The sequence below is a fragment of the Amyelois transitella genome, chromosome 10 (assembly GCF_032362555.1).
Source record: "Amyelois transitella isolate CPQ chromosome 10, ilAmyTran1.1, whole genome shotgun sequence".
Lineage (NCBI taxonomy): Eukaryota > Metazoa > Arthropoda > Insecta > Lepidoptera > Pyralidae > Amyelois > Amyelois transitella.
The window spans coordinates 856,885-1,139,312 of record NC_083513.1 but is presented as its reverse complement, the minus strand read 5'-3'; the positions used below and the strand labels follow the sequence as shown (position 1 = coordinate 1,139,312).

Here is a 282,428-nt window from a genome sequence, read left to right as displayed (position 1 = left end):
AGCGGCCCCCGTGGTATGAAACGCGCGAAGCGTTTTTTATCGCGCGAAAATCTCTCGCTGGCCCGTTTTGCGCTGGTTGACAAATAAAAAAGGGAATTGGGAATGGTAATGCAAGAGTGCGACCTGAACGGACGTACCTTGATCAAATCGAAGACTTTCTGGAGAAAGGTCATGTTAAGAGTAGGAAGGAGAAAGTGGTTTCAGCGAAAGAAGTATACAGGGATCGTGGTAAATTGAAACATGTGGTCTCTGCTTACTCCTCTAGGAAAGAGGCGTGATTTTATGTATGTATGTACATACATACATACATACATATGGTCACGTCTATATCCCTTGCGGGGTAGACAGAGCCAAAGTCTTGAAAAGATGTATGTAGGTAACATCACTTTTTCCAGAATGAAATGTACTCAATAAAGTTATTTATTCAAATTTAATTTTTATAATATTCTTAGTTTAGGCAGCTCACATCGGGCATTGGAAATTAAAACAAAAGTATATCTGTTAAAAAAAATATTTATTTCTAAATTATTTTAAAATGTATAAAATGGTTTTACTAATACTAAAACAGTAACTAATGACCTACATAACTGTAGAATTCCCGAAGAGTTATTATGTACAAATATTCTTTCTTATAAAGGATCCCATACCAGGAAAATTAAACAAATACGCATGCGCGAACACGATAATTCATCTCGACTGCGCGCAGGCACCGTAAGGTATCACTTCTGAGAATCGATCGATTATATTATAACTAGCCAAAAAAATATATTTTTGGTTGCCAGGCGCCACGAGAAATATGTAAAGGAGTGTGCACACTGGATTTGAACTTAATTATATTTGTTAGGAGTTGGACAAGTCGAAAAAAATCTCTGACATTTCAGTGATTCGAGTAGCTTCTATGCTGGTTTGGTAACGCAAAAAAAAACGGCTGCTTCATTTTCCGTGCGAATTGTAAAAGTCAATCAAGGGAAAAGCTTTTTATCTCGGGATTCTTTTGGGCGATGGGCTAGCAACCTGTCACTATTTGAATCTCAATTCTATCATTATGCCAAACAGCTGAACGTGGCCTATCAGCCTTTTCAAGACTGTTGGCTTTAACTACCCCGCAAGGGATACAGGCGTGATTATTTGTAAGTATGTATTTTTGAATTTCGAATTAGAATTTCTGCCGTATAATGATGATGGCAGCTTATAAAGGCTAAAGCTTCGAAACAGTGTACAGGGAGCTTAATCCGGCGAAAGTTACGATAATAAATCGCTGACATGCGAATGGCTTGCATATTTGGGTTTATAATATGATTGGAAGACGTTATTATCAGGTTAATACTGATTCGTTAAATTAATGAACAAAAAAATAAAAATAAAATAAATATATACCTACGGGACAAATTGCACTGATTGAGTTAGCCTCGAAGTAAGTTCGAGACTTGTGTTACGTACCTACGAGATACTAACTCAACGATACTATATTTTATAATAAATACTCATATAGTTAAACATCCAAGGCCTGGGGCCAATCAGAAAAAGTTCTTTTCTCATCATGCCCTGGCCGGGATTCTAAGCCGGGACCTCCGGTGTCACAGACAAGCGGATCCACGTGGCGGCGCGAATAGGGATGATGACGAGGTCTTAAAACAATATTAATGACGTTACGTGAATTGTTAGTTTTAATTTTGACACCCTATACGTTTTATATTCTTTCAAAGTACGATGGGAAAGTCCATTTAAAAAATTCAAAATTATTGAAAAATATCTATGTCAGGAGTGAATAAATAAAATTTGGAATAACTTTTATTAAGACATCATATCCATAAACGGAATAAATAAGGTAGCTGCCATACAAATGAAGTTCATGACGCGAACAAGTTACTCTAGTGTGACGTCACACTTGAGTAGCGTTTTGTAAGGGGCGTTTTGGACTAGTCCAAATAGGTAATGTGTTATGTTACTTCGTATATCACAGGTAGTTTCTTGTTTATTGATGGCGTTATTTGACCAATGTTTTAGTTGTTGTGAAACTAAATTAAGCCGAAAACAAAAAAAAAAATGTCATCATGCCTATTTAAACGACAAATCGACAGCGAGGCAGTGCTGGCTGTCAGCCGTGTTGACGTGAGAGGACGGTGTGCCAAACATTCTGATACTTTGTGCACATACATACATATGGTCACGTCTATATCCCTTGTGGGGTAGACAGAGCCAACAGTCTTGAAAAAACTGATCGGCCACGTTCAGCTATTTGGCTTAATGATAGAATTGAGATTCAAATAGTGACAGGTTGCTAGCCCATCGCCTAAAAAAAGAATCTTGAAAGTTTGTAAGCCTATCCCTTTGTCGCCTTTTACGACATCCATGGAAAAGAGATGGAGTGGTCCTATTCTTTTTGTATTGGTGCCGGGAACCACACGGCACTTTGTGCACACAAAGTATAATTAGTATATTTTATATTTTACAGTTACCTGAGTGTGTTCATAATTTACTATTATATCCCAAAATACATATTTAACGTGATTTGTACCAGACACCCTGTATAAGTCTAGGGTACATTTTTTTTGTAACTAGTGAACATGATGTAGAATAATGATGTACTCCTCCACATATACGAATTCGCAGGTTTCAGCTAGTTTAATTATAAAGTTTACATACATACATATGGTCACGTCTATATCCCTTGCGGGGTAGACAGAGCCAACAGCCTTGAAAAGACTGAATGGCCACGTTCAGCTATTTGTCTTAATGATAAAATTTAGATTCAAATAGTGACAGGTTGCTAGCCCATCGCCTAAAAAAAGAATCTTGAAAGTTTGTAAGCCTATCCCTTTGTCGCCTTTTACGACATCCATGGGAAAGAGATGGAGTGGTCCTATTCTTTTTGTATTGGTGCTGGGAACCACACGGCAAATAAAGTTTAATAAACAAAACACCTTGCCTGTAACTTCGATCAACGATTACAAGACTTCAAAAGGTTATTGCTCTTTAGCCACGTGAGGCGTGTGTGTAACAAAACAAGTGTAAGTTCGTTTGTGGGCGCGGACCGCAAATAACGCGAATTGGTTTGCTCTTACTTTTGTTTTTGCGAATGTACCCAATGGTACAGGTACAGTCGATAGCAAAAGTCGTTTCGAATTAAAATATTTCAACAAAGCAATTTTTATTATTTGATGAAACGTGTTGTGGCTTTTTTTTATTGTTATTTTCTGACAGTGTTGTCGCTGAAAACCTTCTGTAACGTTTGGCAAAAAAATATGCTTAAATAGGGGTTTTTCAAATCAGTTGACGAATAATTTTGTTGGTAAAGGGATTTAAAAGACAAATTTATTTAATCAGTAGATACATAAAACAATATTTACAAAAAAAAAAATAAATAAAAATAAACATTTATAAAATTTAAAAAAGGGTTTGTTTTATTAAGAATCAAAATGTTTACTTTCCAGAATATGGTATAAATATAATTAAATTTTTGATAACAAATTAACAGATAACCATTATATTAATATACAATCCATATTCTTTTCTTGACAATCAAGTCTTAAATTATATGTAACAAAGAAATATAACATCCCTTCCGTACTCGATTGTACACATTTTCAAAGAAGGCGCGCCTTGCACGTTACTTCGATAGATGATTTACGACGCGCCTGTACTTTTGTGTGCGCAGTGCGATAACACTTTTGTATGTAACCATACATTCTGTGGTACATTACAAGCATACATGCATATATCACGTTTTTATCCCTTTCGGGGCAGATAGAGTCTTACAAGAGAGGGTACTTGAAGGCTGATCGTGTCAGCTGGACGGATTCATGACTAAATTGCGATTCAGATAGAAAAATCCAAAATGTATTCCTTTGATCGACTAATACATTCTGGAGGAGGAGAAAAACAGCTGGCATACTATGTTTTTTCTTCACAAGCAGTCCTAGATGGAAGCTCATTCAATTTGAATGTGCCTTATCCTTAGTCGCTTTTTACGATATCCATAGGAATGAGACAGAATGGTCCTATTCTTTTTTAATATTGGTGCAGGGAACCACACGGCGCTAGTCCTAATAAAGATTGTCGATATTCTATGATTTTTTAAATTATCTTTCATCACACTTACCTGCGACGTTTTACCTTAACTTCGCAATATGTATAAAGAATTGTTAAGTATATGCTTTATCTTTCTTACTGGCACTCGTCCTAAAGTCAGTAATTAAGTGACCCACAGCATAACCTGCATTTTACGACATCCACGAGAAAATAAAATGGAATAGTCCCACGCCAAATGTCGAAAACAAAATGGCGTGTCTAATTTATTTGTTATTTTTCTCTTCCTCCTGGCGTAAGACTGGGTTACATCCTCACCTCTTTGGAGAGGATCCCTGATCTCTCTCTCAACTTTTTTTCCCTCAGCAATAGTAGGTACTTCGAGGCCTAGGTGTTTACTACACTCAGAAGAAGTTTATAAAAATTTAACAGATTTTAAAAGGGGGTTATCGATTAGAGGCGATTGCCTTTTCACAAAAGCTAGCATATAAAATATAAATACATATAATCACGTCTATATCCCTTGCAGGGTAGACAGAGCCAACAGTGTTGAAAAGACTGATAGGCCACGTTCAGCTATTTGGCTTTAAGATAGGATTGAGATTCATATAGTGACAGGTTGCTAGCCCATCGCGTAAAAGAATAATCTCAAGATTATAAGCCTATCCCTTAGTCGCCTTTTACGACAACCATGGAAAAGAGATAGAGTGGTCCTATTCTTTTTTATTATTGGTGCCGGGAACCACACGCCACTGCCGGGAACCACACGGCACTAAAATAAATAAAGATAATGGGATTAACTTTCAGAAGCGCTATCCGTAAAATCACTAATGCGATCAATTTTACAACAACCGTAGTCTTTCATTCTTAATTAATAAGATCTAATTAGGTTTAGCGGTAGTCAATTAGATAAATTTTCCGGTTAAAAAGTTACTTCCGTGGCCAGATGACCTGGAAATTGTTTGTATGTCAAGTTGTTTATGGTTTTAGCATAGCTGCTGCAGTAGTATTGGTTTGCCGAAGATCAGATAAATATAAATAAATATATACGGGTCAAATTAAACAGGTAAAGTAAGCCTCGAAGTAAGTTCGAAACTTGTGTTACGAGATACTAACTCAACGTGTTCAGTCTGTGTAATTTGTCCCGTATATATTTAGTCTCTGCCTACCCCTCCGGGAAAGAGGCGTGATTTTATGTATATAATGTAAGTATGTATGTATATATTTATTTAATTTTACTTATATTGTTAGAGAGCGCTTTGTCCTTTATTCGCCTTGTACTTGTAAAATTATTTCGCAGGCAACTAAGGAAACGGCTTAGGAAATAAACTTGGGATTCATCTTGTAGGCGATGGGCTCCAGTTGAAGGTATCCATTGATTAGCCGAGCAGTAATTACGATATTATAAGCCATTGTATTCTTCTTGGACATTCTTGGTTCTTCTTTTATTGCAGGTTGCTATTTGAATCTCAATTCTGTCATATTAAGTCTTACAGCTGAACGTGGCCTTTCAGTCTTTTCGAGACTGTTGGCTTTGCCTACCCCGCAAGGGATATACCGCGACTATAAATGCATGTATGTATGTTATATTTTTCACACGAATCAAATTTATTTAACAAATATTTTGCTTATAACAATCTAACCAAAATACACATTAGGCATAATGTTATGATTTGGATTCATCAGTAATTATTATGTCTGCATGTACCAAAACAGCCATTGTGGCCAGATCACATTGACTAACTATGACGAATTTAGGCGTATGCGCAATGACACTGAATTAGGCTTTTGTGTTTCTTTTTCATCAGTCTGAATATAGAAATAGGTACTAGCTGTGCCCGCAACTTCGTCCTCGTGGAATAGTTATTTTGATCATTATATATATCATTATACATGTCATTGAAGCAATGATGCCCAAAATAACTATTCCACAATTGCTCAAGGATGAAGAATTTTACCCGTTTTTTTTCACATTTTCCATTATTTCTTTGCTCCTTATAGTTGCAGCGTGATGTTATACAGTCTAAAGCCTTCCACGATAAATGGTCTATTCAATGCAAAAATATTTTTTCAGTTCGAACCAGTACTTCCTGAGATTAGCGCGTTCAAACAAACAAACAATCAAACAAATTCTTTAGCTTTATAATATTAGTATAGATAAAGGATTACTTTAATTTCTGGGGCTCTTAAGTATTTTATTATTTGCTAAGGCTTTGCTTCAGTGGGATTTTTTGGATAAAAGTGCTTTATTCTTGTGTTATTACACGTTTCATCTTTCCAGTAAATTTTGAATTTATTGGAACACACGCCGAGGACCGCACTTCACAATTTTTTAGGTATTTATACTTTTGTTTTCAAATCTTTTGCACTTGCTACGATGGAACCGTCATTTCATTTTATACTTCTTTTGCGTCATCGGCATTATAAGTCATGCAATCTCGTCGATTTAGGGAACTGTTGACTATTGTTATTTTTATTAAATGTGTATTTTTTTTCTCCAATCATAATACATGTTAAACGTTATTTATGCACACGCCATACCGCTCCAAAATTCGTCTTTCCTCTCATGGGTCTACTAGAAGAGATTTCTTTTGAAATAAGTAGCACCTTTGTACTAGAATTAATGTAATAAATGCTCCTGTATATAATTTTGTTACATAAATAAATAAATACATCATAAAATCAATATACATCGTTAATTCCTCTGAGAATGGGGGTGAGAAATACTAATCTGAGTGGACACTTATAAGATTTTGTAGGGAGTCAAGAAAGGGTGGGCTGTTAGAGAGCCACAATGAGAGCAGCGCACTCAGAACATGATTCAGCGACGATGATCGGAAGGTTGGTGGAGCCATGGGTGGTGGTGGTGAAGATCTACTTATCATATACTTTCTGTGTCGTGTGGTTCCCGGCATCAGTACAAAAAAGAATACGACCACTCTATCTCTTTCCCATGGATGTCGTAAAAGGCGACTTAGGGATAGGCGTAAAAACTCGGGATTCTTTTTTTAGGCGATGGGCTACGACCTGTCACCATTTGAATCTCAATTCAATCATTAAGCCAAATAGCTGAGCGTAGCCTATCAGTCTTTTCAAGACTGTTGGCTCTGTCTACCCCTCAAGGGATATAGACGTGACCATATGTATGTACGTATGTACTTTTACCTCCTGGTTTTATTCCCGGTTGCATCCTCACCACTATGTAGATGAATGGGGTAAGTATGCCTTTGACCATGGATCCTAAATTGGGTGAGTCAGGTTTTTGTGCGAAGCGATTTCCGTCTGACCTCCGCAACCTTTGCAGGTAAACCTAACCCATATTGGATCCATGGTTACACATCCAGTTGCCTGAATGTGCAGTTTTCCTCACGATGTTTTCCCTTACCGTAAGAGCATCGGTTAGTGTTCAAACTAATGTACATAGCTTTGAAAAGAGTAATTGGTACGTGGCCGAGGTGGGTTTTGAACCTATGCCCTTCTGCGCGTCACGTATTTCAACCGGGCACATTACCGATTCAACCACCTACGCTCTAAGATCTATCATATACAAACATATAGGTAATGTCTTTATCACTTACAGGGTACATAGAGGCAATAATCCAAAAATAATAGAAGGCCCAATTCAGCTGGATGGTTTAATAATGAAACCGAAAATCAGATGGTGACTTCAAATGACAGTTGTTGACCTATCGCCTAAAAGAAGGTGTTTGTTTTGTTAGCGTTTAAAAAAAAGTTTATTTTTAAGAGATGACAGTCAATTGTTTTTGTTTCACATTACCTACACAAAAGTTAACACAAGTTAGAATTCACGTTTTATTTTATGACTTACAATACTTATATGTATCAACTTTACAAATTTAAGTGAGTGTTTATTAACCAGAAGGGTTCAATTCGTATAAGGAAAAGCGTAAAATCTTACAAGCAATTTGCAAAGGTGAACTTAATAAGAGAACAAGTTATATGCAACAGAAAATGTAGTTATAATGTGCTGTTTAGAAGGAAGTGAAAGCTGAACGGTTAGCTTAGACTGTGATTAATCGCTCTTGGATATAATGTTGATAGGCTTTCTAGAAATTTTATATCCTGTGGCAGATTTGAAGCGTCAGTGTATCGGATTTTATTTTTAAATATATTCGGTACCAATCATACAGATTGAGTTAGCCCCAAAGTAAGTTGCAGACCTGTGTTATGTGAAATCAACTTAACGATACTATTTAAAAAAACATTCAAGACTGAAGGTTAATCAGAAAAAGTTATTTTTCCATCATGCCTGACCGGGAATAGAACCCGGGACCTTATGGTGTAGAAGCGAGAATCTGACAACTGTGCTAATCAAGCTGTTAAAAATTAGCTGTATTTATTATATTAAGAGTATGAATTGGGACTTATATAATTTGTTCAGGACTGCATCTGCGCGTACGCAGCGTAGAAATGGTGATAAAAAATTATATCACAATAATTTTTACAACTCTTTTATGTGCATATTAAACATTTAGATGTTAGATTTAACAAAAAAGAGGTTAGAAATGTTATAAATGGAACTTTTTTGATAAATTGAGAATTGAGTTGAAGTTGAAATTATGTACTGGCACCAATTTTATTGTATTATTTTTGTTACGGTTAAATCGCTGAATCGATTTGAATGAAATATTGTATGAATGTAGGTGATTATACAATGCTAATTTTTATCAAAAAATATTTTACGGTTTCAGGACTATGGGAATTCTAGTTAAACGCGGGCAGAGCCAGGAGCAAAACCTACAAAAAATAACTAGCATTGCATGAAATAAACCAAAACCACTTCTATATTTTTTATCAACGCATTACCGTTGCCTGTTTGCCATTTCTATACGCGTTTAGCTCTACTGTTGACAATGCCATGGTCGAAGCGGCCAGTGCGGTGCCGACCACCCGCGCGGTCACTCCAGCGCCTATCGATTTAAAATTGGAACGTAAGAAATTTCGACTTCGGAACACCAATGGTGCGGAGAAAAGTTTTGTAAACTGTGCCATAGATTTGTAAACATGGTTTGTAAAGTTTCGCCTAGGTTCGGTAGCCGTAAGTAGTTTTTTTTTTTTTTTATTAGATACCAGTTTGGATTTATGAACTGAAATTTGTGAAAAGGAAACCTTTCCCCGATAAGTGGTGGCTGTTTATTTAATATGTGCCGACTTTTATGCCCATACATTAATTAGATACATTTTTTTTAATTAAAAAATTAAAAGTGTCCGTCGCGAACTAAGACATTGTGAACATTTAAAATTTTTACAAAATTGTTAACATCTCAAAAACTGCTCAACCGATTCCGATGCCACACAGTGTCAAATTTAATCAAAAATGAGACCAACAGTTCGATAATTATCGCGTTACAAACTTACATACAATAAATGTTTTTCGCCCCAAGTTGATTGGTAAACCTCACAGCTTTACTTGTTTCGTTGCCTTCGTATCTTTTTCTGTTCTTTAAAGGGATTCTGTGTTCGTGTTGAAGAGCATTCAATTCAGTTCCTTGAAATGGATGCTAGCCTCAGGGGGATTAAGTTCTTAGGTAGTCTGTAGTTTGTAGCTTTTAGAAAAATACTAATATATAAAATATAACTTTTCATTCATTCATTCATTCATATTATCACGTCTATATTTCTTGCGGGGCTGACAGAGGCAGCAGTCCTGAAAAAACTGACAGGCCATTTTCAGCTGTTAGGCTTAATGATAGTATTGAGATTCAAATAGTGACATGTTGCTAGCCCATCGAATAAAAGAAGAATCCCAAGTTTATAAGCATATCCCTTAGTCGCCTTTTACGACATCCATGGGAAAGAGATGGAGTGGTCCTATTCTTTTTTCTTTTGGTGCCGGGAACCACACGATATAACTTTAATTTGATTGAAATGTAAAATGACGCCTGCGAAGGCCAATTAAATATTGATTTTGATTTTGTTGCATTTTGTAGGAGTACTGAACTGAATTTAATAAATTTAAGTACACAAATACACTAGACCTTTACTAATAACAAAGGCTATTTTTCTGGAAATTCCCACGGGAGTGGAGCCCCGTGCAAAAGCTAGTTATTTGATAAACCTAAGAAAAATTGCAAATTAAATTGTTGCTAATCTCATGTTACAAACATGTGTTTTTAGAAACCGCTTGACTGACTAATTGCCACCCACCTAATTGCAACATTAATGAGATTTCTACTGTTTGTCTCAACAAATGACAATGTTGCATTTTGATGATTTATAAAATAACATACATACCTACATATAATCACGTCTATATCCCTTGCGCGGCAGACAGAGCCAACAATCTTGAATAACCTGTAAGGTCTGTCCTATTTAAAAGAATTTTAATTATATAATGCCGTGTGGTTCCCGGCAACAATATACCAAAAAATCTGACCACTCTATGTCTTTCTTAAGGATGTCGTAAAATGCGAATAACGGATAGGCTTGTAAACTTGCAATTGTTGTTGTTATAAACTTGTCACTATTTGAATCCCAATTCTACCATTAAGCCAAACAGCTGAAGGTGGCCTGTCAGTCTTTCAAGACTGCTGGCCCTGTCTTCCCCGCAAGGGATATTAGACGTGACCATATGTATGTATGTAATTATATATATTCGATACAAGCTATTGCGCGCGATTTCGTTCGCCATAAAAGTTCATTAAAAAAACTAACCTCACGTATTGCCCCTCAGAGGGATGGAAATATTTTTTTTTGTATACCATTTTCTTAATTGGCTCAAGCCAAACATATCTGAGAAAACCGCATTCAAATCGGAGCAATTGTTTTTGAGTTTTGCGAGTACAAACATACAGACGACAGACAAAAATTTATTAGGCTATTCCTTAACCGCCTTTTACCCTTAATCCCCTTTCACGACATCTATGGGAATGAAAGGGAGTGCTCTTATTCTAAGGTGCTGGAATCCACAAGGCACCCGGGAACCAAACGGCGTTATAAGAACGATAACATCTAATAATATGATGATTATCCTACTAATATTATAAATGCGAAAGTTTGTGAGTATGTCAGGATGTCTGTGTTTGTTACTCTTTCACGCAAAAACTATTGAACTGATTACGATGAAATTTGGTATGTAGGCAGCTGAAGATCCAGATTAACATATAGGCTACTTTTTATCCTGGAGTTCCCGCGGGATTGATTCCTCGCGGACGAAGTCGCGGGCGGCCTCTATTATTTAAATATTTTATTTATAATTGTATATGTTTGTCTGCAGCTACACGTCGCCCGAACAATGAGTCTCAGGATACACAGGAGATGGCCGACTATGAGACTGCGCTGGATTCCGCCGGTATGTTGACCTTGTTTTACGGCCTTGACAGAGCCTACATACATACATTATAACATTTATTTTTACCTTTTGGTGTAGACAGAGCCTACAGTTTCTAATAGACTAATAGGTCACGTTCAGTTGTATGGCTGAATTGGTTGCAAATCAACATACATACATATCGTCACGTCTATATCCCTTGCGGGGTAGACAGAGCCAACAGTCTTGGAAGACTGAATGGCCACGTTCAGCTGTTTGACTTAATGATAGAATTGAGATTCAAATAGTGACAGGTTGCTAGCCCATCGCCTAAAAAAGAATCCCAAGTTTGTAAGCCTATCCCTAAGTTTCACTCATAGTTGCAAATCAACTATGAGTGAAAATACATTTTTGTATGTATGTTTGTAACGCGATAACTTTCGAACTGCTGGTTCGATTTTGATGTAATTTAAATGTTATGAAGGATCAGTCAACAGTTTTTTTAAGTTCATATGGCAAAATAATCGGTTCATTTGGTTTGGAGATAGATATTCACAATTTTGTATAAAATAAAAGTGCTCGTGAGGTCTCGCAATTACTAATGAAATATAGAATTGAGATTATTTTTTAACTATCTTGTGTAATTGGTTACATCTTTGATAATTCATCTGTCATTTGTGAATAACTGTCTGTCGATAAAAATAATCACATATTAATGATAAAAAAATTAAGCAATAATAGTTAACGGTCAAATTCTTAAAGACTGAATTTTTCAATTAGAATTGTTTGGGTTAAGAAAGAATTCATATGTCAATTAAGTAAAACCGCAACAAAATTTGATCGTTAATAAATCACACACAACGGAACACCACGTCTTGTTCCTGGCGGGGTAGGCAGAGATTACATTCCGTTGAATGGTTTGAGTGGCTTAGGTCTGGTATTAACTGCCTACGTCTATATTCTTCGTCAAGTTCTGTCAGCGAACATTTCAAGGTAGATTTAATGGATGTATCTTGGACAGGCATGTTACATTTTCGTCTTCATTTCACTCTCCCTTAGTCTTAGATGTCGTTAAGGGCGGCTAAGGGATAGGCAAGTTTACAATTTGAGAATTTTTCAGGCGATGGGCTAGCAACCTGTCACTATTTGAATCTCACTAACGCGGCCTGTCGGTCTTCCAAGACTGCTGGCTCTGTCTGCACCGCAAGGGATATAGACGTGATTATATGAATGAATGAATATAACGTAATCTATTAAAGGAAAATTCTAACAATCATAGTTAGGTATATATCCACACATACATATATGACACAGCTAGTGACGTCATACATCTGCTGTGTAAGCAATTTTTTCAACAACTCTCACGTGGGTTATACGCTACAAAGCTAATTATCACGCATCGAACAACAAATTTATAATATCACGTATTTTATTTGCATAGATAAGTGCAATTGTCATCAACATAGAATTATGAATAACTAGAGGCCGCCCGCGACATCGTCCGCGTGGAATAAATCCCGCGGGAACTCCGGGACAAAAAGTAGCCTATATGTTATTCTGGGTTTTCAGCTATCTACACACCAAATTTCATCTTAATCGGTTCAGTAGTTTTTGCGTGAAAGAGTAACAAACATCCATACTGACATTCTGACATACAAACTTTCGCATTTATAATATTAGTAGACTGCAGAATAGGAACTATTTACCCCTCAAGGAAATAGAAGTGATTTTATATATTTATAGCGACCCGCCCCGGATTCTCATGGGTAGCGTTTATATATAAATGTATAACCCTTCCTCTTGAATCAATCTATTTATTAAAAAAACTGCATCTTAGTAGTTTTAAAGATTTAAGCATATAGACATGGGGAGAGACGCGGGAAGCGACTTTGCTTTATACAATGTAGTGATAAAAAGCATAGGACTACATCTTCAATCAGGATGTGTTCTCTGTCTACCCCGCAAGGGATACAGACGTGATTATATGTATGTATGAATGACCAATCCGTCTCTTTTCCTTCGATATATTAAAGGCGATTAAGGGAATGGCTTCCATGCTGATCCGGTAGCGAGGAAAAAGCAAAAAAAAATAATCTTGTATAATCAGTTCTGAAGTTTATTTAAGAATTATTATTTGTGGCGCAGCGGTAGTGCGCTTTTCTGTGGCACCGGAGGTCCCGGATTTGAATCCCAGTCAGGGCATGATGAAATTGGGATGGGATTTCTTCCAGTCAACGAATTGAACCAAATTTGATTTGTTTTGAATTTTGAGTGCACATAATAAGCATGGAGGCTTTGTTTTAATCATTTGTTATGCAAAATGACGACACATCATTCCTAAAGTTATAATTGCTGAAAAAAGTATGCAGTGATCGTGACAAGTGGTAAGATTTAGTCTCTGCCTACGCCTCTGGGAAAGAAGCGTGGTTTACGTTTGTATATAATTTATGGCATTTCTATTTTCTTTTACTATGCTGATCTCTATAGTAATCATGCTTTAATGAATATAGGTAACCATTTAACCTGCAATTAATAAGATGGGTGTTATAAATAGGAAGTGTTGTTTTACCTTATGTGCCGTGTGGTTTCCGGCAATTCAGGATAAAACCATTCCAACCATTCGTTTCTCTCTCATAATATTATATTGTGCGATAATTTTTATTTATACAATAAGTTAATATGCAGCATATTGTTATAGAATAACAGGTGTGCTGGGAAGGGTATTGTGTGTTAGATTTGTACATACATACATACATATGGTCACGTCTATATCCCTTGCGGGTAAGACAGAGCCAACAATCTTGAAAAGACTGAATGGCCGCGTTCAGCTATTTAATGGCTTAATGATAGAATTCAGATTCAAATAGTGACAGGTTGCTAGCCCACCGCCTAAAAGGAATTCCAAGTTAAGCCTATCCCTTAGTCGCCTTTTACGACATCCGTGGGAAAGTTATGGAGTGGTCCTATTCTTTTTTTTACCTGTGAAAGAGTGAGGTGACTGACGCGACGCATGAATTTGTATACACATATTCACTACCCTACTAAGTAATATAATTAATGCATATCTATCCAGTGGATATCGTAAAAGGCGACTAAGAGACAGGCTCATAAACTTGGGATTCTTCTTACAAGGGATGGGCTAGCAACCTGTCTCTATTTGAATCTCAATAACGTCATTAAGCAATACAAGTAACTTTAGTCTTTTGTAGACTGCTGGCTCTGACTACCGCGCAAGGGATACATACACATACATATCATCACGTCTATATCCCTTACGGGGTAGACAGCCAAAGTCTACAAAATACTGATAGGCCACGTTCGGCTATTTGGCTTAATGTTAGAAAAAGGGAGAATATAGACATGATTATATGTATGTATGTGTAGGTAGGTAAGTAAAAAGTATGTATGTAATTTTTGTTATCGCTCATTCTTCAACATCATTAATCCTAGTTAACTTAATAAATGTCAATAAATTGACTGAGTAACATAGCGATCGGATAAATTGATGATATTTTATTACATAGTTAAATGTTTTACGAGTATGGGTGAGCAAATTGACCAAGGCCGACTGACTGACTAGGGTTATAACCCTTCAAAACGAACAAGGGTCTTCCTCCTAGTGTTTGTAGTGGTTGCGTCTTGCGGGACTTAGCCGTGTGGTTCCCGGCACCAATATAAAAAAAGAAAAGGACCACTCCATCTCTTTCACATGGATGTCGTGAAAGGCGACTAAGGGATAGGCCTATAGACTTGTGATTTCTCTTTTAAGCGATCGGCTGGTAACCTTTCACTATTTGAATCTCAATTCTAGCATTAAGCCGAGCAGCTGTACGTGGCCTTTCAGTATTTACAAAACTTTTGGCTCTGTCTACCCCGCAGTGATAAAGACGTGATTATATGTACCTATGTGTGTATGACTGAAATTTTTTTTGAATGGACGCACGACATGTTACAAGGTTTTTTTACGAAAAATAAAATACAAGTACGTTCTTATGATAAACTAGCGGTGCCCACGACTTCGTCTGCGTGGAATAGTTAACACTTCAACAATAGTACACTTTAATTATATTTTAATTGAAGCCCTCAAGTTGCAGCATGATGTTATTATAGCCTAAAGCCTTCCTCAATAAATGGTCTATTCAACACAAAAATAATTTTTCAATTCGAACCAGTAATTCCTGAGTTTAGCGCGTTCAAACAAACAAACAAACAAACTCATCAGCTTTATAATATAAGTATAGATTTGACATTAATGCATACCGCGACTTTGTCTACGCATTATACTCGTATTTGTAAGGAATAAAATCACAATATATGTACTAAGGTATGTAAATGTTGCTTATATAACCCTCTCAAAAAAAAAAAGATGATTCACAGTTTGACCTGTATGTGTGTTTGTGCGCGATTATCTCGCGTTTCGCTGAACCGATTTTGATGCTGTTCTCGGGAAAGTATTTTTTACAATTAGGAAAAGGTTTTGGAAATTTAACCGACTTCAAAAAAGGAGGTTCTCCTTTCACAAAAGTTATATTTTCACTGAAAACGTGTTTGAGCAATATCGATTCACATAGAAATGTAGGTAGGTACCTCCTACCTACATTTCTAATCTGAACCTTGTTTGGCTAACGATGTAACTTGTTACCGAAAATAGGTTATTGCAATGGAAATATATTTTTACACGATAATTCTAGTAAGAACTTCCTAGTTAGTAAGAACTTCCTAGTTCTTACTAGAATTATCGTTTCAAATATATAAAAGTAATGACTATATCTGTCACAATTTGAATCTCAATTCCAGTATAAAGCCATCAGCTTAACATGGACTTTCGGTCTTTTGGCTTTTTAGGACTTTTTGCTCTGTCTACCCCGCAAGATGTGATTATATTTATGCAATGTCTATTGATTCTAGACTATGTTGTCATATGAGTGTCACAGGCGCTGCTGCACGCCTACCGCTTCATCCCTTTATCGCCTTTTACGATACCCACGGGAAGATATGGGATGGTAGTATGCCGGCCATCACACGGCCAATATGATATGAATATGGCAATATGTATATATGTATGTGGGTAAGGCCGTAAATTTTGCCACTATTTGAAAAAAAAATATGTCCCACATTTTGACTGCATATATAAAAGACTAATGCTAGTAATTTGTTACTAAGGTACTCATAATATATTTTGTAGCTCTTATCTCTACATAATTTAATTTCAAAAGTTCAAACACTTCAATACTTTAACTTCTAGAGTGTGTTCAACTTGGCCAGTCCTCCAAATTTTGCAAAAATCGCGTTGTCTTTTTTATCATCCAAATACTAGAGAACTACAAAACTCGTAGTATATTTATTGAATGTCAAGTTTACAAGAACTTAACCTACAGAACGCAAAACTAAGCAGCCAATTAATAATATGAGATTATTTAAAATAAGTAGATTTAATTTTTTTATCGCAATTTAAAGGTTTGTCCCCGTATTTTTGCTTATATGTTACAATTTTGTATGTTACCACAATTTCACCTCTAATTAAGGTAAAACATTTTGGTAATATTTTGTATCGATACTGGCAACACTTAAGTGTCCATGGACAAAAAGAAAAAAAAAACCATTTTGTTTACTGTGGTGGGTTTGACAAAAAGTGAGTGCAGGTGTGTGTCGTCATTCGGGATTTATTCGATTTCAAAGGTAAAGAATTGGTTTATTACTCCTATTTTCATGTGAAAGTATTATTTAGTGAATAAGTTATGCAGGAGCCGTGTTTTGTTTTAAATTTAGCTCGAATGATCGAGTTATGGTAAATTATAACCAAAAAAATCTTGCTTCTGCGTTACTTCTAGGTTACTGCTATGTTATCGGTAACATTGATTGTATGTTACGTAACGTTTAAGTGTTGTAAGGATTCGTACATAGACTCGTGCAATAGGCTACGACTCATTTAATTTCATATATTAAATAAGTATTTCCTGTAGTTAATGGCTTAGGAAAACAAAATATTATTATTATTTTAATCATTAAAAGTGCAAGATGAATTTTGAAATCCAATTTATAAAATGTGTTTTTTATAGAAGGAAGCGAGCAGAACGATGAAGAACTTGGCAGCACGGTTAGAGAGAATAATGAAAATGAAGGGAATTATTTAAGTTTCAACATAAAAGATTCGTTATGGTTAGATAATTTGAAAGAAAAACGTGGAAGTATTATATTGGATTTGTTGAGATCATAGAATTTAAAAATGACGAAACATATTACAAAATAATTTTTTTTTTTAAATGTTAAGATTTCAAATAATTCTGTAAAATTCTTAGTGCAAAGAAAGTTAGATCTTGATTCTGTGACCACAATTTCTATAGTAAAAAAGATAAATTTGATTCAGTTAGAGACAGATTCAAAAGAATATTATCTGCAAAATGATGAAGATACTGTATTTTTTATTTAAATATTTTAAATCATTTGTTAGTTGACATAAGTAAAAGTGGTTACCTAGTTCCTTTTTTGTGATTTTATTGATTAATTAGTACACATTGTGTTTTAAGTACCTATTTAATGAATAGACATTTTAGAAGATTTCATTGTTTTTTATTTGCTTCTTCTTTTTCTTAGTCGTATTCCTCATGGCTGAGAAGTCGTGATCATTATATGGATTTCAATGAAACACACACAACGACTTTCTTGGCAATATTAATAGAGTGGTTTGCCATTGCCTTCTCCATTTCACACACTAACTGATAAATAATCGACTAATGTGACTTCCTCACGATGTTTTCCTTCACCGGAAGCAAGTGGTGGTCATGAAAAGTACTAAACGTAAGTCAGATTAGCATACAAACTCATGTGGCTCGAGTAGGATTCGAACCCGGGACATTTCGATCACCAGGCGGACGTCTTAACCACTAGACCACCACCGCTTCATTTCATTTATATGCTTAGTTCTTACATAAGGTTAATAGATACCCTGGCCCGTACGCCCGTACATACATTTTGTTTTGGAACATTGCATTAACTTCGTTTGTGTTTCTCAGAATACATTTGCTTCTCCAATTCCTATGGAATTGTGCTTGCCATTACAATCGTACGTTAGTATAATTTTCAGTACTTTACGAAAATATTATGAAATTTGAAAAAAAAAATTAATAAAAAAAAGAGGCAGTACTTCTGAACTCGACCTTACACTCTTTACTCGCTACTTTCGTGTTACTTATACGTTACCATAACATAGAAGTATCTATGTTACTCTATGTTACTAAGTGGCAAAATCTACGGCCTTACCCATGTATTTCATTGTGCCGGTTGGTCCCGGCACCAATACAAAAAAGAATAGGACCACTACATCTTTTTCCCATGGATGTCGCAAAGGCGACTAAGGGATAGGCTTACAAACTTGGGATTTATTTTTTAGGCGATAGGCTAGCAAGCTGTCTCTATTTGAATCTCAATTCTATCATTAAGCCAAATAGCTGAACGAGGCCTATTAGTCTTTTCAAGACTGTTGGCTCTGTCTTTCCCACAAGGGATATACACGTGACTATATGTATGTATGTATTTCAATTGCTATTGCCATTATTTTTACAACTTGAAAAAAATATTAACAAGGCGTTTTTTTTAAGGCATAATTTTTTTTATTTTTTCACCAGGATACGGCCGCTTCAGCCGCAGCGCGCTTGGTGCGTGCGCGTGCGCATTCTTCCAAACTGGCGTGCAGAACTGCATGATGTCATATGTATTGCCGGCGGCCAAGTGCGAGTTGCAATTAACCACTTACCAGGCGGGACTCATCAATATGGCTTTTATGAGCGGTAAGTGTTTTTGAACATTTGGAGTGACGGTGGTCGACCTACATACATAATATCCCTTGCGGGGTAGACAGAGCCAACAGCCTTGAAAATACTGATAGGACACGAGCAGCTGTTTGGCTTACTTATTCATAGAATGGGACAGGTGTCTAGCCCTAAAAGACGAATCACAAGTTTATAAGCCTATACCTTAGTCGCCTTTTACGACATCCATGGGGTGGTCCTATTCTTTTTTCTGTTGGCGCCGGGAACCACACGGCGCTTCATATGAATAGGTATTGTAGAATGTCGCTCAATATCGCGTCACGAGTTTACTATATTAACAGAAAAACTAAATACCTATACTAGTCAGATTGACAACCTTCATCTTTCACGTCAGATAAAATTATTTAATTTCAATAAAGAGAAATTTCACTCGCCGTTACCCCTGAGTATTCCAGTTTCGAACCGGGATACCTGTATAAACGGGTCCTACAGAATCTTGTTTGACATGATGCAACGTGCAATTATTATGAGCAATTTCTCGGTAGGAACTTTCGAGAATATCTCTTTGTAATCATCGAGACCCATACATACATACCTACATATAATCATGTCTATACCCATACTAATTTATACTAATATTATAAAGCTGAAGAGTTTGTTTGTTTGTTTGAACGCGCTAATCTCAGGAACTTCTGGTTCGGTTCTGTCCACCCCGCAAGGGATATAGACGTGACCATATGTATGTATGTCGTTCAGGTGATTTTAAAAACAAGAGAGAAGTATATTAAATGAATATAAATTAGTCTCATATTGATCCAATTTCTGTGGTTCAATGTTACCATCATATTTTTATGTAAAATTTCCTAAATTCAGCAGAAATCGATTCGGCTTAACTAGCGGAATTTCGATAGCGTCACAAGGAAGCGCTATATAAGTAGCACTTAGCACAAAATCACATAAGCGTTTATTGATAAAAACAATATCAAATAAAAACCAGAACAAGTGCTAATTACACGGTTAGAACATAGGCAGTTTAAGATGATCAAGTAATTTCAATCATATGTATTGAATTCTCGAACTATTTAGTTGCCGAGTAAGTAATTTCAGAATAATACGGTTGTTAACCCATTGCATACATAAGATTGATGATTGACTTTTGCAATAAGGATGGAAAGAGTTGGTGGTAGGCATAGACTAGCATAGAAGAAAGTTCTCTAAGTTGAATACCTCATTAGATTAAAAGCGCGGGATTTCCTTACTAAGACGTCATTTCAAGGCGAGAGTTAAAATCCAATCGATGTTTTATTTTCACTGCTCAGTTTATACTTTCTAGGGATAGGTTTATAACCATGGTATTCTTCTTGAAGGCGATGGGCTAGCAACCTGTCACTATTTGAATCTCAATTCTCTCATTAAGCCAAACACTGAACGTGGTTTTTTCAAGGCTGTTAGCTCTGTTTACCCCGCAAGGGATATAGACGTGATTATCTATATATATAAAAGAAAGTCGTGTTAGTAACACCACTTATAACTCAAGAACGGCAGAACAGATTTGGCTGTAAAATGGTAGGGAGGTAGCTTAGAGCCAGGAGACGGACATAGGATACTTTTTATCCCGTTCGACAGCGTTCCCGTGTGACTTGACATGTAACGTCAGTCACTATAAAACGTGGTATAACAAAAAAGAATCAGACTTGGAATAACAAAACGCAAATGACAGCTATGTAATTGACGTAAATTCAAATAAATCCTACTAATATTATAGATGCGAAAGTTAGTGGGTATGTCAGTATGGATGTTTGTTACTCTTTCACGCAAAAACTACTGAACCGATTATGATGAAATTTGATATGTAGGTAGCTGAAGACTACGGAGTTCCCGCGGGATTGATAGGGTTTCCATGCGGACGAAGTCGCGGGCGGCCTCTAGTTATGTATGTATGAATGTGTGATATGATAAAACTACGCACATTTCCTTTTAAAGTAAGTTCTAACATTTTAAGTACATTTATCGTGAAAAAAATTGTTTATTGATTATATAGTCCTAATACATTGTATAGGTACCTACTAATATATTTTAGTAACACTTCTGAAATAGAAAAATCATTAGAGAATCGGTTTCCCAAACCTTTCATTGAAGTTGCAAACTTTAGTCGCGGCTTTGCCGTCGCGGGCAGGTATCATTTACTAAAGGTTAATGTACATTTTATCCCGGCTTTTCTTCTTCTTGGATTTCTACATACATACATACATATGGTCACGTCTATATCCCTTGCGGGGTAGACAGAGCCAACAGTCTTGAAAAGACTGAATGGCCACGTTCAGCTATTTGGCTTAATGATAGAATTGAGATTTAAATAGTGACAGGATGCTAGCCCATCGCCTAAAAATAATCCCAAATTTGTAAGCCTATCCCTTAGTCGCCTTTTACGACATCCATGGGAAAGAGATGGAGTGGTCCCATTCTTTTTTGTATTGGTGCCGGGAACCACACGACACTTGGATTTCTTTTTCTCAATATTAAATTAAGAATAAGAAACATTTACTGTACCAGGTGTTTCTTTATTGTACCAGGTGGAGTGGCCAGCGCATTTTTCTGGGGTATCGTGGGCGACGTGTTCGGTAGACGCAACGTACTCAGCACCACTTTGTTGCTGGATGCCGTCATCACGCTAGCACAGAGCATAGTACCGGACTACAGACTGCTGTTGGCCGCGAGGTCTATCAATGGATTCCTCATTGGTAAGCTTTAATTATTTATATGCCATCTAAATAAAACGATATACGATATAAGCACCATTTACAAAAATCAATATATTAACGCTACCCACAAAAAGCAAACGAATTTGGCGCCATCTTCAAAAGGTTTAAAGGTTTTACGCGAATCGCATGAGAACTATAATTTTCACCAGGGTGAAAAGTATCTTATATCCTATTTTTAGAGTCTTACTTGTATATAAGCGAAATGACGTAACTACTATCACAGTGCCGTGTGGTTCTCAGCACTTAAGAACCGATATTTATGCACATGCTATACCGCTCCAAAATTCATCTCTCCTCTCATGGGTCTTGTGGAAGAGATTTTTGAAATAAGTAACACCTTTATACTAGAATTACTGTATTAAATCCTACATACATACATATGGTCACGTCTATATCCTTACCGGGGTAGACAGAGCCACCAGTCTTGAAAAGACTGAATGGCACGTTCAGCTATTTGGCCTAATGATAGAATTGAGATTCAAATAGTGACAGGTTGCTAACCCATCGCCTAAAAAAGAATCCCAAGTTTGTAAGCCTATCCCTTAGTCGCCTTTTACGACATCCATGTGAAAGAGATGGAGTGGTCCTATTCTTTTCATGGATATCTTTCCCATGGATTTCGTAAAAGGCGTTTCGTCTCTAGTCTAAAACACAGTGTGTATGTTTTAGGTGGTCCATCGACGTTAGTATTTACTTACATATCAGACCTGGTTGGAGCCAAGAAGAGGCAGTTCTATCTCAACATCATCGGAATGAGCTTCGTTGCAGCCTGGCTTATTTTACCAGGTACGCCTTTTTTAGTCTTCTTCCTCCTAGCTTTAAGTCCCGGGTGCATCCTCACCACTCTGGAGAGGAGCCCGGGGTATGCCTTTGATCATGGACCCTGAATTAGGTAAATCAGGTTCTTACATGAAGCGACTCCGCAACCCGTATTAGATCGATCATGTATACACATTCAGTTTCCTGAATATGCAGGCTTGCTCACGATATTTTACCTCATCATACGCCTTTTTAGTGAGAGGGTTAAAAGGTATGCCGCACGAAGTTTGCCATACCTGCTAAAGGTGACTTATTTTAGGTTCTGTTTTTAAGGCAAATGTACCTACATATCCATGCACGTCTATATCCCTTGCGGGGTAGACAGAGCCAACAGACTTGAAAAGACTGATAGGCCACGTTCAGCTATTTGGCTTTAAGATAGAATTGAGATTCAAATAGTGACAGGTTGCTAGTCCATCGCCTAAAGGAAGAATCCCAAGTTTATAAGCCAATCCCTAAGTCGCCTTTTACGACATCCATGGGAAAGAGATGAAATGGTCCTATTCTTTTTTCTATTGGTGGCGGGAACCACAAGGCATGGTAATATGCATCTAAATTTATTTATAGGATTTAAATCTGACCCAAAATGTCGAGTTTCTCCTTACTCTTTAGGTGTACGTAAACTTGTTTGCATGTAGTCTTAGACATTCTAGGATTCCGTACCTAAAAGGCAGAAACGGGACTCCATTACAAAGCCTCCGCTATCTGTCTGTCACCCAGGCTGTATCTCAGAAAGCGTGTTAGCTAGAAAACTGATATTTTACAATATAACAACAAATCCAAAAAAAAATTAGTATTGACGAAGGTCCTCATACAATAAACGTGTTTTATTCGTATTTTATATGCTCAATTTAATAAATGTAACATTAAAACTTTCAAAGACTTAATCGCTTGTTTATTACCTTTCAAAATAAATAATTAAATAACAATAAAGTAATTCTTAAGGGGCGGCGCCTCTCATACAACAAAGTTTTAATTTTTAATCAGATTTTTGGTCGATTTTAATTAACAGTTAAAAGGGTGAATATAATAAATAAATATTCAAGTAACAAACGTGATGACGGTACGGAACCCTTCTTGCGCGAGTTCGACTCGCACTTGGCCGGTTTTTTTTTACAACATCAATCAATCAAACTAAGCTTTGCAATGTCAAGGATATGGATCTCAATCCTAATTTGTTTAACGGTTCATGTTATTGTACTTTCATAACTGGTTTGTAAGATAATCGGCACAATGAACTAAAATTAAAAGTAATAATTTCGGCACAGTACATTTAATTTAAATACATGAATGAATGACTGAATAAAAATTTATTAAAAAACCAGGCATTATTATCTGTGTGACGTGGTAAGTACCCGGCACCATTACAAAAATAATAGGACCACTCCATCTCTTAACCATGGAAGTCGTAAAAGGTGACTAAGAGATAGGCTTATAAACTTGGGATTAATCGATGGTCTAGCAACCTTTGAATCTCAATTCTATCATTAAGCCTAACAGCTGAACGTGGCCTCTCCAGTCTTTCAAGACTATTTGCTCTGTCTACCCCGCTAAGAATATAGACGTGACTGATGTATGTATGTATATGAATCAAGCTTTTCATGCATGATGTGGGCCGTTGAGTTTTGTCTTAAAAAATGCTGTCATTTGATAAAGCAATGGTTAAATTAATTGCATATTGTTAGTGAGCGACGTAATTTGCCGTTGGCAGCGGAACCAAGTTTTTGCAAAGATTTCGCATGAAAAAGAAATAATTATCTTATTATCTTTTTCTGAAGATGAATACACACGTGACTATCTATTTTTGGACAATAATGGACCATTTCAGGTAAGGGAATTTTCCATTTTGGCCTGAGAATGGCGTTATGTGACGACACATGGTATCATACACCCAAAGATATCATGTTGTATTAATACATACAAACATGTAGTCACGTCTGTGTTCCTTGCGGGGTAGACAGAGCTACATATACATATACACATCCACATACACATACTCATACACATCTACATATACAACTCAGCACCTCAATAAAGTAAATATATATATTGTATTTTAATGTTTTATTAAAGTAATAATTATTTTTAAACAGCTTGCGCGTGGCTAGTCATACCTTTCAAAGCCGTTAACCACGTCACCATCATGCCCATATACTCTTGGAGACTGTTCCTGGCCCTGGGCAGCATACCAGGGTTCATAGCCGGTGTGTGGATCCTCAACTTGCCGGAGAGTCCACGTCTGCTGTCAGACACCAATAGGAGTGATAAAGCCTTGAAGTTGTTGCAGGAGATTCATCGAGCTAATCGTGGGAAGAGGTCTGAATTTAAGGTATCCTTATTCAAATTCAATATTTAATTAATTAATATGGAAAATTTCAACATCACTTAATAAATAATGCGCAAATACACACATCACGTCTATCTTCCTTGCGGGGTAGATAGGGCCAACAGTCTTAAAAAGACTGATAGGCCACGTTCAGCTGTTCGGCTTTATGATAGAATTGAGATTCAAATAGTGACAGGTTGCTTGCCCATCGCTTTAAAGAAGAATCCCAAGTTTATAAGCCTATCCCTTAGTCGCCTTTTACGATATCCACAGGAAAGAGATGAAGTGGTTCTAGTCTTTTTTGTATTAGTGCCGGGAACCACACGGCACTGTAATACATACATACATACTTTCGCATTTTCAACAGTTTTTTTTTTCACACACTTTGTTGCAGATAAAGAAACTTATTCAGGACAATGTGCTGGCAATGAAGACTTCAAACGGTGAACAGAACAGAACTAAAGCCTTGTTCATTGGAGTCCTTAAGGATTTAAAAATGTTTGTCTCCAGGACCTATGCCTTCAAGTCTAGTCTGATATTGTTTGTTTTCTTCGCAAATATGGCCGCGTAAGTATATTGATCTTCCTACTAATATTATAAATGCGAAAGTTTGTGAGTATGATAGGACGTCAGTATGGATGTTTGTTACTCTTTCACGCAAAAACTACTGGACCGATTACGATGAAATTTGGTATGTAGGTAGCTGAAGACCCAGAATAACATATAGGCTACTTTTTATCCCGGAGTTCCCGCGGGATTGATAGAGTTTCCATGCGGACGAAGTCGCGGGCGGCCTCTAGTAGTCTATAAAAGTGTCACTGACCAACTATCACTGTATAACCCAAATCGCTGGGTAGGTTAGTAGGTTCCATATGTTACGAGTATCTATACTAATATTATAAAGCTGAAGAGTTTGTTTATTTGTTTGTTTGAACGCGCTAATCTCAGGAACTACTGGTTCGAATTGAAAAATTCTTTTTGTGTTGAATAGAGACCATTTATCGAGGAAAGCTTTAGGCTATATAACATCACGCTGCAACTATAACGAGTAAAGAAATAATGGAAAATGTGAAAAAAAAACGGAGAAAATTATTCATCCTTGAGGGCTTCAATGATGCCCAAAATAACTATTCCACGCGGACGAATTCGCGGGCATAGCTAATTTATTATAAAACTGTGTCACATTGATTGATTTTGTACACAATTCAAAACTGAATAACTTCAAAGTGTCAAAAGGAAAGTTAAGTTGTTGATACTGGTTTTCTAGAAAGAGACATGAGTCTATCACTTCAATATAAGTCGGCCATTAGAACAGATCTATATCTGTTTTCAACTTGAATGTTTAAAGAAGATTAGTTTAACGATAAGTCAACTAGGATTGAGTACCGCTATGTTATAGTTGACTGTAATTCAATAGAATAGAATAGGTTTATTTTCAAAATTGGATACAAAGTATCACTTATTGACGTCACATCACTTAAATCTAATTATAACTACTACCGCTTCCAAAGCGTATGTGTAGAAGAAGCTTCGGATCAAACTACACTGCAGCGTAATACTTAAAACTGCAACACTCCTGACATACATGCATACATACATATGGTCACGTCTATAACTCTTGCGGGGAAGACAGAGCGAACAGTCTTGAAAAGACTGAATGGCCACGTTCAGCTGTTTGGCTGAATGATAGAATTGAGATTTAAAAGTGACAGGTTGCTAGCTCATCGCCTAAAAAGGAATCCCAAGTTTGTTAGCCTATCCCTTAGTCGCCTTTTACGGCATCCATGGGAAAGAGATGAAGTGGTCCTATTCTTTTTGTACTGGTTCCGGGAATCACATGGCAGTACTATTGACGTTACTAAAATAGTATCAAAGTGTAAAATGCATAGACGGTAATCATCTTGCTTATACTCGTATAATGTATAAATCACGACTCTTTCCAGGAGGGGTAGGCAGAGACTACATCTTTCCATTTGCCACGATCCCTCCATACTTTTTTCGCTTCATCAACATTTATAACTCTCTTCATGCAAGTTTGTCGGTTTCCGGTACTCTTGACCTGACCTTGAGCCAATTCTTGAAATCAAATACCTGAATGTTATTAAAATAAACTTGAGAACACCTTCGGCTCTAGCCGCATAAAACGAAAATCCCGTTACTTCATTTCCGCGGGAATTTTCTAAAAAAAATAATGTGTTCATACAAGTAACTAGTACTAACAAATTAACTGTCTTTCAGGGGATTCGGCCTAAACCTTTGGATTCCCGAGTTACTTTTGCGAATGCAAGGAACGTCATGCAAGAACCTAGGTCTTCCTCAAAACGCGAGACTTCAGAACACCACAATTCTAAAGGGAACTACGTTGTTCGAAGCATCTGGTGTGGAATTTGTACCGGGACACAATGATAGCACATTTGATGTACACGACAGTCGGAGTTTTGGCTGTGGCGATGGTATGGATGACGATGTAAGTTACATACATACATATACAAACACGTGTATATCCCTTGCGGGGTTGACAGAGCCAACAATCTTGAAAAGACTGATAGGACACGGTCAGCTGTTTACCATTGAGATACTTAAGGTTGCTAGCCCGTCGCCTATACAAAGAATCACAAGTTTATAAGCCTATCCCGAAGTCGCCTTTTACGATATCCATGGAAACGAGTTGTCACAACACACACGGCACAAATAAAGTTTATTAATATCATTTTATACATATTTTCTAATGCAAGTATATACTCTTATTAATTTTGTATCTTTGTTGTTACCTTTTCCCACTTTCTACGCGGACTCAGCGCAGAATGTTAGTTTTTTCCAATTACTTCTATCAATTGCCATCTCACTGGTCACTCCCTTCATCCTCATACTATCTTTTACGCCGTCCGTCCATCTCTTTTTCGGTCTTTCCCTATTTCTTGAACCTTTCACTTCCATATTTAAGGCTCTTTTAGGACCGTGACCTTCCTCTCTTAATTTTGTATATTTACTGATTTTTATCTAAGTAAATTAGTTATATACTTTTCATATGGACATCGTATATGATTTTCTAAATGGTGAAAGTGAGAATCAAGCGAATTAATCAGTACTAAGCCTTGTTAGTCTCGAGTCTCGAATAGATCGATGTTAGCGATAAACCCGTCTATTGTACATACTTTCTTGTTTTTCTAGTACTTTCCATTATTAGAAGCATTTAGATTTTCGATACTAGATTTTTTATAGTGTTTTTGCCATTGTACCTAGCTGAAGCTACTATACCTTAACATGATATGTTTTTTTGAGTTACCTAGTTGACTGGAAGAAATCACTCACAGGGATAAGTCAGCCCTTGTGCATTGTTTATTTTTAATGTCTTTTTATGTACTACTAAAAATTTGTTATGTACAATAAACTATTTACAAACAAACAAACTAGTATGTTAAAATCAACTGCTCTATAAGATTGTTTGGCGACTTTCGGCATAATAATAAATATATTTATTTAGTTTGACCCCATTTAAAGTTCTCGGTCAGACCCAATGGTTGACTGGTAGATAATATTTCTACGAGTAGCATTAAGTCCGCCAATTGTGCTATATATTTGTATTTTGTACTATAAAGTTTACATAAATATATAAATAATACACACATAGACTAACTGACTGACTGTCTTTTTTTTCTGAGTCTTTTTTTCTCTAGAGTCTTTTTCAGATCTAAACTCTCCAGATTCCCGTCGCAACTCGTTCCCATGCACGTCGTAAAAGGCAAATTAGGAATAGGCTTATAAACTTGTGATTCTTCTTTTATGCGAGCAACCTGTCACTATTTAAATTTCAATCCTATCATTAAGACTATCAGCAGAACGTGGCCTATTCAAGACGTCTAGCTCTGTCTACCACGCAAGGGAATTAACGTGATTATAGGAATGAATGAACAACGGCGCTTTGACGAACGACACTTACTAAGTATCTACTAAAGAAGAATGTAACTTTGTGTCAAAACAACAACATCAAGATTCATCTTTCCTCTCATAGGTCTACTGGAAGAGATTTCTTTTGAAATAAGTAGCACCTTTGTACTAGAATTACTGTAATAAATGCTCCTGTATATAATTTTGTGTACATAAATAAATAAATCAATTTCCTATTGACTTTTCAGGTATTCACATCAGGCTTAATAGTAGGCGCATGTTGCGTGCTAGGAAACGCCGCGTGCGCGTTTCTATGCGCGCGAGGCGGCGCCCGCGGCGTTAGGCGGGCCGCAGCGGCGTGCGCGCTGGCTTGCGCCTGCGCATGCGCATGTCTCGCTGCGTGCGCGTGTTCCTGCGCATCGTCCAATAAGATTGCGGTAGCAGCGGCCGCGGTACTGAATGCTGCGTCTTTGAATGGAAATGTTCTGTTGATAAGGCTGCTGTTGCATGCGTTGCCGGCTAAGTTGAGGTTAGTAAGGATTGGAGTGTTTATTACTAACGCAGTAGCGTGCCGTGTGGTTCCCTGAAAACCTGACCCTGCCGTTGATATCACCATTTTTTTATCATGAAAGCCTCAATAGACAAGAAGAAACCTTATACTGTTATAGGTAACGTTGAATTTTTCTTTCCTTAATTTCTTTCCATCATCGTCTGTCGTCTTCAAGTTGCTACCTATATAACTTAACATACGTACAGACAGAGCCAACAGTAATTAAAAGACTGATAGGCCACGTTCAGCTGTGTGGCTTAATGATTGAATTGAGATTCAAATAGTGACAGGTTGCTAGCCCATCGCCTAAAAAAAAGAATCCCAAGTTTATAAGCCTAACCTTTAGTCGCCTTTTACGACTTCCACGAGAGAGAGATGGAGTGGTCCTATTCTTTTTTCCATTAGTGCCAGGAAGCACACGGCAAAATATATATAAAAAATTGTGGATATTTTCTTTTTTCAGCGGCCTGGGCGTCTGTTGGGGCGCGTGGTGGGGTCGAGCTGGTGGCGTCGCCACGAACCTAGCTGTGGGAGTGCTCCTGGACTTCTCTTGTCCAGCGCCTTTCATCTCCGTGGCGGCGCTGTTAGCCAGTAAGTTGGTTTATTCACAAATGTTTAAAATCGATAGAGAAAATATAAATATATAGGTACGAGACAAATTACACAGATCGAGTTAGCCTAGAAGTTAGTTCGAAACTTGTGTTACGAGATACTAACTCAACGATACAATATTATATAATTAATACTTATATAGATAAACATCCATGGCCTAGACCAATCAGAAAAAGTTCTTTCTCATCGTGCCCTGGCCAGGATTCGAACCTAGGACCTCCGGTGTCACAGACAAGCGTAATACCACTGCGCCACAGAGGCCGTTCAAGTCAAGAAAAGATTTGTAGTTTTCTTTGTAATGGCTAAATTGAATAATTTCAGTACCTACCGATTTTGATAATTATATACATTTATGTGCTGTGTGGTTCCCGGAACCAATAGAAAAAGAATAGGAACACTCCATCTCTTTCCCATGGGTGTCGTTAAAGGCAACTAAGTAAAAGGCTTGTGAACTTAGGATTCGCGCTAGCAACCTTTCACTATTCGAATCTCAATTCTATCACTAAGCCTATCAGCTGACCGTGGCCTGTCTATCTAAACTGCTCGCTTTGTCAACCCCGTAAGGGATATAGACGTGATCATGAATGAATGAATGAAACTGTCATGCCCCATAGTAATATCCTCATGCTTGTATCAAAGTCACAAGGTCAATGACCATGTCCATTCATGAACAAACCCACCCCATATTGTATCAACTAATTTTCTTGAGTAGTTTATGATTAATGTTGCAAAATTGTGCCATTATTACATACATACTGGAATTAAATTGGTTCAATAACCTACGTCGAGTAAATTTAAGAGATACACATACATACACACATATCGTCTATATCCCTTGCGGGGTAGACAGAGCCGACAGGCTTGAAAAGACTGATCGGCCACGTTCAGCTTTTTGCCTTGACAATAGAATTGAGATTCAAATAGTTGCTAGCCCATCGCCTGAACGGAGAACCCCATGTTTAAAAGTCTATCCCTTAGTCGCCTTTTACTACATCCTTGGAAGAGAGAAGGAGTGGTCCTATTATCTTTTTTAAATTGGTGCCGGGTTGTGTGATTGATCCCACGAAAATGCAGCCATCTTAGATCACCATCTAGTACATCACGTCAGTTCACCAACTGAAATGATACAATGTTGTTGATGATTTAATTGTAAAACTACCATAATCAATTCATCAACTAAAATGGATGATTGTCATTTGACTCGTCTCGATTTTCCTCTATTTGATCTTTTTAAACTTTGTATTGTGAATACTATGACGCACTTTGTTATTTAATAACAATTACCATTAAACTAATTGTACCTAGCAAATTCAAATTTAAAACTTTAATTCATTACTAGGGAGCGGCCCGCGACTTCGTACGCGTGGAATCAATCCCGCGGGAACTCCGGGATAAAAAGTAGCCTATAGTAGGATTATGGGACATTACAATATCACTCAATAATTGTCATATCTTTTGGTTTCACAACATTGTTCCCGGCACCATTAGAAAAAAGAATAGGACCACTCCATCTCCTTCCCACGGATGTCGTAAACGGCGACTAAGGGATAGGCTTATATACTTGGGATTCTTCTTTTAGGCGATGGGCTAGCAACCTGTTTGAATCTCAATTCTATCATTAAGCCAAGCAGCTGAGCGTGGCCTATCAGTCTTTTCAAGACTGGTGGCTCTGTCTACCATGCAAGGGATATAGCTATGTAACTTCGAAAATAGTCATTGGTACATGGCCGCGGTGGGATTCGAACCGGTGACTTTACGCGCAACCGCTTTATAACCGGGCATCTTACCGATTAGACCACCGACGTTCTCAAGTTACTTCTGTTTTTTTCTTTCAGTATCAATCGGCGCCATCATGATCATCAAGTTGGAACAGCAAGAATCATCACAACCAGAAGAAAATGAGCAGGATAATGAGAAGAACAGAGGGCTAGACAGATACATATCCACACATATGTAGTTAGAAAAATTTATAGTTTTACAAGAATTTATATGTTGAGTGCCTTTAATTACGAACGAATGAATCTCTTTCCCATGGATGTCATAAAAGGCGACTAAAGGACAGGCTTATAAACTCGGGGATTCTTTTGGGCGATCAGCTATTACTTTTTGAATCTCAATTCTATCATAAAGCCTATTTGAACATGGCCTATCAGTCTTTCAAGACTGCTGCTCTGCCTTCTCCGCAAGGGATGTAGACGTTTTTATACGAATGAATAAATGAAAGAATGGTGTATTTTATACTATCCCGCCAACATTACCAGTTCCAGATATAGGAAATGAATCATCAAAGGCACGTCGGGGCTGTAATACCACACGCGATGCCGTTTTGATCGCGCGATAAACTATAGCTGACCCGTTCCACTTCATAATAATAAGCGAAACAGCGATAGTGTGCTAGCACCATTCTCTCTGTATAATATGTGTCTATAATAACAGCGGTTCTTCTATAATTAAGAGGTTTCAGGAAGGTCATTCGGGAGTCACTGCGCGTACACACGGCTCAGGGTTTACCAGGCCATCTTTAATGCACCAATTAAAGTGAGATGGCATAGCTATATCCTCAGCCCACCGTACTAGGGAATAAACGCAGAGACTCCCGTCTGTTCCTCCTGAAACCAAACAGGACTTGGACTTAACAAAAAACAAAACAAACAAAACAAATGATGACAGAAAAAAATAAACAAATGGATTTAAACCCGGGATTCCTTGAAAAATCATCACATTTTATTGTATATTTTTAAATGAAATATGATTGGTGCACAAGCGTAGAATAGTTTTTTAGTTATTGGTATACAAACAGGTAAAAAAATAAATCATTTTAGTACTAATATTATAAAGCTGATGAGTTTGTTTGTTTAAACGCGCTTATCTCAGGAACTAAAGGTTCGAATTGAAAAAATGTTTTTCAATTCGAACCATTCGTTTTTTTGTTTTGTATAGACAATTTATCGAGGAAGGCTTTAGGCTATATAACATCACGCTGCAACTTTGAGGAGCAAAGAAATAATGGAAAATGTGAAAAAAAACGGGGAAAATTATTTATCCTTGAGGGTTTCAATGATGCCCAAAATAAATATTCCACGCGGACGAAGTCGCGGGCACAACTAGTTTTAATATTTAATCTTAATTTAAGTTTGGTAGTAGGTTACTGTAGTAAAAATCATTAGTAATCATTAGCAGGAGTGTAGTAGAGTTATCAGTTGTGTAAGGATTTTTGGATAAATATATAAATATTTCTACTCTGCCGTGTGATTCCCGGCACCAATAGAAAAAAGAATAGGACGACTCCATCTCTTTCCCACGGATGTCGTAAAAGACTACTAAGGGATAAGTTTAAGCCAAACAACTGAACGAGGCCTTTCGGTCTTTTAATGACTGTTTGCTCTGTCTAAGGAATTGGCTTATACACTTGGGATTCTTCTTTTAGGCGATGGGCCAGCAACCTGTCATTATTTGAATCTCAATTTGAATATTGTGGTATATATTTATGTATATAATAAAAAAAATAGTGCCTTACAATTAAATTCTGGAAAATATATATTCACAACAGATTTTCAACAAACACATAGTTTTTTTAATAATTGGTATACCGGAATGTGATTAAAAGTGCTTTTTGTTTATTTAAAATTAATTTAATTTCGCTCCAAATATTATGTTATTTTTTTTCTATGAGATTAATTTTGACGAGATGAAGAAATGGAGAATCCTACATTTTATAATTTAAAGTTAAATTAGTTTTTATGAAATTAAAAATACAAAGATCACTTTTAATGCTGAAATAGTTTTTTTAAATAGTTATATAACATGCTGGGCGTGATATTAGCAATGAATGTGTGAAAAACTTTCTAAGTTAGTTAGAAATAATAGAATATTAAGAATTGAAAACATTTTATTTATATATTGCATTGTTGTCATAAAGGTACTTTTTTGTGTATAAATACATTGAGGATATTTGGAATGTAAAAGTTACATTCAAATTACAAATTCTTATATTTAACACAGGTAACAAAACGTATATATAAATATGTAAAGTCAGTATGTGTATAATATTTTGCTCTGTTATATATATTTTTTATCATATGTTGAAAAAAGGTTTACTTATCCAATTAGTTAAACAAAACGTTTTCCATAACAACAAGTGAAGGATGCATTCTCATTTTTTGGCTTTCATGCTCAAGGCCTATAAATATAGCATGTAAATTATCGTACACTGCTGCTGTTTTACATTGTAAATCTACAATTTTTCTTTTACATGATAAGATCTCATATTATAGTTTAATTTGTGAATATAAAAATTTCCGTCACAATATTGATTTATATATATTTTGTAATATTTAGTTTATTAGAATAAATGTTACAAATAAATATTTAAGAACTGTTTTTGATATCAATTAAAGATAACAAATATTTTTGTGAATGAAGAAAAATTTTATAAAAAAATAGGTATATCATTGCCTCTTTATTTTTTTATTTGTAATTATCCTATTAAATTTAAGTATTATTCTATTCACCTACGCTATAATCACAGGATTATTAAATACACAATTGTTTCTTTTGCTAACTGCCACGAAACCCAGAAAAAGAAATATCAGCTGATTAAATGTTGGCAACACCAGATTATAACTTTTTATCCTTCCAGCGTAGCGAAAAAATTGCAAGTCTGTGCCAGAATTATGTCTACTGTCACACACTGTAAATGTCATTCAAGGTAAAGGCTTATAAATTTGGCGTTTTTATTTTAGGCGATAGGCTTACTACTATGGTAGTAACCTGTCACTATCAGTAATCAGTCATAATTAATTAGCAAATGTGACATACAAATATGAAATTGAAAATAAAATGCCGTTTTTTGCCTTGTGGTTCCCGGCACCAATACAAAAAAGAATAGGACCACTCCATCCCTTTCCCATGGATGTCGTTAAAGGCGACTAAGGGAAAGGCTTACAGACTTGGCATTCTTTTTTTAGTTAAAGTATATCAATTTTATAAGCCCCTTAGTCGCCTTTTACGACATCCATGGGAACGAGATGGAGTGGCTCATTTTTTTTCTATGGTGCCGGAAACCACATGGCACTTATTGAACTATTTGAATTACACTTTAACATTTTAAGTAAAAATTTTTTTTAACATATGCTAGAGCTACCTAAACATTGGTTGGTATTATCTTGGTTTTGTCTGGAGGTAGATACCACGCTGCTATCACGCTTGCTGAAAATGAAAAAATAGATTTGAACATCTAAAGAAGTACTGACAAAGTCTTAATTTTCATATCATCTGTCACGGTGTCAATATTTAGGTTAGCAGTAGGAACTTTATATATATACATATATATATATATATTTTGTAATATTTACTTTATTAGAATTTAATGTCATAGATACATATTTAAGAATTGTTTTTGATATCAATTAATAAGATAAGAAATGTTTTGTGGATGAAGAAAAATTTTTATGAAAAAAAAACTAGCTGTGCCCGCGACTTCGTCCGCGTGGAATATTTATTTTGGGCATCATTGAAGCCCTCAAGGATTAATAATTTCCCCATATTTTTTTTTCATATTTTCCATTATTTCTTCGCTTCTAATAGTTGCAGCGTGATGATAAATAGCCTAAAGCTTTTCTCGATAAATGGTCTATTAAACACAAAAATAATTTTTCAATTCGAACCAGTACTTCCTGAGATAAGCGCGTTCAAACAAACAAATAAACTCTTCAGCTTTATAATATTAGTATAGATGAGTACTTACTGAAAACAAGCACAGACCACAAGTAGAAGGTGACGTAGCAGTGGTTGAAAATGAGATTTCCAGCCACATTGATGCCCACAAAGGTGCTCGTGCGACCGACCAGGATGCTGAGACAGGACGCCATGCCCCTGAAAAAAAAAATTCAATGAATATACCTACTACAAAACAAAAATATGCCGGGATGACACGGCACTCTATGTAGAATAGGATCACTCTATATCCCATGGATTTCGTAAAAGGCGACTAAGGTATAGGCTTATAAACTTGGAATACCTCTTGTAGGCGATTAGCTTGCAAATAGTGACAGGTTGCTAGTCTACCGCCTAAAGGAAGAATTCCAAGTTTATAAGCCAATCTCTTAGTCGCCTTTTACGAAATTCATTTTTTAAGAACCCATTCGCTTTTGCCCGCTTTCATATTTCAGAAAGTTTAGATAGGGAGAGATCTAGAAATCTAGAAAAAAAAATCTGTAAAAAACACATAAAAACATACCTATAAGATGTTGGGTAGAGATCCACAAACAACGAAGCCATGATACCCATGCACAGGCAGGTGCATCCAAAGATCAGATACAACACTACACTGGAAATTGGCTCAGGAGTCAAATTCATAGCGACGCCACTGACAGAGGACAGGCAAAGCATGGAGATCAAGATGGTCTTCCGGTGCTTCGGGAGACAGGAGATGATGAAGTTGAGGAAGGAGTAGATGCCTTGCGTGATGATAATTGTCAGCGCTGTCTTCTCTTCAACGTGGCCGAGACATATCACTGGCGCCTGGAAAACGAGGTAAATAATTCGTTGAAGTATTAGTACTTCAACGAACCCTTAAGGGTATACAATAGAATAGATTAATTTTCAAAATTGGATACAAGGTACCACTTATTGACGTCACATCACTTAAATCTAATTATAACTACTACCGCTTCCAAAGCGCATGTGTAGAAGAAGCGGCGGAACAAACATACTCTGTAGCATCTTACCAGGCGTCAATTTACAAATGTAGATCTCTTAAATCTAAATCGTGGACGAATGCACATTGTCTACATTAAAAAACGAAATGAATGAATGTAAAACTAATCATTTCAATACGGTATTGAAGATATACTTTTACAGATAATATTTTATCGGAAAATACGCAAGGAGGCATTGGCACAGGCATTTCCTTTGCAAGATCGCAGAGGTCTGACTGGAGTCGCTTCGCAATCCTGACTTCAAATCCTGACTTGCACAACCCAAGATCTTAGACATGGACGTACAGACCCTGGCTCTTTCACAGACAGGACAAAACCAGGACCAGGACTAATCCTTTGAGGATGAGGGCTATATAACTTACTTCAGCTGAGTGCTCCACCGTCGCATTGACGGCACTGGTACTATGTGTCGTGATCATGGCGCAAACATTCCCTGATGACACTTCATTCTCCAACGCCACTTTGATCAGATCCAATATGTGAGGAAGCCATACCACACAAGTATTATTACTGAAAAGACACAATTTAACTTCTAAGTCAGCGTATTGAAGGTAAATAATTGTTTTATTGTAATCGTTAGCAACTTTAAAAACCAATACCGAAAGGGAGTAACATACCTATATACATACATATGATCACGTCTATATCCCTAGCGGGGTAGACAGTCTTGAAAAGACTGATAGGCCACGCTCAGCTGTTTGGCTTAGTGATAGAATTGAGATTCAAATAGTGACAGGTTGCTAGCCCATCGCCTAAAAGAATAATCACAAGTTAATAAGCCTATCCTTAGTCGCATTCTACGCCATCCATGGGAACGAGATGGAGTGGTCCTATTCATTTTAACATTGGTGCCGGAAACCGCACGGCACTACAAAGTCGACACAAAAAATAAGAGGCAATAGGAAATGTCACTAAATAATGAAGAATGAGTAGAACAAATCCTGACAGAAACGACATTCTCAAAGACAAAGTCACAGACGAAAGCCGGTTGTGCTATAAAACCTTCTCACGTGATGTAGACGATGGCCACTATGTAGAACAGCTGGAGAGTCTGCCCCAGCAGGGGACGGCGGAACAAGGGCGCGCTTTGCTCATAGATGGCCCGCGTCAGCGACATTTTGTTCTTTTTCTGTACATCTTCCAGTCTTATTTGCTTTATCTGAAATATGGGAATTGATTAATTGCCGTGTGGTTCCTAAAAAAATAGGACCACTCCATCTTTTCCCCATGGATGTCGTAAAAGGCGACCAAGGGATAGGCTTACAAATTGGGGATTATTTTCTAGACCTGTCACTATTTAAATCTCAATTCTATCATTAAGCCAAAAAAATACCTGAACGTCGCCATTCAGTCTTTTCAAGACTGTTGGCTCTGTCTACCCCGCAAGGGATATAGACGTGACCATATGTATGTATGAATTGCTGGAGGTATAGGTACGCTGGGTGTAAAATACCCGTGATCGAATGTCATTTCTCCTGCAAAGGTTGCGGAGGTCGTTCTGTCCAGAGCGGATTCTTCAGTTCTCTAGGAGATACACTAAATAAGTCAGCTGGACGATAATTATGATGATACGCTGGGTAACAAACATACATAAAATCACGCCTTTTTCCCGGAGGGGCAGGCAGGAACTACCTCTTTCCACTTGCCACGATCTCTGCATACGCTGGGTTATAATGGGAAAAAACTGCTTTTACGAGTAAATCAAAATACCTAGCTTAAAAGAACACGCCTTCTTGTAAGTTTCCAAAAAAAGAAATGACAAACAAATTAGGCCATATGATTTCCATGTATAAGAAAGACAGGATTGATGAAATGGAGAAACCTAACATAACATATAATGACGTCTATGCCCCTTGCGGGGTAAACATAGTCAACAGTCTTCAAAAGATTGAGAAGCCACGTTCAGCTATTCGGCTTAATGATTGAATTTCGATTCAAATAAGAGACAGGTTGCTAGCCCATCGCCTAAAAGAAGAATCCCAAGTATATAATAAGCCTATCGTATAGTTGCCTTTTACGACATCCGTGGGAAAGAAGTGGTCCTATTCTTTTTCTATTGGTGCTGGGAAACACACGACACATCTAGAGAAACCTAATGAAAGCTAATGAACTTGTCATATATTTGGCCTACATCCAATTGAATTCCTCAACGAATGAATGAAATCCTGAACAGACAAATTAATGACCAGCAACTTCGATATGAAATACGGAAATTTTTGGACAATCTGGTTACATCCGCCTCTACCAATGATGAAGCAATATCATATATGTAGGTACCTATCTAAGTTTTCGTGAATTATATCTGTTTGTTATCTATTGTGAAGCCTAATTGGACACTAAATAGTTGATCACGAACATTATTGTATAGAATGGACAACTGATAAATGAATTGTATAAAAAAATTTCATACGATTATATAATCAGCTAGTGTTAACTACTTATAGTTGACAAAGATTTCCTGGCTACAAGTGATTATATATATGATTTTATTTTAAATGCATTATCTTCTTGATAAATTCTTTTTTAGTTCGATATTATAAGAAGAATATCGTTTATCATATTCTTTGTATGGTCACCCACTGCAATAATTTTAACTTAATATCATTATGCTGTAAGTTTACGGTATTCTAGGCCCTTACAAAAAGTCCTAAGAAAAGGCAACATTACAACAAACTTGCTAAACAGTTACGTTCATTCAATCATTCATTCATATAATCACGTCTTTATCCCTTCCTGAGAAGACAAAGCCAGCAGTCTTGAAAGTCTGTTAGGCTTATTGATAAATTTGAGATACAAATAGTGACAGGTTGCTAGCCTATCGCTTTAAAGAAGAATCCCAAATTAAAAGCTTATCCCTTAATAGCCTTTTACGACATCAATGAGAATCAGTTAAATATATAAATTTTTAATTCACCTGAAATTCGTCCAACGACCCTTTATGGTTGATCCTGTAAATCGACTCCAAAACCTTCAGAGCTTCATCATTCCTGTCCCAATTGGCGAGGAACTTGGGAGATTCGTGGAAGAAGTGGATAAAGACGCCACCCAGCCCTATAGGTATAGACATTATGATGATGAGAAGCCGCCAAGGTGTGAAGTTGATTCCCAATGCTGGTATTGGTAGTGAGAATGACAATAGAGTGGTCAGGTATGCAACAACTGGAACAGAAAAAGAAATCTTGTAAGTACTTCAATAAAGTCTTTTATTCAACGACATGGCAAACTCTTATTTTTCAATTTCAAAAATCAAACTTTATCTTTCGTCAAACAAAAGCAACAATATCGTTCGTCCCAAAAAAAAAGGTCATATCCCATGGGATTTGTGATAAAATCTATACTAATATTATAAAGCTGAAGAGTTTGTTTGTTTGTTTGAACGCGCTAATCTCAGGAACTACTGGTTCGAATTGATAAATTCTTTTTGCGTTGAATAGACCATTTATCACGCTGCAACTATAAGGAGCAAATAAATAATGGAATATGTGAAAAAAACGGGGAAAATTATTTATTCTTGAGGGCTTCAATGATGCCCAAATAACTATTCCGCGCGGACGAAGTCGCGGGCACAGCTAGGTATGTATATATAAAAGAATGAAAGAGAGGAAAATAGCTATTCTACCAACGTCTCAAGATCTTACCAGCACCAGCAGCAGGGCCCAACAGCAAAAGGCAGCTCATCAGAAGCATGTACTTGCTGCGCAGGCGCTGAATACAGGACTCTCCGACTAACGTGTACGTGACAGAGTTTGCTGCGCATGAACTGAAAACAGAAACAACAATAAATGTTAAAGAAGAAAAAGAAGCTTGAAATCATCAAGAAGAAGAAGAAGTTTTTCACTTTCAATAGACTATTGTAGTATCTACAAACAGATTGCCAAAAAAAACAAATCTTAAAGTAATAAAGACGCTTCTTGTTAATACAATCTCGAAAAATGTGCAAGCTAATGAATTATTTACTCAAATCCCTAAAAGCGGACATGATTCTTTACTTAAATTACCAAAAGCGGATTGATGCTAAAAACAACAATTTCAATTTTAATTTAATGTATATGCTTTTTAACACCTATAATTGTACCGCATTTATAGCAAATAAAGAATTTGTACATACATACATACATACATATTGTCACGTCTATATCCCTTGCGGGGTAGACAGAGCCAACAGTCTTGAAAAGACTGAATGGCCACGTTCAGCTATTTGGCTTTATGATAGAATTGAGATTCAAATAGTGACAGGTTGCTAGCCCATCGCCTAAAAAAAAAAAGAATCCCAATTGTGTAAGCCTATCCCTTAGTCGCCTTTTACGACATCCATGGGAAAGAGATGGAGTGGTCCTATTCTTTTTTCATTGGTGCCGGGAACCACACGGCGTATTTGTATTTGTAACAAATGAACATACAAACAAACAGACAGGAACTTCAGGACTCCCAGCACAATCCAGTTCGGAGACAGACTGCACAAACACGAGAGGACGAACGCTGTTGGCAGCGACACCACGAGGGTGAACTTACGGCCTTTAGTGTCCGATATGTAACCCCACGCAAAAGATACAACGATGATGCCTGCAATAATATCAGTAAATGAGTTTGAAATGCATTATTGTTCACTAAAGGAATACATTACAAATATAAAACAGTACAGTACAAAGGGCTGGACTTATCCCTAAGTGGGATCTCTTCCAGCCAACCTGACAATAAGAGGATCGCCTACAAAATTGAGGCAAGTCGTCAAGTTTATCTAGTGCAAGATACTGGTAGTGAAGAGAAATCATTATATGTGCCAGGTGCCACGAATATCGTTAAATTTAATCAAGGAGAAGATTTAAAACTTGCGATTCTTCTTATAAGTGATTATTGATGATGTAAATCAAATCAAGATTGATGATGTAAAGCAATCTCTCACTATTAGAACTTCTATTCGAGTCTAAATAGATAAAGACGTAGGTAATAATACTCGATGTGTATAAAAGTACTAGCTGTGCCCGCGACTTCGTCCGCGTGGAATAGTTATTTTGGGCATCATATTTATTTATTTTTGCAAACATCCTCCTCAGGCGGTCAGGCGGTCACGCGTATTAGAAAGAACGCTGGTTCGCCGTATTAAATGTTTCGCTGCAAATTGCTTATAACGACTATATCTCAAAACCTATTCGTCTGATTTATATACTGTAAATGGCAATTTTAGTCTACATGAAAAGCCGAAAGTAATAAACATATTTATTTGGATAAGGATTAATACTGAATTAAAGAAAATTGGTTTCAAAATAACTTATGTTTATAATGAAAAAATAATCTTAAAAAATGAACATAAAAGTGGTTATTGTAAGTAAACCTTAAGAGATAGATATATGCTCTCGCGGACTTTTTTGTGGCAAAAAATGAGTACTTCACATCTTTAGTACATTGTTTTTCTATATCTTTGTTGGTTTGCGCAGCGTTCGCGTGGAAAGCTCGCAGATGGCCGACTCATTCAACTTTCACCTGCATTGTTGACGTTTCCCGTAGGAAATCCGGGATAAAATGTAGCCTATAGCCTTCCTCGATAAATAGACTATCTAACAGTGAAAGAATTATTCAAATCGGTTCAGTAGTTTCTGAGATTAGCGCGTTTAAACAAACAAACAAACAAAGCAAACAAACAAAACAAACTCTTCAGCTTTATAATATTAGTATAGATTTAATAAATTCATGGGCTCTGCAGTTATGTTCTTGTTTTTGACTGGAGGCTTCTGAGAGCTGTGTCGTAAATATCTTTTTGGAAACGGAAACTTTTAAACAATTAAGAAAGTCTTTGCTTCACCTGTAGTTTTAGACTAAATGCCAAGTCAGGGAAGAACAAAAAATATGTATATTATTACATACCTATACATACATATGGTCACGTCTATATCCCTTGCGGGGCAGACAGAGCCAACAGTCTTGAAAAGACTGAATGGCCACGTTCAGCTACTTGGCGTAATGATAGAATTGAGATTCAAATAGTGACAGGTTGCTAGCCCATTGCGTAAAATAAGAATCCCAAGTTTGTAAGCCTATCCCTTAGTCGCCTTTTACGCCTAAGATCACAAGCCACGTTCACCATGAGATCCAAATCAAACAGATTTATGCTGATGGTCAAGTAGGAAGAATACAAAGAGCGCACCTTCTAATAAAACTAACTTTTTTTTAAGCGAAATAAAACTGTTCTTACTTATAAAGGGAAAAGAAGAGAGAATGGCCTTCTGAGCTATGGTGAGTCTCAGGTCACAGGCCACGTTGACGATGAGAGTGAACCCGAAGAGGTCCATAATGATGGCCAGGAGTATGAGCGAGTTGGCCGCCACCAGGAGGATGTTGTAGAGGCCATTACCTGAAAACAAAAATAAGTAAGTAAGTAAATGCTTTATTGTTTACTAAAGGAGTACATTACAAATAAAAACAGTACAGTACAAAGGCGGGCTTATCCCTAAGTGGGATCTCTTCCAGCCAACCTGACAATAAGAGGATCATAAACAAAATTGAGGCAAGGGTGAACAACAGTTCTTTTACTAGAATTATCCTTAAGACACAACAATTATATACGTAAAATACAAATAAATAAATAAAGTAAATATATAAACATGTATATATTCTAAATTAACTTCAAAACCAATTCAAGACTCGAGAAAGAATTTATTAAGCTTATTTTTGAAGGAATTAGAAGAAGGTTAAGTTCCCATTCCATTATCTTTTTCATGGATGTCGTAAAAGGTGAGTAAGGGATATGCTATAAACTTAGGATTCCTCTTGTAGGCGGTGAGACAGCAACAGAATAGAATACCACTATTTGAATCTCAATCATAACCGCCGAGCTTGCATGAAGAGAGTTATGAATGTGGATGAAGCGAAGGAAATATGCAGAGATCGTGGCAAGTGGAAAGAGGTAGTCTCTGCCTACCCCTCCGGGAAAGAGGCGTGATTTTATGTATGTATGTATCATAAAGCCATATAGCCGAAAGTGGCCTTTCAGTCTTTTCAAGACTGTTGGATCTGTCTGCCCCGCAAGAGTTATAGACGTGACTTTATGAATATATTTAAGTCTACAAAAATCCAATTCTATCATTAAGCCAACGGCTATCAGCTGAACGTGGCCTTTCAGTCTTCTGATGACTATTGGCTTCGTTTACCCCGCAAGGGGTATATCCCTTAGTCGCTTTTTACGACATTCATGAGAACGAGATGGAGTGGTCCTATTCTTTTTTTTATTAGCGCCGGGAACCACACGGCACAGTAGAATTGCAAAGAAACCAAACTCTTCTTAATATAACTAATTAAAATCGTTCATACATCAATCAATTGAAACGGCATCATTTTGTATCGTTTACAGTAAGTATATCTACATCATTGCAGTCAATTAATGTGAATAAATGGAAATTTCCTCGTCGCACAGATGTGGACGCGCACGCCGACATTAAAACACAGAGCAGTGTACGTAAGGAGGTCTTTGGTAAAGCAAATTAATAATCTAACCGCTGGGTCGTTCATTTAGTACTAGAGGCCGCCCGCGACTTCGTCCGCGTGGAAATCCTGTCATAATTTAACAATCAATCCCGCGGGAACTCAGGGATAAAAAGTAGCCTATATGTTAGTCTGGGTCTTCAGCTACCTACATACCAAATTTCATCGTAATCGGTTCAGTAGCTTTTGCGTGTAGTAAATTACTATTTAAATCACAATTCCATCTTCCAGCCATACATCTGGTACAACGTAGGCCAATCAGTCTTTGCGAGACTGTTGGCTCTGTCTACCCCGCAAGGGATATAGACGTGATTATGTATGTATGTGTAAAAAAAAGCGTTCGTAAACAGTATTTTTATGAAACCTTCGCAGCTAAATCGTTCCTTATACACGAGGAAGGATACCCTGGAACCTGGGACCTGGGAGTGCGAGATACAATGGTATAAATAAATAAATAAAATATATATATTATTTATATGATACACTTCCATAACATTTGTAAAAACAGAACCGTCTCCAATCAAAATCCTTGTTTTTTGAAGTCGGCAAATTTTTAAAACCTAATGTAACAAACACTTTCCGGAAAACCGCATCAAAATCGGTTCATCGACACGCGAGATAATCGCGAATAAACATACACAAGTACAGTTCAAACTGAGAACCACCTTTTTTTGAAGGCGGTTATAAATATAATCTTTCGAAACGCAATAATAGTAAACCTTCATAAGATTGGTTCCGGTCAATCCTTAGAGTAGGTAACGGAGGTCAAATCCGGTAATTAATAACTAGAAGGAAAACTATATCACTAAGCAGGTTTGACAAGTTTATGACTAACTAGCTACTGGCACTGCCTTGTGGTTCCCGGCACCAATACAAAAAGAAAAGGACCACTCCATCTCTTTCCCATGGATGACGTAAAAGGCGACTAAGGGATAGGCTTACACACTTGGCATTCTTTTTTAGGCGATAGGTTGGCAACCTGTCACTATTTGAATCTCAATGCTAACATTAAGCCAAATAGCTGAACGTGGCCTTTGAGTCTTATCAAGACTGTTGGCTCTGTCTACCCCGCAAGGCATATAGACGTGACCATATGTATGTATGTAAATAAAAAGCTTAATTATGAAGATGTTAATAAATCAATTAGGACAAACGACAATTAGGTCAAACAGCAATTTTAGGCCAATATATTTCGGCGAAGTGAAATTAGGAACAGAAATATAAATTAATTGGCATTGGCATCTGGATTTACTTGGAGAATGACCTTAAATGGACAAGTTCAACTTTTCGCAAAGACAGTTCATTATAGATTGACGTCCTCATTACACATACAATATCTCAGACCAATAAAATTTATATCGGTCTCATATTTACCTGTACGTCCCACTTTTTCATCTTAATAAAATATTTGGTAAACTATAATATTTCAGTTTTATTTACTCAGGTCAGACGACTTTCTTTTTCTACCTCCTGGCTATATTTATTTACTAGAGGCCGCCCCCGACTTCGTCCGCATGGAAACTCTATTAATCCCGTGGGAACTCCGGGATAAAAAGTAGCCTATATGTTATTCTGGGTCTTCAGCTACCTTCATACCAAATTTCATTGTAATCGGTTCAGTAGTTTTTGCGTGAAAGAGTAACAAACATCCATACTGACATCCTGACACACTCACAAACTTTCGCATTTATAATATTAGTAGGATTTATTTAAACTTTATGCTTTTAAAATGTACAACAGGTGGACTTAATGCCACAAGGCAGTCTCTGCCAGTCGAACCTTTGGACAAAACTGAGATGGATACAGACTGTGCCATGTGGTTCCTGACACCAATTTAACAAAGAATAGGACTACACAATCTCTTTCCCATGCATGTTGTGAAAGGCGTTTAAGGCTAAAAATAGGCTTCTAACCCGCAAGGGAAAAAATAAATACAGATTCAAAATAATAATATTATTACTTAAAGAGAAAAGATTTGTGTTTTTTTTTATAACGAATAGTCATAAACTACCTACTGAACCTTTAGCATAGACGTATACAAAACCTTAAGAACTAATAAGGAAACAGGTTATTTTCCGTTTTGGAATTTTCACAGAAGCATCAGTCAAATATTTAACAATGCGAACGTTATTTTTTCAGTAAGTATGTAACGGCGAATGAAAAGATTTTGGAGAAATTTTTAATTCATTCATTCATATAGTCACATCTATATCCATTACGGGGTAGACAGAGCCAACAGTCTCGGAGATATCATCTGAGTAAAATTTCACTACAAATTGATCTTGTGAATAAAGTCACGGGCAAGAGCTAGTATTGTAAATTAATTAGTTGAATAATATTGTTCATTTATTTACCACCTCGGTTTTGGTTCAAAAATAAAACATTAACTTGCCTTTAATTATTTTATCAAATGTGAACCAGATTTCGTGTTGTAAAAAATTAACTATTCCATGCCCAAAAAAAGTAAATAACATTATCAAGATCGCTACACAAAAAATGTATTAATTAAATTTCGCAAAACAGACCGCCGCCGTAACGACTTTTATTTTATAGAAATAAATTAATTTTTCATATATGGAATGGAAAATCAACAGCGCAATACAAAAACACACTACACGCACATTACAAAATTTGTAACATCGATCAATAATACAATAGTAATTTGTATAAACAACGAACCGGTTTTTGTCAAAGCGTCCTCGAACGGTGTCACTTTGGTCTCATCCAGCGGCGTGGTCTCCATCGTGGGCACTATGGCACTACACAGCACAGACTAAATTGTACTAAACTATAGTGTAGTGAATAACAGAGATATTTAATACGCGACGCTCATTGGGAGGGTAAAACGTCCTTTATAAGTAGACTATGGCAATTTTCATACATACATACATACATATGGTAACGCGTATATCCCTTGCGGGATAGGCAGAGAAAACAGGCTTGGAATAACTGATAGGCCACGTTCAGCTATTTGGCTTTTAAGATAGAATTGAGATTCAAATAGTGATAGGTTGCTAGCCCATCGCCTAAAAGATGAATCCCAAGTTTATAAGTCTATCCCTTAGTCGCCTTTAACGACATCCATGGGAAAGGGATGGAGTGATATAATTCTTTTTCTATTGGTTATTTAGTCGCCTTTTACGACATCCATGGGATAGGGTCGTTTTCTTTTTTATATTTGTTAATTCAAATTCAAAATTGTTTATTTCTCCAAGCAAAGTATACAAAAAGGATGTGATTGGAGTCTCCTTTTAAGCGTGCAAGTCCGTACCAGAAGACTCAGCTCTGTCATTTTCATTGACAATTATCTAAGGGTTTCACATAGAATAGATTGTGAGAGAAAATGGTTGTATCATCATAAAAAAATATGCAATACGATACAATACAATAACTATTTATTGCAACACAATAAATTACAGCAAATTTACAATCATTTATTAAAAAACATAGCAGCAACAAGCGACCTTATCACTAAACATAGGTACATGATCATGCTTTTTCCCTAAAGGGATAGGCAGAGACTACATTTAAATCAAAAAATTAAAAAAATTTAGGGAACTGATGCATTATGTAAACAAAAATAATTAAGGCAAAAATTCAGGTCAAGAGTACACGAAATGTAGTAAAAGGCGACTCATCTCGGATCTCATTTTATTATCAAGCCATACAGCTAAACGTGGCCTTCCAGTATTTTTGATATTGTGGGCTCTGCCTTCCCCGTAAGAGATAAAGACGTGACTATTTATACAAAAAGCTGAAGAATCAAAATTTTCAAATACTTCTTTTTTTTGAAGGAAATAGGTACAAAGAAAAAAGAAAATTCTTTTTCTTACAATGAAGGCACTATATGGACAAAAAACCTTGTAGTAAAAACCATATAATATATATACATATTATATAATCAACGGGTGATATTAATCATCTATCTTATCTTGAAATATTGTATGCACATCACATGCGTTTGTTTGTAAATTGGATAACACTGTACTAATCAATCTTTATGACATTCTCTCAATAGTAAAATCTCTTGACTCTTTTACGGAAGATGTGAAGACGACAGGTAAATAATTTCCAACAAATATCTCCTTAAAATAATAATAAATATATTTTTACGAGAAAAATTATTCAGATTGTATAGGTACGCTTCGAAGTAAGTTCGAGACTTGTGTTACGAGATAATAACTCAACAATACTATATATATTAAAAAAATATATTTATGTAGATAAACATCCAAGACCCAGACAAATTAGAAAAAGTTAGTGCCTCATCATGTCCTGGCCGGGATTCGAACCCGGGACCTCCAATTCTAATGGAGTTTTGCACATTCTTTCTCACATATATATAAAAACTTCTATTCTTACGAGGTAGACAGAGCCTAGAAAAAAAAAAACAGAACGGCCACGTTCAGCTGTGTGAATGTGATGGAAAAGAAATTCGAATAGTGCCAGGTTGCTAGCCCTTCACCTAAACGAAGAACCCCAATTATATAAACCTATCCCTGAGTCGCCTTTTACGACATCCATGGGAAAGAGGTGGAGTGGTCCTATATTTTTTTCTATTGGTGCCGAGAACCACACGGCACCAAAAATAATAATTAATTATCCTTAATCAAACATAGACTATTTTTAGGGATTTCCACGAGAGCGCCCTAGGCAAAAGTAAGTATACTATGTAGGTATAAATTGACCATAGAGTAACCTAGTAAATTATATTCGAAACAATTGAGAACACAACCTTTGTTTCAGTTTTTTTTTCTAAAAACTAGTAATCACTGTCTGTGGGCAATTACTCTTTGGTTTACCCTACCTATAAAAATAATTGAAAACACTGGCTGAAAAAAAAAAAACTCCAATGTCGATTGCCGTTGGGCGCGGCCATTTTGTTTCACTACGCGTCGACCTTTACAATATTAACGAATGTCTTCGATGACGTCACACGACTGAAATCCCTTTCAGCGTTGAACGGTATAATTTGGATCGCATACATTGCATCATTCGTACCCACGTTTTAAGACGCACATAACAAAGTAGCGAGCGTTGGACGCGTAGTTTATAAATACAGTATTATTACGCAATTTTGGCGTAATGCCAAACGGGTGCTAATTGTAAGGCCAAGGAGACGGAGACTTTTTTTATGGTAGAACTACATACATATAATCACGTGTATAACCCTTGTGGGGTATACAGAGCCAACAGTCATAAAGACTGGCCGCGATCAGTTGTATAGCTTAATCATGTAATTGAGATACAGATAGGATGCTAACCCGTCGCCTTCAAGAAGAATCCTATGCTTTAGCCCCTCCCTTAGTCGCCTTTTGCGACATTCATGGGATATGTAGTGATCCTATTTTAAAAGGCGCGGCGCGGTCTACGTTGTGCGTATGAAGCGTAAATTTTTTGTACGACACTGTGTTAATAAGGATTCTTAATTAGCACCGTTGCTAAAAAAGATGCAAGTATGAATGAAGTGTTCATTACGTAAATAACCTTATTTGTATTTTTGCGTTAGTCGAAGTTGGCGTTACTTATAAAAAAATTACAACATACATACCTACATGTCATCACGTCTATATCCCTTGCGCGGTAGACAGAGCCAATTAATAAATTATGATATCAGTGCTTTAGTAGTACAAAACGCACTGAAAATAAGTAAGAAAAATAATAGGACTACTCCATCTCTTTCACATGGATGTCGTATAAAGCGACTAAGGGATTGGCTTATAAACATTGGATTCCTCTTGTAGGCGATGGGCTAGCAACCTGTCACTGTTTGAATCTCAATTCTATCATAAAGCCATACAGCTGAACGTGGCCTTTCAGTCTTATCGAGACTGTTGGCTCTGTCTATCAAAAATATGTAATTACATCTATACTAATATTATAAAGCTGAAGAGTTTGTTTGTTTGAACGCGCTAATATCATGAATTACTGATTCGAATTGAAAAATTCTTTTTGTGTTGAACAGACCATTTATCGAGGAAGGCTTTAGTTTATACTAATATTATAAAGCTGAAGAGTTTGTTTGTTTGAACGCACTAATCTCATTAACTACTGGTTCGAATTGAAAAATTATTTTTGCGTTGAAAAAACGATATATCGAGGAAGGTTTAAGGCTATATACTCATAAGATCACGCTGCAACTATAAGGAGCGAAGAAATAATGGAAAATGTGAAAAAAAACGGGGAAAATTATTCATCCTTGAGGGCTTCAATGATGCCCAAAATAACTATTCTACGCGGACGAAGTCGCGGGCACAGCTTGTGTATTATATGTGCGTGACCTTGAGAGCTCGGGGTCCGATCGATAAAATATACAAACATATATATATATATATTATGTTATACTTCGAAGTTGTGAATTGACTTTGGAATAGCTTTAATGGACATCGAACTAATAGTTAGCACGCACGCACAGACATTAACATCGCTTCATTTTTTACGGGGAAGTCAGAGCCACTACTGACTTACATACATACATACATATGGTCACGTCTATATTCCTTGCGGGGAAGATAGAGCCAACAGTCTTGAAAAGATTGAATGGCCACATTCAGCTATTTGTCTTAATGATAGAATTGAGATTCAAATAGCGACAGGTTGCTAGCCCAAGAAAAATAATCCCCAGTTTGTAAGCCAATCCCTTAGTCGCCTTTTACGACATCCATGGGAAGGAGATGGAGTGGTCCTATTCTTTTTTGTATTGGTGCCGGGAACCACACGGCAAACTGACTTCAAGGCCGCAATCTCACGCAAATAAATATAATATTTATATTTCCTTACATACTATAAGGTATAACTAATGGTTAATTAATCGATTTTATTGAAACAAAGCAGTTATTTTTATAATAATAGCAGCTATATTTATGATAATGCAATAAAATTACAATACACGCACGAATTGAAATATCAATATTGATCTAACTAATATTATAATGTCAGGATGTCAGTATGGATGTTTGTTACTCTTTCACGCAAAAACTATCTACTAAACCGATTACGATGAAATTTGGTATGTAGGTAGCTGAAGACCCAGAATAACAAAATTCAAATAGGAATGGTTCTCGGCATTTTATAATGTAGGACCACTCCATCTCTTTCCCATGGATGTTGTATAAGGCGACTAAGGGATAGCTGAACGTGGCCAATCAGTCTTTTCAGGACTGTTGGCTCTGTGTACCCCGCAAAGGATATAGACGTGACCATATGTATGTATGTACTTTGGGTGCATACATTTCAAAGCAAATCTTTGATCAATGAATTCATTATACTCGTATATGTAAACTTTGTATTCTTCCGTTTGTAATTTACGATATAATGTGGACAACGTCGTGATTCTTCACATAATTACGTTGGTAATGATATGTGCTCAGAATGATTTTATTCATTTTGTTATCGATCATGGATAACAAGGAACTTTTTCTTTTGAAATTTGTCTATATATATATATATATATATGTGTATATATATATATATATATATATATATATATATATATATATATATATATATATATATATATATATATATATATATACATATATATATATCCATTGAAAAGAGATGGAGTGGTTCTATTTTTAATTGGTGCCGGAAACTACACGTCAGAGACGGGCACGGGGTAGACAAAACTGATAATCTCGAAAAGTTGCTATAGCCATGCCGAGTTTATTCAGACACTTAATAACTTAATGCATGTGCACTTTAACGCACCAGCAACTTAAAGTTTGGTCAGCTGGTTGACTGGTAGAGAATGCCAAACGGCATAAAGTCCGCCTTTTGTACATTTTTTTGTGCAATAAAGTTTTAAATAAATAAATTAATGGTAAGTAACTAACAAATATTTCAAGCAAACTTACTTTTAATACCATTTCAAGAGTATAATTACGATTAGAGTCGTCTTTATTAGTAGCCGAAGCCATGCTGTTCCATATCAGATCGCACCAACTTTGGATCCGGCCATAGACACATCAGCAGAACTGATGCTGAAATCATTAATATCTATACTATAATATTATAAAGCTGAAGAGTTAGTTTGTTCAGGAACTACTGGTTCGAATTGAAAAATTCTTTTTGTGTTGAATAGACCATTTATCTAGGATGTGACAAAAACGGGGAAATTTATTATACCAGTTAATGTAAGTTATAAGTTAATATAATATTAGTTATGTTTGTAGGAAGTATAATATATTAAAAGTTATTTATTCCTACAGAAGAAAGAAGGAGAAAAGAGGAGAAAATAATCAGTTTAAAATAATTATATTATGAACATAATAATTGAGAAGCTTTTACAATAAAAATTATTTTTTGACATATCTCTGACTAACAAAACCATAGCAACCGTTGCTAAGGGCGTCTAGCAAGATGGTTGCCTACATGTTATATGGTATTCGACAGGCACTTTACAAAATATTGCAGTTGCCGTGTGGTTCCCGGCACCAATAAAATTAAGACGAATAGATTCACTCATCTCGTTCTCATGGATGTCGTAAAAGGCGACTAAACGATAGGCTTACATACAAACATACATAAAATCACACCTCTTTCCCGGAGGGGTAGGCAGAGACTACCTCTTACCACTTGCCACGATCTCTGCATACTGCCTTCGCTTCATCCACATTCATAACTCTCTTCATACAAGCTCGGCGGTATACGATAGGCTTATTAACTTGGAATTCTTATTTTAGATAATGGGCTAGCAACCTGTCACTATTTGAATCTCAATTCTATCATTAAGCCAAACAGCTAAACGTGGCTCAATCAGTCATTTCAAGACTGTTGCCTTTGTCTTCCCCGCAAGGGACAAGACATAGACGTGATTATATGCATGTATGTATGTACCTACATACATACATGCATATACAGATATTGTTCGGACAACTTACCAGCTGTTCCTAAGGTCATAGTGAGAAATAACACTTGGCAGTGTTGGTGAACAGCCACACCAATCAAATTTGAACCCACAGCGGCGCCGAGACGTCCGAACATATACAACGTGCATAAAGCCAGTGCCCTGAAAAACGAAAACTTACAAACAAACAAACAAAACTTACAATGAAATCCCTGAGGCAAATAATTGACAGGCAGGAGACGACACCTTTTCAATACACGTAAAGCAACAAAAATGCCGTGTGGTTCCCGGCACCAATATAAAAAAGGACCACTCCATCTCCTTACCATGGATGTTGTAAAAGGCGACTAAGGGATAAGTTTATAAACTTGGGATTCTTCATATAGGCGATGGGCTAGCATGCCGTCACAATTTGAATCTTATTTCTATCATTAGGTTAAACAACTGAACGTAGCCTTTCAAAACTGCTGGCTCTGTCTATCCCGCAAGGGATACAGACGTGATTATATGGATGAATAGAAAAAAAAACACTCTACCCCGCACCAAAATCTCTCTCGCGAAATGCTCTTGTCCGCCTTTTTTTCTTTAACTCATCATAAGTTTAGGTCAAATTTTTTATTACAAATTTACGTGCAATATAGGGGTTTCGTTCCAACTAACAATCGAAGCAATTACCTGACATTTGTAGGGAACACCTCCACAGATATTGCCGAAAGCAAGGACGCCGTGGCGCCTGAGCATACCCCTGTTATGAACATCATCACGGCCAACCACGGTATGGTTATCACGGCTGATATAGCCAGAATTATGCTGCAAGACGCTAGCATGACACCTGGACAAGATATATTAGTCAAAATCATAATATTGTTAGTGAAATTCATCGCTTTTGCTAACCGTGTGATTCCCGTCTATTTAGAATTGGACCACTCCATCTTTTTCCCATGGGTGTCGTTAAAGGCGACTAAGGGATAGGCTTACAAACTTGGGCTTCTTCTTGTAGGCGATGGGTAATCAACCTGTCACTTTTTGAATCTCAATTCTATCATTAAGCCAAATAGCTGAACGTGGCCGTTCAGTCTTTTCAAGAATGTTGGCTCTGTCTACCCCGCAAGGGATATAGACGTGACATATATATGTATGAATGTATGTCTTTATTCTTTTTTGTATTGGTGCCCGGGAACCACACGGCACTAGGTACACACAAACAAAATAACTTACAATAAAACTTGATTTTGCTGTATTTCCTCACAATTTGCCCGATAGCTACGTAGCAAACGGCGCACATTATACCCATGATCATAGACGTGGGGTACACCATGAAGTGGACCAGCTTCTCATCACAACTCTTGGATTCCGAGAGGGGAAATGTCAAGCTGGTGGTTTTCTGAAATATACATACATGTATACATAAAATCACGCCTCTTTCCCGGAGGGGTGGGCAGAGACTACCTCTTTCCATTTGCCACAATCTCTGCATACTTCCTTCGCTTCATCCAGAATCATAACTCTCGTCATGCAAGCTCGGCGGTTTCGGGTACTTTTGACCTGACCCTTTACCAGGACGTCCTTAATTTGATCAAGATACGTTCGTCTAGGTCTTCCCACCCCGACCTTTCCCTCCACACTCTCCCTGTATATCTGCTTAGTCAACCTGCTTTCATTCATCCTCTCCACATGACCATCTCTGAAATATGACCGATACTAAACTTTCTCGTTGGATTAGATATTATAATATAAAATTCTCGTGTCACAATGTTCGTTCCCGTACTCCTCCGAAACGGCTTGACCGATTCTCATGAAATTTTGTGAGCATATTGAGTAGGTCTGAGAATTTGCCAATTTATTTTTCATACCCCTTAGTGATAGGGGTTGTTAAATTAGAAAATACTTAAAAAATATTAATATGGCAAAACAACGTTTTCCGTGACAGTGCTATTTAAAAATATAATTGTAACGTTCTTCGAAACGTCCGAGATAAAATAAAGGTACTCGTACGTTACGTGCGCGTTTTATATCCTGACATACATATGACTAAGGAGCTGTAATTTACATGTCATATTTATAAAGAAACAGTTATAATTCTTACGTCTCTTTTCCATGGATGTCGTAAAAAGCGACAAAGGGTTAGGGCTTATCAACTTGGGATTCTTCTTTAAGGCGACGGGCTAGCAATCTGATACAGTTAAAATCTTAATTCTGACAATAAGCCAAAAAACTGATCGTGGCCTATCAGTATTTTCAAGACTGTTGGTTCTGTCTAACCCGCAAGGGATATAGACGTCACTAAATATATGTCCTCCATTGAGAACCACACGGCAGATACTTTACTTACATCTTTACTGGCATAATTATCCATCATGACCTCACACATGCTGACTTCCGAGTCGAAATTCATGAATACCACATGAAGAATGTCAGGCATCCACGTGTAAAGGCCGCTATTTCTAGAAATAATTTTTAATTCAATTATTATCTTATCTAATGTATAATTTGTGTAAATAAATTGTGCCGTGTGGTTCCCGGCACCAATAAAAAAAAGAATAGGACCACTCCATCTCTTTCCCATGGATGTCGTAAAAGGCGACTAAGGGATAGGCTTACAAACTTGCGATTCTTTTTTGGGCGATGGGCTAGCAACCTGTCACTATTTGAATCTCAATTATATCATTAAGCCAAATAGCTGAACGTGGCCATTCAGTCTTTTCAAGACTGTTGGCTCTGTCTACCCCGCAAGGGATATAGACGTGACCATATGTATGTATGTATGTCTAATGTATAACTGAGTATTAGCTTAGCGCCACTTACATGCATTCATTTAGCGTCACCAACAAAAGAATACAGGTTTTTTTCGCAAATTCCTCGGGAACCATAGTCTTATGTCCGCGATTATCTCGCGTTGCGTTGAACCGATTTTGATGAGTAAAGTGTTTTGATAATTTAAATAATTTAACGACTTCGAAGAAGGAAGATATCGATTGGACGCGGTTTTCTTTAACAAAAGATTTTTTTAAGGTTATTTTTAGGAATTAGGATTATATTGGTTTTTACGATGTGGTCATCGTTTAGGTAATCGTGATTATCAGCCAAGTAAATGGTAGTATAAATTTTGGAAAATGAAAACATACATACATACATAGGTACATAAAATCACGCCTCTGTCCCGGAGGGGTAGGCAGAGACTACATCTTTCCACTTGCCACGATCACTGCATACTTCCTTCGCTTCATCCACATTCATAACTCTTTTCATGCAAGCTCGGCGGTTTCGGGTAATCTTGACCTGACCCTTTGCCAGGACGTCCTTAATATGATCAAGATACGTTCGTCTAGGCCTTCCCACTCCTACCAAAATTAAAAAGATCTCATAAACAACCCGTCGATCCATAACTCACTTGATTATAAAGGAGGTACTCACAACATGAAAATCATGAACATGCTGGTATGTGACAATAGAACGCAGCGGCGTAGTGGTGGTTTGGACAGGTGGGCCAGATTCGTGAACGCGACTTTGAACCCGTGTTTTGTGGCAACTTTTGCAGCGTCAGATATTGTTTTTACCTGGAACAATTTATTAAGTAGTAGCTGTGCCCGCGACTTCGACCGCGTGGGATAGTTATTTTGGGCATCATTCAAGCCCTCAAGTTCATCATACAGATTTCACATATTCCATTATTTCTTTGCTTCTTATGGTTGCAGCGTGATGTTTTATAGCCTAAAGCCTTCCTCGATAAATGGTATATCGTATCTATTTTTCAATTCGAACCAGTAGTTCCTGAGATTAGTGCTTTCTAATAAACAAACAAACTCTTCAGCTTTATAATACCTATAAGTATAGATAGTATAGATCTAGGAGTAGACTAGGGACAATCAGACATCGTAGGAGACAACTAAAACAGAGAGTGAACAATACTATCACCACGGATTCACATTTTAATCTAAAATTTACTTATTTACGATTTAAAACTTTCACGTTGCATTATACTCTTTATAAATATTTTTTTATTTATTACTATTTATTTATTGGTGCCGGGAACCACAAGGCACATTAAGGAGATCACATAAAAATTATCAGAAAAAGAAGAAACTTCATTATCCAACACTCACAGGATATTCCTCTTTCTTCTTCTTCAAATTCTTCGCGTACATCTGCGCCAGGACATCCCTCGCCTCCTCCGGCCCTTTATTGGCCAGGAGGAACCTTGGACTCTCAGGTAGGAACACCAGAATGAGGGCTGCTAGCAGACCAGGGAATAACCAGGTCCACATGAACACCCTCCAAGGTGTGACCGTGATTATGCCAAGGTTGTATGACCAGGTATCGCTGAGGATTATCCAGCCCAGGACTGTAAATGAGTTTAATTAGATACATACATACATACATGTAATCACGTCTGTATCCCTTGCGGGGTAGACAGAGCCAACAGTCTTGTAAAGACTGAAAGGCCACGTTCAGCTATTTGGCTTTAAGATAGAATTGAGATTCAAATAGTGACAGGTTGCTAGCCAATTGCCCTAAAAGAGGAATCCCAAGTTTATAAGCCTATCCCTTAGTCGCCTTTTACGATATCCGTGGGAAAGAGATGGAGTGGTCCTATTCTTTTTTGTAATGGTGTCGGGAACCACACGGTACTTTAATAAGATCTGTTTGTGAGTTCAACAATAGACAAGACACGTTTTCCACGCAATCGCTTTCCCGTGGATGTGGTAAGAGGCGATTAAGGGATCATGATTTTCCCTGCAAATGAGTTCAAACGACAGTAGCTTCGTGTGACAACTTGACTTATCTAATCCAGGATTCTGGTTCAAAGACCTGGGGGGGGTTGGTGCCAGTTTTATTAGATCAAACGTCAGCTGCCGTGTGGTTCCCGGCACCAATACAAAAAAGAATAGGTCCACTCCATCTCTTTCCCATGGATGTCGTAAAAGACGACTAAGAAATAGGCTTACAAACTTGGGATTCTTTTTTAGACGATGGGTTAGCGACCTGTCACTATTTGAATCTCAATTCTATCATTAAGCCAAATAGCTGAACGTGGCCATTCATTCTTTTCAAGACTGTTGGCTCTGTCTACCCCGCAAGGCATATAGACGTGACCATAAGTATGTATGTATATGTCGAGCAAGTAAACGCGAATTTGTATGTGATTTGATCAGCGCCATCTGGTGGTAACGCGATGGCACTAATGCAACTCCATACAAACTCGCGTTAAACGTTTACTTGCTCGACGCGTTTGAGCGAGTAGAACTCGCACTAACCCCTCTGTACCGTACGGGTGAGGTTGTAACCAGGATTATTCTTATACTACCTACGTTAAATAGCTAGGATTAGGATTTCCTTCCTATATATATATTAAGCCTATCCCTAAGTCGCCTTTTACGACATCCATGCAAAAAAGAAGGAATGGTCCTTTTTTTTTTTATTATTGGAATCACACGGCACAGACACATTGCCCATCTACTAATAGTAGGAAAACCAGTTGAACCCACTTGGCAATATGATGAATGTGACAGCAATAGCAGTAGAAGAATACATGATGGCCGTAGACCTTCTGGTGTTGTCGTGCATTTCTCCAACGTAAGCGAATACTGTTGCACTGGACGCTGACACTCTGAAATTATAACTTTTGTCATAAATTAAGTTTACAATATTGTAAAGACAAAAGTATTTTAAATTGTTAAGTGTTGTTGGTTTGGTTTTCAGCACTTTAGAATAGAACCACTCCATATCTTTCACATGGGTGTCGTAAAAGGCGACTAAGGGATTGGCTTATATATTTAGGATTCCTCATGTGAGCAATGGACTAACCTATCGTTTTTTGAATATCAATCCAACAGTCTCTGAAGACCACATTCAGTTGTATGGCTTTATAACAGAATTAAAAGAATCCCAGTTTTATAAGCATATCCCTTAGTTGCCTTTTATGTTATCCTTGGGAAAGAGATGGGGTGGTCCCGTTCTTTATTCTATTAGTACGGGGACGTATTCTAAGTATTTAATAAACCGAGAAGGTACACTACGGCTTAAGCGCCTGTCAAAATAAAATAGCAAAAATCGATATACGTGTTTAACTATAAATAAATAACAAGGCGTTTGTCTCAACAACTTACAAACATCCAGTGAGAAGCCGAAGCAAGAACATAGAAATGAAGTTAGTGGAGAATGTAGAAGAGAAAGAGATGACACAAGATGTGAGGAGTGCAGGCAACATGACCCTCTTTCTACCGTACTGATCACTCAGGTAGCCCCACCATATGCCGGTTGAAAGGATACCTGAAAACAAGATCACGGGTTCGAATCTAGACCAGGGCATGACTAGAAACGAACTATTTCACCTCGGGTCTTGGATCTTCATCTATTTTATAATACAACACACAAAAGAATACAGCAATCGATGCTTGTATCGTATCCAAACGGCCATTTATGTCAGAACATTTGAAATATTTTCAGGTGAAGAAGCTCACTCTATTATATAAGTATGGCTTTGATTCACAGCTTTTCGCCTGCGCGAACCTTTAATTTTTAATTGTGATTTTGAATTTTAATTTAGGGTTTCGCTACCTAATAGTAGTTTACATACATACACATATATATCCCTTGCGGGGAAGACAGTGCCAACGGTCTTGATAAGACTGATAGGCCACGTTCAGCTGTTTGGCTTAATGATTTTTTATCCTTGTATCCTATATAATAGAATTTAGCTCCCAAGTTTACAAGCCGAGTAATTTAAATTACGAGTGGTCCTATTCTTCTTCTATTGGTGCCGAGAACTTTATAGAAGTTTCCTTTATAACTAAATAATTGACTGACCGATAAAAGCCGCTGAATTGATCAACCCTTTCTGCATGACCGTAAGGTTCAGGTCACACTCAGCCACCGTCATGATGTATCCTATGCCCAGGGACTCCTCCATGGTGTAAAGGAGTACCAGTCCTGATGTAAAGGTCACTAAGTGATTGAACCATCCATAACCTGGAAGATTATTCCGGACTAGATTCAGCACTATGTTATTCCTAAAGGTCTATTCTATTTGTGTAACAAATTTAAACGAAATCGGTTTAGCGTATTTTTAAGTTTATTCGTTACGTCAAATCGATCGGACCTCTGGTGTAACAGACAAGCGTACTACCGCTGCGCCACAGAGGCCGTCGGATAGATTGTTTATAATTATTCTATATGTATGTACTGTTTAACAGAATAATTCTATAAAAGTTTCGGACACCACACGGCACTGTTAGATACTAGTACTATAACTAACTATAAATAATTTAAGAGCACTTACACTTAAAATATTTATATGCACTGTTACTGAGACTACTCCATCACTTACCCATGGATGTCGTACGAGGCGACTAAGGAATGGACTTATAAACTTGGGATTCTCGTTTTAGGCGATGGGCTAGCAACCTGTCACTATTTGAATCTCAATTCTATCATAAAGCCAAACAGCTGAACGTGGCCTACCAGTCTCTTCAAGACTTTTGGCTCTGTCTACCCCGCAAGGGATATAGACGTGACTATATGAATGAATGAATGAATTTGTAAATAAAAGCTTAAACTTACCAGTTAATTCAAACGCGTCCTCGAATTTTGACATACAAGAATTTTGATGTTACCGATGATGAAAGGAGAATCTGTTATATATCATAGAGTAAATAGAAGAGTTTCATAGATATATTAAAAATCAGAAACTCTTTTGTTAAGAGGGGCGCACGTCTTCTTTATTGTTCATCTTACGATAACAACGCAAGGTTCCCCCTTTTCTGCCAACATTAGGTTCAATAACCTTACTATAAAACATTTTTACATACATACATACATATGGTCACGTCTATATCCCTTGCGGGGTAGACAGAGCCAACAGTCTTGAAAAGACTGATCGGCCACTTTCAGCTATTTGGCTTAATGATGAATTGAGATCCAAATAGTGACAGGTTGCTAGCCCATCGCCTAAAAAAAAGAATCCCAAGTTTATAAGCCTATCCCTTAGTCGCCTTTTACGACATCCATGGGAAAGAGATGGAGTGGTCCTATTCTTTTTTGTATTGGTGCCGGGAACCACACGAATTCATTAGCATTATTAGATTACTAGCTTAGATTATTAGCTTAGATTTTTAATAGTAAATACGTGCATAATAGTGCCGTGTGGTTCCCGACACCAACACAAAAAAGAATAGATCCACTCCATCTCTTCCCCGTGGATGTCGTAAAAGGCGACTAAAGGATAGGCTTGCAAACTTGGGATTCTTTTTTAGGCGATGGGCTAGCAATCTGTCGCTATTTGAATCTCAATTCTATCATTAAGCCAAATAGCTGAACGTGGCCATTCAGACTTTTCAATACTGTTGGCTCTGTCTACCCCGCAAGGGATATAGACGTGACCATATGTATGTATGTAAGTACAAGTACCTATGGGCCATGTTCAGCCGTTTGACTTAATGATAGAATTGAGATTCAAATAGTGACAGGTTTCTTGCGCATCGCCTAAACGAATAATTCCAAGTTTACAAGCCTATCTATTAGTCGCGTGGTCCCATTCTTTGTTCTATTGGTGCCAGGAACCACACGACACTTTTTTTAGCGCCTGTTATGCTATGGAGGCTGTACCTAACATTATTTTATGGTGATTATAAAACCTATAGACATTAAATATACGAAATTTCTACCCTTTACAGATACGATGATACTATAGGTATGTGGGAGGTCTAGTCACCCACGATGATGTTCAAAATTTACGAGGCATGGACGTCAGTATTCAAATTGGAGACGGGAAGGAATAATTCGGGAACAAATTACCGAATTAAAGAATTTAATGTTCGTTCATCATAAATTGGTGACATGTGGTTTCCGGCACCAATACAAAAAAGAATAGGACCACTCCATCTCTTTCCCATGGATGTCGTAATAGGCGACTAAGGGATAGGCTTACAAACTTGGGACTCTTTTTAGGCGATGAGTTAGCAACCTGTCACTATTTCAATCTCATTCTATCATTGAGCCAAATAGCTGAACGTGGCCATTCAGTCTTTTCAAGACTGTTGGCTCTGTCTACCCCGCAAGGGATATAGACGTGACCATATGTATGTATGTATGTTCATCATAAATTGGTTTGCTTTGTAGGAAGCTGGTTACTATTGGCTAGGCGTAAGAGACTGTGAGAATTTAAATTATAAGGACAATTAACATTTTATTTCTCAGAAAGCAAAAGGCGGAATGATTCATCATCTCTTACTTATGTGAATAATATTTATATGTATGTACCTATAGTACATACATACAGGCCAAAGTATTTTGTTTGTAACTAAATTATTCTAGGGTTTATCTATTTTAAGAATCGATATCCCTCTTTTTCGTCCAGGCTTCAGTCCCAGTTGCATCCTCACCGCTCTGGAGAGGAGCCTGGAGGATTGGGTGAGTCAGTTTTTTACACGAAGCGACTCCCGTCTGACCTCCGCTACCTTTGCAGGGGAACCTAACCCGTATAGAATGTTAAACGTTACACATCCAGTTGCCTGAATGTGCAGGTTTCCTCACGATGTTTTCCCTCACCGTAAGAGCATTGGTGGGTATTCAAACTTATATAAATAACTTCCTATATAGTCATTGGTTTAGGCCGAGTTGGGATTCGAACCGGTGTAACAAGCGTTTTAACCGGGCATCTTAACGATTCGTCCACCGTCACTCTAGCTCTCTAGAAAAATACATACATACATAAAATCACGCCTCTTTCCCGGAGGGGTAGGCAGAGACTACCTCTTTCCACTTGCCACGATCTCTGCATACTTCCTTCGCTTCATCCACATTCATAACCACTGTTCACATGATTCATTTCCTCTAGAAAAATCAATAACTGTTTTTTTATCTAAATGGGAAATATTGTTTTCTTATAGTCGAGGACTATGACTGACTATTGACCTGCTTATCACGGATTTAATTTGTTTGTTTTTTCTTTTCACTTTCTTACCAAGGGTGAAAGAGATTATAAAAAAAATTACCACGTGGTTCCTCGTATTCTAAATTCAAAGCGTTACATTGACATCCTTGAATAAAAACTTATTTCTTTCAACTATCTTCACAGTCTACAAAATAAATACATGGCCGGGGTGGGATTCGAACCGGCACCTTACCGATTCAACCACCATTCTGGTAAAAAGGTCAGGTCAAGAAATCGATGCGACTGTACAAAAAGAAAGATAAATATGGATATAGTCACTACCTTCCCTCCGGAAAAGAGGCATGATAAATGTATGTAAGTTCATGTTACTTACATACATATGGTCACATCTATATCCCTTGCGGGGTAGACAGAGCCAACACTCCTGATAAGACTGATGGGCCCCATTCAGCTTTTTGGCTTGATGATAGAATGTCGTTAAAGGCGTGTAAGGGTTAACAATACAAATAGGCTTACAAAATTGCGATCCTTTTTTAGGCGATGGGCTGGATGGCTCAATTCCATCATAAAGCCGAGCAGCTGAAAGTGGCTATTCAGTCTTTTCGGCACTATCGGCTCTGTCTATCCCGTAAGATATAGACGTGACTATATGTATGTATGTATAATTAAAATAATATTTTTTCCCCGCGATGTTATTTATAATTTTGTAACCAGCGGTTTTCAGTTAAACTAATATTTTTACAAAAACATCTTCTAATGAAACTAATTCGGTTAAGTTGAACACCAAACAACAATTTTTATTTAAAGTTTAAGAGTAAAGTGTTTATCTTGAGTGGACGATAACCCTTAGTTGCGGTGCAAGGCCGTATATCGGCCATGTTTATTGACCTTTGCTTCAAATAATGGTAAATAGACCTAGATCTAGATTTTATCTAGGTCTGTGATTTCACGAACCACGGTCAGAGCCACGTGTGGTAGAAACGTGGTTATATAATTAACTAGCTGTGCCTGCGACTCCGTCCGCGTCAAATAGTTATTTTGGGCATCATTGAAGCCCTCAAGGGTGAATAATTTTCCCCGTTTTTTTTCACATTTTCCAATATTTCTTTGATCTTAATAGTTGCAGCGTGATGTTATATAGCCTAAAGTCTTCCTCGATAAATGGTATATTCAACACAATAAGAAATTTTTAATTCGAACCAGTACCTAATACCTGAGATTAGCGCGTTTAAACAAACAAACACTTTAGCTTTACAATATAAAAGTATAGATTTTATAATAGCAACATACAAACATACATTCACACACAGTCACGTCTATATCTCTTGCGGGGTAGACAGAGCTAACGGTCTGATGAAAAGACTGATAGGCATCGTAGAGCTTTTTGTCCTGATGGTAGAATTAAGATTTAATTTGTGACAGGTTGCTAGCCCATCGCCTTACAGAAGAATTCCAAGTTTATAAGCCCTAACCCTTACTTGCCTTTTACGACTTTCATGTCCTATTCTTTTTTTTATTGGTGCCTGGAAACAAATTGGAAAAAAAAAACGATCAAAAATATTTTTTAAATATTACTTAAGTACCTACCCACTTTTTTTATAAATTATATATGCATATGCATACTGTTTTTTTTGTTACTACTCATAATGTCGATATGTCAGAAAGATATGATAAAATATTACATTGTCCGCGTATTTCTTTGATAAGATAAACATAATATTACGTTAAATCCGTTCACATTACATGATGGTCAAGCAACAGTTAGGCATTGGTTACAATATCCAATTTTAAGAGAGAGAGTTAGAAAACAAATTGTGATTAAAAAAAACTGATCTGAAAAAGGATTAGGATTTTGTTAAGGATTTGATCACAGATATTTTTATTTGCCCTGATTTAAAAAAATAAGTCTTGATTCTGAAATTCGGATAGCCAAAATTAGTTCTTGATAACAGTTCGTCATAAGTACGTGTAATTGGTCCCGCCAAAATGGTATCTAGGATCCAATTTTTATTTCGCCTTACAATAAATAAATATATACGGGACAAATAACACAGATTGAGTTAGCCTCAAAGTAAGTTCGAGACTTGTGTTACGAGATACTAACTCAACGATACTATATTTTATTATAAATACATAGATAGATAAACATCCAAGACCCAGGCCAATCAGAGAAAGTTCGTTTCTCATCAAGCCCTGGCCGGGATTCGAAGCCAGGAGCTCCGGTGACACAAACAAACGCACTACAAAAAGGTCCTTAAAACAAGCAGTTGAAATGATAAAAAATACATACATATAATCACGTCTTTATCCATTGCTGGGTAGAAAGAGCCAACAATTTTGAAAAGTCTGATAGGCCATATACAGCTGAACTAGAATTTCACTTCAAAAATCGTCTCCCTGAAATTGGATGGTGTAAAGCTGTTCATTATGTCATAATCGTAAACACCGTACCACGTTTATATTTAGTCAGTGCATTCTGAACCGCCGTGGTAGACGCGCGTGTAAGAAATTCAAGTTATATTATTGAACACGTGTTAAAATGAGCATCACCGTATGATTTTAATTGTGATTCTATAATGGAGGTTTCGAGTGATAAAATAGCCAGTGGAAGGAGTGAGAAGACAAATGAAGCATTCTTTGAAGATGCCTTTGAAGTTGTTGGTGAGTTAGAAATTGTTATGGTTTAGGAAAGTAGGTACGCTGTAATAAAGAGGAATTATTTGTAATTTTGTATATTTGTGTGCCGTGTAGTTCCCGGCACCACTATAAAAAAGAATAGGACCACTCCATCTCTTTACTATGGATGTCGTAAAAGGCGACTAAGGCATAGGCTTACAAATTTGGGATTCTTTTTTTTAGGCGATGGGCTAGCAACCTGTCACTATTTGAATCTCAATTCTATCATTAAGCCAAATAGCTGAGCGTGGCCTATAAGTCTTTTCAAGACTGTTGGCTCTGTCTACCCCGCAAGGGATATAGACGTGACCATATGTATATATGTACATATGTTGTATGTTTGTAAGGAATATATTATATCATATTGGACTGATTTTAACGAACTTGATACAGATTAAAAAAAAGATCTACGGTAATAACATAGACGTTTTTCTGGAATTTCTCACGTGAACGAAGGCTCGCGAAGAAATAAGTTATTTAGGTACAATGATGTACCTATGTCGGAAGACAAGTTTGATAAACAAAAACACGTCAAAGCTGTAGGTATTGATACACCATAAATTATTCTGAATACCGAATTAGTTTACACTAAAGATATTATTGTATTGTCGTTCATTGAAAAATCGCTATGAAGGTAGGAATATCATTTATCAATTTTTCTTGGTGTGATTCTAAAATTATTTACACAGATGTAGTGAAAGAAAGTCATGAGTTAATAATCTTTGCAGATATCATGGATTAGTGATGTTCCTTATTTATTTCATCATCAGTCCCATTATCCGTGTGGTTCCCGGCACCAATAGAAAAAAGAATAGCAACATCTCATCTCTTCCCCACGGATGTAGTAAAAGGTGACCAGGGGATATGCTAATAAACTTGGGGTCTTTAGGCGATGGGCTAGCAACCTGGCACTATTTGAATCTCAATTCTATTATCGACCCTTATAATATCTTTGGAAACGATAGTCAAATTGATTCCCATGATATTTTTGTGGCGAATTCCCCTGCCATCACAACCTTTTTATAAATTTCTCACAATACAGCCCCTGACATTCTTAACAATAAAGATTATACCGCGTGTTACGCGACCGGTGCATATAATAAAATGAAAGAGAATTTTGTGCATTGAGACGCCATGTTAAAGGTGCGATCACTTGAATGTAGCATTCTCGTTTAATAAATAAATATATACGGGACTTACACAGTTTGAGTTAGCCTCGAAGTAAGTTTGAGACTTGTGTTACGAGTGTTAGCAATAATTTATTTAATAGTTTTCTATGTTATTTAGTAAAAAGGTTTAATAAGAATGTATTCCAATATCGATGATTAATAGATAATGTATATGACAGCCGGTCTTTTTGAATTGACAATGGAATCATTCTGCTGCTTACGTTTGACTCGTGAGAATCTCTGTCGGTCTGCTGATAAGAAAATAAATGTAATCACATAAATATTTGGTATTATTCCTGCTTACTTCTGAATTAAGCCAATACGAGATACTAACTCAAAGATACTATATTTTATAATAAATACTTATACTCGTATAGATGAACATCCAAGACCCAGACCAATCAGAAAAAGTTCTCTTCTCATCATGCCCTGGTCAGGATTCGAATCCGGGACCTCCGGTGTCACAGACAAGCGTACTACCGCTACGCCAAAGAGGCCGTTTTTTTGTTTGTTTGCGATATCAACGAATGAACACAAAAATACAGTAAAGTAAGCCAAAATACAACAAACGCGGTCTTATCTCATCAAGGGATCGCTTTCAGACAACCTTCTTAATCTTAATTTTTTTGTTAATTATCACACGGTGAAATTTTATATACACTTTGATGTTTCTGCTAACTAAGTATTAATATTATCACTTATAACAACTTTCATTTTTAATAATATCAGAATAATTTTTCAGTTACTTTACTTCAATACGTACAAACTCGTAGTGATGTTATTTATGAAAGTAAAAAAAAAACATCATGATGTGCCATTATTCTTATTTTAGGCGATGGGCTAGCAATTCTATAATCAATCCTAACAGCTAAATGTGGCCTTATGTCATGTACGTCTTTCAAAATCGCTGGCTTTGTCTACCCTACAAGGGATATAGACGTGATTTTATGAATGAATGTTAAAAATAGTTGCACGTAATGAACGAACACCATTATCTGCATTTTTTGTTATCGTTCCGAGCCCAGTGTGTCAATGACACCAGCTGTCCTGTTATTTTTAAACTAAATGCGCCCGCGACTTTGTCCGCTTTATATTATAGTCTAACTACTTCAATAATTATTTAAGTTTCATCTATACATACAAATATATAAGGCTGAAGAGTTTGTTTGTTTGAACGCGCTTATCTCAGAAACTACTGGTTCGGCAAAAATATTTTTGCGTTGAGTAGACCATTTATCGAGGAAGGCTTTAGGCTATATAACATCACGCTGCAACTATAAGGAGCAAAGAAATAATGGAAAATGTGAAAAAAAAAAACGGGGAAAATGATTCATCCTTGAGGTCTTCAATGTTGCCCAAAATAACTTCCACGCGGACGAAGTAGCGGGCACAGCTAGTAATACAATAAGCGAGGTTTGGTGGTCACGTGAAAAATATAGTACCACGCCGTTTCTCCCAATTTTTCGCCTTACATAATGGCTCCTTTTCAAGACTGTTGACTCTGTCTACCCCGAAAAGGATATAGACGTGACTATTTGTATGTATGTTTAATGGTTCCCGGTTACATCTTCACTTCAAAGCAAACCTGATTCACCCAAATCAAAGGCACTCAGCCTGACTTCAAAAACATAATAAGGGTAGTTTTCATAACAAAAAAATACTTGTCAAAAATTGGAATACTAGATGGATCTCCGCTTTTTCTACACATGCGCTTTGGAAGCGGTAGTAGATATATGTAATTAGATTTCAGTGTTGCGTAGTCAATAAGTGAAACGTTGTGTCCACTTTTGAAAATACATACATACATACATACATAAAATCACGCCTCTTTTCCGGAGGGGTAGGCAGAGACTACCTCTTTCCACTTGCGACGATCTCTGCATACTTCCTTCGCTTCATCCACATTCATAACTCTCTTCATGCAAGCTCGGCGGTTTCGGAAATAATTTTGAAATAAATCTATTATATTCTATTCTATCTCTGTTTTAGATCCAAACATAAACGATCATGTCGCCAAGCTTATAAATCAGGTATATGTTGATCAAGTAGCGACTGTTAAGGAAAAAACAAAACAAGACGTTGATAGATTTAATAACATACGCGCAGTTTCCAACCGGTCTGGCCATAACCACAGTACCGAACCGCGTGTTATTAAAGGTTTAGTAGGCCTTCACCGACTTAAACAGTCATTACACTTAGTTTTATCAGATTGTAGATACCTTAGGTATAGGATTACTAAGTATACCTACTTACAAGCAGAAGAATTATTCACAGTTGCAATTTTTTTTTAATTTTCAAAATGCATCTAAACTTCATACATACAATCACGTCTTTATCCCTTACGGGGTAGACAAAGCTGACAGTCTTACAAAGACTGAAAAGCCGCGTTCATCTGTTAAAGATGCAACTGTAATTCAGATAGTGGCAGGTTGCTTGCCCATCGCCTAAAAGAAGAATCCCAAGTTTATTAGACTATCCTTTAGTCGCTGTTTACGACATTCATGGGAAATAGATGGAGTGGTCCTATTCTAAAGTTCCGGGAACCACACGGCGCTAATGGAGCATTTAATGTCACAAATCAAAATTATGGTTCACTTCAGCCAATTCGGCCATTCTGGTATATACGCCCAAATGAGGTTGAAATCGTGATAGTTAATAAGAACCAGGTGAAAATAAGATTATTTTAATACGTGGCATATTCTCCCTGGAACCGTAAAACATGGTTTGGAACCCGGCCGCCAAATTATTATAATAGGTAGCAAATCGTCCCTGGAACCAGTCACCAAGGGCGAGTAAGCCACCTGTCCGAATAAAAATACATGAACAAAAGTGTTAATAGTTTTGAAATAACAGGACTTGTCACATTCTACTTAGATTTTAGTTTGGATATTTGTCAAGTTGACGTTTTTGAAGAAAATGCTGCAGTGCATTTTGTTACCGCTTCTTCTGCACTGACGCCTTGGAAGCGGCAGTAAACTAAGTTTTTAAGTAATTCATTTGACATCAACCAATGTTGTGAAACTAAAAGTTTTGACAATTATTATTATTAAGCGATATGAAGTATCTTATAATAATAAAAAAAAATTTGAATTTGAATTTAGTCCCTATGAGAGAGAAGTAGGACAGTAGTGAAAGGTTCAAGAAATAGGGGAAGACCGAAAAAGAGATGGATGGACGGCGTAAAGGATAGTATGAGGAGAAAGGGAGTGACCAGTGAGATGGCAATTGACAGAAGTAATTGGAAAAAACTAACATACTGTGCCGAGCCCGCGTAGAAAGTGCAGTTGGTAAAGTGTACTGTACTTAGAGTACTTTGGTCTGTGTTAGAGAAAGTACCGCGTACACTATCGATCGGCGCTAAAGTCGGTCAACTCAGTTCTTATCATGTTTACTTTCTAAGCAAGTGTGCATTATCAGCCATTTCTACGAGAATTGGCATTTCACAAATTATCAATGATATAGTAGTTATTGTTTGTGAAATCATTGGTTTGGGTCACCATATCTTTGACGTCTTCATTGATCTTAAAAGTATTAGCCATTCCGTTGCGAATTGGCATTTCACAAACTATATCATTGATATGTGCCGTGTGGTTGCCGGCACCAATACAAAAAAGAATAGGACCACTCCATCTCTTTCCCATGAATGTCGTAAAAGGAAACTAAGGGATAGGCTTACAAACTTGGGATTCTTTTTTAGGCGATTGGCTAGCAACCTGTCACTATTTGAATCTCAATTCTATCATTAAGCCAAACAGCTGAACGTGGCCTATCAGTCTTTTCAAGACTGTTGGCTCTGTCTACCCCGCAAGGCATATAGACGTGACCATATGTATGTATGTAGTTGCTTTTATTTGTCAAATCATTCGTTTGGGTCATCATATTTGTGACATCTTAATTTATTTTAAAAGTATCAGCCAGCGAATTAATATTTCATAAATTATCAATGATATAGTAGTTATTGTTTGTCAAATCACAAGTTTGGATCATCATAATTTGTTGTCTTAATCACAATATCATATCTTTGACGTCTTTATTACACTCTTCATCTTAGAAGTTGATCATTGTTGGATAGTAAAGAAATTTCGTCAGATTTGCTAAAATCTTTTAATCTGTATCAACTTGACCACTGGTTCAGAGTTCGAATATAAAAAATAATTGAGTGCTCAATTTTCTTGAATTAAACCATGATTTATTTCAGTGATGGTCGTAAGAGGCGATAAAAGTGTCCACTTAATATGTCAAAATTTGAATAAGTTTTAGGCAGACTTACTTACAGTTTAGTAGGTAATCCTTGAGACAAATGGTTGTCAAGTGGGTCAGCTTTAAATTTTCTAAAAAAGCCTTTGACGTTGTTTCCTGAAATGTCACCAACATGGTTTCTCTATTTCAATCTTGAGGTTTGACCTCGTGCCGCTACGGTCTGCCTGGCGCTCCTCTTCACAGCCCGGGAGACCTATAGTGGTCCTATTCTTAAGTGCCGAGAACTACACGGCACCAAGGCCTACCAAATTCCAAATTCAAATTCCAAAAAAAAAATATTTATTCAGTATTTCCCTTTACAGGTCATGGCCGTTTCAACTACATAGTACTACTTACATGCGGCCTCATTATGCTGAACGTGTCCATGGAGTCTGTCGGCATGAGCTACGCTATCACCGCTGCTGAATGTGAACTCAACCTCACCAGTGAACACAAGGGATTGGTCAATGCAGCTGCTTTTATTGGTTCGTAGTTACTTCTTTAGATGACCTTATAGTAGACGGACAATTCTGTCTGGTGTTTCAGACAGGGAAGTACCTAACTAATGTTTATGCCTGTCGTATTTCAAGCTGCTTCTGCTTTCAACCGATGCTGTCAGACAAGGAAAAACTTCGTGGGAAAACCTACACATTTATGTGACAGGATGCGTAATCATGAGCCTATATCGGTAAGGTTTCCCTGAAAAAGCTGCGAAGGTCAGACGGGAGTCGCTTCATTTAAGAACGTGAGCAACCCAACTCATGATCGTGTAGTCACCGGCGGATCCCAGCTTCGAAGAAGTGAGGACGGGATTAAAGTGAGAAGGAAGAAGAAAAAGGCAAAATATGACAAATGATACAACCTGTAGCTCTATGGAAGTGTAAACCAGACATATTAAACTGCGTAGACGTTTTCAGCCAATGGATCACTTAATTTTAATCCACTAGCGTTTGAAGCTACATAGTTTTGCAAGCCTATGTACCATCTCTGTCTGTTTTGTGCTGTTTTGTATGTTTTACTCTTATGGTAAAATAAAGTTTTATCTATCTATCTACCTTACCAATGACCTTATTTTGCTGAAACTCTCCATGGAGTCTGTCCGAATGAGCTATGCTATCACCGCTGCTAAATATGAACTCAACCTTACCAGTGAATATAAGAGATTGCTCAATGCTGCTGCTTTTATTGGGTTGTATTTAGACATATACTGGAGGAAGGATGTATGCACAATTATCAGAAAAGGCGACTAAAGCTGCTCCATTGAATCGCATTCTTAAAGAGCGTTAGAATCGGGCCGGTTTTAAAAATACAGCCATATCGTTCGGAAAGTAAAAAGTATTAATAATGATCAAGATATACAAACAGATAGACTCTTAATTGCACCATAAGAAAAAATAAAATAAAATTAAGGTACAAAGGCAATGAGGCTAAAAAAGGCAATGAGGTTAAAAAAGGTAATGAGGTACAAAGGCGGAATTATCGCTAAAGCAATCTCTTTCAGTCCACCTTAGGGTGGAAGGAAATTAAAATGGAAAGGTGATTTGCGCAAAGAGAACCATGAAGAACTGAAGACTACTTCTTTTTCAGGTATAATAAGCACGTCGTTCCTATGGGGTTACTTCGGAGACAGGGTGGGCAGAAGAGCAGTAATGCTGCCAGCTTTGTTGGCATCAGCTGTCTTCTCAGTGGCATCCTCCTTCGCCGTTGATGTGTGGATGCTAATGTTCCTTCGAATGCTGACTGGATGTCTGTAAGTATTTCAAATCTTCTTTCTTTCTTTAAATTCATTGTTTGAGTAACATCAGATCAAATAAAGATTATTGGATTCTGGTCATTGTTTTTAGAAAGCTGCAAAATGTTGCCCTCAAATAAATTGTTCTATTATGTTTATTTCAAAGATATAAACACTCGTTTAGTCTTCATGACAGTTAATACTTTCCCAATATTGAAATCTCGTGGACTTTCAGCCTTTTTAAGACTGTTGGCTCTGTTTGCTGTCAGGGATAAAAACGTGATTGTGTGTCTATGTATCTACATGTTTATTATTTACGAGTATATTATCTGCCGTGCATTTTAATTTGTGTCTACGTCCAAACATGATCACAATATTTTTCCGAAAAATTGGTTTCAGCGTGTCAGCTTCCAGTGCTACAGTATACGCGTATTTAGGAGAAATGCACATGAATTCAAGAAGAGCGTCCGCCATAGCCTGGGGTTCGGTCTTCATTTCGTTCTCCTTCATCACATTACCAGGTAACCTTCAGAATGTTATGATCATTCGTACAGTTCTGATAGTAACAGAAAAAAATATTTATAAAGATGAGCAGGAAAATATAGGACTAATATATAGGATTTTTAACATAAGTGCGACTTTGTCCGCGTGGAATAATTATTTTGGTTATCAATGAAGCCCTCAAGGATGAATAATTTTTCCCGTTTTTTTTTTCACATTTTCCATTATTTCTTTGCTCCCTATAGTTGTAGGGTGATGTTATATAGCCTAAAGCCTTGCTCGATAAATGGTCTGCCGAATGGTTTACCGAAAAAAGATTTTTTTAATTCGAACCAGTCGTTCCTGAGATAAGCGCGTTCAAACAAACAAACAAACTCTTCAGCTTTATAATATTAGTATACATTTATTACGTAGATTTAGATAAGTATAATCATCAGATTCTTCTTCTTCGTCGTTACCTACCTTTTCCCACTTTCTACGTGGGGTCGGCACAGTATCAGATTATCCACTAGAAATGTTTATATCGGAATCAATTGATCTTGGCGGTCAATATCGTTGCTCGCCTTCTGTCGAGTTTAGATGAGAGAATTAAGATGATTTAGACAAAAAAATCCAAATATTAATACGAATCCAAATATTAATATTAATCCAGGATATGAAGTGTCAATCCTGAAATTAACGTAAAAATGGTTACGTTAATTTCAGGATTCAATTATGGTGGTAGCTTATGGTGACACACATATCATTGAGAATTGTTCATTACACAAATATCATGAATCGCGCATATGATACTCAAAATAAAATAAATTGTATAATGTTACCCTAATTAATATACTTCAATGGACCCCAGGGTCCAAAGCGCAGGAGCTGAGAGTATAAAGAATACTAGAACATATTGCTCTCTATCAATCTCTTTCCCATGGATGTCGTAAAAGGCGACTAAGGGATATGCTAATTAACTTGAGATTCTTCTTTTAGGCGACAGGCTAGCAACCTGTCACTATTTGAATCTCAATTCTATCATTAAGCCAAACAGCTGAACGTGGCCTCTCAATCTTTTCAAGACTGTTGGCTCTGTCTACCCCGCAAGAGATATAGACGTGATTATATGTATGTAGTATGCAGAGATCGTGGCAAGTGGAAAGAGGTAGTCTCTGCCTACCCCTCCGGGAAAGAGGCGTGATTTTATGTATGTATGTAAAACATATTGGTTATCTATTTCCATTATTTTGTTACAGGTCTCGCCTGGCTGATAATTCCTGGCAAGTGGTCTTTCGCACTGTTCAGCTTCACAGTGGTACCGTGGAGGGCATTCGTCTGGTCTTGGTGTGCCCCTGGACTGGTGGCGGCTCTTCTTCTGCTGTTCCTACCTGAAAGTCCTCGGTATCTGCTGTCAGCGAAAGGGCCTGATGCAGCCCTGCCTGTTTTGGCCAAGATGTATTCGTGGAACCATAGAGCTTCGGCTGATCAGTTTCCTGTAAGTTTCTTATGTTGGTATAGTATTTTGAATAAACAAACATATCTCTTTATCTCTTGCGCCGAAATAGCTGAACGTGGCCATTCAGTCTTTTCATGACTATTGGCTGTCTACCCCGCAAGGGATATAGACGTGACCATATGTATGTACGTATGTTTGTTATCTCTTGCGTGGCAGACAGAGCCAATAGTCTCGTAAGGCCATGTTTAGCTGTGAATGGCTTAATGATGGTGTGGTTCCCGCCGATTAAGATAATGGGTCACTCCAACTCTTTTCCATGGACGTCTTAACAGGCGACTAAGGGATAGGCGCACATAAAACTACAAGAAGCTTCCATGACGGTTTGGTTCTGAAGAAAAAACATAGTGAAGACCCAGAATAACATATAGGCTACTTTTTATCCCGCAGTTCCCGCGGTATTGATAGGGTTTCCATGCGGACGAAGTCGCGGGCGGCCTCTAGTGGAACATATACATAAGTCTGCAATGTTTTGTATTGTTCATGTAAAGACGAGAGTTGAGGTTTCATTGATCTTATAAATTAAGTGTTATTGAAAGTGTGATCACATGCTATAGAATTAGATTTAACATTGTTCATATCATAGAAGTTCCCATGATTTGAGCAATGACATTTTTTTGCTTTCATCAAAGCAAAAAATGTTTTTATAGAGTTTTCTTTAGATGGCTAAATATTGAATAACTATTTGACACCTTGTTTTAGTTATTCCTGATTTTACCCTTCAGGCATTAGTTCGAGCTTTGTAAATCTAAATATTGTAGGCCATGTTACTCTGATGTCCAAAGTTCAAGTCATAAAGCCTTTAAAGTTGTGAATATATATCAATTGTTGCAACAACTTTGTCAATAAATTACGTTTTTTTTCAAAGTAGTTAAATACTTTCATACATACATACAGTCACATAATTATATGTACCTTGCGAGGTAGACAGCAGTCTTGAAAAGACAAAGATGCCACATTCAGCTGTTTGGCTTGATGATAGAATTATGATTGAAATAGTGACAGGTTGCTAGCCCATCGCCTTAAAGTATTCCAAGTTTGTAACCCTATCCGTTAGTCGCCTTTTACGACATCCATACTATATCCCTTGCGGGATAGACAGAGCCAACAGTCTTGAAAAGACTGATAGGCCACGTTCAGCTGTTTGGCTTAATAATAGAATTGAGATTTAAGTAGTGACAGGTTGCTAGCCCATCGCCTTAAAGAATCCCAAGTTTGTAACCCTTAGTCGCCTTTTACGACATCCATGTAACTATACTTTCACAAATATATGTACGTATGTAAATACTTTCAGGTAGACAAAATTATCTTAACCAATATGGACAGCGAGAAACCAGCTGGGTTCGCGGGAGCCATCAAGAACATAGGGTTGATGTTCAGACCACCTCTTCTGAGATGTGTGTTCATCTCTCATATATCCATGTTCTCTGTGTTTATGCTGTGAGTAATTTATATTTCATATTATTATCACAATCATTAATTATCACATTATTATCATAAGGATTCATACATATATCATTAAGTACTACTACTTTGTCAAGGAGTGCCGTGTGGTTCCCGGCACCAGTACAAAAAACAATAGGACCACTCCATCTCGTTCCTATGGATGTCGTAAAAGGCGACAAAGGGAAAGGCTTACAAACTTGGAATTCATTTTTAGGCGATGGGTTAGCATCCTGTCACTATAATTACACATAATTACACTGTTATTATAATTACACATAATTTTAATTTTGCAAATTATACGAAACCATCTGAAGTTGCAGCTAAAAACGTAAATAATTGAAAACTAAATGACTTAATTGTATTATCCATATCCTGCATAGTATTAATTATCCTATCAATATTATTTTTAATCTTAAATCTTTGCAATGTTTTTAAAAAAAGTTGTTGTTGATATTTCAGATCTAGCGGATTGTACGTGTGGGTACCGGAACTTCTAAACAATATTTTGAAGAATACCAGCGAGAAAAGCATAACTATTTGTGAAATCATTATGGAGAAATTAAAAAAGGTGAATAATGTTAACTCGTTTGACATCGCACAAGGCGCAATTACGAGAAAAAAAGTTAAAAACAGGAAAATTAGTCTAACCTTGGCAGAAGGGGCAAGTCGAAGAAATCCTGGATAAACATCGCGGAAAGGGATTTACGAGTCCTGATTAAGTTAAGACTGAGGACAGTCTTTACTCCATTGACTCGTAAATCTAGGACTAGGACTAGTTATCTAGGATGCTTGAAACCGGGAAAGTGAGCAGAGGAATTTTAAACAGCGTACCATAGGCCAAAGCACGCGATGAAAGGTCCAACCGGTAACTTGCAAAGATGAGAGCTAAAGACTAGCAACTATTGACAAAAAAGTACCATATGTCCTTGAGTTTGAGTTTAATATTGAAAACCAAAATTTTCTTAAGGTCTTGCGTGATCTGTATGATTTATCGTTCAAAAACAATTGTTTAATTCCAGACTGAAGTTTCGTCTTGTACAGTAGAAGTTTCAATTGGTGTGTTCCCCATCTCCATGGCTATGGGAGCGGTGTTCGCTCTTACTTACCTGGCTATTGGCATGTTCATCAACAAGATTGGAAAGAAGAGATTATACTGTAAGTATGCTGTTGTGGTATTTAGATGATTGCTTCTTTTGCTCTTACATCCAACTTGAAAGTTACTAGCTGAAAATCCACTGCTTATTGTAAGGTATCAGAAATACCTAGGTATATGTAGTTAAATCTAAGAATTAAGCGTGTGATGCATGATTTTTAATCGACACATAAATAATAAATACATATATACGGGACAAATAACACTGATTGAGTCAGCCTCGAAGTAAGTTCGAGACTTGTGTTACGAGATACTAACTCAACGATACTATATTTTATAATAAATACTTATATAGATAAACATCCAAGACCCAGGCCAATCGGAGAAAGTTCGTTTCTCATCATGCCCTGGCCGGGATTCGAACCCGGGACCCCTGGTGTCACAGACACTACTACCGCTACGCCACAGAGTCCGTCGATTGCTTATAAGATTACCTTTTTCAATTTCAGGTGGTATAATGATAATATGTGGTGTAGCAACGATGGGTGCCGCGTTTGTCCCACAAGGGGGAGCTGCTACAGCTCTGCTCATTTTAGCGCTGTGTTCAGGATGCGCTGCTTCTATTTTAGCTGCTATTGCAGTCGATGTATTTCCAACTTGTCTAAGGTTAGCATCTATATCATTTATACATATAGATAGTTTTTCATTATCTTTACTTAGGTATTTATTTAGGGGTAGAACAACTTATCTCATTATAGCGCTGTGTTCAGGATGCGCTGCTTCTATTTTAGCTGCTATTGCAGTCGATGTATTTCCAACTTGTTTAAGGTAATCATCTTTATCATTTATACATATAGATAGATTTTCTTAATCTTTACTTAGGTATTTATTTAGGGGTAGAACAACTTATCTCATTTTAGCGCTCTGTTCAGGATGCGCTGCTTCTATTGTAGCTGCTATTGCAGTCGATGTATTTCCTACTTGCCTAAGGTTAGCATCTTTATCATTTATACATATAGATAGTTTTTCATTATCTTTACTTAGGAGAAGATCGACTTATCTCATTTTAGCGCTGTGTTCAGGATGCGCTGCTTCTATTTTGGCTGCTATTGCAGTCGATGTATTTCCAAATTGTTTAAGGTAATCATCTTTAGCATTTATACATAAAGATAGTTTTTCATTTTCTTTACTTAGGAGAAGATCGACTTATCTCATTTAAGCGCTGTGTTCAGGATGCGCTGCTTCTATTTTAGCTGCTATTGCAGTCGATGTATTTCCAACTTGTCTAAGGTTAGCATCTTAATCGTTTATACATATAGATAGATTTTCTTAATCTTTACTTAGATATTTATTTAGGAGAAAAACGATTTATCTCATTTAAGCGCTGTGTTCAGGATGCGCTGCGTCCTCTTTAGCTGATATTGCAGTGTCGATAAGTCCCGTTCTAGTCTAGGATTAATATATCATTATATTTATCCTTATAGGTACAGTTAAAGGTATTTTCCTGTCTAACTCTTTAGGTGAAGTAGAAATCTTTTTGCAACCACCTCCACCCGTAAACACCTCAGGGTGAGCAAGGCAGGTGACTAATTCACTAATAGCATAAGTACGTATCTTTATGTATACCTGTTCTATATAATTATTATTTAGATTTTTACTGTTCTTTCTGCTCTAGTAAATTAAAATATTTATTACATTCGCACTTATTTGTTTCTTTTTTGCTGAGCTATTAACAAACTTTATAGGACACTCGCCCTATAACTAGTACATTTATCTCCTCTTCGTGTGGCTTCGCTGAGCTCATCTACGGTTCTGGCAGAATCATCAGCGCCGCGGTGTCTACACCTGCGATATTATGCTGAGTTAGGACCTTTTCACTGTCCATCATTGTTTGTGGTACATACATGCACATTGCACATTCACATTTTTTATTACCGTTAATTATGTATGTGTCCAACAAATGTATTGTGATAGTTATTATTATATACTTTAAACACACTAGCGGCTCATTAAGCTGATGCGTGTGAATTTTGATGCTTGGAGATTTTGAAAAGTTTGTCTAGCCGATTCTTAAAACAATTGACTGAAGGAGCAGTTATGACACTCGTAGGATGCTTGTTCCAGTCTGTAACAACACGATTAGGGAGAAAATTTTGTAGTGGATTCTTAACTTTAACGAGTGAAACAGATAGTGAATAAAGCTTTTTTCTATCTATCTATCTGTTTGTCTCCAGAGCTATGGCGATGTGTTTGATGTACATGGTGGGGCGGACGGGCGCCGCGGTGGGGTCCTACCTCCTCGGAGCCACCATGAACACCCACTGTTTGGCAGCCTTCATCGTATTCGGATCCATTACTATGGGTAAGTACTCTTCCTTAATTGCCTTATAGATTCTGAAGTCAAACGGATTGAGAACTAACTCATTTTCTGAAGGCGGTTAATAAGGAATGATGACTCATTAATTAATGAGGAAGAAAATGCTGCAGTGCAGTTTGTTACCGCTTCTTCTGCACTGACGCCTTGGAAGCGGCAGTAAACTTAGTTTTAAGTAATTTATTTGACACAACCAATGTTGTTAAACCATACGTTTTGACAATTATTAAGCGATATGAAGTATCCTATAATAATGAATAAAAATTTTGAATTTGAATTTTGAGGATGAAAAAAACATATTTTGTACGAATGCAGCTACAATTTGATACATTAGTTTGAGTGCTAACCGATGCTCTTCCGGCAAAAACATGATATGGAAATTTGCATGTTTTAAGAAACTGCGTGTGTTATCATAATCGGATTAGTTTCTTCCTTTTCCGGTGTCTTCCTTTTCCAGTTATATTCTGACTTCTCTGGAGAAAGGAACAGGAATCCTGGGTGCAGAAATCAGGAACCCTGGGTGCCTTTTAACTATATTCCTGGATTGGTAAGTCGGGATTTTACACGAAGTGACTCCCGTCTGACCTCCGTAACCTTTGCAGGGAACCTAACCCATATCGGCTCATGGTGAGGAGTAGAAGTTTGAATATAAAAGGTGGAATGTGGAAGACAGTATGCTAATGAATGTCTTTATATAAAGAATAGGACCACTCCATCTCTTTCCTATGGATGTCGTAAAAGGCGATTAAGGGATAGGCTTACAAACTTGGGATTCTTTTTAGGCGATGGTCTAGCAACCTATCACTATTTGAATCTCAATTATATCATTAAACCAAATAGCTAAGCGTGACCTATCAGTCTTTTCAAGACTGTTGGCTCTATCTACCTCACAAGGGATATAAACGTGACCATAATATATGTATGCATGTATTTTACAGGTTCAACAATATTGATGCTGTTCTGGCCAAAGCCTGAAGAAGTCAGAGACAAGTTGGAGCAGAGAGGGTTAACTTATTAACAAGCGATTTGTTAGAGTATAGAACCAAACATTGCAATTTGAAGTTTATTAATTTACCTTCATTTAAGCAACGGGCCAGCAACCTGTCACTATTTGAATCTCAATTCTATCATAAAGCCAAACAGCTGAACGTGGCCTTTTAGTTTTTCAAGACTGTTTGGCTATGTCTACCCCGCAAGGGATATAGACGTGATTATGTATGTATGTATGTATGAAATTTATTCATGTTCTTGAGGTTACTATTTAGTTCAATAGTACACTCATTCTAAAAGATTTGATGTAGACTTGAGTGTACAAAAATGTGTTGTTTTGTATGATAGATATTTAGAAAAGTTAAGTTTAAAAATTGCATTAAAAGTAATTTATTATTATTGAATAAAAATATATATATATACTTAATGAAGAGAATGTTCAATGTTCATTTAGGATTTATGAAATTGAAAAATAGAAAAAAAATCAACAGCTTTCAACTTACATGACAATAATTAGGTAAATTATTAATAAATGAAGACTGTTAAAATTCAGTTTCAATATTATATTAGTCTCTGAAAATAAAAAATAATTAAGGGTTGCACAGATTGTCTGTCAAAATGTTGGTCGAATATATTGTAATTAATTTAAATTAATCTTTTAATGTTATGTAAGTACTCTAATTGATAAATAACTAAGTATAAGAAACTCCCAAGTGCCTTAAAGTTAATTATGCATAAGGCCCTTATGCATAAAAAGCGGAATACTTTATTATATTATTCCAATTTATGCCCCTTTCGTTGTAACGTATGCGATAAATGGCGTAAAATTAAATCACAAATTTAGCGGGAATCACAGATATAGATCTAGAAAGATACTGCCAATTTACTCAATACGGAAACAGAGCGTGTCTTTTTTTCTTTTTCTACTTATCTGTAAAAATAACCAAAAACTTATGGTCGAAATAACATCGTTTTTGACAAAATTAAATAAAAAATATGTAAAAATATGTCGTCAGTGGTCATTGTGCAGATAGCGAAATAACTGTTATTATATTTTATTTTTGAAAAAAAAAATTAGTTGGGCGCTGATTTTGGCAAATCATCCTCGAATTAATTTGCGGTGTCTATATAGATCTATGTCTGTCAAAATATCCTTGTAAGTAAGTCAAGACTGACCTAATAATTTATACACTCGAATGTATTGTGATTAATTTTATATTATGAATAATTTATGTTATGCAGTTAGCGTTGAACTGCTAGTTTAATAATAAAATATAATTTTAAATACCGTTATGTGCTTATTACCAGTCATTTTTATTAAGAAAAATTATAGAATTTATATATACACCAGGTTTACAGATAGCGACGCAATTTACCGCAATCTTCAAAAAGCGGCGAATTTAGCGCCACCTACAAAAGAATACAGGTTTTTTTTATTGAAAAATTGTGGATTTAGTTTTTACCGGGATGAAAGGTACTTATTAGTCTGATGATCTTCATCAGACTTTTAATTTATATATAAGTACGTGATATTTAAAGATGATTTCAGTAGGTAACCCGTGAAGAGGTAACAAACAAGCAAACAAACATTATAAACTTACTTCCGCATTTAAATTATTAGTGGGGATTAGATTGTAGCAGGGGGCTTAGCTTCCGTGGGTATTTTCAATTAAAAATCTATTAAATATTGTGTTTGTCTTTACGTCAAATATGATCATAATCGGCTCAAAATATCTTAAGTTTATTCGTAACGAACAAAAAAGCGAATTACCTTATCCTCTACCGAATAGATTTTTTAATACAGCTCCATCTATGAAACTGACATGGAACTACTACGTACGATCGTATTGAAACGGGTAACGTTGAGCATATTCTTTTTGTACTTTTTAATCATTAAAACATCTAAGAGATGGCGCTACCAGATTTTTAGTATATATATATATATTTTCTTTCTTCGTTTTAGCAATCGAACTTCTTCATGCGCTTATTTTTGCCAGTGTCGTTATTTAGACAGTTCTAGTCATATAATTATACTTTATATTGGGCGAGTTATACAAAGTATAATTATATGCAAAGAGAAAATAAAATTCAGCCTAGAGATGCACTTCAGAGAGGATTTTTCATTTCACGCATATTTATTTTCCAGAACATTTTAGTATTTCTTTTGTTATAATTCCGTTTAAACCATAGAATTCTTAACTAGTTGTTCAGATTTTTTTTAGACCTCACCTGATCATAACCACATGAATTAGGTAATTCCCGAAGTCCCGTTGTCACCCAGTAGGTGTTAAAATCAGGGCACCCTTGTTGAAGGGTGTCAAAGGGTTGACAAATGTTCCTGTCATTATTTAGCGATCAACATAATGCGGTCTTGATCGTCAACCGTTAGGTGTCACTGGCACCTTGTTAGGAGTTAAAATGGTCAAGCGCGAGTCGGGCCATGTGCAATTATTTAAGACATACATATTTGAGCAAAATTTTTATTTTCTAAGTAAATTAAATTCGAGAATCGTGAATTTCTTGATCTTGCCTTCTTGTAAATATTTATTATTTTATCATAGTCAATCAAAAGGTACTAACAATTTTAATGTTACCTAGTAATCAAGAGAAAGTCTGTCTAAATTGGAAGTCTTCTTCTAAACAATCTAGTAACCTTCACATACCTACTTAAATTTTTTAAATAAGTTTAAAAAAAAATGAAAATAAGTATGTTTTGTTGATCAGAAATGGATGTTTCCATTTTTGTATTGTTTTTCCACTAGGTAGGTATTTTCGAATCTTATTAGGACTGTTGGTTCTGTCTACCCCGTAAAAAAATTATAAATAAAATATAAGCGATCATTTACACAGATTGAGTTAGCCTAGAAGTAAGTTCGAAACTTGTGTCACGAGATAAGTACTAAACCAACGGGATAATAATAATGACGTGGTAAATCTACATAATATGAAGAATTTTTTTTTTAATTTTATTTTATTTTTAAATTCTTTCTTAATAAATCTTAAACTTGGGATTCTCCTTTTAAGCGATGAGCTTGCAATCGTCACTATTTGAATCTCGTTTCTATCACTAAGCCAAACAGCTGAACGTGGCCTATCAGTCTTTTAAGGCTGTTGTCTCTACCTACCCCGCAAGGGATATACTAGACGTGATCATATGTATGTAAATTATTTCTTTAAGTACTTATGTAGTCGTCAAAGATTAGACAATCCAGACAGACAGACAGACAAAAAAGCTAGAGCTAAAAATTTTAAGTAGATATAAAATAATTAGAACAGGAACTTATGACCCAGAGGCAAGAACTTAACCACTAAGCCAATGCGGCCATTATTTCACGGTAGACAAAAACAATGGTCAAAATCACCAATCGTGAGATTAGGTACTGTAGAAATTCCCTGATAAATATTTTATGACAAAATAATAGCGGTTAGCGCTAAAAAAACTTTATAAAAAAATGGATAGCCAGGTAGAGACTGTTTGATATTATGTTACTGGATTGAGAAATCTTTTTAGGATGTTGTGTATTCTTTCGCTCGATAAGGGGTTGTAGTGAAAACACGACAGAGTATATTAAATAAATAAACTTAATCAGTGTAATTTGACCCATATAACTATACCTATGGCACAAATTACACTGATTTAGTAAGAGTCTAAGTTAGTTCGAATCTTGTGTTACGAGATACTAAGTCAACAATACTATATTTATGTTATAATATTTTTTTATATATATGAACATCCAATACCCAGCCCAATTAGAAATAGCTCGTTTTTCATCATGCCCTGGCTGGGATTCGAACCTGAGACCTCCGGTGTCACAGATAAGAGCACTCTCTTTCAGGGGAATCTTACTCATATTGAATAATGGTTACATATTCAGATGTGTTGCTCACAGTAAGAGCATTGGTTAGCACTCAAACTAAAGTACATATTAGAAAATAGTCATTAGTACTTAGATGCCTGAGGTGGGATTAGAACCTGTGCCTTTCTGCGCATCACGCATTTTAACCGGGCACCTTACCGATTAGACCACATATGCTCTTAATGTTAGACCCCTAGCGTAAATCCCTGTATCATCCTCTTCTCTCTCGAGAGAAGACCTTGGGAGCACCTTTTGACTCGAAAGGAGTCAAAAGGTATATACCAACAAGCTGAACAAGAAACAAGAGATACTTATATGTTCCTATGTCAAAATATGCAAATAAAATGGAGCCATGTTGGTCTATTAATCTTCCTTTTAGGCAAACATTATCTTGGAAACCGTTACTACCATTATATTTAACTAGCTGTGCCCGTGACTTCGTCCGCGTGGAATAGTTGTTTTGGGCATCATTGAGGCCCTCAAGGATGAATAATTTTCCCCGTATTTTTTCTCACATTTTCCATTATTTCTTCGCTCCTAATAGTTGCAGCGTGATGTTATATAGCCTAAAGCCTTCCTCGATAAATGCTCTATTCAACACAAATAGAATTTCAATTCGAACCAGTAGTTCCTGAGATTAGCGAGTTCAAACAAACAAACAAACTCTTCAGCTTTATAATATTACTTAGTATAGATGTCAAAATATACAATGTACATTATGTAGGTCTATTAATCTTCCTTTTAGGCAAACAGTATCTCGGAAACCGTTATTACCATTATATCTAATTAAAATGCCGGTACGGAACCCTACGTAGTTGTGTTGCGTGAGGTTCACCCCTCAGAGTTCAGGTGGCTATTTTAAAGTCATGCGATATTTGTCGAACGAACGTGTGAATGTACATAGTGAACGAGAAGGATTCGCAATACTGAAGTACTCGAAACATTATTGTTCAAGAATGACTTTAAAAATAGGACCACTGTTGGTATTTCCAATTTAATAATCTAAGTATATTACGTAGTGGTAAGAGGTAAACAAAGAAATAATACTTTAACAGGTGAGACCGAAAAGGTGAGCGTAATGAAACGCTTATTTCGTTTAATTAATGAGGATTAATTAAACGAAATAAGCGAATTCGTAAAACTTTAATTATGACAAATTTTATAATAAAAACTTTAATTATGACGAAATTTACAAGTCGTTTTATACGTACCTATACGTAAATTACAGATGGTAAGAAAATAAGTCCCCTAACAACCCAGCACCCTATTTTATTGGCCATTCGATATTATCAGGGGGCAATATGGTTGACCTTGATGACTTGTTGACTCCATGACCGGCGATTCATTACTTCAATCATTTGAAGGGTTTGTGTAATGTATCGCCCTTCGGATATGTTGATTAATGAATTTAATTCCATTATATGTATTTTTAGTTTCATTCCATGACTTATAGATTATATGTAATTTCCAAAAAAAAATCATCTACGGATGTATAATGTCATGTCATAATGGGCTATCTCTCCCTTCACTGGAGGAATAGAAAATTCATTTTTTTTATTTTGAATGTGAAATTGTCTTCGCAATGACAATTTGTTAGCAAAAATTTTTTCAGCTTTATGCACTAGTTTCAACCGTAATATACAACAAACAACATATGTACATTCACTTTGAATATCAGTGCCGTGTGGTTCCCAGCACCAGTACAAAAAAGAATAGGACCACTCCGTCTCTTTTCCATGGATGTCGTAAAAGGCGACTAAGGGATAGGCTTATAAACTTGGGATTCTTCTTTTAGGCGACAGGCTAGTAACCTGTCACTATTTGAATATCAATTCTATCATTAAGCCAAACAGCTAAACGTGGCTTATCAGTCTTTTTAAGACTGTTGGCTCTGTCTACCCCGCAAGGGATATAGATGTGATTATATTACATACATACATACATACATATCACGTCTATATCCCTTACGGGGTAGACAGAGCCAATAGTCCCGAAAAGACTGAATGGCCACGTTTAGCTGCTCGGCTTAATGATGGAAATGAGATCCAAATAGTGACAGGTTGCTAGCCCATCGCCCTAAAAAAAGGATCGCAATTTTATAAGCATATCCCTTAGTCGCCTTTTACGACATCCATGGCAAAGAGATGGAGAAGTCCAATTCTTTTTTGTATTGGTGCCGGGAACCACACGGCACATGTGATTATATATTTGATTTATATGTATGCCTATCGCCCTACAAGAACCTTCTAAATCATATCAATGCATCTAATTTTCTAAAATTTAAAAGCTAATGTCATTATGAAACATTGCGAATCATTACCCCGGCATCGAACCCGGGCCCGTGGCATATGGCGGTTCCGTTACCACGCGTCACGACACCTGATCGTGCACGTGCGTCAGTTTTTTGTTTCCGACATATACAGGAGCAGACAGATTAACAGAATCATATTTAGAACTTAATTTTATAAATTAGTAGATAAGGTTTTGTATAAAAAATCATAACATAACATATAGTCACGTCTATGCAGGTTTTTACCCTTGCGGGGTAGACAGAGCCGACATTCATCAAAAGATTAAAAGGCCACGCTCAACTTCTTAGCTTAATGATAGAATTAAGATTTAAATAGTGAGAGATTGCTAGCCCATCGCCTAAAATAAGAATCCCGTTTATAAGCATATCCCTTAGTCGCCTTTTACGACATCATTTTATTGGCCGGAAACCTAAATTGGCTTATAAACTTAGGATTCTACTTTTAGGCGATGGGCTAGCAACCTGTCACTATTTGAATTTCAATTCTATTATTAAGCTGAATGTGTGAAAAATTATCAGTCTTTCGAGACTGCTGACTCTGTCTGCCCCGCAAGGGATATAGACCTGTTTATATGGATGGACGGATGGAAAGAACATTTACTCCTCTTACTACACAACCAGCTGAATCTATGTGAGTCCACCATAAAGATAATCTATACTATTGTAATATTATACAGCTGAAGAGTTTGTTTGTTTGTTTGAACGCGCTAATCTCAGGAACTACTGGTTCGAATTGAGAAATACTTTTTGCGTCGAATAAACCATTTATCGAGGACGGCTTTAGACTAATAACATCACGCTGCAACTTTTAGAAGCAAAGTAATAATGGAAAATGTGGAAAAAAAAAACGGGCAAAATTATTCATCCTCGATGATAAAATAACTATTCCACGCGGTCGTAGTCGCGGGCAACAGCAAGTCCATGATAAATACCCATCTGCCAGAGATCCTATCACATCACATAACGTACTGTGCTCCAGAGCATGACCTGACCATTTGCATAACGGTATAGCACTATGGTGTTATGGGCACTCGCCCGAAACTGGGGTGGAAGGTATTCCTAATAAGGATGTAATATGGTGCCGTGTGGTTCCCGGCACCAATACAAAAAGAATGGGACCACTCCATCTCGCTCACATGGATGTCGTAAAAGGCGACTAAGGGATATGCTTATAAACATGGGTTTCCTCTTATAAGCTATGATGGGCTAGCAACCTATCACTATTCTAATCTTAATGCCATTATAAAGCCATACAGCTGAACGTGGCCTGTCAGTGTTCAAGACTGCTGGCTCTGTCTACCCCGCAAGGGATGTAGACGTGAAAATATATATATATATATTTATATATATAGCAAAGCTCGGTCAACCGGGTACTATATATAGTACCCGGTTGACCGAGCTTTGCTCGGTCTACCAGAGATGGCGCTGATATAGTTTCTTAAAACACTTATATATCTTGGGAACCGAGCTTTTCTCGAACCTAGGACCTTGATAAATCGATTCCTTGAGCCGAAAAGCCCCTAATCTGTAACTTTCATGAAAATCGTTGGAGCCGTTTCCGAGATCCTGATTAATATATATACAAGAATTGCTCGTTTTAATATATGAGATGTACGTATGCACGCACTTATAAGGTCAAGTGCACAAGTGCGATGGCTGTAGGTAATTGGCCAGATCGTGGGAATAACACCACCTGTCTGTCTGTCTGTGTGTCTTGATCGCCGTTCCCATAAGCCACGGTCACACACCGTGGACTTGCCCTTATTAACATTGTTCCGTCATCTGGAGGTATGTGAAGTTTTCATGTGACTTATATATAGTGGTCATTATTAAGGTAACTAACTATATACCTACAACATGATATGGTAATATATCTAAGGAAAATTTTAAAAATTTCAAAGATTTACAAATTATATTTACCTTGAAACTTTTAAGCCAGAATAAGGCCACTCCATATGTTTCCCATGGATGTCGTTGAAGGATACTAAAGGAAGCCTAATAAGCTTGAGATACATCTTTTAGGCGATGGGCTAGCAACCTGTCACTATTTGAATCTCAATTCTATCTTAAAGCCAAATAGCTGAACGTGACCTATTATCCTATTATCAGTCTTTTAAAGGCTGTTGGCTCTATCTACTCCGTAAGGGATATAGTGCATACATACATACATACATGCATATGGTCACCATATGCATGTATTTATGTATGGATGTACTATCTTCATAACAGCGATTCCCAAATTCCCTAGTGTTTATCATAATTTAATTCTTACTTTGCAGGATATGGCAAAAAGTATAAAATCAACAATGTGATGACGGGCTAAAAGTGGGTTGGCGATATAGCACCGATCAGGAGATGAGTTCGATTCAGACTCAGGCAAAGACTATTGATTTGGAATGGGAATAGAATGGACTGTACCTACTTTAAGTTATAAATATTTTTTTTAGGATAGAAATAAGAACCTAATATCTTGCATACACGTAAATTGAAATGTTGATAAGGGAATGTCTACGAATATTAAAAATATATTTTATCAAGTATGTAGATATATATATGTTTTTTGAAGTCTATCTTGCACGCAACGACATACCTACATTTGTATATTCTAAGCCTAGATTCTAAGTTCTCATGTAAGTGAATATTTTTCTTATGAGAATAAAGATTTCTTTAACCCGAAGTCGGTTAAATTTCTAAGTGCAACAAACACTACCTATCCAGAAAACCGCATCGTAATCGGTTCAGCAAAACGCGAGATAATCGCGGACAAACATACATTGCATTCAATACAATAGGTCAAACTGAGAATTTTGTTAATTAGGTTAATAAATAAAATAAATCAATATATACGGGACAAATTGCACTGATTAAGTCAGCCTCGAAGTAAGTTCGAGACTTGTGTTACGAGATACTAACTCAACGATACTATATTTTATAACAAATACTTACCTATATAGATAAACATCCAAGACTAGGCCAATCAGAAAAGGTTCTTTTCTTTTTTCTCATCATGCCCAACCGGGATTCGAACCCGGGACCCTCCGGTGTCACAGACAAGCGTACTACCGCTGCGCCACAGAGGCCGTCGAAATACTACTCTGTCAAGAAAGTAGCAGGAAAAGATCAATAATACACAAACTGTTTGTTATTCATCCAAATTTATTTTATCACCTTCAAAATATGCTCCTTTAGAAACGATACACTTACGCCAACGAATAATCCAATCATCAAAACATTTTTTAAACGCTGTTTCCGGAATTGAGGTCAGTTCTCGCCGCGAATTCTCTTTTATGTCTTCTACCGATTGAAAACGGGTGCCACGAAGTGGTAATTTGAGTTTAGGAAAAAGAAAAAAGTCGGCTGGAGCCATATCTGGTGAATATGGTGGTTGCTCGATGGTATTTGTTGAGTGTTTGGTTAAAAATTCGTTCACAATGATGGCCTTGTGCGAAGGTGCATTATCATGGTGCAAAATCCAAGAATTTTCTTTCCACTAATCTGGCCTTTTTCGTCGGATTTGCTCTCTTAAACGCCGCATAACACTCAAATAATATTCCTTATTTACCGTTTGACCTTCCGGCAAGAATTCCGAGTGCACAACACCGCGATAGTCAAAGAAAACAGTCAACATGACTTTGACTTTTGAACGACTTTGGCGTGGTTTTGATGGCCTACCAGACCGAGGCAAATCTTCCATCACATCTCGACCGCTTTTGAACGCTTTGTACCACTCATAAGCACGAGTTTTTGATAAAGTCGATTCACCGTAAGCCTTCTGTAACATTTTCAGTGACTCCGAACACGATATTCCATTGGCAATGCAAAATTTAAGACAAACTCTTTGTTCGATGTTTTTATCCATTATGAAATTAGCAATACACACTAGATATGATATAACTAAAAATAGCACTGTATTTAATGTAAACAACAGATGCAACTCAAACTCCGCGCCAAAATGGAAAACAGTTGTGCCAATCTAACAACAACAAAAAAAAAAACAAAAATTTGAATTTGGAACCATAAATAAATAATCCATTCCCGATACTTTTCTGACTGAATGTAGGCCGTAGGTACCTATCATTCGGTCAAAAAAAAAGTCTGTCCATTCTGTTCAAATATTCTCTGACCATCGAACCAATCGCGATGATTTACGTTCAGCGGATGTTTGTTTAATCGATTACAGCTTTATGACGGTAGTCCTACAGTGTGCCTACCGCCTTATTATACACTGATTGGTAGGCTTGGCGAGGCTATAGTGTGAAATTGCCTTACCGTTTCAGTTTGGAGAACTTTGTTGGTTTTGTTTGTGCACTTTTGACCTTACTTACTTCGAGGTTAACTAAATCTGTGTTATTTGGTCTCGTTGTTATTTTTTTTTATTTATTTTGTCAAAACGCATTATGTTGCATTATCAGTTTTTGGCGTCAAAGCTTTCGAATAAAAGGTAAAATATGACCTAAATACATTAATTAATTCATCATTCATCATAGGTATGAGACAGTGAATACTTAACCACCTTTTGTAATTTTTTTTTGTGTAATTAAATTTATTTATGATACAGTTATTTATTTAAAATAAATAAATTTTCCGTGTGGTTCCTAGCACTAATAGAAAAAAGACTAGGATTTTTCATATCATCATCATTGATTTTACAATCACATTTTTGTTAATGAAAACAATGTGCATTCGTCTCTGATTTAAATTTAAGAGTTCTGTGTTTGTAAATTGACGTCCGGTGAAATGCTGCAGTGTAGTTTATTCCGCCGCTACTTTTACACATTTTTTTACGCGTTTTGGAAGCGTTAGATAGTTAGATATAATTTTAGTGAATAAGTAATACCTACCACGTATCCAATTTTGAAAATATATCTATTCTATTCTATTATGTATGTAGTTAAAATTTTGTTACATTTTGACTCTCACGGGATGAAATGGTTTCTGATTTCATAATGGATATGGAAGTCGCTTTTATTTTTTTCGAAGAATATTTTAAACAATAAAATTTCATAGCATAAATTTCAGTTGTTTAGGTACTTTGAGTCACAAAATAATTTCGTAAATTGATAGGTTTTTTTTAACAATCAAATACATCTAAATTTTTATCCTTTTTTTTTTAAATAATAATTCACTATAATGTCATAACATACATATTAAAATAAACGACTTGCTTTGTTTACTCCGCAAGGGTAGGTATATAAAAATAAACTGAAAATAAATATTTTAACCTACAATTTCTTCTTAATTATATAAAGCCAATTGAAAAAAAAAATTAATTCATAAAACTTTCATAGGGCCCGTTTATAAATTTACGAAACAAATCTAATTTCGCTCGTTAGTATATTATCAAGTCGACCCCCCGATGACCCATAATAACTTAATCACGTTAAGCTCAAAGCTTCAAGGCGCCAACACAGCTTTTTTTCCTAAAAAAAAAAAAACAAAACTAAAACATTATGACGCCCACTGTTGATTTTACAATATTACTTAATCCTCCCTCTTCGGATGGTAACTTGAAACAGATTCATTAAACAAAATGTGGTTCCGTATATACATATTTTTAGCATTAGTACATACATATGGTCACGTCTATATCCCTTGCGGGGTAGACAGAGCCAACAGTGAATGGCCACGTTCAGCTATTTGGCTTAATGATAGAATTGAGATTCAAATAGTGACAGGTTGCTAGCCCATCGCCTAAAAGAAGAAACCCAAGTTTTTAAGCCTATCCCTTAGTCGCCTTTTACGACATCCATGGGAAAGAGATGGACTGGTCCTTTTCTCTTTTTGTATTGGTGCCGGGAACCACACGGCAAGCAGTAGATATGATTTTTTTTCGTATGAGGGTGAAGACACGTAAGTTGAACAGAAATTCCACTCTGTCACTGATGCGCAGAAGGATTTTTTATGTGAAAAATTGGTACAGCGCATCCCGTATGTGTCAAATTCTGGGGTCAACGCGATAGCTCGCGGCTCCATTCGCGTAAAATGAAAAAAAAATAAAGAAAATAGATTGGAACATCTCAAGTGCTGTTTGGTTCCCGGCACTAATAGAAAAAAGAATAGGGGCACTGCATATCTTTTCTATGGATGTCGTAAAAGCAGACTAAGGGTAAAGTTTGGGATTGGAACTTGGGATTCTTCTTTATCATGATCATTAAGCCAAACAGCTGAACATGGCCTATTGTTCTTTCGAGACTGTTGGCTCTGTCTACCCTGCAAGGGACATAGACGTGCTTATATGTATGTATATCTCAAGTTTTACATATTTTACTCCAGAACTCTAAAATGGGCGCAATAATCGGCATTTTACCAAAAACTTTTTGCCCGATTTTCGTCCGGGAACTATATTGTTTTATTGCCAACAAAACCTTCCCTTAATCATAGATCTTCTAAGAACAACACCGTAAGAATTGTTCAAACAACCATTTTACTACCACAACACCAATTAAGCGGCCTTCCGTATCAAAAATATATAGTGATTATGAGAAAATAGTAGCAAATATAACAATATTTTTTTTTTAAACACGCCGATTTTTTTACGTTTCTTTTATTCGTAATTTTTTTTTTACTTCCTATTAGTATCGCCTTATTTTTATAACGATAAAACTAACAAGCTGTCTATTGTCGGCGTAATTTTCACTGATAATGTTAAATTACGATTACTACGAGCTTGCATGAAGAGTTTTGAATGTGGATGAAGCGAATGAAGTATGCAGAGATCGTGGAAGTGGTAATAAATTCAACAAACACAATATTCTGTTTATTTTGGAGCAGTTTAAATAATACATCCACGTTAAGGACGTGAATGTATTATATTAAAGGGATAGACAGAGCCAAAAAACGAATCGACCACATATTTACGTGACTAAACAAGTAAAATTATAACAAAATCTTTAAAATCATCATTCCTAACTAACGACTAAAAAAAAAATACCCACAGTATTACAATTATTACACAATTTGCTACCGACAACTAAAAAATACTGCACCTTCAAAACAGATAAACAAACAAATCGCCGACTATAATTCATTATACACGGGTATATTGGTTCCCGCCAAAATGCAACAAATGTCTATAATCGAGAATCGAACCTGCGCCCGCGCCGGTCGCACCCAGTAATCAAGCTATCGTCTTGTTTGCTCAAATAGTTAAATTTTTGAAAAAAATAGCCGATACCTTTTGGACTCTATCATAAAGCCAAATAGCTGAACGTGCCTTATTTGTCTCTTTACGACTGTTGGCTCTGTCTACTACGTAAGGGACATAGACTAGTGATTGTATGTACTATGTATTTTGTGATTAAAAATATATATTAAAGGAGGTATTTTTATCTGTGACGAATCGTAATTGGAGAGTTTAACAAATATAATTTTAATTATGCCAAAAATAAAGATAATAACTTACAATTTAAATCGAATATTAATTAATATTTACTTACACTTTAAATAACAACATAAGAACAATAATAAACTAACAAATAAGCTAAATATGACATATGCGTAAAAATTAAAAATCTTCGTAATTTTTAAAGTTTTTGAGGACAAAACTATCATCAAAACCTTAAAATAAATATTTTTTAATTTATCAAGGATAAAGCGATTTCTCATTTATTATTATTTCTATATAAGTATATGGTATCATTATAGCACAAGACATTTTATATTTATTATACTAAAATAGGTATGCATTTCGGAAAATAGTTTTAGTTCAAGATTAAAAAACAAATATGCACATTGTCGGCTACTCAAAATAAAACAGGTATCATTATGAATTTGACCGAAAACTGTCAGTCGAGCAAATATTAGTTATAATAACCAATATTTGTTATAATTACTATGGTTCCGCAGTTCCTTTAATTTTTTCTGAACTATGACAAAACAGAATTTGCCAAATGAAGTGTGCTGTTATTGCGAAACCGAAACCAACATAAAAATAACTCACCAAAATAAAATGTCACCTGTAACAAACACAAAATAGAGTTCAAATTCTTTAGATTTCCAGCAGAAAAAATTTGCGCTGCATTTTGCAAAAACTTTAAAATTTTTGTGCAAATAATTAAAGTGAACCTTAGAATGAAGACAGTAAGATTGCAAATGTTTTTCGGGGTAGCTTATCCTAGCTTCCTATTGCGGTTAGCGACAAAGATGTTTTTGTTTTCTTTTTTTTTCGTCAGTCTCGTGCGGTGGCCAGCACTGACTTGCAAATCCTCATTGTTTGTTCGTCTATTTGTCAAATTAGTCTGCGGTCACTTTGACGTTTTTTTTTTTAATACGAGGATCATGATTATCTTTCGGCGCGAGAATTTTTTGCAACTTGTAATTATTGACTAAAGATTTTTGACGAATCCTATACTGTGGTAGTTGTTAGGTAAATTGGAAGAAAGTTCTATTACTTGCTTTTATGATTTTGGTAATTTTTTATAGATTCTATTTTTAGTTATTGCTACAGAAAATGATCTAACATCTAAATTGACCAATATATGTATGTGCTTTAAAAAATCAAAAATACCTACAATATTTCTAAACTGTATCAGAAATAAAATGCATAAAACCTTACGTTATAATACAAAGGATGTCATTACATCGACGTCAATACTTAATATTGGCCTTGAATGCAAAAAATCATTCGTACAAAATATTTTTTTCAAAAGCTTCTTTATCTCGACATCGCGTGATCTTTATATCCTTGAGAGAAAATTCAATAAGTGGCATCTTTTCATTAAGCTGTGTTTAATATCGGCCTGTGGCAAGGGCAAAAGCGGCTTTTATTGTATAATTTTTAAGGTCAGCCCTTTTTTTTACTTTCATGAAACTGTGCCCCTTTTTTGTGGAATTGCGTACGTTTACCGGAAAGATATTATTTTTTCTATTTTTTTTTACGTAAACGCTATTTTATTTGTTTGGTTTGCATGTTACCATTTAGATTCCCACAAACAGATACAGGAAGAGATGGGAGAGTCAGGACAAGATGGATGTATGATTTGAGAGCATTCGTTGAGAAATGTATTGAAATTAAGAAGGCGAACAAGAGATTGGGATGTCTGGAATGAGGAATGGGTAACTGTTTAGCGGTGAGATACGAAGGTAATAAAAATATATAACAGATTTTGGTATGCCCCACAAGAAGCTGGTATATTTTTTGGCTTGTTTTGTATGTAGATGTGAAGAATATATCGGAAATAATTAACTGATAATCTAAAACTAACTAGCAGATCTTGGCTCCCGTGAACAAAATTGATCCGATGTTTATATCATAATTTTTAGCAACTGTTCGACAACTTAGTTTAAGAGAATCTTATCCACGTGATAAGTTTTTAGGGTTCTGTCGTCAAGAGTAAAATGTTATTTTATGTTCTTTTAAAGTATCGAAATTAATTAGGTCAGGTCAAGAGTACCCGACGTCGATAAGTTTACATGAAGAGAGTTATGAATACGGATGAAGCGAAAGAAGTATGCAGGGATCGTGGCAAGTAGAAAGATGTAGTCTCTGCCTACTTCTCCGGGAAATAGGCATGATTTAATGCATGTATGATATTTCTCCTTTTTTTAGGTTCCAATAAACCTCTGTCAGTTGTTCGTCTTATAGTCTCACTCACTAACTGTGTTCATTTGTTGGTAGCTGCGCGAGCGCATCTTGTACAGGCATATAACAGTTCCCTAGGGAATTTTGGCCATTCTTCTCTTATCTTCCGTGCTCTCCACTCGTCTCTTACATGCTCTTAGTAAGAGAGAATTTTGGTTATTATACAAGAGCGTCGATGGTCGAATTGGTAAGGTGCCCGGTTGAAATGCGTGTAGCGCAAAAAGGGCACAGGTTCGAATCCTACCTCGGCCAATGTACCAATGACTAATTTCGAAGTTATGTAGGTACGTTAGTTTGAATACTAACCGATGCTCTTGCGGTGAGGGAAAACATCGAGAACCTGCACATTCAGGCAACTGTATGTGTAACCATGATCGATCCAATACGGGCTAGGTTCCCCTACAAAGGTTGTGAAGGTAGTTTTTAAAGTCTCGTAGCTTTCTACTCGTTTCGCCTCTGTCTACCGTTAGTGAAGACATAATTTTATGTGATATATACATACATACATATAATCACGTCTATATCCCTTGCAGGGTAGACAGAGCCTACAGTCTTGTAAAGACTGATAGGCCACGTTCAGCTATTTTGCTTTAAGATAGGATTGAGATTCAAATAGTGACAGGTTGCTAGCCCATCGCCTAAAAGAAGAATCCCAAGTTTATAGGCCTACCACTTAATCGCCTTTTACGACATCCATGGGAAATAGATGGAGTGGTCCTATTCTTTTTTGTATTGGTGCCGGGAATCACACGGCACATTTTTATGTGATTGTGATTTGTATAGAGCTATCGAATTATTTGCTACTCGGCTCACCCTTGGCTAATGTTTTGCAGGTCATTACGATTCTAACGTTAACTTCTACAGTTTCGGGTGAAGGTGTGAATTATGCCCTCAAGCTTCTATCATCACTTTCGTTCTCATCACAAAAACTATAATCAAATCGTTATTGCTATTAAAATAATAGTTCAATTTGTTGAACATCGTTGGTTTTCGGATGGGGTAAATCATGCCTAGAAGCGAGAAGGGTTATTGATTTTTTTTAAATCACTTTTTCTAGGCGTCATAGGGTTGATTTGGTCTTATTTTTATTTTAAATTTGAATCTTGCTCGAGGATATTCTCATACATACATGTACGTCACGTCTATATCCCTTGCGGGGTACACGGAGCAAGCAGTCTTGAAACGACTGATAGGCCACGTTCAGCTTTTATTAATGCTGCTAGCTGTTTTTGTTCGCTTATTCTCGTGTGAAGATTCTAAAAATCCTTTTTTAGCGAAACCTTACATTACTTAGATTATAAACAACCCACCCTAAATCTACGAGCTTGCATAAAAAAGATATATTTTGTCACGTCTTTATCCCTAGCTGGGTAGACAGCGCCAACAGTCATGCAAAGACTGAAAGGCCACGTACAGCTGTATGGTTTCATAATGGAATTGAGATTCAAAAAGTGATTGATTGCTAGCCCATTGCCTAAGAGAAGAAACCTAAATTATAATCCCTTAGTCACCTCTTATCTGTGTGAAAGATATGGAGTAATTCTATCATAAAATGGCCACCAGCGTACCAGAAATCACACGGCACATAAAAAATATTGATGAATAATGATGAATCAAAACAGATTAATTCAGTTTGACACCACATAAAGTTTTCTGCCAGACCCAATGGTTGACTGGTAGATAATACTTCTAGCATTAAGTCCGCCAATTGTGCTATACATTTGTATTTTGTGCAATGAAGTTTAAATAAATCAATACATACGGGACAAATTACACAGATTGAGTTAGCCTCGAAGTAAGTTTCGAAAACTTGTGTTACGAGATACTAACTCAACGATACTATATTTAAAATAAATACTTATATAGATAAACATCCAAGACCTAGGGCCAATCAGAGAAAGTTTGTTTTCTCATCATGCCCTTGGCCGAGATTCGAACCCGGGACCTCCGGTGACACGGACAAGCGCACTACCGCTGCGCCACAGAGGCCGTCCGTTTAAGTTTAAATAAATAAGTATGTAGCTATCGTGGCAAATATTAGAAAGATGTATTCTTCTTACCGCTCAGGAAAAGAAGCGTGATCATTGTTTTTTTACAATTTTACCTTAAATTTGCCGGTCATAGGCAGTAACTACTTTTCACCAACAAGGCCATTTAATAATAAAAACGAAAATAATAAAAAAACAACGAACCTTGTTGCCAAAATGACTTACCATTAACGCAAAGTAGGTACCTACCTACTTCCATACAATTTTTACGCAAATTTGGTTGATTCTTTACAAATCTCTGACCATTCAGCTTTTGTGTTTATGCACAAAAGTTAAAAAAAAAACGGGAGCACTCATTACGTCAGGATAATGTAAGTGTGTCATGGTTTTGAGCTTTTGAGGCTTTTAAGGTGAATTTGAAAGAGATGTTAAGGGGAAACGGCATTATTTCAATTCATACATACTTACATATATTCATGTCTATAACACTTGCGAGACAGAGACAACAGTCTTGTAAAGACTGGTAGACCGCGTTCAGCTGTTTGGCTTTATGATAGGATTGAGATTCAAATAGTGACAGGTTGCTAGCCCATCGCCTTAAAGAAGAATCCCAAGTTTATTAGCCTATCCCTGACGACATCCATGTGAACTAATTGGAGTATTCCTATTCTTTTTCTATTGGTGCCGGGAACCACACGGCACCAATAAATAAAAAAGTTTATAGCAATCCTTGGCGTGGAAATAGAATCCCGTTACGGTCATGGTCAGTTAGTGTTGTCACAATCGTATCATACATTGGACAATTTGCCGAGAATGTGGCCGGTGTGACAAATTGGAATGAACGGCACGCAATCGAGTCATGCAATTTTTTCAATTGTCTAACTGTTCTTGGGTGTCTTACACCTTTTGCTCAAAATGCTCAACTCAATTTTGGTTTAGAAATGTGGAGAAAATGAATGAAAGCAGGTGTAGTAAGCATATATACCTATTTATACAAGGAAAGTGTGTATGGATGGAAACGTTGGTATAACGTTAGTGAACAAATCAGGGATGTCCTGGCGATAGTGATGCCGATCGATACTTTACTATCGATAGGCCTATCGTTAATGTAGATTCGACAACGCTAATAGGTACTACGCCAAGCTTGCGTGAAAAAAAATATAAATGCATATGTAAGTAAGTAAGTGTCTACATGAAGCTATCGAAGAATGTAGAATCGTGATAAGTGGAAAGATGTAGTCTCTGTAAAGAGGAATCGTATTATTGTAACTATACCTTCTCCTATTACATAAGTGCTCTCAATTAGAACCTTAGAACCGAAGAGATAATGTCTTATCAAAGCTTATGAATAATCTAACGTTTTTGAAATAGGAACATTGCAAGATATTAAAGGTGGCTCCATCTCTTCTTATTTTGATAGTGCCAATAATAATAGCAGTAATTTTACATACATACATACATCGTCTATATCCCTTGTGGGGTAGACAGAGCCAACAGTCTTGAAAAGACTGATCGGCCACGTTCAGCTACTTCACTTAGTAAAAGAATTGAGATCCAAATAGAGACAGGTTGCTAGCCCATCGCCTAAAAAAAGAAACCCAAGTTTGTAAGCCTATCCCTCAGTCGCCTTTTACGACATCCATGGAAAAGAGATGGAGTGGTCCTATTCTTTTTGTATTGGTGCCGGGAACCACACGGCACTGCCGGGAACCACAGTAATTTTAGAATACAAAAAAGAAGAATAATCAAGCTACTTAATCCGTATACCCCACAAGATGATACGACTTTTTAAACGTTTAAAAAAATCACAAAAGCCGTCAAATATAACAGCTTCTCCTGCCGCCCTGTAATTTCACTAAACTGTTTGTCTATTTGTGACTATTATTTGCTACGTATTTCCGTTTTGTGATGGTTTCAACTTGTGTGGTATGAGAAACTTAGGGCATATTTGCTACTTTATTCCTTCATTTTTTTTTATTTGACTGCCTCCCGAAGGACCGGAGGTTCCGGGTTCGAATCCCGGCCAGGGCATGATGAAAAAATAACTTTTTCTAATTCGCCTGGGTCTTGGATGTTTATCTCTATAAGTATTTATTATAAAATGTAGTATCGTTAAGTTAGTATCTCGTAACACAAGTTTCGAACATACGTCGCGGCTAACTCAATAAGTATGTGTAATTTTACTCGTATATATGTATATTGATTTAGTATTATAAAAGAAAAACAATTTAGGTTATATATAACCAAGTAAGTTTAGAATACTGTTAGACTTACTCTGGACACTTCCTTTTATTACATAATTAAAAAGTAAAAAAAGTAAACTATAGTCACTCATTCCCATGATTACAGGTAATCTTGTTATTAGTAACATCATGTAACTCTGTCCATCCCGCTAAAGATGAAGATGTAAAACCAACAACAAGTAGCCAACCTAATCTGATAAATGGTAATCCATTTATGTTGATGTGATCATTAACTCATAACATAAAAATATGGAAAGTATAGAAGTGTAAGGCTGTATCTTATTTATTTTGGATGTATATTATAAAGTGGTCAATGAACCACTTTTATCAGTAATATAAAAAAAATTATATTATATGCTGTAATTTAAATTGCTGTGTGACTTTTTCTTTGTGGTAAAAAAAGAAATATGTTATTTATTTTTATCCTCACTACTCTAGAGAGGAGCCCGGGGTATACATAGTCAATTTATGTTTTGTATCAATTAAACAAAGCACACATAAAAATCACGCCTCTTTCCCGGAGAGAGGCAGAGAGAGCAGAGATATTTCCACTTGCCACGATCTCTCAAACATCTTTCAAAAATAAGGAAATGACCGACATGTGAACTATGTAATTAAAGTAATATTGCGCTTGTTCCTATTCTGTAATCTCTTTATTTTTTAAACCAGAACGCTGATGGATTACAAGATCCAGGGCAATAAATAAAGTCTGGATACTGAGGAGGATAAATGAATCGATTTCGTCGATTCTTAACGTCATCAAAAATTATGTTAATTTTTATTGGACATGGCCGGCATTGTTTTCGGGCCACACACTGCGATTGTTACGGATTTTGGTCATTTTTCTTCTCTTACACGCACCATATCATAGTAACATTTCAGAACTTAAAAATTACAATAGCTTTTGCAATTTTTCTAATTCAAATTCAAAAGGCCTACCAAGGGATATAATCCCGGCAAAGGAATACCTATAGACGTGACTAAATGTATGTACATTTGGTATATCCCTTGCGGGGTAGACAGAGCCAACAGTCTTGAAAAAACTGAATGGCCACGTTCGGCTATTTGGCTTAATGATAGAATTGAGATTCAAATAGTGACAGGTTGGTAACACATCGCCTAAAAAGAATCCCAAGTTTATAAGCCTATCCCATAGTCGCCCTTTACGACATCCATGGGAAAGAGATGGAGTGGTCCTATTTTTTTTCTATTGGTGCCGGAAACCACACGGCACCAATGAAACAACTGGAAACAAATATGACTAATTGTAAATATAATTAAATTAAAATATTATAATTATAAATAAAGATAGATCGTTTGACATGTTCGTAAACATAATGTCTACGATCAAGCGATCATAAAAATCTGATATTTTATTATGAAAAAAAAAAACAATATGTCATTCGGATCCCTAAATCTGTTTCCCAACTTGTCGGAAGTCCCGGAACGAACCCGATTCCCGACTAACGGCATAACCCTTGTAGGATACAGTTACGTGGATATTTTTTTTTATTTTTTTTTTGGTAAACAGAATTTTTCACACTCAACTTAATCCGGTGTTCCGTTACGTATCGTTTCTAGTTTTAAGAAAAAAAAGGGGGAAAAAATTACGAGTATTATCGTAATAGTGTACGAAATAGTAAAGTTTTATAGAAAAAAATTGGTCTAAGAGAAAACTTTAAATTGTGGAAAGCGTTAGTTTTCATACATACATAGGTACATATAATCACGTCTATATACCTTGCGGGGTAGACAGAGCCGATAGTCTTGAAAACACTGATGAACGTGGCATGTTCAGCTGTTTGGCACAATGATAGAATTGAGATTCAAATAGTGTCGCCTAAAAGAAGAATCTCAAGTTTATAGCCTATCACTGAGTCGCCTTTTATGACATCCATGGGAACGAGTGATCTTATTCTTTTTTTTTATTGCCGGGAACCACACGGCACAGTTTACAGGCGGTAAGTTATATAACATAGTTTCAGATTTTTTTCCAAATACTTACATTAGCTATACAATTTTGCTAATAAGTTTTTTTTTAAATGCAGTTTTCCAATTTATGATAATTGTACGAATCCTTGATATTATATTAGAAGTTGATAATTTTTATTCTTCAACACACTATAACTTTAATAAATTCTCTATAACTTTAATAAAAATCTAAAAACTCCTTTACAGATCTCGAAATACCTACATACAATCATTTCACAATCTTACTCTGTTTGTTGCTTCATAATATGTAAAATAATAACTTATAGTTATAAGTTTGTATGTATATTCATATAAGATTGCGGAGAATAATAAACAAATTTCTATTTTTTAATTGTAACTTAATAAGTTTAATGAGTACTTAATTATTTTATTTTGTATTGCACTAAATACTATTAAGCATAATTTGTGGACATAATATTGCAACTTAAAAATTATAATCATCAATAATAAGTTGACATTAAACTATACATATACCTACCTCAATCCATTGACTTTTTTCAACAAGTAACTTGATCAAGAATGAAGCTAATGACGCGTGAAGCAGCGGTCAAATACTATGCTTGTGACAGATTAATCTGAACACCAATGTTGTTTACTAGTTGCCCGCGACTTCGTACGCGTGGAAGAGTCTATCAAGGTAACATCAGCTGATCTCGATACCTAAATTTATGGTAGACTAGAGGCCGCCCGCGACTTCGTCCGCATGGAAACCCTATCAATCCCGCGGGAACTCTGGGATAAAAAGTAGCCTATGTGTTATTCTGGGTCTTCAGCTACCTACATACCAAATTTCATGGTAATCGGTTCAGTAGTTTTTGCGTGAAAGAGTAACAAACATCCATACATCCATACAAACTTTCGCCTTTATAATAGTAGTAGGACTATGTTAATCTAAGTTTAAACTGAAACAATTGTATATTTGAATGAAAACAGAATATGCAGTTTAAAAAGTTAAGTAATTTTTTTAAATGTTTAGCTTTAGTTTAGTTTAGCCTTAATATTAAAAAAAAATCTTTAAAATCTAGTTCCGCCTATAAAAATAGGCCTGATTTAATATTTCAAATATTATTCTAATTTATTACTGTAAATCGTTATAATATAAAATTAACTGTGAAGAGTTATCTAACAAAACTTGCTGTCGTATTTGGGATTGTGAATTTTAAATACTTGTTTTTTTTTTTAAATATTGATATTCAAATTCCATATGACCTGCTCATGACCCGAATAAAAAGTCCACAAAATCATAAAGTGTTGTTAATTTTTATATCCTAACAGTAATTTTGCGTTGGGGTAGTGAAAAGTGATTGGACCACCGGGTTACTTCGATGTGAGGACATTAAGCCTAGAAAACAAATATGGATATGCTACAATGCGACGTATTAAGATAATGCCGGAATACGTAAAATTACGAGCTGTCAACTAAGCCATATAGTCACATTTCTTTCACTTGGTAACTAGGAACTTAGACGTTTATTATGTTTCATTAAGATTTCGTCAACGATAGAAAAAATATTCTGCAAACACGTAAATAAATTTGAAATACATTGAAATGTGCCAGATGCTAATGCGACTATTACTGAGTCGTTAGTTTATAAGTAAGTATATTAATTACTACCAAATATGTTTTAAGAAAAAGTAGTTAATTAGATATCAGTAAATTAAAAACTGTGTAAAGTAAATATGTAAAGGAAATATTAAAAAGAAATTTGAAAAAAAAAACTGGTGTATTTGTCACTACAGATACATGATATATTATATTTTGTGCAATAAAGTTTTAACTAAATGAATAAGTACCTAAAAAAAAAAATTTCAATATTAAAAATTTTGTCTCATCGACTTTTCGTATGTTCACGGTACAATGGGCCACCTACATCAGTCTGTCTTGAGTTTCACCTCGGGTTGGTGAAAACTATATGGAGCAGGCTCGCCGGGTTCGAATCCCGGTGTCGTGTTGAGACAGGTTCCGAGGGAAAATGAAGATGGCACAATAAAATCAGTTTAAAAGTTAATGTGCCGTGTGGTTTCCGGCACCAATACAAAAAAGAATAGGACCACTCCATCTCTTTCCCATGGATGTCATAAAAGGCTACTAAGGGATAGGCTTACAAACTTGGGATTCTTTTTAGGCGATGGGCTAGCAACCTGTCACTATTTGAATCTCAATTCTATCATTAAGCCAAATAGCTGAACGTGGCCATTCAGTCCTTTCAAGACTGTTGGCTCTGTCTACCCCGCAAGGGATATAGACGTGAACATAATGTATGTATGTATGTAAAAGTTAATGAGTTACAGGTCATCTTAACATTAGTGAACGTGCCTTAGAAATGCTGACTTTACCTTCTCCAATAATGGACAATGCTGTTTGCATGCATTGCAATGCATTTTGGCATGATTTTGGCTGATTTAGGTAAAAGATTGTTTGACGAATAGAAAATAATGTCTTACTCTGTTTAATTATTTTAAGATAGTTTTTGTTTAGTGTTAAATATAGTGTTAATTTTGTAAAGTGATTAAAATAAGTAATTCAATTTACAAAATTATCGGTTCTTACCTAAAAGAAATACCTATTTGTAAATTAGTTACCTACTTGCAAAAACAACAATATACTTACCTTTTACTGAATATCGAAGTACATATGTGATTTAAAGTTTAAAATAACTGTTAATGTTTAATCCTAAATGCAAATATAATTTTTGTTGCCATTAAAAATGATAAAAAAAAATTTATTATGTTAATTTTATATTATTTACTTCTAGATATTAAGCAGAGTTTTTATCCATAAATGGGTATATTTATGAGAAAAAAATCTCACCACTGTTGACATCCAAACAATATAACAAGAATTGTATTGTTGATCCGAAATGCAACTATGTAGGCAGCAATAGGCCCGGAATCAAACGAATTCTATCAGACAATGCTCTATATCGACACGCACGGGGGGAGAAAAATTAATGATGATTGGCCCCAAATTACCCTCTCGTAGCCACGCTATCCTTTTCCAACGCATCATTCCAGGTTCGTCCCTGCTTGTCCCTCAAAACGAGAGGCTATAAAAAGAGGGGCAGGTAAGCGCCAAAGATAGACCCCTGTGGGAACCCGCAGTGAACACACCTGTGCTCCGTTAAGTCTTAATATCGCGATGGCAGCCGAAACGTACGGTCACCGACTGATCTACTCAGAAAAAGACATGTTTACCAATGAAGTCATGATGGAATATTCGACTGAAGACTGCTATTTATCCTGGCCGAGGTCTCCTGACTCTGGAAGGTCAAGTTTGGAGCCAACTCCGTCACTAGATGGAAGTATTCACCAAGATTCTTCACACATCGCGTACAGAGGATTGTCGCAGGATATGCTAGAGGATAATATAGAAGATGAAGGACTAGACGGTTCTGGAAAGAGGAGAGGACGGGCTACCAGTGCGGCCGTGTTGAGAAGAAGAAGATTAGCGGCTAACGCTCGTGAGAGGAGAAGGATGCAGAATTTAAATAAAGCCTTCGACAGACTCCGCGGTCACCTACCTTCGCTTGGGGCAGATCGCCAGCTTTCGAAGTACGAGACTCTTCAAATGGCCCAAACCTACATCGCAGCTCTTTATGAACTATTACAGTAGTCATAGTCAGGTATAGTGGAATAGTTTGCAAATTTTTGAATTATACCGTGCACAAGTAAGAATGTGTTTAGTAAAGATCTGACGACTTAGTTGTTACAGGTAGATTTTGGTTTTAAGTAGATATATTTTTTGCTTTTTCCGTTGAAATGTATTAAATACACTAATCTTTACAATTAAATATTTTTAAATTCTATAACATTTAAAACGTGCATAGACATTAAACAATGTTACGTACGAAATTGCGCGCTTAAATCCAATTTTAAAATTCTTCTCTTTCAATTATTTTTTCTTAGTGGCCAGTCTCAGCGAGTTTTTGTTCAGGCTACATAGAAATTTAATACAGGGATATTTATTTTTAGTACGAGATAATACTCATCGTTACCAAGTAGGTATTAATTGCCCTTTTTGCGGTTTCATATTTCGGTGTCGTGTGTCGAATTTTACGCTTATTAATGGTAGTTTTTTTAAATTGTAAATTTAGTTTTAAGACCGCCAGTGTAATCCGTCCTACCGATAATGTATTTTTATTTTTTATTTTTAATTACCCGTCATCTTGCCAACGATAGTATTATACAGTAAATAGTGTAATTATTATATTGTTTTAGTGAATTAGGACATTGAGCCAGTATTATTGTTAAAACTATTAGATAGTAGAATGTTTGTGAATACTCGATTTTAGATGCAATGTTTTGTAAATAAATGAATTATGTTTGACATGTGTTTTTCTATTTTTATAAAATAACAAAATAATTTATTTACACAATTATTATAATTATTTTTCACACTAAAATCATAATAACCGAAAGCCATCTACAAAATACATTATAACAAAACGTTATAAAAGATATGTAACGTTTTCATTAAAAAAATATATGAAAAAAAAAATTTATACGTAATAAAATTGGGACTTATAAATTTTGTATTAAATATAATTATTCCATTTTTTTTTTGATCGAAAGAAATTAGTTAAACTTTTACGCCTGATTATAAAATGCCTAGTTTGCGTACAGTAATGGTTCAGTAATGGAACAATCCACTACCTACATCTTTTGCTAAAACGAGTAAAACAATGAAATCTTTGTAAAGTTATTTCACGAAGATGTTTTTCCACAAAGCGACTCCCGTCTCACTTTGCAATCTTTGAAAGAAAAACTAACCTATATTAGATCACCTTACAATAAGAAGAATTTGCATAAGCATATTTCTGAAACCCAAGTTGCTCTTATAATTTTGAATATTTACTCTTTAGATTTTTTTTACTTGGGTATGTTCTTTTATGGGCTAGCAACCTGTCACCATTTGAATCTCAATTCTATCATTAAGCCTAACAGCTGAACGTGGCCTATCAGTCTTTCCAGGCTGCTGGCTATCCCGCAAGAGATAAAGACGTGATTATTTGAATTAATGATGAATGAATAGGAGAAAAAGGGAGTATTCTCATAATATTGAAGACATTTTCATGCTTATATACTTACTTCAATTCTCTCTTAGATAGAAATTTAAACTAAAATAAAACGTTACAAATAAATTTTAAGTATAGCGAAATTAATTAAATAAGTATTACCTATTAGAATCAAGTTGTTCCAATCGCAAGTACTATCTACTTAATTAAAATTAAAATAATAATAAGTAGTATTAAAATAATTTAATTGTAATACTACTTATTTATGCCGTGCCGTGTGGTTCCCGGAATCAATATAAAAAAAAAATGATACGAATAAGTATTCCATTTATTACCCATTGATGTCGTAAAAGGTGACTGAGGAATAGGCTTATATTTTTGGGATTCTTCTTTTAGGCGATGGGCTAGCAACCTGTCACTATTTGAATATAAATTCCATCATAAAGCCGTACAGATGAATGTGGCCTTTTAGACTTTCCAAAAGTGTAGGCTCTGTCTACCCCGCTAGGGATATAGACGTGATTATGTGTTTGTTTGTAGATGTAGTACCTACTTATTTATTCATGCAATCGATAGTTGTATCTACAATATCGGTTCTATCAGTACCTAATATAGGCAAAGATATGAGGCGTCGAACTGAAGGGCTCATCCTGGAGTGACAGGACAATCAGTCAGGAATATGCAAATATACCAGCTGTAGACTCAACAAATTTATATTTACAGCTTAAAAAAGTATTTTTCAAGGATTTTCGATCTTATTCTGTTGATATAAAAGTGTGCGTTTTAGGGTTAAATGTGGGTTAATTTTGTACTGACACTATATCCGGTAGGTCGGTAAATAGGGCAGTAAGGATTTTGTTATTCATTGAAGGGAGTTATTTAATTCAAATGTTGCAAGAATTTGCATTGTTCTGCTTATCTACCGCTGATCTCAAGTTTAATACGTTAATAAAACGTTACGGATTAACGTATTATGTTGTGAAACTGAGGCTAATCTATTTTGCATTAAAAATAGTCATTTTTTTAAGAGCTTTAATATTTTTATTTTTTAATTTCCCTACCCGTTGGCTTCTTCATTAATTTTCGAAATGTTTGTTAATTCATTAATACAACATTATGACGAAAAATGAAGTATAAGTGACGAAAAACAAAGTAAGAATGTTGTATTAATGACGAGAAATGAAGTAGGTAACGATTAAAGCTTAATTTATGAAACATTATTTTAACAACGAAAATAAGTAGAAATCAAAAGTGTTAATATCGTTTTTTCTAAGGAATTTTAATCATCACCTTAATTAGGTAGACATCTAAATTTCGTTAAAACAAGAAAATACAAAAATTTCAACCATACAATTTTGACCTCAAAGGTGTCACTGTTAAAAAACTCCTTAAAATATTTTATGCAATTAAAAATGCTTATAATAACAACTTATATTCTAACCGGTCTATTATTAACACGTAACGCGTTATAATAATACAGTTGTCAAATTTTCTGACAGTCATAAAACGCGGTAACGTCTTACTTTTGGCGCGAACTGTCAAACTTGACGGATCTGTCAAGTCATGAGCTCTGGAGATCTCATTGGATCGTTGATAACTTATCATTATAGGTGTCATTTACATTATTAATTGTATCCTTTCGCAGTTTTTTGCATGACTCTTAGTTTCACACACGTTAAATATTCGTACATCAGTTGGCCCTTTGTAGTTACGAGAATAAAAAATGCACTTCCGTTTTGTAACGAAATAATGATGACTCGATAGTGAAATATTTAATCTGCTTATCAGTTTTTTATATCTAAATTTATAACGATGAAGTTACAATTCAATTGACAGGAATTTAAATACGGAATTTAAATTTTACAATTTTTTTTAAATTTATACATTATCTACACAATAAATTAAATACCTATTTGATTTCTAGCATAGCTGACGAATGGCGTAACATTAGTACCTAAATTTATTTGTTATTTAATTGTCGTGTGTCAAAACCTAAACATTTTAAGCTTCAGAGTAGAAATTACAAGGTAGGCATTAAAGATTAAGAAAAAAACACAACGAAATACAAAACATAGATACTATGATCTATTCATAATAGAGGCGTAACGACATTCTTTTTCTTATTGTATCTATGTACAGATTCGACAATTGAACCGGGCGTGCGCTATGGAACGACGGCTATTGGACACCCGTCAGCCAATCAGAAGGCTGTTTCACATTTCATAGATTCAATGCGCATGCGCGGGTCATACAGAGAAGGGTTAAGTTTTATTTTTGTTTTTGTGGTAAGGACTGGAAATATCGTACTTTTTGTTTTGTAGGTAGTACTTATTATGTTTTAATCGTGTGGAAAATTTAATTACTTATTTCTTCAGTTTCTTCCATAATTTGTTATTAAATATAGTATTACAAGAATTGGTAAAGAGCAAATTATAAAAATTATTGTCAAATACTTCAGTAGTTAAGTAATTAATTATGTAGCGACCTGTTTACATTGTGAATTGTGAAATATTTACATCCTAAATTTATGAGTACTTATACTCAAAATATTATTTAAATACCTACTTTTTAATTTATCTCTTAGTTAACTAATTTTAACGAGTATTCAAATTTTCTGCGCAATATCCACGAAGCACGAAGCGAAAATTACTACGTCGAATTTAAAATTTAAAGTACGAATCGGCGATTATCGAACAATTACGATCAAAATTAAAGTTAATCTTAATCGGTTCGCGGGGTTACTGCACACAGACATACTTACAGGATGTGTTGCAATTACCCTGTCGGCTAAACTTGAGCACAAGTGAAATTTGCAAATTAGATCGACGATTGTTTGGCTAAAAATATATTTTTTTACAAAAAAAAAATACTTCTATGAAATGGATATATACCTATTTTTTTTTAATAAAGTACTTAAATTTATACATACATACATATGGTCACGTCTATAGAGGGATAGACAGAGCCAACAGTCTTGTAAAGACTGAATGGCCACGTTCAGCTATTTGGCTTTAAGATAGAATTGAGATTCAAATAGTGACAGGTTGCTAGCCCATCGCCTAAAAGAAGAATCCCAAGTTTGTAAGCCAATCCCTTAGTCGCCTTTTACGACATCCATGGGAAAGTGATGGAGTGGTCCTATTTTTTTTTTGTATTGGTGCCGGGAACCACACCAAATCTGTAAATGTTAATTACATCTTTTAAATATTAACTCTACATTATCCTCCTGACATAAGTCCCACTGAAAGACCACGTTCAGGTGCAACTATGGCTTCATGATGGAATTGAGTTTTCAGTCTTTTCAAGACTGTCTACCCCGCAACGACATAGACGTGACTACTGCCATATACTTTCTAAATAGATCTAGTGTCACTAAAATGTTTATAGGCAAATTGACAAATGTGGTCCTATTATATATAAAATTATTAATATTAAGTATAAACATTATAAAATCCCGGGTGCAACCTTCTTCTACCTCCTGGCTTTAGTCCCAGCAGATTCCCATTTCTTTTCTGTATTAAAAGACGTCTCTGTCAGACCCAACGGTTGACTGGTAGACAATGCTTCTAGCATTAAGTCCGCCACTTGTGCTATACATTTGTATCTTGTGCAATGAAGTTTTACATGTGTTATTAATACTCGTACCTATATGCCAAAAAGAAATTTTTTTTTCAACGTTCAAAATTTTTTTAAGTGGAGAATTTAAAAAAATAAATTTCAACATCCTTTTTTTTAAGTTCAAATTAAAAGAACTGTTTTTTTAACTACTTACATTTAATTTAAGTTAAAACAATTAGAAGGCTGAATAATGACGTCAAACCGACACCCACTAGTAGCGTTATGAGTTATAACAACATTATTTCAGAATTAAATTAATTTATTAATGCGAACGGAAGACGAGGCGTGGCGGGAAGCATTCTACTAACTATTTCGTAAAAAATATTTAACCTGTAAAAAACATAACCTTTAAAGTCGGATAAAAAAGTAAGGAGGTTATGATTAAAACCTCTTCATTAAGAATGAGTTATTACATTATGTTTTTTTTTAGTTATCCCATTTTTGCAAAAACTTATTTATTCCCATTTTATACCCTGTCGAAAAAGCGGGTTGTAATACCTACCTAAGTTCGACTAGTTGCGTTTTGACAGGTACATACATACATACATACAATCACGTCTATATCCCTTGCGGGGTAGACAGAGCCTACAGTCTTGTAAAGACTGATAGGCCACGTTCAGCTATTTGGCTTTAAGATAGGATTGAGATTCAAATAGTGACAGGTTGCTAGCCCATCGCCTAAAAGGAGAATCCCAAGTTTATAAGCCTACCCCTTAGTCGGCTTTTACGACATCCATGGGAAAGAGATGGAGTGGTCCTATTCTTTTTTGTATTGGTGCCGGAAACCACACGGCACAATTTTGACAGGTCCATATAGTTTATTATACTCCCCAAAGTTGTGGGAATGACTAGAAGTCACCTGTCAACAGGGCGAACGAACAAATTGACCCCACTTCTATCTACCAAATCATCTATGAAAAACTACCGTACAATAATTTATCGCATTTAAAATGAGCATAAAATTTATCTCAATACGAATCTTCGAAGACAGTCCGATAAAACAAACAATAAAACATAAAAATCCACGATAGAGTAGGACGAAGCAATACAAGAAAAAGGGAGGCAGGTATCATTGCGCTTCTTCCGGTGCCGAGGCAGGTGACACAAAATTTATTCTGAATTTGAAAACCGAAATATATTTTATTCGAGATTCAAACGGCTTTTTAAATATGGACGTCCTTTATGTTGCGGTTGCGGTTGACATTTTTATATTTGTCGATGAAATGGCAGTAAAAAAGGGATTTGATTTATATGAAAATAATGCGGTGACTTTGTGGCCAAAGATTATGAAAACTGAGCACGCCAAGGGACAAGTAAGTTCATGCCTAAATCTCATGACAGAGAAGATAAAAGATTTCTTTTAACAATAACACAACAGAAATATAAGAATAAGATGAACTTTACAATAAATATCTGGTACCTCGCCATTTATCTATTATATCTATTCTATATATAATAGATAATAGGCGTAAATATTACTATAGTATTTTTTGACAACATTATCAAAAAGTTGTAATTATTAAATCAATAGTAGTAGTTATTAGTAAATCAGTAAGTTATTACTTTGGATACCTATTTAGTCTATTATTGAAACGATTTTTTTAAATAAACTTATTTAAACATGCATAATAACGTTATCAGGTCATAAATTGTAACCGTAGTTAATCCAAGAAAGTAATATTTAAATTGAATCTCTTCTACATTTCATTATTCTTTGACAAATAAATCATCATTGATATATCGGGCGGGCGCCGACACTCACTCGAAATTTAAAAAATCTAACTTACTAAAGAAAAAAAAACAAAGCAAGCTGAAAAGATTAACATCTCGATTTTCTCCCACACCCGTCATATTCATGAATTTTGCACTTTTGTTTTCTAAACAGAATATTAAAAAAAAAACATTTTTTGTGTTTCGCGATTGCATCTATGAATTTTGAGACTTTATTTCATTATAAGTTTAACTTTTTGTTATTTTTATATATTTTCCATACCTATATTTTATTTCAATACTTTTTATCAAATGGTACCTATAAATAAAAATAAAAAAAATCTTATATAAATTACTCGTATTTAACCAAAAGTCTAAATTGATCTTCGGGAAAAGCAACTTCGAATCTTAAATAATTACTGCAACTGATATGGGACGTACTCGTTTATAGGTATGTATGTTAAATTAAAAAATAATAATATTTAAGTAACTATATGTTTTTAGTAAGACCTTCCGACCATTGTAAAAACCAATATAATAAACTACACCCACTTAATTCTCCATAACTCATTTATATCCGGAAGTCGATTCGTGCAGCTTACTTGCGGAGCTTCTTAAAAAGCTCATCGCTTCTTCCGGTGTGAAAAAGTAAATTATATCAGCGTGAACAAGTGAACAAATTTAAAAAAAAAATCACGTCGAACTCCATATTTTTTTTTATGAACGAAGGTTAAGGATAGGTTACTGCTAGCTTAACAAAAATAAAATTGAAACATTAGAATAAAGATTTTTTTAAATTTTGTAACCATAATACTTTATACAGATTAAATACTTTTCGAGCTTATGCTGAAGAATGAAATATCACTGACAATGTTTTTTTTTGTAGTAAATGTATCGTACTAAATACTTAACTGATAGGTAATTTATTGTAATAAGTGACATACTATGTAGAACCTACTAACCCAACTGAAAAATATATAATTTAAATAGGTATATTATTTTATTAATGAAAACAACATGAATATAAGTGTTCACTACTCTTTAAAAAATATTAGATGATATTTCGAAAATAAAATAATAATAGTTTTAGAGATATTCCTGTAAAATATGGCCCATGCATATTATCTCAAAAATTCCCAAAAATTCGGTAGGGTAGATACAAAAGGGTTGAATTTTATTGCATTTAAATTGCTTTTAATTTGTCAGCCATATCGAAATTAATATAAATGACATATTTATGATAATACTTACACATTCACAAACGAATGAATTAGTTTTCTATAGACAGCCATTAAGTAAGTATATTTTTAAGAAGCTGTTGTCACCATGGGGCGCCATCTTTATTTTTTTGTACGTAAAATATGCAGCGGTCATTAAACATGATTAAGTGGTTTGTAGTTAATATTTTTTTTTATCAATATTTTTTTTTTGGTTATTTTTAAATTTAACTGAATATTTAAGAAGAAAAAATTTAGTAAATTGACCAGTGTGTACCTATTATTTATTTTAATTAATTTTTTTTATAATACTTCGTATCTATCGTATTTCATATCAACAATTTAAATTTCAATATTAATTCACACTTTTTATCGATAATTGAATCAAAGTAATTACAAAAATAGTGTGGATTAATGTAACCCTGAGAGACCAAAGTTATTCCAACTGACTGAAATTCAAATCGCGATTACAAAGATTTCACGGATTGGAGCATAAATACAAAAGAATAGAATAGATTTATTTTCAAAATTGGATACAAGGTATCACTTTTTGACGTCACATCACTTAAATCGAATAACAACTTCTACCGCTTCCAAAGCGCATGTGTAAAAGAAGCGGCGGAACAAACTACGCTTCAATCTCCGACTCAACATCGTCTGTCGCGCGGTTCCCCAGGCATCACACCAGCCAGGCAGAAGATCTTCCCTTTGGTGGCGGTCGAGCCCGAATCATCGCCCCCCTTCAGTACTTAATATTTAAAAAAAATACCCCCCTTATTCAACATATGCTGACGATTCTGCCCTACTTACAGCCCACACGATCGTCAATACAATGATGCTAAACGGTTATCAATTTATAACAACGAGCGGGCGCCGCGGGCGCAGCCTACATCGCGGTAGCTCTGACGAATGATCAGTTAGCGAGGGACAGAGTACTGACACACAGATGTTGTATATTTTTTTTGTGCCGTGTGGTTCCCGGAACGATGTAAAAAAAGAATAGGACCACTCCTTCTCTTTGCCATGGATGTTGTAAAGGCGATTAAGGGATAGGTTTATTAATTTGGGATTTTACTTTTAGGCGATGGACTTGCAATCTGTCACTATTTGAATCTCAATTATATCACATTTAGCCTGTCAGCTGAACGTGGCCTATGAGTCTTTCAAGATTGCTAGCTCCGTCTACCTCGCAAGGGATATAGATGTGATCATATGAATGTTTTTTTTATCTATTTATAATATAAATATATTATAAATAGCCCGGGAAAATAACGGGAAAAATTATTCAACCTTGAGGGCTTCAATGATGCCCAAAATAAATATTTCACGTGGACGAAGACGCGGGCACAGCTAGTAACAAACAAATACTTACAAGGATCTGTAAATTGCCATTAATCTGTACATATTATTCAATAAGAGAATCGTTCTCGAGGCGACAAGATAACTTTGCTAATTTGAATCGACCCACCAAAACGGGTCAGGTGAAACAAAATATTGCAATTTCAATTTTTCCGGTTAACATGCAGACACAGAATGCGTGTTCCGACCATGTCTATCATGCTACTGTTAGTCAGATTTCGGGAAATTGACCAACTGGTCAGTTTGATTGAATAATGACTATTATAATGCCGTAATCATGTCGATTCGGCTTTCTTTGTTGTTTGAAGCTGAATGATTATACGATCAATTTTAGTAGGCTTGTCTATCAAAATATATAAGTATTACATTAGGTATATTGGCCGTGTGGTTCCTGGCATTAAAATAAAAAATAATAGGATCACTCCATGTCTTGACTTCACACCACTCAGTTCACTCCACTCTCTATCATCACCCCTGGATGTCGTAAAAGGCGACTAAGGGATAGGCTCATGAACTAGGGATTCTCTTTTTAGTCAGTCTGTCAGTCTTTCAAGACTGTTGGCGCTTACAGTCTTATTATATTGTCAATATACCTACAATTTTTTTTTATCAATATTATAAACCTACATAGACATATCTAAGTAGGTCAAGGCTTAAGTACCTAAGTAAGATAAATCTACCTTAGAAACAAGTTTTCTTTCTCATAATAATCAATGACACGCAAAATTAATAGCGTTTGGTTGCAATTTTAGACTTGTACGATTATCTGTTATACTTATAACTGACTAGCTGTGCCCGCGACATCGTCCGCGTGGAATAGTTATTTTGGGCATCATTGAAGCCCTCAAGGTTGAATAATTTCCCCCGTTTTTTTTTCACATTTTCTATTATTTCTTCGCTCCAAATAGTTGCAGCGTGATGTTATGTAGCCTTAAGCTTTCCTCGATGAATGATCTATTCAGCACAAAAAGATTTTTCAATTCGAACCAGAAGTTCCTGAGATTAGTGCGTTCAAACAAACAAACAAACTCTTCAGCTTTATAACATTAGTAGGTATAGATCAGATGCCCGCACGCCAAGTCTCATGTTCAAACTCGAAATTGATTTAATATTGAAATGACTTCATTTATAAACCTTTTGTTTTGATTGACTAACTAATCACAATCAATTGTATTATTAAATTTATATTAGAGCAACAATTTATCGCTAGTTTTTGGGTGGGCTTTGCTAAATGTTAACTTAATTAATGAATGAGTATCGTTTTCATGACGTCCTGGCAAAGGGTCAGGTCAAGAGTACTCGATACTTCCGAGCTTGCATGAAGAGAGTTATGAATGTGGATGAAGCGAAGAAAGTATGCAGAGATCGTGGCAAGTAGTAGTATGTAGTATGTTAGTCTCTGACTACCCCTCCGGGAAAGAGGCGGGATTTTAAGTATGTATGTATGTATGTTTTCATGAGTGCGGAATTCATTCTGACACGACTCTTAAATAAGGAAACATACATATGTATAAACACGCCTTTATTCCATGCCGGGTAGAAGAAGCCCACAGTCTTGATAAGACTGATAGGCCACGTTCAGCTGTTTGGCTCAATGACAGGTTGCTTCCCGTGGATGTCGTAAGAGGCGACTAACGGATAGGCTTTTAAACTTGGGATTCGTATTTTAGGCGATGGGCTAGCAACCTGTCACTATTTGAATCTCAATTCTATCATAAAGCCAAACAGCTGAACGTGGCCCGTCAGTCTCTTCAGGACTGTTGGCCCTGTCTACCCCGCAAGGGATATAGAATTTGTGTTTTTATATACATGCATGTACATATAAAACAAATTTTCATATTAAACGTATCCTGTGTTTGCTCGCATTCTGACCGGTTGCTGTAATAATAAATATCACGTACTTTTGCTAAATGACCGGAGATTTGAGCTTTTGTTAAGATTAAATTATACTGTATGGTTACGCGGCTCGTTTGAGACTTTTCTCTCTTATTCACTCACCATTTTGTTGGATTTTTAATGTGAAGTCAAATGTGGTCAGACATACCCTTTGACTGACCAGACGGAATTGGGTAAAACGCAATCCATATTTTAATTAATGATACATATAGTCACGTCTATGTCCCTTGCGGGGTAGATAATATAAATATAAAATATAAATATAAATATATACGGGACAAATTACACAGATTGAGTTAGCTTCGAAGTAAGTTCGAGACTTGTGTTACGAGATACAAACTCAACGATACTATATTTTATAATAAATACTTATATAGATAAACATCCAAGACCCAGGTCAATCAGAGAAAGTTCTTTTCTCCTCATGCCCTGGCCGGGATTTGAACCCGACTTCCGGTGTCACAGACAGTGCGTACTACCGCTGCGCCACAGAGGCCGTCAAAAAGATAAAGCCAACAGTTTTGAAAAATCTGGAAAGTTCAGTTGTAATGTTGGAATTTAGACTCAAATACTACTTAGTGACAGATTACTAGCCCATCTCTTACAAGAAGATTCCCAATTTAAAGCCTTTCTCGGGATTGAGTTGCTGAAAATATAGGTGAACTTATATGATATGCTAGGATTTATAAGCTAAAAGAAGACAAACAAACATAAATACATATGGTCACGTCTATATCCCTTGCGGTGTAGACAGAGCCAACAGTCTTGAAAAGACTGAATGGCCACGTTCAGCTATTTGGCTTAATGATAGAATTGAGATTCAAATAGTGACAGGTTGCTAGCCCATCGCCTAAAAAAGGATCCCATGTTTGTAAGCCTATCCCTTAGTCGCCTTTTACGACACCCATGGGAAAGAGATGAAGTGATTCTTTTTGTATTGGTGCCGGGAACCACACGGCACAAAAGAACACATTTTGTATAATTTCTTCGACAATTTCAATGAAAAGTATTTTGAATTTAAAAATCGAATGCAAATGAGAATAGAAACCAAAAATAATCCGTCGATCTGTCGTAATCGCCCAGGTGTGGTCATCGCGATAAGACGAGCCGAGCGGAACTGGCACCTGCGCACGCGTCCACTCCACTAACTAGGGTTGGGAGCGGTTTGTCGATAATTATAGACGATTTTTGTGATTCGACGTCTATACTTTGAATATGTAGGTATCTATTTATATTGTAATCAAAAGTTACCTTATATTTTTTATAAGATTTTCGTTTTTATGTATTTTTATTGCGCCCTTTGATTTCTCATGAAATTATTATTTTAAATGAGGCCACTACATCTCTTTTCCATAGTCGTTAGGAGAGGCTTACGGAATGAGTACCTATTTAACAGCTGGGTGAAGTTCTCCTGTTATCAGGGTCACATAGGTCAGATGAGATTTCTTTCATATTATAATTACCTTAATTTTTTCCTGAATCGTGATTACTTTAATTATCAGCGAGGACGTAATTAAGAAAAAATCCATAAGGTATTTATTTATATATGTATGTTGGTCTCTTGTCGATCCAATACGGGTTAAGTATACCTGCAAAGATTACGGAGGTCAGAAAGGAGTCGAGTTAGGTGAGTCAGGTTTTTTACTTCGTGTAAAAAGTAAGTCACCTTATACAGGATCCATGGGTAAAGGGAAACCCCGGGCTCCTCCCTGGAGAGATGAGGATGCAACAGAACTAAAGCCAGGAGGACGCAGAATACTGTCTTCTAACGGTTGACGCTGCGGAATATTTAGATGTAATCTTAGCGCGTGAAAAAAAATATAAAACCATAAACGAAAAATCGATAACTGACAAACCTTAATTTTACGTTTTAAAAATAATGATTTATAAATTGAATACTTTAAAAAACCATTCCAAAGGTGAACGAAACATCGATATAAGAAACGGCACATCACTAATTCACCCCACGATTGTTAGGGAAGATACACATACGACAGGGCGCGTGCCACCTTTTTTCTTCATTTTCACTTGCGCACTCGTCTGTACCCAGCCTAATCTATTCAATACCAACCGTATTGCAAAGGATTTAAGGCATAATTTCTTTAGGAATTTTCCTGTTTTTTTACAGATGGGTACAAAATAATTGTTTTGGAATACAGTAATGCTTTGTTAATTTAAATACGGGGGTTGCGTTCGAGGGTGAGGGTGCGCACGCGCCGCTAAGAGGTTAATTACTTAGAACAAATTCAGAAAGCCGTTGTAACAATTTATGCGTGCAATTTACATAGAATATTCCGATGTTAGTTCTATGATAATTTCAATTATATTGCTAACATTTTGTTGTTAGCTTGTATCTAAAAATGTTTTAGTGTCAGCTGTTTCCCAAACGCATTAAGACATCTTTTCCTACCATCTTTGAATTGCAAAAAAAACAAACAAACAAAAATTAAGACAAGAGTTCCTTTCTGTACCAAAACACTAAAAAGAGTGTTTCATAACTCAAGGATATCAAGTCAGGGTGAGAACCGAAGATAAAGATTTTATCGAATCTTTCTCATCACGTTAATACATTGGTTTCACGTGGATTTTGTAAAAGGCGACTAGAGGATACGCTTATAAGCTTGGGATTCCTCTTTCAGGTGATTTTAATCTCAATTCCATCATAAAGCCATATTTACCTATAGTTAACCGTGGATATTAAGTCGAGATTGTCGGCTCTGTCTAAAAAGACTATGTTTGTAAACAAAAAAGGTTAATTCCCTTTTGCAACTAACTAGGTACAAGTATTGATGTACAGTACGAATGACAACCAGGACAACTTGATAATTTATATCATATATAAGGGTGCGTCCCCATACGGCACGGAGTGATGAGGCGTGCCTAATGTAGACACACCCTTACACGGGTCATGACGTGGTCGCAGTATTGAATTGGTTTTAAATGAATTTTCGATATTGCTGTTATGTATGTAATACACTAGCATCTGCCCACGGCGTCACTCACGTGTGAATTGTAGCGATAAGTTCCACTTCCCAAAGCAGACTTCTGTTAGTTTTTAGGATTTGTTATTGTTTTATGCGTCTATAGAGTGTAGGTGCCGTGTGGTTCCCGGCTCCTATGAAGAGAAAGAATAGGACCACTCCATCTCTTTGCCATGGATGACGTTAAAAGCGACTAAGGGATAGGCTTACAAACTTGGGATTCTTCTTTAAGCGATGGGCTAGCAATCTGTCACTATTTGAATCTCAATTCTATCATTAAGCCAAACAGTTGAATGTGGCCTATCAGTCTTTTCGAGACTATGTTGGCTCTGTCTATCCCGCAAGGGATATAGACGTGATTATATGTATGTATGTGTCTGTAGAACTGTCAAATAAATCTACCTATCTAGATATTAAGTATATCTTGAAATAGATTTTGATTTTGAGTTAGGTACTTAAAAAAAGTCTACCAAATATGTACTAACTAGCGACTCGCCACGGCTTTGCATGGGTACAATTAAACATATAAACCTTGATTTTGAATCACTCTAATTATTAAAAAAAAACCGCATCAAAATCCGTTGCGTAATTTTAAAGATTTAAGCATACAGACAAACAGACTAAAATAGTGACTTTGTTTTATACTATGTAGTGACTAGAGGCCGCCCGCGACTTCGTACGCGTGGAATCAATCTCGCGCGGGAACTCCGGGATAAAAAGTAGCCTATATGTTATTCTGGATCTTAAGCTACCTACATACCAAATTTCATCGTAATCGGGTAAGTAGTTATTGCGTGAAAGAGTAACAAACATACATACTGACATACTCACAAACTTTCGCATGTATATAGTGGATAGTGATAGTTATGACTCTCGATTAGGTTATCATCATTGGCCATGGTAAAATTTGAACCTGAACCTTTTGTAGTGACATCAACCATTTAACCACCGATACTCCTAGCAGATAATTCTAATACCCCCCTGTTAATAAATTTCGCATCACAATAACAGAGATGTTCCTGATTAGCGCTCTGTATCTATCGCGTGATGACCCCAGCTATTATAATAAGCCAAAATGGCACGAGTCAGTTACGCCCAAATTTTCATAACTATATTAATGTTATAAAGAGTATTTCCTTTTTATATTGGTGCCGGGGACCACACGGCACTAATATAAAAAAGAAATATAAAAAATAGGTTTACTCTCTTTCCCACGGAAGTCGTAAAACGCGACTAAGAGTTAGGCTTATAAACTTGGGATACTTCATTTAGGCGATGGGCTAGCAACCTCTATTTGAATATCAATTCTATCATTAAGCCTATCAGTCTTTCAAGACTGCTGCCTCTATCTACCACGCAAGGGATATAGACGTGATCATATGAAAGAAAATAAATAAATAATACCTACGGGACAAATTATAGGTACAGATTGAGTTAGCCTCTGAAAAGTTCGAGACTTGTGTTACGAGATACTATGAGAGATACCTTTGAGAGTAAGCCGCAATGTCTGTTTGTTTAATTGAGTAGGTATTCGTTGCTGAATGGATAATGAATTAAAAACTTTTAAGCCTATCACGTCTATATATACCTAGGTAGGTATATGTATGGCACTGTCTACTCTGCAAGGTATAGGTAGGTAGGTACCTATACCTTGCAGAGTAGACAGAGCCAACCACGTTCTGCTGTTTGGCTTAATGATAGAATTGATATTTAAATGACAAGTTGGTAGCCCATCATCTATAAGAGTCACAAGTTTATTAGAGTTTCCCTTAGTCTTCTTTTACGACATCCATGGGCAAGATACGGAATGATCCTATAGTAAAGTGCCGAAAGCCACACGGCACTACAAACATAATTATAACCTTAACTTTTACCATAGGCACGTGCATCCCAAAACGACATGCGATGCGTCAGCTGTGGTTATAGAATTGGCTTCCCTCCAGGGGTAGGGAGAGGGGGGGCGGGCAGACGACCCCACGGGTATAAATATTAGGAATGTCAACAATTAGGTTTATTATTGTAAATGGAAGCAATAACTATAGATAACCATTTGAAGATGTCATTTATTTGATTGTATTAACGATTTCTAAAAAACAATTATTAAAAGAAAAAAAGCAATTTACAATCTGTAATGTATGTGGATACAAAATGGAGTTATTTCAAAAAAAATATGAAAAGAAAAAAAAGCAATTTACAATCTGTAATGTACAATACATAAATACAATTATTTTAAAGTTTTATAGTTATTGGAAAAACGAAACACTGGTATTAAATAAGAGTCGTCAGCTACTTGTGTAAGTCTTAGTTTAACTTAATCTTTCCTCACCCGGCTAAATACTCGGCAATCTTTTCCTCTCATCCGGGCGAACGTTTAGTGTTTTACTGCGCTTGCGCATCATACAGAACTTAATAAAAGCTTATTACATAAAAAAAAATTAACTAAACAATTAAAAAATAAATTCTCTTGGGCTTAACTCAATTGCATCTTCTCAGGGGGGAGTCAGAAAGTCATTATTGTCAAACTTATTTTTACTCCTAAATGTCTATCCCTCTTACTCAAAGACCGACCACTTTGGACCGTTAAAAAGACGCCTATTTTATAAAAACAATGAAATCTTTTTAACCAGATTCCTGTTACCCTCAATGTCAAATTGGGTGTATAACATAACAATGATGAGCCTAATGAAGCAAATGAGATACAAAACAAACAAACAAACAAAACGTACCGAATGGCTGACTCCGCGTTGGGAGCAAGCCAATTTGGAGTACAATACCGGACATTTTGTGACCGCTTCCATACTTCGTCAACCTTTGGTGAAATTAATTGAAATAAACGATTGTTACACGAAAAATAAGTATTTTGAATAATATTAGATTGAAGAAGAATATTTTTATTATTTTTTATTGGCCTTTATTTAATAATTAAATGGAAATTTTATTTTTTATTTTATGAAGTTTTAAAGAAAATAATGTTGACTCTTTATAAATGAACAAAATTATAGTATTTGCGTTGATGTCTTTTCTATGACTTGTTTCTAGCTCTACCAAATATCACAAATTTTCACAATAATTTATTGATTTTAATGAGAAGGAATCATTTAAATTTTTTTACACATATTTTGACCGTAACTTGTAATTTTCTTTGTTCTTTGAAGTTAGTCTTCTTGCTGCATTCAGTATGAATTTTTCTATTGGTTCAGCAAACTCTTACATATGTAACACTTTTTTACCTTAAAAATTCTCAAAAAAAAGTGATCAATAAAAATGTTGTCAACCCCTGCATACACCGCGGTCGTGAATTCGCGATAAACAGGAGGCTTAGACAATGTAGTATCGCTTCTTAACGAAACGATGTCGAAGTTCTTTTTCGTCTTAGAGATAACGATAAACATTTCCTAGCCAATGTAACGCAATTGTCGCGATCGTTGTGTCGAACGGATCGTTCGATAAACAAACGAATATTGGCTATGGTAACGAAAATTTAGCTGTCAGTTTCAAATTGGAACAAACAAAGCGGGATTATTCTAAAGTTTAAGTGAGTGTTTACTGTGAGTGTGGTGAGTCGTTTTTAATTGATATTATTAATTCTTGACGCTTTTTAATAATCTTATATCAAAACTTTGATAGTGTTAAATTATTAGAGTGTTTTTACATAGTTTTTACGTAGATTTCTTAAAAATTAAATAGAATCATCGTGATTGTAACTGTTCAAAATAAATATAGTTATTTTTTTTATTTTTAGTGTTAAAGAATGGATTCTAGGGTAAGGGCAAGTCCCAAATAACTCTCAACTCTACTGGAGTATATGGAAAGGTAGGTAAATCCAAGTTATTTTCCATTTCTTTTAAATTCAATCGTACAAAACTTTGGTACCATTTCAATCGCTAATGTAAACAATGACGCGATAATAACAATGAAGCATTTGTGTATTGAACCGTTGCTTATGTTACAGTCATGGGGACCTGGCTAGGCCTGTTGCAGGGGCACAAGGTCGAGTACGGTCAGACCAATTATGGTCTGATCTTACTAATATATTAAATTCCGTTGGTGGTGGTGTCAACAAAACAACAGACAAGTGGAAAAAAGTAAGTAATGACTAGCAATTCTATTCCAATAGCCGTATTTGAAGAGTCTTTGTGATTATAAGTTCTTTCTATGGAAATTACTCAGATATTTAGTTATATTTAGTTATATTTAATAATCTTTTCTACATATTACATGCCAAGCAATTTGGATGTGGATCTGGTATAGATAAAGTCACAAGTTACAATCTGCTTTGATGTGCAAATCAAGCACCTAGAATATCATATATTATTATCACATATGTGCAAGAAGAGGTAACAGGGATGTTAGGAATTTTTCGGTCCAGTGGAGTTACCAATTTTCAACTTATGTGGTTGTATGCATACTTATGACTGATAATTCCAAAAAGGTATGGGCCGATTTAAAATCCAAGACTAAGAAAAAAGGTCTGACCTTGCGGCAACATGCCAGAGGGACTGGAGGTGGACCGGCTAGCCAGAAATCCTTGTCGCATTTGGAGGAAAGGGTTCTGGCTATTATCGGCCCAACAGCAGTGGAAGGACAAGACTCTATACAAGAGCTTGGATTTAGTGTATGTATTAACCTTATTTTCCAGTACCTCATGTAACAAAATTATTAGCTAAAAATCAATACTAACTAGGTAAATCTTGTTGAATAAATATTGTACTTGAATATTAGAAATTAAAAATTTTAGCCATTACACATATATAATTAGATAAAACAGTATACTATTTAATTAAGTATCTACATATTCAATAAATATCACCATAATAACTTTTTCAGAGACCTCAATCTTCTGCACCTGCACCCTCTCAATCATCTGCAGTTGTTGCCCAAGAAGATGATCCAGTATATGTGGACTATGGTGGTGGTGTGGTTAAATATTAAAATAAGTAGATAAGTATATTGATAAGTTAAAAGACTGGATACTTATTAAAATTGTTATATTATTATTATTATTTTCTTTTTCATTTGATACTAACTTAAAAAAATATACCTTAAATAAAATGAAACTATAAATTATATACAGACAGAATTATCTAGTCAGTAGAATGCTGCATCCTACTGACTAGATAATTTCACATAGCCCTTCCTCGAATTAACTCGTTTTGATTAGTGTTGGTTGTAGAGGTGTTATGCTGTATACTTTGATCTTCACTACCATCAAGAGCCTCAGCTGGCATATCTGTTGGAGCAGGTAGTTTAGCATGTATTGCAATATTATGCAATACACAACATGCGTTAATAATTCTGCTAGCCACGTAAGGCTGATAGTGAAGAACACGGTGTCAAAGCATACACCTCCAACGAGCCTTCAGTAATCCAAAACATCGTTCTATGCGAGATCTGGCTTGCACATGACGTCTGGTATATATTTCTTCTTGGGACCCTTGTTCAGCATCTAGTATAAGCGTCATCAACCAAGGTCGCTGTGGATATCCAGAATCCCCTGAAATTACATACTCAATAAATATTTTATCCTACTACTATTATAAAGGCGAAAGTTTGTATGGATGTTTGTTACTCTTTCACGCAAAAACTACTGAACCGATTACCATGAAATTTGGTATGTAGGTAGCTGAAGACCCAGAATAACACATAGGCTACTTTTTATCCCAGAATTCCCGCGGGATTGATAGGGTTTCCATGCGGACGAAGTCGCGGGCGGCCTCTAGTTCAAAATAAATTGAAGAACTATAATGTATACTTGGGTGGCAAACAATGAATACTAATTTAATTTAGTTGATTTCCAATAGTTTATAGAAGTAGATGTATTATTTAAATGAAATACTTTACATATGTTTATTCCATATAAGTTTTTTATCTATTATGGTTTGCAATGAAATATAAGAAAAAATGTCTTACATACCTAATAACCAAACATGTTCACCACTTTCATGAAGCCCTCGCATGAAAGTCTCTACATGACTAGCAGACCATATGTGGGAGTCATGTGTAGCACCACCAAATTTTGAATTGACATTAACTATTTTTAAATCGAAATCGCATATCTGGGGAAAAAATATACAAAACAATTTGTTTTGGGGATATAACAATTGATAAAAAGTTATATAATACTCAATCTGTGTGATTTGTCCCTATATATTTATTTACATGTGATACCTTTGACAGGTATATTCAGGCCATTTGAATTGAATTAACACTTTATTGCACAACATATAAAGAGTAGTATATTTAGGTGTTTTGATAATAAAAATTTACCACTTGAACATTTAATTAATGATATCCTTTTCTATTAAAAAATGAATATTCATCCTCCTCTGGTCTTACTATAGCTATATGGGTACAATTAATGCACCCAATAATTCCAGGCAAATTATGTCTTATATGGAATCTGGAAATGTTAACAATTTTATAACAAATACTGGCTGTAGGCCTAGGTGACAAATATTAAGAAAGGTTTTATATCTTTATAATTACACTTACTTCTCTTTGATTAAAGATCTCTCATGTGGTGTTTGTGGAAACACTATCCACCTGCTGACCATCCAATTGTGATTTAAAGAATTCACAACCTCCCTGACACAGCGACTTGTAGTCCGCTGTGTCAAATATTGTCCCACACCTACAATTGTCTGGTATGACCCTGTGGCTAAAAAGCTTAGAGTACACAGCACCTGAAAAACAGTAATGTCTCTGCATACTCGTGTGGTTTTCTTTATAGGATTAGACTATAGAAATTTCTATAAGTATTCTAAGTTTAGAGATAAGTATACTTATTTCCCTATGAGGTTAATCCTTATGAAAGTTCTTACCTTCACTTCCAGGGAAATTTCATTGGATCCTTTCAATCCAGTATATCTTTTTAGTTCGTCGCATAATCGTCGAAAAGTTTTTTTATCAAGCCTGAAATGTTGTATAAACAACAATTCCGGCATATCTTCAATCGTTTCCATATGTCTTCTTGATGAAAATCGCCTTTGACGCCTCACCCAGGTATTCTCATTATGTGCAGCCCACAATAAACGTAAAGAATGCATTTTTATATAAATAAAACTGTATTAACGCAACGTAGCCCTTGTACACAAATCACAGCTGACTGTAATTTTCGGCCATTTTGTAGCGATATCGACAGCCCCCAAGCTTTCGTTATTATGGCGAACACATGTCGAATCGAACGATCGCTCCCGAAGAGAAAGCGAACGTCAAAAGTGCCGCTTGGCTACGCATTTGTATTGAAATAGGCGAATAAACAATTCGCTAATTGACGATTTCGTTTCGTTTTCGACATGAATGTAAACATTGTCTACCAATTTTGTTATCGATCTCGATCGATCACGTGATTTAGCGAAGGCTTATGTCATCCCATACATTTTTTTATTGCCGAACTTCGTCATCGTTTTCAAAATGTTACTTTGTCTAAGCCCCCAGCGCTGGCTCGTCAAACAGAGGCGCGCTGAAAATATAAACAGTTGTTAAGGTGACGTCTCATCAGCATAATAATTTTTATTTTAGGTTCCTGGGTCCCGTGTGGTTCCCGGCACCATTACAAAAAAGAATAGGACCACTCCATCTCTTTCCCTTGGATGCCGTAAAAGGCGACTAAAGGATAGGCTTACAAACTTGGGATTCTTTTTTTAAGAGATGGGCTAGCAACCTGTCACTATTTAGATCTCAATTCTATCACTAAGCCAAATAAATAGCTGAACGTGGCCGATCAGTCTTTTCAAGCCTGTTGGCTCTGTCTACCCCCCAAGGGATATAGACGTGACGATATGTAGGTATGTATGTATGTGTTTAGAAGTTGAAATAAAATTCCCAAATCCGTGACTTCCTCTTAACCCGCCGTGTGGATTGTTCAAATAGCGGATTTCATTTGGTCCCACGTCATCCGCCGCGGACATCCGCAAACATTCCCATTGTCTCCGAAATTGCGGCTCACTGTATGTATAAGTCAAATGATTTTTATGCAGTACATAACTATTGTAATAAAGATTATTTTAGGCGATGTGCTAGCAACCTTTCACGATTTAAATCTAGATTCCACCTCTATTCTTTCTCTGATTCTTTTCAAGACTGTAAGCTCTGTCTACCCCGCAAGAGACATAGACGTGACCATATATATATGGCCTTTCAGTCTAGAAAAGACTGTTTATCTATACTTATAAGTATTATAAAGCTGATGAGTTTGTTTGCTAGTTATATATGTGGACTAGCTGTGCCCGCGACTCCGTCCGCGTGGAATAGTTATTTTGGGCATCATTGAAGCCCTCAAGGATGAATAATTTTCCCCGTTTTTTTCACATTTACCATTATTTCTTCGCTCCAAATAGTTGCAGCGTGATGTTATATAGCCTAAAGCCTTCCTCGATATATGGTCTATTCAACGCAAAAATAATTTTTCAATTCGTACCAGTAGTTACTGAGATTAGCGCGTTCAAACAAACAAACTCTTCAGCTTTATAATATTAGTATAGATTTAAATATTGAAATATATAAATAATATAAATATGCGCAAGGCAAATAAGGGCAACTAAAAGTAAGAACTAGTATATATCAATATATATACCTACGCAAGTCAACAGGTAAAGGTAAATCCTATATACCAATACCAAACAAAATTGCAAATATTTTACCTCCCGTAAAATTGGCTTCTTTCATAATTAGATCGATTTAACTAATAATAACAATTGTGCGGGTGTCCATGTCAGTTTGTCGACTTGCCGGGGCGCTTATTATGTCCTGTGATTCGTATAATGAGCCTCCGGGCGGAAAATCAACACCTTTACGATGATCGTACGGTAAAAATTTTAAATTGGATCTGATGATTTTCATGTGTGGTTCCCGGCAGTGCCGTGTGGTTCCCGGCACCAATACAAAAAAGAATAGGACCACTCCATCTCTTTCCCATGGATGTCGTAAAAGGCGACTAAGGGATAGGCTTACAAACTTGAGATTCTTTTTTAGGCGATAGGCTAGCAACTTGTCACTATTCGAATCTCAATTCCATCTTAAAGCCAAATAGCTGAACGTGGCCTATCAGTCCGCTCAGGACTGTTGGCTCTGTCTACCCCGCAAGGGATATAGACGTGATTATATGTATGTATGTATGTATGTATGATTTTCATACGAATCATTTAAATATGTATGTGTCGTGTGGTTCTCGGCACTATTAAAAGAAAAGAATAGGACCATTCCACGGATGTCGTAAAAGGCGACTAAGGGATAGGCATATAAACTTGGGATTCTTCTTTTAAACGACAGACTAGCAACCTGTCACTATTTCAATCTCAATTCTATCATTAAGCCTGTTGGCTTTGTCTACCCCGCAAGGGATATGGACGTGATTATATGTTATGTTTGTATGTATGTATGATTTTTAGCTTCAATGCTGGTCTGGTAGCAAAAACATAGTGTGTACCAGCTGCTTCTATTCCTGTCTAGATTGTAAAGTCATTCAATGGAAAGTACCCGAAACCGCCGAGCTGGTATGAAGAGAGTTATGAATGTGGATGAAGCGAAGGAAGTATGCAGAGATCGTGGCAAGTGGAAAGAGGTAGTCTCTGCCTACCGCCTCCGGGAAAGAGGCGTGATTTTATGTATGTATGTATCAATGGAAAGATTCTTCTTTTAGGCGATGGGCTAGTAACATGTGACTATTCGAATCTCACTTCCATCATTAAGCCATACAGCTGAACGTCGCTTTCGGTCTTTGCGAAACTGTTGGCTCTGTCTACCCCGTAAGGCATGGGGACGTGATGACATGTTTGTTTTATTTTTTTTAAAAAATACATATTATATTTTTGAACATCCTGTAGGTACTGTATGGAAATCACTTTAAAAGTCAGTTAGTCGGAAATTTTCACGCGTTCGAAACGTAAATGCGCGTGATTACCTACCGAGCGCGGAAGTCGCGTGCTGTCCACTAATTGCGGCTACAGGTTCGATTCTCGCTCGTACGAGGTGTCAATTCGACAAGTTAACTTTTTTTCTTAAGAATTATGAAATGTAGATTTTTTTTAAAGAGCGCCGTGTGGTTCCCGGCACCGATACAAAAAAGAATAGGACCACTCCAACTCTTTCCCATGGATGTCGTAAAAGGCGACTAAGGGTTTACAAACTTGGGATTCTTCTTTAAGCGATGGGCTAGCAACCTGTCACTATTTGAATCTCAATTCTATCACTAAGCCAAATAGCTGAATGTGGCCATTCAGTCTTTTCAAGACTGTTGGCTCTGTCTACCCCGCAAGGGGACAAGACGTGACCATATGTATGTATGTAGGTATGTAGATTTTTAAAGGGAAAGGCTAAACAACTTGGGATTCTAATTTGAGCCGAACCTGTCACTATTTGAATCTGAATTCCATCATGAAGCCGTACAACTGAACGTAGCCTTTAAGACTTTCTGAGAGTGTAGGCTCTGTCTTCCCCGTAAGCGATAAAGATGTGATTGTATATTTATAAGTAGTGTGCATTAATTATTGTATATTTAGATGTAATAAAATTGATAACAAACTTTTCGGTCTGATTTGGTGTATAAAATTTATTCAGGAATTTGATGTGTTAAATCTTCATGTCGTTTACGCAATACTTAAAAGACAACGGAGTTGAAAATAATTCTTTAAACTATTAATAGTAATTTAAAAAAAAGGAGTAGATAATTGTTTTTACTTTTAAAAATAACAAGCATAAGTACTCTATTTTTCTGAAGAGAAGTACACAAAGGGAGAAAAATTTGATTGTGTTTAAAAAAAAAAGAAGTAATTGTTTTTACTTTTAAAAATAACAAGTAAAAGTTCCTATTTTTCTGAAGAGAAGAAAAAGTTAACTTATCGAATCATCAGTTTGACGTTGATTTGATAAGTATTATTTTTAAGGTAAGTATAATGAAATATTGTCTCGTTAAAAGTGTCAAAAAATTGTTAGTTTACAATGTATGAACCAGGTTAAGTTCAAATAATATGGTAAGTTATTTTTACAGGAAATTTTATACCGTTTATATACATATATTGCGTTAATTGTATATGAAAGAAATTTCCAGCACCAATGAAATTAAATAGAAGTCACTGTATGAAAACTTTTTATAGGGGGATTGATTCCGCGCGGACGAAGTCGCGGGCGGCCGCTAATTATCTATATAGGTAAACATAAATTAAAAAATAATGAAAATAATCTACACACATACATAAACTCGAGGATGAATAATTTTCCCCGTTTTTTTCACATTTTCCTTTATTTCTTTGCTCCTTATAGTTGCAGCGTGATGTTATATAGCCTTAAACCTTCCTCGATAAATGGTCTATTCAACGCAAAAATATTTTTTTAATTCGCACCAATAATTCCTGAGATAAGCGCGTTCAAACAAACAAACAAACTCTTCAGCTTTATAATATTAATAAGTATAGATAAATTATACATTTCAGCCCATTCTCTACTGGATTCGAAACAAATGTTTTATTGTTACTGTACTTACAATATTTTCTTGACATCGCCAAAACCAAATTAAAAGGAACTCGCACGCAACCCGCGAGCAATGTTCATTTGTCTTTACCAAATGAAATTATTATCTCCAAAACTCGCCTAAAACGACGTTTAAAGAAATTACGAGTTACATACCGCCATTCCGACACCTTGTTGGAATTTACTAAGCGAAATGTCAAATATGTAAATTGACAGTCAATTAAATGTAATGCGTCATTATTTGTGATGATTAAATTTTAAACGAGCAATGATGGACTGGAGTTTTTGTTTTGGAACTGATGATGCCTGGTAGACCTTGAAGAAATGGAGAGAGAAGTAGAGAAGCAGATCCCAGGCACTGATGCTTAATGGCAGAGGGTGCAACGCCCTGAAGAGAAAAAGATTTGTAACTGGATTTAAAATTAATGCCAAAAATTTTATATTTCATCGGCAGATTGGAGATTCAGAAAATAGTGACAAGTTGTTAGTCCATTGTCTAAAAATTTTATGGACCTACTTTAAGAATCAGCGCATTAAGAGACACTATTTATTTTTACTTTACTACCTACACTGTATAGAGGAATTGTATGATAACCAAATGCCTTGAAAACTCCTCTTTTTACCCGAATACGGCGAAGCAAAAATGATTGATGATGTATTTCTAACATAAATACAGATCTAGGGTAAGTTAACTAGATTAAAATAACATACAACACAAGCCAGAAACAAGGTTCCTAAACCAGTTTTTTGACAAATCAAATTATCTCTTTAATTTTGTGATTTCGCGAACGAGCCACAGTCTGTTTCCAAAAAATGACACTCGTGCTACCGCGTCATGTGTTACTATACTTATTGAGGCGTCATATGGTCAAAAGGGTCTTAGGGTGCGTCCACAAGAAATCCGTACCAATGTAATATGCTGTATATATAGAAAAGAAAAAATACATTAATAAATTTTGTTTCAAATAGAAATCTAATTCATATTTCCTGAAAATTAAGAAATCCTAATTTTTTTATAAATTCAATATTAATATCTTTTTTTTAATATTTCTGAAAACTTTGTCAATGTAGAAGTAAAATTAATAAATAGAATGGTGATTTTTTGGCCTAATCACATTTTTATTTCTATTTTAAAAATCCAAATATGTAATCATTTTAACACAAAAATCGTTACACACTTTATTTTTAATTCACAATTTATTTTAATAAAAATGACTTAATTAAACACTAAATAACACAAACAATATCAACTTCCCACTTTGTGTGTCTGAAAGCGCCCTTACAGAGGAAATGATCTTACGCGCCTAAAGAACTTTCTATAAGGAGGATGCATTTAATATTATTTTAACCCTTTGGACGTAAACATATGTTGTTAGGTTAACCCGCTGATTAACTGCTATTGTAACTTTGTTACCAGTTTAATTTCGGATTTGTTTTGATTCACTCCTTTTCCTGTTAAGATTTCCGGTTATATTCGTGTAATAATGATGATTTCGTTCGAGTTTATAGCATTATAATAGACTTAATAGAAAAATAAGTTATGTCGTATGTATAATGAATTACAAAAATGGACTAACCTCTATGAAATGACTTTCGTAAAAGTAGTCCGATTCGGTTAATTTATTATAAAAAATGTTTTACTTTCCGGAATTTATCCTGGGATTCGGAAATAGTTAGGCGTTAGTCATGAAAGAACGGCTAAGATTAAACTCCAATACCACGAAGTACATGTAAAAAATAAACGGATGTCATAATTTATTTAAAAATGGATATATTGACATCCATGTGTTCATCTATTCTGTGTTTAAGTTATCTTTTAATGTTATCTAAATTAAAATTATCTGTTGTGTACTTACATATTGTCCATTTAATTTATCAGCATTACCGGGACCATTCATATTCTACAAATCCCTAGTGTCCGACCGAAGCTTCGGCTTCGGCTTCGGCTTCGGCCACCTTCGGCCAAAAAATCCACCTTCGGCGAAGCATTCGGCTTCGGCCCAAAACCCGACCGAAGCCGAAGGTTTCGCCGAAGGTCCGAGCGACCGTCGAGATTGAACGAACTGTTACGAAAGTCATGAGGCGGCGGGGAGTCACTGTCAAAATATCACATTGCTGATTGCATGCATCAAAACAAGTCCGTACGTGTATTTAAACGAGTGTTTTGTTTTGAATTTGTGTTTATCACATTCAAACAAAACACTCCAACAATTAATTATTTAGTAAGAAGTTAGTGTTTGTTTATTTTATTTATTAGTCTAGTTTTGGTCTAGTCGAGTAAAACAAAGACTGATTGGTCTAATTGTAATTTGTGAATTACTGTAATTCAATTACATAATTAAGAAATCAAATCATTATTTTTTACCAGTAGGTAAATCACAAAATCAAACTTTTATACATACATACATAAAATCACGCCTCTTTCCCGGAGGGGTAGGCAGAGACTACCTCTTTCCACTTGCCACGATCTCTGCATACTTCCTTCGCTTCATCCACATTCATAACTCTCTTGATACAAGCTCGGCGGTTTCGGGTACTTTTGACCTGACCCTTAACCAGGACGTCCTTAATTTGATCAAGATACGTTCGTCTAGGTCTTCCCACTCCGACCTTTCCCTCCACACTCTCCTTGTATATCGGCTTAGTCAACCTGCTTTCATTCATCCTCTCCACATGACCGAACCATCTTAACATACCCTTTTCTATTCCTGTAACTACATCTTCTTTCACATCACAACATTCCCTTATCACGCTGTTCCTTATCCTGTCACTGAATTTCACACCCATCATACTCCTTAACGCTCTCATTTCCACTGCACTTATTCTGTTCATGCTTCTTTTGCCATACCCAACTTTCACTCCCATACAGGACCAACACGCCCCTGTGCACAGCCAGTCGAGCCTTTTTGGATAGTTTCTGACTGCGCATAAAGGCATGCAAAGCTCCATTCACCATGTTCCCCGCGTTCACTCTCCTTTCAATATCACTATCACACTTGCCATCTGATGTAAACTTTGATCCTAGATAAACAAACTCTTTCACTTGCTCAACTTTTTCTCCTCCAATCAAAATATTACATGCTGTCATTTCTTTCTCCATTTCAAAAACCAGTGTTTTAGTTTTACTTACGTTCACTTTCAATCCTTTCTCTTTTAAAGCTTCATGCATACAGTTTACCATCTCCTGTAACTCCTCCGCTGAGCAAACATTTGACGAGTAACTCATTCATCCTTAATCCACTTTCAGACTCTTTCAAATCTGTCAAACAAATATCCATAAATAGGTTGAACAGCCACGGTGACGCAACACATCCTTGCCTAACGCCTTTCTCAATCTTAAACCACTCAGTGTGCGCTCCGTTTATCCTGACACAAGCACTCTAATCCTCATATAAGGATTTCAGTGCTCGTATTAAGAGACTGCTCACCCCATGCATAGAAAGTGCTGACCACAATTCAATCCTCTCAACTCTGTCATAGGCCTTTTCCAAATCCACGAACGTGCAGTAGACTTTTTGACTCTTGGCCAAAAACTTTTCGGCTATGCACCGCAAAGAAAAGACCTGATCAGTACATCCCATTCCCTTTCGAAATCCCGCTTGAGCATCCCATATTTTGTCATCAGTTTCATTCCTGACTCTATTAATCAATACCTTAGCATACAATTTGCCGACAACGCTAAGCAGGCTTATACCACGATAATTTTTGCAGTCCAGTTGTGACTCTTTTCCTTTATAAAGTGGCACGATAACCGCCTTACACCAATCTTTTGGTACTCGGCCGCTTCTCCAACACAAATTGAAAAGGCAGTACAACTGTCTAGCTACGACGCCTTTTCCTGCTTTTAGTATCTCGACCGACACTCTATCATACCCAGCAGCCTTACCCGCTTTCATACTCTTAAGTGCTTCCACAATTTAGAACATTTCAATTTCGCCTTCCATCTCATTCTCTTTTTCTTCGCTATAGCAGAACTCTTTCTTATTTTTTTTAAATAAACTCTCAAAATAGTCCTTCCATATCTTTAGCACACATTCTTCTCCTTTCACAACGCTACCATCCTGGCATCTGATCCTAGTCAGCTCTCTGGTTAACTTTTATTTATCTCTAAACCAACCATCTCTATGATATATCAACTTTTATATGAGACAGTCAATATATAAACCTTCAATATTGAGGTTTTGAAATAATTTTAATATTAATTGTAGCTTGTAGACAATATTGAACAAAATTAATTACTGAGTGCTGAGAGAATATAAACCTTCGGCTTCGGCTTCGGCTTCGGCCGAAGGTTGTGGCGAGAGCCGATTAATCGGCTTCGGCTTCGGCTTCGGCCAAAAATAGACCTTCGGTCGGACACTACAAATCCCCTTTCTAAGCAATATTGCAAATGTGAAGGTAACTCTGCTAATTATGTTTCCATACCTCAAGTTTTTAAAAATTGTGATGACATTGGTGCAGTAAGACATGGCCAACAAAATTTATTACAATCAGCAAATTCATAGTAAAAAACGAATCAAACCCAAAATCAAAAAACCGACCCCACAGAACGATTCCCATGACATAATAATTTGATAAAAATTGGAAATTTATGCAATATGCCTTAAAACGTTGCTTTTTCGGTGTTAAATCTGGTGGAATGGGCCACAACAATCGAAGAACTCAGCAGGAATCGAAAAATATGAGTTCGTTTTTTAGAAAACAATACTTATGACCTTTTGTCGGGCGTAACGGGGTAATCTTTAAGGGATATCAAAATATTTGTGAATATTTTCGGCTATTGTTTTATTGTTTGACGTTTGTGATTGAGATGACTTCATTTGTTTTTATGTCGGCAAATCAATATGACTTTTTTTATAATGATGAAAACATTTGTGTGGTGGTGGTTTTTGTGCGTAAATTTATCATGTCTGGAGGGATTTAAAAATTTGTTATTAAAATTTTAAAACATTGTTTGAAATCAATAGAACGTTACTATAGGTATAGTTATTTTTTAATCAGTTAAAATATTGCTTGTTTTAATTAATATAAAAAAAAAATTAAAAAAAAAATTATAGAAAAATGTGTTTTTTTCACACCGGAAGACTAAAACCACCCCCGATTGGCGAAACGCAATAAATCAAACAACATTTTAATAAAAAGACCACCCTATCAACAATACCATGAAAACAATAACTTTTTGAGTTACACTTGTTCTGCTCAGCGGGTATTATTTTCGAAAATCATCGGTTAATTCAACTCTACTATTAAGATATAAAACATATTTTAGAATGACAAGATATTTTCTTTAATTCCGCCAATTGTGTAGCGGTAAAACTGTCTTTTGTCCAATTCTTTTGTATATTAATAGTGTTATCTTTTGATACCTATTATATCCATTTATATCAACGTGTGAGCGAATTAAAGGCATTGTATAAAGGATTGCGATGAAAGGATTCGAATTTAACGGTTCTTATTTGTATCAAACGTTTTGCACGATTAATTTGATATGCTTTGTTAACGAATCGTAGCTTAATAAAAAATATAGACCCGGTTGCATCCTCGCCACTCTGGAGAGGAGCCCGGAGTATGCTTTTGACCATGGACCCTGGATTGAGTAAGTTAGGCTTTTACACAAAGCGACTCCCATCTGACCTCCGCAACCTTTGCAGGTAAACCTATATGCCTGTATTGGATCGATCATGCTTACACATCCAGTTTTCTAAATGAGCAGGTTGTCTCACGATGTTTTCCCTCACCGTATCGGTAAGTATTCAAACTAATGTACCTACATAACTTTAAAAATAGTCATTGGTCATGACCGAGGTGGGATTTGAACCTTTGCCGTTCTGTGCATCACGCATTTTACTCGTAAGCTATACCAATTCGACCACAGATGCTCTGGCAAGAATTGACACAATTTGTCTAGTCATATTAATTGATCTAACCTCTTCTGAAAAGTGAAGGGTACTCGAAATGTTTGCTCGTTTCGTAAGCAAATACTCGAAACTAAAAGGACCGGCTGTTTATTTTGGCTACCGTAGTTTTTCATAACATTTGCCACTTCCAAATATTATAAAAAAATTTGTGATTGACACGTTTTTTAGGGTTAGTTGAACGTCAAAGTTGTACGAAGGGCTACCTTTTGGATCTTCCAGATTTTATTTTTTAAGGAAAGCCATCATCAAGGTTCTCTGAAGTTTAACCTGGTTTCGTCTTCCGTAGGTAGAACTATATGGCTAAAGACACGCATGGAATTATTTAACTAGAGTACCGTAGCTCCATACATATAATTACGTCTATATCCTTTGCGGGGTAGACAGAAAAAGACTGATAGGCCACGTTTAGCTGTTTGGCTTTACTATAGAATTAGATTCAAATATTGACTGGCTGGTAGCCCATCGCCTATATAAAGATTACCAAGTTTATAAGCCTTTCCCTTAGAAGCCTTTTACGACATCCATGGGAAAGAGATAGAGTGGTCCTATTCTTTTTTGTATTGGTGCCGGGAACCACACGGCACTGTAGCTCCGCCCGCTTAAAATATTCAATTTATTTTTGATCCCATGGGAACTTCACTGATGCCTTTAATACTAATAAAAGACCTACATGCCAGAGCTATAGATCTAGCGGTCAATTTTTTTTGCCTAAAAGAAAAGCCGTCGTATGTACCTATGTATGTATCTGCAGAAGATACCGGTAATTATCCAGAGATCTCATTTCCACTGCATTTATTCTGCTTTCGTGCTTCTTTTGCCATACCTAACTTTCACTCCCATACATTAATGGCAGGACCAACATAACTTAAAAACCTCTTTAAAACCTTACAAATATATTATACCTTAGATATAAAGCGTTACCTCACGATCTCTTCGCTTGTTGTAACATCATCTTTTTGCATTCAAATTAATTTTGTATATATTTCTTTTATTATAAACGAAACTCTTATAAACTCAAGCCACACATGAGGATTTAATTATGTCAAATGGAGTCGTCACTTCCAATTAATCCATCAGGTAGCCTTGTTAGGTCCATCGGTTTTATGGCAAATCCTGCCACGTCATCGCTAAAAAAGCATATATTTTTTTAAAGTAACTTTTTTACGTTTCACTCACACGAGAACTTTTTTATTGAGAGCGAAATGCTGTGTCATTGGCGGCGGCGGTGTAAAAGAATTCTTATTTCTCACTCGTATTTGGGGTTCCTTGAATGTAAAAATACATAATTTTACGAGATCGATGTAAGTGTCCTTTTGCGTTTATTATAAAATACTATTTAAATACAAATACTTAGCTTATTCAGAAAATTATTGTATTTTTTTTAACCTGAGTTTCAATGTTACATATTTACAATTACCTATTTAATTATATTATTATAATTAAATTATAAAAGTATGACATCGAGTTAGTTTCTCGAACTTACGGTGGAGTTAATTAGGTTGTTCATGTGATTTGCAAAGGATTTATGAGTTATCATGAGCTTGTTACATAGGTTTATAGAAGTTATAAAATTTGCATAAAGGCAAAGATGTACTTCTTTTAAAACAAGGAATATCTCATAAACGTATTGCATACGGAACATTCACCACAAAATAAGGGTATATTTAATCGATTCTCAATTTTGGGTGGCCTATTTTTATCGAGCGTTTTATGATTTCATACGCGAATATTTCATCTCTTTTTGCCATTATAACTACAGAAAGGGACAGAAATTTCACAAGGGTAGAGATATTGACGACCAATAAACGTTCCCATGGTTATAATTTAATTTTAGAATATTTTTAGACCGTGACAAAAAGGTGGGTTATTTGGCGCCTTTAATTCGTCGTGTTAAGTTTTTTATGCTTTTACTGTTATGAACTTGGTTTCTTAAAAGTTTAAAGTTAGAAATTTATCTAGGATCATACATAAGTCACGCCTCTTTTCCGAATGCACAAACTACATCTTTCCACTTGGTATGTCCTGGAACTATACGACACTTAACTTTTTTTTAATATACTTTTTCCTAATCTAAACTGTGCGATCTATAATTATAAGGATACATCCTAGTATTTAACCAACCTGTCACTATTTGAATCTCAATTCTATCATTAAGCCAAATAGCTGGCCATTCAGTCTTTTCAAGACTGTTGGCTCTGTCTACCCCGCAAGGGACATAGACATGACCATATGTATGTAGCCTAGTATTTATCCTTTTTGGGTCCTTCTCGGGGAAGACATTTTTCATCACGATCCAGGATTTGAAAAAATCAGGTGACTAGGCTGTAAGCATGGGAATTACTTAGTCTTGGTTACATAATAATTGTTCCGTTACCTATTTTTTCCTTCACTAAAATGGCTTTAATACTTCAAACCTGGTCAATATTTTTGTATATTTTATAATATGCCTTTTTTATTTATATAAAGGTATTTTTCCATTATTTCAAGTTTTTTTTATTACCTATTCCCGAAAAAAATCCTGAGTTACTATAATATTTTAGCCGAAGGAAGTGATTATTTTATAAACAATTTACGTTTCCCTGCTTTCTCTCTTTAGTTCCAGATTCTCAGAAGTCTTATGGTCGATAAGTTATAAGAATGGGGGTTATAACTGGCCAAGACGTCGTTATAAGCAGGTAAGTTAAAGACCGGGATACAATAAGACTCTGTGCGGAATCGGAAAAAAATAAAAATAAAATAAAATGAAAGTTATAGATATTAAAATAAAAAATAATATATATGTAAATAAATTAAGAATATCTACATTAATCCACATCCACACTAATAATAAAGAGGAAAGATTTGTATTTTTGTATGTTTGTGTGGAATTAACTCAAAAACTACTGGTCCGATTTTGATAAAATTTGGCACAGATATAGAATAGACCTTCAAAAGTGACATAGGCATAAATTTGTTTTTACTCTTTGTTTATTTAAAAAAAAACCACAAAAATATGTCCACCCGTGCGAAGCCGGGGCGGGCCGCTAGTAATTATTATATTTTTCGTATCATATCAGAAGATACATACATACATATATGTGTTACTTAATCAAATCAAATATATTTTTAGTGTAACATAGGTTATAAAGGTTTTTTTTTAAATTCGCTGAGCATCACTTTGAGCTGCCTTTTTGGACGTAGGTACTTTATAATTATTAATGATAAAATAAAAATAATAAAAAAAAATTCTATGTATTTTTTTATACTGATAATCAGAATAGTTTTCTGTTGAATTTTTGATTTAAAATTTAGTGTCTTTTGCAATTTAACTATGATATAAATTTTTTTTGCTACATTTAAACTTTAAAGTACCTACTGCAAATGCATTTTTTTAAGTAAGTTTACCTACTTGTTTTAAATATAGGCAAATAAATATATTATTCCCCCAGTGTGACCCCAGCTTTAATCACCGGATGCTGCGGAACTCTTCCTGTATATGGTAATGATACAAGTTGTTGATGATGAAGAAAAAAATATAATAAAAAAAAAAACACGTTCCCACAGCCACTGTGGGAGACGGCCGGGCTTCGTAACACCGATTAATTTGTTTTTGTGACGTTTGTGGTGAATAGAAATTATTCTTTATCTGTGATCGATATTGAGATTAAAAAAAAAAAATCTGTCATGTTTTGGAGTAGTAATTACATACGTAAGTAGTTTATTTTTAGGAGTTTCAAAGTAGATAGAGTATCGTGTGGGTTTAGGCACGAATAAAAAAAAGAACAGAACCACTCCATCTCTGTCCCATGGATGTAGTAAAAGGCGACTAAGGGATAGGCCTATAAACTTGGGATTCTACTTTTAAGCGACGGGCCAGCAAGTACTTGAATCTCAATTCTTTCATTAATCCAAACAGCTGAACGTGGCCTATCAGCCTCATCAAGACTGTTCGCTCTGTCTACCCACGCAAAGGATATAGACGTGACTATATGTATGTATAATTAATGAATAAATGTTATTTTGAACACACAAGGATAGTTCTCACGTAGACAAACCCGCGGGCGAAAAATTGCTTTTTTTTTGTAAACCCACGCGCGTGTCCATCCAAGCAGATGATTGGTGCGCGGTGGCGCCTTGTGGCGAAGCCCTACCGCCACCACTGGCCTACTGACGCAGATTTTTTATTGACCACTAGCGGTCAAAGCGTTTGACCTAGGTAAGTAAGTAGGTACTATATTTTTACTTTCATTAATATTTTCTTCTTCTGTGCCTGTAAATGAATTGTTAATTTTAAAGAATAAACAGCACGGTAACTGAGTAGAGTATAGAAAAAACAATCCTGTTTCTATTCTATTGACGAAATATACGTATTGAAATAATTAGTTTTACATTCATTCATGTTTTTTTTTAATGTCGACAATGTGCATTCGTCCACGATTTAGATTTAAGTGATCTATATTTGTAAATTGACGTCCGATGAAAATGTTGCAGTGTAGTTTGTTCCGCCGCTTCTTCTACACATGCGCTTTGGAAGCGGTAGTAGTTATAATTAGATTTAAGTGATGTGACGTCAATAAGTCTATTCTATTCTATTCTTTACTGATTGAGAAGATTTTTTTTTTCAATAGTCAACTGATCGATGCTTTGAAGGATTTTTGTAAAACCTTCATGGGTTTGATATCAAGTAAGTACCAGCACGCTGGCCATTGTGTTGTGACAGAATTCAAAATACTCGTGTTCCTTCTTTTTTCTTTTAAGTCGAGTAAAAAGAAGAAGATTGGAGTAAAAACAATTGATAACGCCCAGTTAATTTGATGAAGATGAAACTCATGAAGTTTATAAACAATGTAAATTAATTAATTTTCTTCTTATTTACGTGCACTTAGTTTGGTTAGATTTAAGCACAATTTATCTGGAAGATCTTAACTATCTATGTATATCTCAAGTAACAATGGCTAAAAACTAATGATAAAACAGAAATCATTATGGGACATTAGTCGCAAGTGATTCCTTAAAATGTCCTAAGTATATTTTATTAAATGCAAAAAATGCACAAATATATGTATACCTATTTATAAATAGCCAAAAAGTTTTATATAAAATAAATAATAGTTTAAAAAAAACTAAAAAACTACGCTTTATTGCTAATCAAACTAAAAAATAGAAAATAAAAATTAATGACAAAGGAATTATAAAACAGTAGTAGTAAGTCGAACAATCAGTTATAGTCAATTACATCTGATTAAAATTATAACAAAATTAAATTTATAAACAAAACAATTTAAATCAGAGTAAAAAGCGTGGGGTGCATTTTACTTCATTTTCATAACTCTCTTGTCATAAATATATGCTAATAGAATGATTTTAATATTTACTACATCAGGCACCCCACGCTTTTTACTCAGATTTAAATTGTTTTGTTTATAAATTTAATTTTGTTATAATTTTAATCAGAGGTAATTGACTATAACTGATTGTTCGACTTACTACTACTGTTTTATAATTCCTTTGTCATTAATTTTTATTTTCTATTTTTTAGTTTGATTAGCAATAAAGCGTAGTTTTTTAGTTTTTTTTAAACTATTATTTATTTTCTATTTTTTAGTTCGATTAGCAATAAAACGCGTAGTTTTTTAGTTTTTTTATACAATTATTTTTTGGAAGTTAACACTTCTAGTATAACTATCTTACTAGAAAAGACTTTCGCAACCATGCGCCAATCGCCGGAGGTTTTCACAACTCACTTTCTTAAAGTTATATATGTGGCCTGATTGGATTAAATCTCATAATATTCTCATAATGATGATTCTTTTTTAGGTGATGGGCTTGCAACCTGTCACTATTTGAATCTCAATTCTATCTTAAAGTCAAATAGCTGAATGTGGCCTATCAGTCTTTACAAGACTGTTGGCTCTGTCTACCCCGCAAGGGATATAGACGTGATTATATGTATGTATGATGATTGTTAAACCCAGTTGAAAAGAATTTTATAGTGATAAATCACTGTTAATAATATTTTTGACTATCCAGCAAACATAATAATTTTCGATTGTGGCCTTGCCAGGAATCAAACCACAAGATTAAGAGGCAGATTGATACAGGAACAAAAATATTTCAAACATACCTCCACTGCCTTTACAACCAGGAACACAACAATGTTTATCGGAAGACATCGTGGCACTTTCGTTGTAAAACTGTCTTTCACAAAAACAAACACAAACTTGGGACTCCTATCTCAAATAATCAGGTACTTTTTACAGGAGTCCTATCTGCACAACACAGTGAACACAGTCAGAGTCCAATCTCAGATGATAAAATCACACGAATATCCGGAAGAACAAAGCTCGACTCAACGGAAGACAAGATTCCAAACTACAAATAACGACAAGTTATCAGCACAAAACAAAGTGCAAATAGGTAAATACACAGGCACCGGTATAAAAAAACAGAAAGAAAGTTTACAGGTTTTCTAATCGAATTCGAAACTTACTGCAAAACTTATTTGACATAAATAAATGTCACTCATTTCTTAAACGAGTATTACAGTGTTGCTATTATAAATAGGCAAAAGATACCTAATGTTAATTCAAGAATTGCATTAATATGTTAAATACGTATTAAATATCACAAAGTTCTGTAGGTAGTAACTTTATTCTTGTATTGTTGTTTTAGTTGTGCAATTTTCATTTATTACTTTTGTTTTATTACTTATATATTTTTTATTGTTTTAAAATATTCTACTAATTTTTCTCATGGTAATTCTAAATGGAGCGATGCGATGAAATAAAAAAGTCTCAGGTTAATAGTAACATTATATGGAAATATATTACATCTCTTTTTGGACTCTTTATACGTCAGAACTTCTTGGTTTCTTGTATAGAGATTACTGGCAATGGTGCTATCTCTGTCTCTCTTACTCTCATACGAAGGATCTAAAAATGAATTTATTAATCCTGGCAGTTTTAATAAGGATAATGAGAAACTCTTATCAAAATATTGCATTGTCATCGGTTCTTGATACGTGTGCAAAGTTTCAAGTTGATCAGACGTTTAGAAATCAGTGAAAATTAAGCTCAAAGATTCCGTTACATACATACATACATACATACATACAACCCAAGCTAATAAAAGCGTAGTAAAAATGTTGTAGATAATTTTCATCTTGAAATTCCCACCCAAACTAGACATCCCAGCATGACCTACATCTGTTCTAAAATTCACACGAAAATATTTAAAAAATCCGTTCACATACAATTTTCCAATCTAATTACACAATCACTGGGCTAATTAATCGGTGAACTGAGATTTGGCGCGCAAAAACTACGGACATCTGTCTCTGCCGCCATGACGTGAAAATAAGAAAAAGGCGGGAAAAAATGACAGTTGCATTCGACCGCAGTGGTGGCAAAGGCGTCGTACGGCTTCGTGCCACTCGCGCATGCGTGCGGGCAGATGCTCAGTAATTAGCGAATTAAAAAATCTGATTTTCAGTAGTCACATTTTTAGTGCATTTATATATTTTACACTTATTCTAATTCTGTGTCATATTTTACTTCGTACCAATTAATAGGTACCATCTAATAACAAAAAAGTGATTTACCATTTGGTGGGTCATGATTTTTTTTTAAATAATTTTATGGCTTTTGTGAGCTCCACCGATTTTTGTATTAGTGTTATATATTTTATTATGGTTCTCTACGCGAAAGGAGCCAGGAATACCCTTAATTTCATAATTTTAATAGTTGAATTATCTATAAGGTTCTTTTGTAAGTAGTTACTTACATTATAGGCTTCAATCAAATGAGAACAAAAGTCGCCACCAAACATAGCATCTTTTTCCCAGAGGGGTAGGCAGGCGCTTCTTTTCCACGTGCCACGGTACCTGCTAAATTACATCCTGCTAATATTATAAATGCGAAAGTTTGTGAGCATGTCAGGATGTCAGTATGGATGTTTGTTACTCTTTCACGCAAAAACTACTGAACCGATTACGATGAAATTTGGTATGTAGGTAGCTGAAGACCCAGAATAACTACCTACTTTTTATTCCGGATTTCCCGCGGGATTGATTCCACGCGGACGAAGTCGCGGGCGGCCTCTAGTAAAATATATATACTTATGGGGTGTTAATTGAGTATGAGTTTCACAATGGCGTATCGGATGGGACTTCCTATAATTCCTATAACTTCCCGGCGGGTTTCACTAGCGGAAGTGAGCAGAATTTGTAAGATATCACGCTTCCGGGTACTTTGTTCACCGGAATATGGATTAAAGAGACTTGATACTTGACCTTTGTTTTGTATGTTTTACTCTTATGGTGCAATAAAGAGTTTGATCTATCTATCTTTTTTAACCCAAGTCCATGTAAGAAGAAAAATTCCATTATTTTTGTTCCCGTATAGAAAAGTCAAACGTTAACATTCTTTTGTTTTTTTTTTAAATCCAATAATATGCAATTGTCTTTCTTACCTTTGCAGAGATTAGATGCAACTAAAAGCAATAAGAATATATTTTTTATACCTGTGAATTAAAATTCTAATTGGCCTTCTGTTTAACAAGGGCAACATTTTTTTATTTGCTTTTAACATGCATTTGTTAGAAAATTTGTATAATTATTAATTGTATTGAGTCCAACATGCAAATTATGGGCTGAAATCCGAGGACGCCGTAATCTGAACCAAGTTGGAAGGCGTACCCTGGGTCCCGAAACACTTCTCAGGAGGGTGCAACTGGGAACACGCAGAGATGAGAGGGACATTTTGGAAAGTGTTATTTCTAGATTCTGTTTTATTAGTAAAAAATAAAATATAAAATAAAAAGAAACCCAATCCATATTTGATTAGGTATAAAGCTGCATTACATTAATTTATATATACATACATATGTATATTATTATTCCCATATTTTTAATTCCCCCCTTTTCTCCCGATTCACTTAGTCACCTTTAACGTTTTCCATGGGTGGTTTGTTTCTTAAGCACTAGGAACTACACAGCTTTTTTAATTTTCTTCAATACAAAAGCGACTAATATCAAGATCATTTAATTCTATCATATATGTACCCACCGCCGGACATCCCCGCTTAATTTCTCGCGGGCTACCGAACTGGAATGGAGGTATGTATAAAAAAATTGCAATAATAGCAAAAATGACCAATTTCTGTATTAAATATGTCCTCCTGTGACAGCCCTTGAAAATTAGACGATCCATGATTTGATATCCATTATACCTACTATAGAGTAATCCTGCGAAGATGGCCGCTTAAAATTTATCGACTGATTTTTACGAAACTTACTGACAAGCCACTTTTATAATAAAATATTATTTTTTTATTTAAAAAAAAATCATTTTGACTGCTGGAAATTATTGCTAATTATCATAAGTACTTTTTTACCTCCTTCAAAAAAGGTGGTGTGTGTATGTTTGTCCGCGATTATCTCGGGTTTCGTTGAGCCGCTGTTGATGTGGTTTTCAGGAAAGTGTTTTGTCACAGTGAGGAGTAAGTGTTAGAAATTTAACCGACTTCGAAAAACGAGGATATCAATAGAAAGCGGTTTTTTTATTACAAAAGTAATAATATAAGTCTTTGCATTTTATCTCCACGTAAGCTTTGATTATTAACCAATTTGTAGACAACCTTAGACATACACTTAAGTACTAGTTTAACGAAATATTCGTATCAAAATTATTAGTTTTATATTCATTCACGTTTCTTAAAAAAGACAAAGTGTATTCGTCCACGATTTAGATTTAAGTGATCTTGTATATTTGTAAATTGAAGTCCGGTGATAATGCAGCAGTGTAGTTTGTTCCGCCGCTTCTTCTAAACATGCGCTTTGGAAGCGGTAGTACCTACCTAGTTATGATTAGATTTTACGTGACGTGACGTCAATAAGTGATACCTCGTATCCAATTTTGAAAATAAATCTATTCTAGTACAAATTTACCTATGTAATCATATGGTAAAAACTAAAATGCTATCAAATGAAAATGCCGCAATAAGCAACAGGGCGAACGTTCTATTTCGTAGTCGGATAAAATAACTTTTTGCATGATTTAGTTAGAAATAGCGTTAATAAAGGGCAGGTCATTAAATTTCACCGTTAAAAATGGCGGACATGAATTTACCCCGAGGGAACATTGAAGATAGAGTTGTAAATATTACACGGTGGTCCTAATTTCTTATCCTGATTTAATGTGAATTAAATTTGTGAATCAGTCGTTAATTTTTATGGCACGTTTTGTTATATTTTTATGCTTTTTGATACAAATTTTTTTTAGATACCCTGGGCTCGTTTTGTTTTTTGATACAATGTTTCAGGCCCTGGGGTTCACTTTTCTCTTTTCACATTGTCTGCTCTGCAGAGTTTTCAGTTTTAAACCCCATGTGTTAATTTAACTAAGGTTCTAGAAGGGGCAAATGAGCCAATTCAATAGGTACCTACATATATAATCACGTCTTTATCCCTTTCGGGGAAGATAGAGCTAACAGTCTCGATAAGACTGAAACGCCAGCTAGGCTTAATGATGGTATTGAGATTTAAATAGTGAGTCCATCGCCTAAAAAAAGAATTTCAAGTCTATAAGCCTGTCCCTTAGTCGCCTTTTACGACGTTCATGGAAAAGGGAGAGAGTAGACCTATGCCAATACCCACACGGTACTATGATATTACAACTTTAAAAGATGATTAAGGATTAGCAGACATTCCCTGAAATCGTCAACACACACACGAAAAGAAGGAAGAGCATACAAGGCAAATATATCTCCTCCATTTTTTATCGATACATACATACATACGTCTATATCCCTTGCGGGGTAGACAGTGGCACCAGTCTTGAAAAGACTAAATGGCCACGTTCAGCTATTTGGCTAAATGATAGAATTGAGATTCAAATAGTGACAGGTTGCTAGCCCAACGCCTAAAAAAAAGAATCTCAAGTTTGTAAGCCTATCCCTTAGTCGCCTTTTACGACATCCATGGGAAATAGATGGAGTGGTCCTATTCTTTTTTCTAATGGCCGGGAACCACACGGCACATTTTTTATCGATCTATTATTATATTATCTTAAATTGAATTAGAACTTTGCTAATGCCGACTCCAAAGCCGCAAACTCGAAAATTACAGACTCCGGAATTATTAGCGGGATAAGTGGGGCTCGCTGACACGACAAAGGGCATTATGACACAAGAAAAGGGGCACTATGACAAAAAGTTGTCATTCACCATTAAGTTGAGATGACATACATACATATATTCACGTCTATATCCCTTGTGGGGTAGACGGAGCCAACAGTCTTGAAAAGACTGATATGCCACGTTCAGCTATTTGGCTTAATGATAGAATTGAGATTCAAATAGTGACAAGTTGCTAGCCCATGGCCTAAAAAAAGAATCCCAAGTTTGTAAGGCTATCCCTTAGTCGCCTTTTACGACATCCATGGAAAAGAGATGGAGTGGTCCTATTCATTTTTTGTACTGATACCGGGAACCACACGGCACAATTGAGTTGACCCACAGGATAAAAACAGTTTTTCATTATTTTCTACGCGGAATGTTGAGTTATTGTAAATGTCTGAGAAATGGAATGCCTAAGTCAAGGCCTGGACGGTCGTTTTCATTCTCTAGATGTTAGTTCAGGTTACATTCTGGAGAGGAGGCTGTGGTGATGATAATAATAAGTAAATAGTATAAGTCTATAATATTATAAGCAAATAATATTATATAAAATACAAGTATTAAAGCCGTGTAATTAAGTGCCGTGTGGTTCCCGGCACCAATAGAAAAAAGAATAGGACCACTCCATCTCTTTCCCATGGATGTCGTAAAAGGCGACTAAGGGATAGGCTTACAAACTTGGGATTCTTTTTTAGGCGATGGGCTAGCAACCTGTCACTATTTGAATCTCAATTGTATCATTAAGCCAAATAGCTGAACGTGGCCATTCAGTCTTTTCGAGACTGTTGGCTCTGTCTACCCCGCAGGGGATATAGACGTGACCATATGTATGTTTGTACAAGTATTAAACGCGCACGTAGCGTACCTTTCTTGTAATTTCCGAAATGAAAAGTCGAAATGTCCGAGATAAAATAAATAAGTACTTTAATATAAAAAAATTACTGTAACGTTAAGTTTAAAATCAGTAACAGGTGATCACTTTGGGTATGAGTAACTATTTATTTCATTTTGATTTTTAGGTTTTTGTCGAATTATTTCTATTATAATACAACCTAACATTATTAAAGAAAGTGTTTTATTATTTCAAGTTAATTTTTTGTGCAATTGAAACTATAAACAAATAATCAGAGAATTTTGGAATAATATCGTTTTATTTTAGTCCATTTTTTATGCCATAAATCATATAGGTTTGTTCGAAATGGACATTATAGATTTGAAAACATAACACTCCTATTTTGAGTCACGCATTTTTTTTCGGTCCATTCGCCTCTAACAAGAGTATAATCGCAATTTGATGACAACTCGTATATTTTTTTGCACAAACCCGATTTCGCTAATAGAATTTAATTCCGTACATTAGTTTAGATTATAGGGTATTATCGCCAGTCGTTTTATTCATTAGAACTTCCTGTTTTAGCTCGGTTCAGGAGAAAATTGCGAACAAACTAAATTTTATAATGAGATGGTTTTGTTGTAAGTATATTTTTTTACTACTACATCCTATCCCATACATAACATAGGTACATAAGTATGAAGTCGCTTCCTTCCCGGAAGGGTAGGCAGGGTGCATTTTTGCACTTCTTACATTCCATTGACACAGGGATCTGATTTGAGGAAGCTGATTGACAAGTTAACGATCACGGAATTAAACTTAGTTCTTACAATTTTTTGCTAACAATTAGGTACCTATCAATACTTTTAAAATTCTCACTGAATTCGACTCAAGTCACATGTAAACGTTATTTCAACGATAACAGTAAAATAAGTCGAATACTTAGCTTATAACGTTTAGCGAGTTACGTCGTATACTAACTTCTAATTATTAGTAGCGTACCAAATTACCTAATATAAAGAAAAAATACGTCAACCCTTAGCCTGCGCGAGGGGTCCTCGCGACCCAATCAATTAACTTTTTGCCAAGCGCGCTTCAAAATAAAATCATAAATTTCAAAGATGGCGGCCGGTAGCAAAAAATAATACCATATCATTCGCGCTTCAGGCGTGGCTGGGTCAATTTATGACTAAATCTTATGGCCATTTCTGACCATAACGCAGTAACATTGTTATGCTCGTGTAATTTACGTGAGAATTTAAATGTGTGTGCTGAACTTCTTATTGAATATTGGTCGTTAGTACTATATGAAAATATTTTTACAATAACATTATGTTACTCTCCATACTAACATTGTTTTGAAAGAAATCTTTTTGTGTGTTAAGCTTACACCCTTAAATTTGACAAGGCGTTAACTTTACAGCTTAAAGTAAGCTTAACAGTGAAAAGTTAAATGACGATTAATGATTCCTAATAAATTTAATTTATTCCAATAACAAGCAATACAAATCACAGTAGTTGATATGAGTCTTCTTTTATTTTATTATTTCAAACAAATAAAGTCACGGGTAAATGTAATATCATATAAATAAGTTCTATTCAATTGTCTGTTGTGATTAAACAAGATAATTGAAAGATTCAGTCTCTGCCTACCCCTCCGGGAAAGAGGCGTGATAATATGTATGTATGTTTTAAACAAGAAGCGATTTATTAAAAACAATAGCCATAGATTTGTGTGCAATAACGCAATACAAAAATAGTTAATGGATGATCTTAAAATCCATCCAAAACAGTTAAGCATCTTAATAACAAAAGATTTAATATCTATAATTAAGTAAAATGCTACCCATTAATAAGAGATTTAAAATTGAAATAAATCCATAGACTTAGGGGTGTAACTCACCCGCCCTTACGCATTCAAATTGCATCCGAAAAATGCATTATTTTGGTTTTTCGCGACCACATAATATTGGGTTTCTTGGACCTATAATTAAAAGTATATTTAGCCAACTCGTGTCTAATCGATGAGGTTAAATATTTCTATTGTAATGCTTCAGAGGTATTTAGGAATGCGTGTGAGTTCAGCAAAATATAAAACGTTTAGATAATGGCTATTAACGTCTAGGAATATGTGATTAAATTTAAATTATAATTTTGTTGTCAATCAAATCAATCATTTTTGATTGAAATTTAAATGATTGACTTTTGATTTTTAGCAACGATACAGTTTTCAAAGATTGTTAGATAGTAAAGTTGTGCGTACTTATATCGTTATGTCCTGCATAAAATCATATACTTAACACTTAATAAATTACGATACATGACTGTAATAAGTGCCAATATTATACCACTAACACAATAATGAAACAGTCACTGACTTAGTCCATTATTTTACGGCGTAAAGTAAAAGTCATTTCGTCAATAGATTTTTTTCCCTCAAGTCATAAGTCACGGAGCAACATTATCACCAAATTAAGTGCTCAATGGTCTGACCATTCACTTTTGCCTTCAAAAAGCAATAAAACTGAATTTATTGCGTCCACGCATCGGAACGGTTGACAAAACGGTCGCGTGTCGCTTCACTTCATTTAATAAACAATTAAATTCGAACCCTAATCCAAAAGACATTAAGTCTGATTTCAATAAAACTACACCAACATGTTTTGCTATATGGAAATTAAAGTCTTATGTTGATCGTAATAAGAATGAGTTTTGATAAGAAGCAATGGGTTTTAATGTTTTTTAAGGGTTATCAAGTAGCAATTAACACATTGGGTGTTAAGTTATAACGTCTTTTGGCGACATTTTGTTGCTTTGATTCGACATTAAGCTGCCGATGAGTTTTTAGAAGAGATTGACATCTTAATACTATCTTAGTTGTTTTTTTTTTGTCATCATCACGATCTTAGATTTGGTCAAGGGTGCATCTTAGCGCGGGGTCGGCTTGTGACCATGACATTGGCGTCATTAGTCTTACGTTGACTTATGGTTAGTAATCAAGTTAATGTTAAATTTACAAGTTACTCAAAAATAAGAATTGATTGTACTAGTGCGGTCAGCGCTAAAATTTGAATCTTTGTATCTTGGGATACTTTTTTTTAGGACTTATACGTTATGATTTTGATAAATCAAAGACTGAACTAAATATCGGAAAATGATATTATTCACTTGAGATTATGATTAAAAATGAGAACCCCAGACCCCAAAGCTTGGTGATAGAGTGTGCAATTGGGAACATCCTATCTCGGGGCTGCTGGAAGTGATTTCTTTTGAAATAAGCGGGACCTTTGTCATTTTGTTTCTTTTGTTTATCATTCTCGATGTTTTCTGTATTAAGTAAATAAATTAGTAAATAAATAAATGCACGTAAAGGTGAGTGAGAGATAACGGGTTAAAATAATGAAAATTGAAAGTAAACAATCTTTAAAAAACTTATTTATCAACAATGCCATAATTTCTCGGGCATTACCAATATTTGTGTAAAAATTGCTAACTAAGGAAAACAAGACTTCTATTTTTTTTTAAAACAACTTTTTGAAATAGTAAAAAAAAAGTACACGACTTAGTATCGTTAAAAATTATACCTAAGAGCAAAGATGTCTAAATTTCAAGTTTATAGCTTCTATGATTTGGGCGTTGATAAGTCCCTTGTCCTTTCATATTATTTTTAGTGGTAGGTATAGAAAACTCAATGTACCTATTCCCGGCCAGGGCATGATGAGAAAAGAACTTTTTCTGATTGGCCTGGGTCTTGTATGTTTATCTATATAAGTATTTATTATAAAATAAAGTATCGTTGAGTTAGTATCTCGTAACACAAGTTTCTAACTTACTTCGAGGCTAACTCAATCTGTGTAATTTGTCCCGTATATATTTATTTATATTTATTCTTATACGTTTAATGTCATTAACAAATCAACCCTCAGGCCAAAAGGACATAAACCTATTTTAACGATATTTCTAAAAAGCGGAACCGAGTGCGTTTTTTTGCCAAATTTTTATGGGTTATTAAAACAAATTAGTGTTACGCCGTTTTTGTTTTGAAAAAAAAAAGCAAAATTTATTAGTTTCCTAGACAATAAAATTAGTGATATCTTTTATCTAAATGGTGTTAGTGAGTTACTGGATTACCAGTAGGTGTGATCTGTCCTTGCGATACGATGAGAGATGTAAAAAAAGCGGTTTTAAAAAGTACTTACGTACCTACTAGGTACATATCTATTTTTTTTATCTAAATATTAAGTACAAAATTCTTCTAGAATAACAATATAACTGAACTATTTGTTCCCTTTCAGTAGTTATTTTTATGTGAATCACATTGGCAACCTCCTGTTCTGTTTGTTCTCATTTTCAAACATTATTTTATGTGTAAATTATTTCTAGATGTAATTTTTTAATTAATTCATACATTATAATCATCTCTATATCCCTTGCGAGGTAGACATAGCCAACAGTCCTGAAAAGATTGATAGGCCACGTTCAGCTATTTGGCCTAATGATAGAATTGAGATTCAAATAGTGACAAGTTGCTAGCCCATCACCTAAAAGAAGAATCCCAAGTTAATAAGCCTATCCTTTAGTCGCCTTTTACGATATTCATAGGAATGAGAGGTAGTGGTCTTTTTTAATAGATTATTATAACAGTAGAATAAAAAAGAAAGAAATTGTAGCAAATACGTCCACGCTAAATCACAATAACCAACAAAATATGAAATTGAATCGGGCCACACAAGTGAAGTAATAAAACATTTTGGACCAGGGGCGGAGCGGAGTTCTGAAGACCAGAAACCTGCCAGTTAAAGTGATATACAGATGCTGTGTCAGAAATAACATATTTCTTGTGGATTATTAAAAATATATAATACTTAAAAGCTTAGTTCGCCACTTCGTTTAAATGTTTTTCTTGTAACTAAACAGATAATTTTGTATAAGTATACTCGTAATGCAGATTATGATAATTATTGGGATATTTTTCCCAGTAAATCAATTATTTACAAAGATGTCTTTTATGTATTAAATAACGTTCAATATTTTTAAATATAATTGTTGTAATTTCAATATAACTGTGCACTTTATCGCACCACCAACTTAAAGTTTTTCTGTTTGGTCAGCTAGTAGACTGGTAGAGAATGCCAAACGGCATTAAGTCCTTTGTAAGTACTACATTTTTTTGTGCAATAAAGTTTTAAATAAATAAATATAGTACTCAATATTCACAAAAAAGCTTACACTGGTTAATAAAATAATAATGTACAAATTTGTGTAAGTTTCATATAAAAAAATTAAAGAAGTTTTGCTGCAAATTGATACCTTATTTATTTATTTATGTAGTGATAGTTACCTTAATAAAACTAAAATAAATCTAAATAAAACTTATTAAAGACAATTTATTTATGTACACAAAACATATATGTATGCAGAAGGATTTAATACAGTTAATGATCTTATTTATTTATTTCAAACTTTATTGCACAAAAAGAAAAATTATGTAATTCCGTTAGGCATTGCAATTCTGCCGTGTGGTTCCCGGCACCAATAGAAAAAAGAATAGGACCACTCCATCTCTTTCCCATGGATGTCGTAAAAGGCGACTAAGGGATAGGCTTACAAACTTGGGATTCTTTTTTAGGCGACAGGCTAGCAACCTGTCACTATTTGAATCTCAATTCTATCATTAAGCCAAATAGCTGAACGTGGCCTTTCAGTCTTTTCAAGACTGTTGGCTCTGTCTACCCCGTAAGGGATATAGACGTGATGATATGTATGTATGTATGTATGCATTGCAATTCAAACTCGACCATTTCAAACAAAATCAAATTGAATATTCTAAAAGCTTATAAGTTAACTAAAATACTCATGTATCGTTAAGTGTAAACTGACAAGTAAAAAATACAACTTTCCCCACCCTCAGCAGCAGGGTAGTCGCGACATATGGCGGCTCGTGCGCAGCCCTTTGTCGTCTGCCGCCACCAACCTTGGAGGTGTTTTTGTTTGTTTTTGTTTCGTTTTCCGGTAAATTTCACGGCCAGTTTTTCTTTCTAAAATGTAACGAAAAAGTATTTAGTTATATGCGTATGTTTTGTAACTGTCATAGCTTTTCATTATCATTTACTATCATCTGTCTGGTGTAAGTACCGTTTTCATCTAATAAGAGATGATGCACCAGTGATTTTATCACCTCTGAAGAAGAGCCCAGGGTCTGTGATCACTATCTTGGTTTGCTTAAGTCTGGTTTTGGAGCGACTCTCGCCCGACCTCCGCAAAATTTGACTCTACCCTGCTTTGCATAATCATACAGTTTTAGAAACTATGATCCGGCACGATTCTGTAATAACTGCAGTGCAGTTTGTTGCTCCTTCTGCACTGACGCTTTGGAAGCGGATGTAAAATTAGTTTTAAGTAATTTATTTGACGTCAACCAATGTTGTGGAACCAAAATATATGACAATTATTAAGTGATATGTAGTAGGTATACCATAATAATAATCATTAATAAAAATTTTGTTTTTTTGTTTTAACAGTACACGAAACAATAATAGACGTATGTAGATAAACATTAAATTGCCAGTAAGTATAAATTGATCTAATTTATCATCCATATATCTATCTAATCTTAGTACGAGAAATGCTACACAATTGAAGCTTAAGGCGGAAGCTGGAGATAAGTATGTATATTGCAAATAATGAAAGGGATTTTTTCTGATTTTACATAAATTATTGTTTGTGTATATTTCCGTAAACATCATATTAAATCATCACCATTTTTTACAAATCCTCGGCCAATCAAAGGGTTAATCTTTACCACCCTAAATAAAACTTAACACCCATAATCCATATGTTATTTCCTCGATCAGAAAAAAGGATCGTTTCAATATCCTGTCAATATTCCTAAATTCGGCGCCTTCGAATTCGCGCCGAAGCCCGCTTCCTTGCGCACGTGTTCCGTACTACAAACAATGAATTTTTTGCGATACATTCAAATGATAGCACTTACTAATGAAACCTATTCGTGTCTCTTTCTATTTTGGGTAAAACAACGCCGAGAAACTGGGATGGAGAATGTAACAGTTGGCTTCGGATGGCGTATGCCGTCACCATATGCCGTTTGAGGTTTTCAAAAATTACCCACCCGTTTGAAATGAGAGGTACATAATTTCACATTGGCTGTTTAGTCTATTCATGACGATGAATGTATGACAAAGTTGCAGAAATTGGATTGACAACACGGGAAATAATGGTAAGATGGCGCTTGTATGACATTATGTCTAATGACAGGTTAAATACCTATGTGGAAAATATATTAATGATTATATTCGTATGAATATTAAGTATTTAAAATGTTAATAGTCGTTTTAACCGCAGGTATTGATCCCGTGGGAACTTGTTATGGAGAACTTAATACTTATTACTAAAGGACTCGTCTTCAGGCATCATTAGGTATATCGGCTGCATGATGTTACTAGAGTACTAGATCATTGGTTTGGTGTTTGTCCAAATACGCCTGTGCATGGTATTTTTTTGTTCAGAAAAGCAATATGTCTTGCTATTACAAGATACCATCTTGGATTTGGTAAATTAGATTTTTACACATACATTTACCGTCCTAACTCCACAACATCTGTAAAGGATCTTAATCCTAATTTCTATACATTCCACAGAGTACCTACCCACATGAAACGTAAAATCCTGTTATGAGCCGTTCCCTGGGGAACTTCGTGAAATCCTCTTTATCCTCTCACTTTTAGGCCTCATGTCGAAATCCAAGACCTAGTGGTTTAAACTGTGTGTTGATTAGTCAGTTAGTAAATCAATCAGTTTTCTCTTTTTGACTGCAGGCTTCAAATTGTGACCGTTTCTTCGACTCGAACTAATTTAATAATACCAACCTAATTCCTGCAGAGAAAATAACAGTTGTAATTATTTTCACCCATGATCGATTCCGACTATTGGAATTTCATCCACGCGTTACAAATTTTTTTTAACGAAATTTGGGTCAGATTCGGAAGGATTATTGATGATGTTTATTTGTTTTTGTGACGCTAAAAGACTACCGATACCTATCGTTTTTTGAAGATTTGGCGCTTTTGACGTTATGCGTCGTATGGTTCCTGTCATTTTAGAATAAATAAAAATATACGGGACAAATAACACTCATCGAGTTAGCCTCGAAGTAAGTTCAAGACTTGTGTTAAGAGATACTTACTCAACGATACTATATTTTATAATAAATACTTATATAGATAAACATCCAAGACCCAGGCCAATCAGAAAAAGTTCTTTTCTCATCATGCCCTGGCCGGGATTCGAACCCGGGACATCCGGTGTCACAGACAAGCGTACCACCGCTGCTCCACAGAGGCCGTCAATAAATAAGTCCACTTCATCTATTTTCCATAGATGTAAAGGTCCAATGCCGTGTGGTTCCGGGCACCAATATAAAAAAGAATAGGAACGGATCTGATTTCCCGTGGATGTCGTAAGAGGCGACTAAATATTACATACATACATACTATATAAAACACAAACGAGAAATATATTCATCAAAGACACTTTCATGTTGGTCTCGCCTGATAACTACGTAACAATATTGTGTGGAATGAAATGCTGGATTCATATTAATATTTAATACAATTAATTATCACGTCTATATCCCTTGGGGGTAGACAGAGCTAACAGTCATGAAAACACTGATAGGCCACGTTCAACTGTTTGGCTTAATGATAGAATTGAGATTCAAATAATGACAGGTTGCTAGCCCATCGCTTAGAAGAAGAATCTCAAGATTATAAGCCTATCCCATAGTCGCCTTTTACGACATCCATGGGAACGGGATAAAGTGGTTCTATTCTATTTTTATTTGTTCTATTACGTCAAAAATTACATGACGTTATGAAAGTGCAAGTGTAGGCGGCGAAATCAAGGCGGAACAAACTACATTACAATAGTTTCTTTAACGACATTATAAAAAAGACATAAAAAATATATAAAGAAAAAACCTAACTTTCAAAAATCAACACAATTTTATTTTTTTAAATCTAAACTTTCCCAGCCCTTATAATATTTGAACTGATTTTGGATTTAAACAAACATGATAAAAAAAAACATTTTCTAGTGACTAAAATTTAAAAAAAAACACGTCACAAAAAATGTGACCATCAAAATAAAAACCGGATCAGATCAAAAAGACCCGGTTGGTCTTAATAATGTTAATTTCCATAAATCGAAGCGCGAACTAAGTATAGTCGACTAAATGACCGTTTAACCCTTCACTAGCCAGGGCGAGTCCCTAACCCTAAAATGAGATGGGTTTACGTTAGACGTGATACTTTAAATTATGATGATATAAATTTTTTTTTAACAGGATAAGCACTAGTGCCGTGTGGTTCCTGACACCAATAGGAAAAAAATAGGACCGCTCTATCTCTTTCCCATGGATGTCGTAAAAGGCGACTATGGGCTTATAAACTTGGGACTCTTCTTTTAGGCGACAGGCTAGCAACCTGTCACTATTTGAATCTCAAATCTATCATTAAGCCAAACAGCTGAACGTGGCCTTTCAGTCTTTTAAAGACTGTTGGCTCTGTCTACCCCGCAAAGGATATAGACGTGATTATATGTATGTACTCTACTTTCATCCTCCTTTTTTTCTCCGCTAATTGCAACAATACTTCGCAAAAATGATATAAGTTATTTTCATCTAAAAATAAGCTAGGTAATGTTGGAGTGGGAAGGCCTAGACGAACGTACCTTGATCAAATCAGTCAGGTCAAAGGTTTCCCGAAAAAGACGTGCTTGCATGAAGAGAGAAAGAAGTATGCAGGGATCATGGCAAGTGGAAAGATGTAGTCTCTGCCTACCCCTCCAGAAAAGAAGTGTGATTTATGTGTGTATGTAAGAAAATGCTGTATTTTCCCGCGACCACAAATTTTTTTCAAACTCTTTTTTCTGTTTCGAAACGTAAACGTTTAAGTTTAACCCTACTCATGTTTTATTACACAACACTCAATGAAGTCATTTGGAGGCAAAAATCCCGTGTTTGTTTAGCATTAAATATTATAATAGGGGTCTAAACGACCCAGCAAATAAAGGGTTGATTTCGTTATTAAACTAACATATGGATGTTTGCCCAAATATTTAGTTAATTTCGATGACTCGGCCGGCGGTTGAGCGAAAAAAAAATCTGATGTCATTATGGAAGTAAAATTATTATAAAAAAGATCGTAAATGATTACTTACTTACATTTATAAGTAGTAAAATTAATTGGATTTTATCATTGGTATTGCTAAAGTAAATTATTGTTATTCATTGCAAAATTTGTCCCGCGATCGGGTTGACTGGAGAGCACAAAAAGATTCGCGCGCTAATTAAAAAGAAACAACAATATTTGAATTTCGCGGGCGCCTCTGCGACGCAGGTTATCTTTCTAGGGTTAAACATTTACATAATTCGGTTGATGAGTAACGTTATTTAGATATACGTGTATCAAACATTTTAATTTCCTTTTCTCGTTATACAAATATGTCAAAAAAGTCGTGGGTTTTCAACGGTTAAATGACTGAAAAAAAAATCAGCTTATTGCGCAGACTCAAACACTTTCATGACCATATATGTATTCACTAGGTACTTGTGCTATTTCGTAGAAAAATAATTTATTTACCATTATCATCACAAAAAAATATAACGCAATTTCATTTTCAACACATTCTTTGCAAATTTGAAGTTTCAGCGCCGTGACCCATATCAAATGGGAGTAAGTAAAAAAATCGCAAAATCGATCAAGCCTCCGACACGGTAGCGCGACATCCCGCGGTGTGGCCACTGTCCGTGCCACGGGGTTGCCAACAACAAAAAATTGCTGATTGATTTGCGAAAAAAAGAATCCCGTTTTCGCTTTCAGTGGTATGTTCGATGAATTTTGATTTGTCACGCCTACTCAGTAGACATGTCAGACACATTGAAATATTTTTGACAACAAACGGGTATACCGACACTCATAAACTTTAATAAAAAAATACATAACTAGAAGAAAGTCAATGAGGAAATCCGAGTGAATTAAAAGACCCGAGAGATATAATTTTAACCCAATCATAATCCTGTGTTTATTGTTACACATTTGTTTGATGACTTAATCAGAATATCCTGCTTACAACTGCTGGGAAATATTCAAATGGCTACTGTAATTCTGCACACAAATCTGATGACATATAATTTCGCACAATCGTCTTGTTGAAGTTGTACTGTTATTACTCAAACTGACCTATAAAATAAATGTCTTACTCAAGCAAGATTAACTCTATGGTGACAAACGGTTTATTTTTCTATGTAAGTAGGAAATAAGTATAAATGCATTTATATATCAATACATATAATAAAACTATGGAAAAGATTTATTAACAAAAGTTGTTCAATAGGATGAACATATTCTTTTGGCGAAAAAAAAATAGAAGATGTATGGATCTTATGATGTAGAAGCTAAAGCTACTTTGTAATATGTACCGACATTTGAGTAAATTTAATGACCTTTACTTTCGTATTTCCAATAACACGCAAACGGAGTTGCGGGCGCCAACTAGTTTACTATATATACCTTCTTATAACAAGCGATTTATAACTTTTAAGATGAAAGAAATAATTAAGGTATTCTCAATCTTATCACACTATTACCATTACTAGTATGAAGTTTGTGTATAATAATACTTTCTGTTCAATAAATTTGCCATGATACACTTAGAAATAGGCGCCGTGTGGTTTTCCTCAGACTTTAATCTCAGTGACAAAAGCTACATAAGGTTTCCGCCAAAAATAGGTAAGTTAATTAATAAAAAACTTCCCAAAACCACAAATTGATCGACAGAAGAAAAAGGTTTTTATGCACTGGCAACCGCGAATAAAGTGACAGCGGGATGCCTACATTCTAAATTTAAATTGAACTCAAACAATAGTACCTGGGGTGCTATCGACTAGCACCGCAAAGAATGACACGGGATTCGATGATCGTTTGAAAAAATGTTACTTTTGTACTTATATCACTTTTGCTACGGGCTCCCGAATTAACAGATTAATTATTTAAAAGATTAGATACGATTTAATTTATTTAGTGTGAGGAATTGACGGTTTTTAGATTCTGTTTTGGCCTGTAGGTATATTTTCATTATTTTTAATAGCCATTAAATATACATACATACATACATACATACATAAAATCACGCCTCTTTCCCGGAGGGGTAGGCAGAGACTACCTCTTTCCACTTGCCACGATCTCTGCATACTTCTTTCGCTTCGTCCACATTCATAACTCTCTTCATACAAGCTCGGCGGTTTCGGGTACTTTTGACCTGACCCTTTACCAGGACGTCCTTAATTTGATCAAGATACGTTCGTCTAGGTCTTCCCACTCCGACCTTTCCCTCCACACTCTCCTTGTATATCTGCTTAGTCAACCTGCTTTCATTCATCCTCTCCACATGACCGAACCATCTTAACATACCCTTTTCTATTCCTGTAACTACATCTTCTTTCACATCACAACATTCCCTTATCACGCTGTTCCTTATCCTGTCACTCAATTTCACACCCATCATACTCCTTAACGCTCTCATTTCCACTGCATTTATTCTGCTTTCATGCTTCTTTTGCCATACCCAACTTTCACTCCCATACATTAATGTCGGGACCAACACGCCCCTGTGCACAGCCAGTCGAGCCTTTTTGGATAGTTTCTGACTGCTCACAAAGGCATGCAAAGCTCCATTCACCATGTTCCCCGCGTTCACTCTCCTTTCAATATCACTATCATACTTGCCATCTGATGTAAACTTTGATCCTAGATATACAAACTCTTTCACTTGCTCCACTTTTTCTCCTCCAATCAAAATATTACATGCTGTCATTTCTTTCTCCATTTCAAAAACCAGTGTTTTAGTTTTACTTACGTTCACTTTCATTCCTTTCTCTTTTAAAGCTTCATGCATACAGTTTACCATCTCCTGTAACTCCTCCGCTGATGACGCCAGTATAACCTGATCGTCGGCATAGAGCAGACATTTGACGAGTAACTCATTCATCCTTAATCCACTTTTAGACTCTTTCAAATCTGTCAAACAGCTATCCATAAATAGGTTGAACAGCCACGGTGACGCAACACATCCTTGCCTAACGCCTTTCTCAATCTTAAACCACTCAGTGTGCGCTCCGTTTATCCTGACACAAGCACTCGAATCCTCGTATAAGGATTTCAGTGCTCGTATTAAGAGACTGCTCACCCCATGCATAGAAAGTGCTGACCACAATTCATTCCTCTCAACTCTGTCATAGGCCTTTTCCAGATCTACGAATGTGCAATAGACTTTTTGACTCTTGGCCAAAAACTTTTCGGCTATGCACCGCAAGGAAAAGACCTGATCAGTACATCCCATTCCCTTTCGAAATCCCGCTTGAGCATCCCATATTTTGTCATCAGTTTCATTCCTGACTCTATTAATCAATACCTTAGCATACAATTTGCCGACGACGCTAAGCAGGCTTATACCACGATAATTTTTGCAGTCCAGCTGTGACCCTTTTCCTTTGTAAAGTGGCACGATAACAGCCTTACACCAATCTTTTGGTACTCGGCCGCTTCTCCAACACAAATTGAAAAGGCAGTACAACTGACTAGCTACTACGCCTTTTCCTGCTTTAAGCATCTCGACCGATACTCTATCACACCCAGCAGCCTTTCCCGCTTTCATACTCTTAAGTGCTTCCACAATTTCGAACATTTCAATTTCGCCTTCCATCTCATTCTCTTTTTCTTCGCTATAGCAGAAATCTTTCTTATTTCCTTCCTTTTTTTCAAATAAACTTTCAAAATAGTCCTTCCATATCTTTAGTACACATTCTTCTCCTTTCACAACGCTACCATCCTGGCATCTGATCCTAGTCAGCTCTCTGGTTATAGTATTTCCTCGGGCTGACCTTACGGATTTCCAGAATACTTTCAGATTTGACTGAAAGTCTTCTGATAGCCTTTTATCAAAATCCTCTTTATACTCTTCTTTCTTTCTAATCACAGCTTTCTTAACCAAATCTTTCATTTTCTTATATTCCTTACGTGCTTCATTCACATCTTCATCTATAACCTCTTGCATTCTTAAGTTAGCTTTTGCTGCTAACAAATCCAGCCATGCTTTCTTCTTTAATCGCACAAGTTCTTGCACATCTTTACTCATCCACGCATTTTTGTGATTTTTTCCTTTCCTTCTTCTACTTACACCACACACTTCAACAGCTACTTTCACAATTCTTTCTTTAAATTCCTTCCATCCATCTTCAATATCGCTCATTTCCTCTAAATCTTCAAATTCATCCTTCAGTCTATTAATATACTTCTTACCTACATCCATATCTTGCAAATTTTCTACTTTTACTCTTTCCAAAGCGCTGGTTTGCTCCCTTACCCTGTGCCGCCAGCGATTGAAGATACCCCTTATCCGGGATATCACCAGTAAATGGTCCGAGTCAATGCCAGCACCGCGATATGCACGGGTATCCAGCACTTTGTTCTTCAATCTTTCATCTACAATCACAAAGTCTATCATACTTTTTAAAATACCTTCCACTCTTGTGTAGGTGTGGATCTCTTTATGTTGAAACATTGAGTTCGACACAAAAAGATCCCACTCTAGACAAATTTCTAATACACTTCTTCCATTATCATTCACCTTTTCGTCACCAAACGCACCAAGCACCTTTTCATATCCATCACGCTTTACACCCACCCATCCATTAAAATCACCTAACATAATAATCTTCTCATTTGGCTTGGTAACTTTCAATACTTCTCTTACACTATTCCAGAACTCCTCGTTTTCGCTTTTTGCTGATGTTGTACCCCTCGAACCCACATCCCAAGGTGCATAAACACCTAGAACGAAGATCCGAGTGATTCCAACTTTCAGCCTAATCCATAGAAGACGAGGGCCATTAAATATAATGTGTTATTAATCGAGATTATGAGTTCAAGTTTTCCAAAAAATCAAAAGAAGTTTTGAGTAAGGTAAAAGCTCCTAATACGGCGGTAGTCGAAATCGCTTCCAATTACGGTGGTATTTATATTTCTTCGTTTTATTCCTGTTCTATTCAGTGTAAGTACATCATAACGCAAATGTGTTATTCTAAATTTATTACGGCACGACTTAACTAACATTTGCAACTACAACACATTGGCAACACAACAAAATCAATCAGTTTGTGTCACGGCATCGACGGGACAGGTGTTTTCATACAAACGCGGAACAACAAAAGTAAGCACACTAATATTTACAAAGGCAATTTTTCGTATTAATAGGCCGTTCAAGTTTGTTTATGAATAACTTATAGCATTTCCCTACTTTTAAATTTTTAAATTAAATAGCTTGTTTCACGTTTGTAACTCAGTTTTTACCCAAAAAATAAGAAATAAAATACCGCCGTAATAGGATACGAATTTTATAGACTAATCCTAACTCGGTGGTATAACTCCGTAATAGGAAAAATACTGATAAAATTTAATTGTTTATAACTTTCAAATTATTAAGTTTTTGAATTAGTTAAAAGTTCAATTGAAATAATTATTAATCTCATAAATTAATAACCATATTCTGAGGTATGTGTTCTCAATTAGAAATCTAGTTAAATAATAAAACTGTTGAGTACAAAATGTTAGTTTCTTAGGAGGGGTAAAAATTGAGAGGTGTGTTTTAATTTATCACAAATAATATCCTGTGTATAACTGTTACTTCAGTTTTACACATCTTAGCCACAAAATAGTTGTCGTTTGATTAAAAATTTACACTCTTTTGTTAATCGGAATTTTGATGGGTCAGAATTAGGATTATTAAAAACACGAGTAGTTTTCCTAATACGGTGGTAGTTATTTCCAGGTAACTCTGTATTAGGTAATATGGTTTCCTATTATGGCTTTATTAATTAAACAGAAAATCACAAGATTTTAGGGTTTCGTAAATAAATAAAAAAATCGTCTTTTTTCTGATTCTTATTTTTTATAAATGTTTTTTTTTTTTGTAAAATCAAAAACATTGAAATAATTAAATATTTTAATATCAATTAATGCAATCTACGTAATTGTTCTTTTCATTTTTTCATAGCTCAATTCAGGCAGCAGTGGCAGCGGGCAGCATTGACGCAAGTTTTAAAAGAGTTTTAAACTTTATTTTCATTATTTTATAGACCAGTAATCGCTCGAAAAAATAAAACTGTTGGTGACTGATGCGGCGTCGGTTGCTGACGACAGCCAGCAGTTTTGAAGCGAAGCTAGTCTAGTAGCGAACGTTTAAAATTCTTCCGAAGCTGTAAATGCTCTTCGGGCTGCTGTCGACCACTGTAACTGCAGCCTGAATTGACCCTAAACTTTACTTAGGTATCTTATATTAAGTTCACTTACCATTACTAAAGTGATTATTTTTTAATATGTAAAACTTTTAGTTACAGTTTACTATCCTCTGCGGAGTGTTAGTTTTTGAAAGACTGATGTTATAAATATTTCATTATTGTTACTTTTTGTTCCTCTACTTGTTGATTTTTGAAAGATTTTAGATGATTGTTATTGTTCGTCATTATTTATTAGCCAAAGTAACTAATTGTAATAAAAAATAAAACTTAATTCCTAAATGAACCTGCATTTTTTTATATTGTTAAATCCGTGAAAGCTGTACACACGCGTGTAGAATACACTAAATAATAATATATACATATATATACTTTAAATAAATAATATACTTTAAATTCAAAGTCGTCTTTAATTTCATTAAAGTGAAATAATGTAATTAAATAGTCAATGAACGAAAAACTTACAATAAAGGTACTTACACATTTCTATTATTGTTATACATATTATTTGTACGGAACCTAAATTAATGTACTTCCTGACCCTCCGTATTAGGAGCCGTCTACCGCAGTATTAGGCTCTGACCAAAATCATACCTCCGTATTAGGGAAAATCGACCTGCCTTTTTAAATATTTTTTTTAAATAAGAAATCGCATGAAAGGATACTTAGACTCAACAGCAATACAAAATTTAAATTCCATTTTAGATAATAATTTTGTTTGGAACCTTTAAAAATACTTACTTATGCTTATTTTTGCTTCTTACTTTCAAATGTTGCGAAATACCTCCGTAATAGGTGCTTTTACCTTAAATGAATACTTACCTTTACTTACTCAAAATACTCGTAAGAACTTAATGACCCCAAACGGCTGAATGTATGAAAAGATTTAAAAACCGCCGCCGCTTACCTGGCTATCTTCTGAATTATTCTTCTTAAACATTTCTATATATAATCATGCCCATATCCCTTGCAGGGTAGACGGAGCTAACAATCTTTGAAAGACTGATATGCCACTAAACTTTTTTCTGTGAATGTGGCATATCAATCTTTTCAAGACTGTTGGTTCTGTCTACCCCGTAAGGGATATAGACGTGACCGTATGTAAGTATGTAAGACAGGTTGCTAGGCCATCGCCTAAAAAAGAATCCCAAGTTATGAGCCTATCCCATAGTCTTCTTCTTAAAATATCATGTATATATATTTAAGAGCCTGAAGTAGGACCTATGGTACCTTTCATCCCGGTAAAAACTATAGTTTCGTTGGGATTTGCGAAAAAACCTGCATTATTTTCTAAGTACATGGCGCTAAATTCGTCGCTTCTTTTAGTTGGCGCTCAATATACGTGAGCGAAAAATAGCTAGTAAGATCATCTAACCTCTATGCTATACTTAAACTAAGTTTCATTATAAAATTTGACATAACCTATCAACACGTCAATAAAAACTCAAAAATTCACTCAAATTTCCATGAAAAATTATAATGTAAAAATATTAGATACCTACCATGGCAGAGTAATTCCTGGACATGACTTCTGACGTGGCCAGAAACCTGAGCCACCAGGCTCAGGCCATCAACAGCAGCAGGTATGATGAGAGGAACCCCAGCTTCTTTGGCGTGGATCACCCGGCGGTCCACCAGGCACCGTATCCAGGCCAGGAGGTAATTACACACATACACACAATCACGTCTATATCCCTTGCGGGGTAGACAGAGCCAACAGACTTGAAAAGACTGATAGGCCACGTTCAGATGTTTGGCTTTATGATGGAAATGAGATTCAAATAGTGACAGGTTGCTAGCTAGCTAAAGAAGAATCCCAAGTTTATAAGCCTATCCCTTAGTCGCCTTTTACGACATCCATGGGAACGAGATGGAGTGGTCCTATTCTTTTTTCAATTGGTACTGGGAACCACACGGCACTCATTATCCAAACTAGATGATGAAGGACGTTGGAAGGGTAACTCCTAGTAAAACGGTATCATTAAACATGCGTTACTTAGTTTCCTGCCGTGTAGTTCTCGGAACTTCAGCATAGGACCATTCCATTTCTTTCCCATGGATGTCGTGACAGGCGAGTAACGGATAGACTTATAAACTTGGGTTTCTTCTTTTAGGAGACGGGCTGGAAACTTATGTATGTATATATGTATGTTTGGGTAATTATTGCTTACTCCAGGGTTCCTCCGGTTCCACCTACACCCTGGCCAGCACTCAGAGCCAGTTCAGCTACGCCGTTGACAACTGGTTGAGAGCAGTTCCCGCCATCTCTCCTGTGGCCACTACGGACGTCGCTGTTCAGGATAGCGCGTAAATAAATAAATTAATAAATATATAGAATAGAATAGATTTATTTTCAAAATTGGATACAAGGTATCACTTATTGACGTCACACCTAACTTGAATCTAATTATAACTACTACCGCTTCCAAAGCGCATGTGTAGAAGAAACGCGGAACAAACTACACTGAAGCATTTTCATCGGATGTCAATTATACCTACGGGACAAATTACACTGATTGAGTTAGCCTCGAAGTAAGTTCGAGACTTGTGTTACGAGATACTAACTCAACGATACTATATTTTATAATAAATACCTATATTATATAGATAAACATCCAAGACCCAGGCCAATCAGTAAAAGTCCTTTTCTCATCATGCCATGGCCAGGATTCGAATCCGGGACCGCCGGTGTCACAGACAAGCATACTAACGCTGCGCCACAGAGGCCGTCAAAGTTCTTTAATTTCGAGAAATTTCCACAGGAGCGACGTTTACGTATCATGTCATAATGCCTTACGGGATATGCATAGCCAACAGTCTCGAAAATACTGAAGGCCACCGTCAGCCGTGTGGTATGATGTAGGTAATTAATGGAATTGAGATTCAAAACAAGCCAAAAAAAAGAAAAGATTATCTGGATACTTAGTCTTTCCGTAAAACATACATACATAATAATCACGTCTATATCCCATGCGGGGTCCCGGCACCATTACAAAAAAGAATAGGACTATCTCTTTCCCACGGATGTCGTAAAAGGCGACTAAGGGATTGGCTTATAAACTTGGGATTCCTCTTTAAGGCGATGGGCTAGCAACCTGTCACCATTTGAATCTCATTTCTATCACTAAGGCCAACAGCTGAGCGTGGCCTATCAGTCTTTTCAAGGCTGGCGGCTCTGTCTACCCCACTAGGGATATAGACGTGACCATATGTATGTATTAAAATCCAACCTGTTACAGGTTCAATCATTTCCACTTGCGTTAAACCATACATACTTACTTCTTTTTCCTTCATCCACGTTCATTTATATTTTCATGCAAGCAAGTTTATTGTACCTACTCTTAATCTTTACTAATTCGTTTGTTTTCCTCATAACTCTTTATGTATTTTAGACCACGACAAACTCAACCAACCAACAATAATAATAATTACACCAATTCTGGAATATGGTACATTCTCGCTATGATTCTACCCCTGGTTTCTTTGAATAACAATAATAACAATTGGACTTGGGGGTGCTCTGCGAGGTAAGACTATTTTATTACTTCATACATACATACATATGATCACGTCTTTATCCCTAACGGGGTAGACAAAGCCAACAGTCTTGAAAAGACTGATAGGCCACGTTCAGCTGTTTGGCTTAATGATATAATTGAGATTCAAATAGTGACGGGTTGCTAGCCCATCGCCTAAAAGAAGTAACCCAAGTTTATAAGCCTATCCCTTAGTCGCCTTTTACGACATCCATGGTAACGAGATGGAGTGGTCCTATTCTTTTTTTTATTGGTGCCGGGAACGACACGGCACCATGATGCAATGTGGTTAGGCTTCCCTGCAAAGGTTGCGGAGAACTGAACGAAGTCGCTTCGTGTAATAAACCTGGCCCACCCAATTTAGGAAAATGGTCAAAAGATTCACTCGTTACTTATCTTGAGAGAGGTTAGGACGTAATCAGGAGTAACGCTTAAAAGAATTGTTCAATTTTGAATTAAACTTTCAGAACTGTAATCCGTTTCACTTCCGAAAGGTATAACCTCAAACGCCACGAAATTATGAATTCAGTACAGTAGTGACATCCTGTGAGTGAATTTGCAAACAGTTGATATGCGCCATCTCTCGGTCACTTCATGAACTAAAAAAAATGTTTGTGTGATTAATGCTTTTTTCTATACCTAGCTTTTGTTCATCAAGTGGATTTAATTTCAACAGATGGCGCTACCTAAGAAAATTTTAATTTTCAAATTTTGTCTATTACTGTCAGATTAAAAGTTAACATTTCCCGGATTAACTTATTCGTTCCGAATTCCGGAATATTCTATTTTATTTTTCCAAATTATTTGATATTTGACAACCTTATTGGTCTTTTTTAGGGAAACTATCCCAATTGGTAATATTAATTAAAATTATTGTTTAAATTTAGTCTCAGCTTATCTAACTGTTGTTGATTTACCTACAAAGCTGTTCAGATAATAATTTTAATTTTTCCAGCACGGTTCTCCACGCAGCAGAAATCTTCTCCACCCAAATCAACTATCTTCTCCGAGGAATCCACCGGAACCTTCGGTCCTTGGTGCAAGACCAAGTGTCCAGAGATCTCTTCGCAACTGCCATGGACGTGGTCCTCATAATATACGCGATGGGTTTTCTTGTCATATCGTTGTACCAAGCGTCGATATTCAATTAGTTTGAACTTTCAGTCAGTTAGTTAGTTAAAATTTGAACCGCCCTGTGACTGTGCAGAATAAGTGATTAAACTGGTCCATTTTTGAGGTTGTTTTCAATTTATTCGCTGATTATTTTTTCAAGTACATACATACCTACTTACATGTTGTCACGTCTTTATCCCTTGCGGTGTAAACAGAGCCAACATGCTTGAAAAGACTGAAAGGCCAGGTTAGGCTGAACGTGGCCTTTCAGTCTTTTTAAGACTGTTGGCCCCACAATGGATATAGACGTGTGTCGAAATCTATACGCCACTCGTCACAAACAACTACTGTCAATCATCGCGAAAAAATTGACGCTCTCAACCAATAGCAGCGAAGAATCTAAATCGCGATTTCAGAGATTTCATGGATTGGATAAAATAAATACAACCTCCGACTCAACATCGTCTGTCGCGCGGTTCCCCAGGCGTCACCCCAGCCTGGCAGAAGATTTTCCCTTTGGTGGCGGTCGAGCCGAATCATCGCTCCCGCTACAGACGGTAACTATGTAGGTACATGTAAGTAGAGTAGGTACAAATTTATCTTAGAAACCGAATTCCCAAACTCTCCATTCACACTGAATGAATTTTACACTCAGACAGGCTCAGTTTCTAGTCAAATGCCATCCCATCACAACTATTGTTACTTATAACTTCGCAAGTAAGTTTGTTTCTTGTTTGTTTGTTACCTCTTCAGTTTCAGTACTTAAGTTATTAAAAGTCTAGAGCAGGATATAGGGTAAGTACTTTTTAACCCCGTAAAACTATAGTTCGCGTGGGATTTACTAAAAACCTCGTGTTATTTGTAGGTGCCGCTAAATTCGCGCGGGCAAAGCAGCGGGTAATAGCTAGTAATCATCTATACTAATATTATAAAGCTGAAGAGTTTGTTAGTTTGTTTGTTTGAACGCGCTAATCTCAGGAACTACTGGTTAGAATTCAAAATTCTTTTTGCGTTGAATAGATCATTTATTGAGGAAGGCTTTAGGCTATATAACATAATGGAAAATGTGAAAAAAACGGCGAAAATTATTCTACCTTGAGGGCTTTAATGTTGCCCAAAATAACTATTCCACGCGGACGAAGTCGCGGGCACAGCTAGTATTATTATAACTGCCATATAACATGATGATGGGAACCACACATCTAAACAAGAGACAGTCGTGACTTAGGTCTTCAAAAAGTACCTAGGCGTGACTGCCCTAGGTTATAAGCACTTGCAGATTTCTAGATAAGCTATAGGCGACCTTGATAAGCAAGTGTTGTTTACTAGGCTCTCTCTCATCGTTTTATTTGCATAATGATTGATAAGTTATGAATTAAGTGTCCCGGTAGTAAATGAGCGGGTATCACATTATCTATACTAATATTATAAAGCTGAAGAGTTTGTTTGTTTGAACGCGATAATCTCAGAAACTACTGGTTCGAATTGAAAAATTATTTTTGTGTTGAATAGACCATTTATCGAGGAAGGCTTTAGGCTGTATAACATCACACTGCAACTATTAGGAGCGAAGAAATAATGGAAAATGTGAAAAAAAACGGGGACAATTATTCATCTTTCAGGACTTCAATGATACCCAAAATAACTATTCCACGCGGACGAAGTCGCGGGCACAGCTAGTAATTAATATATGTAACTCATTTTGTAAATCTCACTTTATCCTTGTCCAGACTCTTAATTATATAAACGTGTTATTATTATTGCAAGAATTTTAATTTAGTAGATAAGTGGTAAGAAACAAATAAACTCACTGTCGCATTAATTACTAGCTGTGCCCGCGACTTCGTCCGCGTCAATAGTTATTTTGGGCATCATTGAAGATCCAAGGATGAATAATATTCCCCGTTTTTTTTCACATTTTCCATTATTTCTTTGCTCCTTACAGTTGCAGCGTAATGTTATAGATATAGCCTAAAGCCTTCCTCGATAAATGGTCTATTCGACGCAAAAAGAATTTTTCAATTCGGACCAGTAGTTCCTGAGATTAGCGCGTCGTTCAAACAAACAAACAAACAAACTCTTCAGTTTTATAATACAACTATAGATGTTACTTGGTTTGGGATAAGGACAGTGAGAAATTTGATTCAAAATATACACGTAAAGGCGAGTAGTACGGCACGGTAGTATAATGTGATCAAGAATTATTTTATTGATGGAGTTTCCGTCAACATTCAAGAATTTTTAAACAAAGTATCTATGATATAATAATACTATAATTAGCCTAATAGCTCAGATGCATTTTCCTTTGTAATAATTATTAAACATTCCAATAGTCTTAGAAACAGCGATTGCATAACAATATAATATTTACCTTGTAGTTGTCTTGTAGGTATCTGTAGGTTATTTTATTTATTTATACTAACATACATACATATAGTCACGTCTATATCCCTTGCGTGGCAGACAGAGACAACAGTCTTGAAAAGACTGGTAGGCAATGATCAGCTGTAAATAAAACCCCGAAAAAAACACGAAATGATACCCCAAGTTGCTAGTCTGTGGCCAAAATTAAGAAACACAAGTTTATAAGCATATCCCTTAGTCGCCTTTTACGATATCCTTAGTAAAGAGACGTAGTGGTCCTGTTCTTTTCTTTAATTATTTAATTTATTATTAGGGCAACACAAGACACCTAGTATATCTACAATAATCTACATGGCTGGTACTCGTACTAACAAAATATTTTCCCAAGTGGATATTGTGAAACTAAGCTATCGTTAGTACTTACTAGCCAGAATAGTATACAAACATATATACATATATCACGTCTCTTTCCGGAGGGGTAGGCAGAGACAATATTTTTACACTTGCCACACTCCCTGCATACTTCTTTCGCTTCATCCACATTTATAACTCTGTTCATGCAAGCTCGTCGGTTTCGGGTAGTCTTGACCTGACCTTTTGCTAGAACGTCTTCGATTTGATCAAGGTACGATCGTCTAGGCCTCCTCACTCCAACAGTTTCATTCACACTCCCTTTGTGAATGGACTGTTGGAGTGGGAAGGCCTATTGTAGTGTATACCTAATAAATTCCCGTGGGTTCAAATCATTGGTAGTACCCACGAAACAGGAGAGAGGTGAGTCGTCCAAACCTATCTGGAGAGAAGCCTGTGACCACGATCTTGCCTAGGTAAGTCAGGTTTTACACGAAACGACTTCTGTCTGATCTCCGCAACCTTTGCGGGGGAACCTTATCCTTATTGCATTATGGTTATACATCCAGTTGCCCGAATGTGGAGGTTTCTATCATTTGCCAAGGTAGATATTGAATAAAAAATTGTAATAAACATCTTCATTACATTTTTTTTTACGAAAGCACTTGTTCTATTTTCTCAATGTATTTTTTTACTAGATGCCAACCACGGCTTCGCCTGAAGTACATCGTCTACACCTGCATATAATTTACCTTTGTAACAGTCAAAGAATTTTCATGTCAGGTTTAATATTTTCGCAGATAGCCTTTACAAACAGTGGCGACATCTCTACGTCACAAGTCGCAACAAACAATCACGTGACGCTATCGGTCAAAACAGTGAGTCTAAACCGCTCAAGCAAAGATTTCACGAATTGGAGCTATATATACAACCTCCGACAAAGATTTCACGAATCGAAGGTTGTATATGTATATGCTATATGCACAACCTCCGACTCATCATCGTCTGTCGCGCGGTTCCCCAGGCATAACACCTAGCCTGGCGGGAGATCTTCCCTTTGGTGGCGGTCGAGTCAAATCATCGCTTCCGCTACAAACTAAAGCGCTGAAAGTTACAAACTTTACCTCCTTATAATATAAGTCCTCTATAGATTTACATAAGCGAAGCTTGTGTGTCTAGCTTATCTATACATAAAATAAAACAGTAAAAATATTTTGTGTGTACATTTAGTATTTTTTAATTGAAATGGATAGAAGTAGAAGGACACTTAAAATGAATAATAGAAAGCAAAAATTATTTTTTTGAATTTTTTGTCTGTCTGTCTGTATGTATGATCACGCTTATCTCCGAAAGAACTGAACCGATTTACTTCAAACTTGCACCAATTGCTTTGTTCTAACTCAGAAAAACATTTAAAGTTTGGTTTATCAAAATCGGTTCACTAAAAAAAGTTATCGTCTTATGAATGAACTCAAGTCATGAGTTTGCCTGCAAATAAGTTTACGCGGAAAAATTCGAACGAAGTCGCGGGCAACAGCTAGTAGTCAATAAATATGTGAAGGTATTTGGCGATTTAGAATAGTTATAAAGTAAACAAACTAAAAAGTAGTGAACAACTAATTCTGATAAAATCCACATACCATCACGTCTGTATTTTCTATTTAACAAACAATTTATTTATTGCTATGATGAATAACTAGAGAATTTGCCGTAAAGAAAGTAACAATGTACGCTTTGTCGTCATGTAACAAACGATAAAAATATGTAGAAGGGTGTTATAATACCGAGTTTGACGAGCATTTTTAGTATTATTTATGTATTTATAGTCAAGATAGAATACTCTATGTTCGAATAAAAATATTTTCAGAGTTTGTTAAGCAACCTACGCCATGGAAAAATCTCAAGAGAAATAATTCTTATGATTTCTATTATAAATGCGAAAGTTTGTGAGTATGTCAGTATGGATGTTTGTTACTCTTTCACGCAAAAACTACTGAACCGATTACGATGAAATTTGGTATGTAGGTAGCTGAAGAACCACAATAACATATAGGCTGCTATTTATCCCGGAGTTCCCGCGGGATTGATAGGGTTTCCATGCGGACGAAGTCGCGGGCGGCCTCTTGTACTACATAAAATAAAAATGCATAAATAGTCATTGCAAATTTGCAACGCATGCCAAACTTAAATACCAACATATCGTTGTTTGCTTATACCTCACTAGCATTCATATTATATGTCGTCATGTAAGATAGTATGCATCACCTAAACCCACCTGCCTGAAGCTGAATTTCCTCAGTGCAGCCAGTCAGTGCAAAATGATCGCGCGCGCAGGAGTCGCGTTGTTAGTGGTTTGCGCGGCGCTTGCGCAGGTACGATTTTCAATTTCGAATTTATTTGGTGATACAATTTAATTTTGAATTAAGAACTAAATTTGGAATTTCAATATGTGTTTGTTGCTCTGTGGTTTTGTGTTTGAAAATGGAATAAGAAGGGGTTGGTCGAATTAAAAATGAAAGTTAATTAATTTAGTTACACGATTTTTTTTTTCAGTGAATGAATTAAGTTAATTTTAAATATTTTCTCTTGATTATATCACACAAGAGTTAACTAGTTACGAAATTTAAACATTAACAAATTGAAATTTGAAACTTATTTCATATTCAGCATAAAATTAAAATATTTGTTCGGTTACGCGGTGAAACTAAGCAAATATTTATTTATTTATAAAATATGACCCAGTCTGAGGTATGTAAGTTTTTATCTATTAACAGTGTGAACATTTTTTAATCAAAATTTATGAAAACAAATCAATTAATTTAATATATTTTTTGTGTAGCTTAAACAATTTATTTATTTACCAACTAGCTGTGCCCGCAACTTCGTCCGCGTGGAATAGTTATTTTGGGCATCATTGAAGCCCTCAAGGATAAATATTTTTTTCACATTTTCCATTATTTCTTTGCTCCTTATAGTTGCAGCGTGATGTTAGCCTAAAGCCTTCCCAATAAATGGTCTATGCAACGCAAAAATTAAAACGTTATTATTTTCAATTCGAACCAGGAGTTCCAGATATTAGTGCGTTCAAACAAACAAACTCTTCAGCTTTATAATATAAGTATAGATTCATGTACACAGAAAACATCGAGATATAAACACAAGAAAGAAAATTACATAGGGTCTGCTTATTTTATAAGAAATCTCTTCCAGCAGACCCGAGATAGGAGACAAGATATTCTTTACTGCATTTAAAACATCATAATACTTAAAAGTGCCTTGTGGTATATAATAGCACCACTACATCTCTTTCCCATGGATGTCGTAAAAGGCGACTAAGGAATAGGCTTACAAAATTGGGATTCTCCTTTTAGGCGATGGGCTAGCAAACTGTCACTATTTGAATCTCAATTCCATCATAAAGCCAAAAAGCTGAACGTGGCCATTTAATCTTCAAGACTGTTGGCTCTGTTTACCCCGCATGGGATATAGACGTGACCATATGTATGTATGTAATACTAAAAATTCGTTCCCTTCACATTTTTTTTTTCACTTAACTTTATGCGCGCCGCAAGTAAATTAGTATAGTTATTTGAGTTAACACAATGATAGGATTCTGAAACTAATTCTCAAGCGATTTTTGTTTTTATTTTTTATTTTGACAACTTAAGGTGTCGCGTCGTTGGCGTTTTGTCTCTAACAGACGCCTAGTCTGTGACACCGGAGGTCCCGGGTTCGAATCCCTTCCTGAGATTCTTGAGAGAATGATGGGAAATGAAAAAACTTTTTCTTTTTGGCCTAGGTCTTGAATGTTTATCTTTATAAGTATTTATTAAAGAGTATCGTATCGTTGCGTTAGTATCTCCTAACACAAGTCTGGAACTAACTTCTAGGCTAACTCAATCTGTGTAATTTGTTCCGTATATATTTATTTATTATTGATTTCATCATCGCTTATCATCAGGTGAGATGGAAGACAAATGCCTAATCCAATATTGTATAAAAAAAATTCACGCCTCTTTCCCTTTGGGGTAGACAGAAATCAGATCTTTGTATTATACTTGCGACGATCCTTGCATACTTCTTTCGCTTCATCCACATTCATAACTCTCATCATGCAAGTTGGTCATCTCTGCCTGCCCCTCTTAAAAGTAATTTTATGTTATGTTACGTTATATTAAAATCAATAAAATTAATTATTTTTATAAACATGCCGTGTGGTTCCCAGCACTTTAAAATAGGACCACTCCCTGTCTTTCCCACGGATGTCGTAAAAGGCGACTAACGGCTAATAAACTTAGGATTCTACTTTTAGGCGGTAGGATATTTTAAACCTCTCTCTTTGGTCTTTCGGTCTTTGCGAGACAGCCGGCTCTGTCTACCCAGTAAGGAATAAAGACGTGTTATTTTTTTAATATACAAAATACATAAACCAAGAGACTCGTAATTAGAAAAATATTAGGTAATTATTTTTTTATAAATATTTATATTATTTATTACATATATTATATAATTTTCTATAACATTTATATAATAGCATATTCATATAATATTTTCATAACACAGATATTGCTTCCAAATCTCCTTATCACGAAAGATCGCGTTATGAACATAGAAACTGATAAGTGCACGAATAAATGGAATTCGGCCTTGAGTATTGTAACACTGAAGACATACACAGACAAACACACAAACAAAATTCTTTAATATGGAATTAAAAAATTGTATGACCAAAAAATAATTGACATAAAGCCAAACAGCTGAACGTGGCCTATCAGTCTTTTAAAGACTGTTGGCTCTGTCTACCCCGCAAGGGATATGGACGTGATTGTATGTATGTAAATAATTGACCGAGCCAGCGAATCAAATGAGGAGTGATTTCTCGCGGGAACGGATATTATTTAACTTTTTGATTTACGCGGGCGACGCCGCGGGAATCCTCTAGTGTTGAATGAATGAATAAATACATACATCACGTTTATATCTCTTGCGGGGTAGATATGGCCAACAGTCTAGAAAAGACTTATAGGCCACGCTCAGCTATTTGGCTTAATGATAAAATTGAGATTCAAATAGTGACAGGTTGCTAGCCCATTGCCTAAAATAACAATCACAACTTAATAAGCCTATCCCTTAACCGCCTTTACGACATCCATGGGAACTAGATGGAGTGGCGTGTTGAATAAATGTTGATTTTTTTTTTATTTTACATACAACACTGCGTTATCTGTGCAAAATAGAAACGGGAAATCCCCGCTACCTGTATCTTATTTCACCATTTCAAACAATTTGCTCAATTTACACAAACGCATAATTAAATTTAATATTATGATTTACGGATCACATATCGCATTATACACATTATAATGCAAGACTAGCATTTGTTCCCTGACTTTACCTGCATGCTCATGCGCATGAGAATACATATGTACCTACATACGTACCTACATACGTACCTACATTAAATTATCACATTTATATCTTGCGGTATCGACAGAGCCAGCAGTCTTGAAAAGACTTAAAGGCCACGTTCAGCTTTATGACCTCGTAATGGGATTAATGACTTTCAATGGATGATGTACTAGGCAACTTCATAGCGAAATTAACAAATAGGTTAACATTACTCAGTACTTCAAAATAACTTAGAGGTATTTTGGTAAAACTTATTTTTGATACAAAACACATAAATCACCGTGTGATTTCCGGCACCTAATATAAAAAAATAATAGAAGCACTCCATCTCCCTCCCATAGATGTCGTTAAGACGACTAAGGCATAGGCTCATAAACTTAGGATTTTTCTTTTAGGCGATGAGCTAGCAACCTGTCACTATTTGAATCTCAATTCTATCATTAAGCCTAACAGATGAACGTGGCCTATCAGGTTTTCAAGAGCGCTGGCTCTGTCTACCCCGCAAGGGATATAGACGTGACTATATGAATAAATGAATTAAAATCACGCTGGTAGGCAGATACTACATATTTCTATTTTGCTGCTGTTGACTAAGAAAATATACAAATTTAAAGGGGTTAAACCCCCTATATAGGTCTGGTGGAACGGGAAGACCTAGACGAACGTATCTTGATTAAATTAAGGACGTCCTGGTAAAGGGTCAGGTCAAGAGTACCCGAAACCGCCGAGCTTGCATGAAGAGAGTTATGAATGTGGACGAAGCGAAAGAAGTGTGCAGAGATCGTTACAAATGGATAAATGTAGTCTCTTTACTTACCTTACCTTAAACCTAAACCTGAAGTAATATTATTTTTTGGTGAGCTAAATAAAACATTTATTTATTTATGTATTGTGCCTCGTGGTTCCTGGCACCAGTACAAAAAAGAATAGGACCATTCCATCTCTTTCCTATGGATGTCGTAAAAGGCGGCTAAAGGATAGGCTTACAAACTTGGGATTCTTTTTTTTAAGGCGATGGGCTAGCAACCTGTCACTATTTGAATCTCAATTCTATCATCAAGCCAAATAGCTGAGCGTGGCCTTTCAGTCTTTTCAAGACCGTTGGCTCTGTCTACCCCACAAGGGATATAGACGTGACCATATGTATGTATGTATTTGTTTATTTATTATTATTTATGTATTAAAATACTGATATTTGTTAGTAGACCTCGGGATTTAAATACTCCGATAGCTGAGAATGCAAATACTCCCGTCTTATCTTGTTTCAAATGTATGAAATATCAGCGATCTTCATTTACGTCAGTAATGTTCTCGCCTCGTCTAATGTGTAGTTCAAAGATTGTAAACATACGGTATTGTAAGTGAATCGCAAAAACACATACAATTGAAACGTCGTATTTTTGATAAGAAATAAGAAAATGTTTGTATTTGACATAAGATAAATTAAAACGACGTTATCGTCGTATTTTTGATTTAGTAAAAGTTCGTTTTTGACATAAGATAAATTATAACGACGTTATAAAAAATATCATATCATAACAACACAACGGTTCAATGATAAAAATAAGAGTAATTTGCAAGATAAAAGAAAAACAATATAGTTGTGTGGTTTCCAGCACTTCCGAACAGAACCTCTTCATATCTTTGCCATGGATGTCAGACAGGCTTATCAACCTTAGAATTCCTCTTGTAGGCGATGGGCTAGCAACCTGTCACTATTTAAAATTTCAATTCCATCATGAATCCATATAGTTGGACGCTGCCCTGAAATTTTTCCTAAACTTTTAGCTCTGCCTACCCCGCAAGGGATATACACGTGACTTTATGTTTGTACATACATACATACATAATGACCACGTCTATATCCCTTGCGGGGTAGACAGAGCCAATAGTCTTGAAAAGATTGAATGGCCACGTTCAGCTATTTGGCTTAATAATAGAATTGAGATTCAAATAGTGACAGGCTGCTAGCCCATCACATCACATCATTAGTAAGCTAATCCCTTAGTCGCCTTTTACGACATCCATGGGAAAGAGATGGAGTGGTCCTAATCTTTTTTGTATTGATGCCGGGAACATACGTATGTAAGTGTGTAAAAAAACAAACGTGATCCTGAAACTATATTATCTCTTCAGTGTAAATATTTGGTCAGTGTGTGAACAACCTTATTAACCACACATGACCTACATCAGAGCGTCTGTCTTTGTAATCAGTGTCATAGTACATCAACTTGACATTAATTGATGAATTATGAATCTTGATCTAAGTAGTACTATAAGCAGCATTTCATTTATATATGTAGGAAGTTTTAATTAATATTGTGAAGTTGACGTTGTTGAAGAAAATGCTGCAGTGCAGTTTGTTACCGCTTCTTCTGCACTGACGCCTTGGAAGCGGCAGTAAACTTAGTTTTAACTGTGTTTTTATAATGTTTTGTTTAACTCTGTATTTTGTGTCTGTAGCAACTGAATAAACGTTTTTATCTATCTATCTATCTTTTAAGTAATTTATTTGACGCCAACCAATGTTGTTAAACCATACTTTTTGACAATTATTAAGCGATATATATTATCCTATAGTAATGAATAAAAATTTTGAATTTTTATTAATTCCTACAGAAGAAAGAAGGAGAAAAGAGGTGAGAAATAATCAATTAAAAATCACTATATTATTCCACATAAAATTAAGAACATCTAACAATAAAAAATATTTTTGACATCTCTCTAATAAACAACATCATGGCAACCGTTGCTATGGCGCATACCAAGAAGTTTGCCTACAATATATATTATATTTTTTTTAATAATGATAAAACAACAAGGGTATTTTGACAATCGTATTATTCGATAACAATATTAGTATGAACATAAAATATGTTTCAAGCATTTTTAATTAAGGCTTCTTGACGGCGTCTGTGGCGCAGCGGCAGTACGCTTGTCTATGACATCGGAGGTCCCGATTTCGAATCCTGGCCAGGGCATGATGAGAAAAGATTTTTTTTTCTGATTGGCCTGGGTCTTGGATGTATATATGTATTTAAAATAAAATACAGTATCGTTGAGTTAGTGTCTCGTAACATAAGTCTCGAACTTACTTCGAAGCTAGCTCAATCTGTGTAATTTGTCCCGTATATTTTTTTTTTTATTTATATTTATTTTTGGCCAAATGATAAGTTGTGAAATCTAAATTGATTTCAAGGAATTCTATATAAAATTGTCTAAAATAATGAATGTAAATTGCGTAAAATCACTGTTATCATAAGTATTAAATTTTTGGTTTAAAAAGTTTATAGGTAATTAATATCAGGTTTTGTAACCGTGGTTTTAACTCCAAGCGTAACTAGATATATAAGCTAGCTTTCTTTATAGATTATATTTTATTATCATAACACAATTTCCAATCACAATTTTAACTTCATTGGATAAAATAACTTCTAATATAAATCGTAAAAAAAATTGCCTATTGTTAAACCACAATTATTAAAGATTAAAAAAAACCGTTCAACAATAAATAAATACCAATAGTATCTAGCTTTATTTACCAGTCCAATAATAGAAGTGCATCACTCAAATGCACCGCATCTAAACGCGTCGTAACCGCCCGAAATACACGCGCGTATGTTTCCATTCAAGGTCGGTGTCTCATCATTGCAACGGTGACGTGGTGTGTCAATCTATTCAGTGAACTAATCTATTTTGGGATGATCTGATTTGAGAGATACGTTTGTTACCTATATGTTCCTACGTACGTACGGTCGCGTTCATAATTGCAGTCATAGTTCGCAAAACTTTATAGCTTGCAGTCACCGCTATCACTCACACATTCACACAAATAACACTATAAACAACAAGCGGTAAAGCGTTGGGTAACGCGCCATCAAGAAGAGGGTAGTGTAAAAAGTCGCCGCGCAGTGGCCGTCGTCCGCTAATCAACACAGCGACACGCCACACAGCGAAGATCCATGGTGGAACAGTACGAAAATAATGGCTTCATACCGACCAGAACATTTGCGAAACAGTTCGACACATCAGTGGTTACTGTTCGTCGAGTTTGCACCGTGAGGGACTACACCACAGACAGCCAGCAAGAAAGCCGTATTTATCCGAAATAAATAAGCAAAAACATTTAGAATTTGCTAGGCAGTATTTGGATTTTGACTGGAAAAAAGCAATATTTACGGACGAAAATTCGTTTACGACATCGCAACACGGTAGGCTTCATTTATGGGAAAGAAATGCAACTCGGTATGAAGAAAAAAATATTATGCCAAATATGGAGTCTGGACGCATATCTGTAAATATGTGGGGCTGGATGAGTGCTGCTGGACCTGGGGAACAGGTGTGGATAGCAGGACGCGCTACAGCTGATCATTATGTGCAAGTGCTGGAAGAAACCATGTTACCAACTGTGCGGTATATTTATCCGATTGATGATATACCAACAATATCATTTGTGCAAGACAACTGCCCTGTGCATCGAGTCCATATAGTGCGTGAAAGGTTCTGCCAGTTTATATTAAAACTACTAATTACTTAGATAGTATTTTAAGGACGGCTTCAATATCTTTTCTTTATGAAAACGAATAATTAAGCTGTAACCTTAATAACAGGAGATAAGTAGATGATACAATTAGTGTAATATGCTGTATGTATAGCTTTATATAATCATCAATATGTAAACAAAACTATAGGTAAACTGTTTTAATAAAATTTACTAATTTTAATTATTTAATGTTTTATTTTGCTCCCTCTTGTTTAACATTTCTTGCTGATTTCCGTGTTTGAAGACACGGGTATTGTAATTCTTAGATATCAGTTAGTTAGTTAGTCAGTCAGTTACTTAGTTGAAATGACACCTTGAAACATTAAAAATTGTTAGTAAAACTAATTTTATTTTTTAAATTGACAAAAAAATCCATGAATAATTTCGGAATCCAAGTAACGCTAGTAACTAGAACAAGCGAGTGTGAGCAAGCGAGATTATCTAATATATCTTAGATCTCACTTGCTCACACGAAGTAATAAAATTGCTATCCAATAACTTTCAAAGGAACCACTACCTATGTTTGGGTCGTGTGCAGACAAACTTTCAACCTTATTGAAATGACATAAGGCTGGCAGTCGCAGGCTTCCCTCTATAGGCAAATCTTATGCAAATAATGAGAGACGACAATATCTCGATCGACAATTATCGGGCCCAGTTCGGCCATCGTTGATTACCGTCTCTTTCTGTTTTGTTATGTTATATGTCATAGAATAATAAACTGTTTTACTTAGTAATATCATTGGTATTAAAGACCGTATTCATTTGAAGGAATATTTATTCTTTTTAAATATGCATGTGTGTGTGTGTGGAACCACAGTGCACGCTATTTTAACCCGTAAGAATTTTAAAACTATGACTGCAGATATGAACGCGATCGTACATAGTTATTTGGATTCTTCTTTTAGGCGATGGGCTAGCAACCTGTCACTATTTGAATCTCAATTCTATCATTAAGCCAAGCGGCTGAACGTGGCCTATTAGTCTTTTTGAGACTGTCGACTCTGTCTACCCCGCAAGGGATATAGACGTGATTATATGTATGTATATGTACATGGTTATAGTAGTATTACGTGCGATATGTAGCCGTGAGAGTATAGGCTTATAAACTTGGGACTCCTCTTGTAGGCGACGGGCCACCAACCTGTCACTATTAGAATCTCAATACCATCATAAAGCCAAACAGCTGGACGTGGGATTTCAGTCTTATCAAGACTGTTGGTTCTGTCTACCCCGCAATTGATATAGACGTGACCATATATGTATATGTATGTGCCTTTTATTTAGGGATATTACAAAATTGTTGTCATTGTGAATAAATTTGTATAAAATTAAAGAATACTATGAATTAGTTGTATGTGTATGAATGAGTATTACAGTTAAATAAATAAATAAATAAATATATACGGGACAAATTACACTGATTGAGTTAGCCTCGAAGTAAGTTCGAGACTTGTGTTACGAGATACTAACTCAACGATACTATATTTTATAATAAATACTTATATAGATAAACATCCAAGACCCAGGCCAATCAGAAAAAGTTAAAACCCTTAATTGGGGTCATTAGGCAAAGCAAACACTTAGACCACGTGTGTCATCTGGTTCGCAATAACTAGTCAACTAACAATACCGTTAAAAGTTTCAAATGTGTACAAACGTTAATCTTTTTCAGTAGTTATTCACAAAAACACTTAAAGATTTCACTGAATTTATATTGGCGTAGTTGAAAAACAGTTTTTTGCTCAACTGCTACATATACAATAAAAAAATTAAATTGCGTTTATATAATTAAGAGTCTAGAGCTATCTCAAGACTAGGATAATTTCAATCCCAGTAAAAACTATAATTACCGTGGGATTTACGATATTATGTTAATATCCGACAGCCTGTATTGTTTTGCAGGTGAAAAATATAATTTAGATGGATCTAGTAATTTAAGACTGTTGCTTTTCAAGACAGTTGGCTCTAAGATGGGGCGGAGTCGCGGACAAAGCTAGTTGTGTAGGTGTACTATATATTTATCGTCATAAACTAACAATCGTCAAGGTTAATGTTAATGCAGTCTATGCAACTGACGCGATGACGTCATACAGATCATTTCCATTGAACATGTTCTCATTTAGTACATACATACATACATATAGTCACGTCTTTATCCCTTGCCGGGTAGACATAGACTACATCTTTCCACTTTCCAAAATCCCTGCATATTTTTTCGTACTATATGTATGTAAAGTGTCATGGAGTTCGGTTTAGCAATTTTGACGTTAAATACGGACAAACAAACATTTGCATTTATAAAATTATGCACTAGAAATGCATAAGTTAAAATGTGCGTGTGCAATTTATCGCACCAACCACCGATACATATAATCTCTGTTTTGTCAGCTGGTGTGCTGATAGAGTAATGCCAGATGACATTCAGGCTGTTACACACATACATACATACATATTATCACGTCTCAAGTAGCTCGAAAAGATTATTAAATGTAGCCGAGTGGTTTCCTACGCTAATAATAAGAATAATAGGACCAACAACTTCTCTTTCCCATGAATGTCGTAAAAGTCGGCTAAGGCTAAGAAACTTTGGATTCTCCTTTTAGGCGATGGGCAAGCGACCTATCACTATATGAATCTCAATTGTATCATCAAGCCAAAAAGCTGAACGTGATAAAAATAGGACCGCTCCTTCTCTTTTACATGGATGTCGTAAAAGTCCACTTAGGCTTATAAACTTGGGATTCTTCTTTTAGGTTTAGGATAGGCAGGCAACCTTTCACTATTTCAATCTCAATTGTATCCTCAAGCCGAAAAGCTGAACGTGGCACATTGGTCTTTTCAAGACTGTTGGCTCTGTCTACTCGTCATGGGATATAGACGTGTCTATATATGTATGTATTATTAAGTATGCCAAAGTTCTTGAAATAATTATTTTCGATAGTATCAGGAATTCCAACGGCCCTTCAGCATTCCTTCTTCATCCAGAAATAATCACTTGTTCTCCGGAAACGTGATGAAACTAGCTGTAGGTAACACCGACACGTGGTAAATGTTTACAAACAAACATACAACAGAACGCGAGGAAGCACGTCATAGATGGATAATATATGTATGTAGTACAGTATGTAGGCGACTTAGAGATAGGCTTATAAACTTGCGATTCTTTTTTAAGGCGATGGGCTAGCAACCTGTCACTATTTGAATCTCAATTCTATCATTAAGCTAAGTAGCTGAACGTGGCCATTCAGTCTTTTCAAGACTGTTGGCTCTGTCTACCCCGCAAGGGATATAGACGTGACCATATGTTTGTATGTATGTAGTAACTAGCTGGTGCCCGCGACCTCGCCTACCTTTTAACTTCGTAAATTTAAACTTATGCCGTATTATACCGTGTGGTTCCCGGCACCAATGCAAAAAAGAATAGGACCACTCCATCTCTTTCCCATGGATGTCGTAAAAGGCGACTAAGGGATAGGCTTACAAACTTGGGATTCTTTTCTAGGCGATGGGCTAGCAACCTGTCACTATTTGAATCTCAACTGTATCATTAAGCCAAATAGCTGAACGTGGCCCCGCAAGGGATATAGAAGTGACCATATATGTATGTATGTACAACGCAACCGCCTCTGTTCTGTCCGTAATCACTTATCACAACGCCCTTGCACTTTATTTGGATACCGTGCCTTAGTTAAACACAGTGGCGTAACCAACTATAATTATTACTGTAAAATGTTAAAGTGAAAGAGGATGTTGTGATCAAAATTGAAAAGAGTATACATACATACATACATAAAATCACGCCTCTTTCCCGGAGGGGTAGGCAGAGACTACCTCTTTCCACTTGCCACGATCTCTGCATATTTCCTTCGCTTCATCCACATTCATAACTCTCTTCATGCAAGCTCGGCGGTTTCGGGTACTTTTAACCTGACCCTTTACCAGGACGTCCTTAATTTGATCAAGATACGAAAAGAGTATGTTGAGATGGTTTGGACATGTCGAGAGAATGGATGAGGATGGACTTACGAAAGGAATTTATAAGGCAGAGCTGACTGTTAAAGTGGGACAGGGCCGGCCTCGTCGAATGTCTAATTTTGGTTTTAATATATGTATAAGTTTAGTTTAATTTTATAATATTAGATGGCGTTATCCCGTTTTGAAACGTGATATGGTTTTGATCTCATACAAACATAAATAGAAATGTCTTCGATCTGGGAGTTTGAGTATCATTCAAGCTGCCTTGGCTCGATATACTCTTGTCTATTGAACTTTGAGGAACCAAATTTCGAATGTCTTCAAAAAGGGAGATGTTAGGTATTCTAAGTATATAAGCATATCCCTTAGTCGCATTTTACGACACAATGGGAAAGTGACGGGAGTGGTCCTATTCTTTTTCTATATTTGCGCCAGGTACCACACGGTATAAAATCAATTGCAATAAATAGTAATGACTAATTCCACAATTGACTTTCAAGTGCATTTATATATAGTGCATATTGTTTTAAGCACTTAAATCACGATGTATTTATTACTAGAGGCCGCCCGCGCATTCGACCACATGGAAACCCTATCAATCCCGCGGGAACTCCGGGATAAAAAGTAACCTATATGTTATTCTGGCTCTTCACCTACCTACGTACCAAATTTCATCGTAATCGGTTCAGTAATTTCTGCGTGAAAGAGTAACAAACATCCATACATCCATACAAACTTTCGCCTTTATAATAGTAGTAGGAAGTAGGATATCTATATACTTATTAACACTTAACGTTTTATTATCGTAGTCAGCTTCCTATCATTTGTTTTGTGCTGTTTTGTATTTTTAACTCTTATGGTGCAATAAAGAGTTTTATCTATCTATCTATCTACCTACTTCATTATGCCTTTCTGTTAGCGAAAAAAAAAACACACACACATAGTCTGTACCAGCTTTTTTTATTAGGCGTAGGGATAGCTACCTGTCACTATTAGAATCTCAATTCAAGTAAAATCAAATCAAATATTTTTTTATTTTCTCTCAAATATCAATTAGTAAATACATAACATATGAAGATTATGAGAGTCTGGTGTCTGAACTAAGCAGATGCTTATATCTCAGAAAACCAGCCTCAAATTCATCAAATTCCATCAGCTGAACGTGGCCGTGCGTTCGCGACTATTTGCTGCGTCTACCCAGTATTATACAAAGTACTCTATACTGTTGCCGTGTGGTTCCCGGCACCAAATAAAAAAGAATAGTACCACCTGTCACTATTTAAATCTCAATTCTATCATTAAGCCAAACAGCTGAACGTTTTAGTCTTTTCAAGACTGTTGGCCCTGGATAGGGATAAAGACGTCATTATATGTATGCACTTTGTCCTAGCCGTGATATTGGATTCGAACCGGTATCTTTTGAATCGGCCATGCCTGTTTTGTTTGTTTGTTTGTAATATCTTTATTTCATACAAATTTGCACAGTAACAAGAAAATAGTACATAGTTATAAAAGAAACAAATCACATGCAATGGCGGACTTATCCCATAAAGGGATCTCTTTTGGAGTCACATCATAACATAACCGTAACATGGCGTACTGAAAGAAATTTCTCCGGAAATAAATAGTGGTCTTGTACTAAATTTCTCTTTAGTTTAACTTCTATTCTTAATTTTTCCTCGATATACATAAATAAATAAATAAATTATCTGTTCGAAGGACCAATCCAGTCGGTTGCGAAATTATTCTAAATTTAAAATAGTCCCGTTTCTAAACACCGTGACCTCATACCAATAAATGCGTTCAGAAACACATAGTAATTTGGATACGGCGCGGAAGGCGTTAATGTTTCCTTTGTGACATCGTTACTTGGGTCATAATATTTTACTGGACTATTACTGGATGGTAGACCTTCGTGATTATAATGCGGTCAAGAACAGGAGTCGCTTTCCCTATGAACACTCATCATCATACACACTTTTTGTATTTGTCGAAGTTAAGTTTCAGAACTCTTTTTGTAACTAATCTATAGTGACAAAAAGTTAACCTCAATCTGCCTGTAAGATGAGGTCTATTGTGGAGTTGAGTTCCAATAATGCCTATTCACTCTAGCCTTAAAAATCCCCAAGAGTAATGATAGGTGATTTCTGGAAACATTATTTTGAATTGCGGAATACCTAGGTGGACTTGGGGTACTAAAATTTGACCGTGGAATACCTTTGTGTACCTACATGTGCATCAACAACAGGTTAAAAAGCGTGTTGCGCCGGCACCGATTCGAATCCTAATGACTATTTTCGAAGTTACGTACTTTAGTTTGATAACTAACCGATGCTCTTACGGCGAGGGAAAACATCGTGAGGAAACCTGCACATTCAGGCAACTGGATGTGGAACCATGATCGATCCAATATGAGTTAGGTTTACCTGCAAAGAATGCGGTCAAGAACAGGAATCGCTTTCCTTATGAACGCTCATTGGTAGAGTTTGTTACAAAAAGTTAACTTCAATCTGCCTGGTGATAAGTAAGATGAGGCCTTAGGTGGAGTTGCGTGCTAATATAGTAAAAGTAAAGTAAAGTACATACATACGTATGACTCGTCTTTATCCCTTACGGGATAGACAGAGCCAACAGTCTTGAAAAGACTGATAGGCCACGTTCAGCTGTTTGGCTTAATGATAGAATTGAGATTCAAATAGTGACGGGTTGCTAGCCCATCGCCTAAAAGATGAATCCCAAGTTTATAAGCCTATCCCTTAGTCGCCTTTTACGACATCCATGGGAACGAGATGGAGTGGTCCTATTCTTTTTTTTTATTGGTGCCGGGAACCACACGGCACCTTAATTTTATCAAGATTGAAATAAAAATAATGAATATCCACAAGTTATTTATAACATACACCAAATATTTAGTAAACATGTACGTCCTTAGCACATATTTTCAGGAGATAATGTTATCTGCTTATTCAGTTACTCACGGTGGAACAATTTCATGAATGTGCAATATTATCAGTCAATGAAAATCTATGGGAATGACCTTGTTTTCTAAAGTTTTGCAATAATCCTACTAATATTATAAATGCGAAAGTTGGTGAGTATGTCGGGATGTCAGTATGGATGTTTGTTACTCTTTCACGCAAAAACTACTGAACTGATTACCGTTACAGATTACCGATTACAGATTACGATTACCTACTTTTGGTGAAATTTGGTATGTAGATAGCTTAAGACCCAGAATAACATATACGCTATTTATTCCGGAGTTCTTTACACTTGCCACGATCAAAACATAAAACACACCGCCAATTACTTTTATGTTATTACTAGCTGTGCCCGCGACTTGGTCCACGTGAAATATTTATTTTGGTCATCATTAAGCCCTCAAGAATGAATAATTTTCCCCGTTTTTTTTTCACATTTTCCATTATTTCTGTGCTCCAAATAGTTGCAGCGTGATGTAATATAGCTTAAAGCCTTCCTCGATAAATGGTCTATTCAACAGAAAAAGAATTTTTCAATTTGAACCAGTAGTTCCTGAGATTAGTGCGTTCAAACAAACAAACTCTCCAGCTTTATAATATTAGTATAGATCATGTCGTAAATCCACGCCTATTTCTTTATTACAGTTTCAAAGGTGAAGTTTACGCGCCAACAATAGCTCAGGCAGGCTATTTATAAAGTCTAGACTTTAATTAGCACTAAACTTTAGTATCGAAGCACGTTTTACTATAAGTTTTAGATTATAATTAAATATTATAGATTTACAAGTATTTTTACTGTATATAAGTCACGATATTGTATGATTGTTTTTGTACGCGGTTCGGCCCGAGTTACTTATAACTACTTTTTATTTTCACGTTATAAATATAATTTTTTTTATAATACATCCGAGAATATATTAACTTAATACACGGACAGATTGAAAAACTAAAAAAAGAAATTACCTACTTTCTAAGCTCTTTTTTCTAAATTGGACTCATTACTTAGCGCAGCGTATTGCTATTGCAATATAGCGCGGGAATGCTGCCTGCGAGATGGGAACCCTTCCAAAGGGGCCAAAATTTGAATAATAATGTTTTTAGTTTGAAATTTAGAATAGTTTTTTATTATATATTATTATTAAGACACAATATTTTTACAAGGCGGAGCGAACGGTATAAAGCCAGTGTGCTTTATGATCTGAGAGGATGAATTTTAAAATTTATTTTTATTATCTTTACAGGACTCGGTGTGGGTAGATGTGGAGCCTAACACAGAAGACCCATCGGATCCAGAAAGGCAGTATACAAATGAACTGGCCTCAGACTTGAAAGTATATAGATACATAAATTATTTACATAAAATTATTATAAAACCATCTAGCGCAAGTATTACCGCCATATTGATTTCTATTTCAAAATTGCGAAGATGAACTAGGAATAAAGATTTAAAAAAAGAACTATTTTGCGTTTCGTTCGATCAATCACGAACTAATTTTCTTTTTTTATCAAATCAATTTCGATTACATTTTGAATTTTATACATGGTCAGTACCTAACAGTGAGTGAAGAAAATATATTTAAAAAAAATATTACTACGGCATGCAAAAATACCTACATGAAACATAAATAGGTACATTAATAAATTTTAGTTCTTAACGTCACAAAGAAGTCTTATACAATACTTTAAAAAATATAATTGAATACAATTTTCATTAATTCTGTGGCCATTCAAACATTTTATTGGGTCAGGAAAATTTTATAATCTTGGCGCAATTTTGAATAATGCTCTTCTTAAGAGCTTTAGTAAATTTTTAATTTCCTAGATCGAAGAAAACGTTAAATATTTAGTTGTGATAAATTATATTTTTTTGTTAACGTCCAGTTAGCAAACGAAAACGCACTGCTTCTATACACGGAGTATTCAGCAAAAACTGCCCATGGTTTGCGAGAGTTCCTGAAGGAGATGACTGGTTTCGCGAACCATACGATAGACGGACTGGACAAAGCGATCCTTCACAGCGCTGTGAGTATTATATTTTACGTACATACATACATATTGTCACGTCTATATCCCTTGCGGGGCAGACAGAGCCAACAGTCTTGAAAAGACTGAATGGCCACGTTCAGCTATTTGGCTTTATGATAGAATTGAGATTCAAATAGTGACAGGTTGCTAGCCCATCGCCTAAAAAAAGAATCCCAATTTTGTAAGCCTATTCCTTAGTCGCCTTTTACGACATCCATGGGAAAGAGATGGAGTGGTCCTATTCTTTTTTCGTTGGTGCCGGGAACCACACGGCACTATTATATTTTAATTTATTATTTTTATATTATTTCAGTTTATAAACCTTAAAGTGGTTCCCGTGCCGTGTGGTTCCCGGCACTATTACAAAAAAGAATAGGACCACTCCATCTCTTTCCCATGGATGTCGTAAAAGGCGACTAAGGGATAGGCTTATAAACTTAGGATTCCTCTTTTAGGCGATGGGCTAGCAACCTGTCACTATTTGAATCTCGGTTCTATCATTAAGCCAAATAGCTGAACGTGGCCATTCAGCCTTTTCAAGACTGTTGGCTCTGTCTACCCCGCAAGGGATATAGACGTGATCATATGTATGTATGTATGTATAAACCTTTATAAATTGTAATTTTAAGGTAAAATGTTTAAATCCACTTAATACGCGCGCTACGCCGTTTTTATCGCGCGCCAAAATATCGCTATCAATTTTCATGCCATAATTTAAAGCGATGTTTTATCGCGCTGTATAAACGGAGTAGCGCATGCTCAACTCTGGCGTAGAAGCTAGCTATATAATAACAGTTAATATAATTACATTCAACTGATTCATGCTTTTCTTTAATTTCATGCAAAATTATTCACAATGACATCACAAAAACAACAATTTTGTAATATTTTCAATGAAAGTAAAAGTGATCTTATGTCATCGCGTTTACTGATAAGAACATACTATACTTATAGTTACGTTTATATTCCTTGCGAAGTAGACAGAGCCAACAAGGGGTAGACAAAACCAAGTCTTTAAAAGATTCAAAGGCCACGTTCAGCTGTTACGGCTTCATGATGGAATTGAGATTCAAATAGTGACAGGTTTCTAGCCCATCGCCTACTATAGGAATCCCAAGTTTATAAGCCTATCCTTTAGTCGCCTTTTACGACATCATTTAAAAAGAAATGGAGTGATTCTATTCTAAAGAGCCACCACACAGCACCAGTGCCTTAATAAGCAGAGCTATATGCAAAAAATAGTATGTCTATAAGTAAGGTTCAAAGTAAACAAATATAATAATAATATTCTGTTGGCTCTGTCTACCCCACAAGGGATATAGACGTGACCGTATGTATGTAAAATAAACAACACAGGTTCAATAGTAGCGTTAGCAAACGAAATTCCGAAACCTCCAACAATGCAGTATTATGCATTCGAATTGCAGCTTATCGGATGCATTAGTGCATCTGCGATAGATTACTGTAGTGTAAAATATTTAGTTTACAGAAAAATACATTTATTTCGTTATCTATCATTATACAAAATTAAACTCAAATTTGTTGACCGCTCAAGGGGTTAAATTTCGAAAAATCCATTCTTATCTCTATATTACGTTATAATTTAAAGCTGATGTCCAAATTTCAAGTTGATTAGTCACCCTTGTTTTTTTAAATAACAGATACAAATATACATATAATCACGTCTTTATCCCTTGCGGGTTAGACAGAACCAACAGTCTTGAAAGACTGACAGGCCGAGTTCAGCTGTTAGGCGTTATCATAGAATTGAGATTCAAATAGTGACAGGTTGCTAGCCTATCGCATAGAAGAAGAATTCCGAGTTTATAAGCATATGTCTTAGTCGCCTTTTACGACATCCATGGGAAAGAGATGAGTGGTCCAATTTTTTTTTTCTATTTGTGCCGGGAACCACACGGCACGTGTATAAACGTACGTTTTGTAGAAATATTAATGACATAGCTATTGAGCGTATTTTATAGTTTTCAAAGCTTCTCTTAAATCCATCTAACCTGGCTTCTAATGAAGAACATATACAAGAATAGTATATTCTTCTCTTCCTAAAGATTACATATGTAGATGTCATCAGTTCGTTAATACATACATATATCACGCCTCTTTCCCGGAGGGGTAGGCAGAGACTACATCTTTCCACTTGCCACGATCTCTGCATACTACCTTCGCCTCATCCACATTCATAACTCTCTTCATGCAAGCTCGGCAGTTTCGGGTACTCTTGACCTGACCCTTTGCAAGGAAAATAGTTTATAAATATTTCTGTTAACATCTTTAGTTTATGCCTACGGCATGCATGCAACCCAATTCCAAATGAAGCTCTTCCTAAGGGTACCTAACGGGGCTTGAACCGTGTAATCGATAAGGTGGGACTCGTGTTTCGGTTGTTTAGAATGCAGATACTAAAGATCTAGGTTCGATTCCCAGGAAACCGGTTTGGGAGTTATCGGTTGGTTTGTTGGTAACTTAGGTTTTGTGGGAGAAACATACATACATACATGACTATAATCACGTTTTATCCCTTGCGGCGTAGACAGAGCCAAAAGTCTTGAAAAGGCCGCGTACAGTTGTTTGTCTAAAAGATGGAATTGAGATTCAAATAGAGAATTGTTGCTGGCCTATCGTCTAAAAGAAGAGTCCCAAGTTTATTAGCCTATTCTTTAGTCGTCTTTTACGACATCCATGGTGGTCCTATTCAAATATTCCGGGAACCAAACGACTCAGTATCGTGCATTTTTATATTAAACCCAAAAGACAATGGATTTCACCATTAAATTCCCGCATTAGGAAGTTATTGTGCACTATTTTATTTACTGTGAGAACATCGTTTTTCTAAATATACATATTTTACTTGGGTTGGAGACCTGCTGGCCTGAAACACAGGCTTTTGTCTATATATGTGCATGTATAAAACAAAAATACTTAGTTAATCCTACCATTGACGCGTTTCGTTGGCATCCGATCTATGTTTCTGCATCAGGCGGCTGCCACGCTAATGCTGTAACTGTCAGACAGAGAATCCCAACTTCTTGGTAATTATCTAAATAATCCCACAATCTTGGTAATATCTTGATTTAAACATATATTGCGTTAGTATGCAATCAGTATTAGTGCATTTGCAGTTTTAGGGTAGAATAATCCTTGTATTTTTGTCTATTTACCTCTGCATGGATTATCTACCGAATCAATCTTCTTGAAATATCACGTATATATAATTAAGAGACTGAAGAAAGACATAGGGTACTTTTTATCCCTTCAAACTATAATTCCAGTGGGATTTGAGAAAATCCTTAATTATTTTGTATGTGTCGCTAAATTCGTCGCTTTTTGTAGATAGCGTTAAATTCATCACTTTTTTTAGATCACGCGGGCGAAGCTGCGTATAAAAATGAGTACATTGATAAAATACTAACCAATGTATATACTTGAAAAATATCCCCAAAAAATCGATATGGGATATCTATTTAAACCAACAGAAGACAAAAAGTTGATTTTTTTTAATTTCTGTTAGTCTGTATCTTTTTCTTTGTCGTTATTTTTCCCACTTTCTACGTGGGGTCGGCACTGTATGTAAGTTTTTTCCAATTACTTCTGTCAATTGCTATCTCACTGGTCACTCCCTCTCTCCTCATACTATCCTTAACGCCGTCCATCCATCTCTTTTTCTGTCTTCCCGTATTTCTTAACCTTTCACTTGCATATTTAAGGCTCTTTTAGTAACATGACCTTCCTCTCTTGTCATGATGTGTCCGTACCAACCCAGCTTATTAACATTCATCTTTTCATTTATTGGCGCTACTTTCGTATTTCCTCTATTACGTATTTTTATTAATGTCTGTCTGTCTGTATGTATGTTTGTAAACTTTCTTCTCATAATGGTTTACACATAGCTATTTGAAGCACAACTTACCTAACCTAGCCTAAAAGTTAATTACGCCTATTATATCCGTATGCCAAAAATCAATTGTGCCTAAGACATGTTATGCGAAAATATTGCACTTATGCTAAACCGGTTATACCAAAGAGCATTAGGACAAAATAATTTATGCTAAAATAGTGACCCCGATTATGATAGCTAAAAGGTACATTATAAAGTATGCGCTTAACCATGATCTGTATACAAATTCCATTATATAATTATGTTTGTCGAGCGAAAATACTATTTCCATCAAAACTGCCATGCTGTGATGACGATGACGTCATCACATAAAAATTTACTATTTACAAAAGCAATTTCGCCAACACGTGTTTTTGTAACTGGGCCGGACTGTGGCCTTCCCAACAAATATTAAGACTTGCGTAAAGTCCGTCGTTTGTGTAAATGTTTCTGAAAAAAAAAAGTGAGAAAAATATCCTGAAGGAAGACGTAGCCGTTACAAATTGCATACACACATACATACATATAATCACGCATGTTTCCCGGAGGGTAGGCAGAGACTACCTCTTTCCACTTCCACGATCTCTGCATACTACCTCCGCTTTATCCACATTCATAACTCTTTTCATGCAAGCTCGGCGGTTTGGGGTAGATACTCTTGACCTAACCCTTTACCAGGACGTCGTTAATTTGATTAAGATACGTTCGTCTAGGTCTTCCACAAATTACATACATAATATAATCACGCCTATATCCTTTGCTGGGATAGACAGAGCCAACAGTCTTGAAAAGACTGAATGGCCACGTTCAGCTATTTGGCTTAATGATAGAATTGAGATTCAAGCATTGAGATGCTAGCACATCGCCCATAAGAAGAATCGCAAGTTTATTAGCCTGTCCCTTAGTCGCCTTTTATATAGAGCCACACGGCGCTTTTTAAAAACTGTTACGGAAATTGCAGCTAAGTTCTCTAATAATAATTTAACGGACAGCCCAAAAAATTTATTCATCTTCTTTCTTTTCCTTCTCATCTCGATTTTTCATATATATTACGAGTATTACAATTACTATATTTGAATCCGTGATGTTCTGGTAGCAAAGAAAAACTTATTGTGTGCCAGACGAGAGATGATCATTCTTTTCTGTAAAAAAAAAATTACTTCATCAAAATAAAAGACCTACACTTGGGATTCTTCTTTTAAGCAATGGACTAGCAATCTGTCTCTAAAATATGTAGTTCTAAATGTATTTGGTACTGAAATGTTTGAAATGAAAAAAAATGAAACTGGTACTTGTGGCGAAGAAATTCACTGTATTTTTGCACTGATTATCACAATTATTGGTTAGATGAAATGAACTAAAACAGTATTTAATTCTTAAAAACATGCACTTATTAAACTGGTTTTATTTAGATGCCAAATATTCGAATTTTTTTTCACCAACATTCCATCAAATAAAAAAATAAAATATTGTTTTTATAACTGGCCAGCACTTGGCTAGAAACAAACAAACAGCAACACAAAGAGGTTCCATTCATAGAAGTTTCAACAAAATGTCAATCCCATAATTAAGCCATCCGGCTACACGTGGTCTTCAACTTTTGCTACTGCCTCTGTCTACCCCGTGTAACATGAAATACGATGTGATCTTAAAATAAATATCCCAGACCCATCCATACTAATAATGTTTGAACGCGCTTATCTCAGGAACTACTGGTTCGATATGAAAAAATATTTTTGTGTTGAATAGACCATTTTCGAGGAAGGCTTTTTAGGCTATATAACATCACACCGCAACTTTTAGGAGCGAAGAAATAATGGAAAATGTGAAAAAAAAACCGGGAAAAATTATTCATCCTTGAGGGCTTCAATGATGCCGCGGACGAAGTCGCGGGCACAGCTAGTTCTGTATAAATTAGTAACATGCCACAATAGCACATAGTGTCTCAAAGGAAAGAACATTCAGCATAATTGTATCGTTAAATTTATGCACAGTGCAAGGTTGCATCCGAGTTTATTGTGGAATTATTGCTTGCAGTCTTTGAAAATAATTTTATGTCGCACGGAAGTATTATTTGAACAGTACAAGGTCGTAGTTTTAGTAGTTACACTGCATTTTTACGATCATTTTGAAGTTGAAAGTTATGTCATAAACATTGTGTTGTTAGTATTTAAATTTGCGTAGGTACGTAACATATTTCTGTTTTTAAATTTATGACTTCTCTATTCTCTCGGGCGTTTCAGATTCATTCACTATTAAACGGAGTCTTCTACCAAAGTGATGTAATGCGCCGTGTGGTTCCCGGCACCAATAGAAAAATAAAATGGGACCCCTCCATCTCTCTCCCATGGATGTCGTAAAAGGCGACTAAGGGGTAGGGCTTATAAATTTGGGCTTCTTCTTTTAGGCGACGGTCTAGCAACCCGCCAATATTTGAATCTCAATTCTATCTTAAAGCCAAATAGCTGAACGTGGCCTTTCAGTCTTTTCAAGGCTGTTGGCTCTGTCTACCCCGCAAGTGATATAGACGTGATAATATGTATAATGTTAAAGGAAAGCATAAATCTACTGTGTCACCGAAAAACAAACCGTATCTGAAATACACATAGTTATGTAGACTAAAAACAGAACTCTATTTTAAACAATCGGCTAACTAAAATAAATAAATATAAATATCTATATACTCGTACGGGACAATAAACACAGATTGAGTTAGCCTCGAAGTAATTTCGAGACTTGTGTTACGAGATACTAACCAAACGATACTATATTTTATAATAAATACTTAGATAAATGAACATCCAAGACCTAGACCAATCAGAGAAAGTTCGTTTCTCATCATGCCCTGACCGGGATTCGAACCCGGGACCTCCGGTGTCACAGACAAGCGTATTACCGCTGCGCCACAGAGGCCGCCGAAAAAGAGTGTGCATGACAATTTAACCACTGATGCACCTGTGAAATATTGATAAGTTACATTTGTGTTTACTTTGATTACGAGTGATCCTAGAAAGGTGTGATTCACAGAGTATACAATGACTGTTTATTTGTTTTGCCGGCACTGTATGTGTATATAATGATAAGTAAGTAACCAACTTAATAATTGTGATGCAATTTTTGAATTTATTGTTAATTATATTGGATGTTTACCTATCTATATAAGTATTTTTTTAAAAATTATAGTATCGTTGAGTTAGTATCTCGTAACACAAGTCTCGAACTTACTTCGAGGCTTACTCAATCTGCGTAATTTGTCTTGTATATATAGACGTGATCATATATTGTTATGTTAGAGCTAACGTAGAAAAAGAAACACCCTACCTTTAACTCTTTGAAGATGATTGCGCCTTTTGCCTGATTCTATTGGGTAAGACAGTTAAAAAAAAATATGATCAGTAATTTTCTCAACAAACTTAACCGATATTATTTATTTTCCAACTCATACGTCAGTCAGTGTTACAAACCTTGGCAATGACGATATTGACGGAAGTGGGGCAACGAAAAAAGGGATTTAAGATAACCTAATTAATTATAGTGAAAATAAGTATTTAATAGAAATAATAAAAACGTGGATAGTATTTATCCTACTACTATTATAAAGGCGAAAGTTTGTATGGATGTATGGATGTTTGTTACTCTTTCACGCAAAAACTACTGAACCGATTACCATGAAATTTGGTATGTAGGTAGCTGAAGACCCAGAATAACATATAGGCTACTTTTTATCCCAGAGTTCCCGCGGGATTGATAGGGTTTCCATGCGGACGAAGTCGCAGGCGGCCTTTAGTAATCTATGTACCTATCATTAAGCCAAATAGCTGAACGTGGCCATTCAGTCTTTTCAAGACTGTTGGGCTTGTCTACCCCGCAAGGGATATAGACATGACCATATATGTATGTGTGTGTGTATGTAATAAAAATGTGTATTTTATAATTACATAAGTAAATTAAAAATACTCAATGAGAATACCATGAGACGAAATCGTAATTCTTAAAAACTTAATTATGTTCAATTAAAAAAATAAATTTTCAGACAACATTTAAAAAAAAGATTTTCATTCATTCGAAAACAAAGTTGTTGTTTATAAATAAAAATCCCTCCAAAATACCTATTTGTTTTTTATCTTTACCATTTTTAATTTGTTGTTTCCATTAAAGTAGATATCTTTTTTGACGATTACCTACCTAAAAATGCATTAACTTAAAAAAATCATACCTGCTCCAACCAATATAAGCGGGTGTATAATGAAGGTAGTTATAAAACCTATCTTAATTTTTAACACGTTCAGCTTTTTGCTTTAAGATAGAAATGAGATTCAAATAGTGACAGGTTGCCAGCCCATCGCCTAAAAGTTCATCCCAAGTAAGTATATAAGCCTATCCCCCAGTCGCCTTTTACGACATTCATGGGAAAGAGATGGAGTGGTCCTATTCTTTTTTCTATTGGTGCCGGGAACCACACGGCACAATTAATAATAATATAATACCTATCTTAACTTTTTTAACGCTTATTTTGTGGCCGCTCCTGTATTTTGCTATGAAGTCATATACTCGATCGATGACTGTTTTTATCAATGACCTTCCAATAATACGCCAGCTCGATGTGTCGTCAATGACTCCAGGTATTTTTATCTTTTTAAAAAAAAGAGACTGTCATATCATATACAGACTATATTTCCCTCATCATAGAGTCAACGAAACAAACCTTAATTTAATTTAATTTTTAATATCTACATACATACATATAATCACATCTATATCACTTGCGGGATAGACAGGGCGAACAGTCTTAAAAATACTGATAGGAGACGTTCAGCTGTCTGGCGGAATGATAGAATTGAGATTCAACTAGTGACAGGTTGCTAGCCCATCGCCTAAAAGAGGAATCCCAAGTTTACAAGCCTATCCCTTAGTCGCATTTTACGACATCCATGGGAAAGAGATGGAGTGGTTCTATTCTTTTTGTAATGGTGCCGGGAACCACACATTTTATGTGTATATGTATGTATAACATACATATATAAAATCGCGCCTCTTTCCCGGAGGGGTAGGCAGAGACTACCTCTTTCCACTTGCCACTTGTATGTATAACTATTTATTAAAACCTCTGATTTCAGTCTGAAAACTGTCGGAGCGATCTTCTCAACAATCTCCATATAATAGAGACGAACGCCCGCCGGGCAGCCCACTTCAGCGCCGAGAATCACCATAAGTTCCTATTGGGCCATATGATCGTTTTCAGAATGCATCTTAATAAGGTATGTGCTATATAACGTCTTTTTCTCGTACGGGGTAGACGGAGATGACGGACAAAACAATGGAAGGTTACGTTCAGCTGTTTGGCGTAATGATAGAATTGGGATTCAAATAGTGACAGGTTGCTAGCCCGTCGTCTAAAAGAAAAATCACAAGTTTATGAGCCTATTCCTTAGTCGGCGTTTACGACATCCAAGGGGAAGAGCTGCCTTGGTTCTATTCTTTTTCAATAGGTGCCGGGAATCATACGGCACTTTGATTGAATTTAAAAGTTTACATTGTAGGCTAATAAATAAGACCAGATCAGATATAAACCTAAACTAATTTTACTTACAGCGTTTATATAGTCTTTGACCATAGTTACAACCTGACCTTTAGTCCCATTATTACGACCGTAGACTTGAATTTATTGTCATTCTGATTCAACTGTCATCGTGCCAAAGTCATGTAGAGTGATGTGATTAAAGATTGTATTAACAAGAATTTATTAGCTATTAGATACGGTTTGTGGACGACAAACTATATCTATTCATACATACATACATATAATAAGGTCTTTATCCCTTGCGGGGTAGACAGAGCCAACAGTCTTGTAAAGACTGATAGGCCACGTTCAGCTGTTCGGCTTAATGATAGAATTGAGTATCAAATAGTGACAGGTTGCTAGCCCATCGCATAAAAGAAGAATCTGAAATTCATAAGCCTATCCCTTAGTCGCCTTTTACGACATCCATGGGAATGAGATGGAGCGATCCAATTTTTTTTATTGGTGCCGTGAACCACACGGCTTTATTATATCTTTATTATTTATCCGTTATACATGCCTAGTGTCTAAATTAATATATTTTTTTCAGAGTGAAGATTTCATCAAGAAATGTGATAAATTAGTAAACAATTGTGGCGTTCCATGCGAAGTAAGTTAATTAATTACTACTTATTTTTTACTTTATTGAATATTTTAAAAATTAAGGCCTTCACAGCTTAATGGTCGTCTAAAAAAAATTGTAGCGACTCTCGTCAGACCTCCGCAACCTTTGCAGGATAACCTAACGTATAAGATCGATCGGTTGCACATCCAGTTGCCTGAATGTGCAGGTTTCCTCACGATGTTTTCTCTCACCGTAAGAGCATTGTTAGTATTCACACTAATGTACATAACTTCATAAATAGTAAATAAATATATACGGGACAAATTACACAGATTGAGTTAGCCTCGAAGTAAGTTCGAAACTTGTGTTACGAGATACTAACTCAACGATACTATATTTTATAATAAATACTTATATAGATAAACATCCAAGACCCAGGCCAATCAGAAAAAGTTCTTTTCTCATCATGCCCTGACCGGGATTCGAACCCGGGACCTCCGGTGTCGCAGACAAGCGTACTACCGCTGAGCCACAGAGGCCGTCAATAGTCAAGGTAAGTACATATGGCCGAGGTGGGATTCGAACCGGTGTCTTTTTGCGACTAAATAATTTTAACCGGGCACGTTACTGATTCGACCAACGACGCTCATCTAACTCCTTATAACATGACGTCTTCCAGAAAATACCTCGGGTCCAGCGCTGGAGACGGCACGCAGCCAACGAGCTCCATCGATTCCATGAAGACCTCCAGCATTCCAGGAGATCCTACAGGGACCTCCTGCTCCACTCCCACAGGAAGCTGAACCATCTGAGGAGGCAAGCGACCAAACAGTCCAAAGAAGCAGTTGACAATTTCAAAACTTGCTTGAGGAAATAATACTCTAGAATTTTTACTATTAATTTGCGATCTAGTTCTTTTATTTATTGAGCTTTGAATGATGAAGCAGAGCTTGGAAAACAAAACATAAAAAACTGTATGAATAAATGAGTGATATGAAATTAAAAATATTTTGTATCATCAACGGTAAAGGTAAGAGCATAAGAATTTGACCCTAGTACGTCGATTTCTTATGCTGCGAGGTTAAATTAATATGCTCTTCAATCTTCCTAGATTTTGTGATTATTGCCATATTATGCTATTGGAAAAAATAATCTTTAGTGGGAGTTTCAAAATTATATTTTCACTACTATATCTGGCTAAATAAAATATAACATTTGGTAAGTATATATAGTTCATTACAAATCCAAACATTTTTTATCTATTTTTTTTATATTAGATTTGAAATATACCGTTACCAAATAATGTGTCACGTGATGGATTAATTTATATATTTCGATTTATTGATCTACAAACCTTAAAATATATACCAAAATAAAAAATCAAATTCAAATAAAAATGTATTCATTTATAAAGTGTAGAATCCATATCTAATTGTGTTCAAAATTGTGCTTGAATATTTGTAAATATAATGATTGGTTGCTAATTGGTATTGATGTAACATACTTTTGTAATAATAAATTGCCATTATATAGAATTAAGACGTTTGACGTGTAAATGAGTAATAAAATAACTTTATTATTCCGATTTCTGCGCTTCGAGTCAATGCCTACCTAGTTCATTTCTTTATTATTATTTCATAGATGTTTCGTATATTCTACAATAAGAACAATATACATAAAAATATATAATAAAGTTTCAATTACAAGATAAGAGTTAAATACATTAACTTGTGACTCTACTGACTTAGTTAAAAAAATTATTTCGATTATACTTATGTAAGAATCTCAAAAATCAAACAGTTAATACAGAAAAGGAACATTGAGTTTTAATTATTATAAAATATTATTTAGATAAATTTTATTAATAAATGTTTATGTTTGAGAGATTATTATTATCGCGATTAATTAAGTAGTGAAATGAATATAAAGATTGATAAGTTGTAGTTTAAAAAAATTAAAATAAATTAGGTACTTTTTATTTTAACTTTGACATAGTAAAAATGTCTCAATTTATTATGACAAATAATTTTGAAATTAAACTCTTTCACCATAGAATTCAAAACAATATCATATCATTAAAATTATTTCTTTTTTTTTCTGATATTTGTGAACTAAATATGGGGGCTATAGTATTAAAATAATAAAGTTTTTTATTAGAGAGAGATGCAAGTACAATATAACTATATTTTAATAGAAATAATTTAATTTATGTCTTTCGATCGAATATTTTCCGAAATTAATTTGGTAAAGTGGTTGAATGGTTGTTTTGTTCTTTATTTTGTGTTATGATAAATTTTATTTTTTTATTTAAAAATGTTACCTTTTATATCAGTAGGTACATAGTTTAACTGTGATAGTTTAAGCAAACTTGGTCTGTATCTTTTAATAGTATTTTAAGTGTACAGAAAAAACATTTAAAAAACTATTAAAAGTAATAATTTCCGAAATTATTAGCGCCGCTATGCTGGTCGAAAAGAAAATTATAATAATATTTTTTATAAATTCGAATTTGAAAAAAGAAAATATTACGTAGGTACCTATGTCAACAAAAATCGTGAATACCTACTTATAAAACTATTAATAGCATGAATTCTTAAAATGAATATTACCGCTTTAGTGGTCGGATAGCAAAACATAATAATATATCAACAAAAATCGTTAGTAAAATTATTCTGATCTGATCTCAAATCAGTTATTTTCTTAGTCTTAACATCAGTTCTTTAATAGCGTTCCTTCTTACATAGTCAGGTAAACATGTAAAAACTGGGATTTATTTATTGAAACTTTACTGAGTTCTGAATTTCTGAGAGAACTGAGTTATAAAGTTTCCAACTAAACCTCCAGACACAAAATTCATGACTGCAATGTATTGTTTGTATAGTTCTGGCTTTGAGATCGTATCATATCGGAACTAGACGCGATTGAAAGATGAAATTTGTACCTTTTAGTGAACCTAGTATATAATAATTCAATTTTTAAGTCGTTCTTATTAAATTAAAAGGTGTGCGTCGGATTGCGTCCCTTCTCAGTGTAAACTAACCCTTATCGATCAGGGTGGCTGGCGCCTAAAGCTTCGTAAGATATAACTTGTATTTAATGATGTATCCTGGTAACACTGACTGTTATTGTTATTGTAATGTTATATTTTTGTAACAAATTAACGAATAAATTATACTGGAGGTTCTTTGTATTTTGATTTTACCAGAAACCCAAGTAGACGAAATGAAATAGTAAACAGTAAGGTTTCTGGAAGAGAACAAAAATAAAAAAAATATTTGGAAAAATTATTTTACATAGTTACCTACATATATTCAGCTAGTTTCGAAGTTCCAGACTTGCGTAATGGTATACCAACTCTACAATTCTATGGTTTATATGACACATTTACGAAGAAAATGTCCTAGACCCGAACTACCGGGCTAATCAGAAATATTCGCTTCTCATCACCTGACGGAGATCATTTCTCGGTCAGGTGATGAGAGACGCCAAAACATATGGCAAGTCTGCAACTATCTTTGGTTGTTGGTATTAGGATAAGAAAAAAAAAATTACAATTAAATCAGCCTTAACAAGACTGTTGGCTCTGTCTAACCCGCAAGGGATGAAGACGTGACTTATGAATATGTATGAAACTAAAAAGTGTATAATATATTTATATTTATATGTCTTATATGTATGAAACTAAAAAGTGTCTAATCTATGCAGACGAACTTCGGGCAATACTATTAACTGTAAAGATATAAGTATTGCCGTGAGTTATTTCTGTTCTTGAGTCTTATTTAGTTCAATGTTATCACATCAATGCATAGTGCCAATTCCGGATTGAAGCCATTCGTATACTATTTTTTATACATAATACATTATGAAGTTTCTAATATCAAAATTTATAAATTCTTATTATATGTTAATTTTGCAGGTTAAGTGAATTTGTTGGTTGAATAAAATTATTTATTTAGTCCTTTTCTTTTCGATTTGAGTGAGGTGTAAAATGTTAACGATTTTAATAATGTTTATTCTATTTGGAATAAAAATTGGTCACTCTGAGGTAAGTCTGCTTTTTCATTTGCTAAGGACGTTTATTAGAAAAAATAATTTATTAAAACTTCTTATTTTTCAACTATTCTTGCAACTGCATTTTATTTTTAAAATTTAATAAGAAATTCGTTTTGTGCTATATTATAATCAATAATGAATGAAACACGTTTGTATAGCAAAACAATACTTCTAGATATTTCTAGAAGATTTATTTTTAATTTTAGTATATAGATGTCCCTAATGAGTTCCATCAAGTAAAATCTTATGAAGACGATATTAAATTATCTATAGAACTCGATAAAGAAGATAAACAGATACTAACATCCTGGAAAGAGAGATTTCAAATGAAGCAAGTTAACTTGACAGCGGACTATAGGATACAGATGATGAAGCACAGAGACCATAATTTTGGGACTAATATTAGTGAGAAGGTATTTAGATGATTGCTTATTAGTTCGTTAAGTTAATATTCTTTATGGTTTTTTTCTTGACTCTGGTTGAATAGTACAATTTTAAAAATAATAATACGTTTTTATCAAATAATAAATCTATCTCTTAAAAAGTTTTTTTAACCGCCCGCGCGAATTAAGCGCCACCTACAAAAAATACTTTGTCTTTCTTTACAATTTAGTTAAAAAAATATTCATTTTAATTCACTCAATCTATCTACTCAGATATATATCACCAAAAAATAGGCTTATATTAGTTTAATTTATAGTTATAAATTATTTAAAACCATAATCAATATGGAGGAAAATCGGCAAAAATAAAATTTGGTAAAATAATAAATATTAATAATTTTAGTACAAAGTAGACCAATAATTATTATGAATTATTTTCAGTGGGAAGACTGCATCCATACTTATAAAAGAAATATAAATAAGATGGAATTTAATTACAATCGGGGAGAAAGAATTTGCCTGAAAACTTCGCTAACGTCTACATATGAGAAAAAGCAGGCTGTGACACAGATTGAAAAGGAGGTTTGCAATTTTTACTAACTTTCACCCGTGGCTTCGCTGTATTTATTATAGCAATTAAACTAATGTCTTATCTAAGAAAATAGTCACATGCATTTGAACTTGTGGTGCACCACATTTTTTGACGTTATCACCAGCCATAGAAGTAATAAAAATTAAGTTACTTTAATTATATAATATTTAATTTAAATGAATTGTTACTAACCCTAGAATAAGTTAAAATTAAATTTTTTCTAACACAATATGGATGCAAATCTGAAATAAATTATTTTTATTTATACATACATACATACATATAATCACGTCTATATCCCTTGCGGGGTAGACAGAGCCAACAGTCCTGAGCGGACTGATAGGCCACGTTCAGCTATTTGGCTTTAAGATAGAATTGAGATTCGAATAGTGACAAGTTGCTAGCCTATCGCCTAAAAAAAGAATCTCAAGTTTGTAAGCCTATCCCTTAGTCGCCTTTTACGACATCCATGGGAAAGAGATGGAGTGGTCCTATTCTTTTTTGTATTGGTGCCGGGAACCACACAGCACTTTTACGGCATTTTTATTTATTATTATTATTTATAGACCGTCCAACAGTAATTGTTTGTAGCATAATAAACTCATTTGATATACCTATGTACATTTTATTTCAGAAAAATAAATGGCGGAAAGGTTACAAACATCTTGTATATTTGTGTAAATCGAGCTATGTTTCAGAAAAGGACGTCGCCTTGTGTCTGGTGGAATACGTAAGATTGTTATTTTAATATTTTTATATGTCACCAGAGTGCCGTGTGGTTTTCGGCATCAATAGAAAAAGATAAGGTGTGTCTCTCGCATAGATATCTTTCGCATAGATGTCGTAAACGGCGACTAAAAGGTAGGCTTTCATAAGAAAGCCGCCTATAAGAAGAATCGAAGTTACTTGGGGTTTCATCTTTTAGTCTACGGATTAGCAACCTGTCACTATATGAATCTCAATGCTATCATTAAGCCAAACTGCTGAACGTGGCTTGACGGTCTTTTCAAGACTGTTAGCTCTGTCTACCCCGCAAGGGATTAAGACGTGATTATACGTCACCAGAGTCTGTGAGAGAGTCTGTATGATCGATTGACCCCGCCAATTATTCAATTTTATTGTTGTATACAACATTTCATTCACCATAATCCCGTAGCTTCGCAATGAAGAACAAAACCTTTTAAAAGTATTATTTATTTATTATTTGTTAAGAGTTCTTAATGTTATAAATAATAGATACTTACTTTTAATACCTAAGTTGGTGCCTTCTTTCTTATTTTTTCAGGTAGAAAAAGACAATTACCACCGCACCTTGCAAAGGCTTATATATCTAAAATTAAGGTCAATGGCGGAATTATTATGGAAATATAATAAAGCCGTTTGCGACTTGGAAGAATGTCTCAGAATTAATTTGTCTGAATACTTAACTAGGGTTAAGTCTGTAATGAAAGTGCTTGATAGATGCTATAGGGGAAGAAAAAATAAATAAAACTGATAATGAAATATCTTATTTTTATTCATCTGTTTAATAATACTTTTAAGGTTACATTATACTTATAATATTTACATAAAATATTTCTTTACGCTTATTGACTTTTACTTTTTATTTTATTAAGTGAGGAAACTATTTAATTTTTGTTTAAATATGGAATGTATATTTGGGAAAAATATTTTACAAGTGGAAAGTAGAATATAAAACTATATATCATTACGTTTTCAAACTGAATTCCATCTTATTATTTTTATTTAGCATAACTTTGAAAAATTGCTATAAAGTTAATTTATCAAATTACTTAGTCATTTCCTTAAAAAAGGTATCCTAATTCTAAATTATGTTAAGTTCATTTGTACATTATTTGTATAATTTACAAATATGGCAATAGAAATGGTTAATAGCTGTAAATATATAAAACTATATAAATCAATTCCATTTAATAATTTGTACAAATGGAATAATCTTCTCTTAAAAATAATAACTTGATGAGATTCCTAAACGAGATACTTTAAATTTAAGTTTAAGTTGACTTTAATAACGAAAGTTACTTTCAAATTTTTGTTAAAAAAGTATATACTATTCTTTATATGCGTCTATTGTCGGAAACATTTCCCAAAATTATGATGAATTAATACGTTACATTAAAGAAAATTTACACATATTTAGACATTACTTGTAGGAAAAATAAATTATACTATAGAAATCCTAAGTCTAAGGTAAAAACGAGATACAACGAAATATGAAAATTTCAGACTTTATAAAGTATTTGTTAAATAGGTATATATATATGTATTTGGACAAAATATAGGTACATTCTATAACTAATGAACGTTGTTGATGTACCATAGAACATACAGATGTACAACAATACTGGTAACAAAATTATAGAATTTAACAGTTTTCCTGGCTATATACCGAAATAAGATATGGTACTTCATCAACATGCATTTTTTACTTAAATTTAATAGTTACAATAAATATTTACAAAATATATTTGTATATTTTTTCTTTATAAAACTAATTTGTCAAATTTAATGGCAGTCATTAATTTTCAAACAGTCAATTTAAAATCATGCTTATAAACAATAATGTTTTATTAATTCGTAAAATACTTACAGACAGACACATCTAGAATATATTAAATGAAATAGTGAATAATAAGAGTTAGTCTTATTGCTAGGTATAAGTTTATACAAAGTTTTTTGTAATGACTTGTAACTAAGTCATCATACTCATCATAATTTACATTATTCATGGGTCAAAAGTGCGTTTTTTTTAAGTTTCTTTGAAAACAACACAACAAACACAGATCTTAATATTTGTACCATTTTGAAAAATATTAAAATATTAGATATAAATTAATTTTAATATATTGAAACGTAAAATGACACTAAAAAGTGCCTGCGATGGTGTATTTTTTAATAAAATATCGATTTTGTGATAAAACTGAGGTTGTGTCTAGCCCATATTAGAGTTACAGACGTGACAATATATATAGCAAAACTAACTACACATGGTCACGTCTATATCCCTTGCGGGGTAGACAGAGCCAACAGTCTTGAAAAGACTGAATGGCCACGTTCAGCTATTTGGCTTAATGATAGACTAACTAAAACTAACTAACTAACTAAAAATAACGTTGTCATAGCGCGCCCATTCCTGAAGGTCGGGGAGGCGGCTCCGGGGTACTGGGGGATGGCGGCTTGAATGTGCTGCCCTGTTTTTTACATTAAAATAATCAGAATCAATGTATTTCGAAAAAGATCCTTGCAAATGTTTCTTTGTCATATTTTAATTACACAGAAATTGATACAATTGCAAGGAATAGTACATAGTGCCGTGTGGTTCCCGGCACCAATACAAAAAGAATAAGACTAATCCATCTTTTTCCCATGGATGTCGTGAAAGGCGACTTAGAGGTAGACTTACAAACTTGAAATTCTTCTTTTGAGCGGTGGGCTAGCATCCTGTCACTATTTTAAATCTCAATATTATATAATCAAGCCAAATAGCTGAACGTGGCCTTTCAGTATTTTGGGACCTTTGGCTTTGTCTACCCCGCAATGGATACATACATATATTATATATAATCACGTCTATATCCCTTTTTGCCAACAGTCTTGAAAAGACTGATAGGCCACGTTCAGCTGTTTTGCTTAATGATATAATTGAGATGCAAATATTGACAGGTTGCTAGACCATCGCCTGATAGATGAATCCCAAGTTTATAAGCCTATCCCTTGGTCGCTTTTAACGACATTCACGAGAACGAGATGGAGTAGCCTATTCCTTTTTTTTTATTAGCGCCGGTAACCACATGCCACCGCAAGGGATGTAGACGTGATTATATGTGTGCACTAGCTGCGACCGCGACTTCGTCCGCGTGGAATAGTTATTTTGGGTATCCCTGAAGCCCTCAAGGATGAATAATTATCCCCGTTTTTTTCACATATTCCATTATTCTTCGCTCCTAATATTTGCAGCGTAATATTATACAGCCAAAGCCTTTCGATAAATAGTCTATTCAACACAAAAAGCTTTTTCAATTCGAACCAATATTTCCTGAGATTAGCGCGTTCAAACAAACAACACTCTTCATCTTTATAATATTAGTATAGGTAGATGTATGCATACATACATATATATAATCACGTCTATATCCCTTGCGGGGTAGACAGAGCCTACAGTCTTGTAAAGACTGATAGGCCACGTTCAGCTATTTGGCTTTAAGATAGGATTGAGATTCAAATAGTGACAGGTTGCTAGCGCATCGCCTAAAAAAAAAGGATCCCAAGTTTATAAGCCTACCTCTTAGTCGCCTTTCACGACATCCATGGGAAAGAGATGGAGTGGTCCTATTCTTTTTTTTGTATTGGTGCCGGGAACCACACGGACACGGTATATGTATTCACTTACCTGAAACCCAAGAGCTGCCTCTAAAGGTGTAGGTGATTCACCGCCGAGCGTGGCGTAATCACCGAATCTTTCTGTATTTCTGCTGCCTTGTATTGTCGCGTATGTGTTGTCGGTCTGTGAAACAAGATGATATATACATACGTACATACATATATATAATCACGTCTATATCCTTTCAGGGGTAGACAGAGCCAACAGTCTTGAAAATGAGAAGATTTTTATAATAATACAAGCTGCGCCCAGTAGATTCGTCAACATGGCTATGTATTCAATGTATTTTATCCCAACTAATAATAAAAATGGGAAAGGGAGTTTATTTATTTATTTATGTACATCAAGGTAAAAAAATAGAATAGAACTTAAACAAAACTTAAACCGTGTAGTTCCGGGCACAAATAGAAAAAAATAGGACCTCTCCATCTGTTTGTCATGGATGTCGTAAAAGGAGACCAAGGGATAGGCTTTTAAATTCGGGATTCTTCTTAGGCGATAGACTAGCAACCTGTCACTATTATTTAAAATCTCAATTCTATCATCAAGCCAAACAGCCGAACGGGGTTTATCAGTCTTCTCAAGATCGTTCGGCTCTGTCTGCCCCGTGAGGAATAAAGACGTGACTATATGTATGTATGCATTGATAATATTATTTAATATTATTTGTGATAAAGGTTCAAAGGATATCCTTAGCCATCCAAAGAGGAAACGCAGATAGTATGATGCGGGGTGGAATTTTATATATATATATATATATGTGGACTATTATATATATATAGGAGTAAAGTATGTGATGACTTATTTTAGAATGAATACCTATTAGGATTGATTTTGGATTATTTGTGAGATATATATTGACGTAATGTATCAAACAGATAAATCTTACCTGAGCGTGTTCAACGTTTTGTTCATTTTGATCACCAAAAACGTTCATGGTAAGCTCCTGCTCCTCGTACGGTCTCAGCTTCGTCTCCAACCATAGGGGATTCTCTGTCGTGCTCAATTCTTCTAATATTCTTCTCCTGGCGAGACTGTCTCCTTTACTCGACTGCATTGAAGGCGGCGGTGCCACCCTGTTATGGGTCATGTGATAAAAATCTTTGTTGGATTTTCAAAATATTATATCACTTATAAGCAGAGATCGGAATAGGTAGATTGAATTGGGGTCAATGAACTGACACGTATATAGGTATTAATATGGACATGCCTCCGTCCGGGATTGCGGGATTTGTAAATTCTTAAAATTTTTACTAGTGGGATGAACAATATATTAGTGGTAGCTGTTTTCCCTTGACTTCGTTCACGTAAATTGTAGTCCAATGTTACCCGCGGACAATGTAGTTTACTGTAAGTGTAAGTACTGAAATGGAATCCCGGAAAAGAGGCTTATCCATGTTATGCTTTCTATTGTAATTCATGATGCAAGTACATAAAATCAATCTACCTATTCCGATCCCTGCTTATAAGTATCTCTTTTTACCGTGGATGTCGTAAAATGCGACTAAGGGTTAGGCTGATAAACTCTGAATTCTTCTTTTAGGCGATGGGCTAGCAACCTGTCGCTATTTGAATCTCAATTCTATCATTAAGCCAAACAGGTGAATTTGGCTTTTCAGTCTTTTGATGACTGTCGAATCTGGCTACCCCGCAAGGGATATAGACGTGATTATATGTATGATATTTCGTTAAAATCAAAACAAGTTAACTAGTATCCAATTTTTAAAATACATCTATAGTATTCTAAATATCATGAAATGAAAAAAAAATATTGCTTTACAAAAACGAAAATATATCATAGCGGAGTATGATTCAAAACCTCAATTGAAAAAAAATCCAGCGTGGATGTGCAACAAAGCATTATGTATTACAATTCCATGTCTCTCACTCTCTGAAATTAACCAGAACAACTGAGAATTCAACGTTAGCATGAAATCATATAAAGCTTTGCATGTTTATGAAATTAATTCACTCTTTCTTCAAAAGGTAAAAAAAAAATCACAAATTTAACAACAACCTATTAAAAAAAATTAATTACTTAAAATGGCACCTAAAAAAATCTAACTATAAAAGTTTTACAATGCGATATCTCTATGATTTGCACTTACCAATGCTTGAGACATGCGCAGACGACTACAAATGTGACGATCCCAGTAAATAACACTATTAGCAGTGCTATCAAAGCTGCCAACGCTGGGTCGAAGCTATCGGGAGCTGTTAAAGAAATAAATAACAATATATCTCGCCGCTGCCGTGTGGTTCCCGGCACCAATACAAAAAAGAATAGGACCACTGCATCTCTTTCCCATGTATGTCGTAAGAGGCGACTAAGGGATAGACTTACATACTTGGGATTCTTTTTTAGGCGATGGGTTAGTAAACAACTCAATTCTTTCATTAAGCCAAATAGCTGAACGTGGCCATTCAATCTTTTCAAGACTGTTACCCTGCTCTGTCTACCCCGCAAGGGATATAGACGTGACCATTTGATCGCATCGTTCACCAGTTATCATTTCATCACTATCGTCATTACATATTATTATAAAGTCGCCCCATTTTCTCTGTATATATGTGATATACAAGGAGAATGGAGGGAAAGGTCGGAGTGGGAAGACCTAGACGAACGTATCTTGACCAAGTGAAGGACGTCCTGGTGAAGGGTCAGGTCAAGAGTACCCGAAATGGATGAAGCGAAGGAAGTATGCAGCAATAAATATATGTTATATATTTATTTATAACTGTCAGACAGAGAATCCCAACTTGTATTAATAACTAGCTTTGCCCGCGACTTCGTCCGCGCGGAATAGTTATTTAGGGCATTATTTCTTCGCTTCTAACAGTTGCAGCGTAATGTTTTATAGCCTAAAGCCTTCCTCGATAAATGGTCTATTCAACGCAAAAATAAATTTTCAATTCGAATCAGTAGTTCCTGAGATTAGCGCGTTCAAACAAACAAACTCTTCAGCTTTATAATATTAGTATAGTATAGATTACGTCTAGATGAAAATTACCTTTGGACGAAGCGCTGGCAGCTATCAGAGTTTCCACGCCGAACTCTTGGTAAACGTCCTTCAGTTCATCGTACTTTGAGTCCACTGTCTCTAGAACTTTCTCCACAGGTAATACCTGGTACGTGGTAGGGTCTACCGCGTGTAAATGTACTTCACACCTGTAATAATTGTTGAAATTTTACATATACACATATGGTCACGTCTATATCCCTTGCGGGGTAGAGAGAGTCAACAGTTTTGAAAAGACTGAATGGCCACGTTCAGCTATTTGGCTTTAAGACAGAATTGAGATTCAACTAGTGACAGGTTGCTAGCCCATCGCCTAAAAAAGAATCCCAAGTTTGTAAGCCTATCCTTTAGTCTCCTTTTACGACATCCATGCGAAAGAGATGGAGTGGTCCTATTCTTAACTTATCAGAAAAAGTTCTTTTCTCATCATGCCCTGGCCGGGATTCGAACCCGGGACCTACGGTGTCACAGACAAGCGTACTACCGCTGCGCCACGGAGGCAATTGAGATTCAGAAGATACCTTACATATTTATTTAAGTTAGATAAAAATGTTACCAATGGTCATATCGCCTGTCAGCTTGCACGAGGGGCAGCCTTCTGCCCATGACTAGCAGGGATCTGCTGGCTTCAGCTAACCTTCGTTGGACACCGTCTACTGAGTCTGAGCAACTCCGAGACACAACCATACGGATAAGAGAAGAGCGGTCGATGATCCATATCTAAAAGAAGAATACTTAGATATTGCCATGATAGCGAGCCGGCTGGACTGTACCTACATTAACCACTGCTGTGGACTACATGTGGGTACAGTGAGATATTGTATTTATTATTTATTTATTTATGTACACAAAATTATATACAGAAGCATTTATAACAGTAATACTAGTACAAAGGTGCTACTTATTTCAAAAGAAATCTCTTCCAGTAGATCCATGAGAGGAGAGATTAATTTTGGAGCGGTATGTAATTACTAACCTTAGATTTTAAATTACTGTAATATGTATATTAACAAAATTTGTATGAGTCCAGATGCTTGAAATAAAAATGAAATAAAATAAAAATAAATTGTCAAAGGAATAATGGTTTAGTTGTAAGTAATATCTGAAAAGGACCCGGAGTCCATCTATCATTTCAATCGTGAGGAAACTTGCACATTCAGGCAATGTGTAACCATGATCGATCACGTGTTAGGTTCTCCAGCAAAGGTTGCGGAGGTCAGACGGGAGTCGCTTCGTGTAAAACCTGATTCAACCAATCCAGGATCCATGGTCAAAGGCATATCTCGGGCTCCTCTCCGGAGTGGTGAGGATGCAACCGGGACTAAAGTCAGGAGGAAAAAGGTTGTGTGTCGTTGAGTAGAGCTTATTTTACCTACGTAACTTGTATGTGATAATTGTAATCGTATAAATACATTAAGATGAACATGTTCCAATGATATTCCAATTCTTGTTTGGCAACAAGTGACGTCACGCATTTTGATTGGTGTTCATTATCACGTGGCTTGAGGGTGAAATATTTAATTGTATTTTATTAAATAAAATATAATCCCTTGTTTATTGAGGAAAATATTGGAGGATGTAGCCAAAACTTCAGATAAGCAATTTGAACTAATTTACTTACAAACACTTGAGTCTTCGCCTGTCGGTGTGGTGGAGCTAACTCTTGAGCGATAATGTCGAGGACGAAGCGATCTTGGTTGTATTCCGACATGTAGTGGGCAGTTAGGAGTATACCTAAGAGATCAGAAAAGTTGTTGAAGCATACGTCTATATCTCTTGCGAGGTAGACAGAGCCAACAGTATTGAAAAGACTGAAAGTTCACCGGTTTCAGCTGTATGGCTTCATGACGGAATTGAGATTCAAATACCTAGTGACAGGTTGCTAGCCCATCGCTTACTAAGGATTCCAAGTTTGTAAGCCTATCCATTAGTCGCCTTTAACGACATCCATGGGAGAGATATCAAGTGGTTCAATTATAAAGTGCCAGAAACCACATTCATTTGTAATTTTGTACGTACGCACATAACAAATTCTGGGTAGCAAATTCAATAAATGAACTATATATCTAATCTTGAATCTCAATTCTATCTTAAAGCCAAATAGCTGAACGTGGCCTATCAGTCTTTACAAGACTGTTGGCTTTGTCTACCCCGCAAGGGATATAGACGTGATTATATGTATGTATGTAACTATATATCTATAATCTGAGAATGTATAAACAATAATTGTAGAAATAACAAATATAAAGATATCGACTCACCATCTTGACTGATATTGAATGGAGACGGCACAACGCTCCCACTGGACTTGGAAGCTCCGAATTTGTACAAATTGGAGGCGGCCACCATATACACGAGTGTGCCATTTTCCTCTAAATCTGGGTCTTCGGCTATTACTGAGAGGATCGGTTCGTTGATACGGGCAGTGTGTTTTATACCTGTCGATAATCAATTGAATTATTGTCTGAAAAGCTTTGAAAATTATATATTAATTATATTAATCTCTTTCTAATGGATGACGAAAAAGGCGTCTAAGGTAAACGCTTAAACTCGGGAATCTTCTTGAAGGCGATGGGCTAGTAACCTGTTTCTATTTGAATCTAAATTCTATCATTAAGCCAAACAGCTGAACGCGGCCTATCCGTCTATTCAAGACTGCTGGCTCTGTCTACCTCGCAAGGGTTATAGACGTGATCTTGACTCGACAATTAGGTCTTATTTATTTATTTATTTAAACTTTATTGCACAAAAACAAAAAATGTACAAAAGGCGGACTTAATGCCGCTTGGCATTCTCTACCAGTCAACCAGTTGACCAAACAGAAAAAACTTTAAGTTGGTGGTGCGATAAAGTGCACATGCATACTGACAAAATACATACATTACAAAAAGAAAATGCGTAAATACATACAAGATATATATACATAATATACACTATAAATACATATTATTATACATACATAAAATATATAATTAGGATATATAATTAGGATGACCCATCATTAATCTGCCGAAGAAAGAACCCCTTCACAGCATGTTTGAACGCAGAGCGACTAGGAGCTCTCCTAATCATTTCAGGAAGAGCATTCCAGAGCCTTACAGCCTGAACCTGGAAAGATTTCTCCAAAAAAGTAGACCGGAACAGAGGAGTACGCAGAGTCAGGTTGTCTGAAGAGCGAAGAGAACGGGAATGGGTGGAACTCAGAAGCGGGAATTTAGATTTTAAGTAAAGAGGAGAGTGAGCATCATTGAGTAGAGAGTACAAAAAACAAAGAATTCTGGCTTTACGACGTTCAGGAATAGGAAGCCATGATAACTGCGAACGAAAAGAAGAAATATGATCGTATTTACGGATATTAAAAATAAAGCGAATACAGTTGTTGGCTAATCTGTCGAGTTTAATGAGAAGGACTTGAGTAAGATCGCAGTAACACACGTCGGCATAATCAATAGTAGGAATGACTAAAGATTGGACGAGGGAGATTTTGGTTCTCAGAGGAAGGAAGTTCTTTAGTCTATAAAGATAACGAAGCATACCAGTTACTTTACGGCAGACCTCAGTGACGTGAGGAACCCAGCTAAAAGTTGAATCGATCTGCAGTCCAAGGTCTTTTACGCTGGGGCAGTAAGGGATCGTAACATCATTAAATTTAACGGGATTGATAGCCTCGAAATTAATATTACAAATTTGCCGGGAGCTTCCTATAATTATAGCCTGGCATTTACCCGGGTTTACAACTACTCCGTACTTAGTCGACCAGTCTGCAATAATGCTAAGATCCCTGTTAATGAGCGCAACCGAGGAGTCAATACCCTCACAATCGCATGAGTGGTAGAGTTGCAGGTCGTCTGCATAAAGATGAAAAGAGGAAGAAAGGAGTAAAGTAAGAGAGTTGATGAAGATAGAGAACAGGAGAGGGGACAATATGCCACCTTGGGGAACGCCAGAAACAAGGTCACGCCAACTTGAGATATTTTGCTCAACACGGACTGCTTGCTGTCGGCCACGAAGATAAGAGGCGAACCAATCGAGGACCACTGGAGAGAGATTAAGGCGAGCAAGTAAAGCAAGGAGAACATCGTAATCTACCGTATTAAAAGCATTGGAGAAATCAATAAGTACAAGGATGGTCACCTTGCCGTGCTCCATGCCATTTCTGATGTCCTCAGTCACCTTCAACAACGCAGTACCCGTGCTGTGTCCCGGGCGGAATCCCGATTGAAATTCACTGAGCAGTCCATTAGAAAGAACAAGAGAGGATAGTTGGGAATACACTGCTGCTTCAAGAATTTTAGAGAAAAATGGAAGAATAGATATAGGACGATAATGATTTAAGCTGCTAGGATTGTTAGTTTTAGGTAGAGGAATCACAAATGCCTTCCGCCATAAGGAAGGGAATACACCTGAACTAAGGGAATAGTTAATGATGTGAGTGAGAGCCGGAAGAATGAAGTCCAAAAGAAGAAGAATCATGCGGAGATTAATTCCATCGATCCCCATGGCTTTTGTTTTTATGGAAAGGACAATTTTTTTAACGTCTTCAATGGTCACTGTAGAAAAGGAAAACGTGTCAGGTAGCAAACAAGGTAAGGAGTTTAAATATGAAATAGTTTGCAACCTAGATGAAGGATCCAGAGAAGTAGTGGAAGTAAAATGATCATTTATCTCATCTAGAGAAAAGGAGGAATTAAATACCTTGGAATTACCCTTACCTACACCTTGGCTTTTGAGGAACTTCCACACATCAGCAGGAGAAGAATTCGATATGCTTTCATGGAAATACCGACGTTTCGCGGACCTCACCATACGATTACAAAGATTTCGTGCCCTCTTAAATATATCCCAATTGTCATCAGAACGATCACGTTTAAATTTTAAGAACGCTCGATTACGTTTTGCCATGGCCATGCGCACTCCCCTGGTCATCCACGGACAAGGAGGTCGTTTAATTTTTACACGACGGAATGGAGCATGACGATCAAAAAGAGAAACAATTGAGCTATTAAGAAGGCCAACCTTGGATTCCACGGTATCAGCAGCTAATATGGCATCCCAGTCAGTGCCAGCAGCATCAGTACATACAGTCATCTTACTCGGAAGTACCAGTATTTTATCAAGCAAATGTGGGACTGAAGTCGTGAAGACAAAAGATGTTCATTTCTCTGCCTACACCTCTAAGAAAAAGAGCGGAGAGCGGAAATTTTTTTTCATTATTATGGGACATTTCAATATGACTTAATAATTGTCATATCTTTTGATTTCACAACATTGTTTGACGTCAAATAAATAACTTAAAACTACGTTTAATGCCTCTACCAGTGCAGAGCAGGAGCGGTAACAAACTGCACCGCAGCATTTCCTTCTAATACATCGTCAACTTCGCTAATTCTATCTAAAAAACATACCCGCGTAATAAACTTTATGCTGAAACTTGGGTTGGTTGTCGTTTTCGTCCAAAATATATATCTTGACGATAACAGCACTCGGGTCCAGACTTTCCGTATTATTATTGTCCAAGGAACGGAGTATAGTCACTCCGTCTTCCAAAAGGGGGCTGTTGCTTGCGTATATTGTTAACGTGTATTCAGACTTCTTTTCCCTGTGAAGTTATTAAAAACTTTGGAATAGAATAGAATAGATTTATTTTCAAAATTGTATACAAAGTATCACTTATTGACGTCACATCACTTAAATCTAATTATAACTACTACCGCTTCCAAAGTGCATGTGTAGAAGAAGCGTCGGAACAAACAACACTGCAGCATTTTCATCGGACGTCAATTTACAAATATAGATCTCTTAAATCTAAATCGTGGACGAATGCACATTGTCTACATTAAAAATCATGAATGAATGTAGAACTAATTATAATGTATATACATAGATATTAAATACTTTAAGAACAATATCGTAACTTACATTTGGATTTAAGTGCATTGCATATTTTACAAAAATAAATAATTTCAAACAGTTTAGATTTAGACTTTGTATCTTTTGGGGAAGCAATTTCATTTTTTTTTTGCATTTTATTTTCTAAATCTTTTTTTTTGTCGAAATAATCTAAAACATTGAGCTTTTAATAAAAAAAAAATTAAAGCGATTCTCACCGATCAAAACTAATGTTGGCTCTAATAACGCCTTGTGTCCTGTCAACCGTGAAGGCGCCATCTTGGTTGCCTTCAAGTACGTGGTAGTACACTTTGGCGTGTTCACCTGAATCCTTGTCAGTCGCTTTTACCGTTCCTGTTGATTTATATAATTAGATATTAATTAATTATAACTACTGATATACTGAAAGGACATTTATTTCATATTCTAGTCATATATAGTATATATATAGTATAGTCATAAGATTAAGATGCCTCACAAAATTTAGATCGAAAATTTTGAAGACAAATTAAATAATCTTGTATTGTGAAATAGACCGCATTGGTATAAAATTAAAGCCTTAAATGGAATAATGAAAGAATGGATAGACTAAGCAGATATACAAGGAGAGTGTGGAGGGAAAGGTCGGAGTGGGAAGACCTAGACGAACGTATCTTGATCAAATTGAGGACGTCCTGGTAAAGGGTCAGGTCAAGAGTACCCGAAACCGCCGAGCTTGCGTGAAGAGAATTATGAATGTGGATGAAGCGAAGGAAGTATGCAGAGTTTGTGGCCACCTCTCCGGGAAAAAATTGTGATTTTATGTACATATGTATGTATGTTAATGAAATAAAAAGAGATGTTATCGTGAGAAATTGATTCTTACCAATGATAATGCCAGGCGGAAGGTTCTCCATAACACTGAACTGATGCTGCAACTGCTGGAACTTCGGGGTGTTGTCGTCATCATCAGATAGCACTACCGTCAGCAGTCTGAGGCTTTCGAACTTTGCTGGAGTACCATTGTCCACTGCCGCTATCACCAACTGATTAAAAAAGAATAATTCATATCATCACGTCTTTATCTCTTGCGGAGTAGACAGAGACAAACAGTCATGATAAGATTGATAGGCCACGCTCAGCTGTTTGGCATAATGATACGAGAGATTCGAATAGTGACAGGTTGCTAGCCAGCTAGTTATCGAAATTTTCAAAATCATTTTCCGATGTTTTGATAAGGTTGATTTTAAAAAGCTCAGTTAAGGTCTTAAGTCTGACTTAATGTCTCTTCTCCCGATTTTATAGATAGCTCTTAAATATCATAATAAATTGCATAAATACATATAATCACGTCTATATCCCTCGCGGGGTAGAAAGAGTCAACAGTCTTGATAAGACTGATAGGCCACGCTCAGCTGTTTGGCTTAATGATAGAGAGATTCAAATAGTGACAGGTTGCTAGCCCATCACCTAAAAGAAGAATCCCAAGTTTGTAAGCAAATCTGTGAGTCGACTTTTATGACATCTATGGGAACGAGATGGAGTAGTCCTATACTCCTATTCTTTTTTCTATTGGTGCCGGGAACCACACGGCACTTAAAAGGTACGTCTATTATTCTCACCTGATATTCAGCCTTGTGTTCTCTATCTAAGAATGTCTTTGTCCTGAGTTCTCCCGAATCTCTGTCCAGACTGAATTCAGCCGTCTCCCCAACGTTCTGATTATCCACTTTGAGGTAATAAGAGACCCTTCCATTTTCACCGGCGTCTTCGTCCGTTGCTTTTATTGTAGCGATAAGGAAGTCTGCTTGAGCTGCGTTCTAATGACCAAGAAATGTATTGATTTATTAATATATTGATGTACATCAAGCAAAATAAGAATAAAACTTAAAACATAGAGAAATTCAGTACAAGGGCATTGCTTATTTCTAGAGAAATTTCTTCCAGTAGGCCCAAGTCAGGAAAGTGTAAAGAAAGGCATTGGCTTGTGTACATAATAATTAAGATATAATACATACATACATATAATCACGTCTATATCCCTTGCAGGGTAGATAGAGCCAACAGTCTTGAAAATACTGATAGGCCACGTTCAGCTGTTTGGCTTAAAGATAGAATCGAGATTCAATTAGTGACAGGTTGCAAGTCGGTCGCCCGTCATAAAAAAAATCCCAAGTTTCTAAGCCTATCCCTTAATCGCCTTTTACGACATCTATGGAAAATAGATGGAGTGGTCCATAAAGTGACAGGTTGCTAACCCATCGCCTAAAAGAACAATCCCATGTTTATAAACCTATCCCTTAATCGCCTTTTACGACATCCATGGGCAATAGATGGAGTGGTCATATGGTGCCGGGAACCACACGGCACATTAAACGTTACTAACAATGAACCTTACCTCTGGTATTTCCAACTGCCTCTGCTCGGGCGGCGGCTCAACAAACACTGGACTGTGTTTGTTCACGCTCAGAACAGTTATATCAACTTTGGCTGTATCAAAATGTACGCCATTGCCCGCTTCGTCCGTAGCTGTCACTGTCAAATGGTACGTGGTGTTGCCAACTACCGGCTTGGCCGGGTAGATGATGCCGTTTGTGGAGTCCACAGTGAATATTCCTGAGAATTGATTGAATTAATTAATTAGTGGAATTTAACATGATGTTGTCTCGATCTATGTATGAATGTTTACACGTTGTGTGGAAGACAGGAATTATTTAAATACCTAACGGACAGATTGTGTTACGAGATACGCAGTCAACGATATTATATCTTTACTAATATTATAAAGTTGAAGAGTTTGTTTGAACGCGCTAATCTCAGGAACTACTGGTTCGAATTGAAAAATTATTTTTGCGTTAAATAGACCATTTATCGAGGAATGCTTTAGGCTATATAACATCACGCTGCCACTATTAGGAGCAAAGAAATAATAGAATATGTGAACAAAACGGGGAAAATTATTCATCCTTGAGGGCTTCAATGATGCCCAAAATAAATATTCCATGCGAACGAAGTCGCGGGCACAGCTAGTTTTATAATAAATACTTATATAGATAAATATCCAAGACCCGGGCCAATCATGTCCTGGCCGGGATTCCGGTAACCACACGGCACATTTAAATCGAAATCCAAAAAAAAATCTCTCACCATCCCCACTCTGTTCCACAATCCTGTACTCAATTCTGCCATTGATACCGTCATCTTTGTCGTCGGCCATGATCTGAACGATGGCCGCGGGCGGGTCCAGTCTCAAGTTCTCAGCTATGGTGCTCTTGTAAACTTTCTGGGAGAACACGGGTGTATTGTCGTTTATATCTAAGACTTTGATGTGGACCTGTGATTGATTGAAATATATTTTATTTTATTAATTACATAGTGCATGTTACTGATTTTTTTTTGAGAATATTACCAAACCCTTCTCGTATTGCATAAACAAACATATAATCACGTCTGTATCCCTTGCGGTAAATTAATAGTCAATTAATCCAAACAATGTATTCTCTCGTCCACATTTTTATTCTAAGTTTGGATAGTTGTGAAATTGACGTTGTTGAAGAAAATGCTGCAGTGCAGTTTGTTACCGCTCCTTCTGCACTGACGCCTTGGAAGCGGCAGTAAACTTAGGTTTAAGTAATTTATTTGACGTTAACCAATGTTGTGAAACCATAAGATTCGACTATTATTAAGCGATATAAAGTATCCTATGATAATGAATAAAAATTTTGAATTTTTGAATTTTGAATATACATACATATAATCACGTCTATATCCCTTGCGGGGTAGACAGAGCCAACAGTCCTGAGCGGACTGATAGGCCACGTTCAGCTATTAGGCTTTAAGATAGAATTGAGATTCAAATAGTGACAAGTTGCTAGCCTATCGCCTAAAAAAAAGAATCTCAAGTTTGTAAGCCTATCCCTTGAATATATAAACAATAAATACATAAATTAATAGTTTCAGCGAATACCGAAATGAGTGAAAAGGCTTATAGGTACATAGGCTTGTGGATACTTACAGGTACACTATTTGACCTTCTCACTGATATCGGAGCGTTATCACTTGCAACCGCTCTAAGCCAGATATCAGTTATATTCTCACGATCAATATCAGCGCCTTCAGCTACAGTAATTACTCCGGTATTAGGATGGATTGTGAAAAGAGGTGATAGGGCTCCAGTGAGGCTGTATGTGACTTCTCCAAATTCACCTGAAAAAAAAAAGTTAATATATTTTTTCTTCCAACTATGCCGTGTGGTTCCCGGCTCTAAAGAATAGGACCACTCTGTATATTTTCCATGGATGTCGTTAAACTTGTGATTCTCCTTGTAGGCGATGGGCTGATAACCTGTCACAATTTGAATCTCAATTCCACCTTTAAGCCATACAGCTGAACGTGGTCTTTCAGTCTTTCCATGACCATCATATATGTATATATACCGATATAGACGTGATTATATGTATGTAACTACGCTTTTATCCATGCTGAACAAAAGGCTTGTAAAAGGTGTTAAGGTAATAAAAAAAATATAGTATTAAAAATTCGTTAAAAAAAAGCGAGTTTAACTTGATGCCAATATTAATGTTTTTGAGATGGAGGAGAAAATGACAGAATGTAATATTTTTTTTATTGGAGAAGAATATATTTTAAACTTTAGCTGTAGTTCATCATTATCGTTTATAATTTCCTCACCTTCATCTTTATCAACAGCTGTAACCGTCACCACCTTAGTGCTACCAGCGCTATGTTCAACTACAGTTACTTCATAAGCTGTAGCAGTGAATTCAGGTCCATTTATATTAAAATTCTAATTATTTATATAACTATAGTTCACTACTTCTTACCTTCGTCTTTATCAACAGCTGTAACCGTCACCACTTTGGTGCCACCAGCGCTATGTTCAACCACAGTTGCGTCATAAGCTGGAGCAGCGAAATCTGGTTCTTCATCATTATCGTTTATAATTTACTTACCTTCATCTTTATCAACAGCTGTAACCGTCACCACTTTAGTACCACCAGCGCTATGTTCAACCACAGTTGCGTCATACGCTGTAGCAGCGAATTCTGGTCCATTTATATTAAAATTTTACTTATTTATATAACTATTGTTTACAATTTCCTTACCTTCATCTTTATCAACAGCTGTAACCGTCACCACTTTGGTGCCACCAGCGCTATGTTCAACCACAGTTGCGTCATACGCTGTAGCAGCGAATTCTGGTTCTTCATCGTTATCATTTATAATTTCCACTGTGACAGCAGCCGAAGTAGATAGTTGTGGTACTCCAGAGTCAAACGCGACGAGGGTGAAGTTAATGCTATGGATTTTCTCGTAGTCTATCCGTTGTGTGGACTTTACGACTCCTGTTGATGATATCAAAGTATTTGAATAAGATAGATAGATAAAACTCTTTATTACACCATAAGAGTGAAACATACAAAACAGCATAAAACAGACAGAGATGGTACAAAGGCGGACTTGTCGCTAATGCAATAAGTATAGCTTTGTAAGTTAAAGAAAATTAATTAGAAATTTCCACTAAATTGCCGTGTGGTTCCCGGGCACCAAACGAAAAAAGAATAGGACCACTCCATCTCTTTACCATGGATGACGTAAAAGGCGACTTAAGAATAGGCTTATATACTTGGGATTCCACTTTTAGGCGATGGGCTAGCAATAGCAACCTGTCACTATTTGTATCTCAATTCTATCATTAAGTCAGGCGGGCTGAACATGGCTTTTCAGTCTTTTGATGACTGTTGGCACTGTTTACTTGGCAAGAGATATAGACATGAAGAGATATAGGAGTGGTTCTTTTTTTCTATTGGTGTCGGGCAGAACAAGGCACGGCACAAGTACTAAATAAATCAAAAATAATTAATATATAAGCCTTTTCACTGATTTCGGTAGTCGCTGCACCTATTTTTTATGTATATTGTTAATCTATTGTAGTTTTTATGTATGTATATTATAATTATTTTATTTTATAATTTGCGTGGGTATAAATATATTTATTTAGTTTAACCCCAGATAAAGTTCTCTGTCAGACCCAACGGTTGACTGGTAGACAATGCTTCCAGCATTAAGTCCGCCAATTGTGCTATACATCTGTATTCTGTGCAATGAAGTTTAACATACATACATACATAAAATCACGCCTCTTTCCCGGAGGGGTAGGCAGAGACTACCTGAAGCTTAAATAAATAAATAATACACAACTACTTACCCGTAACATTATCAATCTGGAAATAGGGACTGGGTGGTTGTATAATTATCGATGAAATCGGCGTCTCTTTGTCCGTAGCAGTATATGTGTTGAGGACGGTACCTATAGGCTGTTCCTCTCTCAGTCTTTCAGTGTAAGCTGGCTGGGTGAACGCTGGTGAATGACGGTTCACGTCAACTATTGTTATGATTAATTCGCCTGAAAAGATATAAATAATAATGAGACATATTCTGCATGTTAGGTTTTTATATCATACAAACATACATATGGTCACGTCTATATCCCTTGCGGGGTAGACAGAGTCAACAGTCTTGAAAAGACTAACAGGCCACGTTCAGCTTATATATACATATATATATATATATATATATATATATATATATGTGTATTATCTTATCAATCTACTAGCTGTGTCCGCGACTTCGTCCGCGTGCATTTGTTATTTTAGGCATCTCTGAAGCCCTCAAGGATGTTTTCCTCGTTTATTTTTTCACATATTCCATTATTTCTTTGCTCCTTATAGTTGCAGCGTGATGTTATATAGCTTAAAGCCTTCCTCGATGAATGGTCTATATCAACGCAAAAATAATTTTTCACATTTCGAACCAGTAGTTCCTGAGATTTCGAACCTCCTGTGTCTCTCCTCACCATGAGAGTACCTAAACACAAATAAAATAAAGGCGTAGGTATATATGTTTCACTTACCATCGCTCTGCTGTAAAATGGCCGCTGAAGCGTCAGTGACCCTCACCGGCAATGTGAGGACGGCAGCTCTGCTCCTGTCAAGTCTCTGATTCACCACCACAGTGCCGTTCGGCTGGACCGAGAACCAGGATCCGAAGATACCTTCACTGGAAACCTGTTATATATTTATGGGTAACGTCAATTTACCTAGTTGTGCCTTGTGGTTCCCGGCACCAATAAACTATGGAACCACTCTTCTCTTTCCCATACATACATACATATGGTCACGTCTATATCCCTTGTTGGCTAGACAGAGCCAACAGTCTTAAAAAAAACTGAATGGCCACGTTCAGCTATTTGGCTTAATGATAGAATTGAGATTCAAATAGTGACAGGTTGCTAGCCCATCGCCTAAAAAAGAATCCTAAGTTTGTAAGCCTATCCCTTAGTCGCCTTTTACGACATCCATGGGAAAGAGATGGAGTGGTCCCATTCTTTTTGTATTGGTGCCGGGAACCACACGGCACCTGCAATATATTTATGGGTAACGTCAATTTACCTAGTTGTGCCGTGTGGTTCCCGGCACCAATAAAAAAAAAGTATGAAACCACTCTTCCGATGGATGAAGTAAAAGGCGACTAAGGGATAGGCTTATGAACTTAGGATTATTCTTTTAGGCGATGGGCTAGCAACCTGTCATTATTAGAATCTCAATGCTATCATGAAGCCAAAAAGTTGCACGTGCTAGGTTTGGCGCCTGGGGAACCACACGACAGACGATGTCGAGTCGGACGTTGTATATATTTTCCAATTCGTGAAATCTTTGTTTGCGCGATTAAGATTCTTCGCTGCTTTTGGCCGAGCGATTTCTTTGTTACGATTGACAGATGGTGTGTGACGTTAGTGAATAAAAACATCATAACATGATATTAAATAGCGTATAACCTAAATTTGTATGATTTGCGCTTATTCTTTTTTTTCGTCACGTCTATATTTCTCACGGGGTAGACAGAGCCAACAGTCTTGAAAATACTGATAAGCCACGTTGAGCTTCAGCTAGCCCATCGTCTAAAGGAAGAATCAGAAGCTTATCCTTAGGTATATATATATATATTAAATTTTCGTCAGCATCAAATCTAGTTCATTTTGTAATTCAAAAATTTAAAAAAATCATTTGCGTCATCAAAATAAAAAAAACGGTAGCCAACTGTTTTTTATTTTGATGCTGAACAAATAAAATGCTTAAAAAATAAAAAATATACCATAAAATAAAGTACTTGTCTAAAATGTATAAATCAAACATAGGTACCTCTTTCCCATTATTGTCAACAGCTTTAACAACTCTATCAGTCGCGAGTTCATACACCAGCTGGCCGTCATCAGTTATATCAGGGTCTATTGCCACTAGATGATGTAACACTGTGCCCAATTCAGCATCAGCTGATATTTCAGCTCTTTGTACTGTAGGTGTGAAGTATGGTTTCTTATCGTTTACGTTTATAACGTGAACCGTTAGTTCCGCTGTGCCTGTTAAACTTGGAATGCCTGGAATTGTTATTTTTGTATTAGCATCAAAAAACTAATTAATGTATAGACTAGATAGATAAAGGATAGGCTTACATACCTACTTGTGATTCTTTTTTTAGGCGATGGGCTAGCAACCTGTCACTATTTGGATCTCAATTCCATCATTAAACCGAGCAGCTGAATGTGGTCATTCAGTCTTTTCAGGACTATTGGCTCTGTCTACCCCGTAAGGGATATAGACGTGACTATATGTTTATGTATATTTATGTATAGACTATTATTCTGTCAAAGCATTTCTACCAATACTTCATACATACATATAATCACGATATAATCACTTCCATATATTTTCCGGGGTATACAGAGTCAATAGCCTTGAAAAGACAGATGATAGGCCACGTTCAGCTGTTTGGCTTAATAATAGAATTGAAATTCAAACAGTGACAGGTTGCTAGCAAGTTTATAAGCCTATCCCTTTGTCGCCTTTTAAGGCGTCCATGGGAACGAGATGGAGTAGTTCTATCCTTTCTTTTTATTGGTGCCGGGAACCACACGGCACTTAACTTAAATATTGTATGTACATTACAAATAAAAGAGTGTAAAATTATTAGTTGACCCAAATAAACTAAAATATATATAAATAAAAATATCTTAACTCTTACCGAAATCACCAGCAATAACTTGTATCCTGTACGTATTTCTCTTATCGTAATCCAGTTTAGAAGACACAGAGACCACGCCAGTAACGTTATTGATAACGAACGAATCCAAAGCGCCTTTTTGAATGCTATATTTGATTTGAGAGTTGATACCGCTGTCCATATCTGTGGCTCTGACGGCTGCCACTTCTGTGCCTGTAAATGAATTGTCAACATAAATAAATAAATATATACGGGACAAATTGTGTTATGATGACGTCCGGTGAAAATGCTGCAGTGTAATTTGTTCCGTCGCTTCTTCTACACATGCGCTTTGGAAGCGGTAGTAGTTATAATAAGATTTGAGTGATGTGACGTCAATAAGTGATACCTTGTATCCAATTTTGAAAATAAATCTATTATATTCATATTTGTTCCTCTGATTTGTGTTCTGTTCCACAGATTGAGTTAGCCTCGAAGTAAGTTTGAGACTTGTGTTACGAGATACTAACTCAACTATACTTTATTTTGTAATATATACAAACATCCAAGATCCAGGTCAATAAGAAAAAGTTCTTTTCTCATCATGCCCTGGCTGGGATTCGAACCCGGCACCTCCGGTGTCACAGACAAGCGCACTACTGCTGCGCCACAGAGGCCGTCATACTTCATACAGACTAAAAGAATATAATTGAAATAAATAAATTAAATATGGCTTGGTATGTGGTTTCCAGCACCAATAGAAAAAAGAATAGGACCACTCCTTCTCTCTCCCGTGGATGCCATAAAAGGCGACTAAGGGGTAGGCTTATAAACTTGGGATTCTTCTTTTATGCGATGGGCTAGCAACCTGCCACAATTTGAATCCCAATTCTATCTTAAAGCCAAATAGCTGAACGTGGCCTGTAAGTCTTTTCAAGACTGTTGGCACTGTCTACCCCGCAAGGGACGTATATATGTAGACATAAATCAAATATGGCTACCTATGGCTTACCTATCGGTGCGTCTTCCGGCACATCGGCATCGTATTTTTCAATATCAAACACCGGTGCGTGATTGTTCACATCGCGAACGCTGATCTCGACGTCACATGTTGCGTTGTGAACTCCATCCGTAGCCTGAAACGGATATATATCTATTAAAAAGAGATAAAGAGTGCCGTGTGGTTCCCGGCACCAATAGAAAAAAGAATAGGACTACTGCATCTCTTCCCAACGGATGTCGTAAAAGGTGAGTAAGGGATTTGGTTTATAAACTTGGGATTCTTCTTTTAAGCGATGAGCAACAGAGCCAACAGTCTTGAAAAGACTGAATGGCCACGTTCAGCTGTTTGGCTTAATGATAGAATTGAGATTCAAATAGTGACAGGTTGCTAGCCCATGGCTTAAATGAAGAATCACAAGTTTATAAGATAAGATAAATTTAATAGAAGCTTCTTAAATTCTTACATTAAATAAATAAATATATATGGGACAAATTACACAGATCGATTAAGCCTCGAAGTAAGTTCGAGACTTGTGTTACGAGATACTAACTCAACGATACTATATATTATAATAAATACTTATATCGATAAACATCCAAGACCCAGGCCAATTAGAAAAAGTTCTTTTCTCATCACGCCCTGGCCGGGATTCGAACCCGGGATCTCCGGTGTCACAGACAAGCGTACTGCCGCTGCGCCACAGAGGCCGTCGAAATTTATCACATTTAATTTATAACATTGAAAATATAAAAAACATAAATAGTGTGTGGGACATAAAAATAGTGAACAGTAACTCTGATTTTGGATTTACATATCATAATACAATAGCCAGGATGTTAGTAATTGAAATAAAAACATTGAAGGTTTAATAATAAGCATATCCCTTAGTCGCCCTTCATCTAAATAAAGACTTAACATTTGTGCGAGTGTGAATAGAATAGAATAGAATCTATCCTATTCTATTCTTAAAAGCAAATAAATATTCTAATATTTATTTGCTTTTGACAAGGGTTTACAAAAGGTGTAAAAACAAAACATATTTCCTGGTCAGGCCAGCCATGAATTAAAGCATGCAATGTGTATGAATGTGTGTACGTTTACTCACCAAGATAGTAAGAACAATTCTGTTGTCATCCCCGGAAGGTGCCGTGACTCCGGATTCAGATTTCACCAAGATCCTGCCGGTCAGCGGGTCGATCCAGAACGGGTGGGTCGCGGGTTCGATGATCGAGTAACGTAGCTCTGAACTAGCGTCTACATCACGCGCTTGTACCTAATAACAAAAACCAGTCAAATTCAAAATTTTTATTCATTACTATAGGATACTTCATATCGCTTTATAATTGTCAAAACGTATGGTTTAACAACATTGGTTGACGTCAAATATTACATACATATAAATAAATAAATAAATAAAATAAAAATCTTTTATTTTCAGACAACAAGATCCATATAAAAGTTAGTAGTAGGTACTTACACTATGTTAGTAAACTTTTATTTTACTTGATTATTTCTAACGAGTTAGGCAATCATGTTATTGTGTGAGTTTCCTTGATCACCCTCCTCACCAGAGACTTCCACAGCGGGGACGTGTACCTGTCCGCCAAGGTGTTCAGGATGCTATTGCAACTGCCACGCACTCTGAAGATCAGCGATGTTGTTTTTTTACGGATAAGGGCCGCAAACCCATCAATTTGGTATTCGGCAAACATTGCCGACGCGCTGCAGAAACGAGGCAGTCCCATCAACATCCTAAACACATTATTATATAGGACCCGCATAGCATCTAGCGATTTTTTGGTATAGCTGACCCACAGACTCCCGGTGTACATGTTTTGGCAGTATGCTTTAAAAAGCGTGATCTTAACTTGTTCAGTACACCGCACAAATCTGCGAGCCAACATGTTACCTCTGACCGCCAGAGCCCTACGCTCCCTATCAATATCGGAATCGTCCTTAAGGTCGTCAGCAATCATATGTCCCAAATATTTAAATTTTGAAACATGCTTTATGTTCATGCCATTCAGGGTGATATTGAGATCGTGATCGGTGCTTTTGCCGGCGGCCTTAAAGACTAGATATTCCGTCTTTTTGACATTATATAGGAGCCCATGCTTAATAGCATAGGACTCGCAAACTCTCAGCAGTTTATTTAGACCCTCAACTGACGGACTGAGCAGCACCATGTCGTCAGCATAATTTATACTATTTATACTAACGTCATCTATGCGACAACCAACACGCATGCTGCTCAGCTCAACGATTAGATCATTTACATATATGTTGAAGAGTGTAGGAGATGTCAGCCCACCCTGCCTCACTCCACTCTCCAACACATACGCTTCAGAGAGTGATCCATTCCACTTAACAAAATTCTTTTGGTGCTGATACCAGAATTTAAACACATTCAGCAGCCCAGCCGGCATACCCCTGTCACTCAGCTTTTTCCAAAGTTTATTGTACGAGACTAGGTCGAAAGCTCGAGAGAGATCTAGAAAACAGGCATATACCGGCGTCTTACGGTCGGTGTAGTATTGAACAGTGTGCTTTAGGCTGGCGATTGCGCTTTCCGTGGACAGCCCCGGTCGGAATCCGAACTGAGCGTCATGAATATTTGCAATATTTTTCAGATGAGAGTTAAGCACACCGTCCAACACCTTAGCTATTGTAGTTGCAAGCGAGATAGGCCTATAATTTCTTCTGCTCGAGACATCGCCGGTCCTGTCCTTCACAATCGGCACAACAATAGTTTTCAGTAAGTCATGCGGTAGATATGAGTGACTTATGCACAATGAGAAAAACAGGGCCAGTACCCTCGGGAGATGAGCACCCGCATTTTTCAGATGTTCCACGCTGATACCGTCGTGCCCGGGAGATTTTCCACCACTCATGTTATCCAGGGCATTTTTAACATCTTTTGCAGTGACTCGTATCAGCGTCTTCCCATCGCATTTAGACATAGGTTCAAAAAGTGGTGTCGACGGGCCAAGAGGAGAGCTCACTTTAAAGTGTTCACCAAACATATTTGCTATAATTGTAGGATCACTCTTTCCATCGACACTTGCTGGAAAACCAGGCTTGACATCATACTTTTTTGTTGACTTCCAAAATTTAGTAAAACTATTTGTAGATCTATGTTTCGCTAATATATCCATTTTTATTTGGTTTTGGTTTTGCTGACACCACTTTAACCGACTTTTAAAGATTTTTCGCGAGACACTCATCCGATTAAATATTTCACCAGAAGTTGGCCTGTTGTACGTCAACCAAACCCGATAGTGAAGCCTGGCCTGCCTATGCACCTCATGTACATGCCTGTTCCACCCACAAACGTGCCTATTTTTAGCTGATCCACCGCCGCGACGCTCATTTGTAATACTAGCTGCGGTACTTAAGGAACGCACAATACTATAATACAGCTTATCTAACACCACTGTGTGCTCACTACTATTACAAGTTCCTCTACTGCAGTCCGTGAAATCGGAAGGAAAATGTATCTCACGTAAACTGCTATTGCATAGTTCGCGATATCTACATATCTGTGCGTCATTTCTTTCGCCCCAGATAACCGAGTTTGGTGGTGCATTCATAGATAAAATTTTCGACCTCACAAGATTAAGGTCACATGTGATAGATAAAGGCAAATGGTCAGACACAAACACATCCTCCAAGACTCCCGCCTCAACAACAGTCAACCATGCAGACTGTGAGACCACACAGTGGTCTAACCATCTTCTACAGCCGTGTGCATCGCTTACATAGGTGTATATATCATCTCGCAAGCCTAGTTTTTCTATATCGGCACATAACCAGTTCATGTCAGCACAGAAATTATTGAGCTCATTAAAGAAAAGTGTATGTGGGTGGGCATTAAAATCACCCAAAATAAACACACATTCAACATTTGCACCCTCAACAATCGCATTCACCTCCCCAAGAACTTGTATGAACAAAGGTAAGTTGTCATCTGCATTTACTGGCATATACACGGAAAATACAACAATAGAACGCTGTCCAATAGTGGCCCGAATGGCTACTAGGCGGTCACTTTTACACGGTAACACAGTGACACTATCAAAAATACCCTTACGCCAAAGTAAGGCCACACCACCATACGGTCTACCAATTAGTGGGCCAGTTGAAAGATCCACTGCTGACCTTCCTGTATACTCAAAATCAGTTGAAATAGTTCCCAGTAGTGGTATGTCGTGGGGAAGTAAACACGTCTCCTGAAGGGCCACCAAATCACAGTTTTTACACATATTTTGCACGTCTCTCATAGACCGCCTGAGAATACAACAATTGAAGCTTATAAAATTCATATATCTCGTATGATTTAAATCCATAACTAAAATTTTTAAATTAGCTATTACTGGTACCCGTATTCGGTTTCCTATTGTACATAAAATGCACAAAACGTCTGAAAGTCATCCCATTTGGCCAAAAATTATCATCTAAAAATATATCCAATTTTTGTTTGGACACATATAGTTTGTAAGAACTATATAATTTAGTTTGCCTCGTATTAATCTTTTTGAGGGATACACATTCATCAGTTTTGTCTCTTATATAATTCATAATATCCTCCTCGCTGGCGTCTTTACTTACATTAGATATCAATAGAGGGACTTTAACATCAGCCGCTTTAAATTTACCGTTTGGCGCGATAGGAGCACAGCCTTTTTGCCCTATTAACTTATAACGTTTGGCCGACTTACTACGATAAACTTGCCACTCATTCACAGTTGGAACCGTAGCCATTTGGCTGCACGCACTGACACTACACTCGCGATGAGACACTTTCACCACTTTCGAGTTAGCTTGATTTTTTGAAATTCTCGAAATATTGGAATTATTTGATCGCATTTCACTGGTAATGTTTTCATCCAGCGCACTCACATTTGACGTCATCATAGGCGCCGGAGCTATGATATTGGCATAACTGCACGACGAAATGTTTTCCATCTCCTTCGCACTTTCGCAGTTGGCATGCAACGGCTGTCTCGCCCGAGGTCCGCTCTCGTTCAGCTCCGCCGTTGTCGATTGTATATCCGCCTTACTGCTTACACCTGCGCTCTCGCCACCTGTCGGACTCGCTCCTTCTAACGGGACCACAGTACCGGCGGTATCCATATGCAGCGATGTTCTTGTCTCGTCATTTTGTTTGCAACAGAGCGAGACAGTATCATCAATGACAATCTCTTTTGATGAATGAGTCACCACTGAAGGACGGTTACTGACCTCAGAAACAGCTGTTTGATGATATGATTTTATTGGAACATATTCCGGCACATATTGTAATCCAAAAGGCCCACTTTCCACTTCGAAACTGCTCTGCAAACATGCCCCTCTTTTATTTATGTTGACTTTGGAAGGACATTCTATCAACGAAGCATGTTTCATATTTTCAACGTCCTGTTTCAGAACTTTAAACTGCTCAGATCCCAGTAAGTTATCTTCCAAGACACTCACTCTGTTTTTTACTAACAAGAGCTCCTTCAGGAAGCGGGTCACATCAACATGATCAAAATATATATATGATCAAAATATAATCACGTCTATATTCCTTGCGGGGTAGACAGAGCCAACAGTCTTGAAAAGACTGATAAGCCACGTTCAGCTGTTTGGCTTTATGATGGAATTGAGATTCAAATAGTGACAGGTTGCTAGCCCATCGCCTAAAAGAAGAATCCCATGTTTATAAGCCCATCCTTTAGTCGCCTTTTACGACATCCATGGGAACGAGATGGAGTGGTCCTATTCTTTTTTTTATTGGTGCCGGGGACCACACGGCAAATAAATTACTTAAAACTAAGTTCACTGCCGCTTCCAAGGCGTCAGTGCAGAAGAAGCGGTAACAAACTGCACTGCAGCATTTTCTTCAACAAAGTCAACTTCGCAATATCAATTACACTTCGAATAGAATGTGGACGAGAGAATACATTGTTCAGTATTAGGATAGGAGTTCCCGCGGGATTGACACGGTTTCCATGGGAACGAAGTCGCGGGCGGCCTCCAGTACATTATAAAGTAAAGTGCAGGTAATATTACCTGCAATTCCGGTTCAAATTTGACAGCGTCTTCGTCAATGGAAGCCTTGTATACTGGAGTGTTGAAGACAGGTGGGTTATCATTGGAATCTGTCAGAGATATTTGTAGAGAAACTACTGTCATTTGGCCGGAGCCATCGTCGTCTGTAGCCTGGAAAATATAACTAAATTTAGCACATACATACATATTACATATTTACATATTAATATTATAAAGCTGAAGAGTTTGTTTTGTTTGTTTATTTGTTTGTTTGTTTGTTTGTTTAAACGCGCTAATCTAAGAAACTACTGAACCGATTTGAATAATTCTTTCACTGTTAGATAGTCTATTTATCGAGGAAGGCTATAGGCTACATTTTATCCCGGATTTCCTACGGGAAACGTCAACAATGCAGGTGAAAGTTGAATGAGTCGGCCATCTGCGAGCTTTCCACGCGAACGCTGCGCAAACCAACAAAGATATAGTAAAACAATGTACTAAAGATGTGAAGTACTCATTTTTTGCCACAAAAAAGTCCGCGAGAGCATATATCTATCTCTTAAGGTTTACTTACAATAACCACTTTTATGTTCATTTTTTAAGATTATTTTTTCATTATAAACATGAGTTATTTTGAAACCAATTTTCTTTAATTCAGTATTAATCCTTATCCAAATAAATATGTTTATTACTTTCGGCTTTTCATAGACTAGAATTGAGACTAAAATTGCCATTTACAGTATATAAATCAGACGAATAGGTTTTGAGATATAGTCGTTATAAGCAATTTGCAGCGAAACATTTAATACGGCGAACCAGCGTTCTTTCTAATACGCGTGACCGCCTGACCTTTTATTTATTAAAATCGGACCAGTAGTTTTGGAGATATATGCTAACATTGGTTTGCACAAACAACCACACAAACGCACAACCTCTCACCCTAAACGCATACATATGGTCTCCGTTCGGTCGCGGGTAATGATGTGGGCCAAGTCGTCGCCAAGTCGCATAATAATTAGCAGCTATAATTGATAAAGCCGAGGACGATGTTTGCAAAAATAAATATGATGCCCAAAATAACTATTCCACGCGGACGAAGTCGCGGGCACAGCTAGTACATACATACATATGGTCCCTGGCGGGGTAGACAGAGCCAACAGTCTTGAAAAGACTGAATGGCCACGTTCAGCTATTTGGCTTAATGATATAATTGAGATTCAAATAGTGACAGGTTGCTAGCACATCGCCTAAAAAAGAATCCCAAGTTTGTAAGCCTATCCCTTATTCGCCTTTTACGACATCTATGGGAAAGAGATGGAGAGGGATGGTCCTATTCTTTTTTGTATTCGTGCCAGGAACCACACGGCACAATCAATCACTATGAATAAATTCATTCATCTATATATATAAAACTCTTCCGTTACTGAGTGACTGACTGACAGACAACGCACAGTCGAAACTACTGGTCGTAGACAGCTGAAATTTGGAATGTAGGTTCCTTGGGATATGTAGGGGAGCACTAAGAAAGGATTTTTGGAAATTCAACCCCCAAGGGGGGGAAAAGGGGTAAAAACGTTTCTATGAAAAATCTTATTCCTTGGGTTTATAAACTTGAAACTTGGCATGAACACGTACATAGGCAAGTAAATATGTTTGACATTATAAGTTTTTTCAAACTACCCTCCAATCGTGATTTAGGGGGTGCGATTGGGTGACTGATTTATTAACGCACAGCCGAAACCGCTCGGTATAGGAGTCTGAGATTTTGAACAGAGGTTCCTTTAGTAACATAAGTGAGCACTAAGAAGGGATTTTTGAAATGTCAACCCCCAAGGGGGGGAAACGGGATAAACTGAGCCGGGGCTGCGGGAAAGTTCTAACGAGATACCGTGGCCCCGGAACGTAAAGGGCAACTGAAGGAACGAGGTGGGTTTTAGTCAGTAAAAGTCTGACACTCCCTCCCGTTCCACCCAGAGCGGGAGAGGTCATTTGATGATTTCCCATCCTTAAAAAAAAGACTTTGTATGACAACTTTCAGTCGTCTCTTTAACATACATAATAACATACATAATTATGTACATACATGCATAACATTAATAACATCACGCCTTTAAATCCCTATTTTATTATACTACCCATACAAACAGCTAAAAGGAAACAAGTGAAGAGACGAAATTTGTCCGCATCCATTTTCACCTAAATTCTTAACGTTAATGAGATTTACTTTTTATTATCAGGTCAACCTAATAGCCTCACATGTACGTATAACTTCGTAAGAATTTTCTTTCAACTCCTAACCGTTGAGGAGTTGTACCTTCCATCATCAGCTCATTCACATGGGATGATGACTATCAGATGCAAATACTTAAACAGAAGGAAATCCTGTAAGGCCTCTTCGTCCTATAAATCCTGTTTTTTTTTTCTTTTGAGACGATGATTTTGTCTCGCTTTACTTTTTCTATATAGATTTGTATGTATACTAATATTATAAAGAGGAACAATCTATTTTTTTATAAGTTTGTTTGTTTACACATGTAATCGATAAACTCCGAAACTACTGAATCGATTTCAAACATTCACCATTAGAAAGCTACATCATCCCTGAGTAACACAGGCTATATTTAATTCCAGTTGTAACAAGATTTCAGCCTGTGGAAGAAAAAGCCCTGTCGAGATCATTAAAAAACGCTATATATAACCGAATTACACGTGGGCGAAGCCGCGGGCGGAAAGCTAGTTCATTCATAAAGCAGGGACTGTACAATTTATAAATTAAATTTTAGTTTGTAGTCATCTTTTTTCTTTATTTTTATAAGTAGTTTTAGTTTTAAATTAATTAGTTTGTAAGTATCTTTTTTCTTTCTTTTTATAAGTAGTTTTAGCCTTAGTTTTAATTTCGTTTAATAATGGTCATCATTACATAATCTAATTTCATAAAGCGCATAAAAATTGAGATTAGACTAATATAAGTCATAAATTGACATTTGGCCAAAGTGCTATTACAAAGGTTATTAAAGATTTCGACTAACCAAACTTATAGTGAACGTACCTATTTAATAATAACAATTTTTCTTCTGATATCCCATAATACGATCTCCTTAAAGTCAAAGTTCTTTGCATTCCTAGAAAAACCATAGCTGTAGCCCAACGAACGTATCTTGATCAAATTAAGGACGTCTTGGTAAAGAGTCAGGTCAAAAGTACCCGAAACCGCCGAGCTTGCATGAAGAGAGTTATGAATGTGGATGAGGCAAAGGAAATATGCAGACATCGTGGCAAGTGGAAAGAGGTAGTCTCTGCCTACCCCTCCGGGAAAGAGGCGTGATTTTATGTATGTATGTATGTAGCCTAATGAAGTTACCTTGACTTGGAGAAAGTAGTCCTTTCTAGTCTCAAAATCTAGACACGGTGGAAGCCCAGGATTGGGACATGGTGCTACTGTGATGACTCCACTCCTATTGTCCACTCTAAAGAGTTCAGCTCCATTGCCAGAAAGTTGGTACACTATTCCTTCTGTGCCGAATCTGGAGAAGAAAAACATGATGATGGTAAAAATTGATATGAAGATTGAAATGATACATGTATATATATATACATACATACATACATAAAATCACGCCTCTTTCCCGGAGGGGTAGGCAGAGACTACCTCTTTCCACTTGCCACGATCTCTGCATACTTCCTTCGCTTCATCCACATTCATAACTCTCTTCATACAAGCTCGGCGGTTTCGGGTACTTTTGACCTGACCCTTTACCTGTATATATATAATTATGAATATATCCACTGCGGGGTTGATAGAGCCAACAGTCTTGAAAAGACTGATAGACCACGTTCAGCTGTTTGGCTTAATGATAGAATTGAGATTCAAAAAGTGACAGGTTGCTAGCCCAACGCCTAAAAGAAGAATCACAAGTTTATAAGCTTATCCCTTATGATATGATTACAATGTAATTTCACTTTTATAACTGTAATACAGAAACTCAACTAATATTTTAAACGCGAAAGTAATCTCCTTGATATATCACGAATATATGATTAAGATTACTTTGAAGAAAGTATTGTTAAAATATGTACACTGCACTGCATGTTTATAATATCTAATAATAGGGAAGAAGTTATTACTACCAACAAACTTCAGAAAGACACCTTTTAGCTCAAAACTATAGTTCCCTTTTCTATAGATGGCGCTAAATAATAATTTCTACTATCATGGGTCCCGAACTTACTTCGAGGCTAACTAAATCTGTCTTATTTGTTCCGTATTTACTTATTTCCTCATTCACTCGTTCACTGATTCACTCGTTCAATCATTCAATCATTCACTTATTTACTCACCTGCCAGTATCTCTATCTGTAGCTTCAACAACCGTGACTCTAGTACCAGCCGGGGCTCCTTCAGCCACAGCAGCTGAATATGGATCATCAGAAAAAATTGGAGCATTATCGTTGACATCAGTTAGAGATATCGTTACGCTGGCTTTCGAAGATAGACGAGGGGAAGTATGTAGTTCTTCAGCTATGACCTGTTAAACGAATAAAAAATAATAAGTTTTAAAATTTTGATGCATGGAAAAGCAGACGATGTAATTATTGTCAGACTTAATTGTTGACTGGTAGAGTATAAAATCCTTCTAGCATTTAGTCACCCAATTGTGCTATACGTTTGTATTTTGTACAATATAGTTTAAATAAATAAAGAAATAAACCACATGCAAAGAAAAACAGATTGACTTGTCATAAGTCGAAAGCATCATGATCAGTGCTTTAATGTTACTGTGCCGTGTGGTTCCCGGCACCATTGAAAAAAAGAATACGGCCACTCCATCTCTTCCTCATGGATGTCGTAGAAGGCGACTAAGGGATATGCTTATAAACTTGGGATTCTTCTTTTAGGCGACAAGCTTGCAAACTGTCATTATTTGAATCTCAATTCTATCATTAAGTCAAATAGCTGAACGTGGCCATTCAATCTTTTCAAGACTGTTGGCTCTGTCTACCCCGCAAGGGACATGGACGTGACCATATATATATGTCATTTATCCAGGTACAGATTCCTTACCTCCAAAGTTGGAAGTGTATAGCGTCAGTGGTCGAACCGGTAAGGTGCCCGGTCAAATGCGTGTGCGCAAAAAGGCACAGGTTCGAATCCCACCCCGGCCATGTACCAATGACTATTTTCAAAGTTTATACATTACGATGTTATTACGAGTGAGGGAAAACATCGTGAGGAAACCATGTAACCATGGATCCAATACGGGTTAGGTTCCCCTGCAAAGGTTGCGGAGGTCAGACGGGAGTCGCTTCGTGTAAAAACCTGACTCACCCAATCCAGGATCCATGGTCGAAGGTGTAGCGGGAGCGATGATTCGGCTCGACCGCCATAAAAGGGAAGATCTCCCGCCAGGCTGGGGTGACGCCTGGGGAACCGCGCGACACACGATGTTGTGTCGGAGGTTGTATATATAGCTCCAATCCGTGAAATCTCTGAAATCGCGATTTGGGTTCTTCGCTGCTATTGGTTGAGCGCGTCAATTTCTTCGCGATGATTGACAGTTGTTGTGTGATTTGATGTTGTGACGAGTGGCGTAGAGATGTCGCCACAAAGGCACACCCCGGACTCCTCTCCAGAGTGGATGCAACCAGGACTAAAGCCAGGTGGTAGAAGAAGATTCCTTACCTCCAAAATAAACTTCCTCTGGTTGGGATCCTCGTAGTCCAAACTGGAATTGAGTCTGAGTGTGACAGATGCACTTCCAGTAGCCGTGGCCGGTTCCACAATGAACGCACCCAGTTCGTCTGACAGGCGGATTGTGAACACTGAGTTTTGGCCCTGAAACATACATACATACATATGATCACGTCTATATCCCTAGCGGGGTAGACAGAGCCACCAGTCTCGAAAAGACTGGTGGCTCTGTCCTATGTGCTATGTCCCTGAGATCATATAAAAAATATATAGTTAGCCTCGAAGTCAGTTCCGAGACTTGTGTTACGAGATACTAACTCAACGATATTATATTCTAAATACTTATAAAGAATAATAAATACTTATATGTATAGATAAACATCTAATTAAGGACGTCCTGGTGAAGGGTCAGGTCAAAAGTGCCCGAAACCGCCGAGCTTGCATGAAGAGAGTTATGAATGTGGATGAAGCAAAGGAAGTATGCAGGGATCGTGGCAAGTGGAAAGAGGTAGTCTCGGCCTACCCCTCCGGGAAAGAGGCGTGAGTTTATGTATGTATGTATGTATGTATAAACATCTAAGACTGAGGCCAAACAGAGAAAGTACGTTTCTCATCATGCCCTGACCGGGATTCGAACCCGGGACCTCCGGTGTCACAGACAAGCGCCCTACGGCCACAGAGACCGCTAAAAATTAATATCTAGGGCTTGCCAGAAAATAATATTCATTATTAGTGCTTTACTGGTTTTACATTACTTCATAACCAGTAAATTTCTGAATAACAGTTTCTGGCATATTAGAATAAGACCACTCCATCTCTTTCCCATGGATGTCGTAAAAGCCGACTGAGGGGACCTCGCCTTTTACGACACCTAGTCGCCTTACGAAATCCATGGGAAAGAAAGGGAGTGGTCCTATTTCAAAGTGCTGGGAATTACACGGCGTAAAAAAATTAACCGTGTTTTAAAAATACATACCACATCAGTATCAGTGATGACCATATCCAGATTAGGCAAAGGCGTGCCGACAGGTAGACTTTCAGGTATTTCTAGAAAATATTCCCTTCTATTGAACCTTGGAGGTTCATCATTCACATCTTTAATTGTTATGGTTATAGTAGCTAATGTACTTGTTAAATCCGAGATGAGAGGTGAACCGTTCACTATTTCTGTAGCCTGTAAAAGAAAATTTTATTATACATACATACATAACTCACGCCTCTTTCCCGGAGGGGTAGGCAGAGACCACGTCATTCCATTCGCCACGATCCCTGCATACTTCTTTCGCTTCATCCACATTCATAACTCCCTTCATGCAAGCTCGACGGCTTTATTTATAATTTAATATGATTGTCAAATTATAACAAATTAATTTATTTATAATAATTATTTATTAATTAAATTATAATAATTATAATAGCTGAACGTGGCCATTTAGTCTTCAAGACTGTTGGCTCTGCCTACCCCGCATGGCATATGGACGTGACCATATGTATGTATGTTGTCAAATTATCGTTATCATTGGATAAATCAATAGCTTCTCCTTTATTCGGCTTTAATTCCGGCTGCATCATCAACACTCTGGAGAGGATCCCGGGTATTTGACCATGGATCCTGGATTGGGTGAATCAGGTTTTTACACGAAGCGACTCACGTCTGACCTCCGCAACCTTTGCAGGGGAACCAAACCCGTATGGAATCTATCATGATTACACATCCAGTTGCCTAAATATACCGTAAGATGGATATTTTAATAGACATTAGAGATAACTAGTTATCGAAAACTTAATATTTTGAAGGGTACTTCAAAATTATTTCCATTACTTATCTCTTTTTGTGTCTACATAAATATGGTCACGTCTATATCCCTTGTGGGGTAGACAGAGCCAATAGTTTCGAAGAGACTGATAGGCCACGCTCAGCTATTTGGCTTAATGATAGAATTGAGATTCAAAACGTGACAGGTTGCTAGCCCATCGCCTAAAAAATCCCAAGTTTGTAAGCTTATCCCTTAGTCGCCTTTTACGACAAACATGGAAAAGAAATGGAGTGATCCTATTCTTTTTTGTACTGGTGCTGAGAACCGCACGGCACTTTTTTTATCTAAATATCCCTAATTACGACTTGTCTATTGTACTTTAATGTAATGTTGTAACAATTTAAAGGAAATGTTACTCACTCGAACAGTAAGATTTAGTGGTGATGATGGATCAGCTAACGCCTCCCTGTCAAGTGGTTTCGCTGTTCTTAGTTCCCCTGTTTTACTATCTAGCAGGAAGAAATCTAAAGGATCTGTAAATAAGAGAAACATTATGATAAGATCATTTAATTAGTAAATTGGAACGTGACATCGTGAATTGGAACTAATTACAAACATACATATGTATAATCACGTCTATATCCCTTGCGGGATAGGCTTACAAACTTGTGATTCTTTTTTAAGCGATGGGCTAGCAACCTGTCACTATTTGAATCTCAATGCTATCATTAAGCTAAATAGCTGAGCGTGGCCATTCAGCCTTTTCAAGACTATTGGCTCTGTCTACCGCGCAAGGGATATAGAAGTGACCATATGTATGTATCCCTTGCGGGGTAGACAGAGCCAACAGCTAAGGCACTAGTGAGAGCTACAATAAAAATTGGCTATGAATTATTTTTACGTTTGTAATCAACTTCTTTATCATTTTTGTAATTATAAGTGCTTAATTGCTACATTAAACCTTTAATGTATTTACAGTAAAATACTTGTGACTAGTTCAAGTTTAACATCTCTAAACTGTGCCCTAGATCTAAGTACTAGATCCTAGGGATCTGATTAAAGTACTTTTTTATCATTCTAGCAATAATAAGTGCCGAATTTTGCATTTTACCTAAATGTCTCTCTCATCTCTGCGTGTTCCCGGTTGCACCCTCCTGAGAAGTGTTTTGGAGCCCGGGGTCCGCCTTCCGACTTTTCTCTCTCCAGTTGGTCCGATTTTCGGCCTCCTCGGATTCAAATCCATTGGCTCGCATGTCACCATTTTTTTGCATGGCATTTTATCTAATTGTATCTACAGTAAAATACTTACTAGTGACAAGTTCAAGTTTAACACGTCTTGGTTATGCCCTATCTCTAGTCTTAACTGTGAGAACCAAAGTCCCAACTTCATCTATCTTGTAATTATAAGTGCTTAATTTTGCATTAAACCTAAATGTATCTGCAGTAAAATACTTACTAGTGACTAGTTCAAGTTTAACATCTCTTGGGGGGCACACCCAATATCTGCATCTCTTACCTTCACTATGAGAACCAAAACTGGAGCATCTTCAGCTATGTCGCCAATAAAGCATCCAATGGATACTGACATAGAATTCTTTTTCCTTCATTCATCTTCATCTTTATTATCTTTGTAATTATAAGTGCTTAATTTCGCAATTTCACCTAAATGTATCTACAGTAAAATACTTACTAATGACTAGTTCAAGTTTGACATCTCTAGACTGTGCCCTGGATCTTGGTCCTAGATCCCAGGGATCCGATTTATCTTCCTTGTATTTTTTACTGCGGAATTTCGCAATTTCACCTAAATGTATCTACATTAAAATACTTACTTGTGACTAGTTCAAGTTTGACATCTCTTGGTTGTGCTCTATCTGCGTCTCTTGCCTTCACCGTGAGAACCAAGGTGCCAACTGGAGCGTCTTCAGCTAAGGCTCCAGTGAGGGATCCACTGAACACTGGTGGAGAATTCTGTACATCAACCACTTTCACTTCTACATGAGCTGTCGAGTTGAGAGTGCCGTCCTGTAAATTGTATCAATTTATTAATTTACTTACATATACATATCTAGTCATGTATTTATCCCTTGCGGGGTAGACAGAGAGAACAGTCTTGAAAAGACTGATAGGCCACGTTCAGCTGTTTGGCTTAATGATAGAATTGAGATTGAAATAGTAACAGGTTGCTAGCCCATAACCTAAAAGAAGAATCCCAAGTTTATAAGCCTATCCCTTAGTCGTCTTTTACGACATCCATGGGAAAGAGATGGAGTGGTCCTATTCCTTTTTTTTATAAGTGTCGGGAACCACATGGCACTACATACAAATTTTAAACATTAAAACTTTTATTATTTAATAATAAATAATCACGTTTACTTACCGTAGCATACAATTGAAACTGATAAAACTGTTTGTCATTATAGTTGAGATGTTGCTTGAGAACCAACGCACCGGTGTAGTGGTTAGCAGTGGAGTTAAGGGATACCACTTCAAACGCGTCGCAAGCTTCGGGCCACTGGAAATAAATATATAGACATTACTAAAGTATTTTTAATGGTACAGTCGTCTATTTCTATTCTATGTTCTATATTCTTCAATTAGTGTATCTATCAAAAATACTTATAATTTTAGTTGGGGTTGATAGAGCTGATGCTGATGATGCTGGAGAAAATGCTGCAGTGCAGTTTGTTACCGCTTCTTCTGCACTGACGCTTTGGAAGCGGCAGTAAACTTAGTTTTAAGTAATTTATTTGACGTCAACCAATGTCGTGAACCCAAAAGATATGACAATTATTAAGTGATATTGAAGTGTCCCATAGTACCTAATGAATAAAAGTTTGAAATTATTAAATTTTAATTTGTGAATTTGACTGTTGGAGTGGGAAGACCTAGAAGAACGTACCTTGATCAAATCGGAGACGTTCTAGCAAAAGGTCAGGTCAAGAGTACCCGAAACCGACGCGACGACCTTGTTGAAGAGAGTTATGAATGTGGATGAAGCGAAACAAGTATGCAGGGATCGTGGCAAGTGGAAAGACGTGGTCTCTGCCTACCCCTCCGGGAAAGAGGCGTGTTTTATGTATGTATGTATGTTAATTTTATTTTATACGTACGTACGGGTTTCGATTTCCGGAAGCATGTTGAATCTTTAGGTTGCATTCTATTTACCCCACGCATTATTCACCCGCGTCAGGTCTTCTCAAGAGGGACTATATAAATTATATATATATATATATATATATACGGGACAAATTACACAGATTGAGTTAGCCTCGAAGTAAGTTCGAGACTTGTGTTACGAGATACTAACTCAACGATACTATATTTTATAATAAATACTTAGATAGATAAACATCCAAGACCCAGACCAATCAGAGAAAGTTCGTTTCTCATCATGCCCTGACCGGGATTCGAACCCGCGTCCTCCGGTGTCACAGACAAGCGTATTACCGCTGCGCCACAGAGGCCGTCTAAATTAAACGTTACCTGGTCAGCTAAGCACCCGACTTCAAGGTTGTCCCCGACTGAGTCCCTGTCTTCAACTAATATGTTTGTTAGTATAGTCTTTCCTATTTCTTCATCTTCAGGGACATCTGCTTCGTATGGGCTCTGAAAATAAAAAAATAATTTATAGTTTTTACATGAAGAGAGAAAATTTAGACATTTATATATTTGCAACATTTATAATATCGAATAGGTAACGTTCCCGGTTAAAAATGCTTGTGGCGCAAATAGGCACAGGTTTGAATCCCACCACAGCCATGTACTACACTATTTTCGAAGTTATGTACATTAGTTTGAATACTAACCGACGCTCTTACGGTGAGGGAAATCGTGAGGAAATTCAGGCAACTGGATGTGTAACCATGATCGATCCAATACGGGTTAGGTTCCCCCGCAAAGGTTGTGGAATTCAGACGGGAGTCGCTTCGTGTAAAAACCTGACTCACCCAATCCAGGATCCATGGTAGAGAGCTTACCCCGCGCTCCTCTCCAGAGTGGTGAGGATGCAACCGGGACTAAAGCCAGGAGGTAAAAGAAAAAAACTTAAACATTAATTAAATTACAAAAAAATAATCATGCGTTATGATAAAAAACTAAAATAAATTTATAAATTGTAAAATCTTGGAAATTATTTCTTCCGCGGCAAATTACTCAGATGGCTGGTAAGTAGTACCTATAGCCATATTTAATGGCAATACTTATTATTTGACCTAAGTTTTCAGTCCGCTACTCGTAGTAACGGGACACCTAAATCAAACTCTTTATGAGATAATTAAAAAAGAACTTATGAGATGATAAACCTACAAACCTAAAAATTTCACTGCCCTAAAAACAGCAAAAACGCAGGAAATTCTTAGCTTTTAGTACATACATATTATGTTTGCTTGTTACGTCTTCACACAGAACCAATCTTCGTGAATATTAAAATTATTTTATTGTGTTCGGAAATGGATATTTCACGAGTTCAGTTCTTGACAGATTCCTAATAGTATATTCATACATTTACAATACCTAATTATAGGTTTTTATAACCAATGCACAATGACTAAAGGGTGTTACACATGACTAGACACCCCACAAAATAACTTGTTGCTAAGGGTAATGCCAACGATAGTAACATAATTATTATTTTTACGCCATGTTTAACTTGATATGAAGACTTATAAGTACGCACCTAATTAGTTCTTCATAATTAAAATTCATACGATACTAATTTTACGTTATATTGTTCTTTAGTTTCGAGAAACTTAATTATGTACTCAGTATATACTTATTTAAACAAATAATTTTGTGTTAACATTATTTTGATATTAGTAATGTACTTAGATACTTAGATAATGCCTTCTTGGAACCAACCCGCTTCACTGCCACATCTGCTAAATGTATTGATAATGTTTTTAGTGAACAAAAACCAAATAATAAAAATGTATTTAGTAAATTACCCTCTGATCACTGCGGTCAATTAGTTACCTTTTCCACTAAACGTAGTACACGTGATGGATTAATTATGTGCAGACCTATCACAGCCCATAAAATCAATAAATTTACAAGTTCTTTAGAGAATAAAATTTGCGCAGTAACTTACACGGGCAGCGATCCTAATGGTCATTATAATAAGTTATTTACTACCATTTCAGACTCGTACTCTAAAACATTTATACAAAAGAAACGGAAATGCAATAATAACTTTAAATTCAATGAATGGGCTACTGTTGGCATCTACAAAAGTAGAAAGACTTTGTACGATTTATATGCCCAAAAACAGTATCGATTTGAAAGCGGCTTCGTAGACCATGTTAGGAATTATTCAAAAATTTTCAAAAAAGTATGTCTACATGCAAAATCTTTGTTCATTAAAAACAAAATAAGTAATGCTCCTAACAAAACAAAGGAAACCTGGAGTGTTATAAACAAGGAAACTGGTAGAAGTAATTTTAAAGACAATATTAATGAAATTAAATTTAATGATAGGAAAATTACCTCTACAACAGAAATAGTAAATTTATTTGAACATTTTTTTACAAATATACCGTTGGAATTAACTTCTAATATTGACTCATGCCCTAATGAAGCTGAAATTCTACTTAAAAATAATGTCAGCATTTGCAGTTCCAAATTTAAATTCTTAAATATTGACCCTACTGACATTATTAATACCTTTAAAGAACTTAATCTGAAAAAGTCTGAGGATTATTGGGGTATGTCGGTTGTTGTGATATGTCATATTGTAAATATTATAGCTGGGGACTTAGCTTATATATTCAATAATTGTGTTGACCAAGGGATATTTCCAAATTTAATGAAGTATAGTAAACTAATTCCATTATTCAAGAAAGGTGAAAAATCAGATCCTGGTAATTATAGACCAATCTCAATTTTACCAATTTTGAGCAAGGTGTTCGAGAGAATCATGCTTAATCAAATGCAGCGTTACTTTAAGTCTAATAAATTATTTCATAGTCAGCAATACGGCTTTACTGAGGGGAAATGTACAACAGATGCAGGTGTGGCTCTTGTCACTCATATTCTCAATGCATGGGAAGACTCACAGGATGCCATCGGAGTGTTTTGCGATCTGACCAAAGCATTTGATTGCGTAGATCATAGAACTCTTCTGCTCAAGCTCGCTCATTACGGGTTCGATACTGCTGCCGTTGAACTAATTAAATCATATCTTAGTGATAGATTACAGACGGTAGATTTAAATAATACAAAATCGAAAGGAGCGACGGTAAAAATTGGGGTACCGCAAGGTTCTATTTTGGGACCTTTTCTCTTTCTGATATATATCAACGACCTGCCTTGCATGATTGAGAAACAGAGTGGCATCGTGTTGTTTGCAGATGATACGTCACTAATTTTTAAAATGAACCGCCGTAGCGAAATCTGTGATGATGTGAATAGCACTTTAGCCGCCATCTCTAACTGGTTTACAATCAACAACTTACTGTTAAATGCAAATAAGACCCAATGTATTAAGTTTACACTTCCCAATGTGCGGCAGGCAAATGTGGATATTAGTATAAATAGTAAAAGATTAGATTTTGTTGATAGTACTACTTTCTTAGGAATAACATTAGATTCAAATTTGAAATGGCATGCTCACATTTTAAAACTTTCTAAAAGGCTTAGTTCTGCAGCATACGCTATTCGTCGTATTAGGCATTTGACGGATGTGGCAACTGCTAAGCTAGTATATTTTAGTTATTTTCATAGTTTAATGTCATATGGTCTACTGCTTTGGGGATCAGCAGCAGACATACAAACTATTTTCATTTTACAAAAAAGGGCAATTCGATATATCTACGGTCTTAAACAAAGAGATTCCCTTAGAGATTTTTTCAAAAACCTAAATATTTTAACTTTGCCCTCCCAATACATATTCGATAACATCATGCATGTTAGGAAAAACTTAGACTCTTTCAAAAAAGTAGGTGAATGTACTAGTAGATCACTGCGGAACAATTACAAGTTGTCGATCCCAGCACATCGGCTGGCTAAGGTAGGGAAATCATTTCTTATTAATTGTATAAGATTTTATAATAAATTACCAAAAAGTGTTCTTGAAATGAATGATAGAAAATTCAAACAGTATATTAAAGTTGAGCTTTGTAGCAAAGCCTATTACAGCACGGATGATTATATTAATGATAAACATGTGTGGCCCGAGCTGGACATAATGGCCTCTTAAATGCTTGTGTATTTTTGACATGATCTTGACATAATTTGTACAGTATGTACATATTTTATTTTATATTTATTTTATTTGACGAAATATTCATATTGACATAATCAGTTCTACATTCATACATGTTTTTTAATGTAGACAATGTGCATTCGTCCACGATTTAGATTTAAGAGATCTATATTTGTAAATTGACGTCCTGTGAAAATGCTGCAGTGTAGTTTGTTCCGCCGCTTCTTCTACACATGCGCTTTGGAAGCGGTAGTAGTTATAATTAGATTTAAGTTATGTGACGTCAATAAGTGATACCTTGTATCCAATTTTGAAAATAAATCTATTCTATTCTATTCTATTCTATATGCGTTAAGATAATAAAATTCATGAAAAAGTGTACAAAGAAAACAAAAATAATTATTGAAAATCGAACTACGAGTCATTACTTTTTTTTTGGTAAGTGGCCAACATTTAGTAAATACCGTTGTTATTTTTTTTTCTTTTCTTCGTTTTTAATCGCAATAAATCTTTTTCATGGGCCTATTCACGCAATGTCGAGTTTAGACTAGTTTTGAATTATAATGCTTAATAATGGTCGAGTAATAAGTAGCTGTGGGTGTTTTACTTCGCCCTTTCTCGGGACTTTTTGGTATAACATCAAAATCATTAAATCCGATATTGTAACATTCTGCAACACTAAATGGTTGTCCACGAACACTTAATAAACAATAATCCACACTTATAATTCAAGAATAGTCCATCAAACACACATTTAAAAAAAATATACACTTCAAACAACATGACGTTTGTTTTCCCGCCTAAAAGACTTACCTTTACTTTTTATTATTTCTGGCCAGTACCTACGTGGATTTTTTTAGTTAAAAAAATAATAGTTTAAAAAAAACTAAAAAACTACACTTTTATTGCTAATCAAACTAAAAAATAGAAAATAAAAATTAATGACAAAGGAATTCAGTAGTAGCAAGTCGAACAATCAGTTATAGTCAGTTGTAGTAGTAATTACCTCGGATTAAAATTATAACAAAATTAAATTTATAAACAAAACAATTTAAATCAGAGTAAAAAGCGTGGGGTGCCTGATGTAGTAAATATTAAAATCATTCTATTAGCATATATTTATGACAAGAGAGTTATGAAAATGAAGTAAAATGCACCCCACGCTTTTTACTCTGATTTAAATTGTTTTGTTTATAAATTTAATTTTGTTATAATTTTAATCCGAGGTAATTACTACTACAACTGACTATAACTGATTGTTCGACTTGCTACTACTGAATTCCTTTGTCATTAATTTTTATTTTCTATTTTTTAGTTTGATTAGCAATAAAAGTGTAGTTTTTTAGTTTTTTTTAAACTATTATTTATTTTCTATTTTTTAGTTCGATTTGCAATAAAACGGGTAGTTTTTTAGTTTTTTTATACAATTATTTTTTGGAAGTTAACACTTCTGGTATAACTATCTTACTAGAAAAGACTTTCGCAACCATGCGCCCATCGCCGGAGGTTTTCACAACTAACTTTCTTAAAGTTATATGTGGCCTGATTGGATTAAATCTCATAATATTCTCATCATCATGATTCTTTTTAAGGCGATGGGCTTGCAACCTGTCACTTTTTGAATCTCAATTCTATCTTAAAGCCAAATAGCTGAACGTGGCCTATCAGTCTTTACAAGACTGTTGGCTCTGTCTACCCCGCAAGGGATATAGACGTGATTATATGTATGTATGATGATTGTTAAACCCAGTTGAAAAGAATTTTATAGTGATAAATCACTGTTAATAATATTTTTGACTATCCAGCAAACGTAATAATTTTCGATTGTGGCCTTGCCAGGAATCAAACCACAAGATTAAGAGGCAGATTGATACAGGAACAAAAATATTTCAAACATACCTCCACTGCCTTTACAACCAGGAACGCAACAAAGTTTATCTGAAGACATCGTGGCACTTTTGTTGTAAAATCTGTCTTTCACAAAAACAAACACAAACTTGGGACTCCTATCTCAAATAATAAGGTACTTTTTACAGGATCCAGGTCCTATCTCAAAATATCTGCACAACACAGTAAACACAGTCAGAGTCCAATCTCAGATGATAAAATCACACGAATATCCGGAAGAACAAAGCTCGACTCAACGGAAGATTCCAAACTCCAAATAACGACAAGTTATCAGCACAAAACAAAGTGCAAATAGGTAAATACACAGGCACCGGTAAAAAACAACAGAAAGAAAGTTTACAGGTGTTCGAATCGAATTCAATCAAAACTTACTGCAAAACTTATTTGACATAAAAAACTGTCACTCATTTTCCAAACGAGTATTACAGTGTTGCTATTATAAATAGGCAAAAGATACCTAATGTTAATTCAAGAATTGCATTATATGTTAAATACGTATTAAATATCGCAAAGTTCTGTAGGTAGTAACTTTATTCTTGTATTATTGTAAATTTAGTTGTTCAATTTTCATTTATGATGACAAAATATGGGATGCTCAAGCGGGATTTCGAAAGGGAATGGGATGTACTGATCAGGTCTTTTCCTTGCGGTGCATAGCCGAAAAGTTTTTGGCCAAGAGTCAAAAAGTCTATTGCACATTCGTAGATCTGGAAAAGGCCTATGACAGAGTTGAGAGGAATGAATTGTGGTCAGCACTTTCTATGCATGGGGTGAGCAGTCTCTTAATACGAGCACTGAAATCCTTATATGAGGATTCGAGTGCTTGTGTCAGGATAAACGGAGCGCACACTGAGTGGTTTAAGATTGAGAAAGGCGTTAGGCAAGGATGTGTTGCGTCACCGTGGCTGTTCAACCTATTTATGGATAGCTGTTTGACAGATGTGAAAGAGTCTAAAAGTGGATTAAGGATGAATGAGTTACTCGTCAAATGTCTGCTCTATGCCGACGATCAGGTTATACTGGCGTCATCAGCGGAGGAGTTACAGGAGATGGTAAACTGTATGCATGAAGCTTTAAAAGAGAAAGGAATGAAAGTGAACGTAAGTAAAACTAAAACACTGGTTTTTGAAATGGAGAAAGAAATGACAGCATGTAATATTTTGATTGGAGGAGAAAAAGTGGAGCAAGTGAAAGAGTTTGTATATCTAGGATCAAAGTTTACATCAGATGGCAAGTATGATAGTGATATTGAAAGGAGAGTGAACGCGGGGAACATGGTGAATGGAGCTTTGCATGCCTTTATGAGCAGTCAGAAACTATCCAAAAAGGCTCGACTGGCTGTGCACAGGGGCGTGTTGGTCCCGACATTAATGTATGGGAGTGAAAGTTGGGTATGGCAAAAGAAGCATGAAAGCAGAATAAATGCAGTGGAAATGAGAGCGTTAAGGAGTATGATGGGTGTGAAATTGAGTGACAGGATAAGGAACAGCGTGATAAGGGAATGTTGTGATGTGAAAGAAGATGTAGTTACAGGAATAGAAAAGGGTATGTTAAGATGGTTCGGTCATGTGGAGAGGATGAATGAAAGCAGGTTGACTAAGCAGATATACAAGGAGAGTGTGGAGGGAAAGGTCGGAGTGGGAAGACCTAGACGAACGTATCTTGATCAAATTAAGGACGTCCTGGTAAAGGGTCAGGTCAAAAGTACCCGAAACCGCCGAGCTTGTATGAAGAGAGTTATGAATGTGGACGAAGCGAAAGAAGTATGCAGAGATCGTGGCAAGTGGAAAGAGGTAGTCTCTGCCTACCCCTCCGGGAAAGAGGCGTGATTTTATGTATGTATGTATGTATGTATTTTCATTTATTACTTTTGTTTTATTACTTATATATTTTTTATTGTTTTAAAATATTCTACTAATTCTACTATGGTTTCTAATGGTAATTCTAAATGGAGCAATGCGATGAAATAAAGAAGCCTCAGGTTAATAGTAACATTATATGGAAATATATTACATCTCTTTTTGACTCATTATACGTCAGAACTTCTTGGTTTCTTGTATGGAGATTACTGGCACTGGTGCTATCTCTGTCTCTCTTACTCTCATACGAAGGATCTAAAAATGAATTTATTAATCCTGGCAGTTTTAATAAGGATAATGAGAAACTTTTATCAAAATATTGCATTGTCATCGGTCCTTGATACGTGTGCAAAGTTCCAAGTTGATCAGACGTTTAGAAATCAGTGAAAATTAAGCTCAAAGATTCCGTTACATACATACATACATACATACATACAACCCAAGCTAATAAAAGCGTAGTAAAAAGCCAATAAATATTTATTTTCAGTACAAAGTTTAACCCATTAAAAATAGTAAAAAATGAATGCGTGTTTTACCCGAAAAACCTGAGGTGGTTTAAAAGCACATGAAAATATATAATAAAACTTACGTTTTTAAAAATAGGCGGGTTGTCATTCTCATCTAGCACAATGACGGTGACCGGTTGGAGCTGGACTAAATTCTGCTTGGGGTCAGGATTTTGTTCTTCTATCGACACGAGGAACTTCAGCGTATCTTCAGACTGAAAAAACAATGTTTTTTTTTTAATTTATAACAATATAGCAAAACATGAAATTGAAACATTTTTTTTTCTTCTTAAAATATTTTTAGACTAACATCTGGGTAGATATATTATATTAATACAGGGTATAAGATAGTTACATAGTCAACTATTATTAATGCGCAGAATGTAAAAGTTGATCAAAGAAAGATGCAATGGACTAGCAACTTGTTATTTGAACCAGCACTATCTTAGAATCCCAATTCCCCTATGAAGCAATACCCAACTTCACATACCTTTTAATAGGTATTATGATTCTCAATACTATCACTAAGCCAAACAGCTGAACGTGGCCTATCAATCTTTACAAGACTGTTGGCTCCGTCTACCCCACAAGGTATATAGACGTGATGTAAACTTACTTCTCTATCAAGTGGCCGGGTTAATGTCACAATTCCAGTTACAGGGTCCACTTTGAACTTGTCTGTGCCAACTAAGTCGTATTTTATCTGTGAATGAGAAAATAAACTTATTTACTACTATATTTTTTTATTTGGCTGTGAAGAGATTGCTTAGCGATAATTCCGCCTTTGCTCAACATATTCATAATGTATGTTCCTACTACATATATGTATGTATTTTTTATGGCAATAAAGATAATTTGTATAGTATTGTATTGTATTTTTTTAAATAAAAATTGAAAATGTTATTTAAAATATATATATATTTATGAATACTCGTATTAAACGCGTACGTAACGTAATTACCTTTATTTTATCTCGGACACATCGTATCACGTTACAATGATCAATAGTTACCGAGTTGCGTACGCGTTTAATACCTGTAGTATTTTGTATATTATAAATAGTACTAGCTGTCCCGGCAAACGTTGTTTTGCACTTTATGGATATGAAAAACAGATGTTGGCCGATTCTCAGACCTACTCAATATCCTCACCAAATTTCATGAGAATCGGTCAAGCCGTTTCGGAGGAGTACGGGAGCGAACATTGTGACACGAGAATTTTATATAAAAGACTAGGTGTCCCGGCAAACGTTGTTATAAAATCAGTTAAAGAAATATGCTATCTTAGACAATTTTAGTGCCGTGTGGTTCCCGGCACCAGTACAAAAAATAATAGGACCACTCCATCTCTTTCCCATGGATGTCGTAAAAGGCGACTTAGGAAAAGGCTTACAAACTTGGGATTCTTTTTTTAGGCGATGGGCTAGCAACCTGTCACTATTTGAATCTCAATTCTATCATTAAGCCAAATAGCTGAGCGTGGCCTATCAGTCTTTTCAAGACTGTTGGCTCTGTCTACCCCACATGGGATATAGACGTGACCATATGTATGTATGTATGTAGACAATTTTAGCTTTGAACAAGCTTTGTAAGAAAATTCTACTCACTGGCAGGCCTTCTGGATCTAACCCTTGTAGGGTGTATACATTGTCTCCCACCGGGGTGCTCTCGGAAAGTGCCAAGTTGTTCATGTCTTGGGTGAACACGGGCAGCATATTAGATAACCCTGGAAATTTTATATATATACTGTATAACTATCAATAGTTTAAAAAAAAAATTGTTTAAAAAAAAAAAAAAAGGCGCGAACCTGATGACATTTAGCACAGATATCGAATAGAATAGAACAGATTTATTTTCAAAATTGGATACAAGCTATCACTTATTGACGTCACATTACTTAAATCTAATTCGAGTATAACTACTACATATCCTACTACTATTATAAAGGCGAAAGTTTGTATGGATGTATGGATGTTTGTTACTCTTTCACGCAAAAACTACTGAACCGATTACCATGAAATTTGGTATGTAGGTAGCTGAAGACCCAGAATAACACATAGGCTACTTTTTATCCCAGAGTTCCCGCGGGATTGATAGGGTTTCCATGCGGACGAAGTCGCGGGCGGCCTCTAGTCTAGAATATATTTATCTGTTCTAATTTTATTCGCTATCTTTTAGGAGTAGTAGCAAAAGCTACTGTTGTTCCTGGAAATTCCCATGGGTTTCCTGAAGTGATTTATAAGTGAGTGTAATTGCCCATTTAGTCAACATGTTTACAGGAACTAAAAATGCTTCGTTTTTTTCTTTCATGTTTAATTTCGTCTGCCGTCAATTGTGATCAACCTTAGAAGTACAGTAAAAAAATGGGACTTAATATAACTTGCCTGGTGAAAAGCAAAATGCTGACCACAAACAGACGCACCACCGGAGATCCATCGTTCTTATCTGAAACCAAAAAAAAAAAGACATTATTTATCTACATAAGTATTTATTATAAAATATAGTATCGTTGAGTTAGTATCTCGTAACACAATTTCGAAATTACTTCGAGGCTAACTCAATCTGTTTAATCTGTCCCATGTATATTTAATTATTTATTTATTATGGTTTTGATGATTGGTAAATCTCAAAACAGTTTGGGATGCGTTGTTAATAATATTAAATGTGACATAAACATACATATATTATTTGAAGCTGAATGGCTTTATAATGCAGTTGAGATACAAATAGTGACAGGTTGCTAGCTTATCGCTTAAAAGAAGAATACCAAGTTTATAAGCCTATCCCTTAGTCACCTTTTACGACATCCATGGGAAAAAGATGCGAGTGGTCCTATTATTTTTTATATTGGTGCCGGGAACTGCACGGCATTAACATCAACACACACGGCACAATAACATCAACTAAGCTATTAAAGTAGGTAGAGCTATACAATAGAGGTCCCCTATTCTCGGTAGTAAATTGATCAAGGATTTACAAATTAAATTCTACGAGTGCAAAGTCACGGGCATGAACCTTCAATCTTCGTCACCTTATATTACATATCTATCTATATATATGTATATATATAATTAGATAGATATAGAAAATATATAAGAGTACAACATAAACAGCACAAAACAGACAGAGATAGTACAAAGGCGGACTTATCGCTAATGCAATATCTTCCAGTCAACCTTTGGGTGGAAGGAAACCAAACAGGAGATAAGCGTTGGCGCAGACCAAGGTATTTACATAATATTACATGCATAAGGCGTCTAAGGGATAGGCTTACAAAATTGGGATTCTTTTTTTTTAGGCGATGGGCTAGCAATCTGTCACTATTTGAATCTCAATTCTATCATAAAACCAAATAGCTGAACGTGGCCATTCAGTCTTTTCAAGACTGTTGGCTCTGTCTACCCCGCAAGGGATATAGACCTGACAATATGTATGTATGTATGTAAGTATTACATGCATACATAAAATAAATTTTTCCCGTAGGAGTAGGCAGAGACTACATCTTTCCACTTGCCACGATCCCTTTCGCTTGCTTTCGATCGTCTTGCTTATCACCAGGCAGAGTATGCTCAAGCGAATTCAAATCTATCACAAAATATATATCCAATAATACATACATGCATTTAATCACGTCTTACAACCGTTGCGGGTAGACAGAGCCAACAGTCTTGAAAAGACTGATCTAATAGCATGATAAATATTCACAAACACACGGAAATCTATCTAAGAACGCCAGGTTAATGGGGTCAAATGACACACACGGCCTTACACCTCAATTAGAACCTAACAAACCGTTAAAACTCCTGCAATTAGTCAATTGTCTTGAAATCATCTGTTTGACGTGCGTTGAATAATGAAGTTACTTCTAGTTTTCATTCTCCTGACTTTAGTCCCGGTTGCATCCTCACCACTCTGGAGAGGAGCCCGGGGTATGCCTTTGACCATGGATCCCGGATTAGGTGATTTAGTTGCTTCTTCTACTATCTTCTTAATCTATCTATAGATCTTCTAAATATTTCTATAGATCTAAATATATAAAAGAACAAAATGAATGACTGACTGACATATTAACACACAGTTCATAATGCTGGGTCTAGAGTCTTGGAATTTGGTGTGTAGGTTCTTTATATTGTGTCCTATTCTATGGATGTCGTAAAAGGCGACTAAAGGATAGGCTTGTTAATTTGGGATATAGACGTGATTATATAATATGTATTGTATGTCCTTTTGTATTGTATTGTATTTGTGTCGAGATAAAGACAAGATGTATGTTTATGTTACATTTTAATATTATAAACAACGCTTCACAAACTATTTTGAGATTTATCACCATACACTCGATTTAGTTCCCATGGATAAATAAATAAATATATACGGGACAAATTACACAGATTGAGTTAGCCTCGAAGTAAGTTCGACACTTGTGTTACGAGATACTCGTACTAACTCAACGATACTATATTTTATAATATTTTTTTATATATAAACATCAAAGACCCAGGCCAATCAGAAAAAGTTCTTTTCTTATCATGCCCTGACCGGAATTCGAACCCGGGACCTCCGGTGTCACAGACAAGCGTACTACCGCTGCGCCACAGAGGCCGTCAAAATGGATCATGGATGATGATATAGAATCCCATGGTATTACCAAGTTTATAAGCCTATCCCTTTGTCGCCTTTTACGTCATCCATGGGAACAAAATTGAGTGGTCCTATTCTTTTTTTTTATTAACTTTATTTTACTAACAAATCGTCTTTACATATGATAGATAGATAGATAGATAATTCATTTATTTGATTTGCTACACACAATTTACAATGAACATACGGAATACAAGTTAATTAGGGTGTGAGTTGCAGCAATACAAAAAGGTCACAACTCAACGAATTTATTGCTATAGAGCAATACGCTGATTTTCAGTTATGACCTAGGTGCTAGTGCAGGTCAATCTGCGTACGTAATAAAAAATAAACAAAGACTCGTGTCGTGATCGTGACTTAAAAGTTTATAAATGTAGCGGCTTAATAACCAAAAGAGTATCCAAAATATTTGAAAATTCAACACATGCCCCGGCATCGCTTGTGTAACGTTATAAACTAAGGTTTATAACGTTAAGAATAAGTTCTTGAAACATTTATTTAAATATATAATGGGAATGGAATAAAAGAGTACATGAGAAGCAGAAACCGCCATCAGTGCCGAATATGCAAGTTCTGCAGATCCAAAAGATGCCTGCGGAATTTAACTTTGAACAAAGTGATAGATGCTTGAAGCCTAATGGGGGGAGGTATATTATTCCAACATTTAGTGGCCTGGTAGCGGAAGCTGCCCCTGAATGCAGCCGTTTTGTGTCGATAAGTTAGTAATGGGGGCCGACATGATCTCGCGTTATGCTGGGTGTTGAATTTTATTTTAGAGTGGAGATACTCAGGGATCCCGTGTCTTATAACTCCGAATAATAAACTAGCAAGATGTAGTTGCCTGCGCGAGTCCATATTTAACATGGAGGCCTTGTTAAGGTATGGCGTAATGCGACTTCGAGGTGGAATATCAAAACAAAATCGGCAGCATGCATTTTGGACACGTTGAATTAATCGCCGAGTTCTCTCCAATAAGCGAGGCCCATAGACAACATCCCCGTAATTGAGCCGCGACAAAACCAGAGCCTCACACAACCTAATACGTACACCTCTGACAAAAAATTTCTAACCTTGTATAAAATATTGTAATTGACATATTTATTACAAATAAATTTGTAAAGACGATTTGTGAGTGAAACAAGCGTATCAAATGAATCAAAATGGATCTCTCACAATGAGATCTCACGGTATACATACATTATAACCGTTGATAATCTCAGAATACATACATACATACATATGGTCACGTCTATTATACAGAGCCAACAGTCTTGAAAAGACTGAATGGCCACGTTCAGCTATTTAGCTTAATGATAGAATTGAGATTAAAAGTGCCGTGTGGTTACCGGCACCAATACAAAAAAGAATAGGACCACTCCATCTCTTTCCCGTGGATGTCGTAAAAGGCGACTAATGGATAGGCTTACAAACTTGGGATTCTTTTTTAGGCGATGGGCTAGCAACCTGTCACTATTTGAATCTCAATTCTATCATTAAGCCAAATAGCTGAATGTGGCCATTCAGTCTTTAAGACTGTTGGCTCTGTCTACCCCGCAAGGGATATAGACGTGACTATATGTATGTATGTATGTATGTTGAGATTAAAAAAAGCGACAGGTTGCTAGCGCATCGCCTGAAAGAAGAACACCAAGTTTATAAGCCTATCCCTTAGTCGCCTTTTACGACATCCATGGGAACGAGATGGAGTGGTCCCATTCTTTTTTTACTAGCTTATCGCCTTTACAAATCGCGTATCAAATTAAACAAAATGGATCTCTCGTAAAAAGACAAGCCCACAATGAGATCTCACTGTCTACATATATAATAACCGTTGATAATCTCAGAAGATTGAACCCAATTGTGTACCTACCTTTATTTATGAAGGAGAAATGTCAACTAGACGAACGTATCTTGATCAAATTAAGGACGTACTGATAAAGGGTCAGGTCAAGAGTACCCGAAACCGCCGAGCTTGCATGAAGAAAGTTATGAATGTGGCTGAAGCGATGTAAGTGTGCAGAGATCGTGGCATGTGGAAAAAGGTAGTCTCTGCCTACCCCTCCGAGAAAGAGGCGTGATTTTATGTATGTATGTATGTAAATGTCAACGATTAATTTGGTATAACCTTATAATATAAAATTCTCGTGTCACAATGTTCGTTCCCGTACTCTTCCGAAAAGGCTTGACAGATTATCTGAAAATTTTGGTGAGCATATTGAGTAGGTCTGAGAATCGGCCAACATCTATATAATATAATATATATAATAATATAATAATAAAATTCTTTATTTACTTAAAGGATTTGTACAACATTTAACCAAATAATAAGCACACAATCTATCAATCTATGTTTCATACCCCTTAGTGACAAGGGTTGTCCACCCTTAACTTAAAAATTATTTATATGGGAAAAAAATGTTTGCCGGAACAGCTAGTTAATTAATAAAGAAAAAAGGGTGACTGACTCATCAACGCTCAGCCTAAACCATAGAAGCTATAAACTTGAAATTTGGACATCAGCTTAATGTTACCAAGAAGTGCTCAGATAAGAAAGGATTTTTCGAAATTTTAATTAAGGGATCAAAAATAGGGTAAAAGTTTGTATGAAAAAAAGAAATTGAAATTTTCATTAATCGACTTGAAATTTGGCACGAATGCTCTTTGGCAAAAATAATTAAGGGTTTTTGAAAAAAAAATTTTTTTTTGTATAATCTACTTGAAATAACACGTATGTATATAGGTAATGTACCTATAGAATTAAGAGTCTGGAGAATTACATAATTAATGTACACTTTCATCCTGTTGAAAACTATAGCTCCCGTGGAATGTGTGAAAATCCTGTAGATATTTTTTTTGTAGGTGGCGCAACTTTTACCGATTTTTTACACGATAAATAATAAAAATTGTTGTATGTTAATAGGTATAAAAATAGAGAATTAAACATTAAAAACTATATTATCACAATATCTTAGATTGGAAATAAAACCTATAATCACGTTTACGCTAAGTCTACGTGACAAAAAATTAATAATACGTAGTTCCTTAACTGATTTGTAATTATGTATATAATAATAACGAGCGCTGGACTTCTGATACATACACATATACATATAATCACGTCTATATCCCTTGCAGGGTAGACAGAGCCAACAGTCTTGAAAATACTGAGAGGCCACGTTCAGCTGTTATGTTTAGTGATAGTATTGAGATTCAAATGGTGACAGGTTGTTAGCCCATCGCCTAAAGGAAGAATCCCAAGTTTATAAAACTTAACCCTGGACTTCTGTTTATGTAGGTAGGTACTTAAAAAACCTAAGTTTAAACTATTCGGGTTATATGTAGAGTGGGGTACCCAAAAAAGACTTTAACATTATAGGTGCATAGATATAACACACACACACAATCACGTCTATATCCCTTGCGGGGTAGACAGAGCCAACAGTCTTGTAAAGACTGATAGGCCACGTTCAGCTATTTGGCTTTAAGATAGAATTGAGATTCAAATAGTGACAGGTTGCTAGCCCATCGCCTAAAATAGGAATCCCAAGTTTATAAGCCTATCCCTTAGTCGCCTTTTACGACATCCGTAGGAAAGAGAAGGAGTGGTCCTATTCTTTATTGTAATGGTGCCGGGAACCACACGGCATAGATATAATCACGTTTTTATCTCTTACGGGGTAGACAGGGCCAACATTTTTGAAAGGCTGAAACGCCACGTTCAGCTTTTTTGATTAAAATTTAAAAGGTATTAATCGCTGGAAATGATTATTAACTAAATTAAGAACACTTAATAATTAACCTTCACCCCTTAATCACAACGAGTTAATTGTAATTAAAATAACCTCAAGATTTTTATAAACATTTCGTAATCGCTCACAATGGGCTGTTATTTAAACAATTCGGATATTATGAAAATTCGCAGCGTGGAAGAAAATCGGTGAGATTAATTTATCAACGAATTAAATTAAATACGTCTTTGTTCTTTTAATAACAATTCAAGGGTAGGTAGCTGATTGAATAATTTAGATGAAAATTCTTGTAAAGAATAGAATAGAATAGATTTATTTTCAAAACTAGCTGTGCCCGCAACTTCGTCCGCGTGGAATAGTGTTTTTGGGCCTCATGGGATAAACGGTCAATTCAACACAAAAAGAATTATTCAATTCGAACCAGCAGTTCCTGACATTAGCGCGTTCAAGCAAACAAACTCTTCAGCTTAATCAACACTAATATTATAAAGAGGAAAACTTTGTTTGTTTGGTTGTAATGAATAGGCTCAAAAACTACTGGACCGATTTTAAAAATTCTTTCACCATTCGAAAGCTACATTATCCACGAGTAACATAGACTATTTTATTTTCGAAAAATATAGGGTTCCGTAATAATATATAAAAATAATTGGCAAAACAGCGTTTGCCGGGTCAGCTAGTAATAAATAGTATTAGTATAGATATAACTAATAATTAACGCACGTTTAACACGAGTTCAAAATAACAAATACATTTTTAAAGACTTCTAACCTTAGCTGTAGGCATGTATAACTCATGACATTTTTAAAGACTTCTAAGCTTAGCTGTAGGCAGGCATGTATAACTCAAAATGTGCTACAGACTTTAGACAAACCGGTCTCATTACATGCAAAGTTGTCACGACTTACCGAGTGCTGACCCCATACCTTGACGCTTGTCGGTTTTAAAGGTACTGTCGCCTTCGTTAGCGCATACCTAATGGGCATCTACTGTTGTAAAAGACTACTAAGGAAAAGGCTTAATATACTTGGTATTCTTCAAGTAGACGATGGGCTAGCAACATGTCAATTATTTGAATCTCTCTATTCCATTTATATTTCATACCGTGTGGTTCCCGGCACCAATATGAAATTATTGGACCACATCATCTTTTTCCCATGGATGTCGTAAAAGGCGACTAAGGGATATGCTTATAAACTTGGGAATCTTCTTATAGGCGATGGGCTAGCAACCTGTCACTATTTGAATCTCAATTCCATCATTACAGCCTAACAGCTGGACGTGGCATAACAGTTACAAGACTGTTGGCTCTGCCTGCCCCGTAAGGAATAAAAACGTGATTGTATCTGGTGGTCTGATATGAAAGTCTGTTTAGGTTTTAAATCGAAACAATTTTATAGGTACCTATTCTTCTGGTCAGCTAACTATTAAAATAAAATTAAACACATTTTTTATTGACTTTAGTAGTACATCAAAAGAATAACATATACTAACAATAAACAGTAATTCTTCTATTCCTTTTCCTATTAACAGAAGTAAAAACAAGAACAATATTAACCATAAAGTTAATTTAAATAAGAATTTTGTAATTTTAAACGTCCATTACCCTATTTATAGCTTTATATATTTTCAAAGCACTTAAACTTACCCAAACAATTTTATTTTTAACTCGTGGCAAGATGACGTGATGGTGGTTCGGCAGTGTTTCTAAGTAGTCCAATAAATAGACCGATTTTGGTGAAATTATTTTATTAAAGCCTTTCTCTTATTGTTTGTGCCCGCGACTTCGTGCGCATGGAATAGTTATTTTGGGCATCATTGAAGCCCTCAAGGATGAATAATTTTCCGCGTTTTTTTCACTTATTCCATTATTTCTTCGCTCCCAATAGTTGCAGCGTGATGATAAATAGCCTAAAGCCTTCCTACATAAATGGTATACTAAACACAAAAAGATTTTTTCAATTCGAACCCGTAGTTCCTGAGATTGGCGCGTTCAAACAAACAAACTCTTCAGCTTCATAATATAAGTATAGATTAGACAAGAAACTCACGCTGCTTCCAATCATAAAACGCAAACAAAATGAATCTTGACATAAAAATAATGTAACCAAATTTTGAACGCTGATTAATTTATAATGGCTGTAACTTAAATATTAATCTGAATGAGATTGCATCAAGTTAGTGGTAATATGACGTAACCGGTTGGAATTCTGCGGTTTTTGGGTTGATGTCAAAGTTAACATTTACTTACTTGATAAATTGACTCAATAAATAATTTTATTTAAGTACACAGCGTGCTTGAAACAAAATGATTCTCGAATGAGCTGAACGTGGCCTAACAGTCTTTTCGCGATTGTGGGCTCTGTCTACTCCATTAGGGATAAAGATGTGACAATGTGTATGTTAGTAATTTCCGTTCTCACGGGAATTCCCAACATAAGAAACCTACATGCCAAATTTCAAATCTTAAGCCAGTTTCAGCAGAAATAAAATGGCAAAAACATAATTTTATGTAACATTATGTCTGTTTTAAATATCTGCCCTGCACGGCAGTGTCCCTGCCAAGTCGAGCAAAAAAAGCGGCACGGCCGTACCATCCTTTTCTCGAAGCAATTCAGGCTATTTTCGACCCCTTATAATTTCGTTGTGGATAAAACAAGAAGCCTGAATTTATTATCTTTTTATTTTATTTTTCATGCGATGTCCAAGTTGATCTATGTTTAAAACGTAAAATATTTTTAATATTGGCATGATAATAACATATGTAATAACTTATGACAGAAGGTCCTTTAAGTAGAGAGACTTACATGAATCTTACAACTTTTTACGGTAGAAAGACTGAGCTGCCAGACTTGGGTTTTTTTACAGGATGTTTTTGAAAATTATAAACATCATACAATTTACCTGTAACAAATTTAAATGTTTTCAATGAAAAGCATAAAATCTCGGTCACCATCGTAACCGGTCAAAATTTAACGATTTCTCGATCCAGATGTCAATGTCACCGTTACAAAAACATGTTGCCGCACACTGGTTTACTTCACCGCTCTATTGGTCAATTACTATATAGTATCTTATCATTTTCAATCGATTGAATAATGTATACTTTCATCATTGTGGTAAAATAAAGACGTCAAATCGTGAAGTAGCGTGAGGTGACGGGTGTCATCTTTGACCCCAGAATACAAAGCTAAAAGGGCAGGTCTATATATCCATCATTAGGCCTGTTGTGATGTATGATAAGTGTAGCGGGAGCGATGATTCGGCTCGACCGCCATCAAAGGGAAGATCTTCCGCCAAGCTAGGTGTTATGTCTGGAAAACCGCGCGACAGACGATGTTGTGTCGGAGGTTGTACATATGCTCTAATCCGTGAAATCTGTGCTAGCGCGATTTAGACTTTCCGCTGTTTTCGACTGATAGCGTCGCGAGATTTTATTTATTCGCCTTTAACGACATCCATGAGAAAGAGATGTTTTAAGTGCTCCTGTGTATAATTTTGTGTACTTACATAAATAAATAAATTAAACTAAGAGTACCTTCGGTAAAAACTAGTACATCAGTGTTATTGACCAGGTCACTAAGCAGTTTCTTAGTTTCTTAACACCAGTAAGTAGAAACAGCGAACACAATCAAATAAAGCGTAACGTGTAATAGTGACATACTTTTGGCAAGCAAATGTACGAGTAAAAAGCTTAGGCGCAATATTCTTTGAATGAATGAATGAATGAATGAATGAATGAATTTATTTATTTGCAGGCAAACACGGTTAAAAATACATAGTAGGACAAAAGTATGTCTAGGTTTAACAGAGCAAGCGTGTTGCACCAATAGTTGGCATGCAAATGTTGAAGTCAATAATGTCTATTAAAATAAATTACAAATACGATAAAAATTACGTCAATACTTACAATAATAAAAAAGCATTAATTAAAATTATTTGGAATTATTTGGTGGCGCTATATGTCAGAACTTAAAACTAAAAAACTCATTAATATTATAAAAGCAATTATTGATAAGTAGAGTGAGGAGTTGTTTTTTAAATTTAGACATTGGCAGTGACCTTATGTTTTCGGACAAATGGTTATATATTCTTATTGCCATGTTATAACTGTTCATTTTGAATGATTTCGTTGTATGAGGTTGGAAAGCCAGTCGGTTTGGGTATCTTAGTCCAGAAGGATACGATATTTTTTTAAATAATTGTATGTTATTCTTTACAAATATGCAGATGTCCAATATATACATAGAAGTCAATGTCAATATTTTTAATTTTTTAAATAATGGTCTACAGCTATCTAATGGTTTGGCACCACATAAGGCTCTAACACATTTTTTCTGTATTAAGAAAACATCATCGACACTAACAGAATTTCCCCAAATGACTAGTCCATACCGCAGAGCCGAGCAAACATGACCGTGGTAAGCAAGGAGTGCTGTATCTTGACCACAAGTAATTCTTAACCGATATAGAGCGTAAACAAAACGGTTTAATCTTTGGCTTAAGTATTCAACATGCTCTTTCCACGATAAATGTTTGTCAAGCATAATGCCCAAAAACTTTGTCGAAACACACTCCTTAATTAACCTAATTGCCAAAAGCCATTGTACGCTATGGACAGGTCCTGAGGTCTACCATTCTTATTTATATATTGTAAGTAAGTTGTTTTAGATAAGTTTACATATAGGTTATTATCTTCCAGCCATTTTACTGTTTTGCATATAGTGTCATTAATTTCTTTCTCATAACTACAATCTGCTCTCTTGTGAAAAACAATAGTTAGGTCATCAGCAAACAGTATACATGGATAAGATGTGATTGTTGGCAACTCATTTATGTAGAGAATAAACAGGAGAGGCCCGAGTACGCTGCCTTGAGGTACACCTACTTTATTTGTTGCAATTGATGATCGGAAAGCTTTAAACTCTAAATCGCCATTGAAATTACATTGGTCGAGTGAATTGTGGGGCGAGTAGACGGAAATATCGGAAATTGAAAAATACATACATATAATCACGTCTTTTTCCCTTGCGGGGTAGACAGAGCCAATATTTTTGAAAAGACTGATAGGCCACGTTCAGCTTTTTGGCTTTAAGATAGAATTGAGAAATTAGAAAATTCGTTTTTAAACTCTCTTTTTATAGCCGATGGGCTAGCAACCTGTCACTATTAATTCATTGCCAACAGTCTTGAAGACACTTATAGGCCACGTTCATCTGTTTGGCTTTATGATAAAATTAAGATTCAAATAGTGACAGGTTACTAGCCCATCACCTGAAATAAGAAACCCAAATTTATAAGCCTATCCCTTAGCCGCTTCTTACGACATCAAAATGAGATGGAGTCACTATTTAAATCTTAATTCTATCTTTAAGCCAAAAAGCTGAACGTGATCTGTCAGATGTTTTCAAGACTGTTGGCCCTGTCTACCCTGCATTAGATAAATAACTTTTTCTGATTGGCCTGGGTCTTGGATGTTTATCTTTAATAAGTATTTATTATAAAATATAGTATCGTCGAATTAGTATCTCGTAACACAAGTCTCGAACTTACTTCGAGGCTAACTCAATCTGTGTAATTTGTCCCGTATACATATTTATTTACTGACGAGTCTAAGAGACCCAGTGTACTCGGCCAATGTAACAATTTCGTACTGATATAGATCGGCCGTGAACGAATACGGTCTGACAATAGCTTGCATGCGATTGAGACCATTTTGAAGTTTCTCTTGGTTCTAATGCCACGTTTGTTGCACTTACCTACATACATACATATGGTCACGTCTATTTCCCTTGTGGGGTAGATAGAGCCAACAGTCTTGAAAAGACTGACAGGTCATGTATATGATAGAATTGAGATTCAAATAATGACAGGTTGCTAGCCCATACCCTACAAGTTAATCCCAATTAGCCAATCCCTTAGTCGCCTTTTACGACATCCACGGCAAAGTGATGTAAGTAGTGGTCCTATTCTTTTGTCTATCGGTGCCGGGAACCACACGGCTCATTAATACGAACTCCATAAGTAACAATAGCTTACACAAGGAGTTTAGTTCGCACACTTACATCACCTTTTACGCGTTCACCTCTCTGTAATCTTGTGAGAAACAGAATAACACTTACTTGGTTTTGTTTGAGGGCAATATGGCTGTAATGTACAGCAAAAAGTTAGTATTTGTAACGCCTTGATTACACGTGACAGAATACAAAAAGAAACATTCAAGACGGGAATTTACAAAGGTAAGGTGGACTTATCTACATTAGGGATCTCCTCCAGTCCGTCTGGGGAAAATGCTGCAGCGTAGTTTGTTCCGCCGCTTCTTCTACACATGCGCTTTGGATAGTAGTAGATATAATTCGATTTAAGTGATGTGACGTCAATAAGTGATACCTTGTATCCAATTTTGTAAGTAAATCTAATATTCTAGTCAACCATGAAATAATAGAAAAGAAAAAAGGAAAAAATAATAAGTTATTATATAATTATTAGTTTTAAAAAAGTACCGCGTTGTTCCCATTACTTTGGAAAAGGACTACTCCATTGGAATTTTTTAAATTAACCTGTCACTATCTAAATATCAAACTGCATCACAGCAAAAAGCTGAACGTGGCCTATCAGTCCTTTCAAGACTGTTGGCTCTATCTACTCTGCAAGGGATATAGACGTGACTTTATATATATGTATCATAGCTATCCAGCTGAACTTTACCTTTAAGTCTTTAAAAAAATGTTGGCTCTGTCTACCCCGCGGGGATTACCGACAACATAATGCGTATTTAAGAAAAATAATGACAGTGCGCATAGAGGTACCGTTGCATAGAATTGGCAATTAAAATGCTCACTCGCACACAAATTAAACGCTTTGTCGGTGTGTTAAATAGCAGTTCGACATTACATTTACAGTTTACATTCATATGGTCACGTCTATATCCCTTGCGGGGTAGACAAAGCCAATAGTCTTGAAAAGACTGAATGGCCATGTTCAGCTATTTGGCATAATGATGATATGCTTAAAAATTTACAGTTTTAACGCAAGAATTCTTATGTGTCCACGTCTGGTGTGACAAAACAGTTAGTAAGTGAGTAAATGCTTTATTGTTCACTAATTGAGTACATTACAAATATCAAACAGTACAGTACAAAGGCGGGCTTATCCCTAAGTGGGATCTCTTCCAGCCAATCGTGTGACAGCAATAATGTTTTTCTCATTTTACTGAGAAAATGTGACCATCCAATCAATCTAACGAACATCAGGCCCCGAAAATTTGGAAACACGGCAAATTGAAATAAAATTAAAATCATTGTTTTGTTCATTATCTATACTAATATTATAAAGCTGAAGAGTTGTTTGTTTGAACGTGATAATCTCAGAACTACTTACTGGTTCGATTTTAAAAATTATTTTTACGCTGAATAGACCATTTATCGTGGAAGGTTTTAGGCTATATAACATCACGCTGCAACTATTAGGAGCGAAGAAATAATGGAAAATGTAAAAAAGGGGGGAAATTATTCATCCTTGAGGGCTTTAATGATGCCAACTATTCCACGCAGACGAAGTCGCGGGCACAGATAGTTATGATATATTTTGAACATCATCATCATCAACACCTTTCGTTTGTTTTCGCAACTATGGTTGACTTTGAAATTATTAAATGATAAATTCAGTGCCGCTTCCAAAGCGTCAGTGCAGAAGAAGCGGTAACACAATGCACTGCAGCATTTTCTTTAATTAAGTACCTTCATAATACTCCAAACTAACAAACGTGGCGAGAGATTTTAGTAGGTACTTTTCATCCGGGAAAAAACTATAGTTCCCGTGAAGTTTGCGAACAACCTGTATTCTTTTGTAGGTGGCTAGCGCCATCTCACCCGTGTGGTTCCCGGCACCAATACAAAAAAGAATAGGACCACTCCTAAGGGATAGGCTTACAAACTGCTAGCCTATCGCCTAAAAAAAGAATCCCATTCTTTTTTTAGGCGATGGGCTAGCAACCTGTCACTAATTGAATCTCAATTCTATCATTAAGCCAAATAGCTGAACGTGGCCATTCAGTCTTTTCAAGACTGTTGGCTCGGTCTACCCCGCAAGGGATATAGACGTGACCATATGTATGTATGTTATGTGGCGCTTAATTAGCGCGGGCGAAATTGCGGTTAAAAGCTAGTATGAAAACGGTTTTAAAAGTACAAAATTATCTGAAGTGAACGGTATTAGGTATGAATATCTCATGCTTTTATTATAAGGCTTGTTTTAGATGCAAAGGTCGATGACCTTGGGTTTAGTGAGAGGCTGTGGACTGTAAGTTTAATTTTAAGGTTAGGTTTGGTTTTGTATAATATATTTAAGTACATTTTAATCCTGAAATAAATGAAAGGAGAAAGTTATTTTACCTATATTTATAATATTATAGACGTGACTATTATATATGTATGTTTGCAATAGATTAAAAAAAAGGAAGGAACATTACTATATAATACATACCGTAGTAATTTTAAACTAAATTATCCCATAATATACTCGTACGAGTAATAGCAACTCAAGCAGAATAAATAAATATATACGTGACAAATTACACAGATTGAGTGAGCCTCGAAGTAAGTTCGAGACTTTTGTTGCGAGATACTAACCCAAAGATACTATATTTTATAATATAATAAATACTTATAAAGATAAACATCCAAGTTCCAGGTCAATCAGAAAAAGTTCTTTTCTCATCATGCCCTGGCCGGGATTCGAACCCGGGACCTCCGGTGTCACAGACAAGCGTACTACAACTGCGCCACAGAGGCCGTCAAATAGACATACTAATATGGCAACTACATAGTAAAAAGGTTAATGCACACTAATGCACACCTCATAACCCCAACTTCTATTACTGACTTGTGTACGAGTAACTGTCTGCAATGAACGGTGTAACGGACTTGACCACTGTGACCGTAGGATTGTCGATAATAAAATAGAAATACTAAATATTAATTAGCCGTGTGGTTTCCCGCACCAATACAAAAAAGAATAGGACCACTCCATCTCTTTCCTATGGATGTCTTAAAAGGCGACTTAGAGATAGACTCATAAACTTGAAATTCTTCTTTTAGGCGATGTGATAGCATCCTGTCACTATTCTAAATCTCAACATAATATAATCAAGCCAAATAGAATAAAAACTGGATAGGTACGTCCAGATTTTCTCACTCCAGGATTATAGTCCAATGAATGCCACGAGGCTCCACTCCAATGTGGTGAGGAAAGGGATAAAGTGGCGCTATTCAACTCAAGTATCAGGAACCACACGGCATCATCTAAACGATATTTGATTACAACCTGCAATGGCATAAGAGGTGCATAACCACTGAGTGCGCATGCGCATATCTGCATTTTCTCGTTATGCAACCCGCTGGCACACTTTTTGCGATCAGTTCTCGGCCCGGGAAATGTTTTATTACAACTGCCTGTGCGCAGCTTGTAACAAGATTGCAAATAACCTTCTTTTTTGCCTTCGGTTAAGTTTTCTTTGTATCTGAATCCGTTAAAAGTGCCGTGTGGTTCCCGACACCAACAAAGACGTGATATTTCAGAAAGATTAATTCAGAAAATAACTAGAGAAGTTGTGGAGGTCCCGGGTTCGAATCCCGGTGAGGGCATAATGAGAAACGAACTTTCTCTGATTGGCCTGGGTCTTGGATGTTAAGCTATATAGAAAAGTATTTATTATTAAATACATATAGTATCGTTGAGTTAGTATCTCGTAACGCAAGTTTCGAACTTACTTCGAGGCTAACTCAATCAGTGTAGGTAATTTGTCAAAAAAAAAACATAACAAACAAAAAGACTTAAGTACTTTCGCGTTTGCAATATTAGTAAGATACAAACACACATGTTCATGTAACTGAAACGCTTTTCAAACGGCCTTTTGTAGAGAGCTTTCCTTTTGCATTTAGTTTTAAACAATGACAACTAACTGGTTGTCACTCTTGCGCAACGGAGTTGGTGAAATGTTGTTGCTTTTGTTAAGATTTGTTTGTATTCCGGTGTTAGAAATTAAAATTAATAACAACTCAAAACTGAACGGTGCCGTGTGGTTCCCGGCACCAATACAAAAAGAATAGGATCACTGCATCTCTTTCCCATGAATGTCGTAAAATACAACTAAGGGATAGGCTTATAAACGTGCGATGTCTAACAACATGTCACTATTCAAATCTTAATCCCATGATTTAGCCATACAGCTGTACGTAGCCTTTCAGTCTTCTGCAAGACTGTTGGCTCTGTCGACCCCGCAAGGGATATAGTGACTATAGATAAATCGATACAACACAAGTCACAACATGAATGGTGTTCAATGTTCCGTGTAAACATGTTGTAAATAGGTTGCCTGATTCTCACCATTGTGTTCATCACTTTATTTTTCCAAATGATACAAAATGTTAATTGAGAGTTCATAGTGAGAAGTTATACATACATACACATACTGAATGAAAAAAAAACTAATTTAAATATTTGTAAAAACTTGTAAATGTCTTTTAGAATATATAACTATTCAATAACGTTATTCATAGCTGGTAAGTTTTTCCAAAGAAAAAAGATAAACAGAAAAAAGTGGTAGGTATTAATCCAGAACTATAGTTCAATTAACAAGGAATCCTGCTAACCTTGGCAATTCAATGCGATGGAATACACAATCGTCATTTGTTTTGCAATAAACAAGATCATAGTATTCCGCTCACATACATAATGTACTCATACCGAGTAGCAATGATAATGACGTTTACAAGATACGTTTATGTTAAAACAACACAACGCTAAATTTGTTTATAATTTAGTGCAAATGCATCTTCATGTATTTATTTATACAATTAAAATTATCACATACAAATTACATACATACATACATATAATCACGTCTATGTCCCTTGCGGGGTAGACAGAGCCAACAGTCCTGAGCGGACTGATAGGCCACGTTCAGCTATTCGGCTTTAAAATAGAATTGAGATTCGAACAGTGAAAGGTTGCTAGCCCATCGCCTAAAAAAAGAATCTCAAGTTTGTAAGCCTATCCCTTAGTCGCCTTTTACGACATCCACGGGAAAGAGATGGAGTGCTCCCATTCTTTTTTGTATTGGTGCCGGGAACCACACGGCACCTACAAATTACGTAGGTAAAATAAGCTCTGCTCAACGACATAAAATCTTCTTCCTCCTGACTTTAGTCCCGGTTGCATCCTCACCGCTCTGGAAAGGAGCCCCTATGACCATGGATCCTGGATTGGGTGAGTCAGGTTTTTACACAAAGCGACTCCAGTGTGACCTCCGCAACCTTTGCAGGGGAACCTACCCCGAATTGGATCGATCATGGTTACACATCGAGCTGCCTGAATGTGCAGGTTTCCTCACGATGTTTTCATTTCACTCATCGTAAGAGCATCATTAATGTTTTAAAACTAATGTACATAACTTCGAAAATAAAACATACAAGATCATCTTCTTAATATTCTATCACATCTTGTTAAGAAATTTTGGTTCAATGGTGTACGCCAGTTGGTTCTCTTCGTATCAATCAAGTCGTTCAATCAAGAGAAAAACTTATAAACTTAAAATATTTTTTTAGGCGATGGGCTTGCAAAATCTCTCGTATTTAAATATCAATTTCATTATTATGCTAAACAGCTGAGCTTTTACGAGTTCTGTACATACAGAACTCGTAAAAGCTCAGCTGACAGGTCACGTTCAGCTATTCGGCTTAATGATATAAACGTCTATATCTCTTGCGGGGTAGATAGAGCCAGCAGCCTTGAAAGACTGATAGGCCACATTCAGCTTACAGGCATAATGATAGAACTGAGATTCAAATAGTGACAGGATGCTAGCCCATCGCCTAAAAGAAGAATCCCAAGTTTATTTAGAAGCCGATCCCTTAGTCATATTCTTTTATTTATTGGTGTCGGGAACCACACGGCACAGAGTCTTGCCTGGGTAAATATATAACTAGGCAAATTAGGTAACGCGTTCACAGAAGAGTAATTGGTTAAATCACAATGCCTAATTGACTAATTGAATAGGTGATTCAAAATTAACACTTAATGCCCAGCTTTATCGCAAGTCTTTGTTTTCAAAATTTACAAATTCCCACAGCCTTGTTGCTTGGACAATAGCATTTGTGGTAGAAATTATGTAATGCATACATACGTACATACATATAATCACATCTATATCCCTTGCGGGGTAGACAGAGCCAACAGTCTTGAAAAGACTTATAGGCCACGTTCAGCTGTTCGGCTTAATGATAGAATTGAGATTCAAATAGTGACAGTTTGCTAGCCCATCGCCTAAAAAAAGAATCTTAAGTTTGCAAGCCTTTCCCTTAGTCGCCTTTTACGACACCCATGGGAAAGAGATGAAGAGGTCCTATTCTTTTTTGTATTGGTGCCGGGAACCACACGGCACATTATGTAATGTTTAATGGATTAATGCAACACCGGTTTAATTTCTCACCAATTCAATAATGATTCGATGATAGAAAACAGAACAGTTAATTTAATTAATTAATAATATCCAAAATACGAAATGGGACTATAACTTGTTAAATAAAGTTGACAAAATGTGACTATAACAATTTCTAAACAATATTTATAAACTAACATTAATTATTTAATCACTACATAGTATAAAACAAAGTCGCTATTTTAGTCTGTTTGTCTGTATGCTTAAATCTTTAAAATTACGCAACGGATTTTGATGCGGTTTTTGTAACAGGTAGATTGATTCAAGAGGAAGGTTTTTATGTATAATAACATTTATAATTTTGCACCCGTGCGAAGCCGGGGCGGGTCGCTAGTTCTTAATAAGAAAAAAACTATTCTAAATTACAAACTAAAAATATTATTATTGAACAGTAAAATTATTATTCAGATTCGGTAGCATCAACTTGCTTTTTTTTTAAATCGTACTAATACATAGAACATAACATACCATATAATCACGTCTACATCCCCAGCCAAAAGTCATCAAGACTGAAAGGCCACGTTCAGCTATCTGGCTTAATGATAGAATCGAGAATCAAATAGAGACAGGTTGCTAGCGCATATCCAAGCAAGTCTATAAGCCTATCTCTTATTTGCCATTTATGACATCCATGGGGAAAAAATGGAGTTGTCCTTTTCTTTTTAATCTCACTCACTATAATTAAGTAAATAATACATAATATTATTGAATTAATCCTATTTCCCTGGAAGGGTAACAGAAACTACCTATAATATTTTTTCTTACCACAATCCCTTCATACTTCGTATCAATTTCTCCTTTCGAACAAAAGACAAGGGCCTTCTGTACAAAATATGAATATGCTTAGAACCATTTTCAAACTGAGAAGAAGCGTGCGCGTGAGTCACCAATTAGCGCATGCACGCAAAAAGAAAACCGGTGTTTATACGCTGTTGTTTTACAAAACCATGGCTCATTCGGTTTGAGGTCATTAAATTTTACAACACAAGAATTCAGCGTAGATAAATAATATTATATAGGAACATCTATCGGAGATGTAGGCAAGTGGAAGATGCAGTCTCTAAGCCTCCGTGAAAGAGCTGTGATATATACATACATGTAATCACGTCTTTATCCCTTGCGGGGTAGACAGAGCCAACAGTCTTGAAAAAGACTGATAGGCCACTGTTTCAGCTGTTTGGCTCAATGATAAAATTGAGATTCAAATGGTCACTGATGCTAGCCCATCGCCTGAAAGAAGAATCCCAAGTTTATAAGCCTATCCCTTAGTCCCTTTTTTTCATCGATGGGAACGAGATGGAGTGGTCCTATTCTTTTTTTTATTGATGCTGGAACCACACGGAGTATTATAGGTATATATGAGTTCGAAAAATCTTTTGATCGTAGGTACTGTGATTTTGAAGTGTTTTTTATTAATTTAATTTTCAATCAAGAGATCATTTCGTCAACAACATAAACCTTACTAATGATTTGACAATTTCCCACCTGTCATTGTTAACATCAAGTAGTTACGATAGTAATGGATTAACAGTAAAATATTAAACAGATCCTTAAAATTTTAACTAGAGTTAAATTTGTTATCATCACAGATTACTTGAATGCTTAACCTTGTGAATTATGATTTGTCTACCTGAGGGGTTAGTGCGAGTTTTACTCGAACAAACGCGTCGAACAAGTCGCGAATTTGTATGGAACTGCATTAGTGCCATCGCGTTGCCGCCAGGTGGCGCTGATCAAATCACATACAAATTCGCGTTCACATGCTCGACTTATTTGATCGAGTAAAACTCGCACTATACCCCCTCTGGTAACAAAACATAATAAATCGTACCTTCGTGTAAGTGACCCAAAAAATAATAATAATAGATCGTTGTACAGTTTCTACGGCGAAAGTCGGAATGAATCATTCATTGGCCACTTGTTGAATCAGTCGGACAATAGTTTGCGATGCCTTGTCAGTTTTGTAACAGCCGGATCTTCAGTGTTCTCAATTCACAAACAAACAAAAATAAACTATTTTTGTTGTTTCTTTCTGAGAGAGGATTTCCCGAAATTCCCGCGGGAATGGAAGTTAGAAAAGAATAAAAGGAGTTACTTTATAATTAGCTTGAGTCTATTCTCTATGATCTCTATTAGTTAATAAGTTATAGTCACTAACTCAATCTCAATTCCATCATCAAGCCAATCGTATCTAGCAGAACCATTTCAAACTTGTCCAGATCATAATCGATAGACAATAATTGTCTATTCATTCATTCGTATAATCACGTCTATATCCCTTCGGGGTACACAGAGCCAGCAGTCTTGAAAGACTGATAGGCCAAGTTCAGCTGATAGACATAATGATAGAATTGAGATTCAAATAGTGACAAGTTGCTTGCTCATCACCTAAAAGAAGAATCCCAGGTTCAAAAGCCGTGGGAAAGAGATGGAGTTGTCCTTTTCTTTTTTACGTTGATGCCGGGAACCACACGGCACATAATTGTGTTTTTCATTGAAATGGATAGAATCTCGGAATTCATAAAAATGCGATAAGTGTATAGTACCTATACGTATTCTATAATAAGTTATTTGTCCCACCTAACGTTTAACTCTAGGAATTTTTAAAACATAAGTTACTTTTCAAATTAAGTTATTTTTCTCCAGTTTTTTAAATCTTCACTTTATTAATCAGATGATCTGCTGTATATTCTAAGCAGGTGCATGTTCATTTAAATCAATTAAAATGGTTTTCGAGTTCAATGTCACGTAAATGAGTTTCGTAATGATTCGCGAAGATATTGTCATTAATATTAATGACGAGTGACGACCATTCCGTGTCTGAAACGTTTCTTGAATTCATATCAATACTACGTATGAAAGTGTTTTAAATACATACATAAAATCACGCCTCTTTCCTGGAGGGGTCGGCAGAGACTACCTCTTTCCACTAAAATAATTAAAATAATATATAAATATTATTGTTTAATTGTCAATGTTGAAAGGACAATTTTTAGCAGATCCTATTTATAATTGATAAACGTCTATATTTATTGAAACAAAACGTAGATAACATAATATAATTATCCCCTACTTGTTCTTATAGGTAACGTTTAGCACATTCGTCTCTCATCAGTTGATGAGCCGGGATTTGAACCCGGGACCTACTGTGTCACAGACTACCGCTACGCCATAGAGGCCAATTAAACACTAAACAATTGCTTGTAGGTACAACGTGTTTATTTCTGAACAATAAAGATATTATAAACAAACAAACAGTTTTTTTTATATTTTAGGGATGACACCAAGATTCATTCTATCATTAAGCCAAAGCTAAAGGGGTAGACAGAGCCAACAGTCTTGAAAGGACTGAATGGCCACGTTCAGCTATTTGGCTTAATGATAGAATTGAGATTCAAATACTGACAGGTTGCTAGCCCATCGCCTAAAAAAGTATCCCAAGTTTGTAAGCCTATCCCTTAGTCGCCTTTTACGACATCCATGGGAAAGAGATGGAGTGGTCCTATTCTTTTTTGTATTGGTGCCGGGAACCACACGGCAAGACTGTCCTTAGTTTTCTTTATAACATATCCTCAACATTTTGCAAGTCTCTGAGTCATCTTGGAGGCTTTCCGACCGGCGACAACGGAGAATGTTGCGGTGGCAGACCTTTACCGCAAGGTCGTTGGTTCACTCCCGACCTGACTTATAGACAGATTGTTATTTGAGTTTCAACTACTCAATCTACATACCTACTTCTAAACTACATACTAGATTTGATAACAAGTCAAATTAATATGGAATTACGAGATACCTCGCGGGATTCAGATGAAAAGAAGGTTTTAAGAAATGCTACGAATTGATATGATTAAAATTTGTAACTTGTAATAATTTTCCTATATTTACTAAATATAATTTCATAATATTTTAATTTAATAAATAAAACATGTTACGTATGTAAATAGGTTATTGTAAGGCATAGATATTTATTGTCTCTACAATTATCTTCCTTACTAATCAAAATTAAATGATCTTAGTTGGTGTAGGTACGAATTTTAACTAGTTATGATAAAAATAATTCATATAGGTTCCTATGTATAAAATATGTTAGAGCAATACCTATTACAAGTTATAAAAAGTACTCGTACTATGAAGCAATAAAAGTAGATTGGGTGTTTTGTAATCAAGAACTTAACAGCTGCATAACAGCATCTTTAAGAGTAAGCATTACTTAACCTAAATATAGCGAACTTACCGTTTTTGTGAATCAAAAATCACACGTGACGTAGCATCCTGAATCTTTTGTAGGTACGGAAAACAGGCTCCGAAGCAGGCAGTCTCAAAATCAGACGAACCGATGAACTTCACAAGACACAATACCGTTACTCACACGAACTTGGCCACATCACATTCAAACACAGTTAAATCACAGCACACTATCTTCTAAAACGGATTGAAGTCATTATTACATGTTTTATCATTTACGAAATATTTATATTAAACTTTAAAACTTGTATTAAAAAATGTAACTTTCGCGATAACCTGCCACCGTGGAATTCGGTTAACAACTGACAAAGTTAATGTCATTTTCGTGTTTACGTTGTGTTACATTGACATCTGTAATGCTATCTCTCTCTTTCACCGACAAATAAATCTTGAGTAAACGAGATAGATATAATTTCAAGAATTTAGTTGAAAAGCAGAGAGCTAAAGCGCGTTGTGTGATTAGAGCTATAGTTGAACTTAATGTCTTTATATTTAACTAGATGGCGTTAGTTATCGATTCCATCTGGGTCGATTGCTTGTAAAGATTGTAACTAGTTGTATCATTGTGTCGAGAGATGGCGTGGTATGATTTATTCTATTTTTTTATGTGCATTAACTTATCGCCATCACATCACAATTTCAAATCACACTTTTAAAGACTTCGTTTTGCACCATCACCATTCTATTATTATGTTCTGGTTACTTCTTTTACTATTTTCCCCGTGAAGGAGCCCAGGATCCACATTACACAACAATAAAGAAGCGTGTGAGTAATGCTAATGAACGAAGCGATATAATACATACATATGGTCACGTCTATATCCCTTGCGGGGTAGACAGAGCCAACAGTCTTGAAAAGACTGACAGGCCACGTTCAGCTATTCGGCTTAACGATAGAATTGAGATTCAAATAGTGACAGGTTGCTAGCCCATCGCCTTAAAAAGAATCCCAAGTTGGTAAGCCTTTCCCTTAGTTGCCTTTTACGACATCCATGGGAAAGAGATGGAGTGGTCCTATTCTTTTTTGTATTGGTGCCGGGAACCACACGGCACCAATATAATCTCTCTCATTTTTGCGCATTCTCAGTTGCGTTCCCCGCCGTTGCTTCAAGGCTTGTTTGTTTGTTTGTAAACTCTTTATTGCATTGTTTTTAGTACATTTTTACGCGTGTTATCATTAACAACATTGAGCCAGATTTTTTTATTTTTCCACCGTGGCCTGGTAATGACGACATAGCTAAACATTTGTTCCCGAGAAAGCCGGTCGAAAAGACTTATTAAGAGCCGTCTGGTTTCTGGCATTTCTTTACGAGGGTGAAAGGCGAGTAGATAGATCTTATAAATTAGGGATTCCTTTTGTAGGCGATAGGCTAGCAACCTGTCACTATTTGAATCCCAATTCTATCATAAAGCCATACGGTTGAACGTGGCCTTTCAGTATTTTCAACACTGTCGGCTTAATCTACCCC

General features: G+C 35.9%; 12 protein-coding genes and 1 long non-coding RNA gene across 14 annotated transcripts; 8 read left to right on the top strand and 5 right to left on the bottom strand.

Moving 5' to 3' along the window:
* The first annotated feature begins 9,054 nt into the window (after positions 1 to 9,054).
* LOC106136778 (synaptic vesicle glycoprotein 2B) lies at positions 9,055 to 31,982 on the top strand. Its single transcript, XM_060946185.1, has 11 exons — positions 9,055 to 9,088; positions 11,267 to 11,341; positions 18,925 to 19,086; positions 21,642 to 21,809; positions 22,500 to 22,616; positions 24,743 to 24,978; positions 25,370 to 25,542; positions 27,214 to 27,442; positions 29,112 to 29,392; positions 29,877 to 30,004; positions 31,861 to 31,982. Exons 1-11 carry the CDS (start codon positions 9,055 to 9,057, stop codon positions 31,980 to 31,982), a joined length of 1,725 nt encoding a protein of 574 aa, XP_060802168.1.
* On the top strand, positions 16,367 to 17,860 carry LOC132902178 (uncharacterized). Its single transcript, XR_009657038.1, has 2 exons — positions 16,367 to 16,978; positions 17,359 to 17,860. It is a non-coding gene; the product is annotated as an uncharacterized LOC132902178 (long non-coding RNA).
* Positions 31,983 to 33,896: 1,914 nt separating the features above from the next.
* On the bottom strand, positions 33,897 to 46,980 carry LOC106136775 (solute carrier family 22 member 1). The gene is made up of 10 exons (XM_013337420.2): positions 46,900 to 46,980; positions 42,935 to 43,093; positions 41,145 to 41,307; positions 40,383 to 40,504; positions 39,659 to 39,903; positions 37,755 to 37,903; positions 37,107 to 37,254; positions 36,264 to 36,547; positions 35,772 to 35,899; positions 33,897 to 35,233 (listed from the first exon to the last, which is right to left on the bottom strand). The coding sequence occupies exons 1-10, from the start codon at positions 46,961 to 46,963 to the stop codon at positions 35,169 to 35,171; spliced, it is 1,527 nt and encodes a 508-aa protein (XP_013192874.1). The 5' UTR covers positions 46,964 to 46,980; the 3' UTR covers positions 33,897 to 35,168.
* A 5,142-nt stretch (positions 46,981 to 52,122) lies between these two features.
* On the bottom strand, positions 52,123 to 55,463 carry LOC132902160 (uncharacterized). The gene is made up of 5 exons (XM_060946214.1): positions 55,401 to 55,463; positions 54,287 to 54,452; positions 53,744 to 53,900; positions 53,103 to 53,230; positions 52,123 to 52,202 (listed from the first exon to the last, which is right to left on the bottom strand). Exons 1-5 carry the CDS (start codon positions 55,461 to 55,463, stop codon positions 52,123 to 52,125), a joined length of 594 nt encoding a protein of 197 aa, XP_060802197.1.
* Positions 55,464 to 56,478: 1,015 nt separating this feature from the next.
* Positions 56,479 to 60,662, bottom strand: LOC106136742 (synaptic vesicle glycoprotein 2A-like). The gene is made up of 6 exons (XM_013337384.2): positions 60,629 to 60,662; positions 59,876 to 60,037; positions 59,176 to 59,338; positions 58,555 to 58,676; positions 57,172 to 57,410; positions 56,479 to 56,625 (listed from the first exon to the last, which is right to left on the bottom strand). The coding sequence occupies exons 1-6, from the start codon at positions 60,660 to 60,662 to the stop codon at positions 56,479 to 56,481; spliced, it is 867 nt and encodes a 288-aa protein (XP_013192838.2).
* Positions 60,663 to 65,440: 4,778 nt separating this feature from the next.
* On the top strand, positions 65,441 to 81,911 carry LOC106136770 (synaptic vesicle glycoprotein 2A). The gene is made up of 11 exons (XM_013337414.2): positions 65,441 to 65,621; positions 71,368 to 71,529; positions 72,632 to 72,794; positions 73,176 to 73,297; positions 74,516 to 74,754; positions 76,067 to 76,212; positions 76,678 to 76,786; positions 77,238 to 77,373; positions 77,821 to 77,977; positions 79,546 to 79,673; positions 80,624 to 81,911. The coding sequence occupies exons 1-11, from the start codon at positions 65,537 to 65,539 to the stop codon at positions 80,701 to 80,703; spliced, it is 1,527 nt and encodes a 508-aa protein (XP_013192868.1). The 5' UTR covers positions 65,441 to 65,536; the 3' UTR covers positions 80,704 to 81,911.
* A 23,874-nt stretch (positions 81,912 to 105,785) lies between these two features.
* On the top strand, positions 105,786 to 106,259 carry LOC106136781 (protein atonal-like). The gene has a single exon (XM_013337426.1). It carries the CDS (start codon positions 105,786 to 105,788, stop codon positions 106,257 to 106,259), a length of 474 nt encoding a protein of 157 aa, XP_013192880.1.
* A 17,493-nt stretch (positions 106,260 to 123,752) lies between these two features.
* Positions 123,753 to 125,445, top strand: LOC106136230 (myb-related transcription factor, partner of profilin). The gene is made up of 5 exons (XM_060946204.1): positions 123,753 to 123,999; positions 124,185 to 124,255; positions 124,395 to 124,527; positions 124,875 to 125,057; positions 125,270 to 125,445. The coding sequence occupies exons 2-5, from the start codon at positions 124,248 to 124,250 to the stop codon at positions 125,372 to 125,374; spliced, it is 429 nt and encodes a 142-aa protein (XP_060802187.1). The 5' UTR covers positions 123,753 to 123,999; positions 124,185 to 124,247; the 3' UTR covers positions 125,375 to 125,445.
* A 10-nt stretch (positions 125,446 to 125,455) lies between these two features.
* Positions 125,456 to 127,864, bottom strand: LOC106133131 (putative nuclease HARBI1). Of its 2 annotated transcripts, XM_060946202.1 has the most exons (5): positions 127,264 to 127,860; positions 126,935 to 127,125; positions 126,710 to 126,842; positions 126,357 to 126,498; positions 125,495 to 125,936 (listed from the first exon to the last, which is right to left on the bottom strand). In XM_060946202.1, exons 1-3 carry the CDS (start codon positions 127,486 to 127,488, stop codon positions 126,725 to 126,727), a joined length of 534 nt encoding a protein of 177 aa, XP_060802185.1. In that variant the 5' UTR covers positions 127,489 to 127,860; the 3' UTR covers positions 125,495 to 125,936; positions 126,357 to 126,498; positions 126,710 to 126,724. The 2 variants fall into 2 exon arrangements, with proteins under 2 accessions (XP_060802186.1, XP_060802185.1); XM_060946203.1 differs by lacking the exons at positions 126,357 to 126,498; positions 126,710 to 126,842 and having other exon boundaries at positions 125,456 to 125,936; positions 127,264 to 127,864.
* A 39,841-nt stretch (positions 127,865 to 167,705) lies between these two features.
* LOC132902159 (uncharacterized) lies at positions 167,706 to 170,868 on the top strand. Its single transcript, XM_060946213.1, has 4 exons — positions 167,706 to 167,840; positions 168,358 to 168,488; positions 169,574 to 169,708; positions 170,673 to 170,868. The coding sequence occupies exons 1-4, from the start codon at positions 167,706 to 167,708 to the stop codon at positions 170,866 to 170,868; spliced, it is 597 nt and encodes a 198-aa protein (XP_060802196.1).
* Positions 170,869 to 175,816: 4,948 nt separating this feature from the next.
* On the top strand, positions 175,817 to 205,682 carry LOC106141071 (uncharacterized). Its single transcript, XM_060946205.1, has 6 exons — positions 175,817 to 175,917; positions 191,698 to 191,787; positions 192,338 to 192,478; positions 201,491 to 201,631; positions 202,484 to 202,543; positions 203,178 to 205,682. The coding sequence occupies exons 1-6, from the start codon at positions 175,864 to 175,866 to the stop codon at positions 203,373 to 203,375; spliced, it is 684 nt and encodes a 227-aa protein (XP_060802188.1). The 5' UTR covers positions 175,817 to 175,863; the 3' UTR covers positions 203,376 to 205,682.
* Positions 205,683 to 206,480: 798 nt separating this feature from the next.
* On the top strand, positions 206,481 to 209,169 carry LOC132902201 (uncharacterized). Its single transcript, XM_060946320.1, has 5 exons — positions 206,481 to 206,543; positions 206,758 to 206,964; positions 207,376 to 207,516; positions 208,161 to 208,256; positions 208,812 to 209,169. Exons 1-5 carry the CDS (start codon positions 206,487 to 206,489, stop codon positions 209,013 to 209,015), a joined length of 705 nt encoding a protein of 234 aa, XP_060802303.1. The 5' UTR covers positions 206,481 to 206,486; the 3' UTR covers positions 209,016 to 209,169.
* A 265-nt stretch (positions 209,170 to 209,434) lies between these two features.
* Positions 209,435 to 281,238, bottom strand: LOC106134781 (cadherin-87A). Its single transcript, XM_060946084.1, has 36 exons — positions 280,949 to 281,238; positions 258,210 to 258,270; positions 257,433 to 257,551; positions 256,443 to 256,529; positions 255,910 to 256,041; positions 247,839 to 247,961; positions 246,733 to 246,867; positions 246,185 to 246,377; positions 244,773 to 244,885; positions 243,572 to 243,769; positions 242,587 to 242,739; positions 241,245 to 241,432; positions 240,268 to 240,430; positions 236,928 to 237,077; positions 231,982 to 232,149; positions 230,886 to 231,009; positions 229,916 to 230,107; positions 229,036 to 229,271; positions 227,748 to 227,901; positions 227,043 to 227,240; positions 225,940 to 226,179; positions 224,832 to 225,022; positions 223,964 to 224,150; positions 223,215 to 223,432; positions 222,439 to 222,636; positions 221,703 to 221,862; positions 221,056 to 221,191; positions 220,354 to 220,547; positions 217,210 to 217,386; positions 216,570 to 216,682; positions 215,505 to 215,668; positions 214,940 to 215,097; positions 214,037 to 214,142; positions 212,818 to 213,004; positions 211,938 to 212,051; positions 209,435 to 210,738 (listed from the first exon to the last, which is right to left on the bottom strand). Exons 2-36 carry the CDS (start codon positions 258,259 to 258,261, stop codon positions 210,664 to 210,666), a joined length of 5,496 nt encoding a protein of 1,831 aa, XP_060802067.1. The 5' UTR covers positions 258,262 to 258,270; positions 280,949 to 281,238; the 3' UTR covers positions 209,435 to 210,663.
* Between the last annotated feature and the right edge of the window lie 1,190 nt (positions 281,239 to 282,428).

What these genes read in the sequence shown, in the direction of transcription:
- LOC106136742 (XM_013337384.2), bottom strand. Translation starts at nt 60,662, where the DNA reads ATGTCAAAATTCGAGGACGCGTTTGAATTAACTG. An exon ending in CGGCTTCTCACTGGATGTTT is followed by an intron (nt 58,677 to 59,175) that starts GTAAGTTGTTGA and finishes TTATAATTTCAG; the next exon opens with AGTGTCAGCGTCCAGTGCAA. An exon ending in AGAAGAAAGAGGAATATCCT is followed by an intron (nt 56,626 to 57,171) that starts GTGAGTGTTGGA and finishes AAATTGTTCCAG; the next exon opens with GTAAAAACAATATCTGACGC.
- LOC106136781 (XM_013337426.1), top strand. Translation starts at nt 105,786, where the DNA reads ATGGCAGCCGAAACGTACGGTCACCGACTGATCTACTCAGAAAAAGAC.
- LOC106136770 (XM_013337414.2), top strand. Translation starts at nt 65,537, where the DNA reads ATGGAGGTTTCGAGTGATAAAATAGCCAGTGGAAGGAGTGAGAAGACA. An exon ending in CAATGCAGCTGCTTTTATTG is followed by an intron (nt 71,530 to 72,631) that starts GTTCGTAGTTAC and finishes CTTCTTTTTCAG; the next exon opens with GTATAATAAGCACGTCGTTC. An exon ending in ATGTTCTCTGTGTTTATGCT is followed by an intron (nt 76,213 to 76,677) that starts GTGAGTAATTTA and finishes TTGATATTTCAG; the next exon opens with ATCTAGCGGATTGTACGTGT.
- LOC106136778 (XM_060946185.1), top strand. Translation starts at nt 9,055, where the DNA reads ATGGTTTGTAAAGTTTCGCCTAGGTTCGGTAGCC. An exon ending in AGCCTGGCTTATTTTACCAG is followed by an intron (nt 22,617 to 24,742) that starts GTACGCCTTTTT and finishes ATTTTTAAACAG; the next exon opens with CTTGCGCGTGGCTAGTCATA. An exon ending in CGTGGCGGCGCTGTTAGCCA is followed by an intron (nt 30,005 to 31,860) that starts GTAAGTTGGTTT and finishes TTTTTCTTTCAG; the next exon opens with TATCAATCGGCGCCATCATG.
- LOC132902159 (XM_060946213.1), top strand. Translation starts at nt 167,706, where the DNA reads ATGACTTCTGACGTGGCCAGAAACCTGAGCCACCAGGCTCAGGCCATC. An exon ending in CACCGTATCCAGGCCAGGAG is followed by an intron (nt 167,841 to 168,357) that starts GTAATTACACAC and finishes TGCTTACTCCAG; the next exon opens with GGTTCCTCCGGTTCCACCTA. An exon ending in ACTTGGGGGTGCTCTGCGAG is followed by an intron (nt 169,709 to 170,672) that starts GTAAGACTATTT and finishes TAATTTTTCCAG; the next exon opens with CACGGTTCTCCACGCAGCAG.
- LOC106134781 (XM_060946084.1), bottom strand. Translation starts at nt 258,261, where the DNA reads ATGGATCTCCGGTGGTGCGTCTGTTTGTGGTCAGCATTTTGCTTTTCA. An exon ending in GCCAACATTAGTTTTGATCG is followed by an intron (nt 220,548 to 221,055) that starts GTGAGAATCGCT and finishes ATAACTTCACAG; the next exon opens with GGAAAAGAAGTCTGAATACA. An exon ending in AGGCAGCTCTTGGGTTTCAG is followed by an intron (nt 210,739 to 211,937) that starts GTAAGTGAATAC and finishes TGTAAAAAACAG; the next exon opens with GGCAGCACATTCAAGCCGCC.
- LOC132902201 (XM_060946320.1), top strand. Translation starts at nt 206,487, where the DNA reads ATGTTAACGATTTTAATAATGTTTATTCTATTTGGAATAAAAATTGGT. An exon ending in TAAAAATTGGTCACTCTGAG is followed by an intron (nt 206,544 to 206,757) that starts GTAAGTCTGCTT and finishes TTTTAATTTTAG; the next exon opens with TATATAGATGTCCCTAATGA. An exon ending in CCTTGTGTCTGGTGGAATAC is followed by an intron (nt 208,257 to 208,811) that starts GTAAGATTGTTA and finishes TTATTTTTTCAG; the next exon opens with GTAGAAAAAGACAATTACCA.
- LOC132902160 (XM_060946214.1), bottom strand. Translation starts at nt 55,463, where the DNA reads ATGAATTTCGACTCGGAAGTCAGCATGTGTGAGGTCATGATGGATAAT. An exon ending in ATAATTATGCCAGTAAAGAT is followed by an intron (nt 54,453 to 55,400) that starts GTAAGTAAAGTA and finishes TGTATATTTCAG; the next exon opens with AAAACCACCAGCTTGACATT. An exon ending in CAGCAAAATCAAGTTTTATT is followed by an intron (nt 53,901 to 54,286) that starts GTAAGTTATTTT and finishes TATCTTGTCCAG; the next exon opens with GTGTCATGCTAGCGTCTTGC.
- LOC106141071 (XM_060946205.1), top strand. Translation starts at nt 175,864, where the DNA reads ATGATCGCGCGCGCAGGAGTCGCGTTGTTAGTGGTTTGCGCGGCGCTT. An exon ending in TTTGCGCGGCGCTTGCGCAG is followed by an intron (nt 175,918 to 191,697) that starts GTACGATTTTCA and finishes TTATCTTTACAG; the next exon opens with GACTCGGTGTGGGTAGATGT. An exon ending in TCAGAATGCATCTTAATAAG is followed by an intron (nt 201,632 to 202,483) that starts GTATGTGCTATA and finishes TATTTTTTTCAG; the next exon opens with AGTGAAGATTTCATCAAGAA.
- LOC106136775 (XM_013337420.2), bottom strand. Translation starts at nt 46,963, where the DNA reads ATGGAGACCACGCCGCTGGATGAGACCAAAGTGACACCGTTCGAGGAC. An exon ending in CGGTGGAGCACTCAGCTGAA is followed by an intron (nt 36,548 to 37,106) that starts GTAAGTTATATA and finishes CTCGTTTTCCAG; the next exon opens with GCGCCAGTGATATGTCTCGG. An exon ending in GTGGTCTGTGCTTGTTTTCA is followed by an intron (nt 35,234 to 35,771) that starts GTAAGTACTCAT and finishes TTTCATTTTCAG; the next exon opens with CAAGCGTGATAGCAGCGTGG.
- LOC106133131 (XM_060946202.1), bottom strand. Translation starts at nt 127,488, where the DNA reads ATGCATTCTTTACGTTTATTGTGGGCTGCACATAATGAGAATACCTGG. An exon ending in AAATTTCCCTGGAAGTGAAG is followed by an intron (nt 127,126 to 127,263) that starts GTAAGAACTTTC and finishes ACTGTTTTTCAG; the next exon opens with GTGCTGTGTACTCTAAGCTT. An exon ending in AGATCTTTAATCAAAGAGAA is followed by an intron (nt 126,843 to 126,934) that starts GTAAGTGTAATT and finishes TAACATTTCCAG; the next exon opens with ATTCCATATAAGACATAATT.
- LOC106136230 (XM_060946204.1), top strand. An exon ending in CAACAGACAAGTGGAAAAAA is followed by an intron (nt 124,528 to 124,874) that starts GTAAGTAATGAC and finishes AATTCCAAAAAG; the next exon opens with GTATGGGCCGATTTAAAATC. An exon ending in TACAAGAGCTTGGATTTAGT is followed by an intron (nt 125,058 to 125,269) that starts GTATGTATTAAC and finishes TAACTTTTTCAG; the next exon opens with AGACCTCAATCTTCTGCACC.